Below are 288,358 nucleotides of genomic sequence, written 5' to 3'. Positions count from 1 at the left end.
CTGAAGGTTAAAAATTCTGATTGGGTCCAAAGTGGTAGCCTTAAAGCATGCGCCAGGATTCCACATGGGTGCCAGTCCATGCCCTGGCTACTCCACTTCCCAATTATCTCTCTGCTTGTGGCCTTTGAAAGCAATCAAGGAAGGGCCAAATCTTGGAACCCTGCACCCATGTCAGAGGCCTGGAAGAAGCTCCTGTCTCCTGGCTTCAGATTGGCGCAGCTCTGCCATTGTGGCCACTTGGGGAGTGAAGCAGAGAATGGAAGATCTTTATCTCTCCTCTCTCTAATTCTGACTTCCCAATTAAAAAAAAAAACTTGAAAGAAAAAAAAAAAAACTAAACACTCTTCTGACCAAAAGGCAGTGATCATCTGTTACAGACTGAATCTCCTCTACACCTGCCAATGTCACTCTCCATTCAGTCCTCACACAGCGCCCATATTCCGTGTCTCTCGCGGAACCAGGCCTTCCTTGGTAGCCTCTTAGCTACGCGCCTGTCCTGCTCAATCTGGCTTGTTGTGTATTCTCCTGTCCTTGACAGCTTCAGACACCATCTGCTCAGTGGGCAGTGGCCAAGAGCCCTTAATGACTTCTAGGGGAAACAAAAACTTGTTGGAGCTAGAAAGGGGATAGGCCAGCCTCATCCTTGGCAGAATTCTCTAGCTGGCAAAGTTTCTCCTGGGTGCCTTAGCAACTTCGCATTTTTATGAGATCTCCTCATCCTCCTATCTTCCAAGACCAGTCTGAGCCTCCATTGCTGTGGCCTTCCCATGGTGGAGTTGTGTGTGAGCACAGGGGCTGACCAAGTGCAGCTGAAATAACCTCCTCAGCCACCCGCTGGACAGGGATAGTAGACAGCTGCCTTTTCCATCTTGGCTATCCGTATATGGTACTGTCTGTTGCAGTTAAGTGTTTTACTATGAATTTCTTCTTTACAACTACCTTACAAGGTAACTATGGATGATTTTATAGATGAAGGCAAGGAGGCTTCACAGTGTTGCTCGCCCCAAGTCTCTCTGAGCTAGTAAGTGACAGGGGCAGGATTTAAACCCTGAATCCTCATTAATCTTAATCTTCATTAAGATCTTCGTTAAGCCCATCCTGATTGGCTAGTTAGAAAAACATGCCTAAGGAAATAGGTAAGAGTAGCTCCCCGAGGTGCTCTGCAAACCAACTATAGACAGGATTCATGTTTGGCACCCCAGGAAAAAAGCTATAATTTAAGGGGATGAATAGTAACTGTGTAATAGAAACTACCATAACCAGTTGTGATAATGCAATGTGGTATGCATGTCTACTTCCAAATCAAAGATGAACTCCCAAGGAAACTGTTAAATGTGTCTTAACCATAGGATGCTGGACTCTCTGTCATTGTCCATACCTACAATATAAAGATACACTTACATAGCCGAAAAATGGGCATATGGCTGTTTATGAAGGACTAACCTACTGTAATTATATAGGGAGAAAACAGTGAAGAGAGGGCATAGGGAGAGGCTAGAAAGGAAATCCCAGAGCCTATGGAGCTACATTATAAAATAATAACTTTAAAAATGAAGAAAAACAAAAAGAAAATATTGTTAGGCACATTATTTTAACTTGAGCTAAAAATAAGTAAATACCCTTTGTTTTCCAAACAAGTAATATGAAATTATGCTCAACTTTATGACCCTGGGAAACTATTTGTCTTTTCTCAGCCTTGACTTCCATATATACATATGTACGTATATAACATAGGTATATGTAACTATAAGGATAATAAAGATAACTTCCCATAAAAAAATCAAGTGAGGAAAAGATAGATAATACTGGGAAAGTGCCTAGCTTGAAGACAGTGCTCAGAAAATGACAGCTATGATTACCAGTGTGTTTACTGAGCTAATTGACAAACAGGGAAAGGGTTTTGAGTACTCAGTGGTCAAAAAGCTATTTTACTACGTGAAAGCATCCAATTTAGTTTAGTGTCACATTGAGCCAACATCACAACTTTCAATTTCATTGCAAGCAAAATCCTATACCCAGTCTACAGTAACTTTCTGCTTTATCGTTCCCACCACTAGGAAGCTTTTATTCCTTTTCCTGTTTCTACAAATGTTTTCACAAGTGAAATGAAAGGCAGTTTTCCTCTTCTTATTTCATTACTGAATGCATAATATAGCATGTATCATAACATTCTGCCTTTGTTAAAAGTGTCTAATATTCTCTCATATGTATATTTTTTAATACATTCAAATGAATGTTGAACACTTGAATCGTCTCACTTTTGGGCTGCAGTGAGTAACAGTGTGAATACTGATGTCCAAACATTGTTTTGACTGCTGGCTTTCAGTTACTTGCTGTATATGCCAAGGCATGTGTCATAGACAGCGTGTTTCTCTCTTCCCAAGATACACATGCCAAAAGTTGACACCCTCATGTGATGGTATTAGCAGGTGGGATCTCTGGAAAGTCTTCAGGGTGAGATGATGTCCGGAATATGGAACCCACATGAATGAAATCAGTATCCTTACAAGAGTCCCCACAGGGCTTGCTTTTTCCTCTACCATGTGAGGACACAGGAAGAGGACTGGCACCTAGAATCCTGGAAGCAGGTCTTTGCCAGAAACTAATCCTACTGGCACCTTGACTTTGCATTTCCCAACCCCTAGGATGCAAAAAAGAAATTCTTGATATGTAAGCTACATGATTCATGGAATTTTGTTATAGCAGCTAGAGCTGGCCCACACAGAATGGAATTGCTGAATCACATGGGAAATTTTATCTTCTTTTTTTTTTCTTCTGCCTCTCTCTCTCTCCATTGTTGGCATTTTCTCTACAGTGGCTCTACTATTTTACATTCCCACCAGTGATGGATAATGGTTCTAAATTCCCCACATCTTCACTAACACTTGTTATGCTCTGTGTATTTTTTTTTTCAAAATTAAAGCCACCCTACGAGGTATGAAGTGATACGTGTGTCCAAAGCAGCTCTTGATAAATAGCTTCTCTTCTCTGCCCAAGTTGCAGACAACTGGGGAATTGAGATAGAGTCAACACAGTGGCCAAGATTTCCACTTTACCAATAGAGATGTCTTGGACACTTAATTCAGGGGATGGCATCCAAGCCACAATGGAAGATAGGGTTACCCCGCCACCATCCTGACAAGTGCTTGTGACTCGGTCAGTGTCAGGATGATCTAAAGTGAATCCCTCTTCAGAGCAGCTCACCCCAAGAAGCAGCAAGACTAAGACAAACTGCTAGCATGGGAAGAAGCATTAAAATTGTGGAAGAAGCCTTTTGCACGCTTGTCTGTTCCTAAGCATTGACTCCTGCTTTTTCACTTTCAGTATCTCTCACATCCATTCAAGGCCCCCACATTGCTTGCCTAGATCAGCGTGATTAATTACCTCCCATAGGCCTGCTCCTGCTCCAGAGCCCTATAATCCACAGAAACCTGCTCTGTCTGGGATAACGATTTCATAGAAAGAATCTGATCGTCTTTTCAGATAACCCCTTCAGGAGATTCTCACTGCTGTTAGAATCAAAACTCAAGTCCCCACTAGAGTCTACCAGGCCCTGAGTGGTCTGGTATGAATCTTCTTCCAGGTTTGGCTCCTCCTCCATGAGGTATTGTTGATTTTTCACGTTGCCTTGCTTATTTACTGAACAACTTTGCATGTGCATCTGCTATTAGCAGTTGCTAAAATGCTCATTCTTCTCTCTCTCCTTTCTTTTCTCTTTTTGTCCTGAATAACTCTTACTCATTTATTTATCTCAACTTCTGCATTCTTCCATAGGGAAGAATAACCCCCTGCTTATGTGTCCTTATAGGCCTTCCCAGTTCTTTTTTTTTTTTTTTTACCTTGCAAGAAGTCATTATTATATAACTGTGTAATCATCTGATTAACCTCCATTTCCCCTCTGGGCTTCCCTAGGAGTCACAGGGCATATCTGCACTGCCCCTTCTTGTGTTCCTCAAATGTCAGCCCAACACTCAGTCCAGTCCTTGGTGCTACTGAGTATTTACCATAGAATAAGTGAAAGGTCAACTCCCCTTGAGCATCCTCCATGAAGCTAGATTTATTGTCCCTCCTCTGAATTCATATGTCTCTTGAGATCTGACCATTCACTCACATGCATTCATGGCACACCACCTACTAGCAGCTGACTCTTGTGTCATAACTCCCCAGATATCCTTTGAGCACCTGTGTAACTGGGATCCTGACACACATCATCACAGTGCCTTGCTCAATTCCCAGCAGATAACATAGATATAGCTACTATTTATATTTAAGGAATTAATAAAGATGTTACCTTTTCATCTTTTCTCTGTAGCAGTGTTGGTGGTGATGGGAGGATGTTATAATTCCCTGATGCTTGGAACCACATTAGAGGCAGCATTTTATGGCATAGAGCTAGGAAAAGATATTAGGATGTTGTGTTCTTTCATTGCGAGAGCATTTGCTCTGCCAATTTTCTTTGCAAAGCAAAGCCATCTCTATACAGTAAGAACTGCTTCTAATTTCATGTGGAAAGAAGAAACTTTAACCCCCCAAGCTTTGTACACAAACAAAGGTGAATCCTTTTTATGTAGCCACTTGTTTATATTTTATTTGCTAAAGAACATGCACTTTTCAAATATTTATTTCTTATTGGAAAGGCAGCTTTAGAGGGAGAAGGAGATACAGAGAGAAAGACCTTCTGTCCCCTGGTTCACTCCCCAAGTGGCCACAATGGCTAGAAGTGAGCCAATCCAAAGCCAGGAGCCAGGTGTAGGGATGCCAACGGAGAAAGTCTTCTGATTCACCCTGCTACTGAGATTTTCATAGTTTTTGTGTATTTATTTATTTGTTTGTTTGTTGTAGGTCACAGGCACAGCTGGACTTGGAAGAAGATGCTAAGTGCAACACGTGGCCGTGGTCTGGGTGCTTCTTCCCTCTGAAAGCTGCTGAGGAAATGTAATTGCCATTGTAGATGGCTTCTGAATGGACTGCTGTAATTGCCATTGTAGATGCCTTCTGAATGGACCACTGTAATTGCTATTGTAGATGCCTTGTAATGAACTACCACTGCTCTCAAGGGGGTAATGACTGCTTCTCACTCTCTGTTCTTGGCTTTTGTGATGCCTGCTGTAGGATGGCCTCACCAGAACCTGGTGCCTTGAGGGAGGACTTCCCAGCCTACCCAGGTGTGGCCAAGAACTTTTTACTCATTGCAATTTCCCAACTGGGCATTCCATTGTAGGAGTACGAATAGACAAGGGTGATGAGACTCCTCACAACCTGGGACACACTCTACAGATAAAGAGAGGCTGCAAGGGCTTTGACTAGAAAAGGAATGTGTCACTGAAGCAAGCTGAGGGGCAGTCCCCACTCATGCTATCCCTGCTTATTCACTGAGCCTGCACTTCTCTTTCTTTCTTTTCTTCTTAGTTACTGTCTCTCTTTCTTTTCTCTCTTCCTTTCGTTCCCCTTTCATTTTTCAGATGCTGCAGGCAACAGCTTAACTTGCTGTGCCGTAACACCACAGGGGGAGGGAAGACAGAGTGAGTGGAAGAACTTGAGAGAGATATTGCCTCTGCTTGTTCATTCTTCAAATATTCACAGTGGCCATTGCTGTGCTTCCAGCTGGGAACTCAATCTGGGTCTCCCACATGGGGCAGGGATCTGAGTGTTGGAGCCACCACTGTGGCTTCCCAGCATGTACAGTAACAGGAAGCTGGAATCAGAAGGAGAATTGATACTCAAACCCAGGCATGTGGGGTGTTGCAAGCAGCATCTTCATCCTTATGCTGAACACACTGTTCCTCCCTCTCCTCACCCTCCCTTTTTTCTAACTTGCTGTTTGCACCTTGTTGGTCCTCCACCACCTCTGAAGACTTTCTTTTTAAAGATTGATTACTTATTTGAAATGCAGAGTGGAGAGAAAAGATCTTCCTCCAGTTGGTTTACTGCTGAAATGGCTTCTAAGGGTAAGCCTGGGCCTGGCGAAGCCAAGAGCTTAAAATTCCATCCTGGTCTCTCCCATGTAGGTGACAGAGGCCTAAGTACTTGAGAGCCATCTTCCACTGTTTTCCTAGCAGGAAGCTGGGGAACCAACCATCAGGATTTGAACTGGCATTTTGACATGGGGTTCAGATGCTGCAGGCAGCAGCTTAACTTGCTGTGCTTTAACACCAGCACCACTTCTATGCTTCCCTTAGTGCTGGCTTTGAGGGGCTGGTGGGGTGGGGGAAGTTACTCTAAGTCCTGTCTCCACCCAGCATTAGCATTAAGCTGTGGGTCCTGTCAGATCCCCTCATCCCCAAACTCAGGCCAAACCAACTCATTTTGGGGTTAGGACAAGGCTTCTGCATAGGAAGAGCCTCCTACTGACCGAAGTGAGTGAAACGGACCTATTCATAGCACCTTCACAAACATTGCCTGAACCAACGGACAGCCATATGTGAGAAATGAATCTAGATACATGTCTTTCTTCCTTCATAAACATCATCTATGAATGGGTCATTGACCAAAATACAAAATAAAACTTATAAAACAATTAGGGGATGACATGGGTGAAAACATAGACGATTTAGAGGATAATTTAGGAGAAAATGCAGATTGCAATGGTTTTGGTGATCACTTTAGATATAACATCTGAAGCATGATAAGTTGGACTTTATTAAAATTAAAGATTTCAGGAGCTAGTGCAGCATCATAATAGGCTAATCTTCCATTATCCTCTTGCCATAAGGGTGCCAGCATTCCACATGGGTACTAATTCATTTCTTGGCTGTTCCACTTAAAATTCGACTGTCTGCTTATGCACCTGCAAAGCAGTGGTGGGTAGACCAAATCCTTGGGTCCCTGTTCCCACATGAAAGTCCCAGAAGAAACTCCTGGTTCCTGATTTCAGATCAGCTCTAGCTCTACCTGTTGTAGCCATTTTGGTAGTGAACCAGTGGTTGGAAGATCCCTGTCTCTGTCTTTCCTTCTCTCTATTAACACACCTTTGAAATAAAAATACATACACATACACATATTTCTGCTCTGCAACACACAAGCCACAAACTGGGAGGAAGCATTTGCAAAATATGTATCTGATGAAACTATAATTCTGAATATACAAAACTTTTTCTACTCAACATTAAGAAAATGATCTGGTTTCAAAATGGCCAATGATCTTAACCAAAGAATGTATACAGACAGAAAATAATCATGTGAAAATATATTCCACATCATGTGTCATCATGGAAAAGCAATTTTTTTTAAAAAAATGAGATACCAGTACACGTATAACAGAAGGGCTAAAATCTGAAATGCTGACAACACCAAATGTTGGTGAAAATGTAGATTAATATTAACTTCTATTCATTGCAGGAGAGAATAAAAAATGAGACATAGTTTTGGAAGGTAATGTGGCTGTACCTTACATAACTAAATCCCTTAATGTATGACCCAACTATTGTATTCCTTGGTACTTACCCAAATGAGTTGAAAATCTTGTTCCAGTCTAGTATCTGCACACAGATATTCATAGCAGCTTTATTCCTAACTGCCCAAACCTGAACTTATCCAGTTGCCATTCAATGTTTTAAGGAAGAAATAATATAGAGCATATCCAGACAGTGTAATACTATTCAGTACTAAAAAGAAATCAGCTCTCAAGCCATGAAAAGACACAAAAGAAATTTCAGTTCACACCGTCAGTGAAAGTAGCCAATCTGAAAAGCTACATACTGTATGATTCCAGCTGTGTGCCATTCTAGGGTGGGAGAAGAATAGAGAGTAAAATATCTGGTGTTTTCCAGATATTAGGTTTCCAGGATTGGGAAGCAAGAAAATTAAATAGTTGGAACAGAGAGTGTTTTGGTGGCAATAATAACACTTTGAATGACACTACAATGGTATATGGATGCCTTTAGACATTTTGTCCAAAGCTATGGGATACACAACACAGGAAGTAAACCCAAATGTGGACCATGGTCTGTGGGTGATAATGGTGTATCAGTTAGGGTGATGGGATCAAATGTCTCCCTGTGGAAGGTGATGTTGACAGTGTGGAGTCTGTCCTTATGTAGGGGAGTGGACTTAGGCACATCCTCTGGAACTTTTTATTGCTGATGACCTAAAACTAAAAACAAAAGTTTCAAAGAAAAACAAAAGCACCAACCGAAAGCATGTCATAAAACACTGCAGCCAATAATGGAGAAAAGTATACTAACATATTACATCTTAGAACCACTAGATGGTGGAATTAAAGGGGATTTTAATTTTATAATTGATGTCATCTTTGCCAGATTTTCTTTATTCTCTGTAGAATTGTTTGGCAGGCAAAGTGGCATAATAAGAGAGAGAGAGACAGAGATCTTGCATCCATTGGTTCCTTTCCCAAATAGCTCTGAGCCAGGCCAAACCATGGGCCAGGATTCCATCAGACACTTCTACATGGGTGGCAATTACCAAATACTTGGTCCATCAGCTGTTCCCTTCCCAAGCACACTAACAGGGAGGAGCATGGGCAATGACACAATCAGGATGCAACCTTGCACTCTGATAGGGGATTTTCTAAGCCCTCCAAATTCTATAAAGACACTGTATACTTAAGACATTCAAAACAACAATATTTATTATTAAATAAAAGAATGCTACCTATGGACCAGGCACTGTGATCACCCCACTGGATCCTACCCCTCATTAGTGCTGAGGCTGGGCAAGCAGTTTAGCCCTGACAACCAGCATGGATTTATTTATGCCTTACTAGTTGGGACACAAGATTAGTTACTCTGTTTTGTTGGAGCTGTAACCTGAAAAGAAAAAATCCAGGTTCAGCAAAATTATGCTTCAACACTATAAAATGCTAAATACCATAATGAAAATAGACACGAGACAGTTGAATAGTAATCCAGAGCCATTTTAAGATATATAGAACCCGGTTGTATATAAACTAAAATTGAAGTGTCAATGAAGAAGTCATAGGATGTGGTAAAGAACTTGCATTTTTAAAAAACATATTGGTTACTCAATACTATGTCAATTAACTCCATAATGTTATAAATTGTTGCTGATGTTATACTGGGGCTTTTAATTGATCAGGATGACACTTTGCCGGCTCTACCTTCAGATCAGAGATGGTCTCCCAAACAAGCCGTTGAACTTATCTGGACAATAAGATGCTGGACTGTATGCTTGGTATATGCTTGCAATGAAAAACTCTCCTGTGAACTTGAACTTGGGTAATGCAACAAGGTTGAGGAATCCACCATGGGGAGAAGGTTTGGGGAGGGGTGGAGGAATCCCAGTGCCTATAAAACTGTGTCACATAATGCAATGTAATTAATTTTTTAAAAAAAGAAGGGAAAGGAAGAAGTGAAAATAAAAAAAAATTATGTGTGTATATATATATATGTATATACATATACATATATTTCCAGCATTCATTCTTACAGCTGAGTGTAAACTTTCAATTTTGGCTACACTCACCAAGTATCACTGAACTGAATGAATCTGCTGTGAATCAGATGCTGTGCTGAGGCTTTGTCTCATCCAATTCTCATGATGACCCTGTAAGATATGTACTATTCCCATTTTACAGTATCAAAAACTGGGACCAGGAGAGACTAAGGAACTTAGCCAGGGATAGTATTTAACCTGTGTTCCTCTGCAGACAATACTTTTTTCACTGTGTAGTGCTTTCACTCCCCAGCATACTCTGAAAGCAGCTTTAGGTTGATTTATAGCTGTCCAATGTAGAAGAAGCCAAAGCAGGAATACTGACATCATTCCTCCACCTGGGACCCTCAGACTTCCAAGAGTCAAGCAAAGAAGGTGAAAAGAATCCACAAGCTATGACCATTGTTTTAAAAGAAACTGTGGTATGTTTACCTATGGAAGGCTGAGCAAGCAAACTCAAAGTCCTGGGTAATTTTTTTTCCCCTGGTTGGAATTACACTGACTCAGAGCATTGTCCTCTGTTATTTCATGTTGATCAAAGCTGACTGGCACTTAAAGAGATGTGTGTTTGATTAATTTTTTTTTAATGAAAAACTGTTTGGTAGGATTGCATTTGCTAAAGAAGGTCTTTGTGAAATGCTGAATGCTTTTATGTGTTACCCTGTTTATTCATCTGAGGTATTAAAATATGTGTATCATTACATTAAACTGTAATACCACTTCCTAAATATAAATAAATAAAATGGCCTTTAAGAAAACCTACACCACAGAGGGTTTGCTGTGCAAACATAAAGTTAGGCATCGAATCTGAATGTGCAAGGCTCACTGTGGTCGGCCTTCTGAGCTCATAAGGTTATTTGGGGGTGAATGGCTCCAAGGAGACTTTGCTGGAGATAAATAGGATCTTTTTTTGGCCTTCTGCCTTTCGGATCCTGTGATTACTACTAATGCAAACAGGCCCAGAGCTTGTTGCATACATCAACCAGGCGCCTCCATTTTGAAGGAGAGATTGGATCAACCCTCTTCCCCCACACCAAAAAGGAAGCTGTAAGAAAACCCCAGACTGTATAATCATCTCCAAAGCCAGCTGATGTATGGCCATTTTTCTCCTTCCCCTCCACCTTTGCCAATCTTCAAGCACTCTTGTGTGCCCCCTGTTCCTATGTGGGGAAGAATCCCCAGGTGCACATCACTGGAAAACTGCTGTGGGGTCAGAATCTAACAGAAGAATTTGGATTCAGAACAGGTGTTCAACAGACGAGGAAGCAATCACGGCAATCGGGTAGCCAGAAGGATGCCCACAGCACAGAGAGGACGGAAACAAAGGTTTTCGTTTCAGCAGAAGCCAAGTCTGGATGAAGCAGAGTTAGGGGAGGCACTGAGAGTGGGGAACAAGTGGTCCCCTGCAGGTAAGTGTGAGGTGTGGGAGGAGAAAAAAATGGACTGTGGTTCTCAGAGGCATTAACTTTATGTCTGGAAAGGGTCCTTACCTGAGGCCAGGAATGGCTGGAAGCAGCAGGGGAGAGGGAGGGGATGGGAGTGGGATGTTGGATGCTAGCTGAAGAAAATATTCTGGCTTAGAAAGAAATGAAGGCAGAGGTCAGGAGGGATGTGAGGGGGAGTCTAGAGAGTTGCTGCTTTCAGCCAAACCCTCCCCTATGTGGGGTAAAATGAGACAAAACAGAGAGCACCTGATATGCTGCCTTGGGCTCTCTCTGACCTGGAAGTCATTGGTTGTTAGGGGGTCCAGTCAAGCAGCTTCTCTTGATATTGACTTTAGTGACAAAACTTTGTTATTTTCAACTTCAGTTACTTTTAACAGCAACTGAAAATGAAAACTAAGAAATGAGGCTGGCACCATGGCACAGCAGGTTAAATTCCAGACTGTGATGGCAGCATTCCTTACGAATGAGCCCTGGCTGAAGTGCCAGCTGCTCCACTTCTGATCCAGCTCCCTGCTAATGTGTCTGGGAAGGCAGCAGAGAGGGCATGAGTACCTGCTCCCCTGTGCTCATGTGGGAGAATCAGATTGTACTCCTTGCCGCTGGCTGTTGCAGCCATCTGGGGAGTGAGCCAGCAGATGGAAGATTTCTGTTTCTCGCTTTCTGTCACTCTGTGCTTCAATTTAAATAAATAAATAAATAAATATTTTTTAAAGAAGCAAACTGAGAAGTTTTGCACTAAAACTATCAATAATTCCCATCAGTGAGATGAAGGTCATTTCCCTGAAGTTTAATGTGGTGAGGGTATCGCAACACATAACAGATTTCCTCAGGCACTTCACAGCACAGTGAGTGATCTGCATCCAATCCGACTGCTTTTGGACACAAGCCTTTTCCTGGGGTAGGGATGAAGGATGTGGACAATACCTATGCCTTCAGCATCAGCTGCTGGCACTCATGTCTCCCTTGAGGCAACAAGAAGTCGAGATTCATTCCCTTTGCAACATGACCTTGCACTGCACCTGCAGAAAGTGTAAGGCTCTTTGGTTGTTGTGTGCATGGAACACCAGCTTGTGGAAGACATCAAAAACCAACTTATTTTGAAATGTCTGAGAGGCACGGGGCTCATTTCTGAGCCTGGTGCATCATTCCATTGTGCCTGCACATCTGTCTCTCCTTCTCTCTGCCTTCCACTAAGCCAGCAAGCAGGGGACTTTGCACATCATCTGCTCTGCTCTAACTCACCCCCCCCCCACCCACACACACATCAGCATGGCTTACTCCCTTAGCAGAAAGAGCTGTTTTGCACATCTTGTCTTTCTTTTATAGTATTTATGTATTTGAAAGGCAGAGTTACAGAGAGAAGGCAGGAGATGGAGAGGCACAGAGATCAATCTTCCTCCTGCTGCTTCACCCCCAAATGGCCGAAACAGCTAGGGCAAAGGAGTTGAATAGATAATTCTCCAAAGACACACAAGTAGTTATTAACATGTAAAAAGATGCTCGGCATCGTTCATCATTACAGAATCCAAATTGACATCATGAGATGCTATTTGAAGCACATTTGGATGAATGCTTTCTTTTATTTCTTTTGTGGTGACTTATTAGTTTGAAAGGCAGAGGAAAAGGAGAGGGAGAGAAAAGCAGAGAAAGATTTATCCCCTTTGCTGTCTTTCTCCCCACATGGCTAAAATGGCTAGAGCTGTGCAGGTCTCCTACAAGGGTTTAGGGGTACAAGCACTTGGACCATGCTCCACTGATTTCCATTGAAAATAGAGCAGACGGGACTTTTAGGGCCCGAATGGGATGTTGGCACTGAAGGTGGTGGCTTTACTCACTATGCCTCTTGGCCAACCCTGACTTTTGTTCTGTTTTATTTATTCGTTTTATTCTTTTTATAATTTTAAAAAGATTTATTTTGGAAGGGAGGGAATGTCAGATATACAGACAGGAGGAGAGACAGAGAAGAAATTTTCTGTCCACTGAATCACTCCCCAAGTGACAGTAAGCTAGTGCTGCGCCGACCCAAAGCCAGGAGCCAGGAATTTCTTCCAGTTTAGCCACACAGGTACAGGGTCCCAAGGCTTTGGGCTGTCCTCGACTGTTTTCCCAGGCCAAAAGCTGGGAGCTGGATTGGAAGATGGGTTGCCAGGATTAGAATCAGCACCCTTATGGGATTTTGGCATGTTCAGGGTGAGGACTTTAGCTGTTAGGTCTCGGCGCCGGGCCTCGTTGCATTTTTAAGACTAAAGACAATGTGGTGCTGTCAAGTTTGGGATTGTTAAGATCAGTAGTGCTGGCTTCTGCCAGTTGTGTCTATTTGCAACTCTCTGCTAGATCAGCACCTTGCCTATGAACTCCCCTAATGTGTTTCATAGTGGCAGGGTTGTTACTTTCTAATGAAATGCCGTGTAATCATCATTGTTTCAATAATTTCTGTATTTTTTGTTCTGTTTAAAAGTGTGGCATATTCTGGAACTGAGGTTTTCTTGTTACTTATTCCTCTAGGAGCTTTTATGTTAGATTGTAGTTTTTCTTTCTGTGTATGCTTAGAGTCATTCTCAATTTCATTGTCATCTGAAGATTCATGTTACCTTTTCAATTTTTATTTTTCCTGGCAGCATTTCCCAGCCTCAGGCATATGGTTAAGACATGTTGTATTAGAGCTTGCTCCTGGCTGGAGGGAATGTTAAATGATATAGTTTCTGTAGAAATAAGTTAGGGGTTTCCTCAGAAAGCTAAACATATGAGTCACCAGTGCCATTCATAAGTATATACCCAGAATAACTAAATGCCAAATGCAAAGATGCATGCATGCTAATATTTTGAACAGTGTCATTCACAACTACTAACCAAAATGTGAGCGCAACCCAAGTGCTCAGAGCAGACACATGGATGAGTAAGACGCAGTCTATTCATGTAAGAGGAAAGAGCTTTCAGTCTTCATAAGTTATGAGGTTGTGACATGTGATACAGGATGGGGAAACCTTAAGAACCTCAACTAAGTGGGCAAAGCCCAAGCACAGATAGAATATGATTCCATACACAGAGGCATAGCATAGAGTGGAGGTTATTGGAGTCTTGGGAGGGTGGAATGGGAGTTGCCTGGTGGAAGAGGACTTTCATTTCAGCATGATGAGAAGGTCTGGCAATAAGGAGATGTTTGCATAGCCTTGCATGGACCACATGCTAAATGCCCTTAAAAGTATACTGAAACAATTAAAATGGTAAAATTTATGTCAAACATTTTACTACAATAAAAGTGCCGCAAATAGAAAGTTACATGGAAAAATTGTCTTAGTTTAAAAATAGATGTCCTTGGAGAAAAGATGTGAATAATATGGAACATCTAGATACATACAATCATTTTATCTGAAAATTGTGGTTGTTATTTTATTTTATTCTCATTATTTTCCTACTTTGATAAATTCATGTGACTTTGTGGGCACAACATTTTAGATGAGGAAGTGTAATCTAGAAGTCATAGTGGCTGCCCCACATTAAATAATTAAAGACAGAGAGAAATGTAAAGGAAAAGCAAACAATTGTCAGGCATAGAACCACAGGCAATGCGTAGCGGGGGTGTCAGAGAACAGAAACAGTGGGGCAGGCTTTGGTACTGCACAGAGAATTGCATGGAGTGTCTAAGCTGTAGGGCATGGAGAGGAGCCCACACACAACCTGGTAGTCTCCCTAGTTGAGGGGAAAAGAATTGAGAATTTGGGGGCAGCCAAGGCAGCCAGAATTGGCAGGGCAGAGAATTGCAGAGCAAAGGCCACAAAAGGAGAAACAAAATGTGTAGATGTTTCCCTTTAGCTTTCTCCTGAATGCTAACTGGTGTACGCATGGGAGGCTGGGTGGCTGGTGTAGGAGAGATCTTCTTATGCGTCTTGCAATTTCTCTGCAAGTTTGAGACAATGTCTACAAAGGAAATTGTTACACTGAGATTGTTGTTACTATCTCACACAAAAGGATGCTAAATGCTAACATCCATCAAAACAAAGTTGGAGTGACTTACATGTCATCAGCAAAAGTACTATCAGAGGTGAAGAAAAGAGTGCTCTTTGAAATATTAGTGTCCACTCAGCAAGTCATAGCAGTCCTCCTCCTGTGTGCACGGATGGAGATTTCAGTTGTGTCCAATATTCATGTATTACAAACTTCAGAGACGCAAATTTTTGTAGATGATGGCATTTATACACACCATGAAGGCAACTTTACTTTTCTGGATTTTTGTCTCTGACACAAAGAGACAGACTTCTCAAACCAACACTCTTTCAGTCATTTTGGGACTCACCTCAGCCCTTTTACAAATTTCTAGAACTCCTTACCTTCAGAGTTGATTCAGAGTTCTGCAGTATTTGCATACTCTTCCAGGGTGCTCCATTTTCCATCTGATTTTTTTTTTTATAAAATGCTTACCATCTGCTATCTCCAAATGTGCACATTAGCAGGAAGTTGAAATTCAGGTGGGAGTAGGATTCTGAGCCAGCTACTCTGATGTGGGATACAGGCATTTCAAGTGTCAGCTTAACCTGCTCTGCTCAACACCCAACTTCTCCCTTGCTTAACAAATGGGATTACTAGGAACTTTCAGATCAAACACAGGGCTTGTGCTCCAGGTTCACTTCCAAACCCATGTGCTGTCAGTGGGATGGTGATAGGAGGTGGGCCCTGAAATGTTGAGAGAATACAAGAACTCTGGGCATAATTAAGGATTTGTTTTTCCAAGAAAGATTGCTTAGTATCTGAATTTTATAGGAAAGGAAGGAGGGAGAGAGAGAGAAATTGTCCATTCACTGCTTTGCTCCCCAAGTGGTTGGAACAGGCAGAGCTGATTCAATCTGAAGTCAGGAGCTAGGAGCTTCTTCCAAGTCTACTACCAGGTAGGTTCAAGGGTCTAAGAATCCAGTCATCCTCTGCTGCTTTCCCAGTCACATTAACAGGGAACTGGACTTGAAATAGAGCAGCTTGGAGTCAAACCTATGCCCACATGGGCTTTCAGCACCGCTGGCTTGCCAGCATACTCCCTTTGCCTTCTGCACTGTGAGGATGCAGTGTTCTTGCCCTCCAAAGGATACAGCTCTAATCAGACAACTGAACCTGCTAGCAGCTGGACCTTAGCTTTTCAGTCTTGGGACCATGAGAGAAAGTAGAATACCTTTGCTTACCAGCATCCTACTCTGTGGCATCTTCTTCGAGTAGTATGTAACAGGCCACAGCATCTTGCAGCATCTTTCAGTGTGATCTAAGGGATCACACTGTTCCAGATGACACAGTGAGAGGATGTGAGGTCTGGAACCACCATGGTGATTTCTCCCTCCTTCCCCTTCCTTGGCAGGTGTGTGAGAAGTAAGTTTAGAATGAAGCTTAAGGTCCCAGCATGCAGGCTCATTGGCTAAGGCCTCAGCTTGCATGCCTTACATGTGCTGGATCCCATATAGGCACAGATTCATGTCCCAACTGCTCCTCTTCCCATCCAGCTCTCTTCTTGTGTCCTGGGGAAACAGCAGAGGATGGCGCAAAGCCTTGGGACCCTGCACCTGTGTGAGATACCTGGAAGAAGTTCCTGGTTCCTAGCTTTGAATCAGCTCAGTTCCATTGTGGCCACTTGGGAAGTAAATCAGCAGACAGAAAATCTTTGCCTCTCCTTCTCTTTGTAAATCTGCCATTCCAATAAAATAAAATAGTTTGTTAAAGGTGAAGGTGAAATTGAAGCAGGAGAATGCTAGAGAGAAATCAGCCTGCTGCTAACATCACTGGGCCACCGGTTCATCCCAATTGCTATCTTTCCAGTCTAAATAGACAGAATTATCTTCCTTTTTACTTTAGTCCACTAATTCCATGCTTCACTAGGTATGCATTGTCTTTCTTTTTCTTTTTATTATTATTATTATTTTTTTAATTATATGACACAGTTTTATATGTACTGGGACTCACACCACACCTCCCAAAACCCTCCCCGCCCCCCATGGTAGATTCCTCCACCGTGTTGCGTAACTCAGTTCAAGTTCATTTGAGATTCCTTCGTTGCTAGCATATACCAAGCATTGTGATCCTCATATTATTGCCCAGATAAGTTCAACGGCTTTTTGGAGAGACCTTCTCTGGTCTGAAGGTAGAGCCAACAGAGTAAACCCAATCAATCAGAAGCCCCAACATTGACATTTTCCCATATAAGGTACATAACCGTTATAGGAGGGGCGAGCAGAGAAATCTTCAGCATCTTGGTGAGGTGTCCTTGTTCTGTGTCTTACCTAGCAAAGTATGTTTGAGTCTATACTGACCAAGCTTTCCTTGTTGTTCTCTGTCTATTGAAATGTGTGTGTGTGTGTGTGTGTGTGTGTGTGTGTGTGTTTGGAGGGGGGCTCTGGAGCAACCATGACAGTCATTGCATAGAGGGTGGAGACCCAACGTTGGAACTAAGTAAGGACAAGAAAGTTTCTTTCCTTAGTCCTGAAGGGAGTTTACTGTTCTTTTGATTCTGAGGACCACTCCGGGTTCCTGGCTGTTGTTCCGATGTCCTTGGATCCCCCGAGGAAGATTTCGGGCTTCTTTCATCCCGTGTAGTAGATCCAGTTCGGGAGGGATGCCCTCTGAGTTCGCAGGGTCTGAAGGTGTTCCAGTTCCCCGTGGTCTCTTTGGCAGTAATTACAAGCCTTAAAAAATAACAACTTAGTGCCTTAAAAAATGTTATAAAAGTAGTGCACATTCATCGAGCAATACAATAAACAAGAAAATCTCATCAACTTGCCACCCAGAGATCACCTCTGCCAATGTTTGCTCTTCCCAACTTGAGGTAAATATTTAATTCTGACATGTGTAATGGAAATCGGGTTTCAGCCCAAAAGCTTGGTAATCATGATGTCAGTCAGGAAACCAATGCATCCAGAATGTGTTTGGTTCTGAGCCCAGGACTCGCTAGAGACCCAGAGGCACATGGCTTGCTTTTTCCAACTGCTGGCAGCATCTCCACCTCCACCTTCCCTCTGTTCACTTCCCAGGCTGCTGGGGCATTGGAGCCTTGCTCCCAGATGTTTCCAGTTTCTGTTACAGCACAGGGCTGCCTTGCCAGGAGCTGATCGGCCCTGGAGCCCCTCAGCTGCCACCTATGTTGTGACTTCTGTCACAGAGTGGGCCATTCAAGTGCTTGCAGTGTGTGGTCAACAACAGCCCAATATGCTTCTAGGAGCTTCAATCACTGTCACCTCTGCTTCCAGGGCCAACAAAGGCTGTGCCCAATGGTACTAGGAGACCATGGCAAATTGTGCAAGATTTTTAAGCTCTGGAATGAAGATTTGCCAGGAATGACTGCAAAGATCTCATAGGCATAGGGTGAGAAACAGCGGGATCAGAAAGCCAAAGACCCACCAGAATGACCACCTGCAGAGCACTCTTGCTTCTAACAAGGCCTTCCAGCTCAGACCACTCAGTGGCACCAAAGAGCACGCAACACTGTCCAAGTTTCTAACATTGTGTTGTACATGAGTGCAACATCGGCCCATTTTACATTCTCTTCTACAACACTGTTGTTTTTATTTGATAGGAGTAATAGTTTGGGATGACCTCTGAAATAAGGATATCTTAAGGTATTTTCTACTCAATTGCATGCTATTTTTTAGCTAGTATCATTAAAGACTTATATAAATATTAATGACATTTAGTAAAGATATAAAGTAGCCAATGGTTAATTGTCCATTAAATTATAAAAACAATACTTAGCAGAGGCTTTCCCAACAGAGGAAACTCAGAGTCTGCAGCATGATTCTGGGGGAAGCCAGAGAAAACAAGATTTCCCTGGATCTTACAGGACAGTTCCATTGAAAGGGAGGAGAGGATGGGACCCGCGCTGTGGTGTACAAGTTACAACACCAGTATCCCATATGAGCAGTGGTTCAGTCCTGGCTGTGTCACTTCCAACCCAGCTCCCGATTTATGGGCTAGGAAGACAACAGAGAATGGGCCAAGTCCTTGGGCCACTGCAACCACATGGGAAACCAAGCAGAAGCTCCTGGTTCCTGCCCAGCCTGGAAGGACCAGCAATGGCAAGTCCCCAACCCACCTCCAGGCATCTCTGCCTCTCAAATCAATAAATAAATCTTCAGGAAAAAAACAAAAAAGAAATAAGGAAGGAGCGAAGTGGAAAGGAAAAAAAAAAGGAGAGTGAGATTAAAGGCTCAAAAGGTATTGGAAAATATGGAAATGATTAAGGCCAGTGTCAGGAACAGGAAACTAATAGCTCCACCAGAATCTGGAGTTTATTAGAGGGATTCTTGATATGAGATTGAAAAGTGATGCTGGCATCAAATATACAATGAATATGAATGACAGACAGGGAATCTGGACTTTATTTATAAGCATTGGGAAGTCACTTAAGGTTTCTAAGCACAGTAACAGTTGGAACAAAGTAGGGTTAAATCAGATTTTTGCAAGGAAATACAAATGCTCTATTTAGCAAACATCCTGGAATGACTGGAATATTATAATTCAGACTTGGCCTTATCCCTTCTCTTGCCAAGAAATATGTGTAATTTTCCTCTCATGTCCGCATATGTCCATATATATTTTTTCCCTATGCCACATTCTCTTTTAAAAACCTTCTTGGGGTTAGTAGGTTAAGCTGCTGCTTGTTATGCCACATCCCATAGTCAACGGCCTATTAAGCCCTGGCCACTTGCAATCCAAACCTCCTACTAACATGCCTGAGGATGCAGCAGAAGATGGCTCAAATAGCTGGACCTCTAACACCCACATGGGAAACTAGGATCAAGTTCTGGTTCCTGGCTTTCACCTGGGTTTCAGCCAATCGGGCAGTGAACCAGCAGATAGAATTCTCTCTCTCTCTCTCTCTCTCTCTCTCTCTCTCTGCCTTTTGTGGAGTGAATCAGCCACTGGAACCTCTCACTCTGTGTGTGTGTGTGTGTGTGTGTGTGTGTGTGTGTGTGTGTGTGTGTGTGTCTCGCTAACTCTACCTTCTGATCAAATACATGAATCATTGAAGTATATGATAAAATGCATATAACATTTGTCATCCTGGCCTTGTGTGGTGCACAGGTTACCAGCACCAACTGCAGCCCTGGGGTGCAGCCCTCCTCCACATCCTGCCCCCAGCACGGTCTCATCATTCTGGGCTGGAACACTGTGCCCATCGAGCAACAAATGGTCACCAAGGTGCAAGCGGGACATACAAGTCATGTCACCTTTGCTTCCTGAAAGAAGCCAGACAAAGTTGAAAGAACTGCCACACACCTGGACTGCAAGGCTGGCACTTGCCTGTGATGCTAGGGATGCTGCACTGCCTCTCTGAGTTTCAGTTTCTTCACCTGGAACTAAGAGCTCTTGACCCTGGTTCCTTGTGAGATGTGGGCAGATGAGCTGAGCCCCGGCACTCTCCACAACAATTGTCCCCCACTCTCCATCCAGGGTCCCATCTGCCTATCTGCCTTCTGGGTGTTTCCAGTTTTTTTTTCTTTTTCTTTTCTTTCTTCTTCTTCTTCTTTTTCCTTTTTCTTTCTTTCTTTCTTTTGAAGTAAATATCTGAGCTGCTTCCTTGCCTTCTTTGCAGGGGGTCTATGGTCTTGGGCTGTCCTGAGCTGCTTGCGCAGGTCATTAGCAGGGAGCTGAACAGAAGTGGAATAGTGTCCGCTTCAAGCTTGTACCCACATGGGATGCTGGCACCTCAAATGGAAGCTTAACTCACAATGCCACAGTGCTGGCCCCTTCTTTATCTTCTTACCTTCTTGCCTTACTTGCTCAGTGCAGAGGTCATACAAAGCAAGTAGGGCGCAAGTTCGCTATGAGTAGCTGCCCTTCCACTGCAAGCCTTCTAATGTTGCCAGCAACTGTACCAAAGAGACAATTGGCTGGGGCAGGTTGAGAGCAGGGAGAATTTAACACAAAGTCTGAAACTCATCAAAAACCTGTGTCACCTTCCTGGAGCTATGGCCCAGCCTCCCTGAACTTGGTGCCACTGAGTCCACCAGTACAGATAGGCCCACTGGCCTTCCTACAGGTTTCCTGGAGATAGGATCTACACAAGCTATAGACCATCTGGAAGGTGGCCAGTAAAACCTGAAAGGAGCACTAGTTCTTGGAGCCTCCTGTTGAACATAGCCTGCCTGGGTCACCAGGGGCAGCTCTCCCAGGCTTTACCTTAAGTGGCGGGAAACTATGGAAATCACACTGTCTGTGAGTTCCTGCATACAGCATTGAATTCATGATTAGGCCTGTGATCTCCATCACACTGAAGGGTGAGCAATGCCTCTAAACCTACTTCTCATTTTTCCATGTTTCCTGTAGAAGGCAAGTTACTACTTTAAATCTGAGTTCTTTTTTAGGAATAGTCAACAAAAACGACAGAAAGTCATGAAACATCTTGCTATTGGAGTTCAGTTTTCCTTTTGTGTAAAGGAAGACTGATAAAATATACCACTCACAAATTGCTGGAGGTGCTATGCCCATTGTGAATTTTCATTTAATATTTATTTATTGTGCCAGTGCTGTGGCTCAATAGGCTAATCCTGCACTTTCAAGTGCCAGCACCCCATATGTGTGATCATTTATATCCCAGCTGCTCCACTTCTCATCCAGCCCACTGTTTATGGTCTCTGAAAGCAGTCGAGGATGGCCTAAAGCCTTGGGACCCAGAAGCCTCATGGAAGACCCTGAAGTGGCCACCACAGATGGGGCACAGTGGGAAGAGCATTCTTACCCACCTTCCACTTCTTTTTATAAGGAAGAGGTGGTTTCCCAAAGATAAGTTGGGGTCTGAGAATATATCCTGGTCCTGGTTGGGACAGATGTGTCCTGGGAATGTGGGTTTAACAAACATACAGTTAAAAACACAGACTGAGCCTGGCACAGTAGCTCAGTGGCTAAAGTCCTTGTCTTGAACACTCCAGGATCCCATATGGGTGCTGGTTCTAAACCTGGTGGCCCTGCTTCCCATCCAGCTTCCTGCTTGTGACCTGAGAAAGCAGTTGAGAATGGCCCAAAGCCTTGAGACCTCTCACTTATGTGGGAGTCCCAGAAGCAGCTCTGGCATCTGGCTTTGGATCAGCGCACTTCTGGCAGTTGTGGTCGCTTGGGGAGTGAATCCTCAGGCAGAAGATCTTTCTGTCTTTCCTCCTCTCTGTATAGCTGCCTTTACAATAAAAATAAATAAATCTTAAACAAACAAACAAAAAACGCAGGCTTACAGACACAGACAAAATAGCTCAATGGCTAACTCTTCATCTTGAAAGTTCTGGGGTCTCACATGGGTGCAGCTTGGTTTCCTGGCTGCTCCACTTGCCATCTAGCTCCCTGCTTGTGGTCTGAGAAAGCAGTGGAGAATGCCCCAAAGCCTTGGGACCCTGCCACAATGTGGAAGACCCTAAAGAAGTTCATGGCTCCTGGCTTTGGATTGGCTCAATGTCAGCTATTGAGGCACTTGGGGAGGGAACCAGTGGATGAAAGATGGTTCTCTCTCCTTCCCTCTGTAAATATGCCTTTCCAATAAAAATAAACCTTTGAGAGAGAGAGAGAGAGAGAGAGAGAGACATAGAGAGACAGAGAGAGAAGAGGAAACCATGATGCAGAGTTAAGACAACATGAGCACTCATAATGATCAAAAAGCTATTCAAACTCAACTGTGCCCAGGCACGGTGAAAGTGTTGACAAGGGCCAAGCCTGGTAACCTAGTGGCTAAAGTCCTCACCTTGCATGCATGGAATCCTGTATGGGTGCTGCTTCATATCCTGGTAACTCCACTCCCCATCTAGCTCCCTCCTTAAGGCCTGGGATGGTGATACAGGACAGCACAAAGCCTTGGGATCCTACAACCACATGGGATATCTGGAGTAAGGTACTGGCTTCTAGCATCAGATCAGCTCAGCTCTACTCATTGTGGCCACTTGGGGAGTAAACCAGCATATGGAGGATCTTTCTGTCTCTCCTTTTGTGTATGGATCTTTTTAATGAAAGTGAGTAAATCTTTAAATAAAGAGAAAGAAAAAGAAAGAAAGGAAGGGAGGAAGGAAAGAAGGGAGGAAGAAAGTGAGAAAGAGAGAAAGAGAGAAAGAAAGAAAGAAAGAAAGAAAGAAAGAAAGAAAGAAAGAAAGAAAGAAAGAAAGAAAGAGAAAGAAATAAAGAAAGAAAGAAAGGAAGGAAGGAAGGAAGGAAGGAAGGAAGGAAGGAAGGAAGAAAGAAAGAAAGAAAGAAAGAAAGAAAGAAAGAAAGAAAGAAAGAAAGAAAGAAAGAAAGAAAGAAAGAAAGAAAGAAAAGAAAGAAAGAAAGAAAAGAAAGAAAGAAAGAAAGAAAGAAAGAGTGGTGCAGTGGTCTAGCGGCAAAATTCATTGCCTGGAACGTACCCAGATACCATATGGGTGCCAGTTCTAATACTGGCAGTCCCACTTCCCATTCAGCTCCCTACCTGCGACCAGGGATAGCAGTCAAGGATGGTGCAAAGCCTTGGGGTCCTACACTCATGTGGGAGACCTGGAAGACACTCTTGGCTCCTTGCTTCAGATCAGCGCAGTATAGGCTGTTGCAGTCACTTGGGGAGTGAATCATGAGATGGAAGATCTTTTTTCTCTATATCTCCTCCTTTCTGTATATCTGACTTTGCAATAAAAATAAATAAATCTTTAAAAAGAAATAAAGAAAGGGAGAAAGAATGAAGGATAGAAAGAAAGGAAGGATTGGAGGGAGGGAGGAAGAAAAGAAAGAAAGAAAGAAAGAAAGAAAGAAAGAAAGAAAGAAAGAAAGAAAGAAAGAAAGAAAGAAAGAAAGAAAGAAAGAAAGAAAGAAAGAAAGAAAGAAAGAAAGAAAGAAAGAAAAAGAAAAGTAAAGGAAACGGTGTTGTCTAGTGAGGGCTGGCTCAATAGATCCTTCAGAATGGAGGGAACTAAGGCCTTTTGATGGGCATCATCAGGTGACCACATTCCAGAAAGGAGCCTTTGGTAAGCTCTGAGCCTTAATCTCATTTGTAACACCTCAACTCTCAGCTTTATTGTCTTTGTTTTTAATTGGCCAGCAAAAAAGTGAGTAAATTGAAGGTGTCTGACTGGGTGTTTTGATACATGTGATGTGGCTACAGCGTACTATTCCAAAGCAGCAACCCTGTACATATGCATGCTGAAGACACTTAAAATCTTCCCTGCTAGACACTGCGAAGTAAAGCCTACCCACCTCTGGCCAGGATCCTTAGTTGCAAATTCAAATAAAGGCAAATGGAACCACATGTGTACTAAGCCTGTGTAGAATGCCCCTTGACATTCCCTGAACAACCCAGTAAACTGGCTATATACATGGTAGACACACAGGCTTAGGTATAAGCAATGTGGAGATGGTTTAAAGCAAGGGGAACTTGTAACCACAGACTTTAATCTCCAAAGTGTGCCCTATTGGGTTGGCCTTGTGGCCCTAGAGATTAAGTCACTGGCTGCAGTATCAGCATCCCATGTGAGTGGCAGTTTGAGTCCCAGTTGTTCTGCTTCAGGTTCAATTCCCTAATGATTCACCTGAGAGAATAGTACAACGTGGTCCAGGAGTTTGAACCCCTGCACTCACGTGGAAAACCGAGGAGTTTCAGATCCCTGGCTTCAGCCTGGCTCCTAGCCCTGATAATTGTGTAATCATCTGGGGAGTGAATCAGTACTTGGGAGATTCTCTCTCTTTCTCATTCTGTAAATAATAAATAAAGTGAATCTTGGAAGCTTGCAGGCCTCCATACTCAGAGCCCTGTTTCTAGCCACTATGTGTACTCAATGAGCTGTCCCTGGGCCTGCTTGAGCTCCAGAGGCTGCTCCCTTCCTGGTGAGTGATATTTGACTTTAATAAATGCATTGCAATCCAACCTAAGAAATTAAGAAATGTGTATCATGTTTGATATTTGCTTTTGAACATCTTAGTGCAGTAACTATTTTGCATCTTTGGAGCCAGAATTGCCTTGCCTTGCCTATCCCTGGTTCTTCCTGGCTTTTCCCTTCCTCTGCTGGTTGGTACCAAGCTGAGATGGTTGCTTAGTCCCTCTGATTTTGCTCTTCCCCTTCCTCCATGTTGCCTTCTCACTTGGTCCCTTCTGTTCTTCTCTCCTCTCTACTTATTCTTATATCTACCCACCCTCTCAGTTTCTTCCCTTCCCTGGTTTTGCAGCTCCCTTTGGTTTTCTGTTTATGTTACTCAGGGCAGTTCTCCAATTACCTCATATTTGGAGACAGAGAGTTGCTGCAGCCAATTCACTTACTGTCTGCTTTTAGATCAAGTGATTTATGAGCTGAAGTGAGATGCTTTTAATCTGTCTTGTTGCATCTCTGAGTCTGTAAGATGGCTGTCTGGATGGGAGTGCCTGGAAGAGACAGAGGTGGAGAGATGGAAAACCAGAGGGTTTGCCGAACTGATGTTTTAAAATGTGCATTTAATCCAATGAAGCCAAGGATGGGATTTCTATGGGATTCCAGAACTGACTTAATCATATTTTTGCTGAGTGTAGGAAGGGAAAGAAATGAGAAATTCACTGAGTGATATTCAGGAGCCAAAGAATCACTAGCTGCTCCAACAAAGACTCCTGTATCTCCAAAGAAAAAGGTTCACTTCCAAAGAAAGTAGAGGGGCAAAATTCCCTGCTCCAGAGGCATCTCATCCAGAACCTTCAGAATGACCTGAAGTCATTAATGAAACTGAAACCTCATAGCTTCTTACAGTGAGTCTCTAAAAGGAGAATGGAGTGGGAGGGATAGAGCATCCACCCGCATTGGAGATTCTTCTGCATGGAGACTCAGTTCCAGATGAAGGATGTTATGGCAGACTGTGCAGGTGAAGGAGAGATCACAGCAAGAGGCCCAGACTGCTCATCTTTTATTAGAGAATGAGTCATCAGCTACTGAGAAGGTCTGGGATTCACTGAAAGAGGGAATGACTATTATTGTTTACCTGCTTGACAACCCAGTAGAAACGAACTGTGCAAAGTCACTGACCCAACTCAGACCAGGCTGGTGAGGTGTCTGTTTTCATTATGGATCAAGTTCTCCCAGCATTTCCATGAATGTCATCCTAGATTATCATTGAAGTTTGAATCTAGGTCTAATGGTGCTTCAGATACTTATGCAGCTCATTCATGCCAAACATGTTGGCAATATGAGCAAACTGGCCACAGGTGTCTTGCCCCTGGAAGAAAGGTTCCTTTCATAAGATCCTGCTTGCCATCATGCAGCCAGTTGTCTATCTGATAGTGTACATGGAACTGCAGACAGCATATTCCTGAGGAGGATGATAAAACTCAGCCAGGCCCCTGTCTAGCAGTTGTGGTTTCCTTATTGGAGTTCTGTAAGCACATGGCGAGGTTTCACATCCCTGTGCGTGATTCCCTAAATGTGGCTGTAATCCAGAGCTGTAAGTAGCTCATACACGTGAAACTTGACATCAAAGTCTGTGAGGTGCTGGTAGAGTTGCTTATAATCAGTATTACTTATATAGTCAAACACCAAAGTTGATGTCTTTTTTTTTTTCTTTTTTCTTTTTTTTTTTTTTTATTGTTGCTTACATTGTATTATGTAGTACAGTTTTATAGGCGCTGGGGATTCCCCCCACCCCTCCCATACCCCTCCCCCCATGGTGGATTCCTCCACCTTGTTGCATAACCATAGTTCAAATTCAGTTGAGATTCATTGCTTGCAAACACATACCTAGCATAAAGTTCAGCGTCTTATTGTCCAGATAAGTTCAGTGGCCTCTTGGGGAGACCTTCTATGGTCTGAAGATAGGTCTAACAGAGTAAAGACCCGGTCAGTTAAAAGCCCCAACAAGGCCTCAGTATCAATATACAACATTATGGAATTAATTGACATAGTATTGGGTAAACAATATGTTAAAAATAATGCAAGTTCCATTCTTCGAAACATCTGGGTTGAGACAGTATCAATGACAGGTTCAAAAAATAACAAACACAAAGTTGATGTCTTTTTAAAGGAAGGATTTATTTCTTTTTATTGGAAAGGAAGATTTGACAGAGACAAAGAGGAAGATCGTCTACCTTCTGCTTCACTCCTCACGTGGCTGCAACAGCCAAAGCTGAGCTGATCTGAAGCCAGAAGCCAGGAGCATCTTCTAGGTCTCTCAAATTGGGGCAGAGTATCAATGCTTTTGATTATCATCCTCAGCTAGAACGGAAGTGGAACAGCGGGGGAACAAACTGGCATCAATATTGCTTCCCGGACGTGCCAGGAAAAGATTAAGCCACTTGGATATTGTACTAGGCCCAAGCTGCTGTCTTTCACTCAGAATCCTTCACTGTGTCAATCATATTTGTTTAGTGATATTTGCTATGAAGATATCCTAGAATCTTAACTTTTCATGTTTTCTTTTTTTTTTTTTTCCTCTCACTCCTCAAGTTGCTACAATGTCTGGAATTGTGCCTATCCAAAACCAGGAGCCAGGAACAATATCCGGGACTCCATGTGAGTTCAGGATTGCAAGGCCTTGTGCCATCCTTGACTTCTTTCCAAGGCTACAAGCAGGGAATTGGATGTGAAATATAAGCAGTGGAAACATAGACCAGCACATACAAGTCGAGTACATTAGCCAACAGGCTACCATGCTGGGTCCAAAACAGTGTATCTTGAAGAAAAATGAAAATGACATGAGCAAACACACAAGGAAATGATCCACTGTTAGAGTCAGAGAGTGCCCGGAATGCACTGAGGGAGAGCTTAGCCCCATCTGACCATGAAGATAGAGACGAGAAAATTTTGCACCAGCAGTTCTCAGATTATCCCTTACATTGAAAAAATAAAATTAAAAAAATCCCCACTTCTTTCCAGATTATGAAAATCTAAGTAGTACTTCTAAAAATTTTAGAAAATACTAGATTTGTATTTAATCAGGCATAAACATTGTTCCTAGGGTTCAACAGTCGAGGTATTCTTAAATTTAAATTTAGAAAATATTTATCTCACTTAAAATGTAAGTTGTAAAAATCTCTACTTGAATATTCAATGCTGTTGGGTGGCTCTGTTATATCAAGTTACTGAAAAAGTTTGGCATGTAACATTTTGTTTTGTTTTGTTTGTAAGTAACTGTTACTTAGCTTAGCCAGTATCCCATCCCTCTGAATTAGTGGTGGGGGTGAGTGAAGATGACAAAAGAAAGTAAAAAACTTAAATTTTGGAAAGAGTGCAGTTTCCGGTAGAGAAAGGAGGAAGAGCATGCGAAGTGATTGTGGCAGCTCAGATTCTAAGTGCAGAAAGCTAGCTAGGGAACTTCAGACAGAGGAGGGTAAATGAAGGCGTGAGATGTGATAAGTAAGTGGAGCACAGTGTGATTTAGGGGGTGGACAGAGTGGAGAGAAATAGTGATTATTGATCTGAGTGAATAATTTTGCTTTATATGCAGCTGATTTATGCTGTAGGCACAAGGAATGTCCTAGTGGCTGCAATGGCCAGAGATGAGCCGATCTAAACCCAGGATCAAGGCACTTCTTCCAAGTTTCCCACATTTGTAAGAATTGCAAAGCTTTGGGCTACCCTCCACTGTGTTCCCAGGTCACAAGCAGGGAGCTGGATGGGATGCAGGGCCACAAGGACAGGAACCACTGCTCAAATTGGATCCTGGCTCATGTAAGCCAAGGACTTTTAGCCACTAAGCTACCATGTCAGGCTCAAATGATAGATTTCTATAATGACAATAAGCAAGGATGGATATGGGGTCTGGCATGATGGCTCAGTGACTTAATTCTCAGTTTACATGTGCTGGGATCCCATATGAATGCCAGTTCATGCCCCAGCTGCTCCACTTCCCATCTAGTTCTGTTCTTGTACCCTGGGAAATTAGTAAATGATGGGGCAAAGCCTTGGGACCACGCACACACATGGAATGCCTGGATAAGGCTCTTGGCATCAGATCAACTCAGTTTCAGTGAAGGGGTCCAATTGTGAAGGGAACCAGCAGATGGAAGATTTGTCTCTCTGTAAAATAAAATAAATATCAAAATATCAATTAGGAGAGATCATTAAGAAAAATGCTATGCAAATAATCAATTTTAGGAATATAAATATCCTTCATAAAACTTTTATTCTTTTGTGAGATAATAATAGGATTTTCTGAAATACTTAGGAATAAGATTTTTTTAAAGATTGATTTATTTTTATTACAAAGTCAGATATACAGAGGGGAGAGACAGAGAGGAGGATCTTCCATCCGATGATTCACTCCCCAAGTGACCGCAATGGCCAGTGCTGTGCCAATCCAAACCCGGAAACCAAGAACATCTTCCAGGTCTCCCACGCAGGTACAGGGTTCCAAAGTCTTGAGCCGTCCTCGACTGCTTTTCCAGGCCACAGGCTGGGAGCTGGATGAGAAGTGGAGCTGCCAGGATTAGAACCAGCGCCCATATGGTATCCGGGCACGTTCAACGTGAGAACTTTAGCCACTAGGCCATTGCACCAGGCCCCAGGAATAAGATGTTTTAATACAGGGCCTGAGGCAGTAGCCTAGTGGCATAAGTCCTTGCCTTGCACATGCCACCATCCCTCTTGCCACTTTGTCTCTTAAACATTGTTGAGAATGTGTAATCATGAGATTAGTCACAGAAAGGAAACTGTAGCAGAATGGTCAAGTTTTAAGCAGCAAAACTATCAATGTACACTAATGGACCTTTTGTGGAAAACTTAAACTGATGAGAGAATCAAGCAAGAATTATGTGCAGCAGATCAATAGATACAATCCAATTACTATGTGCTAATAAGAAACAGATATGGAACAATAGGAAAATAAAAAGCACAGACCAGGCAATGAACATCACTAAAAGAAATGAGATTGGAGATTATTTGATAGCATATTTTCAAAATATTCTTCAGTTCTGCAATTTAAACTCCAACTAATGGGAAAAAATGCCAATATAAGAAGAAAAGTCCCAGAATCTATTCAACTTTGAAATAGTAACTGGAGCCTCTTGTCATACGTTTTTGGGTTTGCGGATTGAACATGAAGCAGAGAGGGATGGAGAGGCCAGGAGGTGGACTGATGTGAGAGGCGACAGCGGCCCCTGCTGTTGGAAGGCTCAAGCTGCAACAGAGGAGGCCACTCCCAGCCTGAGGTGAAGCCCCATTCCTCACTCCCCTTCCCTCCAGAATTCTTAAGGACAGCCTGACACCATCGTACTTCTGATTGGCTGCGCAACCTCTGACGTCATGAGTAGTCAAGGTCAGTGGGAATAGTCCAACTACACGCACCCAGGAAAGCCTATGGAACCGCACAGGAGGTTCTTCTCAGAGGCCACCATAGCCAGGTTGCTGGTTCTGTTCCCAAGAAGGCCCAGGTAGCTCAGCAGGTGCTGCCCTGTGAGCTCCCTCCCCACAGGAGCCTCTGCAGGACCCCCAACTCCTCAAGCTGAAAGCAGTGAGTGTTGGGAGCATCTCCTCAGGCCGTGGGCTGGGGTACAGAACTGGGACCTTGGGGCCCTCACTCTGCAGCACTGACCTTGAACAAAACAACCTCTCATAGGATATAGTGATATTGAAACTACAGCAAGGAGCCCTTGGTAGCACTCAAAGATAAAAGGATTGTAAAAGGAGCTTTCTCTGGCCCTTATCTAGCTCCAGCCTTTGCTCCCAGCCCTCTCTTCCACTGAGCATCAGGGATGCTTGTGACCGCCCAAATTAGTTCAGATAGACAGAGACAATAAAGATCAGCTAGTTGATAATCACTCAGCTTCTACCTTACTGATCAGGTATAGACAGACACTGATATAGAGAGTCTGGAACAGCCAAGGAAAAATGCCAACTAGTCTATAATCACTAAGCCTGTACTTACTGGTCAGGCTCCCTATTTGCTTCTCCTGGATTTTACTGGGTAGGATGTAGAGTTAAATTCTTCCTCACTCACTAGGTTGTTGGGGATTTCCCTGCTCACCTGCCTAAAACTTCAATCATTAAAATGTAAAGTTCTGTGAAACCTTGCTTAATCAAGATATACTGCAAAGTTTCAATTGTGGCTTAACATTCTCCCTCAAAAATTTATCAATTTATGACTGTTAATGCTAAACAACATGTAACTACATAGAAACTTTGATGTTAAGTTTGTTCTCAGGTGTCATATATGATGGATGTTAATCCTTTCACTGTTCCTGTGCCACTCTGATTTAGGTTAAACTCAAAAACATGTAAGCTTGGGAGAAAAAGAGAAAAACAAGTTTATAGCCGCTGGTTGTGTATATAAGGGTTTGGGGCAGTTATCTTCTTGTTGATATCAGAGCAGCATATACTCCAGCAGTTAAAGCAGTAAACAATATAAACCTCATACCTATTAATAAAACAGCCTTTGTCATTTCTGGCCTTGGTCTCTTTGATCTTCCTTCTCCAGAGGTGACTGGATTCCAGTACTGTCTGATGACTGATGTTTGTGTTTGCTTAATCTGTATTTTTCAGTAATGTGATATCAGAGTAAGTCAAACTGCTGCCTGCATATGGGTTCAAGATCTGGCTGTTTCACTTACAGTTCTGCTCCACACTAGAAAATCTGGGAAAGCAGCCTTACATGTCCCCAATGCTTGGGATCCTGCCCCTATGTGCGACATCAAGCTCTAAATCCCTTGCTTTTGTTTTGCCCAGAAAGCGCTGCCATATATGGAGTGAACCTTAAGACGGATCTCATTCTCCCTGCCTTTAAATAAATAAATAAACCTTAAAAATGTGTTTTGTTTATTTTCCTTTTGATTATTACTTGTTTGTTTTATTTGTTTATTTTCAATTGAGAGTTTAAAAATAAGAGACAGAGATCTTCTGCCCATTGGTTCACTACCATTTGGATAAAATGACCAGTGCTGGAGCAAGCTGAGTCCTGGAGCCTGCAGCTTCCAGGTCTTCCTTGTGGGTGATCAGGGCCCAGGCACTTGGATGATCTTCCACTGCTTTTGCCAGGAGATTAACAGAGAGCTGGGTTGGAAGTGGAAAAGCTGATTCCATATGGGATGCTGGTGTTGCAGTTGGCAGCTTTGTATATTATATACCATGATGCTGGCCTTTGCTTTAGTTTTGATATTGGTGACAGTGTTTTTTCTTGCTTTTAATGTCTCATATCTTAATTTGTGGCAGGTGTTTCACATATGGGGCATTACTCTTAGGTAATAAATGGTGGTTAAATTCTGATGGTGTATGAGGTGTTGGTAGGGTAGAAGGATTGCAGTTTAACATTTCCTCCATGTGCACTTACTTATTTTGTGATTTTCTAGGACTTGGATTGATGTTATTTTCTTTATCCATTGTTCAGCGAGATCTCTGATCATATTGCTAAGTAGCAGTTCCCACTGGCTGGCCACTGACACTGCAGCATTCACTTGTCCTGATTACGGCCGGCCAAAGGTATGTACCTTCCCTTGCTGTTCTGTGAGGTTTTCCTTCACATAATGTGTTGCTCTACTTAGAGTCACTGCAAGGAAGCATGAGGCCCTCACAATTGCGTGTGAAAAGCTGCACCAATCATCTATGCCAATCATTGTTTTAAATTATTTACTTTTATCTTTTAAAAATAATTTTATTAAATTATTTCATTTGTACAAGTCATAGAGACAGAGTGATCAACCATCAGGTGGTTAATTCCTTAATGTCCTGCAAGATTGTGACAAGGTGTGGCCAGAAACAGGAGCCAGGAACTAAATCTGTGTCCAGGATAGCAGGTGCAAAGACTCCCATACTTGAGAGATTCCTTGCCTGCTTCCAGGGAGTGCATTGGCAGCAAGATGGAATTTGTTGTGGAGATATAGGAAACACACCGGAAGTCCAAGTAGGGTGAGGGTCTCCTAAGCAGCTTCTCAGCCACTCCCCCAGATGCCCACACGTCCTCACTTTAACTGAATATCTTATAGGATTGCATTTTCTGTCCTTGATTAAGATACCAAGGATACGTGTCTCCTAAATTTTTATTTTTGTAGCTTCCCTTGTGTCTGCAATGAACATTTGCCAATAATCCAAAACAAATTTTAATGATTTATTTATGGTGGTTGGAAGTCAGACTTACAGAAAGAAGGAGATTTCACTTGCTCACTGATTCATTCCCCAAGTGGACTCACTGGCGAGAGTTGAAGTGATCTGTAAGCAGGAGCCAGGAACTTCTTATAGGTCTCCCACATGGGTACAGGGTCCCAAAATTTTGGACCATCTTCTACTGCTTTCCCAGTTCTAAAGCAGGTAGGTGTCTTTGGAAGTGAAGCAGCCAGGAAATGAACTGGTAGTTATATTATGATCGCAGTGTGTGCAAGGTGAGGACCTCAGCCATTAGACTACTATTCCTGCCTGTAAACCCAATTTTATTTTTTAAAAAGATTTATTTCATTTTTATTGGAAAGGCGGATATACAGAGAGGAGAGACAGAGAGGAAGATCTTCTGTCCATTGATTCACTCCCAAAGTGACCGCAAAGACCGATGCTATGCCGATCCAAAGCCAGGAACCTCTTCCAAAGCCAGGAGCCTCTTCCAGGTCTCCGACGTGGGTGCAGGGTCCCAAAGATTTGGGCCATCCTCGACTGCTTTCCCGGGCCACAGGCAGGGAGCTTGATGAGAAGCAGGGCTGCTGGGATTAGAACCGGTGCCCATATGGAATCCCGGGTGTGCAAGGCGAGGACCTAAACCACTGCGCCACCGCGCCAGGCCCGTAAACCCAATTTTAAATAACACTATACTGTTTCAAAGAAGTTAAGGTATGTTACAGTCAGAATTTTTTTAACCCACCCTGTATATAATTGTTGTCATTCCTTTTATTTATTATACATTGTATCAATTCTGTTCATTGTTGGTAGTATCATTCTGGAAGTGACTTTAATAATATGGGAACAAAGAAACTGAACACACTCTCATGTGATGTCAAACACTTTTCTTTCAATGATCTCACATCCAAAAAAGTACAATCTCACACTATACTTTTTGATTAATTTGTCTGTTATTTGTTTAAGAGAATGTGAGAGAAAATCAGAATCTTAATTCACTGGTCCACCTCCCCAATGTCCACAACTTACAAGTGTGTCTCAGGGCATAGGCTGGGAGCTGAGAACTCAATGCAGGTTTTCCTGTGGGTAGCAGAACCCCAGTGCCTTAAGCCATCACCAGTGCATCCCAAGGTGTGCATTAACAGGAAGCTGGAATCAGGGTAAGAACCAGGAGTGGAACCCAGGTTCTCCGATGGAAGCTAGACGTTTCCTAAGTGCTAGGCTAAAATCTCATTGTGTGCTGTTTTGTCACTGTTGTTAACCGAGATACATTGATCCAAGTTTGAATACCTTACCTGTAACTTGCCAGCTGTATTAAAATGAATAAAGCAGTGTCAGGCAGTTTGGGTATGCTGTGATGATGTATCTTATTTCAGTGCACATAATTCAAGTCTTGGCTAGTTGGCTCTTTCATTCCAGCCTCCTACCAATGCATCTGAGAAGCATCTGGTGGTGGCATAAGTGCTTGTGTAAGTCCCACTCACATGGGACCCACAGGAGGGGGACGTGGAGTCAGTCTGACACAGCCACAGCTAGGAAAGGCATTCAGAAATAAACCAGTGAATGAAGCATCTGTACGTCTGTCATTCATCCTTTGAAATGAATAGAGACATTGTAAATAAAGTGGTGTAACTCTCTTTCCATCTAGTTTCAAGGTTAATTATCAGACAGTGGTATTTGCAAAATGCCAGGTGACATCTCTGTGAATCATATATGGGGTGAGTAGGAGATTCAATGGGAAAAGCAAGCCTGAGTTTTGATGACCAGATTTGTACATTTAAATGATCCTAGTGACATGTTCTGAGATAACATGTTTCACTGCTGCATGTAATGCCAGCATTCCGTATAAGGATCAGTTAAAGTCTTGATGTTCACTTTCTGATCTAGTTCCCTGCGGATGTGCTTGGAAGATAGCATAAAATGTCCCAGTTCTTTGGACACCTGCACCCCTGTGGAGGTTCTGAATGGTGTTCAGCCTCCTGGTGTTGGTCTGGACCTTGCTGCCTCCTGTGGCTCCTTGGGGTGGTGGGGTCCGTGCAGTAGGTATGGATGACACGGAGGTGTGAAGAGAACAGCTCCCTGCTTGGCAGGGCCTGGGGAGCTTCCAGCTGTTTGGCAGGGCCCGGCGATTTCTCTCTGACCACCTTGACGCAGTCTCACCCCCTGTTTGCATGGACACTCAAGTACCCCACTAAGAATTTTGTAATCTATTGAGGCATTGTTTGCCCCTGTGAGATGGCTTTGGCAACTACTGCGAGCTTAAGAGTTAATGTTATTGATGTCTTGGTGAGTGGGCCTTTAACTGCGCACAGGAGTACAATTAAACCCATGCCATTTCTGGACGCCTTATTGTGTGCCTACCCATTGCCCTGAAATCGGGCCCAGACACACAGCATGCCTTCTGGGAAACGGCTTAACAAGAATTTTACAAACTAATGGAAGTGATGAGAGTATGAGCTGAAACTGCTATGGCAAAAATATAGTTACTGTGACCTTAAAGGTTAACCTGTCCTTGCAACTCTTTAGAGCATAGAAAATGTAGCTGCTTTAGCCGCTTTCATAATCTTTTAACTAGAGGAAATATAGGATGAGTCTATTAACATCACAGAGATATACTTTTGATTATTGTTTGATTGCTTATGAGGCTGTAGAGCCTGCAGTCGTAGGGGGATTTAATGTTTGAAACTTTTTGTCTTAGATCCTTATTTTTTTTTCTCTTTTGATGTATTTCTCCCATTATGTGATAGATAAAGTTGTGAAAATAAAATGTAGTAGGAATGTTTTACAAGTTAGTAGGTAACCATCTGTGCCTTGGCCTTGGAGTTCTGGCTGTCACGTAGTGGCCACTTCTGAAGAATGAATAACGGCTTGCTTTAAAGAAACTGATTATAGTAACTTACAGAATTATCTTTAAGAGCACCTGGTTGACCATGAAGTAAAAATTAATTGAACATCTGTGCATGCTGTCTTAGTTCTAAAGTAAAAGATAAAAAATCAAACGTTTGTGCAGAGGTTTGTGATGTGTCTAAGAAAATAAAAAGGACAGCTTCTTCTTGAAAAGGGAGCAAGAAGCAAGCAGGCAGCAAAAACGCAACAAGTGTCTGTGTCCGTGTCTTTCTTTATCGCCTACTTCACGCACCCTTCTCGAGCTCCGAACTCAGCTGGAGCTGGACTCGACATTGGGGGATAACCAAGTGGAGGGAAGAGCTCTCAGACTGGCTGTGACTCATGCACTCTCATTCTTTCTTACTCTCTTTTTAATATTTATTTATTTTTATTGGAAAGGCAGATATACAGAGAAGAGGAGAGACAGAGAGGAAGATCTTCCATCAGATAAGTGACCGCAACGGCTAGTGCTATGCCAATCCGAAGCCAGGAAACTGGAACTTCCTCTGGGACTCTCAGTTGGGTGCAGGAACCTAATGCATTGGGCCTTCCTTGACTGCTTTCCCAGGCCATAAGCAGGAAGCTTGATGGGAATTAAGGCTGCAGGGATTAGAACCGGTGCCCATATGGGATATCAGCACGTTTGAGGTAAGGCTATTAGCCACTAGGCCACCGTGCCAGGCCCGTAATTCTCTCTCTTAAGCAAATAAATTTATTTTTTTCTTTTCTTTTTTTAAATTTTTCACATTTTATTATTATTGCTATCATTTTATGATACAGTTCCATATTCCCCATCCCCTCCACAATTCCCTCCCCCCCCCCCAGTTCCTTTACATCATTATTAACATATAGTTCTTCATACTCAGTCATATGTTCATCATTGCGGGCATGGACAATGGCAGAGAGTCCAGCATTCTATTGTCAGGATATAGTAAACAGTTCCATTATAAGTCCATCTTTGTCTGGAAACAGAGATGCCGACCACACTGCATCCTCACATCTGGTTGTTAGTCTCCATTACATAACTACTGTATATTCCCTTAAATGAAAAGTCATGATACAGAATCAACAATAGAAGGAAAAATAGAAATTTACAATGCCATGAAGTTAAATGACATGTTACTAGATATGACAGTCTCCATTACACAACTACTTTACCTTCCCTTAAATGAAGAGCCACAAAACAAAATCAACTTCCGGAAGAAAAAAGAAATTAACAACACCAAGAAGTTAAACAACATGCTATTAAATGTCCAACGTGTAGCTGAAGAAGTGAAAATCAAGAATCTTCTTGAGGAAAATGATGCCACTGCATGATCTACGAGTCATTGAATGATTTAATCAGAAGAAAGTGTTTTGAAGAGATGAAACCAACAGAAAACAACAAAACCCATGTGATGGAGTTTCCGCTGATCTTTGTTGGAGTGTGTCTCCTCCCGACAATAAACAGATGGGTTTTGTTTTTTAATCCGGTCTACTAATCTATGATGTTTGATTGAGCTTAAGCAATTTACATTCAGAGTTAAATATACATAGGTGGTACTTTGGTCCTGTCATTTTAGGAATGGGTTGTTCATTGATTTAGTCTTCTGTTGTCATTTGACTGGGATGTTCTTCCCGTTTGCCTGTTTTTTTTTTCCCCCACCCCTTCCATACCCCTCCCCCCATGGTGGATTCCTCCACCTTGCTGCATAACCACAGTTCAAGTTCAGTTGAGATTCCTTCCTTGCAAACACATATCTAGCATAAAGTTCAGCGTCTTATTGTCCAGATAAGTTCAGTGGCCTCTTGGGGAGACCTTCTCTAGTCTGAAGATAGGGCTAACAGAGTAAAGATCCGGTCAGTTAAAAGCCCCAACAAAACCTCAGTATCAATATACAACATTATGGAATTAATTGACATAGTATTGGGTAAACAATATGTTAAAAATAATGCAAGTTCCATTCTTCGAAACATCTGGGTTGAGACAGTATCAATGACAGGTTCAAAAAATAACCAACAACCAAACAAAAATTACAAGTTAAATCAAGGCAAACATGTGGTATCTAATCTTTTGGGATTTGCTCATTTCCCTTAGCATTATAGTTTCCAGTTGTGCCCATTTAGCCACAAAGAACTGCATTTTGTTTTTTTTAATAGCTGAGTAGTAATCCATGGAGTAGATGAACCAAAGCTTTCTCCACTGCTGGTGGAGCTGCAAATTGGTACAGCCTTTATGGAAATCAGTCTGGAGAACACTCAAACAACTCAAAATCTGCATACCATATGACCCAGCAATTGCACTCCTAGGAGTATATCCAAAACACCTGTTTTACGACAAACCAACATGCATCCCTATGTTCATAGCAGCACAATCAGTAATTGCAAAAACATGGAAGCAACCAAAATGCCCATCAGCAGAAGATTGGATAAGAAAGCTTTGGTTCATCTACTCCCGTTTGCCTTTGAACACCAAGCTTCAGCAAATAACCACACAGGCAAATGGACCCACCTGTCCTTCAGGACATGCCGCCTAGGAGCTGCTAAACGCATGCAGCAGTCTACAGATTGGACGACCTGTGAGTTCAGGAAATAATCTCAAAACCTAAGAAAATTTAGTCATACCAATGTCTTTCCTAACTGCAGTGTACAGAAAAAAATTCAGTACCCGATAGGATTGGCACTGTGCTATGGTAGTTTAAGCTACCACCTGTTGTACTGGTATCCCATATGTGTACCAGCTTGAGTCCTGCTTGCTCCTCTCCTGGGTCAGCTCCCTGCTAATGAACATGGGAAGGCTGTGGGAGATGACCCAAGTGCTTAGGCCCCTACAACATATGGGAGACCAAAATGCAGTTCTTGGCTTCTAGCTCCTGGCTTTGTCCTGGCACAATACTGGCTATTTTGGCACGTGTGCATGTGTGTGCGTACCTCTTTCCTATCATAATTCTTGCCCTTTTAAATTTTTTAATAGTGTTTACATAGTTGAGAGGGCTGCATCCCCATGTGGGTCTCTGACTAGAGTGGGGAGGGTCAAGGTATGAAGGAATGGGTGTGGGATAAATGCTTCCATTTTTTTCTTTTTTTCCTGTATCTGTAATGTGGTATTGGTTAGGACACAGGGTTGTTTTCACTGCCAAACCACATCACCAGCAGGAGGTGGTGGGGCAGTTGTTTGATGATGCGATCATGCGTTAAGTCCCTGATGTGTGGGAGTATGCCTTGTAGGTATTACTTGAATGACTTTGGTAGTCTGAGATGTTGTAGATTCACTGCTCCAGGGCTGAGAGAATCTTTTCAATGTCTGTTGGTAACAATGTCCACCTGACTGCCTACAGTCCCAGACACATGCTGCTAAGTTTGGCCAGGACAGTTGTCCAAACTGTTCTGTCTTCCATCCTCTGAGGAGACACTCACCATCCTCTGCTGGTCCTTATGAACTGGCTGCCATGTCCCTTGTGTGTGTCTGTGTGTGCTTTCCCACTGCTCAGACAAGAGGGATTGAGGAGGCCCAGATCCAATATGTGCACTCCAATTGGGAGCGCAGAGCTTGTGGTTTTCTCTGTGGTCAGTTTGAGTCTAGTGGTCAGGTTGGGGAGACCCCCAAGAAACCTTGCTTAGGATGACTTCAGACTTGGTTCTTGTGTGCACCAGCCAATACAGGAGGAGATTGAACCTGTCACCTACACTAGCCACTTACACTTGCTAGCTGCCCCATTCTGCAGCTGGCCAAATAGTTCAGGTGATTCAACAGATGCACCCAACTCCTGTCTGAGGGAGCCCTGTAAATGAGCAGGGCATCTGTCCCAAACACCAAGAAACCCTGAAGCTCTTCTGCAAAGTAGATGAAGAGGCCATCTGTGTGGTGTGCTGGGAATCTAGGGACCAAAACAGCACATTGTGGTGCCAGTGGAAGAGGTGGTGCAGGAGCACAGGGCTAAATTGCAGGGACACCTGGAGCCACCAAGGAAGCATCTGGGAGTCATGCAGAAGATGAAAGCCAAGGAAGAGAGGCAGATGACAGTGCTAAAGAGCCAGATAGTTAGAGCTGGCAACTGTGGCCTCCCAGTTTGGGCAGCTAACACATTTTTCTGGCTGAAGAGCAAGCTGGATTGGAGCAGTGCCTCCAAGAAATGCATGAGTCCCAGCAGGGGGTGCAGTTTTTGCAGCCAGTGCCACCCAGAACAAGCTGTTCAGCTGAGTCACCTGATAGCTGAGACCCAGGTACAGAGTCAGCAGGATGGCCTAGGCTGCGTCAGGACATCAAGGACACTTTCGTAGGTGTGAAGAGGTGCAGATACTGTTGCAGAGATCTTTTCCCAAGATCGGAGTCAGCCCCATAGCCATGACTTCCTGACAGATGCCATTGTGAGGAAAATGAACCAATTCTTGTCATGCTGCAAGAATGGACCTGACACTGGACCTTGACACAGTTCATCCAGCCTCTACGCTGACCCCTGATTGCCATGGTGTCCGGCAGAATGGAGGCAGGAGGTTGTCAATTATCCTAAATGCTTCTCAACTAACTACTGTGCACAACGGGCACAGGGCTTCTGCTCTGGTTGGCACTACTGGGAGGTAGAGGTGGGTGGGCAGAGGGATTGGGCTGTGGGTGCTGCCTCCCCTAAAAATATCTGCCTAGTCAGATCTGGCCCTAACCCCATCTCTCATAAAAACCTGATGGTTACTGTAGCCTAGCTTACTCCGACCAACCACAGACCCAGAGTCTTCACGCACAGCACAGGGTACTCTAGCATAGCTAGGGTGATCCTCCAATAACTTCCACCAGGCTGAAGTTGGCTGTCATGCATATTCACGTGTGTTGTGACTTTACTCAGTAACCTCACCTCCAGACCCATTGCATACATTTGCCAACAGGTACTGCTACTTTGTCCAACCCAGCCTGCCCCCAGCCCTGGTTACAGTGCTCAGCAGCAGGAGCTGCAGCCAAGCTGGGGAGTACCCAGAGTTCCCTCCCAGGACTGCCCCCAGTCCCGGATCTTATACCTGAAGGTTGTATTGTGGTCCATCCGCACCCAGTCTGTGGCCTTGACAGTGAATTCTGCATTAAAATCTGCTGATCCATGCCTATTCTGGCTCCTGTACAATTTAATAAGCTTTTAGTCCTGCAGCAATATAGTCCCTTCTATCACACCACTTTTTAATTTTTTTTAATTGGAAAGGCAGATTTACAGAGAGTAGGAGTTACAGAGACAAAGAGACTCCACGTTCTGGTTCATTCTCCAAGTGATCACAATGACCAGATCTGGGCTGATGTGAAGACAGGGGCCAGGAGTTCCTTCTGGGGCTCTCGCGTGAGTGCAGGGTCCCAATGCTTTGGGACATCCTATACTCCATTCTCAGGCCAGGAACAGGAAGTTGGATAGGTGGTGCAGCAGCAGATACATAAACCAGTGCGCATATAAGATGCAGCACTTAGAGACAGAGGATTAGCCAGTTGAGCCAATTCACTGACTGCTCAGACCACTGCTACTTTCTGCGTGAGTGTCAGCAGGCCGAAGAAGGCATTCTCAACTTTAGAGAGAGGTTGATAAAGTTTTCCTTCCTAAGATTAGGCAGAAAGGTAGCAAATCTCTCATGCTTGAGCTCAGTGACTTGAGTTACATTTTGAAAGGAGCAATGCACCCTAAGCCTGAAAGGATAACGGCAGGCAGGAGCTTGTGGAGCCCCAACAGGAATACAGTGGCAGCCAGGTTCCTTTCCACCACCTGAATGCATTTGTATACAATACAGACAACTCTTAACCCAACAGGACAAGAACAAGGAGGCAAAAGTCCCTTGTCTCCAAAGCTCCCACAAATATCTCCCCTTGGACACTCTCAACTAACAAGAGAAGCTGTGCAGCTCCCTGTGAGTCAGCACCCTGGAACAGAGCGAGTGCTGGGCAGCTTCCACGAGCTTTTACTCTGCCTAGCCTGCCAATACCTCCAGGACTCCATGCAGTAGCCCTGCACAGCTGTCTCTCTTCCCTGTTGATGGGCCATGTTCAAGTGCAAGAGCTAAGGCAAGGCATGCCAACTACAGGCAGCTGGTGGCATTCTTGTGCTAGGCAGTTTTGGCAAGTAAGCTGCTTAGCATCTTTGCATGTCAGGCAGCAAATAAATGGATTAGAACCCTCACATGTCCTCTGGTTAGGTGAGGCTACAAGGCAGAATAAGGCACACCACAAAGGCTGCCATGCCACAGTACCACAAGCTTAGAATGACACACATCCATCTAGCAACCAGAAGCCAAGTTGCTGGCCAGGGCCATGGTCCCTTCTGAGGCTGTCACAGGGCACCTGTAGCAGGGCTCTCCAGCAGCTATAATTGCTGTCCACTCAGCAATTCCCAGGCAACAGGTACATCGTCAGTCCCCACTTTCAAGGTCCCAGCTGAATGAGCAGCAAGCAGGTGCTTGGAGCCTAGTGGAGGGACAGTGGAGGGAAGGAAGGACAGAGAGCAAATGGGAAGCAGAGGGCAAAGACAACAGGCCACATTGCTCAGATGCAGTCATGGACACATACATCAACAGACAGCAGGCCACGTGTCTCAGATGCAGTCAGAAAAGCGTGCATCAACAGTGAATTCTCTGGTGGTCTGTAGGAGCCATCTACACTGTGAAAGCCTCAGTGTCATGAATATGTTCCAAGGACAGTCACCATTTATTACAGGCAAGAGCTGTTCTCAGCAAGACTAAATCTCAACTGCTCTAATAGCTACTCTGGGTGCCATTGAGAGCATAGATTTTTTCAGTTAGGTTTGCTTGGACCTGTTCTTGTTTTTCATTCATAGAAAGGGCAATATGCTGAATGTCTGTCTAACAACATCTGCTTTAATTCTTTTTTTTTTTTTTTAAGATTTATGTATTTTTGGGCCCAGTGCGGTGGCGCAAGTGGTTAAGGTCCTCACCTTGCATGCCCAGGATCCCATATGGACGCCGGCTCTATCCCAGCAGCCCCGCTTCCCTTCCAGCTCCCTGCCTGTGGCCTGGGAAAGCAGTCGAGGACAGCCCAAAGCTTTGGGACCCTGCACCCGCGTGGGAGACCCAGAAGAGACTCCTGGCTTCGGATTGGCATAGTATCGGCCGTTGCGCTCACTTAGGGAATGAATCATCGGACGGAAGATCTTCCTTTCTGTCTCTCCTCTCTGTATATCTGCATTTCCAATAAAAAAAAATAATAAAAATAAATCTTTAAAAAAAAAAGATTTTATTTCCAGTTGGAAATTCAGATATACAGAGAGGAGGAAAGACAGAAAGGAAGATCTTCTGTCTATTAATTCACTCCCTAAGTGTCCATAAAGGCCAGAGCCGAGCCAATCTGAAGCCAGGAGCCTAGGGCCTCTTCCAGATCTCCCAACAGGGTGCAGGATCCCAAGGCTTTGGGCTGTCCTTGACTGCTGTCCCAGGCCACAAAACAAAGGAGCTGGAGTGGAAGTAGGACAGCTAGGACTTGAATGGGAGCCCGTATGGGATCCAAGCTCATGGAAGGTGAGGACTTAAGACACTAGGCTATTACACTTAGGCCTGAATGTCTTGTGTTCTAAATTATTTTTCACACACATACATACACACACACACCCCTCCCAGTAGTAGACAGCTAAAGATAGAAGGATATACAGAACACGGGGCACACAGAACAAATAATAATCAGATTCTGGATGGGAAAATTACACAAGGATGACGAGGCAGAGGAACTTTCCCACAATACAGAGCTTATATTTTATTTCACTGAGTACACTAGGGTGTTTTCCCAACCTGGGTATTATAACCTGCTGAAGATTCAGAAAACAGACTAGTGGATGAAAATATCTCTTAAAAGTTTAAAGAGGGTTTATCATATACACTTCATGTTAGTTATCTAAAGTAAAAATGAAATTTGATTTTATTCATGTTTCAGAAAATTTTTTTAATAATGAGGCAATAACAGCACCTCAGTGGGAAGTTTAGAAAAAAAGCTTTAGAATAATCCACTCACTTCCCATTTTTCCCTACAAAGGTCCAAGTTGTGGAAACAGGAGTTAATCAAGAGCTAGAATTCCACTTCTCCCCACGTGGATAACAACCAGGCCAACTTCACCTCTCCAGTCAGGAAAGCCCAGAACGCCCCCTCCTCAGGGACCTACAGAACGGGCGCAGAGCCTTGTGGGAAATGTAGTCTCTCCCAATGACGTCACCTGTCCCGGGCCGCAGAAAGGGTCTTCCGGGTCCTTCTGCGCATGTGCGGGGCCGCCCACTCCCTCGCGGAAATCCTTCCGGCTGCCTGGGCTGCTGGGAAGTCCTGGGGCTGGAGTGTGTAGTGGTTCCAGGTGCGTGCGAGAGTGCGGAGGGAGGCCGGCGGCCCTGGTGAGGGGCGTGTGTGCGGGGAGAGGCCGGCGGCCCTGGTGAGGGGCGTGTGGGCGGAGGGAGGCCGGCGGCCCTGGTGAGGGACGTGTGAGGGAGGCCGGCGGCCCCGGTGAGGGGCGTGTGAGGGAGGCCGGCGGTCCTGGTGAGGGACGTGTGAGGGAGGCCGGCGGCCCTGGTGAGGGGCGTGTGTGCGGAGGGAGGCCGGCGGCCCTGGTGAGGGGCGTGTGTGCGGAGGGAGGTGCGGGGCCGTCGGGCTGCGATTCCTGCCCGGCAGCGTGGGCTCCCCAGGTGGGGCGCTCGGGGCGAGGTTGCCGGGGCTGCGCCCTGCTGAGGATCGGGCGGGAGACTGCGGAGGGCAGGTCCGTGGGCCCGGGCCGACTTGGGGGAGATGTGTCGGCAGGCTGCGAGGTGGCTGCGGCGGGAGAGCGTGCAGTCCCAGCCCCGCCGCTGCCGTGCGCCCCCTGAAGGGGCGGCAGGGCCAGGGACCCCCGTTACAGGCGGGTCTCCCCAAGGGGCTGTTGTGTTGGTGAAGTTCCTGGTGCAGTGGGGAGACTGCCATTTTCTGTTACTTTCTAAGGTCGGTGGGTTCGCAGAGGGCGAGTGCAAAGTGGAAGTTGGTTCTGTCTTATTTGGGGTAACGAAGGTGTGGCTGAGTGGATGTAACCCTGTACTTAGAAATCCCTCCCGGAAGGTGCATCCCTGGGGCCTGAACCTTCACTGGCTCCACAGAAGAGGCAGAATGGCCACTCAGAAAGGTGGAGATCGCAGCTCTGCACGACCCACGCAATTATGAATCCTGTTCTCTTGTACTGCACCCGGGACATGTCAAAGACTGAGCGACCTGGGCTGTGGAGGGGGATGCGGTCGACCAGGCAGGATAGGCAGGGACCTAGGAATGTGGCCTGCTGTAGGGGTGTTGAGGGGTACAGGGCCTGCCTGTCAGGAGGAGCACTCTCCAGGGTCTAGACTCACTTCCAAGCATTCAGTCTCCCCTCATTGTGTCTGGAGGCAAAGTCTTCTCAGATCTACCCACCGCCAATCTTGGGCTCTTGGAATCTATTACTAATGTTCCCTCTATGCTGGCTGTGTTTGTAGTAGTTAAGGGAAAGCTTGCCAGGCTCTTCTGCCATTTAAGAAGAATGTCAGTTTATTGATTTTTTTTGAAACAAGATTTACATATTTTTATTGGAAAGGTGGATATCCAGAGAGGAGGAGAGACAGAGAGGAAGATCTTCCATCCAACGATTCCCTCCCCAAGCTTCTGCAACAGCTGGAGGTAAGCCAACGTGTATCCTGGAGCCAGCAGCTTCTTCTGGGTCTCCCCCATGGGTACAGGGTCCCTAGGATTTGGGCCACTTTCTGAGGCCACAAGGCAGGGAGCTGGATGTGAAGCAGGGCAGCTGGGACTAGAACTGGCACCCCTATGGGATCCTGGCTCGTTCATGGTCAGGACTTTAACTACTTCTCTGTGGTGCCTAACCCCAATTTTTTATTTATTTTTTGTTTGAAAGAAAGAGTTGGAGACCTTCCATTTACGGTTCACTCCACTAATTCCCACAGCAACTGGAGCTGAGCAAGTCCCAAGGCAGAAGGCCCCTCTAAGTCTCCCATGTGGGTACAAGGGCCCAAGGACTTCCAACATCCACCATTGCTCTCCCAGCCCGTAACCAGGGAACTGGATAGAAAGCAGAGCAGCCAGGACATCTGGAAGCTTAGCCTTCTACACCATGGTGTTGACTCCCACAATTTATCGTTTTGATGTTTCTGTAAAAGAAAAAAAGTGTCAGGTTTTGTGTGTTGAGATATGTCAGTATTTACTGTAAAGTGAACCAGCTCAGACTACTGAGCAAAGAAAATCCAGTCTTCACTATAAATCTGTGGCTCCACATTTTGGGTGGGCATGGCTGGGCAATTGGGATGACTAACTGAAGTGTTAGTGTTCTGGTGCCTAGGCTGATCCTGATAGATTAAGGCTGCTTCTGGCAGTCTCTGCTGGCTGCTGCATTCACAGTGCAGGCGCTGACGTCTTAGTGTGTGTCCCAGAAGGCTAATGCCCCAGTGCCAGCGAAGCCCAGTGTCACTGTGAGACCACTGTGTGAGCACTCAGAGCTGTGACCGTGAGTGCCATCACGGCAGAGTGTGTCTAAATGTGAGCAGGTGCTGTTGGGTTAGAGCAGGTTTTCTTTGGGAAGAGCTGTAATAGAAAGACTCACTTGGATTCCTAGGTGGTTTCTTTGTATTAATAAGGATCTGTGGTTTCTATAATCCCAGTATATTTCTCTAACATGAGTTTTAGTGAAGAGTGTGTTTCTTCTGTTGTTGAAATTATTTAATTGTTTGGGGAATGATCATTTTTGCTGAATAGGTGTTTTAAGCCACCCAAATCAGTTATATAGCTAAACTGGATCAAGTAATAGACTTGTGTGTATTGCTAGTGGGGTATTTGTTGCTTTGATTTGAGGCCTAAAAGGTTGTTACTCCACAGAGAGGCTTTTCTGTTCTTTGTTCCAGCTCATGTACAGAGTCTGGGCAAGAACGTCTTGAACCACACCACACCAGTCTCTCCTTCTCTCCCAGGGATGCTTCCAGAGTTCTCCATGTGTTTCCAAGAAGAGCGAAAAGTGTACACTTCTCTGGTGAGCTGTTTACTTATTTTTTCTTTTGTGTTGCATTTTAAGAACTTGTTAGGGCCTGAGAAATAAAATGAAACACTTGAGGTAGGTCCATTTGAACTTTAGGGAGCTGGACATAAGATTAAGATAAATAAATATAAGCAGGTTACCAGCCCCTAGAGTCTTCTAAGTTAGATGCAGATTTGGCTGAAAAAAGTGTCACACATGTAACGTGACTGGGTGGGGTCTCAGAAGACAGCATGACAAATCTGAAGAAAACTGGCTGGCCCTGAAGTCTTAACTACCATCTTTTTTGCCCACAAAGCCAATGTTGTGGGAAGTTTTTCAGTGTTAATATGCAAAAGAACATTCTCCACTCTCCGCATTCAAATGGTTACCGTAATGCTAAATACAAGTAGAGTTTTCTCAAGTTTCTCCAGTTGTGTGGTGCCGGGCAGCTTTTGAACACAAATAAATCCTGGACTGGTTGAAGTACTGACTGGGCCACAGGGATTTCAATAGCTCCATGCATGTCTCTGACATACTGATGTGGGCAGGATAGACAGCAGACTCTTCAAAGTTAGATTTGTTAGGAACAGCCCTGCTGCTCGTCTACACTCAAAAACACCCAGGAAGTCTTAGTTAGCAATAGCTCAAGTTGTCATTGAATCGGGAGACTGTTTATACAGTGTTTTCCTTGAGTCTTCTGCCACTGTGGAAGCTACCTTAGACACTACATGTGGCCTTTCAGCCATGACGTCAGAAAGAAGTTTTCAGCTAAGGCCTTATGACCTGCCTGTGTGTACATGCCAGCTTGGTGAAACTGCGCTCCATGATCTGTTTCTGGGATTTCTGTTCATTCCTGTTGGTTTGCTCTGATTCTGTTTGCTGTTCCCCTGTGTTTGTCTGTTATGTTACCCTAAAATGTCTTTGTACTTCCTTCTATAGAATTCCACTGGATATAACATCGAAAATTGAAGGGTGCTCTCTTTTATACTTTTGCATGCAACTTTTCCTTTTCCTCGTGCTGAGAGTAGTCGTATGTGCACATGGTCTACCTAATATGCCATGTGCTGTTTTTCCTTTGGCTGCTTCCTGGGTCTTGTCTTTTACCTTTGTGTGTCAGCAGTTTGTCCCTAGCTTGGAGAAGTTTTCTTGGTGTCCATCATGACTAGGCATTATCAGACTAGCTTGAATCTATCAATTGATGTCTTTCTCAAAGTTTTAACCATTGCTCTGCAACATGCATTTCCTAGTGAAGCTACAATTACGTATATGTTGGATTGCTTTCTGGATTGCTCCAGTACAAAGACGTTAAGGTATCTCTTGTTCTAATTTCAAGTTCCATTGTTTTCTTTTCAGTCTAATCTAAGCCAGCGAGTGAATTTCCCTTTTAGTTTTAACTCTAAAATTTATGTTTTTCTTGTTTGTTTTTTCTTGTCTTTTATTGTCTGTGTAAAATACAGTATTTTTATAAGTTGTGGTACTTGGAATATCTGGGTTAACTTGGGTTTATTTCTACTTGTTTTTCCACTTGTGTTGGAGTAATATATTCAGACTTCTTTACAGTGACTCTGAATTTCATCCTGTAAATTGTAAATCACATCTTTTCCACAGTGGAAAATTACTTTGTGTTCAGCAAAGCAATTCCCTGGCTGGACTCCTTGGCTTTGTTTGTTTGTTTGTTTTGTTTTGTTCTGCCACAATTATTACTACCTGTTTCTCCGTTTCTTTCAGTTTCCAGTGGTGCTTCATTCTTTGGTCATTTTGAGTTCTCTGGCATGTATGTGGTTTAGTCCTCTGTCAATCATTTCATTGACGTTTAAATGCAAATTTGGGGACTAATTCTTGGCTTCTTCCCTTGGTTAACTCATCCCCCCAAAATCCGTGGTTTTCTTGCCACCTTTAAATTTGGCCCTCTTGCATTCCAAGCCAGTAAAGCTGTTTATTTCTTTGATCTGTATGCAGAATGGTAAGCATTCTCTAGTAAAGCACCCCCAGTTTTCTAGGAGTTTGTACTTTAAGTGTTCTTCCAATTCAGTTTCTGTTTTGCTTATATATTTTTCTCTAGCTCCTCAAGTGGTCGTGCTGTGAATTTTGATCAAATTTGTAAAACTTATTTCTATTTTATTTTGGCAAACTTTACATAGTTGATTAGGGCACAAAGGGTCAAGAGCTACAGGAAAGTGGGTAAGACGTTTGTTTCCACATTGTTATGATTAGATCTGGGGTAAAGGGAAGGATAAAGTGAGAAGCCACACCCAGCCTCCCACCCATCCCAGGTCTCTGACATGAGGCATGCTCGGAGGGTCCTGCTCAGGTGTTTTTGATAGTCCAACAGTTCTGAATTTCTGCCGATCTCACTATTCTAAGCATGATGAAATCTCTCCAGAATCAGTGCCAACACATGGCTGGGTTAGTTAGTTGATTTGTTCTGTCTTCTCTGTTGTGGTACCCGGTGTCCTCTGCAGGCTCTGATGGCCTGCCATATCCTCCATGTGCACCTGGATATGCTGTCCACTGTTCCTTCTGAGGCTGTGAGGCAGCTCAGCTTTGACACTTGCACTCCTTGGTCAGACCATGGGAAGCTGCACTTCCCTTTATGGTTGGGCTTCTGAGATCAGCAGTTCAGTTGGAGGGATCCTGGAAGAGACTTTGTCTGAGGTGATCCCAGACCTGATTCTTGTGTGTGCTTGCCAGTACAGGGTTCATTGAGCAGAGTCTGTCACTTGAATTAGGTTGTGCATATGATGGTGGTTACAATTGCTGAATCAGTTCTATTTCCAGCCCTATCTTCCACATGAAGCAAAGGGTGTTGCAGATTAGTCTGATTCTGCCCACCACACACTTGGCCCTCATGCAAACCAGTGGGAGCTGAAGCCTAGTCAGGGTGACCTGCGATAACCCCCACCAGGGCCTCCTCCTGCCCTGATCCCTATCTTGCCAGTATATACAGCATACTGGTCAAGTCTTTCCCACATCCCATTTAGCCAATGGGCATTGAAGCCTAGTTCAACCCAACCAATTCCACTATCCAGCCACACACAGGCTCTTGGGTGCCATTCTGTCCTGCCACCCCTGCCCCTGTCCTGGTTCTCATGCTCTCCAGTTTGAATGGTAAGTCAAGAAAGAGGTGCCCACTGTTTCCCTCCTGGGTCACTCCCACTCCCGGATCATGCACTTTCCAGGTGGTTCTGCAGTTTAGCTTCACAGAATTAGCCCCCCATGCCAGCATCTGCCAGCTGGTGCTGCAGCAAAGTCCAGCCAACTTTCATCTACTCTGATTTAGGTTGCCCCAAGAGGAAGTCAGCCCAGCCTGGCTTTTCCCTAATCTAGCTCACATGAGGCCCACTGGCTTTGTAGTCCTGCCCAATAAGTCTGCTCCCATCCCAACTCACGCTCTCCACTGGGAGTTGTGTTCCTGCAGGGGAGCCCCCACATTCTCCCCTACCAGTTCTACTCCTCCCCTGCCGGGTCTTGCGTGTGCTGGTTGGGTGTCATGACCACGTCTGGCAAGGCCTGCCTCACCTCAGGTTTTGCCAGTGGGTGCTGTAGCCTGGCCCAGCCCAGCTTGGCACGGCCCTGTTTCCTATTCCAGTTCAGGTTGGTGGGGGCTAAATCCTAGACCAGTCCAGCCGGCACCCAGTCCCAGCTCTTATGTGTACTGCCATATGTTGCACCTTCACCCAGCCTGACCTACATTCCATTAATGTGCTTGGGTTTGCCAGTGGGTGATGTAAACTGGTGTTCCTTGGTTTGCCCCTGATCTGCACCAAATGTATGCCTTCGGGTGCCATTCACTGGCTCTTTCTGGGCTATTCCCTGTCATGGTATTTGCACTCATCTGCATGGACTATGTCCTGATGGAAGAGTTTCCCAGGCTCGTCCATCAGAACCATTCCCAATGCTAGATCTTGCACACACGGGTGCATGCATGGGCCAGCCCTACTTAGTCCGCCTCGTGATCTAGCAGGAACAATTCATGGCCTTTCCTGACTGGCTTTCAACCCAATCCGGTTATTATTGTTGGGTATTACAGCCCAGTCTAACCTGGTACACACACAGACACAGCTCACAACTGGCTCAGCAGGGGCAAAAACCTAGCCTAGCTCATCCTACATCTACCTTGGTCCTCATGAGCACCAGTGGGTGCTGGGGTCTAGCCAGTCTAGCTCCAGTCCACACTTGTGCTGTGGAATGCTGTAGCCATATCCAGACCAGAACACAGCTCCCATTCCAGCCCCAGTGGAAACACTAACCCAGCCAAAACATCTTCTTAGCTCCCCAAGTAAGTCTGTTTCCAGTTATAGATCTTTACACTTGGCAATGGTTGCTCTGACCCAGCTTGGCCTAGTCCCTCACCTGTCATGACCTTTGTGTTTGGATGCTGTAGCCTGACCTAACCAGCCTACCCCGATTCCTTCTACTCACTGGCAGGTGCTGGAACCTGGCCCTGCTGTGTCTGCTCCCGTCCAAGTCTCATGGAGTCTGGAATGTGTGACAGCCTAGGTGAGCTTGACCTGTGCTCCTGCACAGTTTCTACTATTGCCAATGAGATAAGGTTGGCTTGGCCCTGCATATTCACCGCCCCCCCTACAAAGCCAACCCACACATCAGCCAGCAATTGGAGTTACCCTGCTCAGGCTGTCCAACACCCAGGACTGAAACATGTGCTCACCAGTGGGAGCTGTGACCCCCCAATAGGTTCTCCTGCTTCTCATGTTCCCCCACTTGGTTCACTCCCCGACCTAGAGCTCACATATTCCAGCACATGCTAGGTTCTTGCCCAGCATAGCCTGCTACTCCATCTTTGTATCTGTATGAGCTGGAGGATGTTGCAGCTCGGCCTGTCTCATACCCTCTAGTAGGATGGACATGCAGGTACTGCAGCCTGGATCTGCCTACGTTGTCACCAGCCCCAGACCCATGAGTGTCATAGTCATTCCTAGCTCAGCCCAACTCCACCCCATCTCGTGAACTAATCAGCAGGACTTATATTTCCACAGGGTTGGAAATACATTTATCTCGTGCAGAATCTACCCCCAACCTGGCTCTCTCTCAAGCTGGCTGGTGTCATGACCTTCCTATTTTGACTCCCTCCTGTTCCACCACTCAGTCAGGTACTGGGATCCAACCCTGCTAGAGAGTCCCTCAGCCATAGCTTTCATGTGGACTGGTGTACGGCAGTCAGCAATGTTCTATGTTAACAGCCCATCTTAGGACTGATGAATCAATCTGACCCAAACAGATCGTATGGATTCTCCGAGCCAAACAGCCAGGTCTCAGTCCCCATTCTTGCCAGCAAGTTCAGTGACCCCATCACTGGGATTCACATAGGATTCACCCTCACCTACATTCACATTGGCCTAATCCTTTGCTGTCTTTAGGCAGCAATTACATATGCCAAAAAACTTAGCACTCATCTCTGGGTGGCCAGCAGGTGGAGCCTGGTGTGCTTTGGGCACACTGGCCTCCCATCAGCCAGGACTTGGTCACTGCAAGGTGATGGTACCCATGGGTCAAGTCGCAAGCACTGGGTCCTACCTGGCTCGGGTACTCTCTTGCAGCCACCACATTTACACCTCGACCTCAAGTTTAAACTCGATTAGATTCAATGATTGATTTCTCAGCAATCATGCAAAACCCTTTACCATGATTGCTACATACCTTGTTACATAGTTGGACTGCTTTATAACAATCTGTCTTTTCTTAATCTCTCCTGTGTGTCTGTGCTTAGGTTTTCTCTGTCAGTCACTTCTGATTTCTGTCTTATCTTTGGTATGCCAAATCAAGTCTTTCTTCTATAGGAGTAATTAGTACTTGACAGAAGTAGGAGTATGGCTAGGACTCCTTTGTTGCCCTGGTATTTTTAACTTGTTTCATGGTTTTCTGATTCACAGAGTTCATCTTTGACTAAGAGTGTTTCTCCAGGTAGTAGTGTCCTCATTTGCGATTTGCAGTGTATTTCCGCTGATCTTTCCAGCTTCTGTGCCATACTTATCATCATACGTTGTACTCCTTCAAGTTATAAAACCCGTATCAGATTAGTATTGTGTAAAGAGTTTGAACATCAGAGCAAATATGTATTCACTTACATTTACTATTCCAATGTCTGTTATTCTTTTGTATCTTCCCAGAATTTCATCTCTTAGCATTTTTCAATAGGATTTTGGTGTGCATTGATGTGATTATAGTCATTTTTAAAAGCTGTTGTTTTCTGATTGAGAAATCTGAGTGACAGAAAAATAGAATCACATGCACAACAATCGAGAGAAAAAGAAAGATCTTCTAACCAGAGATATATCGAGAAGGAGGAGAGACAGAGAAGAAGATCCTCTTCCCGTTGATTCACTCTTCAAGTAGCCTCAACAGCTGGAGCCAAGCCGATCTGAAGCCAGGAGCCAGGAGCTTTTTCTGAGTCTCCCACATGAGTGCAGTGTCCCAGGCTTTGAGCCATCCTCAGCTACTTTCCCAGGCCACAAGCAGGGAGCTGGATGGGAAGTGGAGCAGCTGGGATTAGAACTAGTGCCCATATAGGATCCTGTATACAGAATAGTGTCATATGCAAACAGGGATGTAGTTCTTGTATCCACAATACTCCTTGCTCTTTTACTTATTTTTTCTTTTGCAATTACTCTGACTAAAACTTCCACTGCTGTATTGATTAAAAGCAGGGAGAGTGGTCATCCTTTTCCCGTTCCAGATCTTAGGCAATCCTTTTAGCTTTCCACTAGTCATTCAATATGGGCTCTGGGTTGGTTCTATATAGTATTTATTAGAATGAATTATATTCCTTTGGTAGCTGATGTGTTGAGGATTATTCTGTGAAATTGTTCTCTGCATCTGTTTAAATAATTATAATTTTCATCTTCATTATTGCATTCCTGGGATAAATCCCTTTAGGTTATGATGAATGAACTTTTTGATGTGTTGTTGGATTTGATTTGCTAGTATTTTGTTGACAATCTTTACCCCTCTGCTCACAAGGTTTTAATTGTATTTTTGTTGTTGTTGTTGTTATGGTGTGCGTGTCTGGTTTTGACATTGATCTGTAGAGTGAGCTTGGAAGAGTTCCCTCCTGTTTTAGTATTTTGGGATATTGTTAGAAGAATAGTTATTACTCTGCTTGACTGACTGACATTCATAAGTAAAGCTTCTCTGCTCCTGCACTTGTTGGAAAGCTTTTTAGAACTGATTCAGTATTGTTCACTTCTGTAGTTAATTACAATGGTGAGTGTTGGGCTGAACCGGAGCTGGGGCCAAGAGCTTTGTATAGGTTTCCTGCACGGAAGCAGGAACCCAAGGCCTCGGGCCATCTTTCTCTGTTTTCCCAGGTCACAGCAGATAGCTGGATCAGAACTAGAGCACAAGGGACTAGAACTGGTGCCCAGAGGATTACCCTGATGTGCTACCACATTGCCCGTTAGAGTTTTGTAATGTCTTTCCTTCTGTGAACTTTGGTGTGGTGGTTTGCAGTTTTCTAGGTCCTTCAGATCGCATTGTCACATCATTTGATATATTTCTGGTTTTTCATGTAGCTGCTTAGTGTTATAAACTTTCCTTTCAGTATTTCTTTTGCTGTATTCTAAAAGTTTTCATATGTGGTAACTATCTTGACTTGATTAGATTAGATTAGATTAGATTTGATTTGATTTGAGGAATCTCAGACTTTCCCCTTTGATTTCTTCAGTGTTACCTTCCTTGTTCTTTCACTAATGTTTATCCGTTTGCCATGTATCTGTAATTTTTGAAGTTTCTTTTGTTGGGTTCCAGTTTTATTCAATTTTGGTCAGAAAAGATATCTGATATAAATTTTGAAAGATAAATTTATTTGTATTGGAAAGGCAGATCTACAGAGAGGAGAGACAAAAAGAGATTCCATTTGCTGGCCCAGCCCCCAAGTGGCCTCAGCAGCATGAGCCAAGCCATCCCAAAGCCAGGAGTCTCTTCCAGATCTCCCACGCAGGTGCAGCATCCCGAGGCTTTGGGCTATCTTTGACTGCTTTCCCAGGCCACAAGCAGGGAGCTGGATGGGAAGTGGAGCAGCCGGGACATGAAGTGGTGCCCATGTAGGATCCCGTGCATGAAAGGCAAGGATTTAGCTACTGAGCCTTGCGCTGGGCCCTTCCCAGATCTTTCTAAGGCCAATCCTCTGGTGATGAATTCATTGTTATTACTTGTCTTGTGAAAGATATTCCTGTTGTGAAACATAGTTTTTCTGGGTATAGTATTTTTGGTTGCAGTTTTTTTTCTTTTTTCTTTCATAGCTTGGAATAAATTATTCTCTCTCTCTATCTTTTTTAGCATTAATTTTATTTGAAGAGTGAGGTTGAGACAGAGAGGTATTTTGAGGAATGGTTCACTCCTCCGGTGACTGAGTCAGGCTGAAGCAGGGAAGTGGATTGTTGTGGAGCATCAGACTCAAGCCAGCACTGATGTGGGGTACTAGCCCAGCAGGCAGCAGTTGAACATGGAGCATCATTCTATCTCCCCCTACTTCTTTGCTGAGATGGTCTAATATTGGCTCACTGAAATGTGACTGGACAGTTTTCTCTTACAGTTCGAAGAATGTTCTTTCTGTGTTCCACTTAGGACAGTTTAACTATAATGTGTCACAGGGAGTTTTCTTTCTGGCCATGTCTGTTAGGAGACTGTGTACTGTGATGCTTGCTTGCATCTTTCTCCAGATTGAGACTATTGCAACTGGTTTTCTTTTTCTTTCGTGTGTGTGTGTGTGTGTGTGTGTGTGTGTGTGTGTGAATAGGAATTCTGTACTGTCAGGATTAATCGAACAGATAATAAGAAGATGCTTAATGAAAAAATGCTTTTCTTAATCTACACTGCAGCCGTCATCCACACTTTGAGAATACAGACTTTTATACCCGAAAAGAACACAGGTGTTGCACAAAAGCTTTCATGAATCCTTATCTTATGTGAAGCTAGTAATTCTTAGAATAGTTATTCTTGGCCCCAGCGTGGTAGCGTAGCAGCTGAAGTCCTCACCTTGCACATGCTGGGATCCCATTTTGGGTGATGGTTTTAATCCCGACAGCCCCGCTTCCCATCCAGCCCCTGCTTGTGGCCTGGGAATACAGAGTATGGCCCAAAGCCTTGGGACACTGTACCAGCATGGGAGACCCAGAAGAGGCACTGGGCTTCTGGCTTCAGGTTGGCTCACCTCTGGCTGTTGAGACTGCTTGGGGAGTGAATCATCGGACGGAAGATCTTCCTCTCTGTCTCTCCTCCTGTGTATATATTTGACATTCCAATTAAAAAAATCTTTTTAAAAAAGAATAATTCTTCTTATATTAGTAAAGCCAAAAAAGTAAGAGAGAAGACATTACAGCGCATGTTGGTAGGCTTTGGTCTGTTATTTACAACTCAAGGAAATCATGTGAGATAATACTGAGGCCAGGGACGCTCTCTCCTGTTATTTCTAAGCAGAGGGAGGCACAAAGGAGAGATAGCACTGTGGATTTTGGTCTGCCACTTGGTGTTCCAAGGTGAGACAGAAGCCCAGGTGTTCCTGGCTGTGAATAGCTCCCTGGTCCACTGATGCACTCACCTCTTTCATTTCCCCCTGTGGTTTATATTTTGAAGCATGATTACATTGACTGCGTGTGGATGGTGAGTTAGGGTTTAGATTTGCATGATTCTCCTGCAGACTTGGCAAAGACAACTTAAGCAAATAAGAATCAGTATGAAAGTATACAGCAGTGCCAATAACTAACTATTCAAGAGATCTAAGGCAGAATCACCACCGGCAATGCTTTCCAGTAAATTAGCTCCTGCAATTTCTTTTAGTTACTGGTTAAAAGTTTTAGAAATTTGCTCCGATCAGTGGAGCCAGTAACATGCACAGAGAGTGTCTGGGGATGAAGCACCAACAGGACCAGTGATGGTAGAAGTTTCTGCGAAGTCTCTCTTCATTGCTCCTTATCTCTCCTTATATACTCTCCCCCCTACCCCCCAGTCTAATTTAGCCAGGAAATTGGATACAGATGAGTCTAATTAGTGTAGGCATTTTTAGTCACAAGCCCAGTTCCTATTCCTGCCCAGCTTAACTAATTAACTCCTTAGCCCACAACAGAAATTGAATCTGTTTTGACCAGTACAATGCCAAAGTCGGTATTATTTTCCTGGTGGGACAAGTGCGTTGCACTGAGCTTACTGAGTTCTCTCCCAGCCCTGTGCATGCACAGCTCACTGTTGTCCCTGCAACTGTACGAAGTGGCACCTGATGTGTCACTTCCATAGCTCTTGATCTACTGGCCGTCAGGCTTGAGGGCTACTTGAACCTATCTTGGGTGCAACCTATAGGAGGCCATGTTGTTGCAGTTCACTGAGCCAGAAATGAGTTCACTCCCAGCTAAGTGCATGCACAATAGTGTCCATAGCTTTTGCTTCCCTATAGGCTGTGAATTCTACCCTGTTCCCACACTTCCTGTCTGTAACCTACAGCTCTGTCTGCTCCTGGTTGTGTGAAATAGATCGACAGGATGGGTGGTTCTTTGTCTGGGTTCACCTCCTAAGCGTCTAGTGAATGCTCCTTCCCACCTTGTTGCTGGCCGAGTTCTGGCTGCTGGTACAGTTCAAATCACCGCTCACTGAATGCTGTTGGATTATTAGTCTCTGCAACACCACACCGTTGTGTCTGCTACTTTCCTGTTCTGTGAATCTCCAGGTGCCCCACTGCTGTCATTCTGTCTTCTCCTATTTTGTGAAATGTACCCTCTCTGCTTCACAGTGGCTAATGTCTCTCCTATTTAAACCCTAATAGTGTCCTTACCCTATTCCTCCATCTTGATTCTCGTATATTGGGTTTAATTCCTGAGTTCTCAGTGGACTCCTCTTCCCAGCTGGCCACCAATGCACCTCTGATTATTGATCTCTGCTGCAGTATCTGATCACTGGAACACTCCCTGCTGTCTTCGTGGCTTCCCCATGTCTACAGGTCTCTAGATGTCCCTCTGTCATTTGCCTGACCTCTCCTGTTTCCCAAGATTGCACCCTCTCTACTTCACCTTTGCTCATCCTTATCTGTTGAAAACTACTCTCGCTGTATTTTGCCTCTTTGCCCTCTCCTGCAGCTTGTAGTCTGAGTTAGCTTACTCTGGTATTGGATCTTCTGATTTGGAAACAGGAAAAGGGCACTATGGGCTGTGCTTTGTAAGTGGCAAATTGTCTATCATAAGCCGTTGTGGTATTCTGTATTCTGTAGATGTTTAGACTTCATCAATAGGATCATTCCAAGATTACGATGGAACACGAGGAATGTTTAAACTAGATGAGAGAGAAAGTATGCAGTATGAATTTGATTCAGGCTCAGTCACTGAAGGATCCTGTTACTGACCTACAAGGCTTTTTGTCTCCTTGATACCAAAATGTAGTTAAAAATATCTCCAAATTTACAGTAACATGACTGAATTGTGTGCGAGTTCTTTACTATGGGACAGGTGAATTTCTGAGTTTTTCTGGTGTCCTCTCAGAAAATTGTTGTTTTTCTCCATTCCTGTGTGCTATACCTGCCCAGTTTCCTTCTTTGACTTTACAGAGCTTTATACCAATCCTAGTTTCCAAGGACAGTGGGATTCATAATGGAAGTTAGAATATGGATAAAGATGATTTTTTGAAAAGATTTATATATTTGAAATGCAGTAGAGTGTGTGTGAAACAAATCGATCTTCTATCCAGTGGTTTAGTCCCTAAATGGCTCTAATGGTCAGAGCTGAGTCAGGCCGTAGCCAGGGACCAGGAGTTTCTTCTGCTTCTCCCACTGCCACACAGGTTTAGGATTCAAGTACTTGGATTGTCCTCTGCTGCTTTTCCACATGCACTTAGAGGGAGCTGGATCAGAACTGGAACAGCTGAGGACTTCATCTGGCACCATTAATGGATCCCAGCATCACAGGCAAAGCTTTATCTGCTCATCCACAGCAGTAGCACAGATCCTGTCTCTTCTAACAAAATTTTTTATGCCAGAGGAAGGAATATGCCTTGTGAAATGGTGTTCTCCATAAAGAGTGCTTCACTGCCCAAATTCTCTTTCTATAGGTTCACAGTAGAAGCAGGGGGAAGTGGTTAGGATTTGTCCTTGCATTGTCCTGACAGCTGTTGGGTTTTGTTGTTGTTGTTGTTGTTGTTGTTGTTGACATTGATCAGATTTGAGCAGTGCTACATCATCTTTTAATGACTGAATTGGAATCTTTATTAACTAAGCTTGGTGATAATAGAGCATAATAGCAAATCACAAGTCCATACGACAATCCAACCAATCATAATCCAGTGAATCATAATTCCCAAAGGAACAAATGGTCATTATCCTTTATTCTATCCATTAAGCTGAAAACCCTATGTCCCTGCTTCCCCAACAATATAAGTTATCTTAAGTTGAGACATGCAATGAATAACCATTGCCTCATCTAAACAGTACACAGGGACCATGCTCAGGGGATCACCTGGGTCAGCCAAGAGTCAAGTTGCCAGTGTAATGGAAGCACCTGGCCAGAAAGAGAGTGAGAGCCCCTGCTTCATGGGCCTTTTAAAGGGGCTGGGAGGGGAGTGGTTGCATGACAATGCAATACCGGCCCCTCTCATTTGATAGGTGAGTCACAGGTGAGTAGGAGTGAATACCTAAGTGTTGTGGGCTAAGGAGTTGATTAGTGTTCATTGGAATGGGCAGGAACAGCAGCTGGGTTTGTAGCTAAAAATGCCTAGACTAAATGGACTTGTTGCATCCAATATCCTGGCTAAATTAGGACGTGGGGGAAGTGGTTGAGGATGAATTATCATTCCATTGCTGGTAGGACCCACCTTCAGGATAGAGGGTGGGGGGCACAGCCAAATTTCATTTGCCCACCGTCAATGGGTGCTGGCTATCACTGGCTGCACCTCATAACAGATGATATTAGTTTTCTAATATGTTAGTCAAGAGGACATCTAGTACCATGAAGGCCAAACTAATTAGACAGCTCTGCTGGACAAGTACTTGGGTGAATAGAGACTCATATAAGTCAGTAGAGGAAGATAGTCAAGGGCCTAGAAAAATACTTATTGATAGGTTCTTGATGATGTGGTCCTCAGTGGAGGCATAAGGTTTCATATCTGAGAATCTGCATCACTCCCTAGCACATTTCCTTTACTTTGTTCTACCCTTATTTCTGAAAGTGGAGCTCTCTGAAACTTTTTCTGTCATCACATTTTATATTTAGAGATAATGTTAATGCCTCATGTGTCCTGATAGCTCTTTCCTAGCTCAGCAGTCAGGATGTTAGTACAGGACCCGGCACTGTGGCCTAGTGGCTAAAGCCCTTGCCTTGAACACACCTGGATCCTGTATGGGCGCTGGTTCTAATCCTGGAAGCTCCACTTCCCATCCAGCTCCCTGCTTGTGGCCTGGGAGAGCAATTGAGAATGGGCCAAGGCCTTGAGACCCTGCATCCATGTGGGATACCTGGAGGAAGTTCCTGACTCCTGGCTTCAGATAGGTGCAGCACCAGCCTTGGGGCGTGAATCATCAGACAGATGATCTTTCTCTGTGTCTCTCCCTCTCTCGGTACATCTGACTTTGCGATAAAAATAAATCTTTAAAAAAACAAAAAGGATTTTAGTACAAAAGATTCCAAAAAGTGTCCTTTAAGAGATTATTCAATGGACAAGGGTACAGTGGTAAGCAAATACTGTTGTGCCTGAATGAACCAAAATGGACTGTATGAACCAAAGCACACACTGATAGTATGTCAAAATCCTTTATTGTTTTGATATTAGTTTTTACTTGAAAGAGTTACAGAAAGAGAAGGAGAGTTGGAGAGAGAGACATCTTCTATCATGTGATTCACTTGCCAGCTAGTCGTAAAGGCCAGAGCTGGGCCATCCAGAGCCGAGAGCTTCTTCTGCATCTCACACATGACTAAAGGGACCTAAGACGTTGGTCATTTTCTGCTGCTTTCCCAGGCCATTAGCAGGGAGTGTTATGGGGTGCAGCCAGTGATAGCCAGCACCCCCTGACATTGGGCAAATGGAATGCGGCTATGCCCCCCCCCCACCTCTGTTCACCGCTTGGTGGAGTCTGTGAAGCTAATTGTGTACTCGCAAAGAGTTCCTGATGGTGGGACCTAACAGCACTGAAATGTTAATTACATCCTTCGTGGGAAGTACTCTGTGCCTCCGGACCTTCCCTTCCTCCTTCCTGCTAAAACGTTATACTGTGTACCTTTCCAACTAATTGGAGAGTGAGGGCTTAAAAACCCCTGGCTTCTGACATACAGTGCAGTAGTTCCTGGAGTGTAGTGGGAGCTGCTGTCCCCAGGCGAGGGCAATAAAGACCGCCCTGAACATCCTGCAGCTGAGTCCGCAGTGATCTCTCTTGCACCCGGCGACAGGAGCAGCAAGGAGTTAAACTAGATTGCATAGGAGATGCCCAGGCCAAAGCTGGGGAATTAGCTTGCTGCCCCACTCTGCAACCCTTGAAAGTCCTTTATTAGTGGAAGGTTGAGGGCAGGATCTTCCCAGAAATCTTTTTAATTGTGAACTTTTTTAATTTTAAGATTTATTTATTTTTTTTTTTTATTGGAAAATCAGATTTAAGAGTGAAGGAGAGGAGAGAAAGGTCTTCCATCCATTGATTCACTCCCCAAGTAGCCTCCACAGCTAGACCTGAGCCGATCTGAAGTCAGGAGCCAGTAACTTCTTCCTGGTCTCCCACACTGGGGCAGGGTCCCAAGGCTTTGGACTGCCCAGGCCACAAGTACGAGCTGGAAAAGAAAGTGGGGCCACTGGGATATGAACCGGCTTCCATTTGTGATCTCGGGCATGGAAGGCGAGGATTTTAGCCACTGCTGCACTGGGTCCTTTTTCTTGTCTTGTCTTGTCTTGTCTTGTCTTGTCTTGTCTTGTCTTGTCTTGTCTTTTAAGATTTACTTATTTTTTCGGGTCCCTGTGCTATAGCCTAATGTTTAAAGTCCTCGCCTTGAACGTGCCAGAATCCAGTGTGGGTGCTGGTTTTAATCCCAGTGGCCCTGCTTCCCATCCAGCTCCCTGCTTGTGGCCTGGGAAAGCAGTTGAAGATGGACCAAAGCCTGGGGATTCTGCACCTGTGTGAGAGACCTGGAGGAGATTCCTAGCTGCTGGCTTCAGATCAGCACAGCCCTGGCTGTTGCAGTCACTTGCGAAGTGAATCATTGGATAGAAGATCTTCCTCTCTGTCTCTTCTTCTCTCTGTATATCTGACTTTGCAATGAAAATAAATAACTTAAAAAAAGAAAAGATACTTTCTTGAAGATGCCAACCTGTTGTTTTCCAATACTTTGAATTGTGTGAATATGTTAGGTTTATAATGCAGTTTTTCTCACTTAATATCTGTTATCTATTATTGACAAGCAGAAGTACTGCAGATTTTGGCATGAATACATTTTCAATTATTTAAAAAAAATAGAAAAGTTACCTTTACTACTAATAATAATAGAAATTTTGATATGAAGAAAACAAACTAGAGTGCCCAACACCTGTAAAAAAAAACATCACTTATAGAAAGATCTTTGAGGTGGAGGCTCCTGGGGATCCCCTGGAGAGCCAGGTCAGACTTAGTGCTTGGGGCCCTGGCCCTAGGTACCACTGCCAAGCAGTGGGTGAATCCAGGGCCTGCCTGGGCATGAGTTTTCTCTTTTCACGATAAATACAGTGTGAGGGAATCTCTGCCATTCGGGTCCCTGGCTCTGCCCACTGCCACCATCTTGGAAGGGGGATGTTTTGGTCAGGTGAGTTCGACCTTGAGGGCTTGGGTAGAAGGACCTTCCAGCAACGTAGTAACTGCTGGGGGGTATCTGAATATTGGGCAAATTCTAGGGCTTACAGGTGCAGTGGTAGAATATGCAGGGCTTGAGTAGAACCAACCCCATGGAAAATCAAGCCCTGCTGGATAGCTTAAGAGTTGGGGTGGTGATAGGATGAGCTAGGTGTGGCCATAGAACCTGCCAACACTCACAGGTACTGGGGCCAAGAGTAGGTGGGGCAGGACCAGCCTGCAGCACCCATATGTACGTCCTAAAACAAGTTGTGGGGTGGCTCAGGATACAACATTCACCAGCTCATACAAGGACAAGATGGAGGGGCCTGATATGCCTACAAGGACCTAACTCTTGCTGGCATGTGTGAGATCTGGGTCTAGGAGTGGGCCAAGTCAGGGAACACAGAAACTTGCCTAGTGGGTCATAACGCCTAGTGGTAAGCATGGAGTCCAGGCCTGGGGGCTGGGTAGGCTGGACAAGGTGGCACCACATGTTGGCAGATGTGTAGGTTGATTTTTGAAGGGAGCAGATTGGGCAGGGCCAAGCAGTCTTTGCCGCATCACCAAGTGTGGACCAACCAAGTTGGAGCGCAGGTCATACCAAGCTAGGCTGTCCGACCTCTATGTTTGCATGAGACAGGGATGGGAGTAGACTGAGCAGGGTCAGGTTCTAACACCTGCCAGCAAGAGTTCAGACTGGCGGCAGGCTGGGACAGGCCAGGCTACAGCATCCAAAGGCAAAGGTCAAGATAGGTAAGGGACTATGTTAAGCTGGGTTAGAGCAACCACTGGCACACACAAGATCTATAGCTGGGAACAAGCCTGGTTGGGAAGCAAAGGGGACACACTAGCTGGGATGTGGTTCTCACTGGATAGTACAAAAGCCAGAGTAGGGTCTACGCTCTGGTCTGGACATGGTTACAGTGTCTTTCAGCACAAGTGTGGATTGGGTCTGGGATGTACCAGGCTGGGCCAGACTCTAGCACCCACAGTGCTTGTGTGAACCAGGGTAGGTGTGGGACAGGCTAGGCTAGATGTCTGCCCCTGCTGATCCAGGTGTGAGCTGTGTCTGTATGTGGACCAGGCTTGGCTGGGCTGTAACACCCAAGAGTAAAAAGTAGAGCAGGTGAGGGCTGATCAGGAAAGGCCACTGTTCCTGCTAGGACAAGAGGTGAACTAAGTATAACTGACCCGTGGACCCACTGGTGTGCATGAGATCTGGTGGTGGGAGAGGTTCTGATGGAGGAGCTTGGGAAACTCCTCTGTCAGGACACAGTTCCTAAAGGTGAGCACAGGTAGGCTGATAGAGAGCAGCCCAGACCAGGCCAGGGAATGGTACCCAAAGGCATACATTTAGCTCAAGTCTGGGGCAAACTAGGCTGAGCCAGTTTGTATCACACGATGGCGAAAATGAGCACCAGAATGGAATGTGTGTCAGCTGGGTTGGGTCACAACACAAACCAGTACACATGAGGGCCAGGACTGGGTGGTTGGCTAGGCTGAGCTAGACTACAGCACCTACTGGCAAATGTCAAGGTGAGGTTGGCCATGCCAGACTGGGGCTCAGTACCCAACCAACACAGGTGAGACCAATGGGGAAGGGGACGATCAGGTAAGGGGCTGCATTGGACTGTCCTGCTGGATCACCAGTCACACTGGAAAGCATGAGTTGATGGGGGCAGACCAACTCAGGCAGGGCTACAAACCGTTGGCCTCATGTGAGCTGGATCAGGGGTAAGGCAGACTAGATTGACTATTCCTACTGCTGTCTGCATACGCCAGAGTGGGTGAGAATTGGTTGGCTTTTGCCACATCATTAGCTGGCAGATGCTGGCATGTGGGGTAAATTCTGTCAACTTAAACTATAGAACCACCTGGAGAGTGCAAGATCCGTGAGTGGGAGTGGACTCAGTAGGGAAACAGTGGGCACCTGCATCTTGGGTTGCCACTCTGCCTGGTGATCATGAAACCAGAACTGGGACAGGCATGGCTTGACAGAGTGTCACCCACTGGCACATGTGTGGCTGGATAGTGGAGCTGGTTGGGTTGATCTAGGTTTCAGGGCCCATTGTCAAGTATGAGAGCTGAATGGGATGTAGGACAGACTGGACCAGTCTGTTTGACATACTGATAAGCATGGGAACCAGGGCAGGTTTGGGCCTTGTGGGGGTTATTGCAGATCACTCTGAATAGGCTATAGCTCCCATTGGTTTGCATAGAAATCAGGAATGGAGACAGAAGTGACCCAGCAATTGCAACTACCAGTGTGTGCAACGGACTGTGCCAGACACTGATTTGGCAAGCACACACAAGAGTTAGATCTGGGATCACCTCAGATGATGTTTCTTTGGGTATCCCCCCAACTGAATTGCTGGACTCAGAACCCCAGCCATGGAGAGAATTGCAGGTTCTGTGGTCTGACCAAAGAGTGCATTGTCAAGGCTGAGCCTCCTCAGTGACTTAGATGGAGCAGTGAACAGCATATCCAGGTACACATGAAGGATATGACAGTACATTGAAGTCTGTAGAGGACAGAGAACAGAACAAATTGATCAACTACCCCAGCCAAGAGTTGGCAGTAAAGAACTGGGCAAATGGAACTCTGTGAACCAGTGGATTCTAGAGAGATTTCGTTGTGATTGGAGTGGCAAGATTGGCAGTAATTCAGAATTGTTGAACTAGCAAAACCTCTTGAGCAGGACCCTTGTTCCAGAGTCCAGCTCCAGCTGAGTTCAGAACTCGCGAAGGGTGCATGGATAAGGCATAAAGAGGAAAGAAATGGACCACTACGATTTTATGATGGTAATGGACAATGCAAGAAAGCTGTCCGCTTTATACAGAAGCAGTCAAAATCTGGCCCAGACTGTTTACATCATGGTCAAGTGGGTGTTTCTAAGGATAATTCTGCCATTTTCTTCACCTTACAGCAGGATGTTATGCATCCTGATCCTGTGATCAGGAAGTTCTCAATAGATGGTGCATATCAATCAGTAACACATTCCTACTACAATCCTCATCCTACAACTTGATCCTGAATCACTTAAGGGAGGAAATGCATCACAGAAGGAGGGACCTAAACATCAAGGAAAGAGGGAAAGAATAGATTCCCACCACACCTAGGGGCTTAACACCCTTGATTAGCATATGGTCAATGGGGGCAGCTGAGACAGCAATAAATAAAAGGCCCTTTTGCTTAAAAGGTATCAAGCAACATCAACTTCCAAGCTCACAGTGGTAGTAAACACCAACTCCCACAAAGGCAGACAATGCCTAACTAGATTACAGAATACTCAGTGGGGTTGTCCGGTGTCCATGCAAAGGGAGGTGGAGCTGCATTCAGGTGATGCATTCAGGTGCATTCATTGTAGAGACATCCACCGGGCCCTGCCACACAGCGGGAAGTTCCTTGCGGCCCTGCCTGTAATGGGACAATACTCTTCACACCTTCCGTCTTCCACACCCACCACATGGACCCTAGCACCCTCAGAGTATGTCCCACTTCAGAGGTGCTGGGATGGTGTTGGGTGGCTATCCTCCATCTTAGGGTGCAGAGGCAGTTTGGAGGTTGAGTGTGCTTCTTTCCTGTCTCTCTCCTCCTCCCAGATATAGGGAAGAAAAATAAGAGAATGTGAAAATGTTGATTTCACCTACCTTCCTATAATCCTTGACCCTTATCATTCTAGGCAACTATGTAAAAATCATCAAAAATAAAAACAATTAAAGGAAATAAATATCTTTGAAAAGTTCTCCTAATTGAATTTGAAATGTAATTCTTTATGGCTCACCAACATATCCACTAATCAACCTGAAATATAGTTCTATATACAGTATATTGTTTTGTGATCATTTTAGAAATGCAATATTTAATTGAAGCATAGATTGCAGAGAGATGAGAATATTCCATCACTAGTTTATTCATGCCCAAGACGTCAGGGCTCTGCCATGCTTAGGCCAGGAACAGGAATCCATCTAGGTTTCCCTGGGGGTCCTGGTACCCACCCACTGTGTTCCAGGCCCAACAGCAGAATGCTGCATTGGAAGTGATAAATAGCCAGTAGGCATAGACAAGGCGTTTGGTTGTCAGGCATGATCTGTCCCAAGCAGTAGCCCAACCTCATGTACCATGACATTCACTCTTCTAAGTGTAATATTTTTCTCTGGCTTTTGACAACTATTTCATGAAGTAAAGATTTTTTTTTTAATTAAGTTTTTTTTTTTTTTTTTTTTTTTTTTTTATTGTAAAGTCACACAGGCAGAGAGGAAAATCTTTCATCCAATGATTCACTCCCCAAGTGGCTGAAATGGCTGGAGCTGAGCCTGTTGAAGACAGGCTCCGGAACCTCTTCCTGATCCAAAGCCAGGAGTCCAGAGACTCTTCTGGGCCTCCAACGCATGTGCAGGGTCCCAAGGCTTTGGGCCATCCTTGACATCTATCCCAGGCCACAAGCAGGGAACTGGATGGGAAGCGGGGCTGCTGGGATTAGAAGCGGCACCCATATGGGATCCCGACGCATGCAAGGCAAGGACTTTAGCCACTAGGCTACTGTATCGGGCCCCAAAATATTTTCAAACAATGTTGCTGCCATATTCATAGATGTCCTGTGGGCTAAGACAAATAAAATGGCAAAGTCAAGTGTCATGGGGGGGTTTTGAACTGAGAAGTGTCATTGAAGACTTAGGAACTTTCATTTGGAATAATTACTAACAATCTGTGTAGAATACTTTTATCTATATTTCCTATGTAGGTATAGACAAAATTACCCTGATTGAAAGATTTCTGTCTTTACATAATTTTAGTAGTAACTGCAAGCAGTGTTCTAATGGAAATCCTTCTGCAGCTCCTCTGTAGAACTAGGAAAATACTTAATACCCAGTTATTTGGCTGTAGCATCAATTTTAGTAACTGATGTTTTTCTGTGATATGTTGTAATCTGAACAATGGTTGTTGAAAAATAGGTACGTGCTTGGCGGTAACATTATTGTTTTTAAATAAGTGAATGTTTGAATTAAGCTAACAAGAACCTAATTAATCACTGCCAATTATTGAAATGGTTGATGCTGTTTCAAGGAAGCCTTCCTGGCACTGTCCTCTTTAAAGCACTGTTCTTGCCCAGGGAAGATGAGGGTTTTTGTGTCTCCAGCCATTGTGTCTGGTTTCTGTCTTGACATTACTTAGCACAATAGGAGCCACTAAGGGGGCTAGGAACAAGCAAGACCAATTCCTAACTCCCTCTCCCCACCTTCTCTTGCAGGTGTAGCCCTGCAGCCCACCACTTACTTCCAAGACATGCTTTCGAACACACCTTCAGTAAGTTGTCTGTTTACTTCTTAGCTTGTTTTTACATTGTATTGTAGGGGCTTTGTGATGTTTCATAAAATCAAATGAAAAACCAAGAGGGAAAGAAGGTAAAATTGTCATAACTAAGACATCGGGGCCGTTAGAGCTGAATGAAACTTTCCACGTTTTCTGATACCATAAGACAGACATATTATTTACATGATTCAGTTTTTTTTTTCTTTATGTTTGACAATCTTTACGTGGTTAATTAGGGCAGAAAGGTTCAAGAGCTATAGGAAAGTGTATAAGGCTATCATTTCCACATTCTCTTTTTTTTTTTTTTTTTTTTTGTATTTGGGGTAAATGTGGAGATAAAGGGAGAAGCCCCACCCAGCCTCCCACTTATCTCAGGTCCTCAATGTACATGATTCAGTTTGAAACTAAAATTGTTAATTACTGTGGGATATCAACTTCAAAATGATTTTTGCAGACCTTATACATGATACAATCAAAATGACTGAGTACCAACCTGAAAATAAACACTCAAACATTTGATTTAGAGTAGTAATATTCATTATTGTTGTGGGGTTTTTTTTGGCTTTTTTTGCTTTTTTTTGAATTGCTGACATAGTGTGATGGCTAATAACATTTGGAGGGTATAGTATATTCATGAGCTGCTACAGGAATTTGTGGAGAATGACATATGCTACATTTTTTTTGTTAAATATTTAAATAAATCCCATTTATTTACTTATTTAAAAGACTGAGTTACAGAAAGAGGAGAGAGACAGAGACCTGTCTGCTGTGTGCTGATTGTACCTCCAAGTGGTCCCAATGGTCAGGGCTGGGCCATGTCAAAGAGAAGAAGTAGGAGGTCCATCTGAGTGTCCCACCCAAATACTTGAGCCATCTGTCACTGTTTCCAATGTACAGTAGCTTAGAGCTGGATTGGAAATGGGGCTAATGGCAGCTGAATGTGCAGTGCCGTAATGCCAATGCCATTTCCTACTGCAGGGTGCTTTCTTTTCCTTTAAGATTTTTTAATTTGTAAAGCAGAGCTATTGAGAAAGAAGGTGAGATGGAGAAAGATCTGCTATGTGCTGGTCACTCCTCAATAATTGGAATGGCCAGAGGTAAGCAAGTCTGAAGCCATGAGCCAGAAGTTTTGTCCATGTCTGTGACTTGGTTACAGGAACCCACATGCTTGATCCATCTTCCACTTCCTTTCCAGGCCTGTTATCGAGAGTTGGGTCAGAAGTGGAGCATCCAGGCTATGAACCATTGCCCATGTGGGATGCCAGTAGCTTTATCTACTGAACCACAGAGCTGTCCTTTGTGGCATTATGTTTGATTTCTATTTGAATGCAGAGCAGTAGAAAAAAGGTGAGAGAGATAGAGATCTTCCATCTGTTACTTTACTCCCCACATGGCTACAATGGCAACAGCCAAGGCAAGCCAAAGCCAGAAGCCACTTCGGACCTCACTCATGGGCAGAGGTGTTCAAGGAGTTGAGCCATCTGTTGCCTCTGTTGCCTTCCTAGGGCAAAAGCAGGAAAATGAATTCAAAGTGGAACATGGTACCCACACCATAGTCTAGTGGCTAAAGTCCTTGCCTTGCCTTGCATGAGCCACGATCCCATATGGTCACCAATTTGTGTCCCAGTGACCCCACTTCCCATCAGCCTCCCTGAGTTTGGCCTGGGAAAGCAGTGGATGTCTGCCTAGGGTCTTGGGTCATACATATGACCCATACATATACATATATATGTATACATATACATATATATTTTAAGACAAATGAATAATAATGTATAAATATTGTATGTAATAAATAATGTATAAATAATGTATAAATATTTTGCCGTTTAAATCTTCTAGTCTTCATTTGTCTTAAAAAAGATCTAAACGGCAAAATATTTAAATATATGTATAAATGTAAATATATGTATGTAAATATATATATATATATTTTGGAAAGGCAGATAATAGAGGGAGATACAGAGAGAAAGATTCTTTTTTCACTGGTTCAATCCCCATGTGACTGCAACAGCCAGAGCTGAACTGATCTGAAGCCAGGAGCTTCCTGGGTCTCGCATGTGGATACAGGATCCCAAGTCTTGGGGCCATCCTGAACTGCTCTGCCTTGCCTACCATTATCACCCTGGCCTTAATAATTGTACTTTTGACTTTTAGTTCAGCGTATGTTTTGTCATAATCCACAGAGTGAAGTATAAATATTGTCATTTATGTTTGTAATTGATATTTTTATCAGTTTTTCATTTACTGTAAAATGCATACAAACTTTTTAACACTATCTGTAATTTTTTCATTTCTTTTGTGTACTTTGTGTCATGTCTTTTGAGCCTTTGTTTTCAGGCACATTTACTTCATAATTATGTCATTCTGAGGCATCATCTGTTATGATGTAGTGTTTCTATCTAGTGTGCATACATACATACATACGTATACAAACATTTGTATGTAGTGAGCAAATTTTACATATATCAAAAATACAGATTTTAGTTTATTTTCCTTTTCTACCCTCTCTCCTGCCTGCATTAACTATTCATCTTCCTCTCCACTTTTTAAAACCGCATACTTTGATTTCATTTCAGAATCACAATTATAACACTCCATTAGATAAATAAATCAAGACATGCCAAGTAAATAATAATAGTAACAAAGAATAAAAAACCTACTTTATATTTCTCAAGAGCTTAAACAAAGGATATACAAAATACTGACCATCCAGAACATTACTCTCACATGGGTTACATTTTTTGGTATTAGTGTTTAAAGACTATAGATATTGTTGAAGACTGTATATATTTCTGGCAAATATAATATCCAGTGCCTTCAACAGTTAATTAGAATCAGAGTCATTAGAGAGAACTGTCTTACAGAATAATACAGGGCAGATATTTTCATTTTCATTTTACTCTGTGATGTTGTATAGATTGTAAATTCAGCTGTGTCCATACAAGTTGCAACTTAAGCATATATAGAATGCACTGCCAGTCATTCCGTGTAAGGATCCAGGACTGAGGAGACACATGTTTTTCTAGATGTTGTTGTCATTCGAAGACGTGGCTGTGGACTTCACCCAGGAAGAATGGCTTCACATGAACAATGCTCAGAAAACTCTGTACAAGGATGTGATGCTTGAAACCTATGGCAATCTGCTGTCCTTGGGTGAGTGAAATTCTGTCATGCCCAAGCAGAATATCTTCTGTACAGTTGACAAACTAAAGAGTTTTTAAAGTTTAGGACTTCATAGGACTAGTATTTACGACTGTAAAGAACCTGAACATCTATCAGATTGTCAGAGAATAATTCCTATTAGACCATTTGTGACAAAAATCCTGGAACCACGCTTTTCTCCTTGAAGTCCCCAAATTAGTGCTTTCACTGTCTACATTATTTCTCTTTAACAGGGTTCTACATTGCAAAGCCTGATGTGATCTTCAAGTTGGAGCAAGAATCAGTGCATTGGACATTGGAAAACTCTGTAAACCAGGGACTTCCAGGTAAGTCAGCACATACGAGCAGGGAAGTTGATAACATAGTTCAGTAAATGTTGGCTGGGAAAGTTTCTTCCCAAAGGACAGCTAATGTCATGCATGAGACACAGGCATTCTATAGTCTGCATGTTTAGGTTTATTCTAACAGTGCCTTCAGCTGTTAAAATTTGCCAGCTTAAAGTAAAACATCTAGAACTGCGTATTGATCTCTTACATGATCCCAACCACTTGAATCATCATCTGGCACCTCCCAGGATATGTTTTCAGGAAGTTGTATTGGAAGCAGAGTAGCAAAGATGAGACAAAGTAGTTCTATTATGGGATGTAAGACATTCCAAGCTTTAGTTAGAATTTCTGTATCACGTTTTCTGCTGTTTCCCCATCAATATAAAATAAAAAATTCCAAGTTATTGAAAATGCAAAAAAAAAAGGCTATTATATTAATGTATTAAATGTCCACATTTTACTGATGTTAAAATCTTCTGTAGAATTGCAAAAAAACCTCATCAGCTTTACTTGAGCATTTGAACAGAAATACTTAGTTGTGATTCATGGATATGGTTACTCTTTTTTCCTCATTTTAGAGTCCTACAAAAAGAATGAGCTGCTTGAAGCTAATCAGGAAAGTCAAGAAGGAATCTTAAGGCAAGTTGTAATCACAAAAATTATATAATAACTCAAAAACGAGTTGCATTACATAGATGCTTAATTTTAGCTCTGGCCATACTTGAAACATGATGTGAAATGGAAAGGGTACCAAAGAAACTTGAGAAATGTAATTCTTTTCCTTTCCTTTCTCTCTTTTCATTGCACCCAGAACTAGGCGTTGGGTGGGTGGGCCCATGTTTATTCTTGACCATCTGGTGCCGATTCATTTCCATAGATTCAGTACCATTTGACAAAAGGCATACCGACCTTGTGAAGTCTTCCCTTTGCTGAGTCAAGCCACATGGTTCTGGTCTAAGACCCAGATATCTTACTCATCTTCAGTTGGGAGGCAGGGAAAATGTACACAGGAAAGCTCAGTGGTGCTTTCTGCAACTTAGCATGGAAACAGAAATGGGATTCAGTTGCAGACAGGACTTTTACTCTGAAAGTGACCCAGTGTATTTACAATAGGAAAGGGCCAAACCACCTCCCAGAAGAGAGCTCAGAAATGAGGTGCTTCTTAAATGGCGAGAGGGAAAGACCATCATTTATTTTAAAATGTGTCTTTTTCCTAGGAATCCTGATGCAATGACATTTGGAAAAAAGCATGCCTCTAATGTACCTGAGAGTGGGAAAACTTTTCATCAGAAGTCATACCTAATCAAACATCACAAAATCCACACAGGGGAAAAACCTTATGGATGTAGTGACTGTGAAAAAGCCTTTTGCCACAAGTTAGCTCTCATTACACATCAGAGAATCCACACAGGGGGAAAAGCGTATGAATTTAGTGAGTGTCCAAAGGCCTTTTGCCAGCAGTCATCTCTCATTAAACATCGCAGAATCCACACAGGGCAAAATCTTCATGAATGTAGTCAGTGTAAGAAAGTTTTTTGCCAGAAATCACACCTGATCACACATCAGAGAATCCACACAGGAGAAAAACCTTATGAATGCAGTGAGTGTCCAAAAGCCTTTTCTGACCAATCATCTCTCATTAGACATCAGAGAATTCACACAGGGGAAGATCTTTATGAATGTAGTGACTGTGGGAAAGGTTTTAGCCGGAAATCATATCTAATCCTACATCAGAGAGTCCACACAGGAAAAAAACCTTATGAATGTAAAGAGTGTGGGAAAGCCTTTTGCCACAAGTCAGCCCTCATAATACATCAGAGAATCCACACAGGGGAAAAGCCTTATCAATGTAGTGAGTGTGGGAAAGCATTTTGTCAGAAGTCATACCTAATTAGACATCGCAAAATCCACACAGGGGAAAAACCTTATCAGTGTCCTCAGTGTGGAAAAGCCTTTTTCATGCCATCAGATCTCATTATACATCAGAGAATCCACACAGGGGAAAGGCCTTATAAATGTAGTGAGTGTCCAAAAGCCTTTTGCCAGCAGTCATCTCTCATTAAACATCGCAGAATCCACACAGGGCAAAATCTTCATGAATGTAGTCAGTGTAAGAAAGTTTTTTGCCAGAAATCACACCTGATTACACATCAGAGAATCCACACAGGAGAAAAACCTTATGAATGCAGTGAGTGTCCAAAAGCCTTTTCTGACCAATCATCTCTCAATAGACATCAGAGAATTCACACAGGGGAAGATCTTTATGAATGTAGTGACTGTGGGAAAGGTTTTAGCTGGAAATCGTATCTAATCCTACATCAGAGAGTCCACACAGGAAAAAAACCTTATGAATGTAAAGAGTGTGGGAAAGCCTTTTGCCACAAGTCAGCTCTCATAATACATCAGAGAATCCACACAGGGGAAAAGCCTTATCAATGTAGTGAGTGTGGGAAAGCATTTTGTCAGAAGTCATACCTAATTAGACATCGCAAAATCCACACAGGGGAAAAACCTTATCAGTGTCCTCAGTGTGGAAAAGCCTTTTACATGCCATCAGATCTCATTATGCATCAGAGAATCCACACAGGGGAAAGGCCTTATAAATGTAGTGAGTGTCCAAAAGCCTTTTGTGGTCGCTCATCTCTCCTTAAACATCAGAGAATCCATACAGGGGAAAATCTTCATGAATGTAGTGAGTGTGGGAAAGCTTTTCACCGAAAATCATATTTAATCACACATCAGAGAATCCACACAGGGGAAAAACCTTATGAATGTAGTGAGTGTGGGCAAGCTTTTTCCCAGAAATCACGCCTAATCACACATCAGGGAATCCACACAGGGCAAAATCCTTGTGAATGTATTGTGTGTGGGAAAGTTTTTTTCTGTAAATCAAACCTAAACATGCATCAGAGAATCCACACCGGGGAAAAACCGTATGAATGTAGTGAATGTAAGAAATCCTTTTCTTATAAGTCAGTTCTCATTTCACATCAGAGAATTCACACAGGGGAAAAGCCGTATGAATGTAAAGATTGTGGGAAAGCTTTTTGTCGGAAGTCAAACCTGAGCAAACATGAGAAAATCCACACAAGGGAAAAACCTTATGAATGTAGTCAGTGTGGAAAAGCCTTTCGCACACAGTCAGCTCTCATTACACATCAGACAATTCATGCAGGGGGAAAACCTTATGAATGTAAGCACTGTGGAAAAGCTTTTGCTCAGAAGTCCTACCTAAACAAACATCAGAAGATCCACACAAGAGAAAAACCTTATATGTGCATCTATTGTGGGAAAGGCTTTTGGCAGCAGTCATCTCTTGTTAGACATCAGAATATCCACACAAGGGAATAATTTTGGGAATGTAGTAAATGTGGTAAAGCATTTTACTGGAAATCACACAAACCTTACAAATGTGTTGAATGTTGAAAAGCCTTTGATTAGACACCAGAGAATTCAGACATGAAAACATAAATGTGGTGAGTCTGGGAAAACCATTTACCAGCACTTACCTTTCTTTAGACATAAGTTACATCTAATCACCTGTCATAAAATTCACACAACAGAGAAACCTTTTTAATATGAGCAGTATTGAAAAGCTTTTGCAGATGTACAGCTCTTATTTACACATCTGCAAAATTATGAGTAGTATCATTGTATTTCAGAATACAGGCTTCATGGTGCTGTAAGGTATTTCACATGCAATCTGTATTTGTTGTCCCTTTGTTATGAGTGAACAATGTGAATAAGTTCTGCTTTCATATTTTAAAATGTTATCGAATAATCACTGTATAACACTTGATTGAAGTACCATCTTTTTAATTTGCACTGATCTGTTATAGCTTTTTTACAATCTCTCATCCTACATCCTGTTACAGACTAGTATTGGAATCACAACTATTATTTGAGGCATGTGACAACTGTAATGCTAAATACTCAGGTTTGAAAAATGTATCTTTCGTCAGAGTGGAGATTTTCTTGTGATGTCTTTGAAAATGTGAATCAGTCTTGGCCACTTTCTCTGCTGCTATGCTCTTGCAGGTATATCTCAGGCACATAAATTTGTCTGGTATCACATTCTTGGGATGTGGTGATGGCTAATGGAGTTTGTGTGTCAGCTGCCAGAACTGCTGCTCAGATTCACACTGATTTCATGTGTCATGGCTTCACAAGCAGGTTTTTTGCCACCAGATGAATCATTTTGCTCATATGAGCTTTGGTCTTAAGTCTTTCAACCCTAACAATGAGCTAGTGTTGTAGCATTGTAGAGTAAGATTGTATCTGAGGTGCTGGCCTCCCAGATAAATACCACTAGTTCGTATCCTTGCTTGAACTTCTAGTTCCTGGATTCTGACTTCATATCAGCTCAGTTGTTGCTTTAGCCATTTGTAATGGGAACCAATGGATGGAAGATATTTGTCTGGCTCTGTTTCTCATTATACCTCTGCACTCAGATTTTAAAAAAAAAATGAAAGTGCAAGCCATGACTGATGTTGCTGTAAGTCAAATGTTTAGTGTGCAGCCCATTGGCATGTTTCTCATCTGGGACAGCCTTGACCACGTTCACTACTTAATCTTTAGGTACAAGGCTCTATCAAACCCAAAATTCTGAGTACCAAGTGCAAGAGGTAACTTTTTCTGCAGAATGCACTACGTAGCATGTAGCCAATGCCTTAGTTAAATTGAAGAATGAAGTTTGTGCACTTCTAACTGCTTTCCGCCAGTATTTGCATGAGGCCCCAACATTCTCATGACGAAGATTGAAAATAATGGTCTCACTCACAGTTCCCTAGTCCTACACTCTTCCTACTCTGGTCAAAATGTAAATGTCATCAAAAATTAAAAATACTAAACTTTTTAAACCAAAAATTTTAAAAGACTCATTTTTTCATTGTCACCTAAATGTAAATATCATGCAAATAGTAGATGTACCAGTTGACTTTCTTTTTCTTTAGAATGTATCATAGAAAGATTAAAAGTGGAATTTGTAAATGGATATTTTCAGTGATTGAAAGAACCTATAGCAATTTTTACTGAAACTTGGATTTTTCCTTGTAAGTAGTATATGTAAATGTGTTGTCTGTTAGGAATTATGCATCGCTTTATAAAACAATAAGCATTAACCTGCTTTTCTTAAAGACAGAGAGGGACAAGACATGCTTATAATGTGTCTATGTGTGCTTGTGATGGTTATCAGGTCTCTGTGCCACAGGAAGATGATAGCCCATTGTTGTGTACTGTTCTCAGCCCCATCACCTCCACCCTGTTTCCTCTACATTAGCAGTTCCCATAGTGCCACAGATCCTCTGAATTTTCTGCCCTGGGAAACACTGGATAGCTGTCAATATTGAAAGGCATCTCATTAGGGACAGTTACACGGCTTCTCTCTTGATGCTTGTGGGGGTGGTCCTTTGTAGCAATGTTTCTCAAAGCATTGGTTTTCAAAATCTAAAATAAAATCCGTAGCCAGAAACCTAGAGCCTCTTCCAGGTGTCCCATGTAGCTGGAAGGTCCCAAAGACTTGTGCCATCCCCGACTGTTTTTCCAAGAAATAAGCAGGGAGCTAGATGGGAAGCAAAACTGTGGAGATTAGAATTTGTGCCCATATGTGATCCCAGCACATTCAAGGTGAGGACTTAGCTACTAGGCTACTGCTTTGGGCCCAGTCTAAACTATTTTTAAAGTAATCAATCAATCTGGCTGAATTGGATAAATACTAAAATGTGAGTTCATTCATTTACCATGCATGGCTATCATTTTCAAATATCTTGACAATTTGTCTTTTTTAGAAATATGTATATGTTTATATGTTTAATATATATGTATTTAATTTATTTTCAACGCAAATAAATTATTGAGGGAGAGTGTGTGTTTCCTCTGAAAGGTCATCTTTGAGTTTCATTGAAGCTCCTCTATACATCACTTGATTTTTCTCACCTGCACATTTAAGGTTTTTATCCTTATGTTCAATTGAGGATAGCTTGACTATCATGTGTCTTGGTGAGGTTTGCTTTTGGTTAACTCTGTTGAGAGTTCTGTGCTCCTCCTTTATATTGTTTTCCAATTCTTCAGATCAGGGAAGTTTGTGTTTATTTTTTTCATTGAATAAACCTTTAATCTCATTTTCTCTTTCAGCACCTGCAGGAATTGCCATAGTTCTAATGTTGGGCCTTTACTTGTATGTTTTAATTCTTGGATAGCTTTTTAGTTTATCCAACTTGGCTTGTAGCTTTTTGTTTGTTCCCCCCTGGTGACAAGAAACATCTTCCAATTCTGATATTCTTTCTTCTGCTTCATTCATTCTATTTTTGAGACTCTCCACTGTACTTTTAATTTGCTCCAATCTATTCTTAGCTTCTGAAATGTCAGTTTTCATTTGATTCATATCTAGTGTGACAAATTTTTTTAATTGTTTCCTCTTGTATTATGTACTTCTCATTGTTGGCCAGAAACTCTATAATAGATTTTCTGAATTCTGTGTCCCCCAGTTTTTCAACATCGTTCTCAGTTGACCCTGAGGGTGGTAGAGGCTTTTTCTCCTTTTCCAGGGTGTCTTCGTTAACATTCATTGTGCCTCTGTCACTTCTTTTAACTTTTGACATTGCAATCGGTTTGGTGGATTTTTCTCCTTAGTGCAGATTCCCAAGATGTATTAGCTATAGGTCTACAAGTCAGTTTTTATGTTCAATTGGTGTCCTGGGTTAGGATGATGCCAACTGTCCCAGATAACTGGTTTATCATTGGTGCTGATCTTGTCTAAACCCACAAGATGGCACCTGGTCAGGCCCTGCCTGAAAGCCAGTGTTGTTGGCCTTCAGATCTTGGGAACACACAGTTCCTGCAAAGTGTGAAGCTGATGCTGTCCTCCCTGTGGGACCAGCTGTATGTGACTAGCTAGAAATGTGTCCTCTCTGGCATTTGATCCCTGTGCTGTTATCTCCAACCCACCGCCAATCTGCCCTATGGAGTCTGCAGCTCCTTCCCATTCATTGTTGGGCCAAAGTATTCAGCAGGATTGGCCAGTCCCAGCCTGCCACCACCTCCTGAGCTCCCCATGTGCCAACCCAGGCTCCCACCTGGGTGCTGCAAGGGCTGGTCTGTGGCCACCACTAGATCCCTGGTTGTTGCTGGAATTTGGATCATAGCTCACGGGTGGCTGATAGGTTTTCTGTTCTCTGTAACACTGCTATGCCATACTTGCCTCTTCCTTGTGTCCAGGGGTCTCCAGGTACCTCCTTGTTGACAGCCTGACCCCTGTCTTTGTTGGTATTCTGTCCTCTGTTCTTTACCCTGTCTAATGATTCTCTGTGATTTTGAACGTGTCTGCAGCCTTTGCCTTCATCTTGATTCTCCCCCTAGCTTGCTTGTAAGCAGATAAAGGTCTCTGAGAATGATATGTCCACTCAAAGAGAATTTACGTGGAGAAAAATCAGGAAGTGATTTAAACAAAGATAGTAGATAAATCTTTGGTCAATTTCCAGGGAAAACAAAGCAGTTATTGATTAAAGCAAAAAAGCAGTGATTAGCTGAAAGAAGCTTAATTAATTCAGGTGTTCCTTACTTAACATCAACAATGGTCTAGGGAGTGTTTCGGGACAGAATTGAGGAGAGAATTATTGCAACAATATGTTGTTGCTGGGGAGCGCACCCATGAAGACAAACAAGTATAACAATGCTTTGATTCTGCATTGATAAGTTCAGTTATATTTCTGCACCACACCATTCAACTATTTAGTTCATCATAAACTACTTTCCTGAAGAAAATGAGGCATATGTATTATTTATTCATTTCAGTTACTGTCCCGACCTGCAGGACACAATGCTCAAACCCTGAGGGTGGACTGGGAACACTGGGCTGCTAGCCCCCGGGCTGCTGGTCCAAGAAACACACAGACACATGTACTTGGTGAAAGAGAGTGCCAATGCCCTTTATTTTATTCCTCATATATACTTTCTTATACCTCTTTATACCTACTCTAGGGGGGGAGGAGAACGAAAGGGGTTTCCTGAAACTAATTATCTTCATTGAAACAGGGAAGGAACTAATTATTTGAACAGGAACAAGGACGGAGGTTCTGTTCTGCTTGTTTTGCATGGAGTGTTCTTGCCACAATACCTTGCTTGCTGTGGCCCTGCTTGCCCAAGGAAGGTTTTACAGTGAAGTAGGTTGTCAGGCATGCCAAGTCTAAGGCCCATAAGTCTGTGGCTCCTAACAAGTTACAGAAAGGAGTCCTCCATTTGCTTCATGAATGGTCCATTTAAAAACTGCAGTAAAAGTGCATCACTTGGAATATAGCAGCTACTTTAATATAAAACAGTTCATGTAAGCAACTGTTTAGTAAATGGGTCTATTATGTTAAAATTGGTTTTTATTTTTATTATTTTTTATTTTATTTTAAGATTTGTTTATTTTATTGGAAAGTTAGGAATACAGAGAGGAGGAGACACAGAGAGGAAGATCTTCCATCCGATGATTCACTCCCCAAGTGACCGCTACGGCCAATGCTATGCCGATTAGAAGCCAGGATCCAAGAACTTCTTCCCACACGGGTGCAGGGTCCCAAAGCTTTGGGCCATCCTCCACTGCTTTCCCAAGTCACAAGCAGGGAGCTGGATGGGAAGTAGAGCTGCCGGGATTGGAACTGGCGCCCATATGGGATCCTGGCAGATTCAAGGCGAGGACCTTAGCTGCTAGGCCACACGGCCGGGCCCATGGTTGTTATTTTTAGCACTCTAAATTCCAAACACAAAAATATAAGCAATGGAGTATAAATGTTGCTATTTGTAGAAGTCCTTCAGATAGTTAAGCATGATATGAGCTTGTGCTGCTTTTCTAAAAATAAATCATTAAAGGATACAGAGATGAAAACATTTGCTCCTAGATGAAGTTGACACAGTAATATGATCTGCATAACCCCTCTATAAACTACTATGGTAAGATAAATTCTTATTTTATATGTTTCTAGGTACTTTTATAATCAAATGGAGAGTATTCTTGATTGCCATTTTTGTTTTGCTTTGGATAGGGAATTAAATTGCAAAAACTCACACGTGTAGCTTCCAAGAAATGTCTAGCTGTTAATCTTATAATAAGCACTATTTTTGCTTTTGAAGTAGAATTTTTAAAAATTCTCTGCTGTTTCATTAGTTCCATTATTTTTAAGTTATTAAAGAAGTGGTATTTGAAGAAATAGAGTTAATGTGTGCTTCAAACATAAATGTGGCTAGAAAAATCTCACAGATCCTAAAAAGATCTCAACACCAAGAATTTTAGAGGAAAGGACAATCTTAACATGGCAGTGAAAAAAGTTACTACTACCAGGGTTGTGATGAAAAACTCTGTAGCCATCCATAAGCAGGGACTTGCTGAGCGCTGAATGGTCTGCACACCACACATAGGAATTTGCATTGATTACTTTATTTTTTGTATTCATGTATTTAAAAGGCAGAGTGGAATTAGCAAAGTAAGAGATGGCCTCTTGTTATTTATATAAGAGGGAAAAAACAGGGTATGCTGCATTCCATAAAACCTAAACATAAAAGTATGAGGATGGAGAGGCAGAAGAAAGCAAAGCAGGAAAGATATCAGAGCAGGAAGAGGTAGAAGGAGAGAATAGACTAGGAAAAATGGGATTGAAAAGATCCAGCTGGATTCCCTGGAAGGGATGCAGAATTTTTCCACTATAAGAGCCACCTACTAGAGTCAGAACATGTTCCATATAAGGTCTAACCAAAGTCATAAACATCCACAGGTTTTTGTGCCCAGATTTTGAGATCCCCAGAAATCACCAGGAGTCTGAAGTTGATGGGAGTACACAAGGATGGTTTATTCAAGCTTGGCATGTCCAAGCTTGGGTTCTTGGTTGAGAGTGGGAGCCGACTAACCAGCAGGTCAGCTGGCCAGCCGGCCAGCGAGGGCCAACACCCCTTACTGGAGTGCATCCCCAAATAGCACATTCACAGGGCAGTCCACAATAGGTTGAAAAGTGGCAACTCACAATAACATGCAAGGTGAGGAGGAAATACACAATACCCTTCCTGTTTCAGCTGAACAGACCGTGCCTCCAGCAATTAAGGTTAACCACCCACATGTGAGCCACATGTGAGATAACCAGATTTAGGTGGGCCTTGATTAATGAGAATTGGAGACCATTGGTGCTACAGGTCACGTAGGCCATTTGGCCCGCAAGCTCACACAGTTTCATAGTAGCAATGAGCTGACAAATGGTTGGGATTTTAATCCTGAGGTTCCTCAGACAAGAAGAGAAATCCTACAAATGAGGAAGTAATTTTAATTATCTCATTTCCTGTTTTAAGATTTATTTCATTTCTTCGAAAAGCAGAGTTACAGTCGAGACATTGAGGGACACACCCCCAACACATATTTCCATCCACTGATTCACTCTCCCAATGAGAAACAGCTGCCAGCACAGAGCCAATCTGAAGGCAAGGGGCCAGGAGTTTCATCCAACTCTACCATATGGGTGCAAGCATGCAAGATCATTGGCCATGTTCCATTGCTTCTCCAGATATATCAGCGGGGAGTTGACCCATGTTTCTTTCCCTCTAGAGCTGTTCTACCTGAACTGCTCATCGGTCTGCTTACATTTCTTCCTTTTTGTCTAGGAGAATTCTCCTTGATAAATGTTTATCTTTAAAAAGAAGAAGAAGAAGGTGTGTTGTGTGTGTGTGTGTGTGTTTCAATATTAATCTCTGGTCCAACACTGTGACAAAGAAGATAAACCTGACACCTGCAGTGCCAACATCCTTCTGGGTGCTGTTTCAAGCCCTGGCTGCCCCACTTCTGATCAGTTTTCCTGCTACTACCTGGGAAAGAGGTGGAAGATGGTCTCAAGTTCTTGGGAACTCTGCAACCATGTGGGAGACCCAGAAGATCCTAGCTCTTTATTTCAGACCAGATGAGCCCAGACATTTGTTTATTTGGGGAGTTAACCAGGGGCTGACCATCTCTATATAACACTTTTACAAAAACGTATTTATCTTGGAGGTCAGTTACAGACAGAAAAAACAAACTTTGAAAATGCACCCCATTCGCCTGTTCGCTGTCCAGCAGCTATGGACTTGGTGCAAGGAGCCTAGGAATAATACGCTAATAATACATGTGAGCTACCGACTAGTAATCAATAGCCAAAGTTTATTAGTGAGATCAGACTTTGTAGACCAAGGGTCATATAGAATAAGGGAGGAGGCATTGAGCCTATCTGTGGAACCTATCGATTTTTTAAAAAGGGAATTCAGGTCCTCTTTATTATTTTTTATTTTTTTTTAAACTTGAAAGTTTTAGTTGATTAGGGTACAAAGGGTCAAAGGCTACAGGAAAGTGGGTAAGACTATTGTTTCCACACTAATATCATCAATTTTTTTTTTCTGCAATTGGGATGTGGGGAGAAAAAAAGGAAGAAGCCCTACCCAGCCTCCTACCCATCCCAGGTCCCTGATGTGAGGCATGCTCCAAGGGTCCTGCTCAAACACTTTTGATAGTTCAACAGTTCTGAATTGCTGCCAATCTTGCCGTTCCAATCATGATGAAATCTATTCAGAATCTACTGGCTGACATAGTCTCTTCATGGTTGGGGTTCTGAGATCAGCAGTTCAGTTAGAGGGATCTCCAAAGAAACTCCGTCTGAGGTGATTCCAGACCTGATTCTTGTGTGCTTGCTAGTACAGGGTCCAGCACAGTCCATCACCCCAATCAGCTTATAAAGATACTGATCATTGCAATTGATGAATCAGTTCTGTTTCCACCTCAGTCTTCCACATGAACTGATGGTTGCTGCAGTCCAGCCTGATCCTACCCACTTCATACTCGGCCCTCACACAAGCCAGTGGGAGCTGCAGCCTATTTGGGGCGACTCTCCATAACCTTCACCAGGCCTGCCCCTACCCTGATTCCCATGCTTGCCACTATGTACAGCAGACTTGTTCAGTCTCTTCCCACATCCTATTTATCTCTCGTACATGTCAACGGACATTGAAGCCTAGTTCAACCCGATCATCCCTACTATCCAGCCCACATACATACTGGCAGGTGCCTTTCTGATTAGCCAACCCAGTCCATCCCTGTCCTGATTTTCGTGCTCTCCAGTGGGAATGATATCCCAAGAGGGAGGAGCCCACTATTTCCCTACTGGGCCAGTCCCACCCCTGGATTATGCACTCTCCAGGTGGTTCTAGAGTTGAAATTGACAGATTAAGTCTCCAGTGCCAGCCTCTGCCAGCTGATGCTGTGGCTAAGCCAAACCAACCCTCACCTACTCTAATTTTTGCTTGTACCAGTAGGAACAGTCAGCTCAACCTGGCTTTTCCCTGATCTAGCTCACATGAGGCCCACTAGTTTTGCAGCCCTTCCTGGTCTGGTCTGCCCCCATCCCAACTCATGCTCTCCAGTTGAATGGTTGTCCAGCAGTGGAGCCCACTTTCCCCCTGCTGGTTCCACCCCCTCCCTTCCTGGTTCTCACCTTTGTTTGGGTGCTGCAACCACATCTGGTACGGCTCACCCCACCCTGGCATTCCATTATGTGCACTGGTTTTTATTGCAACCAAAACTGCCCCTACCCACACTGTATGCTGGTGCTCAGATTAGCCAGTGCATGATGTGAACTGGTTCAGCCTGGTTTGCCCCCCACTTATGCCAAATGTATGTCAGTGGATATCTTCCTCTGGCCTGGTCTGAGTTGCTCCCTATCATGGTTCCTGCACTCACCTGCAGGGACTGTGTCCCAAAAGACGAGTTTCCCAAGCTCCTCCATCAGAACCTCTTACTATTCCAGATCTTGTGCAGTAACTTCTACAAGCTTGTTCATGTTCTCAGCGGTAGCTGTAGGGTATCCTAGGGTCACCACTGCTGTGGTGGTGGCTGTTGATGTCAGGCTACAGTGGCTATGATGGTTGATGTTATGCCAAAGTCTCTTTTGCACCTTATGAGGTCAACAGAGGCTTTTCTGTTAGCCATAACAGGCACAGGCAGGATTCCAGGAGCCACATGACAACAGAAGTATCGCCATTGCCATTCCAACATGCTATTAGGGTGCAGCTGACCTTGTTGCAATTCACTTCAGAGATGTTTTCTGCATATAAGAGAGAAAAATAGGGTGCTGGAGTCTAGCTCCAGCTGAGTTCGGAACTTGCGAAGGGTGCGTGGATGAGGCGCAAAGAAAGAGACGGACCACTAGAACTTCATCATAATAGACGACACACAAAAGCTGTCCGCTTTATTTATACAGAATCAGTCAAACTCTGACTCAGACTTTTTACGTCATGGTCAAGTGGGTGTTTCTAAAGATAACTCTGCCATTTGGGCCCGGCACAATGGCACAGAGGTTAGGGTCCTCACCTTGCACACCCGGGATCCCATATGGGCGCCAGTTGTATCCCGGCAGCCCCGCTTCCCTTCCAGCTCCCTGCCTGTGGCCTGGGAAAGCAGTCAAGGACGGCCCAAGGCTTTGGGACCCTGCACCCGCGTGGGAGACCTGGAAGAGACTCCTGGCTTCGGATAGGCATAGTATCGACCATTGCGCTCACTTGGGGAGTGGATCATTGGACGGAAGATCTTCCTCTCTGTCTCTCCTCTCTGTATATTCACCTTTCCAATAAAAAAATAATAAATCTTTAAGATAACTGCCATTTTTTTCACCTAAGGCTAGGATGTCTGGCACCTGGCTAGGAAAAAGTTTTCAATAGATGGTGCATATCAATCAGCAACACATTCCTACCACAATTACTCTACAGCTTGGTCTTGAGACAGTCAAGGAAGGAAAAACTTCACAGGAGGGACCTAAAAGATCAAAGAAAAAGAGGGAAAGAATAGATTCCCACTACACCTGAAGACAGAACACTCTTGATTATCATAGAATCAAAAGGGGAGTTAGCACCCTTGATTAGCATATGGTCAGTGGGGGGAGGGAAAACCCTAAGCCCTAAGGCTAAAACAGTATCAGCAACATCAACTTCCAAGCTCACATTGGTAGTAAACATTAACTCCACAGAGGCAGACAATGCCTAAATAGATTACAGAAATCTCAATGGGGTTGTCTGGTGTCCATGCAAAAGAAGGTGGAGCTGCATTCAGGTGTTGTAGAGACATCCGCAGGGCCTTGCCACACAGCAGGAAGTTCCTTGCAGCCTTGCCTGCAATGGAACAATGCTCTTCACACCTTCCTGTCTTCCACATCCATCACACGGACCCCAGCAATAGGGGGATAACACAGGCAGATATGGGCTTAAAATTCAAGGAGCTAAGGTTCAACCACGTGAGTGAGTCCTAATATCCAGAGGAGTGATTGAACTAATAATTTCCATGAATAGGGGAATAGGGGGCACATTTCAGTATATCTTTATACCCCACAAAACTGCAACATAGAAAAGGCAGGAAATATTGGGACCTTGTTGCACATAGGAAGAAGACAAAAAGGCAGTGCTTACCAATATGCTAATATACTTATATATTACATAAAGGCGTAATATACTTGCTTGTCCCATTGATCTTCTGACTCAAATGCCATCACCATGGCCAGTACCCGAGCTTTCATAAGACTCAGCAGCAGGAGCTTGCCGGACAAGCCTCTCAGGAATCCACCGTGGGCCATATTCACTTTCTGGGAAAATACAAACTGATCCTCGTCCCCAAATGAGGACGGGATCTGGGCCTTGCCACTGACCATTCAAGGGATCCTTCCACATCATGTAACACTTATGTTCCCAAGATGGATTCCAATGATGATCTGCTGCTGATCATCCTTCAGCATCCAATGTTAGAAAAATTAAGATAAATAATACAAGGTTCAAATGATCTTGGGGAGTTCTATACTCACCCTTTTTGTTTTAATAAGGTAATCCTTAATAGTACAGTTGGCATGTTCCACAATACCTTGTCCTTGAGGATTATGAGGAATGCCTGTAATTAATTGTATATAGAGGGGGCAGCAAAATTACAAATCTAACTGCTGATATAGCAGAGGAAATTATCAGCTTTAATAACTTTGGGAGTTCCCAATATAGAAAAACATGCATAGCAATGGGCTAGAGCATACCTGACTTATTTCCCTATCTGAGGAGTAGCTAGAATAAATCCAGAGCAAGCATTGATAGTAACATGCACATACTTTAGTTCCCAAATTCTGGGATGTGTGTCACATCCATTTGGCAATAATATTAACATAGTCCAATCAACCTGATTGTTTCCACAAAATGGAATATTCATCTGTTGGCATACTTGAGGCCTCATAAGCATACCAAAGGAAGCCCTAAATTTTGAAACTTTTGAATTCTTGGATGCCTTTTTAAAGATGGCTAAAAACATCTGGGCTTTGGAAATTTTAGTGGGGTTTAGTATAATTCTGAAAAAGTTGAAATCCCAAATAATTAAATGGAGAAACAAGTTGTATTTTGTCTGGGGCTATAGCTAATCCTGCCTCAACTGATGAGAGAGACGCTGAAGTTGCTCCCATAAATATTTCACAGCTGCACCCAGATTTAATGACACTGATGGCACAGGCAGCACAGAAGTCTCTATGCCTGTCCAAAAGAAATTTTTGCTCAGCACGCGCAATATGGGCACTTGCTACACAGGTGGAGGATCCTCGGCAGATTCACTTGCATTCTCTTCCCCTTTCTCTTCCTCCTCAGTAGAGGACCACAAACCTTCTTCATGCAGTTTCTCCAGACTTTGTCTTGTCTGAGGTTCCTTCTCCTTTTTTACCCTGGTTTGGGATCCCCTCTGTCTTCTTATTCTGGTTTGTGGCTCCCTGCTCCTACTTATGGATGATTTTTCAAGAAAGGGTTGCACTACTGCTTGAGGGGATGACAAAGCACTTTTTACCAAGTACCAGAGGGAAAAGGTGGCCACTAGGAGAGCAAACCGTGGGAATATGTCGCAGATAGTTTCAACGAACTTCTGTGAGACCTTAAACTTAATGTCAGTGCCTTGTGAGTGGAGCAGATCTCGGATTCCCTTAATCATCTGCATTTTAGAGAGTTCTTGCCCCATGATAAATTTTACATATGCCTCTGCAAAATATTTCATTCGAAGCTTACCTCCAGATTTCCAGAGGCCCTCAGATTATCCCTGTGACACAGGACAGGGAGAGGCTCTTGGAATTAAATCATAGATGCCCCTCCATAGTTCCAGGGGTCCCTCAGATTGCCCCTCTTGCCCTAGGACAGGGAGAGGGTCTTGGAATGAAATCACTTACTCCCCTGCAAAATTTTTTAATTCTAAACTTACCTTTGTAGGTCCAGGGGTCCCTCAGATTGTCCCTCGTGACATGCCCCATGTTAGGTGCCATTTGCTCTGGCCAGCAGAGCCAGGAACATGGACACGGAGAGGGTCTGGGGATGAAACACCAACAGGAAACCAGTGATGGTATAAGTCTGCAAAGTCTCTCTTTATTTCTCATTCACCTTTACTTATATACTCTTCCCTCTCCCCCCACCCCATCCTAAATTAGCCAGGATATTGGATACAGATGAGTCCAATTAGTCTAGGTGTTTTTAGCCACAAGCTCAGTTCCTGTTCCTGCCCAGGTTAATGAGCACTAATCAACCCTTAACTCACAACAGCATGGGAAAGCAGTGAAGAGTGGTCCAAAGCCTTGGGATCATGCACCTGTGTGAGAGACCCAGAAGAAGTTCCTGGCTTCTGCTTCTGATTGACTAGGCTCTGGCCATTGCAGCCACTTGTACAGTGAATCAGCAGACAGAACATCTTTCTATTTCTCCTTTTCTCTGTAAATCTTGCTGCAGGGTACAAACAAGATCATGACAGACATGTCTAAGGTTTATTAAGGAGTCTATTAACCAAACTTGATGATAACTGTTTATTAGAAATATCAAATCACAAGTCCATATGGCAATCCAGATGATTGTAACCCCAAGAGGAACAAATCATCCTTACTCTGAAGTCCATCAATTAAGCTGAAGACCTATGTCTCAGCTTTCCCAACAATGTAAGTTATCCTGAGATATGCAATGAGCAACCTGGACACACTTACAAAGCTGCAGATATTTTTCTTTTCCTGGCTTCTCTGCTCACATACCACTACTGCTAGGCCTCACCTCTTCGGGACTCCCAACCAAGAGTCAGAGTGCCAGAGCAACAGAAGTACATGACCAAGAGAGCTAGCCCCACCTTATCATAAGCCTTTATTGGGGCGTGTGAGAGGAGTGTTTATACAATGCAATATCACCCCCTCTCAGAGTCACAGGTGGGCAGGAGGGAGCACTTAATTGGTGGGGGAATGACTTCCAAACTCATGACCCTGGACCAGCTGAATAACTCAGTACACTGTCAACATCAGCATCATAGAGGCAGGGCACTAATGTTCTTCACTGCACAACACAAGGTCCCCAGCAACCTTCCTTGTCTCCCATCCATGTAGTAACCAGACCTGACCCTGCTTACCTTTCGTGATCAGACAAGATCAGGTGTGTTCATGGTGGCATGGCCGTGGACAACCTTCCTTGTCTTTTCACTCCTTGACTAGTCTGTACCTGGCAATCTGCAAGTGAAGAGCAATGAGCAAATTAAAGATTCAGTTCCCTAGACTGAAATGCAGGAAAAAGCCAGAGTTGAGGTGTTTTGGTTTCAAAGATACATACAAAAGCTTTGAACTAGCCAACTATGGACATTTATTTTTACTCATCAAAGAATAATTATCAGGGTGATAATGATATGTGTATATCACATTGTGCTTTAGAATATCATAGTTGGTTAAGACACAATGCCCAATTATGACACTACATAATTTTTTATGATATCACATTAATTAATGATATCAAAATGTTTCATTATGACAATATAATTGATTACCAAGTCACAATAATCAATATCACAGATGATTTTGATGTTACAAGATGTCTTATGATATCATAGTAATTTATGATATCACAATGCCAACTGGTGACACCACAAATAATTATGATACCACACTAACTAATGATATCACAGTACATGATGATATCACAATGCAGTTCATGACATCACAATGGTTATGGTATCAAAATGGCCAATATGACATCACAATTTTTTTTAGTATATTCCACTCAGCAGATGAGACAGGATATCACCAAATCTTTTTTGTTTCTTTTAAGATTTATTTTTTTTTTTTATTGCATGGTCAGACATACAGAGAGGAGGAGATACACAGAGAGGAAGATCTTCAGTCCGATGATTCACTCCTCAAGTGACTGTAATGGCCGGAGTTGAGCAGTTTTTCAGCCAGAAGCCCAGAGCCTCTCCCAGGTCTTCTGTGTGGTTGCAGCATCCCAAGGTCTTGGCCATTCTCTACTGTTTTCCAAGGTCACCCTCAGTGAGCTGGGTGGGAAGCGGAACTACCAAGATTAGAACTAGTACCCATATGGGATCCCAGAGCATCCAAGACTAGGGCTTTAGCTGTTAGGCCACCATGCTAGGCTCGACATCACAATTTTATGAAATTACAATGTACATATTTATGACATCACAATACATTTTATGATGTCACAATTGCTGTGACATAACAACCTTTTATGAGATCACATGATTAAATAATCAAAATCTCAATTTATGACATCAGAGCTGATTATGATATCACAATACATTGATAACATTATGATCAATTATATCACAATACATTCATAACATAAAATGCATTTCATAACATTACAACTGTCATGACATAATGGCCATTTATTACATCAGAATTGATAATGACATCACAATGCAATTTGTGGCATCATAATAGATTGTTATATCACAAAATATTTATGAACTCACAGTGCATTTTATAACATCACTTATGTTATATCACAATGATCATTGGGGCATCACAATTAACTATATCAGAATTGGTTATGACATCAAAATTCATCTTATGACATCACAGTGTCCCTTATGACATCACAGGTGAATAATTCCACATTGCTGTTTATTACATCAGAATGCAGTTTATCTAGGTCACCTTCAGACAGAATCAGAAATGTGTGAGACACAGTCTACTGAAGGCTTGAGTTACTCTCCATACATTTCTCTTTGCTTCTCTGTTTATGCAGTTGGCTACAGATGAACCCATGGTTGTATCTTTCATGCACGTAGTTTCATTTGGCTGGCCAATCTGGTATTCATTCAATTCTTCAAAAAGTTTCTGTTAACCAGTTAGAACTCCCCAATGTTCACCTAAATTTTCTCTCACGTTTATATGACTTCCCTGTTGATTTTCTTCCTTTGCCATTTCTTCTGTTTACTAGTTTATCTAGGTGAGCCATCCGGTCTCCTGTTCATACCACTCTGCAGTTCTCCTGCACTGACTTAGCACTCTGTGGCTTTACACTCCTGTTTATCTCCATATGGACTTCTATGGATTTAAGAGAGTTGTTCACCTCCCTGTTGAACTCAGTACTATGTGGAATGTGGGCGACTTACCCAGTGCCTTTACTGCTCCATCACATTGTTTCTGTTTTATATTTTTAAGTTTTTTCAAATATTCAGAGATAGATGGCCCATGCTATGTTAAAAGAATTAAACTTCACAAACTACTTAAAACATACAAGTTAACTTAGGGATTTTTTTTGTTATTGTTGTTTTTTTCTTTTCCTTTTCTCTTTGAGTGTGAGTCACATAGACATATTTATCACGTGCATAGTAACTGTGAATTCTCTCCTAGATATTGAAAGTCACACATTGCAGAGTATGACTATTTTATTTTATTTCTCAAAAAAAGTTGTTTTGGGATGCACATGGAAGATCACTGTCCAGATTAAACATTTGAAATCAGTTGCTTGGAATGATCAGTGCCCAATCCTCCAGCTTATGGGTTTCTTTTGGCTTTTTGTTGGGGGGCGAGTCTGTGCTTCAGTTGTCAACCAATAGGTTCTAGGTTTTATTTGCAAATTAAGTTTGCTTGACTTTTTAAGGTATATATATATATATATATATTTTTTTTTTACTTGAAAGAGCTAGAGAGAGAAAAAAAAGAAAGAGAGATAGAGAAAGTCTTACAATCACTGGTTCACTCCCCAAATGGCCTCAATCAGGGTTAGGCAGATCTGAAGGCAGAATACAGGAGCTTCTTCTAGATCTCCAACATGGGTGCAGGAGTCCAATCTTTGGTCACCCTCAAATGCCAGTGGCACAGAGCTGGATCACAGGTAGAGCAGCCGGCACCACAACATGTTATCAGCATAGCTATGCCTGCTTGTTTTGGGTTTCCATTTCCCTGGCATAACTTTTTCCAACTCTTTGCTTTAAGTCTGTGTGTATATGTGTGAAGTGTGTTTGTTCTGGGCAGTATATAGTGTGGTTGTGATTTGATGATTAGGATTAATATTAAATAAGAACCAAGATCTGTGATTTTATTGATTGGATAAGAATCCTACCTGCTCTATTAGTGAATTTCATAGTGAAATGTGTTTCCTGATTACTTCTAATGTCAGACACCTTTGAGATTTTCTTATACGGCTGGTCTGGTGGTGGCGAGTTCTTCTGTGACATTGAATGAGATCTCTTCAGGTTAAGGCTGCTTAAGATTCTTTGAGCTTGTATCTGGATAGTCCATGTTTCTTTCAAGATCTGGGAATTTTTTTTTTTTAAATGTTTTTTTTTTATAATTTTATTTATTTATTTATTTATTTTTTATTACATTGCATCATGAGACACAGTTTTACAGGCACTGGGATTCCCCCCTCCCCTCCCCAAAACCCGCTCCCCCCCCCCATGGTGGATTCTTCCATCTTGTTTAGAGCCTTACAATTTTACAATTCTTTGATGTAAGGATCTGGGAATTTTCAACCATCATTTTGTTTAGCAGGTTCTCCTTCAGAAGTATCTGTAATATGAATATTTGTTTGCTTCAAGGTATCCACAGTTTGTGTAGATATTCTTCATACTTTTTTATTATTTTCTCTTGTTTTTTTTTTTTCCTGATTGGGTCAGTTCAAAATTCTAGTCCTCAGGGTCACGCATTCTTTCTTCCACTTGGTCTATTCTGTTGTTAAAGCTTTCCAATGATGCATTGATTTCACTGGTTGAAGATTTTATCTCCTAAACCAATATGTAGTTATTAATGAGTACTATCACCTTAGCAACATTTTTGATAAATCCAGCTTTTATTACCCTAACTAAAAATTATGTAATTGCCTGTAAGATTACCTTTTAACTCATACGCCACTGCAAAGGTGAACATTGAGATTTTCTTGTTTTAATTGACCAAAAAACTCACAAATCCTGAAATGTTTGTCAAACAGAACACACTCGACTCTGGCTTTGTATGCAAGAGGGCTGTTCATTTAATCAAACACCAGGATGGAGTTTGGCTAACAAAACATCACCAGCACAATAGTTTGTTTCAATTTGAATGTACTCAGTGTTCATTATCTGACTAGAGTACAAAGACACAGAGCAGATCCCTTAGTTGATCCTTCTGCTCATGTGGTCTTCCCTGTTGCCAGCATCTCCACGCTCTGCAGAATGGGTGAACTTTGTCTTCATCCCAGCTCTGGGAGGAGACAACCCGAAGGACCTCAGAAAGGCATCTGCTTCCTTGGAGTGTGTTCCATCAGATCCTCCATGCAGCTGATGTTCTGTTTACTGAGAAAATGCGTGTTCTCTCTCAAGGCAATTTTTCTTCTTGCTGATTTCCCTACAGCCATGCTTACAAATTGGTTCATTTACTGACTTCATATTTCGTTTTCCCCTGTAGTGTATGATTCCTTGATACTCAACCTGTTAACTGAATTCTTATTGATTAAAAATGTTGCAGGGCCCGGCAGCGTGGCCTAGTAGCTAAAGTCCTCACCTTGAACACGCCAGGATCCCATATGGGCGCCAGTTCTTATCCCGGCGGCTCTGCTTCCCATCCAGCTCCCTGCTTGTGGCCTGGGAAAGCAGTCGAGGACGGCCCAAAGCTTTGGAGACCCGGAAGAGGTTCATGGTTCCTGGCTCCGGATCGTCGCAGCACAAGCCCTTGCGCTCATATGGGGAGTGAATCATTGGACGGAAAATCTTCCTCTCTGTCTCTCCTCCTCTCTGTACATCTGCCTTTCCAATAAATATAAATAAATCTAAAAAAAAAAAAAGATACTACCGGTTGAAGAGTTAGCTATACACATTCTAGCAAAAATTTCAAATTACCTTTCATTGTAATCATGCTATAATCAAGCTATCAGCATTCCTCCCAAGACCTGCTGAGCAATTTGGCAAAGCCTGACATCTTCTTACTAACACAGCACTGCTTTACCAAATCTGAGGTGATCTCCAAATTGCAACGAACAGCAGAGAATGAACATTAGAAGAATCTCGAAACCAGAACCTCCCAGTTAAGTTAGCACACACTGGGCAGCAGACCTGAAACAAAAACAACTCAGAAATTTTGATTATGTTGAACCATTTTCATTAAATTTCACCCCAGCCCCAGCCCTGAGGACGACTAGCTTCATGCATCAGACACATGCTTTCAGTCTCCAAAGAAGACTGCCACGTGGCCAGCCATCTTCTTTTTGTTTGTTTCATTGTTGATGCATATTTTTAGATTTACCAAACATCCAGTCCATAAACTTTTCTCTTCATTAGCTACATCATCTGAGTTGTCCTTTTCTCCATTTGTGTACCCTGCTTTCCTTCAGAGTTTTATTAGTATGTGCGCGTTCTTTTAATGCTTGCTAATCAACTCATAGGTACTATTCTTTCTAGCTATAGTGATGATAATAATAATGAAATAAATGTGTCTTCTTTTTCTGAGTTTTGTAATCAGAAAAAAGTTATCAAGGATATTTTAATAGGGCCCAGTGGCGTGGCCTAGCAGCTAAAGTCCTCGCCTTGAGTGCACCTGTGTCCCATATGGGTGCCGGTTCTAATCCCAGCAACTCAGCTTCCCATCCAGCTCCCTGCTTGTGGCCTGGGATAGCAGTCAAGGACGGCCCAAAGCCTTGGCACCCTGCACCCGCTTGGGAGACCTGGAAAAAGTTCCTGGATCCTGGCTTCAGATCGGCATAGCATTGGCTGTTGCACTCACTTGGGGAGTGAATCATCAGATGGAAGATCTTCCTCTCTGTCTCTCCTCCTCTCTGTATATCTGACTTTCCAATAAATAAATAAATCTTTTTTAAAAAAGAATATTTTAATAGAATGAGAGTGAACAAATTGTGATGTATTCTCTTGTCATGTGTGGCATGACTTAACTCATCTCAGCATCCACTATGCATTGTGCAGCCTGGCTCAGTCCAGCTTGTGCTGGTGACTGCTGCAGCTTATCCCCTTACAGCCAGAACACTGGCCATGCCCTGATGTGAACTGGCTGGTGTTGAGCCCTGACCTGATCCCTCCCACACCCTGTTCTGGTTCTCCGATCAGCCAGTGGATGTTGTAAACTGGCCCAACCTGGTCTGTGCCCAGACCTGACCCACATGTAAGTCAGTGGGTACTGTAACCTGGCAAGGTCTGGGCTTCTCCTTGCCTTGGTTCTTGCACTAATCTGCAGGGCCTACATCCCAATGAAGGAATTTTCCAAGTTCCCCTGTTGGGTCTCCTTACAGTGGCCGATATCGGACATTAGTGGGTCCTTAGCTCACATTGATTTTGTCCACCTCCTGTCCTGGCAGGGACAGTGCCCCTTGTTCAAGTGGTTCACGCCCATACGAGTTCTTACTATTGGGTTTTTGCAGCCTCGCCATGCCTTATCCACACACAGACACAACTTCCATTTTTTTATTTTTTAAGATTTATTTTTTGGGGGCCCGGTGGCGTGGCCTAGAGGCTAAAGTCCTTGCCTTGAACACACCAGGATCCTATATGGGGGCTGGTTCTAATCCCGGCAGCTCCACTTCCCATCCAGCTCCCTGCTTGTGGCCTGGGAAAGCAGTCGAGGACGGCCCAAAGCTTTGGGACCCTGCACCCGTGTGGGATGCCCAGAACAGGTTCCTGGATCCTGGTTTTGGATCGGTATAGCATCGGCCATTGCACTCACTTGGGGAGTGAAACATCGGACAGAAGATCTTCCTCTTTGTCTCTCTTCCTCTCTGTATATCTGACTTTTCAATAAAAAAGAAAAAAATCTGATGGTTCACTTCCCCAAGTAGCCACAACTGTTAGAGCTGAGCCAATCTAAAGCCAGGAGTCCGAAGCCTCTTCCAGGTCTCCCATTCGGATGCAGGATCACAAGGCTTTGGGTTGTCCTCAATTGCTTTCCCAGGCTACAAGCAGGGAGCTGGATGGGAAGCAGGGCTGCTGGGATTAGAACCAGTGCTCATATGGCATGTTAGTATGTGCAAGGCGAGGATTTTAGCTGCTAGATTTTGCTATCACACTGAGCCCCAGACACAACTTTTGCATGGTTCTCATGAGTACCAGTGAGAGTACTGGTACATTCTGTTGCTCCCCAGACCCAGTCCACAAGCACTCCAAGGTAGGCTATAGCCGTGTCCAGCCCAGCCTGCTGCCCTCAAGCCAGCTGAGGTGTCCCCTTCGCTCCCCAGCCAGGCCCATTGCCATCCGTATATCTTAGACATACCAGTGGAGATTGCAGTTCTACAGGGATGAGTCCACATATCCCCCACAGATTCTGCCACCAAATCAGATTCTCTCACATGCTAATTATTGTCATGGCCCAACCTAATTTAACCCTTTCCCTGTTCTGACTCTCAGTGGTGGGTACTGTGATCTTGCCCTGTCAGGTACGCCCCAGCCTTAACTTTACTGTGTGTCAGAGAATGTTGCTCAGTGATGATCAATGCTAACTACCCCAGCCTTAGCTTTAATTGTGTTAGTGAGTGGTGCTCGGTGATGGTCAATGCTAACAGCCTGAGCTCAGATCTCCCATGTGTATTGGTGCTTTAGAATGACCTCTAATGGTCTTCCCATTTTCCCTTCCAAACCCCTTGGTCTCAAGACCCTCGCTTATCTGAAAATACAGTGGCCTTATCCATGGATGTGTCTCAATAGTCATTCCTCTTGGACATGAACCCTGAGGTCCCAACTTAGCCTCATTTATACCATAATCTATATGCCATATAAGCTCACATCCCCCTACAGTGTGTTGCCATGGGGCTGGCCGATGACTTCTCCCAGTACTAGTGGCACCCAAGCAGACCAATTTGGAGCTACCTCTGCTGCTGCTGGATGAGTGGAGACAGGAGGACCCTGTGCGTGCATGCCCCTTGAATTTGCCTGCTGCTCATGTTGAACATGCAGGATCAAGGTGATTCCAGGTGAGCTCAAATTGGAGTCACCTCTGACGCTGCTGGATGAGTGGAGTCAGGATGACCCCATGCATGCACCACTATGCATGCTTTGATAGACTACTGTGTTCCATAAAAATACATGATATGGCAGGCCAGGCATGCAAAGTGGAACCTCCACTTCATCAGCTGCTTTTGGCTGATGAGTGGGGGCCGCAGCCGGCCCTGACTGCTTAAAAAGCAGCTGGTACCATCTTAACCTGGTGGGCCAGTGTGCCCAGTGAGCACCAGGGTGTTGGGCTTTGCCTGCTGGCAGTCCATCAATAAGCTCTGGGAACTCCGGGTTGACAAATTATTGCCTAGGAACATCCATGCATAAAGTCACTGAATGTGTAAGTGAGGAATGATTCCTGAAGGACATCCAACAGTAGGGCCACTGTACTTGCTGGTAAGTGAGGGGACTGAGACCTGGTGGTATGGAGGAGAGAGGTTTGAAGATCCGTATGGATCAGACTGATTCACCAGTCCACACAGGAGTCCTGAGTTGGATTTGTTAACGCAGAGCATCACTGACCACCACATGCCAGGCCACACAGGAAAGCTATGGCTGGGGGGGCCTGTCTGGCAGAGCTAGATCTCAGTACCTGATTGAGTGTCGGAACAGGGGACAGATCACATTAGGCAGGGTCATGAAACTAACTAGCTCACGAAAGAACCAGGTTCAGGGGTAGATTCTGCAGGGCATAAGTGGGCTCAGCCCTGTGCCAATACTAGTCCTGCTGGTTAGCTCAAGAGTTAGGGTGGTAATGGACTGAAATAGGTGTGAACATGGAACTCACTAACACTCACAGATCCTGGAGCTGAGGATAGGATGGGCATGTCCAAGCTGCAGCCTCGGGGTTTAGACTTGCCATTAGGCCCCGAGGTCACCAAGGGTGAGGCAGATGGTGGCCACCAGATGGTGAACCACCAGAGACAAGTTGGTGAGGAATGTCTGCTAAGGTTACAGGTTTTAAAGATAAAGAAGGGGAGGGCAGGAGGGAGCCTTCTGGCAGACCCCATGCCCACCAAAGATGCTATAATTGGCTGTATGACAGGTCTGTCTCCATAGATCTTCCGGTGATGTCGGGGGTCATGTTCATGTATACTCCCTTTTACCTCGTAGCCATGTTGGAAGTCACACTTCACATGTAGGCCTGAAGGCTGTGCCTCAGGCCATGGGGAAGGTTAGGCTTAAGCCATACCCCCTAGGCAGCAAGGCAGGGGCCTGGGTGATTGTCCACACTGCAGCACCTGCATGAGCATCCTAAAACAGGATGTGGTGTAGGCTGGTCCACAACATCCATCAGCTTATACAAAGGCCAAGATGTATTCTAGGGTTCAGAAAAGCTGGGCAAGGTAGCCCCATCCATTGACAAGTGTTTAGGTTGGTTTTAAAAGGGGGCAGACTGGGCAGGGCCGAGCAAACATTAGCTCCACTGATGAGTGCAGAAACCAAGCTGGAGTGTAGGTCAAGCCGGGCTAGGGTATCACACCTACTGGTTTACATGAGCCAGGAATGGGAGCAGATAGAGCAGGGCCAGGCTGCAGCACCCACTAGTTAGAGTTGGGACTGGGGGCTGGCTAGGTCAGGCCAGCTTGCAACATGCAAAATCAAAGGCTCAGGCAGACAAATGGCTATGCCAGGCCAGTTCAGAACAACCACTGGCATGCATGAAGTCTGTGGATGAGAACAGGCTTGGTTGGGGAGCAAAGGAGATGCCCTGGCCGGGTTGTGATTGTTATTGGTGAGCACAAAAGCTAAGATGGGAGTTGTGGTCTGGTCTGGGTATGGCTGCAGGGTCCCTTGGCTGGGTTTGGGATATGCCTAACTGGGCTAGACTGCAGCACCCGTTGGTGCTCATGAGGACCAGGGCCGGTGGAGGAAGGGCTAGGCTAGATCTCTGCCCCTGCTGAGCCATGTGTGAGCTGTGTCTAGGTGCAGACCAGGTTGGCTGGACTGTAGCACTCAACAGTAAGAACCGGAATGGGTGAGGGCCGGTCAGAAGGTAGACTAAACAGGGCTGCCCCATGAACCTACTGGTGTACACGAGATCTGGCATTGGGAGAGATCCTGATGGAGGAGCTTGGCAGAAATCTTCTATTGGGACACACTCCCTACAGGTGAGTGTAAGAGCCAAGAAAGGCCCAGACCAGGCCAGGTTATGATACCCACAGACTTACCTTTGGTTCAGGTCTGGGGCAAACTAGACTGGGCCAGTTCATACCAAATGAACTGGCAAATTCGAGAGCCAGAACAGTGTGTGAGTCATGCCAGTTTGGGCCACAATACCAGCCAGTTCACATTAAGGATAAGATGGGGGGACTGGCTGATCTTGTTAAGCTGTAGTTCCCACCAGCCTGAGCTGGAATTGGGGTGGGCTCGACTGGGCTGGGTCGGGCTACATTACCAACTGGCAAATGCTGAGGTGAAGTGGGCTGTGTCAGATTGGGCCATAGCACCCAACCAGCATATGTGTAATGTGGGTGGTGGTGGTGCGCATTGACCCAGAGGGAGAGCTGTGGAGGTCACCCTATTGGGCCACCATTCCCACTGGTAAGCATGAGAGCTGGGATTAGGGGCAGGCCAGGTCGGGCAGGGCTATAGCATCTGATGGCCTACGTGCAAGCTGGACCAGGGAAAAGCCAGGGTGGGTTGACTGTGCCTTCTGGTACATACGTTAGCCGAGTGGGTGTGGATAGATTGGGCTTTGCCACACCATCAGCTGGCAGATGCTGGCACTGGGGCCAAATTCTGTCAGGTGCCAGCATGCCTAGAAAAGTGGTGGCACCCACTGGCTCCAGTGTGGACCGGGGCTGGTTGGGATGAATTAAGCTTCAATGCCCATTAACATGTAGGAGAGCCGAAAGGGGTGTAGGACAGATGGGACCAGTCTGCTGTACAAACTGGCAAGCATAGGAACAAGGGTAGGGGAAGGGTCTGGTGGGGGTTATTGCAGGTTGCCCTGACTAGGCTTCAGTTCCCACCGGTTTGCATGAAGGCCAAGTTTGTGGTGGGCAGGATTAGGATGGACTGCAATACCCATTGGTTTGTGTAAAGTATGGGGCTCGAAACAGAACTGACCCAACAATTCCAGCTACCCGTGTGTGTAGGCTGATTTGGGTGACAGACTGTGCCAGACCCTGTATTGGCAAACACACACAAGAATTAGGTCTTGGATGGCCTCAGATGAGGGGTCTTTGGTGATTCCCTACCAACTGAACCACTGGACTTAGAACCCCAACCATGGACAAAATTGGAGAGTTCATTTTCTGACCATGCAGTGCATGTCAGAGATGGGTCTCCTCAGTGGCTTAGATGGAGCATTGAGTAGCATATCCAAATGTACATGAAGATTATGCCAATACATTGGAGCCTCCAGAAGACACCTGGTACCATGGCATAGGACGGAAGACAGAACAAATTGATCAACTACTCCAACCAAGTGTTGACAGTGAAGATCTGGGCAGATGGAGACTAACGTGGACCATAGCAGCCAGTGGATTCAGGAGAGATTTCGTCATGATTGTAGCAGCATGATCACCAGCAATACAGGCCTGTTGAATTAGCAAAACCTTTTGAGAACTTCATGGCATTGTAAATTTCTATTTTTCTTCCTGTTGTTGATTTTGTATTAGGGCTTTTCATTTAAGGGGATAGGTAACTGTGTAATGGAGACTATCATATCCAGATGTGAGGAACAATGCAGTATGCATCTCTACTTCCAGATCAAAGATGGACTACTAATGAAACTATTAGCTATACTTGATAATGGGATGTGGGACTCTCCATGCCTGCAATGACGGGCATGTGACTGTTTATGAGGAACTGTACTATAGTGATGATATGGGGGAACTCTGTTCGGGGAGGGGGCAAGGGAAATCCCAAGGCCTATGGAACTGTATCATAAAATGACAATAATAAAAAAAGAGAGGGGAGAAAAAATAATGAAATAAAAATTCAAAAATCTTAAATATGTAAATAAAATGTACAGGCAAAAAGAACATGTAAAAATGCATGATATATAATAATCAAAACTTGGAAATGTGGCCTAATGGATAACCCACTGCTTAGGATATTTGATGTTCTAAGAATATCTGTTTTCAATTTTCTCAAAAACTCTGAAACAGATTGGTGACCACTCAATAAGTGAGTTACTGCCATCAAAATGGGAGAGAAATAATGTTCCTTGGCTCAGCCCTACATAAATGCTCTCACTGGCGTTTAAGGCAGTAAACTGGTGAGTAAGATCTGTCTTACTCTCTAAATAAAAATATTATATCAATATTGAGGCAGGTATGCCTGTGGGCAATCAGGATGCTTAACTCTGGTGAGACCCTGGGCAAGCCTGGCCTGGGTCCTTTTAGGGCAGGCATACATGTGGGCTGCTGGGTTGAAAGTGTGCTCTGGGAACTTGGGAGTGTCAGCTTGCTAGGGGTGTGGGGGTGAGGGGAGGCATGTGGGGACTTGAGGGCTCATGTCCAGGTGAGGAATTACTCCTGAAGGGCTTCTATCAACAAGGCCACTGTATTTATAGGTAGAGTCATATGGAAGGCAGAACAGAAAGACCTCTAAGCATTAGAACAAAAAATCAGCACACATGGGAGACCTGAGATGGACTACTTAACATAGACCATCCCCCAAAACCTTTCACAGGGGCTAAGGCTAGGGACCTAACTGGCAGGGCAAGATCACAGAATTTGCCATTGATAATTGGGTGATGGGTACTGTTGCGTTGAGCTGTGATACTAAGCAGCATGCAAGAGAGTCATGTCTGGGGGCAATTCTGTTCAGGGGTATGTGGTTCGACGCCTATGGAACTCCAATTTGCACTGATTTGCTTAAGAGCTGGGTGTAGTGGTGGGCTGAGCTAGGCATGACCATGGAACCCTCCAAAATCCATGGGTACTGAGGTTGAGTAGAGGTTGTGCTGTCCCAATTTGCAACATCAACAGGCACACCCAAGAAAAGGGTGTGGGGCAGGCTGGGCCACAACATTCACCAACACGTACATATGCCAGGATGGAGCAGACAGACTATGCTGAGTAAGGGTCTAGCGTCTGCTGGCATGACTCGGGCTATATGAGATATGGGTCTGGGAGTGGGGCCTGGTTCCCCTGGTGGGCCGTAGATCCCACTGTTGAACAGGCATGGGTGTTGGTCAGGCTGGGCATGGTAGTTCCAAGTCAGCAAGTGTGTGAGTTGGTTCTGGAGAGGGGCAGACCAGGCAGGGCCAGGCCAACCTTAGCTCACTGGCAAATGCAGGAATCCTGCTGGAGTGCAGGTCATGCTGAGCTAGGCTATCACATCTACTGGTTTGTGAGAATCAGGCATGACAGCAGACCAGAGAGGGCTAGGCTGCAAAACGTGCCAGTAAGACTGGAGGTGGGTCAGGCCAGGCTGCAGCATTTGATGGCAAAGGCTAAGGTGGGGAGAGGGCAATGCTGAGCTGGGTCAGACCTACCACTGGCACACACAAAATCAGGGGCTGGGAATAGGCCTGACTGGGGACCTAAGGGGAAGCCCTGGATGGATTGTGGTTCCCTCTGGTGAGTGTGAGGGCCAGAATGGGGGTGGCGATTTGGTGGCTGCAGTATCCCTGACATGGGTGTGCACTGGGTCTGGGGTGTACTAGACTGGCACTAGACTCTGGGACCTACTGGTGCTCCAGAGCCAGGGTGGGTGTAGGATGGGTTGAATCTTGTGAGAGCTCTATGGGTGTGGAACAAGTATGGCTGCGCGGTAACATCCAACTGTAAGAACTGGAATGGATGGGAGCCAGATGGGTAAGGCCACAGGAGGTAGACTAAGTCAGCCTGGTCTAAGGACCCACTGGTGTGTGCACAAGATCTGCTACTGGAAGGAGACCTCAGAGAGGAGCTTGGGAAACTCCTTAGCCAGGACAAAGTCCCTACAGGTGAGCACAAGAACCAAGGCTGGGAGTATCCCAGGTCAGGCCAGGTTACAGCACCCCCTGGCATATGTGTGTTTCAGGTCTGGGGATGGGTCAGATCATAACAACCATTGACAGATCTGAGAAGCAGGACAGGCTGGGTCAGGCCACAGTGCCAGCCAGTTCACATTAGTGCCAGGACTGGGGATTGGTTGGACTGAGTTGAGCTGTAAAATCCACCAGTGCAAGCTGGAACTGGAGGCAGATGGGATCAGGCCAGCTACAGCACTCACTAGTATATGCCAAGGTGAGATGGGTCATGCCAGACTGTGCTGCAGCACCCACCAGTATACATGAGACCAGTAGGTGAGCTCTGAGACACTCTAGTGAAGCCACTGCTCCCACAGGTGAGTGTGAGAGTTGGGACTCAGGGCAGACCATGCCAAGAAGGGCTCTAACACTGGTTGGCCTACATGCAAACTGAGTTAGGAGAAGAACCAGGCTGGACTGACACTATTCAGTGGTGTAGGCATGAGCCAGGGTAAGGGCAAACTGGCCAGGCTTTGCCACAGCATCAGCTGGCAAATGCTGAGACTGGGGACAAGTCCTGTTGAGCTAGACTGCAGAACCACCTGGAGAGTGAAAGATCTGTAATAGGGAGTGGGTCCATTGGGGAGGTTGTGGGCACTTGTCTAATGGGCTGCAACTGCCACTGGTGAGCATGAGAACAGAAATGGAAGCAAGCCTGGCTGGTCAGGCTGTGGCATCTGTTGGTATGAGTGAAGGCTAGAGGGTGGAGTCGGTTGAGTTGTTAGGCTTCAACACCCAATGATATGTATGAGAACTGAGCGTAGCACACACTGGCTTGCACATTAACCAGGGCTCTACACCAGCCCAGAATGGAGGGGCTGGGGGTTGCTCTCTATGGAGCTGCAGTTCCTGCTGGTGTGGTGAGGGCCGAGTACGTTTGGAAAGGTTAGGCTGGGCGATAGCACCCACTGGCTTGCAAAAACCAGGCTGGAGATAGATCTGATCTAGCAATTGCAGTAGACAGAATGAGTGACAGAATGTGCCAGAACCTGTACTGGTGGCATACGCAGGAGTCAAGTCTGGAATCACCTCAGATGAGATTTCTTTGAACTTTTGGACTCAGAACCCCAACCATGCAGAGAACTACAAGGTCTGTGATCTGATCGAGAAGTGCGTGTGTCTGAATAGAGTCTCCTCAATTACTGAAGATGGTGAAGTGGAAAGCATATCCAAATGCAAATGGAAGATTTGCCAGTCCATTGGAGCCTATGGAGAACACCCAGTACCATAGCAGAAGAAGGAGGGCAGAAGAAATTGATGAACTAGTTCCATGAATATTGACAGAAAATTTCTGGGCAAATGGAGACACTAAGTTGAACTGTGTCAGCCAATGAACCTTAGAAGGAATTCCTCAACCTTGAACCTGTGAGATTGACAGCACTTCAGAACTATGGAAGCCACTTGAGCAGAACCCTCAGAACATGCTCCACATCAGTGAGCCTTGGATTGCATCAGGGAACCTTGGATGACATCGGGTGGCTGTTCCTATGCCCAGGTATGATGAAGTTGGGAGGCTGGGTGTGACTTGTCACTTTGTTTTCCCTCTTCCCCCAAATACAGAAAGAAAAATTAGAAACAGTGATCCCACCTACTTTCCCCTAACCCTAGATCCTTCCCGCCTGAGTCAACTACATGAACATCATGAAAAATACAGTTTTTAAGGGCCCAGCGATATGGCCTAGCAGCTAAAGTCCTCGCCTTGATTGCGCCTGGGATCCCATATGAGCGCCGGTTCTAATCCCGGCAGCCCCACTTCCCGTCCAGCTCCCTGCTTGTGGCCCGGGAAGGCAGTCGAGGACGGCCCAAAGCCTTGGGACCCTGCACCTGTGTGGGAGACCCAGAGGAAGTTTCTGGATCCTGGCCTCGGATCGGCATAACATCGGCCGTTGCAGTCACTAGGGGAGTGAATCATCGGACCAAAGATCTTCCTCTCTGTCTCTCCTCCTCTCTGTATATCTGACTTACCAATAAATAAATCTTTAAAAAAAGAAAAAAGAAGAAAGATGCAATTTTTAAAAAGAGCTAATATCAATGTTTGGAATAATGTAACAATGATAACAAATCAATCTCCAGGCTAGACATGATGAAATGGACAACTTCTGTTCTCAAAATAGTGAAGAATTCTACATACTGAAATAGATGGTCTAGAAATAGACCTAGCAAGAGTATATAACAAACACATTAGTAGAGAAGGATATGCTCTGTAAATAGCAAAAAAGATAAAATCACATTCTTAACACATCACATAAAAATTATTCTAGATTTACTTAATATTTCAGGTAACCAGATACTTATAATTGTCCATGAAAGGATTCCTCAAACAAGATAGAAAAGTCTAAATAAAAAGGAGTGTATGATAAATGTGCAGATATTAAAATGAGAAACCTTTCACATAACAAATATCAGAAAATGCCAAGTACCAACACACAGTCCTTGAAAAACATACTGGGATTGCATAGAATAGTCAGATATTTCCTTTATACAAATAAAAACTCAATAAAACAAAAAGGCAGGAAGACAAATGAGAAAAAGATGACAAAGCAATTCAAAGAAAACAAAGCAAGTTGAAAGTGACAATTAATACACAGCACATTCAGTACTTTTTAAACATCAACTAATATTAAGACTTAATTAAACTGTGTAAAACTAAGTTCCTGCGGACAGACATTAGAAAGTCGACATGTAATGAACTGCTATGGACAGAAATGAGTCCTTGGTAAAAAGAAAAATGAAATAAAACAAAACTCAACTAATCAAACAAACAAAAAACAGTAAGGGCTGTTGGAAAAACTGAAATTCTGACAAGCCATTAAGAAAGAAAATGAAGAATGCCAAGAATTCTGGGTGAAAAAAAAAAAAAAAAAGCCTAATCCTCTGCCCTGAGTAGGATGGAAGTTAGTCTCTGTGCTGTAGTGTTGTAGTACAATCAAGTTAAATAAAAACATAAAAATCTCTCAATATTTGTTCTTAGCAGTTTTTTTTTTCATTTTTTTAAATTGGAAAGTCAGATATACAGAGAAGAGGAGAGACAAAGAGGAAGATCTTCCATCCAATGATTCACTCTCCAAGGGACCACAATGACAAGTGTTGTGCCAGTCTGAAGCCAGGAGCCAAGAGCTTCTTCCAGGTCTCCCATGCGGGTGCAGGGTCCCAAGGCTTTGGGCTGTCCTTGACTGCTTTCCCGGGTCACAAGCAGGGAGCTGGATGGGAAGTGGAGCTGCTGGGATTAGAACAGGCAAATTCAAGGCAAGGACTTCACACATTAGGCTGCTGCGCCGGGTCCTCTTAGCAGTTTTTAAACACCAAAATTATTCAAGAGGAAAAGCATGGGTAAGCAATACAATCAAGGCATAGACACAAACACTGCACTGACTTCTATTTCCTCTGTATTCAATATGATATGTTAAAGCTACATTATGTTCCATTTCAAATGTTCAAAGAAAAGCTTCAGGACCAGAATTTCACTTATTTAAAACTTCCATTTCATTGTCTATAGCTGATATGAGTGTAATAGTCTTGGCATCCACGAAGCAGAAAATTAGCTTGTCAGATTTATGTATGCTGACCCAATTGTAATATCTGCTGCAGGCAATTTTTTTTCCTATTAATTAGTTATTTTAAATTAGGGAATAGGATTAGACTTTCAAGCAGAAATTGTGGGCAGTCTGTTTATTTACATGTCATTGAAAAATTCATTGTCATTTCTTAAAATTATTTATCTATTTGAAGATTATTAATGTATTTAGGGCACTGCCCACTTTTTGTTAAGCTTCAACATCACCAATTTCATCCATGATTTACCATACATTTGATGCTTGCTCTCCATTTTATTTTAAAGCAGAATTAAGGTCTCTTCATTTTTTTTTAAATTTAATTTTGTTTTATTTTGATTATCTTTTAGAGTTGATTAGGGCTCAAAGGGTCAAGGGCTACAGGAAAGTGGGTCGGATTATTGTCTCCACATTCTCTGCTTTTCTTTCCTGTATCTTGGGGAATGGGAGAGATAAAGGGAGAAACCACACCCACCATCTCATCCATCTCAGGGTCATGCGGGGGTCATGTGGGGCATGCTCCAAGTGTCCTCCTCAAGTGGTTTCCTTAGTTCAACAGTTCTGAATTGCTGCTGATCTCGCCATTCCAAGCACGATAAAATTCTTCAGAATCCACACGCTGACACAGTCCACCTTAGCATCTCCACTTGTCCAGATTTTCACTGCCAACACTTGGCTGGGCAGATGATTGATTTGTTCTGTCCTCTGTTGTGGTACCAGGTATCCAATGCAAGCTCCAATGTACTACCACATCCTCCATGTGCACCTGGATATGCTGTCCACTGCTCTGTCTGAGCCACTGATGACGCTCAGCTTTGACACTTGCACTCCAAGGTCAGACCATGGAAGCTGCACTTCTCTTCATGGTTGGGGTTCTGAGATCAGCGGTCCAGTTGGAGGGATCCTGGAAGAAAGTTTGAGGTGATCCCAGACCTGATTCTTGTGGTGTGCTTCTGAGTACTGGGTCCAGCACAGCCTGTTGCCCCTATCAGCCTATGCATATACTGGTGGTCAAAACTGCTGGATCAGTTCTGCCTGTAGCCCCATCTTCTGCACAAACCAATGTGTATTGGAGCCCATCCCAATCCTGCCCACTGCACACATGGCCCTCATGCACACCAGTGGGAGCTGCAGTCTAGTTTGGGTGGCTCCCAATAACCTCCACCAGGCCTGCCCTGTACCCTGGCTTCCATGCTTGCCAGTATGTACAACAGACTGGTCCAGTGTGTCCCACATCCCATTCAGCTCACATACTAGACAATGGGCATTGAAGCTTAGTTTAACCCAACCAGACCCACAATCCAACCCACACACCTGACAGTGAGTGCTACTCTATGTGTAGCCATAACTGCCTAACTCCTGGTTCTCATGCTCACCAGACAGAGTGGCATCCCAGGAGGGTGGTGCCCACTGTTTCCGTCCTGGGACCACTCCCACTCATGGATCATGTACTGTCCAGATGGTTCAGCAGTTTGGCTAGAAAGAATTAGCACCCCATATTAGCATCTGCTAGCTCATGCTGCAAAAGAGCCCAGCCAACCCACATCCATTCTGACCTATGCTTGCAACAATAGGAACAGTCAACTCAGCCTGGATTTTCCCTGGTCCAACTCTCATGAGGCCAACATGTGTTGTAGCACTGCTGCATCTGGTCTGCTGCCATCCCAACGGACACTCTCCAGTGGAAGTTGTGATCCAGCAGGGGAGCCAGTAGGGAGTGGTGATCCAGCAGGGGAGGCTTCAACATCCCCCTAATAGTTGCCCCCTCTGTACCTTCCCAGGTCTTGTGTGTGCTGGTTGGGTGCCATGGCCTGATCTAGCATGGCCTGCCTCACCTCAGCTTTTGCCAGTGAATGCTGTTGTCTATCTGGCTCAGCCCACCACCAATTCCAGCTGATACTGGTAGGGTAAAGCCAAGTCCAGCCCAAAGACACCCAGTCCAAACCCTCATGTGTACTGATGTGTGTTGTTACCGAACCCAACCAGACCCACACTCCATTCTGGTACTTAGATACATTAGTGGGTGATGTGACTGGCCCTGCCTGGTTTGCCCCTGACCTGTGCCATAGGTATGCCAGTGGTACCATTCCTTGGCTCTTTCTGGGTTACTCCCTACCATGGCTTTGCACTCACGTGCATGGACTAAGTCCCAACTGAGGTATTTTCCAGGATTCCCATCAGAACCTCTCTCATTGCCAGATCTCGCACACACGGGTGGTTCCATGAGCCAGCTCTACTCAGTTCAGCTCCTGACCTAGCAGGAATAATGGCCTTTCCTGACAGGCTTTCAATCCATTCTGGTTAGTGTTGTTGGGTACTACATCCCAGTCTAGCCTGGTGCACACACAGACACAGCTCACATTTGGCTCAGCAGGGGCAAAGCCCAGCCTAGCTTGTCCTACACCTATTCTGGTCCTCACAAGCACCAGTGGGTGCTGGGTCTCACCAGCCCAGCACACCCAGCCCCAGTTCACTTGTGCCAAGGTATGCTGTAGCCATATCCAGACCAGAACAAGGCTCCCATTCCAGTCCTATGCCTATCAGTAGAAACCCCAACCAGCCAGGACGTATCAATCAGGTGTGTTCCCAACTGTAGATCTTGCACCTGGCAGTGGTTGCTCTGACCCAGCTTGGCCAAATTCCTCACCTGTCATGACCTTCGTGTTTAGATGCTGTAGCCTGACCTAAGCAGCCTACCCCAATTCCTTCCACTCACTGGCAGGTGCTGGAACCTTGCCTTGCTCTGTCTGTTCCCCTCCAAGTCTCATGCCATCTGGTATTTGTGAGATATATGCCAGTGAGGTAAGGTTGGCTTGGCCCTGCATATTTGCCCCCCTACAAAGCCATAGGCATAGTTGTTTGCTCCTGCGATTTGTTTTTTTACAACCAATGTGAGCATGGGAGTTGATGTTGCTGATAATGTCTTGGTAAATAGGCATTCAACAATTCATGCCATCTCAGCCGCCCCCATTGACCATATGGCTCAAAGAGCTCAAGAATGGTTTTACAATGTAAAGCATGCTTTTAGACTAATCTAGGGTTGTTAAGCCCATGGCTGAAGTGAGGATCTTTAAGGCTTTTTGTTTGCGATCTTCAGGTTTTTCCTTCTGTGATACATTTTCTCCTTTAATTTAATGTGTTACCGATTGATATGTGCTGTCTATTGAGGAATTCCTGACTGCAGGGTCAGAATGGATAATGCCCTACTTTAAGGTGAAGCAATCTGCAGAATTATCTTTGGAAACACTCATTTGACCATGACGTAAAAAGTCTGCGAGAATTTGTGACTGCTTCTGTATAAAGGGGACAGCTTTCTTGCATTATCCATTATGATCTTAAAATTGTAGTGGTCCATCTTATCTTTTTTAAAATCCCGAATCCACACTCCCTTCTCGAGCTCCAAACTTGGCTGGAGCAGGCCTTTGCACTAGCTGTCCTTTCCTCACAAATGGTGCCTCTTACCAGTCCATTACATCAAAATCTCTCCAACAATTATACAATTCAAGTGTTTATACAAAATATAAATTTACATTCATTACAAATTGTTGAAATGTTTCATTTTGTATATTTACTGTTTTTATTCTGTTGCCCTACTTTAAAAACATCATATAAACCTGAGCATTGTTTCTGCTCTTAATTTCTATTAATCTTAAATTGATTTGGTTTTCAAAAGTGACATCACAGTTTTTTTTTTCCTGTGTAAATTTTCTGATGTAGAAGAGTGCCAAACTTCTCCCAGATTTTATTAAGTGGATGTGTTTGTAATCCATTAATTTAGTGTTATAATACAAACACACTACAAATACACTGGAATATTTGCCAGAATATTTATTTCTATGTGGTATAAAGTACAAACAATAAGTTTGGGGAATACATACTGTAAACAATTCCTTCCATCTTTATTCGCATTGACTTTCAATTATATATGATCACCAAGGCATCTTGACTTTCATATATGTCTCACTGGACTACATGGTCATTTATGCTTTCTTCCAGGTTTGGGTATATTGTCCATTATACCATTATGTAGTGCTTTTGTTAAATGTTGCTATTATTACTCACATACAAATCTGGTTTCTGAAGATTACATTCTTTCCCACGTAGTTCTCCCCAGCAAGTTCTCTGAAGTTTACCAAAGTGTTGTTTTCTTCTTTTTTTTCATATACATAGGGTTTCATTCTTAAATGAAGTCTCTCCAGCCTGTTGAGATTTGACTTCTGTTGAAATACTTTCTACTACAGTAATAGGACTGCTACCTTGTGTGTGTTCTCTGATGCACGCTGAGGTGTGATTTCTGGCAAAAGGTTTTCCTACATTCATTACACTCATAAGGTTTCTCTCCCGTGTGAGTTCTCTGGTGGACAGTGAGGTCAGACTTACGGGAGAACGATTTTCTACATTCCTTACACTCATGTGGTTTCTCTCCCGTGTGGATTCTCATATGACTGCTGAGGTATGACTTCCGGCAGAAAGTTTTGCTACATTCATTACATTCATAGGGCTTCTCTCCTGTGTGAATTCTCTGATGTATAGTGAGGTCTGATTTCTGGTAGAAAGATTTCCTGCATTCTTTACATTCATAAGGTTTTTCACCTGTGTGAGTTTTCTGATGTAACATAAGATTTGACTTCTGGTAGAAAGATTTGTCACACTTATTACATCCATAGGGTTTCTCTCCTGTATGTGTTCTCTGATGTCTGATAAGGTTTGACTTTTGGTTGAATGATTTCCCACATCCATTGCACTCATAAGGTTTCTCTCCCGTGTGAGTTCTCTGGTGGACGGTGAGATCTGATTTACGGGAGAAAGACTTCATACATTTACTGCAGTCATAGGGCTTCTCTCCTGTGTGAGTTCTGTGATGCACAATGAGGTCTGACTTCTGGTAAAAAGATTTACTACATTCAATACACTCATAGGGCTTTTCTCCTGTGTGTGTTCGCTGATGACTGCTGAGGTTTGACTTCTGGCAAAAGGTTTTGCTACATTCATTACATTCATACGGTTTCTCTCCCGTGTGAGTTCTCTGATGCACAGTGAGGTCTGACTTACGATAGAATGATTTCCTACAGTCGTTACATTTATGGGGCTTCTCTCTTGTTCTACGTTGTAAAACAAGGTCAGAAATCTGGAAGAAGTATTTCATATATTTGTTACAACCGCTGCATTTGTCTTCTGTATCAGTTCTGTGGTTTGATTTCAAATGAAAAGATATTCTAAACTCATTAGATATATATGGCTTCTGAGGTGTGTGTGTTCCCTGATGGCTTGTAATGGGTGCTTTCAGAATCAAGGGTCCCTCAGTGCATTTACTGGATTTCTCCCCTATATATATTTTCTGATGATCAGTGAGTTTAGGCTTTATATAGGTATTTCCACACATGCCATGTTCAAAAGCTTTCCCTTCCACCTGAGTTGTCTCTTGTATGATGAAAGCTGACTTACCAGAAGTTTTTCCATATTTCTTATATTTATATGAGGTCTCTTCCCTATGAAGCCTCCTGGGGATAAAAAACATTGCCTCTGTGCTGAAAGTTCTCACTTGTCCTCTAAATTCACACTCACAATGCTTATTTTGATGCTTACCAATATACTCAGGACATCTGAAAAAAATTTCAGTTCTGTCATGGTTATCAGATTTCTCTCGACCATGCATCTTTCCAGCATCACTAGAGATATTCTTATTTTGACACATAATTAACTCTTTATTCTCATTGTCCAAGTAGTTTTCATTATTTATAATCAGTTCAGAAATGTGGCTTGAATTAAAATTGAATGGTTTTCCAAATTCAAGTCTCTGCTTGGTTGTAGATTTGCTATTAGTCATTACAACCGTCCACAAGTGTCTATCTTGATTTTCCTGGATGGTCTCAATTACATGATCCACATTCTGGACATCTAAAATAAGAAAATATCACAGTCATAAATGAAATCCAACTACTTTCTTACAGAATGCTCATGTATGCAAACTTTCTTCTCACGCTAGAAGCTAGAAACTTTTGAATAAACACTGATTTCTTCCTATAAACTAAAGAAAAAATTACGCTTCATATTTTTTCCAATGCTGAATCATATTTTTCTCGCCTTCAATTTCTTCTTTTACCATTGTTACAAAAGTAAAACTATTTTAATAATCAAGGAGAATTAAGATGGCAGCAAAGGATACAGACATGTTCAAGATGACAGAGAACCATCAGACAGGGTAAAGAACAGAGAGCAGAATACAGAAAAAGATAGGGGTCAGGCAGTCAACAGGGAGGTACCTGGAGACCACCTGGACACAGGGAAGAGGCAAGAATGGCACATCTCACTAACAAAGATCAGAGGAAACTGAAAACGAAAGGATGGAAAAAGATATTCCAAGCAAATGCTAAGGAAAATCGTGCGGGTGTAACCATTGTTTTATCAGATAATATAAACTTTGATGTGAAAAACGTTCAAAGAGCTGAAGGAAAACACCATATAATGATCAAAAGATACATTCAGCAAGAAGAGATCACCGTAATAAATATATATGCACCCAAAGCCAAGACATCTACCTACATACAACAAATATTAATGGACTTAAAAGGAGAAATACACTCCAATAATCATAATGGGTAACCTTAATATCCATTAACATCAATGGACAGATCACAAAAACATAAACTCAGCTAAGAAACAACAGAACTCACCCAAACTCTAGAGCAAATGGATTTAGTTGATATCTACCGAACCTTTCATTCTACAGACAGAGAATACACTTTTTTTTTTTTTATCAGCGCATGAAACCTTCTCCAGAATTGAACATCATAGGCAACATAACAAAAACAAGCCGCATGAAAAAAAAATTATAACATGCTTCTTCTCAAACCATTCACAGAGTAAAGCCAGGATCCAGGAACTTCTTCCAGGTCTCCCATATGGGTAGCAGGGTCCCAAAGCTTTGGGCCGCCTCGACTGCTTTCCCAGACCACAAGCAGGGAGCTGGATGGGAAGTGGAGCTGCTGGGATTAGAACCGGCACCCATATGGGATCCCAGGCACAATCAAGGCGAGGACTTTAGCCACTTGGCCATACTGCTGGGCCCCATTTCAAGAGGAACTTACACCAATCCTCCACAAGCTTTTCAAAAAACTAGAAAGAGGAGCAATTCTCCCTAACTCTATGAAGCCAGTATCACCTTAATACCAAAGCCAGATAGAGAAATAACAGAAAAAGAGAACTATAGATCAATATCCTTGATGAACATACATGCAAAGATCCTCAATAAAATATTAGCCAACAGGATCCAACAACACATCAGGCAGATCTTTCACCTGGACCCGGTGGGATTCATCCCAGGCATGCAGGGATGGTTTAACATTGCAAATCAATAAATGTGATACATCACATGAATAAATTGAAAAATAAAAACCATATGATTATTCCGTAGATACAGAGAAAGCATTTGATAAAACCCAACACCACTTCATGCTGAAAACCTTAACCAAGATAGGCATATAAGGAATATTCTACAACACAATCAGGATAGGCATAGAAGGAAAATTCTACTATACAATCAAAGCAGTTTACAAAAAATTCAATGCCAGCATTATTCTAAATGGGGAAAGACTGGAAGACTTTCCACTAAAATCTGGAACTAGACAGGCATGTCCACTGTCACCATTACTCTTCAATATAGTATTAGAAGTTCTTGCCAGAACTATTATGCAATAAAAAGGAATTAAAGGAATCCAAATTGAAAATGAGGAACTGAAATTATCTCTACCTGCAGATAACATGATTCTCCACATAGGAGAACCAAAAGATTCAGTCAAGGGACTACAGATATCCATAAGAGACTTTGGCAGGGTGGCAGGATACAAAATTAATGAACAGAAATTGGTGGCACTAGTGTACACAAATAATTCCATGGCTGAGAAAGAAATTGTAAATACAGTCCCTTTTAAAATAGCAGAGAGGAATCTTCAATACCTATGTATTAAGCTAGAGAGGTTATGTGGAAGACCTCTATGGTGAAAATTATAAAACATTTAAAAAGGAAGATACTGAAAAATGGAGAAACTTACTATGTTCCTGGACTGGCAGGATAAATATATTCCAAACATCCATATTACCAAAAGCAATATACAGGTTCAATGCAATCCCAATCAAAATCCCAACAACATTCTTCTCATAAATAGAAAAGGTGATGCAAAATTTCATCTGGAAACACATATGACCAGGAATGGCCAAAGCTATCCTGAAGAGTAAAAATCAAGGTGGAAGAATCACAAATTCAGACCTCAAGACATAACTACAGAGCAGTGGTTATCAAAACAATCTGGTACTGGTACAGAAACAGAGAGGAAGATCAATGGAACAGAATAGAAACACTAGAAGGGAACCGATACAGGTATAGCCAACTCATCTTTGACAAGAAAACTGAATACAATCCAGGGAAGAATCCTAGTCTATTCAACAAATGCTATTGGGACAACAGGATCGCAGCTTGCTGAATAAAGAAACAATACCCACACCTGTCAGAGTATACAAAAATCAGCTCTAAATAGGTCAAGGACCCAATTCTACACCCAGAAACCATCAAACTAGTAAAGGAGAGCACAGGAAGCACACTCCAAGAAATACGAACGAGGAAAGACTTCTTAGAAAGACACCAAAAGCACAGGCAGTCAAAGCCGAAATGAACAAATGGGAGTATATTAAACTAAAAAGCTTCTGTACAGCAAAGAAAATAATTAACAAAGTGAAGAAGAAACCAACACAATGAGAGAAAATTTTTGCAACACAAGTGATATAGGACTAATATCCAGGATTTAAAAAGAGCTTCAGAAACTCAGGGACAGTAAAAAAAAAAAAAAAAAAAAAAAAAAAAAAAAAACCCTGTGAAAAAAATGGGCAAAGGAAATTAACATTTTTCAAAAGAACAAATTCAAATGGCTAACACGCATATGAAAAGATGCTCAGGCTGCCTAATTATCAGAGAGATTCAAATGAAAACCACATTGAGGTACCACCTAACTCCAGTCAGATTGGCCTACATTCAGAACTCAACTAACAACACTTCTGGCATGGATGTAGGGAGAAGGGTACCCTCATTCACTGCTGGTGGCTAGTACAATCACTATGGAAATCAGTATGGAGAGTGCTTAGAGAATTGCAAATAAACCTGCCAGCTATCCCACTCCTAGGAATACACCCAAAAGAAATTAAAACTACATTTGAGAAGGGGATCTGTAATCCTATATTTACAGCAGCACAATCTACAATAGCAAAGGCAAGGAAACAACCCAGATGCCCATCCAAAGAGGAGCGCCTAAAGAAACTGTGGTACATCTACTCCATGGAACATTATTCAAGTCATTAAGAAGAATGAAATTATGCCATTTACAATTAGGTGGTTCCAACTAGAGACGATTATGCTCAGTGAAATAAGTGAATCACAAAAAGAGAAATACCATATGTTTTCTCTAATATAAGGAATCCATCATGCAAATAGGAATGTATAATGGTGGAGTAATGGAGAGATTACCATATCCAGAAATGAAGACACAATGTTACATGTATCTCTGTTTCCACACAGAAGATGGACTACCAACGAAGGTGATGGATATATCTGGGCAATGGGATGATGTCTGACATTTTCTGCACCAGCAATGTCGGGGCACACTTACATAGCACACTGATGGAATTTTAACTCCTTATGAAGAGTTGTGACATTATGGGAAAAATCAATCAGGGGTGGAAAATGTGGGGAGGGAAATCCCAGACTACACAGAATTATACCATAAATTTCAAATTAAAAAAGGTAAGTATACACTGGGGAGGTGGGAAAAAAGAAATTGCATACTTAAGAAAGTTAGTGACACTCAAAAAAAAAAAACACGAAAGTTAAAATATTTACTTACTGCCTAACTGCAGGTTTATATTATCTGCTCTACATGTGTTTCATTTTAACTGCTGTTTTTCTATACTCTGTTAAATAATTGTGGAACTTTTATACTTTCTAAAAATTCTCAAGCTTTGATGTAAAAAAGAGGAATGGTTGTTAGCATCTATGATGCTTTACAAATGAAAAAATTCTCCTCATCGTAGCTAAGGACTTTGTTCAAATTCCTACGTTAACCAATAAACTCTGCTTCTTAGGAACACAGCAGTACAGGAAACTGTCATCTTCCCCTTGGGCAAAAATTCCCTGCCAGTCTAAAGGATTTGTTTTCATAATCCAGGATGTCACCGTCATACATAAAAAATCTTTTTCTGGCTTGTATAAAAGTCAACACCCATGAGATTTTTATTTGTTTTCCTTTTATCAAACCTTTCTTGACAATTCATTTCTAGCAGTTTTTGTTTATAAAAAGCTTCAATTATCACTGACTTTCAGAGAAAGTGGAATCTCTTATGCAGTCCTCATTTTCTTTGTCGTTTTACAATGATTTTTCAATAAGTCAAAAATAACAACATAAAACTCTGCTCTGAAACATAAATTGGAACCCTTCCAAATAAATCCTTGGTTCTCGTGAGTCTGAGAACAAATGTCCTCTGGCTTTCCTCCCAGGTCCAGGACCTGCTGGGAACCTGGGATAGAAAAGAAGCACCTATTATGTTCTGTTTTTCCTGACTTTCCTAACCCATATGAAGTGACTGACCTGGGGGGCTCTGGTCTGGGGGTTCTTCCATCCATAATTCAACTTCTGGCTCCAATTTGAAGATCACCTCGGGTTTGGGGATGCACTGCCCTGTTAATGGGAAATCATGTAAGACACTGCTTCTGCTGAATCCTTACTAGCTTCATTCATTTCTGATGTCATATTATGCACAGCTCATATCTTGATCTGCTTCTCCATCATTTGATAATACTTCCCCTTGTGGTTTTGGTTTTCAATACCCATCTGAAAATTGTATTTCCAAGTTGCATCTCCAAAAGAGATGTATACTCATTATTGTTAACCACATCCAATCATATTTTTTTTGGGAAAACAGTCATCTCTAAACTAAGGTAGCCCAAAATTAACAAGCAGTCTTCTGCCTTTCCTTAGAGGGCATTTCCTAAAATAAAATATTCCACCTTTTCTTCTTTCCTAGAAAATAATTGAGGTTTCTATCCCACAATTATAGGCATTTGTTATTCTCTCAAACTAATTTAAGCCCTTTGAAAGGAAACATGTTTCTCTGACTGTTGTCACCCCAGTAATTTCAAAAGCACTAGCAAGTATGAGCTGCACAATTAACAAGCACTAATTTTAAAATAATTAATTAATTAGGAAATTTAATTTAAAAATTGAAGCTAATTAAAGAATAAACAACTGGGAGAAAGCAGGTTATCAGACTGGAGGAAAAAAGGCAAGAGTATTTCTAAAAAATGTACTGGGTCAAGTGAGAGTCTAAGCGTGATAGAGCAATTCAAGTTTTCAAAGCAAATACTCAACAAAAAAAAGGCAAGGAGCTTGGTTTCCACGTGAGAGCCATCCTTGGAGGCTGTTGAAGGCACGTATCTGATGCACGAGACCAGCCGTCTTCGGGTGTGGCACCTGGAGGGAGAGATGACTGAGAACAACTCAACACGGCCAGTATTGGCTGGGATCTACTCTTCCCATTCTCCTGGTCCATTCTGCAGACTGACCTGGGTGCCTCTGGTTTAAGGTTTCTACCACCCAGGGCTCTTCTCCTTGCTCCAGCTTCAATATCATCTCAGGTTTAGGAATGCAGAGCCCTGTTAATGGGAAATAACGGAGGGCTTTTTCCAAATGACTAACTTGGGTACTTTGAAGAATGACAATATCATGGCTTCCAGGGAACCAACAGCACTTCTTCATTTGAGAGGAGTGAATATCAAAATTCCTCAGTGCCTGGAACTGTAAACCTAACTGGCATTAAACTTCATAAGCATTCATATAGTTATTAACACAGTGGATCCTGGGAATACTGAGACTTTTACTCACCCAGAGATACCAGGCAGTTATATGTCTCCAGCATCACATCCCTGTAGAGGGTTTTTTGAGTATCATCCAGGTCTTGCCATTCTTCCCAGGTAAAGTCAACAGCCACATCCTCAAATGACACCAAGCCCTGCAACGGCATATTTCTCCTCAACTCACTATCCCGGGGATTCACAACAACATCAAACAACAGACTTCATTCCTAAGTGTATCTCTGCAAAGTCAGACATACAGAGAGGAGAGACAGAGAAAGACCTTCTACCCATTGATCTACTTCCCAAGCAACCGCAACAACTGGAACTGAGCCCACCCGAACCCAGGAAGCAGGAGCCTCCTCCTCTGGGTCTCCCATCTGGGTGGCAGGGTACCAATGCCTTGGGCCATCCCTGACTGCTTTCCCAGGCCACAAGCAGGAAGCTGGGTGAAAAGGGGGACCACCAGGATTAAAACCGGTGCCCATATGGGATCCTGGCATATTCAAGGTGAGGATTTTAGCTGCTGGGCTACCATGCTGGGCCCAATTCCTAGGTATATCTTATATATCTATAAAAAAGTGTACTTTGTACCCTATATATTTGAAAAAGGTCACATTAGAAATATACTGATATTTATCAATCACTAAAACTATCGCAGTATTTCCATTATAGACATGGAAATAGACTTGTTGCTTAGCATAAGCATGATAAATAAGCATAATAAAAGTTTTCTTCCTCCACAGAGACTATGATCTAGCATAAAGGTATTAAATACCTGAAATACTCACGTGAAATAACATGCTAGACAAAATTAGATGCAAGTTAAATATAAATCAGGGGCCCGGCATGGTAACCTATTGGCTAAAGTCCTTGCCTTGCATGTGCTGGGACCCCAGGTGGGCAAGAATTCCTTTTTTTTGTTTTAATTAACCTTACTTGCTTAGGGTAGAAGGGGTCAAGGGTTACAGGAAAGTGGGTAAGACTCTTGTTTCCACACTAATATCATCATTTTTCCCCCTGTATCTGGGGTCAGGGGAGAACAAAGGAAGAAGCCCCACCCAGCCTCCTATCCATCCCAGGTCCCTGATGTGAGGCATGCTCCAAGGGTCCTGCTCAAACACTTTTGATAGTTCAACAGTTCTGAATTGCTGCCAATCTTGCCGTTCCAATCACGATGAAATCTATTCAGAATCCACTGGCTGACATAGTCTCTTCATGGGTTGGGGTTCTGAGATCAGCAGTTCAGTTAGAGGGATCTCCAAAGAAACTCCGTCTGAGGTGATTCCAAACCTGATTCTTGTGTGTTTGCTAGTACAGGGTCCGGTACAGTCCATCACCCCAATCAGCTTATAAAGATACTGATCATTGCAATTGATGAATCAGTTCTGTTTCCAGCCCTGTCTTGCACATGAACCGATGGGTGTTGTAGTCCAGCCCAATCCTCTCCTCTTCATATTCGGCACACAAACCAGTGGGAGCTGCAGCCTATTTGGGGCGACTCTCCATAACCCTCACCAGGCTTGCCCCCTACCCTGATTCCCATGCTTGCCACTATGTACCAGACCTGTTCAATCTCCTCCCACATCCTATTTATCTCTCGTACATGTCAACGGGCATTGAAGCTTAATTCAACCCAACCAACCCTACTATCCAGCCCACATACATGCTGGCAGGTGCCTTTCTGACTAGCCACCCCAGTCCCTGTCCTGATTTTCGTGCTCTCCAGTGGGAGTGGTATCCCAAGCGGGAGGAGCCCACAATTTCCCTACTGGGCCACTCCAACTTGCAGATTATGTACTCTCCAGGTGGTTCTAGAGTTGAATCTGACAGATTAGAGTCTCCAGTGCCAACCTCTGCCAGCTGATGCTGTGGCTAAGCCAAACCAACCCCCACCCACTCTAATATTTGCTTGCACCATTTGGAATAGTCAGCCCAACCTGGCTTTTCCCTGATCTAGCTCACATGAGGCCCACAGGAGTTGTAGCCTTCCTGGTCTGGTCTGCCCCCATCCCAACTCATGCTCTCCAGTTGAGTGGTTGTCCAGCAGTGGAGCCCACTTTCCCCCTGCCGGCCCCGCCCCCTCCCTTCCTGGTTCTCACCTGTGCTGTTTGGGTGCTGCAACCACACCTGGTACGGCTCACCCCACCCTGGCATTCCATAATATGCAGGTTTGTTTCGTGACCGAACCAGCCTGACCCACACTCTATGCTGCTGCTTGGATTTGCCAGTGGATGAAGTGAACTAGTTCAGCCTGGTCTGCCCCTGACCTCTGCCATGTGTATGATGGTGGGTATCTTTCTCTGGCCTGGTCTGGGTTGCTCCCTATCATGGTTTTTTGCGATCACCTGTAGGGACTGTGTTCCAAAAGAGGAGCTGCCCAATCTCCTCTATCAGAACCTCTCTCTATGCCAAATTTTGCACATACTGGTGGTTCTATGGGTCAGCCCTCATTGCTGGCCTTCAATCCATTCCAGGTCTTGATATTGGATGTTTCAGCCCAACCAAGACTTATCCATACCCAGATACTGCTCACACATGGCTCAGTAGGGACAGAGACCCAGCTTACTCTGTCCTATATCTATCCAGGTTTTCCAGAGCACAAGATGGTGCTGGCATTTAATCCAGCTAGGTGTACCCAGCCTCAGTTCACAGTTGTGCCAAGGGAGATTGCAGCCATATCCAGACCAGAACACAGCCCCCACTCTGGCCCCCGCAATCTCCCATGGAAACCTCAACCCAGCAAGGATGTACTCTCACAGCTCCCCAACCGAGTGTATTCCCAGTGCTAGATTACGTGTGTGCCAGTGGTTCTTCTGACCCAATTGGCTAAGACCCCCACCTGTTTCAATCTTTGCCTTCAATGCCTGTGGCCTAGTATCCTTGTCTCATGCAGACCATTCCATGTAAGAGCCTAGTTCTGCATGACCTGTGCTCCATTCTGAAATCTATTCTTTATTGTGAGCTGGGGTTTACTTGGTCCTGCCTGGCCTGTCCCCTTCCAGTTGCAGCTCTGCCCACCCCACATCCTATTGTAGGATGCACCTTTGGGTGCTGCTGTCTTGACCTGCCCAGATTGCCATTGTTTCTTTACCCATAAATGATGGCAGGTGCCATGGTCACACCTAGCTCAGCCCATCACCACCCCATCTCATGAGCTAACCTGAGGGACTTGTATCTCCACAGGGTTGGGCCCACACTTCCCCCACAGAATCTATCCCTAGACCTGGTTCTCTCACGTGCTGGTTAGTGTCTTGACCTGCCAAGTGTGACCAGTCCACTATTCCACCACTAGTCAGGTACTGGTACCTAGCTCTGCCAGATCGGCCCCCATCCATAGCTTTGGTGTGGACTGGTGTATGGCAGTCAGTGATGCTCGATGCTAACAGCCCATCTCAGGATTCTCATTTGGGCTAGTGAATCAGTCTGGCCCTAATAGATCTTATGGACACTCCCATCCAAATCATCAGGTCTCAGTCTCCATGCTTTCCTGAAAGTTTCATGACCCCATTACTGGGAATCACCTAGAATTCATCTCTCACCTACACTAACACTGTTCTTATTCATGGGTGTGCCTAGGCAGCAATTACATATCCTAAAAACACCAGAGTTCACCACCAGGCAGCCAGCAGGCAGACCCTGGCACCAAAGCCATGGACTTGGTCACTGCCTTTCTGCAGTGGCTTTGGCCTGAGTCCCCAGCATTGGGTCTGGCCCAGCAGAGGTTCCCCCCCCCCCCGCCGCCACCCACAGCTGCCACACTATCGGGAGCTGCTTGGGCAACAGTTCTAATCGCTGTAACCTGCTTCCCATCCAGCTCCTTGCTTGTGGCCTGGGGAAGCAATCGAGGACGACCCAAAGCTTTGGGACCCTGCACCCATGTGGGAGTCCTGGAAGAAGCTCCTAGCTTCAGATTGGCTCAGCTCTGGCCATTATGGCCACATGGGGAGTGAATCAGTAGACAGAAGATCATTGTCTCTCCTCCTCTCTGTATATGTGTCTTTCCAATAAAAATAAATCTTTATATATATATATATAATCAGGGTAGCAAATAAAAAAGTACCGTAAGGTTTTGCTTTACTGAAATGCCAAATATGTAGATATTCTACGAGAATGTGTTGTCATGAAGGAGACAATAAATGTATGGTTGCAAAAGAATAAGAACATAGGTTACATCAACAGAAATATATTATGTCTAGGCTGTGAAGAGAGATAAAGGCAGTAAACTTGTTCAAGAAACTGGTTATCTAGTCATTCACATTTAAATTACTTCATCAGATTTGTATTTTCAACAGTAGTTTCCTGTAAAGATCATGAGGAAGGGCTTGTCACAGGAGAGTGACAAGGAAATAAACAATGTAGGACATGACCATCTGCATCAGGATGCAGAACAATACAGAATAGAAAAGCAATCTTAAAGAGGGAAGAAGAATCAGAAGTGTCATAATTAGGTAACAATCTTCTGTGCATTGGGCAAGAACGGGAGCACTGGCACAGGTGTGTCTGCATCAGAGACTGATGCTGTGAACTGGAAATGGACAAAAGGATAAAAACACGAGCATAATATAATGAGGCACAATCTGGTCAAGCTATGTTCGAAGTTCTATGGGTCAAATATACATATATGGAGATACCTACCTGAACAATGGACTTAGGACCTATACTTAGGAAGGAACGATGAGATAGACAAAGATGTGGAATGCAGCAGATTTCAGGGCTAACCAAAATGATAAATATATAAAGTGACTCAAAGACAAGCTAAGACTTGAATTAAAAGCATGGGCCCAATGCTGTGGCATAGCAGATTAAGCCTCTGCAGTGCTGACATACAATGCTGGCACTGGTGTGAGTTCCAGCTGCTCCACCTCCAATCCAGCTTCCTGCTAATAGGCTGGGAAAAGCACCAAAAGATGGCTGAGGTTCTTGGGTCTCTGCATGCTCAGAGCATGCTCTGCTCCCTCTTCTGAGGGAGACCCAGAAGAAGCTTTGTTCCTGGCTTTGGACTAGACTAGCTCTAGCTATTGTGGCCAGTTAGGGTATAAAACAAGCAGATGAAACATCTCTTTGTGTCTCTCCATCTTTATAAATCTACCTTTCAAATAAAAAAATCTTTAAAAAGAGACAGCATTTTCTTCCTTCATTTAAATCTACTAACCGTATTAAATTTGGTTCCCACACACATGATTTCATTAAACATCATTTACTTCCATAAGGATCCACCTCTGGGCCCTAGCATGATAGCTTATTGGCTAAAATCCTCACCTTGCATACGCTGGGATCCCATATGGGTGCCGATTAGTGTCCTGGTTGCCTCAATTCCCATTTAGTTCCCTACGTGTGGCCCGGGAAAGCAGTCAAGAACGGCCCAAAGCATTGGGACCCTGCACCCGCGTGGGACACCTGGAAGAAGCTCCTGGCTCCTGGCTTCAGATAAGCTTAGCTGCCAACTGTTGTGGCTGCTTGAAGAGTGAATCAACAGATGGAAGATCTTTCTCTCTGTATATCTGCCTTTCAAAAAAAAAAAAAAAAACTAAAAACCAAAAGCCACCTCTGATTAAATTCATATGGGAGTTGAGCAAGGCTTCATATAAATTCTGTGATGCTTTTTAATGCAGAAGGATTAAATATCCTATTGCAGTGGAGCTTACATACGCAGATCTGTAGTCTTGCACTGGCTTTGCTTTCATTGGTGACTTGTAAGCAGAACTGACACATGTCCCACCTGAGAAGAAGCTGTAATGATCACATATATATAACATAATGTTTCCCCTCCAAGATGAAGTCAGACAATGTTAAAGACAAAGGATCCTGTCTCTAACTGGTAAAATGATCAACTTCAGGACAAAACAAAATAGCAGTGAGATTAACAAGAAGTTAAGGAGAGTAGCCTGGTATACTAAATGCCAAGGTATTAAAGCAGTGTAAATAGTAAATTGGCATAAACACAAAATGTCTAAATAGTATCAAGTGTCTGAATATGTATTAACAATGTTGCTTAACTACTATCACTCAGTTATAGCAACTGTAACTAGGAAGTACAAATATAACTTGCTAAATCAGATAATTTGTGCATTTCAGACTTAAACCTTTAGGACAGACAAATGCAAAGCAAAATGATAGTTTATCTCAGTTAATGGCCACTACATTTGTTAAAAAATTGTAACAGTGTGGAATAATTCATAAAAACAAACAAACCAAAAAATGGCAACTGTGTAAGATGATCCTGCAACCACCTTCCCACAGAGACATCAAGTTGGTAAGAAACCCAGACACAAAATCACATCCTTGCTTTAATATAACAATAACCTAACTCTCTCAGCTCCAGGTAGAACACAGAAAGACTCCATGAATTCCACTGGCAAGCAGAAAGCAGGGTTGGCTTATCTAGATCTATGATTCTAAAACCAGTAATATGCCTGTGATGGGAGAACCAAGTGCTTGAAAGTGCCCTACCTTCCCTACTCAAGGTCATTACCTGCTGATGGATTCCCTTGGGTCTTCCTTAGCCAGTCAGCCAAGGGACTGTCCTACCAACCTCTTCCTAAACCTATGGAAGACAGAACAGGAGTCCAGTTGCTGGGAAGTAGTGTGGTCAATGAAACAAAGGACTTTGCCTCAGAACTCTGCCCATGCCTAACATTTTATATAAAGTCTCAAAGTCAATATTTCTAGGCTACTTCTCACAGATGGAGCCACTACATGAGGGCTACCACTAAGGGAGAACTGCATTCAGGTGGACACAACTGCTCCCGTTGACTTGAGCAGCAGCCTTGGTCAGGTATAGTGACACAACCCTAAAACTACACAAAGCTGGTGGTGACAAGAAATTCAGATATGCAGCCTAGAAGTCAGCTTGTGTGGCCAAGGAACTGCTTCTACCATCCAACTTCCCACATAAGGCACAAAGCAGTCAGATTTTTTTCTAAAAGATTTACTTTATTTTTATTTAAAAGAGTAAGAGAGAAAGAACTGCACACACGTACACACACATAAACACACATCTGTTGGTTCACTCTCTAAATGGACACAGTGGCTGGAACTGGATCAGTCCAAAGCCAGGACCCGGAAATGTCTTCCAGGTGTCCCATGTGGGTACAGGGGTCCAAGCACTTGGGGCATCACCCTTGGCTGTTTACCAGGCCACTGTCAGGGAGCTGGATTGAAAGTGGAGCAGCCAAAACTCAACCCATTGCCCAAATGGGATGAATGCACTGCAGGCAGAGGCTTAACACTATGCTATAGCATGGGCTCCAGGAGTCAATTTTTTCTTTTTTTAAGAAAGAATGATTTATTTATTTGAAAGATTTCAACAAGAGAGCGACTGAACAAGGAGACATGCACAGTTTTTCTGTCTGCTGTCTATTTTGCAAATAGCAGCAACAGCAAAGGCTGAGCAGGGCCAAAGCCAGACAACCAGGACTTCCTCTGGGTCTCCCATGTGGGTGACAGGGGTGCAAGTACTTGGATCATCTTCCACTGTTCTGCAAGGGGCATTAGCAGGAAGCTGGATTGAAAGAGGAGCAAGGACTCAACCTGGTGTCCACTACTGGGATGCCAGCATTGCAAGAAGTTTCTTTTTTCTTTCCTTCCTCCCTTTTCTTTTTTCTTTCCTTCCTTTCAACTACATTTATTTTATTTTATGACACAGTTTCAAAACCAAAACAACCCTTTCCCAATACCTCCCCCCACACTGAATTCCTCCACATTGTTACAGTAGTGCAGATCATAACCAGTCAGGATTTCTTCATTGCAGGCATGGACCATGCAGAGAGTCCAGCATCTTATTGTCCAGATAAGTTCAACAGTTTCTTTGGGAAACCATCCCTGGTCTGAAAAAAGGGCTGGCAGAATATCATCCCCTCCAATGAAAAAGCCCCTACACAATTTCAACAACAATTTACAATAAAATGAAGTTAACTGACATTGTATTGAGTGACCAGTATGTTAGAAAATGCAAGTTCTTAACCACATCCTGTAACTACTTCATTGACATCTCAAATTATAGTTTATATACAACTGGCTGCTATACACCTTAAAATAGTTATATGGTACTATTCAGCTGTCTCGTGTCTATTTCCATTTATATATCTAGCAGCTTAAAGTATTCAAGCATGATTTCTACTGAATCACGTGAAATTTAAGATAGTCCAAACAGGTTTATACTTCAAACAAGCCATATGTTAACAATTGAGGGGCAGAACAGTTTTAGGAGGGGTGTGCAGAAAAATCTTCAATACCTTAGAGAGGAGTAACTAATCTTTGTGTCCTACCTAGTTAGATATACGGGAGTCCAAACTGACTGCTCAGGAATCAGATTTTAACCACACTACACCAAAGGTGGGGATGTGAGTTTAGAACTTTCCCTCGAAGCCCATGTCAGTCCTACTGCAATGAGACCAAGCACCAGATAACACCCATGTCTAGCCCTGTATGAGCGGCTGGAGCTTCCAGATCTTCACTGCGGTCAGGTAAAGAACTGCTCCCTGGTATGACGGATATTTTGGTCTGCATGACTCCCAACCTCACACACATCTGGTGTACATCTGTAAAAGATTCCACAGCCATTTGGCTTTGAGATCTAGGAGAATCCAACTTAGTGTCAGCCAGGGTAGCCAGAGGATTGCCTTTTCCACCTTGCCTACAATGTTGGGCACAAAGCAAGAAGCAATTAACTGGAAAGCAGGACACGAATATGACCACAAAAGCATATCTTAAAAACTCAGTGCAGGGCTAGTGAAACCAAGAAGACCCTGAAAGCAGGTATCTGAAAGCCGATGCCAGCAGATACGACCTCTAGTTCTGCTCTATGCCACTAGGTGGGCATGCACAAACTCACCAACTGGACTTACATACTGGCCATGACCACGTGCGTCTGGACGAAACAACTTCAGGTCACAATTCCAGAACAATATGAGCTATGTTCTTAGTCCTGTGAACTGGTTTTGGGATGCCATAGCCTGTGCATGATCTAGATTGTGGTCCTGGAAGCACTGAATCACTCATTCCTTTTCAAGCCAAATTCCAGAGAGTATAACATGCCGGAGTCCAGCTCCAGCAGAGTACGGCGCTCGAGAAGGATGCGTGGAGTCGGCGATAAGAAAAGACACAGACACTGTCACTCGGTGCCCTCTTGCTAGAGCTCAAGAAGAAGGTGTCCTTTTTATTTACTCAGACACATCACAAGCCTCTGTGCAAACATTTGATTTACCATCTTTAACTTCAGAACTAAACCAGCATGTACAGATGTTGAATTAATTTTTAATTCATGGTCAACCAACTGCTCTTAAAGATAATTCTGTAGGTTACTATAATCAGTTTCTTTTTGAAAAAAAAAGATTTTTTTTTAATTTTTATTGAAAAGGTGGATATACAGAGAGGAGAGACAGAGAGGAAGATCTTCCATCCGATGTTTCACTCCCCAAGTGAGTGCAACGGCTGATGCTATGCCAATCCGAAGCCAGGAGCCTCTTTCAGGTCTCCCACGCGGATGCAGGGTCCCAAAGCTTTGGGCCGTCCTCTGCTGCTTTCCCAGGCCACAAGCAGGGAGCTGGATGGGAAGCGGGGCTGCCGGGATTAGAACCGGTGTCCATATGGGATCCCGGGCGTGCAAGGCGAGGACCTTAACAACTGCACCACCGCGACGGGCCCTATAATCAGTTTCTTTAAAGCAAGCCGTTACTCATTCTTCAGAAGTAGCCATTAGGTGACTGCCAGAACTCCAAGGCCAAAGCACAGATGGATCAGTAAAACATTCCTACTACACTTTATTTTCCTAACTTATCTATCACTTAGTGGGAGAAATACATTAAAAGAGAGAAAACATAAAGATCTAAGACAAAAGTTTCAAACATTAAATTCCCCTATGACTGCAGGCTCTACAACCTCAGAAACAATCAAACAACAATCAAAAGTATATCTCTGTGATGTTAATAAAATCGCCCTATATTTCCTCTAGTTAAAAAAATTATAAAAGCGGCTAAAACAGCTACATTTTTTTTTAATGTTTTAAAAAGTTGCAAAGACAGGCTAGCCCTTAGGGTCACAGTAGCTATATATTTTTTTTACCATAGCAGTTTCTGCTCATACTCCCATCACTTCCATTAGTTTATAAAATTCTTATCAAGCCATTTCCCAGAAGGCATGCTATATGTCTGGGCCAGATTTCAGGGCAATGGGTAGGCACACAATAAGGTGTCCAGAATCGGCATGGGTTTAATTGTACTCCTATGCGCAGTTAAAGGCCCACTCACCAAGACATTATCAATAACATTAACTCTCAAGCTCACGTTGGTTGCAAAAGCCATCTCACAGGGGCAAACAATGTCTCAATAGATTATAGAATTCTTAGTGGGTTGGTTGAGTGTCCAGGCAAAAGAGGGTGAAACTGTGTCAAGGTGGTCAGAGAGACACAACAGCTGGGAGCTCCCCCAGGCCCTGTCAAGCAGGGGAGCTGTTCTCTTCACACCTTCGTGCCATTCACACCTACTGCAGGGACCCCAGCAATAACAGACAAGGGAATTGCTTGAGGGATAAGGTAGATCAGTGAAAAGATTACACAGATCTGGGGAGACATTGCTGGGAACTACACGTCTCTCCTAGAAGTAAGGAAAGCCACACTACAACTATAACTATGACCCTGCCACGCAGAAGACTCAGACAATCCCCTAAGCCTCCAGCTGGCACTCCTACAACCCCTGAGACCAAGTGTCTCTGTACCCCGCCCAATCTCACCAAGATCCACATATCCATACCGAGACCAGGAAGGGAATTACATGCCTCTACTGGCCCTGAATCTGATTACAGCTGAGAAAGATACAAGGAAAATACCCTATAGCATTCCGCTGAAAATAAAGCCAAAACAGTATACCAAAATTATAGCTGCAGAAATATATTCAGGATAAAGCCTTTCATTATGAGAGCTACTCTTTAACAGTGTTGTTGATGTTTTGTTATGGCTTTTAATTGGTCGGAACAATATTCTGCCAGCTATGCCTTTAAACCAGAGTTGGTCTCCCATAGAAACTGTTGAATTGAGCTGGACAATAAGATGCTGGACTCTATGCATGGTACATGCTTGCAATGAAAGAAACAAGACTGGATTTGAACTGCAATACTGCAACAAAGTGGAGTAATCCACCAGGGGGACAGCACAGGAAGGGGAAGAGGGAACCTCAGAGCCTATGAAACGATGTTATTAAATAAAATGCAATAACAACAAGAACAAAAAAATTCAGAAAACTTTTCCCCTGCAGACATTGACTTCAGTCTTGGGACTATACTGCCTCAAACAGATGCACAACCTATTTGGTATCATACTGGAAATCACCAGTGGAAAAAGGAAAATATCAAGGTTTGGGGCCGAGGCTATGGTCTTGTCTTCATATTCGCAGGAGCAGTGGTTACCAGTTTGGTGGCTGTGACACAGACATGAGCAAGAGGAAAAGGCACAATCTGGAGCCTAGTGTGTTAATGACTCTACATGGCTTCCAGGGCCTTTTGATGAATAGGGGCCATTACTACCTGAGGAAGAAGAAGCTATAATATCTGGAAAGTACGAATCAGGCTCAGAGAGAATTCCAATATGTATTGGGGTTGGAGATCCTTGCTTACAGCCTGAGAGAAGAGTGTGGATTACAACCGTCAGAAACAAAACTAGTAAGAATACAGAAAAAGCCCTTTTTCTTCTATCTGGAGTTTGGTGGTTCCATAATAAATGGCACTGACGTGTAGGAATTCTGCATACAACACCAGTACTAATTATGGCATTTATTGGCTACAGTAGGCCTCGTGTATAAGACCAGAAACCTGGCAGATGATTAGTATTTTCTATGGAAATGTCATAGATCAAAGTCCTATGGGGTCTGCCTGGAATAAAACAAAAGGAAAAATACTACAGAGGTATGAAGTGATTGACATAATAAAGACCCACATAAATTCATCAGATTCTATTATCTGGCATGGAGGAGGAATGGCTGTCCCTTCTCCTTATATTCCAGGATATCCCCATCAAAGCCACACATGGAAATTGGTAAACGCATTATACCCAATGAAAACATGGATTGGATATGTTTCAAACAATTCTGGTGAGTTTTCAGTATCATTCAAAATAAACTCCACAGCGTATACTCAGGCATGTGTAAGACTGCCCTCTGTACTACTTAAAGGAACTATAAAATGGAACAAAACTATGAGACTTTTGTCATGTGTTCACTGTCCCTTGTTCACCTATCTTAATAATTCTGTCATGTCAATTTCCCTCATGAATCTATATACATGGATTCCTGTCCAACTGAAAAGACATTGGGAAGAATCTCCCTCCCCTCTGATGTTGCAAAACCCTTATTACAAAACTGAGAAGAACAGAAAGATTCATTGGAATGCTGATAACCGCCATCCTGGGATTCACTGCAGTGACTGCCATGGCAGCAGAGCAGGATCACCTTACATCAACAAGTTCAAACTGCACATTTTGTGGAACAGCAAAAAGACTCAGAACAATTTTGGGTGACTCAACCACACATTGACTCTCACTTACTGGCTGAGGATGCTGATCTGGAATCTGCCGTTTAGTTACTGGGTGATCAGACACCATCTATCACAAAACAATTATCCCTTAAGTGCGACTGGACTTCACTTCAGTTTGTCTAATACCTGTACCCTGAAATAAAAACTTTTCCTTGGGATACAAGCAAGCAACATAAAAAATCATGTCAATGGCACTACTGAAACTGGACAATTACAGGCTTCTATCCCTGAAACTTTTGATAATCAACTAAAAGAAATTTCAGGAGCTAATTTACTGGAAAGCATTGCCGGTGGTGTTTCTGCCTTAGATCTCTTGAATAGTTAGTTATTGGCACTGCTGTATACTTTCATACTGATTCTTATTTGCTTAAGTTGTCTTTGCCAAGTCTGCAGGAGAATCATGCAAATCTAAACCATAACTCACCATCCACACGCAGTCAATGTAATCATGGCTTCAAAATATAAACCACAGGGGGAAATGAAAGAGGTGAGTGCATCAGTGGACCAGGGAGCTATTCACAGCCAGGAACACCTGGGCTTCTGTCTCACCTTGGAACACCAAGTGGCAGATCAAAATCCACAGTGCTATCTCTCCTTTGTGCCTCCCTCTGCTTAGAAGTAACAGGAGCGCACGTCCCTGGCCTCAGTATTATCTCGCATGATTTCCTTGAGTTGTAAATAACAGGCCAAAGCCTACCAACATGCGCTGTTAATGTCTTCTCTCTTACTTTTTTTGGCTTTACTAATATAAGAATTATTCTTTTTTAAAAAGATTTTTTTATTGGAATGTCAAAAATATAAACAGGAGGAGAGACAGAGAGGAAGATCTTCAGTCCAATGATTCACTCCCCAAGCAGTCTCAACAGCCAGAGGTGAGCCAATCTGAAGCCAGAAGCCCAGCGCCTCTTCTGGGTCTCCCATGCTGGTACAGTGTCCCAAGGCTTTGGGCCATAATCCATAATCAGAGGCCGCAAGCAGGGAGTTGGATGGGAAGCGGGGCTGCTAGGATTAGAACCGTCACCCAAAATGGGATCCCAGCGTGTGCAAGGTGAGGACTTCAGCTGCTAGGCTATCACGCCAGGCCCAACAATAATTATTCTAAGAATTACTAGCTTCACATAAGATAAGGATTCATGAAACCTTTAGTGCAACACCTGTGTTCTTTTCAGGTATAAAAGTCCATGTATTCTCAAATAAAGTGTGCTATCCTCAAAGTGTGGATTATGGCTGCAGTGAAGATTAATAAAAGCATTTCTCCATTAAGCATCTTCTGATTGTCTGTTCGATTGATCCTGACAGTATAGAACACCTATTCACAAAAAAGAAGCTAAAATAGTCCCAATCTGGAGAAAGATGCAAGCAAGCATCACAGTACACAGTCTCCTAACAGACATGGCCAGAAAGAAAACTCCCTGTGACACATTATAGCTAAACCGTCATAAGTGGAACACAGAAAGAACATTCTACGAACTGAAAGAGAAAACTGTCCAGTCACATTTCAGTGAGCCAATATTAGACCATCTCAGCAAAGAAGTAGGGGGAGATAGAATGATGCTCCATGTTCAACTGCTGCCTGCTAGGCTAGTACCCCACATCAGTGCTGGCTTGAGTCTGATGCTCCACAACAATCCACTTCCCTGCTAAGTCTCCCAGGAAAGCAGGGGAAGATGACCCAGGTGTTTAGACACCTGCCACCCACGTGGAAACAGGATGGAATGTCAGGCGTCTAGCTTCAGCCTGATTCAGTCACCGGAGGAGTAAACCATTTCTCGAAATACCTCTCTGTCTCAACCTCTCTCTTCAACTCAGCCTTTCAAATAAAATTAATGCTAAAAAAAAGAGAGAGAGAGAGAATAATAATATATTCGAAGCTATGAAAGAAAAAAAAAAAAAAAAAAGAAACTGCCAACCAAAAATACTATACCCAGAAAAACGATCTTTCACAACAGGGGTATCTTTCACAAGACAAGTAATAACAATGAATTCATCACCAGAGGATTGGCCTTAGAAAGATCTGGGAAAAGTCCAGCGTCAGGCTCAGTAGCTAAATCCTTTCCTGTCATGCACTGGGATCCCACATGGGCACCACTTCATGTCCCGGCTGCTCCACTTCCCATCTAGCTCCCTGCTTGTGGCCTGGGAAAGCAGCCAAGAATAGCCCAAAGCCTCGGGATGCTGCACCTGCGTGGGAGATCTGGAAGAGACTCTTGGCTTCAGGATGGCTTGGCTCATGCTGCTGAGGCCACTTGGGGGCTGGGCCAGCAAATGGAATCTCTTTCTGTCTCTCCTCTCTGTAGATCTGCCTTTCCAATACAAATAAATATATCTTTCAAAATTTATATCAGATATCTTTTCTGACCAAAATTGAATACAACTGGAAGCCAACCAAAGAAACTTCAAAACTTATAGATACACGGCAAACGAATAAACATTAGTGAAGGAACAAGGAAGGTAACACTGAAGAAATCAAAGGGGAAAGTCTGAAATTCCTCAAATCAAATCAAACCAAGATAGTTACCACATATGAAAACTTATAAAATACAGCAAAAGAAATACTGAAAAGAAAGTTTATAACACTAAGCAGTTACATCAAAAACCAGAAATATATCAAATGATGTGACAATGCCATCTGAAGGACCTAGAAAACTGCAAACCACCACACCAAAGTTCACAGAAGGAAAGACATTACAAAACTCTAACGGGCAATGTGGTAGCACATCAGGGTAATCCTCTGGGCACCAGTTCTAGTCCCTTGTGCTCTAGTTCTGATCCAGCTATCTGCTGTGACCTGGGAAAACAGAGAAAGATGGCCCGAGGCCTTGGGCTCCTGCATCCATGCAGGAGAAGTTTTAGTCAGAGTAATTCCAAAAGAAAAAATAAGTAAAAGAGCAAGGAGTATTGTGAATACTAGAATTACATCCCTGTTTGCACAGGACACTATTCTGTATATAGAAAATCCAAAAGCAGGATCCTATATGGGCGCTGGTTCTAATCCCAGCTGCTCCACTTCCCATCCAGCTCCCTGCTTGTGGCCTGGGAAAGCAGTTGAGGATGGCCCAAAGCCTGGCACACTGCACTCATGTGGGAGACTCAGAAAAAGCTCCTGGCTCCTGGCTTCAGATCGGCTTGGCTCCAGCTGTTGAGGCTACTTGGAGAGTGAATCAACAGGAAGAAGATCTTCCCCTCTCTCTCTCTCTCCTCCTTCTCTATATATCTCTGGATAGAAGACCTCTCTATATCTCTCTCTCTCTCTCTCGATTGTTGTGCATGTGATTCTATTTTTCTGTCACTCAGATTTTTCAATCAGAAAACAAAAACTTTTAAAAATGACTATAATCACATCAATGCACACCAAAATCCTACTGAAAAATGCTGAGAGAAGGAATCCTGGGAAGATACAAAAGAAAAACAGACATTGGAATAGTAAATGTAAGTGAATACATATTTGCTCTGATGTTCAAACTCTTTACACAATACTAATCTGATACGGGTTTTATAACTTGAAGGATTACAACGTATGATGATAAGTATGGCACAGAAGCTGGAAAGATCAGCAGAAATACACTGCAAATCACAAATGAGGATACTACTACCTGGAGAAATACTCTTAGTCAAAGATGAACTCTGTGAATCACAAAACCATGAAACAAGTTAAAAATACTAGGGCAAAAAAAGACTCCTGGCCATACTCCTACTTCTGTCTAGTACTAATTACTCGTATAGAAGAAAGACTTGATTTGGCATACCAAAGATAAGACAGAAATCAGAAGTGACTGACAGAGAAAACCTAAGCACAGACACACAGGAGAAATTAAGAAAAGACAGATTGTTATAAAAGCAGTCCAACTATGTAACAAGGTATGTAGTCCTGCTGATTAGTTCACGAGATGGGGTGGAGTTGGGCTGAGCTAGGAATGACTATGGATCCCAATGACACTCATGGGTCCGGGGCTGGTGACAACGTGGGCAGGTCCAGGCTGCAGCACCTGCATGTCCATCCTACCACAGGGTGTGATGTGGGCTGGGCCGTCACATCCTCCAGCTCATACAAATGCCAAGATATAGTGGTAGGCTATGCTGGGCAAGAACCTAGCACCTGCTGGAGCATGTGAGCTCTAGGTCGGGGAGTGAGCAAGCGGGGGAACATGAGAAGCTGGAGAACCTATTAGGGGTCACAGCTCCCACTGGTGAGCACGTGTTTCAGCCATGAGTGTTGGACAGCCTGAGCAAGGTAACTCCAATTGCTGGCTGATGTGTGGGTTGGCTTTGTAGGGGGCGAACATGCAGGGCCAAGCCAACCTTACCTCATTGGCAATAGTAGAAACGTGCAGGCGCACAGGTCAAGCTCAGCTAGGCTGTCACACATACTAGACTGCATGAGACTTGGAGGGAAGCAGACAGAGCAGGGCCAGGTTCCAGCACCTGCCAGTGAGTGGAAGGAATCGGGGTAGGCTGGTTAGGTCAGGCTACAGCATCCAAACACAAAGGTCATAACAGGTGAGGGACTAGGCCAAGCTGGGTCAGAACAACCACTGCCAAGTGCAAGATCTATAACTGGAAACACACCTACTTGGGGAGCTAAAAAGATGCTTTGGCTGGGTTAGTGTTTCCACTGGGGCTGGAATGGGAGCTGTGTTCTGGTCTAGATATGACTACAGCATTCCTTAGCACAAGTGTGGACTGGAGCTGGGTGTGCTAGACTGGTTAGACTCCAGCACCCACTGGTGCTCATGAGGACCAAAGTAGATGTAGGATGGGCTAGGCTAGGTTTTTGCCCCCGCTGAGCCAGTTGTGAGCTGTGTCTGTGTGTGTACCAGGTTAGACTGGGCTGTAATACCCAACAATAATAACCAGATTGGGTTGAAAGCCAGTCAGGAAAGACCATTCATTGTTCCTGCTAGATCACGAGGTGGACTAAGTAGAGCTGGCCCATGCATGCACCCGTGTGTGCAAGATCTAGCATTGGGAATGGTTCTGATGGACGAGCCTGGGAAACTCTTCCATCAGGACATAGTCCATGCAAATGCGTGCAAACACCACGACAGGGAATAGCCCAGAAAGAGCCAGTGAATGGCACCCAAAGGCATACATTTGGTGCAGATCAGGGGCAACCCAAGGAGCACCAGTTCACATCATCCACTGGCAAATCCAAGCACATTAATGGAATGTGGGTCAGGCTGGGTCCAGGTGCAACACATGGAAGTACACATGAGGGCTGGAAGTGGGTGCCGGCTGGACTGGTCTAGGCTTTAGCCTCCACCAACCTGAACTGGAATAGGGAACAGGGCCGTGCCAGGCTGGGCCGTGCCAGGCTACAGCACCCACTGGCAAAACCTGAAGTGAGGCAGGCCTTGCCAGACCGGGACATGACACCCGGACCAGACCGGGCAGGACTACAAAGCCTGTGGGCCTCATGTTAGCTAGATTAGGGAAAAGCCAGGCTAAACTGACTTCCTCTTGGGGCAAACAAAAATCAGACTAGATGAAGGTTGGCTGGACTTTGCTGCAGCACCAGCCGGTAGACGCTGGCACTTGGGGATAATTCTGTGAAGCTAAACTGCAGAACCACCTGGAAAGTGCATGATCCGGGAGTGGGAGTGGCCCAGGAGGGAAACAGTGGGCACCTCCGTCTTGACTTACCATTCAAACTGGAGAGCATGAGAACCAGGACAGGGGCGGGGGTGGCAGGACAGAATGGCACCCAAGAGCCTGTGTATGGCTGGACAATGGGGTTGGTTGGGTTGAACTAGGCTTCAATGCCCATTGACATGTAGGAGAGCTAAATGGGATGTGGGAAAGACTTGACCAGTATGCTGTATATACTGGCAAAATAGGGATCAGGGAAGGAGGAGGCCCTGATAGGGGTTATTGCAGGTCGCCCTGACTAGGCTTCAGCTCCCACTGGTTTGCATGAGGGCCAAGTGTGTGGTGGGCAGAATCAGACTAATCTGCAACTCCCTTTGCTTCATGTGGAAGATAGAACTGACTCAGCAATTGTAACCATCATCATATGCACAACCTAATTCAAGTGACAGACTCTGCTCAATGAACCCTGTACTGGCAAGCACACACAAGAATCAGGTCTGGGATCACCTCAGACAAAGTCTCTTCCAGGATCCCTCCAACTGAACTGCTGATCTTAGAAGCCCAACCATAAAGAGAAGTGCAGCTTCCCATGGTCTGACCATGGAGTACAAGTATCAAAGCTGAGCTGCCTCACAGCCTCAGAAGGAACAGTGGACAGCATATCCAGGTGCACATGGAGGATATGGCAGGCCATCAGAGCCTGCAGAGGACACCGGGTACCACAACAGAGAAGACAGAACAAGTCAACTAACTAACCCAGCCATGTGTTGGCACTGATTCTGGAGAGATTTCATTGTGCTTAGAATGGCGAGATCGGCAGAAATTCAGAACTGTTGGACTATCAAAAACACCCGAGCAGCACCCTCTGAGCATGCCTCACATCAGAGACCTGGGATGGGTGGGAGGCTGGGTGTGGCTTCTCACTTTCTTTCCCTTTACCCCAGATCTAATCATAACAATGTAGAAACAAACGTCTTACCCACTTTCCTGTAGCTCTTGACCCTTTGTGCCCTAATCAACTATGTAAAGTTTGCCAAAATAAAATAGAAATAAGTTTTACAAATTTGATCAAAATTCACAGCACGACCACTTGAGGAGCTAGAGAAAAATATATAAGCAAAGCAGAAACTGAATTGGAAGAACACTTAAAATACAAACTCCTAGAAAACTGGGGGTGCTTTACTAGAGAATGCTCACCATTCTGCATACAGATCAAAGAAATAAACAGCTTTACTGGCTTGGAATGTGAGAGGGCCAAATTTAAAGGTGGCAAGAGAACCACGGATTTTGGAGGGATGAGTTAACCAAGGGAAGAAGCCAAGAATAAGTCCCCAAATTTGCATTTAAATGTCAATGAAATGATTGACAGAGGACTAAACCACATACATGCCGGAGAACTCAAAAGGACCAAAGAATGAAGCACCACTGGAAACTGAAAGAAACGGAGAAACAGGTAGTAATAATTGTGGCAGAACAAAACAAAACAAAGCCAAGGTTGAGTTTGGAACACGAGTCCAGCCAGGGAATTGCTTTGCTGAACACAAAGTACTTTTCCACTGTGGAAAAGATGTGATTTACAATTTACAGGATGAAATTCAGAATCATTGTAAAGAAGTCTGAATATATTACTCCAACACAAGTGGAAAAACAAGTAGAAACAAACCCACACTAACCCAGATATTCCAAGTACCACAACAGATTCTTACGTCATTCATAAATGACCTGAGGTCTTTAAATGAAGTTATAAAAACACTGTATTTTGCACAGACACTAAAAGAAAAGAAAAAATAGAAAAACATAAATTTTAGAGTTAAAACTAAAAGGGAAATTCACTCGCTGGCTTAGCTTAGACTGAAAAGAAAACAATGGAACTTGAAATTAGATCAAGAGATACCTTAACGTCTTTGTACTGGAGCAATGCAGAAAGCAATCCAACATATACGTAATTGTAGCTTCACTAGGAAATGCATGTTGCAGAGCAATGGTTAAAACTTTGAGGAAGACATCAATTCATAGAGTCAAGCTGGTTTGATAACGCCTAGTCATGATGGACACCAAGAAAACTTCTCCAAGCTAGGGACAAACTGCAGACACACAAAGGTAAAAGACAAGACCCAGGAAGCAGCCAAAGGAAAAACAGCACATGGCATATTAGTAGACCATGTGCACATACGGCTACTCTCAGCACGAGGAAAAGGAAAAGTTGCATGCAAAACTCTAAAAGAGAGCAACCTTCAATTTATGATATTATATCCAGTGGAATTCTATAGAAGGAAGTGCAAAGACATTTTAGGGTAAGCAAAACTAACATAACTCCACTTTACATGAATGTCCCAGGACAGGCAAACTCACAGAGCCAAATGGCAGAATAATGATTGCCAAAGACTGAGCTAGAGAAATGGATTTAGGACTTATAGTGTTAGGTGACATGAAAAAGATCCCATAGATGGATAGTGGTGCAAGGACGTGAGAACACATTTAAACCTACTCAACTGTACACTTACAAACGGCTAACACTTCAAATTTTACATACAATTTTAAATAAGTTTCTCTTCCCTTCAATAGTTCTTGTACACACACACAAACAACTGATGCACACATATTTCTTAAATTCGTGTTTAATTAACCAACTGGAATAAACTAAAATCTAAATAGCAGTTTTAGGAGTTGAAAACATGACAAATCACTGACAGCAGGCAGCATACAACTGTGAATTTATCAACACAAACTATATAGAATCATCAGCATAAATATATGACTAAAAGGTATACATTATTGAAATACCTGCAACTTATTTTTGCTCTGTGCATTATTATTGCATATTAACCCTTGTTCAACAAGTCTCATGGTTTCGAGGGACTGCACCTCACCCTGGAACATCTGTGACATGTCTGACGCAGCATCCACAGCTGCTCCCTGTGTACTGCTGACATTGTATGCAAACACCAGAATAAAATGAGGAAAACAGAAAACTTGACATCAGATGACATTACTCCTAAGAGAGAGCAGAATCCAGAAGAAATCCCTCTTGTCAATTTGCATCACTGACTGAGCATCCCTAATCTTAAAAAGCCAAATCCAACGCGTTCAAAGTCTCACACTATGCAAATATTCCAAAATGTGACACACTTACAGTCCAAAGCATTTGGGACTAGGGACACTCAAACAGTAACACCTGCAAGGGATTAGAGGAGGATATAATTTTCATTTTCCATTTGTTAAGCTTCAGAAATCCTTTGGATAGCCACAAAAACGTACCTAACAGGGAGTGAAACCTATGATCTTAAAAGGTAGAAAAGAGGGACCAGTTGGAAACAGGGGTGTCAAACCACAAAAAGTTGACAGTCTGCAAGGATTGCAGAATAAGGATGGGAGCCAGGATGGAACACTGGGATGAGCTACAGGAAGCAGGAGAGAGCAGACACACACAGGGGCACAGCAAACAGAATCAGAGCAAACCAACAGGAACGAACAGAAATCCCAGAAACAGATCATGGAGCGCAGTTTCACCAAGCTGGCATGTACACACAGGCAGGTCATAAGGCCTTAGCTGAAAATTCTTTCTGACGTCATGGCTGAAAGGCCACATGTAGTGTCTAAGGTAGCTTCCACAGTGGCAGAAGACTCAAGGAAAACACTGTATAAACAGTCTCTCGATTCAATGACAACTTGAGCTATTGCTAACTAAGACTTCCTGGGTGTTTTTGAGTATAGACGAGCAAGCAGCAGGGCTGTTCCTAACAAATCTAACTTTGAAGAGTCTGCTGTCTATCCTGCCCACATCAGTATGTCAGAGACATGCATGGAGCTATTGAAATCCCTGTGGCCCAGTCAGTACTTCAACCAGTCCAGGATTTATTTGTGTTCAAAAGCTGCCCGGCACCACACAACTGGAGAAACTTGAGAAAACTCTACTTGTATTTAGCATTACGGTAACCATTTCTAATGCGGAGAGTGGAGAATGTTCTTCTGCATATTAACACTGAAAAACTTCCCACAACATTGGCTTTGTGGGCAAAAAGATGGTAGTTAAGACTTCAGGGCCAGCCAGTCTTCTTCAGATTTGTCATGCTGTCTTCTGAGACCCCACCGAGTCACGTTACATGTGTGACACTTTTTTCAGCCAAATCTGCATCTAACTTAGAAGACTCTAAGGGCTGGTAACCTGCTTATATTTATTTATCTTAATCTTATGTCCAGCTCCCTAAAGTTCAAATGGACCTACCTCAAGTGTTTCATTTTATTTCTCAGGCCCTAACAAGTTCTTAAAATGCAACACAAAAGAAAAAATAAGTAAACAGCTCACCAGAGAAGTGTACACTTTTCGCTCTTCTTGGAAACACATGGAGAACTCTGGAAGCATCCTTGGGAGAGAAGGAGAATGGACCATAACCAGGAGAGACTGGTGTGGTGTGGTTCAAGACGTTCTTGCCCAGACTCTGTACATGAGCTGGAACAAAGAACAGAAAAGCCTCTCTGTGGAGTAACAACCTTTTAGGCCTCAAATCAAAGCAACAAATACCCCACTAGCAATACACACAAGTCCATTACTTGATCCAGTTTAGCTACATAACTGATTTGGGTGGCTTAAAACACCTATTCAGCAAAAATGATCATTCCCCAAACAATTAATTAATTTCAACAACAGAAGAAACACACTCTTCACTAAAACTCATGTTAGAGAAATATACTTGGATTATAGAAACCACAGATCCTTATTAATACAAAGAAACCACCTAGGAATCCAAGTGAGTCTTTCTATTACAGCTCTTCCCAAAGAAAAACCTGCTATAACCCAACAGCACCTGCTCACATTTAGATACTCTCTGCCGTGATGGCACTCACGGTCACAGCTCTGAGTGCTCACACAGTGGTCTCACAGTGACACTGGGCTTCGCTGGCACTGGGGCATTAGCCTTCTGGGACACACACTAAGACATCAGCGCCTGCACTGTGAATGCAGCAGCCAGCAGAGACTTAATCTATCAGGACCAGCCTAGGCACCAGAACACTAACACTTCAGTTAGTCATCCCAATTGCCCAGCCATGCCCACCCAAAATGTGGAGCCACAGATCTATAGTGAAGACTGGATTTTCTGTGCTCAGTAGTCTGAGCTGGTTCACTTTACAATAAATACTGACATATCTCAACACACAAAACCTGACACTTTTTTTCTTTTACAGAAGCATCAAAACGATAAATTGTGGGAGTCAACACCATGGTGTAGAAGGCTAAGCTTCCAGATGTCCTGGCTGCTCTGCTTTCTATCCAGTTCCCTGGTTACGGGCTGGGAGAGCAATGGTGGATGTTGGAAGTCCTTGTGCCCTTGCACCCACATGGGAGACCTAGAGGGGCCTTCTGTCTTGCACCAGGAACCATTGTACCAGGAACATCACCAACACAACTGCCCCTTAGAGACCCCGCCCCCCGTAATGGGGGTCCTTGGCCCTTGCGCGCCCCTTCAGGGGGCGCACGGCAGCGGCGGGGCTGGGACTGCACGCTCTCCCGCCGCAGCCACCTCGCAGCCTGCCGACACAGCTCCCCCAAGTCGGCCCGGGCCCACGGACCTGCCCTCCGCAGTCTCCCGACCGGATCCTCAGCAGGGCGCAGCCCCGGGAACCTCGCCCCGAGCGCCCCACCTGGGGAGCCCACGGCTGCCGGGCAGGAATCGCAGCCCGACGGCCCCGCACCTCCCTGCGCCCACACGCCCCTCACCAGGGCCGCCGGCCTCCCTCCGCACACACGCCCCTCACCAGGGCCGCCGGCCTCCCTCACACGCCCCTCACCAGGACCGCCGGCCTCCCTCACACGCCCCTCACCAGGACCGCCGGCCTCCCTCACACGTCCCTCACCGGGGCCGCCGGCCTCTCCCCGCACACACGCCCCTCACCAGGGCCGCCGGCCTCCCTCCGCACACACGCCCCTCACCAGGGCCGCCGGCCTCCCTCCGCACACACGCCCCTCACCGGGGCCGCCGGCCTCCCTCCGCACACACGCCCCTCACCAGGGCCGCCGGCCTCCCTCCGCACTCTCGCACGCACCTGGAACCACTACACTCTCCAACCCCAGGACCTCCCGGCAGCCCAGGCAGCCGGAAGGATTTCCGAGCGGGAGAAAGCGGGAGTGGGCGGCCCCGCACATGCGCAGAAGGACCCGGCAGACCCTTTCTGCGGCCCGGGACAGGTGACGTCATTGGGAGAGACTACATTTCCCACAAGGCTCTGCGCCCGTTCTGAAGGTCCCTGAGGAGGGGGCGTTCTGGGCTTTCCTGACTGGAGAGGTGAAGTTGGCCTGGTTGTTATCCACGTGGGGAGAAGTGGAATTCTAGCTCTTTATTAACTCCTGTTTCCACAACTTGAGATTTTGAGGGGACAATGGGGAATTGCGTCTATTGTTCCAATACCTTTTGTTTTTCACTTGTCATGTATGCATGCTGGCAAACAAAAGTCTCTTCACTATGTCTTGGAGACAGACCACTTTCTCTTAAACTAATCACTAGGCCACTCCATGATTTGTCGCAGCCAAGACTTCTTTGCCACACATGTGCATGACTGTCGTACATGAGAGCAAGGACAACTTAGTGCCTTCCAAACTCTCTTTCTCTTTCTAACTGTGTCTCAGTGTCCTCGTGGCTGCAGCTCTTTTCCCTGATCTGCCAGTGCCCACTCACTAACCCTTTTCATCTCAAATGTTAAAAAATGGTGCAAACTTGCATCTGTGAAACCAAGGTCCATCCCCCTCCTCTCTTGCTACCATTAAAAAAAGAAAAGAAAAAGAAAGAAAGAAACTACTTCCAGAAATAAATTCACTGTTTCATTTTAAACTACTTGCTTTTTTTTTCCCCCACCAAGAAGGCTCCTTGTAGGGCTATTTTCCCTAAATTCTCTCTTTTTTTGTATTCTTGCAGAAGTGAGCTTCTAGTCATTGTGATCCAAAAGGTTCTGATTTTCTCATTGACCAATGGGACCACTTCTCTGCCCACTTATTTTGGTCCCTCTGTTTTAAAAGTGATGGGGCCAGTGTATACTTTGTTAATTTCCTCTTGTGATCAACAGTGCTTTCCAGTGTAGATGTTAAGCTATGAGAGAATAGTCAGGAAAACGATGTTTTGTTTTGTTTTTTTAATATTGTGAACTGCTGAGTTGTTCTTTTGATCATGGGCATTTAAAATAATCTTAATCCAGTTTGATTTTCTGAATATTTTTATAATTATATTTAGAGAACTATGTCTTTCAACAAGATTGTTGACTGTAGACTTACACGCTTTGCCTTCTAGCTTCAAAGCTTTTTCTGAGGTCCCAGCATCATAGTTTAGTGGTTAGGGTCCTCACCTGTTACGTACTGGGATCCCATATGGTTGCCGGTTCTAATCCTGAACTGTTGCAGTCACTTGGGGAGTGAATCATCGGATGGAGGTCCCAAAGCTTTGGGCTGTCCTCAACTGCTTTCCCAAGCCACAAGCAGGGAGCTGGATGGGAAGTGGAGCTGCCGGGATTAGAACCGGTGTCCATATGGGATCCTGGGGCGTTCAAGGCGAGGACTTTAGCCGCTAGGCCACGCCGCAGGGCCAGAGATAATATCTTGATGTCCATAATGCATATACTAATTTGCTTATTTGGAAAATTCAACTCATTTTGTCACCAGTGTTTCTTATTGGTCTTTTATTATGCTATTTTAATGGCACTGAGATAATATGTTGATGACCAGTGATACTGAATCTTTTTTTTTTTTACAATCATTTAAAATAATTGTTTGAATATGTTACAGGGAGGAGGAGATGCTGAGAGAGATGGTCTATCTACTCTTTGACTCCCAGTGGTCACGATGGTTGAAGCTAGGTCAGGTGAAAACCAGACCTGAAACCTTATCTGTATCTCCCACATGAAAGCAGAGGCTCAAGCACTTGAGCCATCTTCTCCTTTCTGAGGCACATTAGCAGAGAGCTATGTTGAAAGTAGAGCATGGGACTGACATGGTCTTGCATCTGGCTAACCATCCGTCCTGTGGTGCCAGCATCCCATGTGGGTGCCAGTTCATGTTCTGGCTGCTTGACTTCCAATCCAGCTCCCTGTTTATGGCCTGGAAAAGCAGCAAAGGATGGTCTAGGTGCTTTTGACCCTGCAACCTTTCCAATATAAATAAATAAATCTTGTAAGAACTGTTGATTTTATACTATTTTATTTTTATGCAAGGATTTATTTATGTATTTATTATTGGAATGTCAGATATACAGAGAGGAGGAGAGATAGAGGGGAAGATCTTCCGTCCAATGATTCACTCCCAAAGTGACCACAATGGCAGGTGCTGCACTCATCCAAAGCCAGGAGCCAGGAACTTTCCTCCAGGTCTCCCACACAGGTGCAGGGTCACAAGGCTTTGGGCCGTCCTCGAATGGTTCCCAGGCCACAAGCAGGGAGCAGGATGGGAAGTGGTGCTGCCGGGATTAGAACCTGAGCCCATATGAAATCCCGGCACCTTCAAGATGAGGACATTAGCCACTAAACTACTTTGCTGGGCCCAAATTTCATAGTGTTTTAACTCATAGGAAAAAAAATACAAAACAATTCGTATCCTGAAGAAATAGAATTGATAATGATTCTTCCATAGAATTGTTTGTCAATTTTAAAATCATAAAAATCAATTTTAATAAATTATTAATACCAGCAGATTTTTTTCTTCCTGTTGAATATTCATCTGATTCATAGAAAAGAATCATTTTAAAATCTAGTATCCTTGGGGCCCGGTGGCGTGGCCTAGCGGCTAAAGTCCTCGCCTTGAACGCGCCAGGATCCCATATGGACGCCGGTTCTAATCCCAGCAGCTCCACTTCTCATCCAGCTCCCTGCTTGTGGCCTGGAAAAGTAGTTGAGGACAGCCCAAAGCTTTGTGACCCTGCACCCGCATGGGAAACCCAGAAGAAGTTCCTGGATCCCAGCTTCAGATCAGCATAGCATGGGCCATTGCACTCACTTGGGGAGTGAATCACTGTACGGAAGATCTTCCTCTCTGTCTCTCCTCCTCTCTGTATATCTGACTTTACAATAAATAAATAAATCTTTAAAATGTAGTATCCTTCCTTGAGTGCTCTGCGGTTATTCATTGCAATGAACGACAGCACAGAGTGTTGCTGAGCTGAGTTCAGGGGCTTGTTTTCAATCCACAGTTTTCTAATGCTACATCCTGGGAATAAGAAAGAAAACTGAGGGTGACATGAATCAGAGCACTGCAAAGTTTCAGTGTCATCTATAAAGATAAGAGAAGTGATTCCCTCGTTCTGGAACAGTTAAGAGACAAGCACAAAATGCATGAACACATGATCCTTTGGGAACCCTAAATCATTTCAGAGGTGATTCCTGACCGCTCTCTCTGAGGAATCCAGAGCCAGCCTCTTTCTGCATCAGCCAACAATAAGATGCATGGTAGCAGTGCAGAAGTCCCCAGGCTCCTGAGATCCCACCTGGCTGTACTGAATTCTCTCAGCAGCACAGTAACTGACGTTGCATCCCAAATATAACCCAGGATTCATAAGAGCTGAGCTCAGTCTCTGCCTTGGTTCACCAAAGTGTGCTGAAGGAGGTGGCTGAGAAAGACCCAATGACATCTAATTGTGCAGAACAAGTCCCCTCTTTAGTTCAGCTATGGCCATGTCTTTACAACACAAGGTGCCTTTTTGTGGGCATGTAGACATGGCATGCTTCGACCAGAACTGTCTCTCCCTGGAAAGCCAAGGGGCCAGAAGCATTTGAAAATATCAAGAGCAAAGAGTTCTGAATGCCTTTGGGGGTCCTTTACTCATCCTGTGCAGGTGGTACTAACATAATATCCAGCTTAGACTGCACTGACCCCAGCTCTAAATAGCTCTCCTTTTTTCTGAAATCACAGAGTACTGGAACATATTTAATCAGCCACCTGGGATGGGGGGAGAGAGCAGTGAGGGCAAGGCTCTGATTTGTAGTATTCTCAGGTTCTCACAATGTAAATATTCCCACTTTGTCTAATTTCAAGCATTTATTATATATATATGTTTGCATTTATTTGCCAAAAATCATGTTTTGCATTGAGGGTCATTTTATTTTTTGTATTTAAACATTGCTGTGTCAACAAATTGATGGAATGGAAAAATACATGTTCCTATAAAACCACTAACTGTCTTTAAAGCCACTGACTGAATTTAAAACAACTCAAAAGGTGATAAATGGGGCCCGGCGCGGTGGCACAAGCGGTTAAGGTCCTCACCTTGCACGCCCGGGATCCCATATGGGCGCCAGTTCTATCCCAGCAGCCCCACTTCCCTTCCAGCTCCCTGCCTTTGGCCCGGGAAGGCAGCAGAGGACAGCCCAAAACTTTGGGACCCTGCACCCGCGTGGGAGACCTGGAAGAGGCTCCTGGCTTCAGATCGGCATAGCATCAGCCGTTGTGCTCACTTGGGGAGTGAATCATCGGACGGAAGATCTTCCTCTCTGTCTCTCCTCTCTGTATATCCGCCTTTCCAATAAAAAAATAATAAAAAATAAATTTAAAAAAAAAGGTGATAAATGGAGGCTTGAAAAAAACCAGATCAGTACAATAGACCAATTGGCCAATCCCCTCTTGCAAGCGCAGGCATCCCATATGTGTGCTGGTTTGTGTCCAAGCTGCTCCAAATCCCCATCTGTCTCCCTGCCTGTGACCTGGAACAGCAGCAGAGGATGGCCCAAAGCCTTGGTACCCTGTACCCGAGTGGGAGATCTGAAGGAGACTCCTGGCTGCTTGTTTCCATTGCGACCATGTGGGGAATAAAACAGTGGATGAAAGATCTTTCCCTCTGTCTCTCCTTCTGTCTGTAAATCTGTCTTTCAACAAAAATGAATCCTTAAAAAAACTGATTTGTCATCATCATGTATGCTAGAGCACTTCACTTTTCTCTGGATTCATTCTTACAAACCCTGAATATTACTATAATAATATTTTCCCCATTAAATCAATAAGGTCTTTGGAAAAGCTATGTGATTCTACTACTTTAACTCTTTTAAGTAAACTTAAATAAATGGTAGTTCTGATTTCTTTCAGAGAATACTACTGAACTACAGCTAGCTTTAATAAAAACCAAAAATTCTTGAGTTAAGTGAGTTTTTAGTTAGACTTGTGGTGAGTGGTGTAACTTGTGCCTGTATTACTCCTTATGCCTCAAGTGTGATCTCTGTAGACAAAGAGGAATAAGGAGGCACACACTTGGGAACAGAACGAGGATTCAACCCTAATAATCTCAGTGACAATTTAGAACTAACAGATGTATCTTTCAGAGAAGCAAGAGGACTCTTACTTGTGGAAGAAAGGAGTTTCATATGTGTGAACCACTCAGATCATCTCATTTTGCAAATAGTCTACTTTATGTTATGGATCCAGCAGTCCTTTCTGAATATATCACACATAAATATATACATGTGCATATTAGTAAGGTCAGAGGTGTATTTTGCACCTGAAAATTTTGATTTTCTGAAACTGGCTGCTTATCCAAAATTGTCCAATTTCTGCTCACATGGTAAGCAGACTTCCCTTCATAGTATGTGTCCAGTGAGGCACAAAAACCACCCTTTGCTGTAGACGTTTTTATGGACAGAATGGAATGCACAAGGAAAGAACGTGTGCTTAATCATTAAATGCCAGTGTCATGAAAGAAAAATCCAGTCTACAGGCTCTGGGTAGGCTTTAAAAATAAGTGCTGGTGTTATTCTACAAAGAACTCAACTTCCAATTCAGGAGGTTGGATGACAGCATTCGCAATATCAGACCCAACATGAACAAGACATTTTTTTCTCTTTGCCAAACAACTCATTCAAGGAAATAGCAGACATCAAGTGTGGAGATCCGTCTTGTGTTGGGGGCAATATGTTCAATGGGTGTCTGACATTACTCACTGGCTCTGAGAAAGAAGCATTGATATCACATAGCAAAAAAAAAAAAATCTTTTTAAGAGTTTTAATTGAAGAAAAATGGAACTATGAAAGACAGAGACAATGTCCTGATTTGGGGAAGAAAGCAGATTTGTTCCTTGAAGTGTATCAGTAAGATCACTTGTCTCAAGAAGAAAAATTGGAACCATTGGCTAAACGTTTCAATGATTTCATATTTTTCCTAGATTATGGCACAAGTGGTATGTCTGTACACACTCCCTGCCTTTGTGCTGAGGGACTTAAGAGATGAGGAGGCACCCAAGAGAACATAAAGCTCATGCTACTGTTTGTCAGGGGTAACCAAATGCTTTGCGTCTCACTGGCGTCATATGTTCTCTGTCAGAATTTTTCAGGCTGTGACAGCAGAACTTGTTAGCCTCCATGTTGGGAAACATCTTAATCTTGACCCTTTGTGGCCACTTATTTTTTAAGATTAGTTTTCTAATGGTGAAAGTAGTATTTTCTTAATGTGGAAAACTTGAAACGGAGAAAAGATGTGTGAGAACAGAAAAATTAGCATGACCATTAAGTCCAGAGAAGGATGCTATTTTAATTTTAGTGTAACTCTAGGGTTAGGGTTATTTCTCAACTCTCTATACACACCTATAAATGTAGTGATATAATGTTAATAGCAAGAATTTCATTTTCATATTGCTTTTGTCCTTTAAATTACAAGAATACTTGTCTCATTAATTTTTGTACATGATGTCAAATATCTCCTTAGTATCCTTTCTTACTACAGCTCAACCATGATTTAAATAAAAGTTCTCTTTTTATTTAACACTTTGGTGATTTAGACATTTAGCTATTAAAATATATCTGCAATGAGACTTCCTTTTATTCTCTTAGAATGTTTCTGTAATTTACATTTATATGAAAAAGAAACAAGACGATACTGGTATTTTCAGTAAATTTTCATTTGACATTTTTCCATATGTGTTCAGAATCTAGTCTAATAATTGAGTTGGAAGTTCCACACAGAATTTGCCCAGAAATCAACTGCACTAGTCCTGACCTGGACCCGACTTTCTGTTTCTGAATAGTCATGGTGGTTTTCCTTCTTCCTGATCACTGATTCCAGACATCTAGGTCTGTGTCACAAATTTCTTCAGTTCACTCTACATCCTTCCAGGATGGAAATACACATTGTATGGCAGCCCATTTCTCTCTGTCTCTCTGATCTCTTCTGAAGACTTAGCTTCATTTCTCTGCAATACAGGTAGATGTGTATAGGGTAATCTTTGTATTTTGGGGTCCTACCAACTCCTAGGCTTTATTGCCTTAAGTCTTTATCAATGAACTTGCAGGTTTATTGGAGAGATTTTTCTCATCATGATTGCTGTATGGCTGAGCTATTTGTTACCATAGAATCCACGTCATGATGAATATGTTTTTGGAATGTTGGCTATCAGTTCTAGGTCATAATGTACAATCTCAACTAAAAAGATGCCTACCTGGGGAATGTTCTCCTTTTCCACCATTCCTGATCACCGCCATATTCCCTAGAGTCACCAATAGGCTTATCTAGGCAAGTTCATCTGTTAATAGTGGTTTTGTAACAGATTAGATTGTGTATCCAAAAACTGTGATTTAGGTGATTTAGGAGCTAATGTATAGTGCCTAATTTTATAGTTATATCAACTTCAAAATAGCTCTTGATATTTTCAAATGCTTCTGGCCCCTTGGCTTTCCCAGGGAGAGACAGTTCTACTGAAGCATGCCATGTCTTCATGCCCACAAAAAGGCGCCTTGTGTTGTAAAAACATGGCCATAGCTGAAATAAGGAGGGGACTTGTTCTGCACATTTAGATGTCATTGGGTCTTTCTCAGCCACCTCCTTCAGCACACTTTGGTGAACCAAGGCAGAGACTGAGCTCAGGTCTTATGAATCCTGGGTCATATTTGGGACCCAAGGTCAGTTACTGTGATGCTGAGAGAATTCAGTATAGCCAGGTGGGATCTCAGGAGCCTGGGGACTTCTGCACTGCTACCATGCATCTTATTGTTGGCTGATGCAGAAAGAGGCTGGCTCTGGAGTCTTCAATAGAGCAGTCAGGGACCCTTCCTCCCCTGTGGGACCTGACCTGGCCATGTCTGGTCAGGCAGCGCTTCAGAGCTGAAGGTTCCAGGAGCCAGCGTACACGTGCCAGTTGCATCTTGTAGCCAATCAGCCTTCACTTCTGCTGGAGCGCAAAAGTCTTGCCAATCAGAACCACGACCGGGGCAGGACTTCCAGGTTGTCCTCTGCTTGGTGCAGTACAGGTCTAAGGTACAGAGTTGGCGAGGATGAGACCAAGCACAGGTACACATGCAGCAGATCCACACAGGTGCGGACTTGGGGGAGCGCTGGTATGTGGTTTGTGATGGAGTCTGGATAGGGCACCCTGGCATAGACTTGTGGGTATGGATGAGGTCAGGTGTGGCCAAGCTGAGCATGCACGATCTCTACTCCAGACTGTCCCGCCCCACTCTGCTTCCCACCAGAGACCCTTCTGAGTGCCCAGAGTTGTATCCCACAGCACTGATGGCTAAAGACCAGAATCCTGCAGGCAGGTACCCATTTGGACCTCTCAGCACAGAAGCCTCCAAGAGCAGCAGGCAGCGCCTGAAAAGACTGCAGGGATCACCAGGTCTCCTTTGCTGAGGGAAAACGAAATGGAGCCACATATAAGAATATAAACAGCTGCTGTAGAGAGGAGTAGCTTCCTGCACAGCCATGTTTGTGCTGCTTCAAGCCCGCGTTCTAAAACAGGAATTACAGAGCTTTCATAGGGAAATGCCTGAGATTAGGATGTGGATTTATTGGACTGAGGTTTCTGCATGAAAGTAATTCATTCACAAACATCTAGCTTGATACTATTTTAAACAAAGAACTCGCAGATCCTCGTTTCAATTTCAGAGCCAGTGTGGTGCATGTACACTCTCATGATGATCGTTATGGGAACTTTCAGGATCATGTCTTTCCAGGTGCAGTCTCAGATTTAGGACAAAACAGCTACGGTTTAGACTTCCAAGTCAAAATAAGCCTCTATGACAGGATCAAGTTTTCTTTCATGCCTGTCCCATAAATATTGCTGGGTTGTTTTTAAAGATTTATTTATTTTTATTGGAAAGGCAAATGAGGAGAGACAGAAAGATCTTCGGTCTACTGATCACTCCCCAAGTGGTGCCAGCGGCTGCAGCCAATCTAGAGCCAGGAGCCAAGGGTTTCTTCCAGGTCTCCCACACAGTTGCAGGGTCACAAGGCTTTGGGTCATCCTGGACTGCTTTCCCAGGCTCAAGCAGGGAGTTTTCCTGAAAAGAACACAGAAATGATCAAGCCTATTTAGTCCACAGGATGATCCCTAGAGCAGAATCTCCGGGACTGTCTAGACCCTACTTGTCCCCTGGCCTGATGATGACCTTACTTCACCATTCAGGCAACTGATTCCAGAGGGCAGGGTGTAGGTATCTTAGGTCAAGGGGGTTAACTGGAGGGCACATCAGGCTGCTGCTGGGATGACCCAATTAGAAACAGCTCTGGAGTCTGTCTCATACGTCATCTCAAGAGCTATCTTAATTCAATCAGGACTCATGTGGGATTTCTCTGTCACCTACCACAGCAATCACTTAAGACCTCACATGGCCATTCCTTAGGTGTGGTTGTCTGCCTGAACTTCAAAGGATCACATTAGGAGGGCAAATCATCAGGGACAAAAGCAGCAGGAGGAGCCCACAGGTAAACCAAAAGGGCGTTCCCTGCTTCACCATGCAACGAGATCACAGAATTCATGCTTCTGTCCCATGAACAGGGTTCACAATCTTGTCTCCCGGTGCCATGATAATGAACCTCCCACCCCATGAAGACAGGGCCTTGACTCTTCTCTAACATGAAGGCTTCCCATCAATTCTGTGAGGTGAGGACTTGAAGTCTACCTTTGCATCACATGTCACACTGTTACGCCACTTGACGTGGAATTCACCATTCCATCAGCAGAGAACATGGAGTTCACCCCTGCATCCACATGGGGATGCTGCAATCAATCTATCAGATGAGGACAAGCCACTCATCCTTCCACAGGAGCCATGCATGTGGCATTCACACCTTCAGATGAGAAGAAATTTACACTTCTGCTGTATGGAGTCATGCTGTTCACAGTTTCTTCTCTTGAGCCCATGATTCATCCTACATACAACATGAGGAAGTGTCATCCACCAATTGTTGCATGAGGACATGGGGTTCACCTATGCTCCAATGACAACACAGCAGCCATTAATTTGACAGCACAGGACAACCCCATTCAGGAGAGAACCAAGTGTTCAACCTTCTTTTGAAGTAACGAAGGGCATTCACGCTACTGTAAGGACAGAATTTATCTTTCCTACACATGAAGATAATGCATCCAGGATTCCTCAGATGCGCAGACTGCAGTCACTCTTTTTTATTTTTATTGGAAAGGCAGATATACAGAGAGGAGAGACAGAGAGGAAGAACTTCTGTCCAATGATTCACTCCCCAAGCGGCTGCAACAGCTGGAGCTGAGCCAATCCTAAGCCAGGAGCCTCTTCTGGGTCTCACACACAGGTGCAGGCTCCCAAGGCTTTGGGCCGTCCTCGACTGCTTTCCCGGGCCACAACCAGGGAGCTGGATGGGAAGCGGGGCTGCTGGGATTAGAACCGGCATCCATATGGGATCCTGGGTATGCAAGGCAAGGACCTTAACCACTACACCATCGCGCTGGGCCCAAGACTGCAGTCACTCTTAAATCTTCTAGGAGAGGGAATTCACTCTTCTGCTAGGTGAGAACACAGATTTCTCCCTTGTTCGTCTGAAAACAGATTTCGCCATTCTGTCACCTGAGCACATGCTGTTCATGCTTCCATCAGGTGAAAATATTACATTCGAGCATCCTCAGGTTTTAAAAGGTATATTGTGGTCCCAGCATCCCATATGGGAGCTGGTGCATGACCTGGCTGCCACACTTCTGTCCAGCTCCCAGCTAATGGCCTTGGAAAAACAGAGGAAGATGGCCCAAGTGTTTGGTGCCCTGCCACTCATGTGAGAGACCAGGATGATTCTTCTGGCTCTGGCCTGGCGTAAACCTAGGCTGTGTGATCACCTGAGAAGTGCACTAACAGATGGAAGGCTTCTCCTTGATTGTCTTGCTCTAGTTCCTCTCTCACACTCACTCTGGAACAATGACTTTGAATTTGTTAATTATTATATACAGATCATTTGAAAAGATTTATTTTTATTGGAAAGGTGGATATAAGGAGAGGAGAGACAGAGAGCAGGATCTTCCATCCGATGGTCCACTCTCCAAGTGGCCACAACAGCTGGAGCTGAGCCAATCTGAAGCCTGGAGTCAGGAGTTTCCTCCAGATCTCCCATGCAGGTGCAGGGTCCCAAGGCTTTGTGCTGTCCTCCACTGCTTTCCCAGGCCACAGGCAGGGAGTAGGATGGGAAGCAGGGCGACCAGGATTAGAACAGGTACCCATACGGCATCTCAGAGGGTTCAAGGCAAGCACTTACCTGCTACGCTGTTGTGCCAGGCCCTATACGGAGTTTTTTCTTTTAATTTAACCACCTTATTCTGCGAGGCCAGACCTTAATTTCCATCACAAAATGAAGTGGCACTTGCATTTCTTTCAGGTGTAGTCACAGCAACACCCCCTCCCTTGAGGACAGGGCATTTACTGTTTCTTTGCATGAACACATACGCTTCACCCTATCTCCATGTGAATAAATTGTCTTCACCCTACTGCTCCCATCAGGTCAGGAAATGGCATGATCCCTTCCATCAGCTGAGTACATAGAATTCAGCCTTGCAACTTGAATTCATGATACAATATTTGAGAACAGTACCTTCATGTTTGTATAACATGAGGTTTTAGAATACATCTTTCTTTCTTTCTTCCTTTTTTTTTTTTAAGAAATGCATCTTTCTATTCCCTGCCATCGATTTTGAATCCCATAGTGTGAGGCATTGGAGTCACCCTCCCACAAAGGAAGAGAAGGACAAGATTTTCATCGTTCCTTCAAGTGAAGCCATTACTCTTCCATCAGCAGAGCACAGGGCACTGACACTTCTCTCAGGAGTGGATAATGTGTTTATTCTTTCCACAGGACTGGAAATTGTATTCACCATTCTGCCCGATGAAGATACATTTCGTTTCAGCAAGGTCACAGACTTTTCTCATGATGGGAAGAAAAGATGTGAGCATTCTCCCATGAATGTACCACTTAGAAACAGAGAAAGGTCACTTCCATTTAAGTGAGGATAATAAATTTACTCTGCCCTAAGGCCTGGAAAGAATCATGGCTTAATGGGATAAACACATGATATTCATCTTTCCCTCATGTTCACCATGCCATCACAAGATGAAATGGCAGTCACACTTCCTTCAGGTAAGAACAAAGCACTTACCCTTATCTCACGTATGAACAAGGCATTCCTCTTCCCTGCATTAGCACAAGGACGTTCACCATTTCTTCACATGCAGACATGACCTTCACCCTGTCACCAGATGAGGACACGGGGTCAACGAACTTATACATGGCATGAGGGTGTCTACCCCTTCCTCAAATGAGGAAAGGAACTGTACCTTCCATCAGCGGAGTAAACACAGTACTCCCTCGTGCAAGGGGTAGAAACTGTATTCATCCTCCTGTTGATGACCAGGGCTGCACTCTTCCATCAAGAGTCAGGACATTGGCTTTCAAATGTCCCAGTCAGGACAGAAGGCTCAGATTGTCATCAAGTAAGGCTTCATGATCCCGTTCAAGAGGTGAGGAAGGACAGTCCCCTTCCACCACCTGCACATGATTCACAGGAGACTTACCATGCCATTCCATGAGGACTCTGCATGCAGCCTTCCAACACAGACAGTGTCAAGAAATTCTTCAGAATTCCCCGGTAATCACACAGTGCATCACATTATCACATCATAACATGGAATCCACAGTTCTCTCGGGTGAAAACCTTGCTTCTTGCCCTTTTTTTTTTACCTAATTACGCCTGGATAAATCTTGAATGTACAGCCAGAATAAAAACCACACTGGCCATAGTGGGGATGACAATGAAGTTCCTGCCTTTGTAGGCAAGGATTTAGCATCCTTCTCAGAAATGAGTAGGCAGATTCTGTGAATTCTCAGTTGTATCCAGAAATGTCTCACTTGCGAGGAGACTAGAACATTGAGTCTTCCATCCCATAAACACGGAGACTCGATGTTCCCTCACAATTGCTATTTTCACATATGAACATGGGTCTTTTGTACGTCCTTCATGCCCACACAGCACATTGATGCTACCCTCACAAGAACAGAGGCAGTCACCCTTCCCATGCAGGGAAGAACCCGGCCTCGCTCTCCTCTGCTGAGCACAGGGCTCACGCCTTCCTGCAACATGAAGACACATCTTCACCCTGACACCATGTGAGGACTGGCATGACACTGAGGGTGTGCAAGCTGAGGACGCCCACCCGTTCAAGAGGTGAGGAAGAACAGTCCCCTTCCATCACCTGCACATGATTCAGAGGAGACTTACCATGCCATTCCATGAGGACTCTGCATGCAACCTACCACCACAGAGAACAGAACTTCTTCAGACTTCCCAGGAAAACATGCAGTACAACACATTCTCAAATTACTATATGGTCTTCCCAATTTGCAAAATCACAATGCATTTTTTGACTGTAGCCAAGTACTGCTGGAAAATTCTTCAGGCTGCAGTGAGCATATGATTTATCATGGCCATGACTGAATCATGACATCCGGGGCACTAACATGAGATGAGGTGCTTGTATCAGTGGACATTGTTGCGTCATCCACCTTTGAGGTGAGCAGGCATTATCCACGAATCCTGAAATGTGTTCTTGCGCATGTCCTTGCTCCATGGAGAAAAGGACCTTCAGCCTTCCTTCTCATAAATGCAGAGGCTTGATGTTCCCTCAGATGCGACACACAATATCCATTCTCACATACAAATATAGGTCTTTGGAACATCCTTAATGCCCACAAAGCACATTGATGCTACCCTCACAAAAACAGAGGCAGTCATCCTTCCCATGTAGGGAAGAACCCGGTCTCCCTCTCCTCTGCTGAGCACAGGGCTCCGTCTTCCTGTCACATGAAGACATGGTCTTCACCATGTCACCATGTGAGGACTGGCATGGACCATGTTAGTGCGTCAGCTGGGGACGCCCACCCGTTCAAGAGGTGAGGAAGGACAGTCCCTTCCATCACCTGCACATGCTTCACAGGAGACTCACCATGCCATTCCATGAGGACTCTGCATGCAGCCTTCCACCACAACGACAAGAACTTCTTCAGACTTCCCAGGAAAACACACAGCGTATCACATTATCATATCACAACATGGAATTCAAGTTCTCTCAGGTGACAACCTTGCTTTTTGATGTCTGTAGCTAGTTTCTACTGGAGAAATCTTGAATGTACAGCAATGATAGAACTCACACTGGCCATAGTGGCGATAACAAGAGAATGAAGTTCTTGCCTTTGTGGACAATGATTCACCATCCTTCTCAGAAATGAGGAGACAGATTCTGTGTATTTTCAGTTGCATCCACACAAATGTCTCCGTGGAGTGGAAACTAGAACCTTCAGCCTTCCAGCCTCAATGACGGAGGCTTCATTGTCCCTCACAATGGCCATCCTACATATGAATATGGGACATTAGAACATCCTTCATGCCCACACAGCACATTGGCACTACCCTCACAGGAACAGAGGCAGTCATCCTTCCCATGCAGGGAAGAACCCGGCCTCCCTCTCCTCTGCCGAGAACAAGGCAAATGCCTTCCTGTCATACGAAGACACGGTCTTCACCCTGTCACCATGTGAGGACTGGTATGTCCCTGGTGAGTCAACTGGGGATGAGGTGAGGAAGGACAGTCCCCTTCGACCACCTGCACATGATTCACAGGAGACTTACCATGCCATTCCATGAGGACTCTGCATGCAGCCTACCACCACAGAGAACAGAACTTCTTCAGACTTCCCACGAAAACATGCAGCACAACACATTCTCAAATTACAATATGGGACTCCCATGTTGCAAGAATATGACACGTTTTGCTGTCTGTTTGTAGCTAGGTACTGCTGGAAAAATCTTGAGGCTGCAGTGAGCATACGATTTATCATGGCCATGACTGAATCATGACATCCGGGGCACTAACATGAGATGAGGTGCTTGTATCAGTGGACATTGTTGCGTCATCCACCTTTGAGTTGAGCAGGCATTATCCACGAATTCTGAAATGTGTTCTCACGTAGGTTCTGGCTCCATGGAGAATAGGACCTTCAGCCTTCCTTCTCATAAATGCTGAAGCTGGATGTTCCTACTATACAACACACAATTGCCATTCTCACATACAAATATAGGTCTTTTGAACATCCTTCATGCCCACACAGCACATTGGCACTACACTCACAAGAACAGAGGCAGTCACCCTTCCATGCAGGGAAGAACCCAGCCTCCCTCTCCTCTGCTGAGCACAGGGCTCCGTCTTCCTGTCACATGAAGACACGTTCTTCACCCTGTCACCATGTGAGGACTGGGCTGGAACCTGCTGGTGCGTCAGCTGAGGATGACCAACCCGATCAAGAGGTGAGGAAGGACAGTCCCCTTCCATCACCTGCACATGATTCACAGAAGACTTACCATGCCATTCCATGAGGACTAGGCATGCAGGCTTCCATGAAAAAGACAAGAACTTCTTCAGACTTCCCACGAAAACATGCAGCACAACACATCCACAAATTACAGTACGGTCTTCCCAATTTGCAAGATGACAATACATTTTGTTGCCTGTAGCCAAAAACTGCTGGAAAAACCTTCAGACTGCAATGAGCATACTATTCCCATTGGCTTTGTGTGAAAAGATTTTCACATGTTCTTGAAGAGAATGAGGCTCATGGCTTTTAGGAAGATGGCAAAACACATTAGTCATTGCAATAGGTAGACAGGCAGAATCCATGAATTCTCAGGTGTGTCCATTAAAATAATGTCACTCCTCAACAATAGAACCTTTCGCCTTCCAGCATATAAACACCAAGCATTTTTGTTCCCTCCTGGTATGGCATACAATTACATTTCAAAAACATAAATATAGCTCTATTGAATAGTCATCATGAACACATATTATAATACACTAACGGTACCCTCACAAGAACAGAGGCAGTCACCCTTTCCATGCAGGGAAATACCCGGCCTCCCTCTCCTCTGCTGAGCACAGAGCTCACGCCTTCCTGTCACATGAAGACACGGTCTTCACCCTGTCACCATGTGAGGACTGGCATGGACCCTGCTGATGCATCAGCTGAGGATGACCACCCGTTCAAGAGGTGAGGAAGGACAGTCCCCTTCCACCACCTGCACATGATTCACAGAAGATTTACCACGCCATTCCATGAGGACTCTGCATGCAGCCTTCCACCACAGAGAACAGAACTTCTTCAGACTTCCCACGAAAACACACAGTACAACACATTCTCAAATTACAATATGGGACTCCCATGTTGCAAGAATATGACACGTTTTGCTGTCTGTTTGTAGCTAGGTACTGCTGGAAAAATCTTGAGGCTGCAGTGATCATACAACTTATCATGGCCATGACTGAATCATGACATCCGGGGCACTAACATGAGATGAGGTGCTTGTATCAGTGGACATTGTTGCGTCATCCACCTTTGAGGTGAGCAGGCATTATCCACGAATTCTGAAATGTGCTATCGCGCATGTCCTTTCTCCATGGAGAAAAGGACCTTCAGCCTTCCTTCTCATAAAAGCTGAGGCTGGATGTTCCCACTATACGACACACAACTGCCATTCTCACATACAAATATAGGTCTTTTCAACATCCATGATGTCCACACAGCACATTGATGCTACCCTCACAAAAACAGAGGCAGTCACCCTTCCCATGCAGGGAACAACCCGGCCTCCCTCTCCTCCGCTGAGCACAGGGCTCCGTCTTCCTGTCACACGAAGTCATGGTCTTCACCCTGTCACCATGTGAGGACTGGCATGGACCCTGCTGATGCATCAGCTGAGGATGACCACCCGTTCAAGAGGTGAGGAAGGACAGGCCCCTACCATCACCTGCACATGATTCACAGAAGACTTACCACGCCATTCCATGAGGACTCTGCATGCAGGCTTCCACGAAAGAGACAAGAATTCTTCAGACTTCCCACGAAAACATGCAGTACAACACATTCTCAAATTACAATATGATCTTCCCAATTTGCAAGATGACAATGCATTTTTTGCCTGTAGCCAAGTAATGCTGGAAAAACCTTCAGGCTAAGTGAGCATACTACTCCCACTGGCCTGGTGCAACAAGAGTTTCACATGTGCTATGAAGAGAATGAGGCTCATGGCTTTCAGGAAGATGGTGAAACACATTCATCATTGTATTAGGTACACAGGCAGAATCCGTGAATTCTCAGCTTTGTCCATTAAAATATTGTTGCTCCTCAAGATAAACTTCAGCCTTCCTTCACATAAAGACCAAGCCTTCTTTGCTCCATCAGGATATGGCGTACAATTACATGTCCAACATATAAAGATGGATCTATTGAAGAGTCATCATGCCCACATAATATAACACACTAATGCTACCCTCACAAGGACAGAGGCAGTCACCCTTCCCATGCAGGGAAATACCCGGCCTCCCTCTCCTCTGCTGAGCACAGGGCACACGTCTTCCTGTCACATGAAGACACTGTCTTCACCCTGTCACCATGTGAAGACTGGCATGGACCCTCTTGGTGTGTCAGCTGAGGACGACTACCCGATCTAGAGGTTAGTAAGGACAGTCCCCTTGCATCACCTGCACATGCTTCACAGGAGACTTACCATGCCATTCCATGAGGACTCTGCATGCAGGCTTCCACTGCAGAGAACAGAACTTTTTCAGACTTCCCACGAAAACATGCAGCACAACACATTCTCAAATTACAATATGGTCTTCCCAATTTGCAAGATGACAACACATTTTGCTGTTTGTAGCTAGGTACTGCTGGAAAAATCTTGAGGCTGCAGTGATCATACAACTTATCATGGCCATGACTGAATCATGACATCCGGGGTACTAACATGAGATGAGGTACTTGTATCAGTGGACATTGTTGCGTCACCCACCTTTGAGTTGAGCAGGCATTATCCACGAATCCTGAAATGTGTTCTCACATAGGTTCTGGCTCCATGGAGAATAGGACCTTCAGCCTTCCTTCTCATAAATGCTGAAGCTTGATATTCCCACAGGATGCGACACACAATATCCATTCTCACATACAAATATAGGTCTTTTGAACATCCATCATGCCAAAACAGCACATAGACGCTACCCTCACAAGAACAGAGGCAGTCACTCTTCCCATGCAGGAAAGACCCAGGCCTCCCTCTCCTCTACTGAAGACATGTGAGGAAGGACATTTCCTTTAATTCACCTGCATGTTCTCCACACTTCCTTGAATCACAGGGTTTCCCTTGATACTCCATTTCCTCATGTCACAAGGAGTAGCAACTCCCCAGAAATTTTGTATAACCCAATACCCAGAGTCCCGGAAGTGATCTGCTCTAGAGAACATAGACATAGGCATTCAGGGCATGCTCTTCCCTTCCACCAAACCCACACCCAAGGAGCCATGCCTTGTAGTTTGTGGTGCCATATAGATTGTGCAGCCTACCTTGTTGCTCCGTTTTTTTCAGCAGCAGTCTCCCAACTGATGCAACACCGTGGTTCCACATTATGTCCTGCTGCCCCACCTCTGATGCTAGCTGACACAAGCACACACCTACCTTCAGGTACAAACTCACCCCAAGGCTATGCTCTTATTGATCCAACAGCATCCCTCGTAGGAGTGACTGTGTGCCACATCAGCACACAACACTCACCTCACAGCCCGGTCCCTACTCTGCAGACCAAGATGAGAACAGCTCTCAGTCATCTTTGCCTGAAATCCATTCACCTCTGTAACATGAATCAGATCTAGGATGCCAGCACAGGCCAATCCCTCATGGGACACTGCAGTCCTCCAACTGCCATTAGACACACAAGGAAGGTGATTGGTGACATCATCAGGTTCTAGAGCCAGGTCACAATATCATACCATCAGGTTGGGGTTCAGGCTGCTCAAGCCTCTGAACTGTCCAATCCTCATAGAGGTGAGTCCAGAGATCTCACCAGAAACAGATGAGGAGGGCAGGTCTGTGACAGGAATACCTGGGGCCCAGGAGTTCCTGAGCTCACTGTCAGCTGCATGCCAGGCCCCAGAGACTCCATAGCCCTTCAACTGTCCCTACCATGAGTTCTCGGCCATCACACATATCCCTATTTCAAAGGATATTGCATTCTTGATAAAGATGCCTATTTCCAAGAAGCTTAGGGGATCTTTCTAGAGTCTGTGCCAGGAAAGGTAGAAGCACAGCAGATTGAAATCATCATATCAGGCCCCAGTGTTCTGCTGTTGCTATGAGCGGCATTTCAAGCGGTAAAGATGTCCTCTACAGCGGACAGGAGCCAGGACTCCCCCAGCAAGACTTGTTGGTCTGTCGCCAGGGCACCCAACCTACAGCTAGAGATAGGACAGAGGGCAAACCCCAATTCTAGGGGCAGGGTTCTTATTTCTCAGAGGAGGCGGAACTAGTACCAGGACAACAGCTAACATCTTCAAGGGTCTTGGGGGCCACAAAAATCTTGGGTCTCTGACCTTTGAACAGAGTAGAGCTCCATTGTTCCTGCTACTCTCTCCACCCTGAGCAGGTGCTCAGGATGTACTTACATCATTTAAGACCTATAGGAAGATGACAGTGGACATAGTGTTCAAGACCTGCCACAGAACAGTCACAGCCTCCGTTGGCACAGTGGAGAGAGAACTCAGGCAGCTCGTGGATCATAGCAAGCAGGTCAGATGAGGCCTGACAGGACCCAAGAATCAGAGCCTGGAATGCCAAATAAGCTCACTCTGAAACTCCACGAACATACCCAGACACAATCCTTAGAGAAAACATAGGCAGTCACCATCAGGTCAGGTTGGCTCCGAGAACAAATCATCACAGTCACACCGCTTCTCATGCATATATGCTGAAATCACACATGCTCACCCAAGCAGAGGACAGCCATGATCACTGCACCTACTCACTATAGGTGTGCAAGCAAAGCCACACTGAGCCTCCCCAGTGGTGTCAGCTCTCCCTGCAGAACAAATGTACGTCAATGACGATGACGTAAATCCCTAGCCTAAGTCTAAACCCAGCTTTAATGACAAGGTTAGCCTTGCCACTGATTTTGACAGAGTTGTTGGCTAGTCACATCAACACTTCTGGTCAGATACTCTGTGTGTTTGAAAATCACTGAGCATGGGCCCGGCACAGTGGCCTACTGGCAAAAGTCCTCGCTTTGCACATGCCCGGGATCCCATATGGGCACAGGTTCTAAGCCCAGCAGCCCTGCTTCCCATCCAGCTCCCTGCTTGTGGCCTGGGAAAGCAGACAATCATGGCCCAAAGCCTTGGGACCCTGCACCTGTGTGGGAGATCTGGAAGAGCTCCTGATTCCTGGCTTTGGATCAGTTCAGCTCCAGCTGTTGCGCTCACTTGGGGAGTAAATCATCAGATGGAAGATCTTCCCCTCTGACTCTCCTCCTCTCTTCTGTATATCTGACTTTGCAATAAAGATAATAAATAAATGAATGAATAAACCAATGACAGTATCATTACTATACATCCATCAGATCCTAGATGTTGTGGCCACTGTGGCATCCTATGAGAAAAGAGGTTCTCACTCTGTTGGTGGCACAGAATTTTCTACTCCTGCATCTACGAGGAATCTAAAAACATTTCCACTTTGGGATTTAAAAGTTGTTCCAAAACTAAAAGATAACAGGAATAATGACATGACTAGGGCCGCTGACCCTGGGCCAACTCTTTCATGGCCACCTGTCGCTTCTGAGTGGCCCTTAGGGGAGACCAAATGGGCCCTCTTGTAGCTAGGAGCAGCAGAGAATGTCCCTGGGCACTGATCTTCCTCAAAGCCCTGAGCCATTGCCAGGCTGCTCCCGCTCTGCCCAAAGTACAGAAGACTGTCAGGACTTAGTGCTCTGGAATCCCAACTTTGGGATCTTTCGGCTGCAGAAGTGCATCCGGGGCGCAGGTGGAACGGATGGTGCTCCCGGGCACCCAAGCAGTGCAACTGAACCTGAACTGTAACGTGAAAACATGGCATAAAACTAATCCCAATTAGATGGTTAAAAACCTACATGGAGGCCAGCACAGTGGCTCCTAGCTTAATCCACCACCTACAAATACCAGCATCCCACGTGGGGGCTGATTCGTGACCTGGCTGCACCATTTCCAATCCAGCTCCCTGCCTATCTTTGCATGGAGTTGAGGCAGATGAAAGCATATGCCTGAGTACCTGGGTAAGGGCAGGGATTTAAGGTACAGTGAGTGTGCTACCTTAATTGCTGAGAACTTGCTCATGCACAGTAAAGAAGACTGTATTCAGGGCCACCAAGATAGGTATGCGGAACCCTGAAACACTGCTTGCTTTCTAGTTGGGGAGAGCCCTGGCTCAAATCTGCACATGAGCAAGTGAGAATTTATGGCAAAGGAGCAAGGTGCAGGTTGGTGGAAAGAATAAGTTTAACAGAAAACATCAGGGGACAAAGTGATTCCGGCTAAGCCACCTGCTTAGGACATTTGTTAAACTTGGACCATAAAACCAGTCCTTCCTGGGCACTGCTGAGGGCAAGGAGCAGATGGCTGTCAAGGATGGCAAGGTCTTCACTACCACTGGACTTGCAAGTTAGACCAGACCTGGCCTAAGACTAAGGTTCCTCAACTCTAGTTGATCAAACAGAGTCTTGGTCAAGAACATAGGAAGCCCAATGAAAAGGACACAGAGCTTGGGGGAAAAACAGACAAAAACCACCAAAACCTTCAGAAGTACACTGCAGGGAGCTGGGAACCAGGAATAAGGTGAGAGGGGAATTAGGCATTTTGCTCATAGACTCACGTGCATCTGTGATGTGAGAGTGGCTCCCTTGCTCCAGTCATCTCACAGACCAGCCACCTGATGTACAAGCCTTCTTCTCCCAAAGCAATGGAAGAACCAGATGTTGGGCACCATGTCCTGAGGTGTGTGCACGGCAAACAGGCTCTCCAGTCTGAAGGAGCAGCTAGCGGTATGCCGGACCCTGGGGAACAGCTGCCAGTGTCAGGAGAGGAGCAATTGCCCTTTCCAGGGGCTTCTAGGCGTCTACCTGGGTTTTCTTCTCACCTTTGCCCTCTGAAGAAGGCCTGCCAGAATAAGGCAACTCCATGGAGGCAGCAGGGCACTACGGTGCTGAGGGGCATGTTTCCAAGGAGCCACATCACTGCAGGTGCCTCTTGTTTTGTGTACTCCAGGCCTTCTACTCTTCACTATTCAGAACCCACCAGCTGCCTAAAATGAGCTTTTTGTAATGAGCTGGTTAAAGAATAACCAATACGCATGTTGGGAACCAGAAAGGTAAACTCTCAAGCAGGAGGGGTCTAATCACTCTAGGTCCCTGCCCTGTACTTAGAGAAGTTCTACTTGCTAGCACATATACAGGATACAACATGTTGTTTTAGGAGGTGAGAAGGCACACACACACAGAACAGCTGGGGTGGTGTGGACCAGAGAAAAGGGGTGTGGAGGGAACTGAGATGGCTCCTCAGTATCTCCTTTAGTCTTGGTCTTTGACTAAAAGGGGATGAGCACACTTGAGCACAACCTTTCATTAGTGTAGTCACCTGTGAGTTTTAGGACACTTCCACAAAATCCCACATGAAACTTAAAATACATATCGACATGGCAACTTTTCCCCAAGTCCTGGAAGGACAAGGCATCTGGGAAAGTGAGTGTTGTGACTGACAAGTAGGATAGAAGTGTTGGGGGGTAGGGGACTATGGCTCATGACCTGTAGTTTACCTAGCTACCTTATCTATCAGCCCAATTCTAGTGTGGCATTAAAGCCTACGTACACCTCCCTGGGTTTCTCGGTTGTCTTCCTAGAGAACACAGAGTAAAGGCATGACTGCCCCTAAGGTGCCAGGAGAGCTGGAGCCGGAACTTACTGAGGCCCTCTGCCTCAGGTTACCAACCATGCAGCAGGGGTGCCCAGGGTTGGAAAAGCCCGTATGGGTTCCCAGTTGCTGGGTTGTATTCTTGGCTCTGCCGCTGATAAACAGCCATGTATACTCTAACAACACTGGCTATGGTATACCAAGGACTGGTGACCACAGTCTTTAGGACAATCGGATTCCAAACACTCTCAAACACTCTAACAGATACATTTACATTTAGATGAACAGGGCTGGGGGATTTTTTTTGTCAAACAAAAATTGATGAGAATAATACAGATAGGTTTAGACCAACTGGAACGATTCAGTTTTACTAAAAAGCCTCCCAACTTGACAGAATGCAGCTTTCAATCAGCCAAGGATGCAAGATGGATTTTACAGGAAGTGAACAGATGCAGAGAATATAGGGACAATTCAAGGACTTGGCCCCTGCGCTCTAAGGACGCTGCAAGGCTGGCATTGGAAAAGGCATTTTTGTGTTCACACAGAACACAGTAGGACTGGAGAAAGGCAGACCTCGCAAGAAAGCCTTTGAAGCACGTTTTCCACCTGTGAATAGCTACCACCGCACAGACTTGAGTCATCTCATAGTGGCATCAGGAAGTGGCTTTCTCATAGGCTGTAATATGAAGAAGGCCTTGTAAAGGTCGTGCCCTCAGGAAATTTCACTTTGTGAGACCCCATCACTAGCTGTGTCCAGATCCTCAGGGTTGCTCTATAGTGTCTACAATTTAAATGTGAAAATGTACCTTCAGTGTGGCCTTCAGGGCAGTGCAGACAGACCCAGGGAAAAGTAGCCAAGTGTGTTCTGTTACTGATGGATGCTTCACTGACAAGAAAGGACACCAAATGGTCACTTGCCTGCTGTGGTTGAGATTGCCATTCCTCTCACTGAAGGTTGTAACCCACTACATTGACGAGGTTAAAACTTGATAGGCATAGTGGTGTCATCAATTTAGGGTCAGGCTTTCAGATCTACCTTCTGGGCCAAGTGCATGTGCAGGTATGAGTCACATGTTCATTGCGGTGGTACAACTTGTAGCAAGACTATCCTAAAATTGCAGATGTCAGAGGAAGCTATGACCACTGCCATCTAAAGTCAGACATGTATGTGGGCATTGAAATACCTCATTACCAGGCATATAAAAAATAATTCCCAGTTCTTCTACTCTGAAACTAGTGCACTGCAGGACCGTCTCAGAGAGGGAGGTAAGAAACATGTGTGTAATATCTGTTAGTGGAAAGCCAGTCCTGCAGTGTGGGACATATTCCCGCAAAAAACCCAGAAGTTCCTGCAAGGAGCAATGAAGTCACATAGTTAGAACAATAGACAATGTTAAACTCTGAAAAAGGCACCAGGGTCAAAAAGAAAAAAAAGCTTCTGGAAGAGGCAGTCTGTGAAAAACATTAAGCTAAATTTACCCACAAATTAATAAACAAAACCAAACCACAGGTACAGATAGTAATTACCGCCTTGATGGGAGTAGCATCCTTGTGCCAGACCTGGCCTGGGGTGTCGGGGACACTGAGGCACGCAGGGCCGGAACTGAAAGAACAGTCTTGGACCTGTTGGCAGATGGATCATTCTTTATTCAGGCAGCAGCAGCCCGCAAGGCTTGAATCCATTTATACAGGGTTATATAATAGAGGCCCTTGAGTTAACCCACAGAAATGGACCAGGCCTGCTGGACCCACTGACCAGCAGAAAATGTGGTCTGTCCCAGGGCCCTGCCTGGCTGCCAGGGCGGCACAGCAGCTTGCAGTGTTAGCACTGTCAACATGTGTACTTGGATTTTCTTACACTTCCAGCCCCTTCTGACCCTGACCCTCCGTCTAAAGGAGTAACTTTTCTGATAACATGAACAATGGGGGAAAATGTCAATAAAAGAACAATTTAGCTCTCAGCAGAGGACTGTATGCCAACAGGAATTCAAGACCTTCACCAGACTCCTCACAACCTCTTAGGCAGCAACTACTCCTCCTGTCTCTGGGCCACAGCTCAGATCCCAGGCCTTCTTCAGAACACACAATGGCTGAGCCAGTACCACTCTTCCACTGTTTACCTGGGAAGCTTCTGCCTTCAGTATCAACAAGTGAGAGAATGAGACCACAGCGTTAGTCTCCAGGGCTCCTTGGTATGTTATCCTGGAGCACCAACTAAAAGTGGAAACCATCATCTGTACTTGGGACTCTATTCTACTCCAAATTCCCCAAACATAACCAATCAATGGGCTCCTCTGACTTGGAACCATTGATACAGATGTTCAAAGCAAAATCCTACAGAAAGCATTTTACTACTGGTTGAAGAAAAAAATACACACAAGCTCCCATTCCAGGAAAAGAGAAACTGAATGTGAGTGTTCTGGTTAGGCCTTTGCTGCATCAGTTCCACAGGGGATGACACACACATGGGCCAGAACAATCGAAGCCAATGCAAACTGCTCACGCCTACATCAAGAAGGAAGAGGAAACCTGAGTTTGCCTTCTCCCTGCTATCTGGATTATTCTTTGCCGTGAGGACCTATCATGATGCTCCTTTTCCTTAAGACAGAATCAGAAACTTGGTTCAGGATACTCAGATCACTGTTATGGCAGTACTGCAGTCCTTGGAAAATTCAGCAGAAATGATCCATTAATTCAATTATTTGCTCACAGTTGAGTTACCCAGTCTCAATGTAAGTGGTATATAAAATATTAATACAAATAATAAGACACATAAATCTTTCTTAATGAGATGCAGGTAATCACAAGTGCTTGTTACATTCTTTCTTATAAATATGTCCAACTTTGTTATTTTCTTACTATATATTTATATATACATATTCTTACACTTTACCATATTATCATACTTTTTTTTTTAAAGACTTATTTTATTTTGTATTGCAAAGACAGATATACAGAGAGGAGGAGAGACAGAGAGGAAGATCTTCCGTCCAATGATTCACTCCCCAAGTGACTGTGACAGCCGGTCCTGTGCCGATCCAAAGCCAGGAGCCAGGAACTTTTTTTCCCAGGTCTCCCATACAGGTGCAGGGTCCCAAGACTTTGGGCCAACCTTGACTTCTTTCCCAGACTACAGGCAGGGAGCTAGATGGGAAGCAGGGCTGCCGGGATTAGATCTGGCGCCCATATGGGATCATGGCACATTCAAGAAGAGGACTTTAGGCACTAGGCCCATATTATTATATTTTTAATGTTAAATCTTAAGGCTCTTTCCCCAAAACAATTCTCTAAGGCTATTTCTGAAGGAAAATTGTACTTCACATTACTGCTGTATTACTTTCCTATAAAAAAGTATATAAAAAAAGTATCAACATGGAGGATGCAAGTTCAAGTGTCACTACTACAGGAGCAAATGTCAAAATGACTGATTAAAAGGGCCCGGCGTGGTGGCGCAAGTGGTTAAAGGTCCTCGCCTTGCACGCCTGGGATCCCATATGGGCGCCGGTTCTATCCCGGCAGCCCCGCTTCCCTTCCAGCTCCCTGCCTGTGGCCTGGGAAAGCAGTCGAGGACAGCCCAAGGCTTTGGGAACCTGCACCCACGTGGGAGACCCGGAAGAGGCTCCTGGCTTCGGATCGGCATAGTATCGGCCCGTTGTGCTCACTTGGGGAGTGAATCATCGGATGGAAGATCTTCCTCTCTGTCTCTCCTCTCTGTATATCCGCCTTTCCAATGAAAAAATAATAAAAATAAATCTTTAAAGAAAAAAAAAATGACTGATTAAAAAAAGTTCAAAGCTCTTCCCATTTTGAACAATCTAGTATATCATTTATCATAGTTCTTCAAATACTATGGCAAGAAAAGTCTCCCCAAGTAAAATTCTAAATCCTTTTAGAGATTTTAAAGCCATTTTATTATAAATTCCTGATACATTACACCCTTGGTTGTTTTTACCTCAAATATAATTTAGCAATGAGAATCATTTATGAAAAAAAAAAGTACTTAAAAAGGTATCAAAGTCATTAGCATAGGAATGCAAAGGCACTCACTAAGTGGCCACCCACTAAGTGGTCCAGCCAGGTCACAAGGCCGTCCCTGGAACTCCAGTAGGTCTCACGGCTCCACTGGGGCTCTGAGAGGTTTTTTGATCCCCTTCAAAGTGGCACCAACTGAACCAGCTCTTCTGAAAGAAATCTTTACAAATGATTTTAGCCGAATTCCTCTTCATATGGACCCACTCTGATGGCTCAGGGATGACAAGGAAACTCAAAGACTTAAACAAATGCAATCATGCATTCTTGAGAACCAACCTGATAAGCTACTGGCTTCACTCTACTATTAGTATGTACACATGTAAGATTTTAACTGATGAAAAACTCAGTAACATATTTATTTCATTAAAAGGACCAACAAATGGAACAAATATATTTTATTTTAACTACTCCAGCCCTGGACATGGCAGGGAAGGCCGCGGAGATGCACCCAGAACATTCAGCACCAAAGGGAAAGGCAGATGTTGAGTGCTCATAGCCGGCTGCTAGCACACCAGCCCCTGCCGCATCTGTATGATCTGAAGTAAGGCCGCCTGTACATCCTCATCCATGTGACCCTGGAGAGACATGAGAAAGGAGAGTGAGAACATTACAGACAAGGCTTTGTCACACAGCACGACTAACTCTCTGTCATGTGACTAAGAAAGTCAATTCATAAATCATGCACACCATGACTGCTCTTAATTTCAGTTAACAGGAAATAAATAGACACTCTGCCCCCTTTCATTTTTGTAATGATTCCAGTAGCCTAAGTGATTAGCAAGTAAACAAGGACTTTTTCTGTTGCTGCTCAAGCTTTGGTTTTCATTCACAAGAGTGACTGAAGAAAAACAAATCCCCATATCCACAGTTTACATAAACAGAACCACATGTCATATCATTTTGCAATGTGCTTTTAGAAAACACTTCCTACAGGTACTTAATTATTAGACAGTATCATATTCTAGGGATGTTTAAAATGTGCTTGTTCTTGCCCTAATGAAGAACATTTGAGATAATCCCAACCTGTTGGACAGAATCCCAACAAAAACCTTGCTGGGTCAAAGTGACTATTCATTTGAGGGGATGTACAGTAACTGTGAAATGGAGACTAACATATCCAGATGTGAGGATACAATGCAGTATGCATTTCTACTTCCAAAGATGGACTTATAATGAAATTGTTTACTAAATCCTGACAATAGGAGTCTGGACTCTGCCATTGTCCATGCCCACAATGATGGACATATGACTGTGTATGAAGAAGAATACTTTAGCAATGATATCGAAGAACTAGATGGGGGAGTAACTGGAGAGGGGTTAAGGAAAATATCAGGAGCCCATGTAACTGTATCATAAAATGATAAATAATAATAATTAAAAATTATTATGTTGGATAATAAAAACAGATTATTTTTAAAAAGCCAGGCTCAATTTTTAATTGTACCAAATCCTATGGAATTTCATTCCACTGCAATACATCTCTGCACGCACACAGTCACTCATTTCTTACATGCTGTGCCATCCTGTTCAACATCTGCCAGGCCTAATAGTCAAAGATGACACCTCCTATTCAACTGCACCTCCCCCACTACTGATGAAATGTCTTCTGACATGAACATTAACCAAGTGTATGTATATATATATATTTTTTTTTTTAAATATATAACACGTTACTATGTACGTATTTTTAATCTGACAGGCAGAGAAGACAGAATAGTTGTGAATGTCCATCACCTGGTTTATTCCCAAGTGCCCTGGCTGGGGTGGAAGCCAGGACACAGGAACTGAATTCTAGCTCTCCCATAGGATTGGCAGGAAACAATTATTGGGGGAACTATCTGCTGCCTCCTCAGGTCAACAGTGACAAAAAAGCTCGAGTCAGGAATAGAATCCACCCAGTATATCACAGGAAACAGGCATTTCAAAGTTACGGTAAATGCCTGCTCCTGCCACACAGATTTCAAAAGAAGCCATAAATTAAAAAAAAAAAAAAAAAAACGAGTAAGAGAATGATTAAAGGGAACTTAATATGATAGGCTTCCAAACCCACTTCATTTGTGTTTTGTTTTCACTGGAGTACAAGAATATGGTTCAGCACAACACTTCCTATTTACAGAAGTTTGGCTTCAAAATTTGTTTCTTTAACATTCGCATGTTTAAATTTCCAGCATTCATCTCAGCTGGCCTATCTGATTGTCTTGGGTAACTCTGATGCCAGAAGACAAGACTATTTCCAAGGTCAATTACTTTTGTTATGATTCATTACAATTTACTCAAAAATCATTTGAAATTTCAGCAGTGCTTACTGTACAAGTAGCAAGGCTCGTTGGCCGGTTGCATCTTTCAGTGGCCAACACGATGACCTCCTCACCTGTCCTACTACAGTTGTCTGCACTTTCCTTTTTCCTTCCCAATCATCCTATTCCACGGTTAACCAGTAGGCCTTTCTCAGGACTGCAATAAACAAAAGTTCCAGCCTACTTCGTACCTAATGAATCTTATCATCTTCTAATTCATTCATGTTGACTGGTTTTATCTCTATTGCTTATAGAATATGCCAGCCTATTGACTTTCAGATTTCTTTTTCTGATTTTATGTTGAGTTCTCTGTTAAAAGCTATCTTTGAAAATTTCTTTATACTTTTTTCCTTCCCTTCCATCTCTCTTTCATGTTTTTATTTAAACTGTGTCACCCAACCCAAATGGTTCTTCTTATTGCGCTATGGTTTACCATCAACACACATGGATTTGCTCATCTTCCTTAGAGAACTACTCTCAGAACTTTGGAGACACTTCTCACCTAGTTTTCATAAATCATTAAGTACAACATGCTTCATACTAAACATTTTTTATATTAACATATTTTATGATATAGTTCCACAGGTTCTGGGTTGCCCGTGCCCTTCCCCAAGGTCCCACAGTAAACATCTTCTTAGTGTGATGTTTTTCAACAGCCTTCTCAGTACACCCCTGAAGAAGGGCATAATCTGTGCTTTACTGACCCAAGACTGACTAAGACATTATTATCTCCTGAAAGACACACTTTTCTTTAAAGATCACAATTATATGCATGCCATTTTCATACTTCTCTAGCCCTTTCTGCACTTAGGGATTAGTCCTAAACTACCAAGGAACTTCTCTCCATGCTCTTCTCTGGGCTGACAGCCTTGCGATGATCACTACACTGATGATCCACAAGGTCCGGAGCATGGAGGTGGAGGTGAAGAGGTGATTACCAGGACCATCCTGCTGATAGCTCAGGCATTACTGCCAGCCAGGACACCGCAGCATGAGCTGCCATTATGTGTTGAAAAACTGTCTACACTCGGCGAAGGCTGGTAAGACAACTATGAACTTATGCTGCACCACCTACAGATTTGTAATTTTCCTGGGATATGAGCATCCCATGATGAAAAGAAACACAACTGCTTTTAAATATTGTTTTAAATAACCATATGGGGTAGTTATTTTAAATTATTGTCTATGGTACTGTTTCTAAAGAAGCAGTTCCTTACCTGCGCAGCACTAAGAAGGTGTGTCCGGTAAATTGCAATGACTTCTTGGTGCTGTCTGTCGGCATCCTAGAAATGTGGACAGAAGAAAGTATCAGCATTCATGTTCCCAAAGACAGCCAATGACAGTGCTGCCCCTAGGCCTGACATTACACGGCAGTATTACCAGGAAAGTGCATCTGCTGCTTTTTTTGTAACAATTCACCCAGAATCTGCCAGATGCAGGGGGCCCACATGACAACAGAATGCCCTTTACCAGTGAGCGTGTGGGGACACGCTGAGTAAAGGCAGTGCCACTCACTCTAGGTGACTGGATATTCTTGCCTTCTCACATGCAAGGCAATGCCTGAGCAGACACACACTTCCTCGGCTGTGGGTCAGGGACACAGCTCCCCAGCTCCTTAACCCACAGCTACACCGTGCTCAGCTCAAGCTTCTGAGGCTGAGGGAGCTCCTTCCTCACATCACTTTGGGCTTAAAAACCTCAGGGACGAATCAGAGTCATCAATGGCATCCTCAGTATGGCCTCAGATATAAGCATCCCTCAAAAACCTCACAGACTATGGTATTGAAATATATTTATTCTGGGGCAAAAGCATTTTGAAACCATGTGTATACATCAGTTCCTATTCACAGGCAGGCCATAAAGTTTACCCTGGGCCTCTATTTGCATTTTGCTTTACCCAGGAAGACCCTCCCCTTACTTAGGAAAACACCACTTATTTTACATATTCAACACCAACACTCCTCTCCCCTTTAAAAACAAATCCTACAATCCCAGTTCTCTTTCCTGAACCTGCTCAGGTAGGAGTGCGTCCCTTAAGATCATGTGTTGGAGTCTTAGTTCCCAGTGTGGAGAGGTTTAATCCTCATGGTTCAGGAATGGGGTCCTAGTGGAGGACGGCTTTGGCTCTGCCCTGGCTCAGGAATGGGGTTCCAGTGGAGCACAGCTGGCTCTGCCCAGGATCAGAAATGGTTTCCCAGTGGAGGATGGCTTTGATTCTGTCTCACTTCCTCCTGCCACATGACCACCCGCTTGAAACTCCTCTTGAGGGATGTGGCCCCTTGATCATGGCTCTTCAGCCTCCAGAAACATACACCAAATACTTCAGTTCACTCTAAACCTCCTAGGTGTTGGTATTGTAACAATACAAATGAACTAAGAAAAAACCTTTATCACTTAGAACCACTACAGTAGTTTCTTTTTTTATATATAAAATTTGCTTATTCGTTTGACAGGCAAAGGGACAGAGAAAGGCAGTAAAAGAGCTTGCAATGACTAGCTCATTTCCCAGATGCCTGATAGGAGCAAGGTACCAGGGCAGTCGAGGCTGGCAGCATGGTCCCCTACAGAGCTGGCAGGAGACCAGCTGTGCGAATCTTCACTGTTGCCTGCCGGGCACTCACCAGCAGTCAGAGTAAGGAATGTAGTTTCTGGCATACAATGTGCACCAAATAAATATGATCAAAAAACCAGTTTATCAGCAACGTTTAGCAAAAATAACTCTGTGTGTAGATCTGGATCTTTCAGGCAGCCTAACACACACTTGCCCCCAGGAGCCACCAGGAGAAGCCTCTGGGTACTCACGGCCAACTGTTGCCTCAGTGACTTCACTTGGTGCTGCAGACTGTCGATGAGCTGACTCTGCCTCTTGGTGGGGCTGCCACTCGCGTAGGTGAGTTGGGAAAGGCCGTTGAGCGCCTGTTTCAGCCTTTCTACATCATTCAGCAGTTCAGTTATCTTTTTAAAAGAGGAAATGGTAGTGAGAGAAACACAAATCAATTTATCCAATTATGAGGAACATCTTTGCACAGAAATAATTTCTGAAGCAGAAACTTCATCTTTATATTTAAAAAGTGAGGTATAAATACTGCCAAGATGTTCACAGTATATACACTATACTTCTATTTCTGCAACTAAACTCATCTCATTATATACCTTGCAAAAGAAATATCAAGAATTAATAAACAGAGAATCAAGATGGCAGAATAGGATAAGGACACGTTTAAACGGATGCAGAAACATTCCATCAGGATGAAGCACAGAGGACACAGTCCAGGAAATAGGAGAGGATAGAACAACAGCAGAGGGGTACCTGGAGACTGACAGACACAGGAAAGCAGCAGACACAACGGTGTGGTGTTGCAGTGACTGATACTCCAGCAGCATTCAGCTAATGTCAATCTGAACTCCACCAGCAGCCGGAACTCCACCAACAACCAGGTGGAAAGGGACTTTCACTGGGAGCTTGGGAGGTGAACCCAGACAAAGAACTCTCCATCCTGCTGATCTGTTTGATTTGACCAGGAGCAGAGACAGAGCAGCAGATCCCAGATGGGCAGTGCGAGAACAGGGTGGATTTCTGCCCAGTCTGCCCCCTAGAGCCGAACTGGGTGCCATTTTGCCTAATGAGGCAAAGGCAGGGAAAGGACTGAGCATACGCTGAGCTGGGAATGAACTCGTTTTTGACTCAGTTAACTGCATCAATGCAGCAGGTAGCTACAGGGCTACCCAAGACAGGTCTGGGTAGCCCTCAGACCTGACAGCCAACAGATCAAGAACTCTAGTAGTGGTACATCAGGCACCATTTTATACACTGTGGCAAAAGCCTTAGGACTGCAGGGGATAACGGTGAATTGTGCATGTGCTGAGCTCTTGAGAACTCACTGAGTTCCATGGATTGCACTGGTCCCACAGGAAAATAATACCGCCTGTGGCATCGTACAGCTCAAAATAGGTCCATGTGGCACCCAGACCTAACATCCAACAGGTTCCGGCAAGATCAGCACCAACAACAACCTAATTAGATAGGATACCTGGTGTCTCCCTAATCCTGGGACCTGCTGCAAGTGGAAGTGGGAGAAAGGTTGTACAGACAACGGTGCAGCCTCAGCACAGTATCACAGGGGAGGAGAGTGGTGAGCCAGGACTTGGGACTACAGAGTTCTTTGTGGAAATCTGACATAAGAACCCAGACCTGGAACTTGCTGGAGGGAGTGGCACAATTGGCTGCAAGCAAAGAGTTGTGTACCAACTGCAATAGGTAAAATCACATTGTAGACCTGTGGGTGACAGAGCTTTGAAACCTGCTCCAAGGAGAAGACTCTGCTAACCAGAAGTGCAATGACCAAGAGCAAAAGAAGAGACAAAGGCACAATGAATATTGCTGAAAACTCCCCTGCAAGGGAAGACATTAGAAAATGGGCAACACAGAATTCAGAAAACTCATTTTAAAGATTCTGATGAACAATGAGAAGCACATACAGGAGTTCCAAGAATTTCAGGAATATTTTACACAAGCAACAGCAGCAATAAAGCAAATCAAGGCTGATATATCAGAAATTAAGAACACAATAGAGCAAATTAAAAGTACAGTGGAGAGTCTCCAAAACAGAATGAGGCAAGCAGAAGAAAGAATCTCAGAATCGGAAGATATCTCCTGTCACCAGGGGGAAGCAAACAAAAAGCTGGAAGAAGAGCTGGATCAGGACAAAAAAAGTATTCAAGAATTGAAAGACACTATTAAGAGGTCAAATATAAAAATTATGGGAGTCCCAGAAGGGGCAGAAAGAGAAACTGGTTTTACAAATATGTTTAATGAAAAAAAAAATAAATATGTTTAATGAAATAATAAAGGAAAATTTCCCTCATCTAGAGAAAGAATTGGGAAACAACATATAGGAGGAGCACAGAACTCCCAACAGGCCTGATCAAAAGCGATCTTCACCAAGACACATGATGATCAAGCTCTCTTCAATCGAACATAAGGAAAAGATCCTTAAATGTGCATGTGAAAAAAATCAATTACATATAAAGGAATGCCAATTAAACCCACAGGAGATCTCTCACAGGAAACTCTACAGGCAAGAAGAGAATGGAGTGACATATTCCAGATCCTGAAAGAAAAAAATTGTCGGCCTAGAATAACATACCCAGCAAGGCTGGGTTCTCACTCACCCAGCTACCTGGCAGGAAGCATTAATAACTGCTTCTCAAACTGACAAACAACATCAGTCATCAACATCTACATTTGACCAATTTGCTGCAAATACCAGTTTCTAGGCTCTTGAGTACTTTTTCTGCAAACTGCCCCATGAGTATGGAAGACAGGAAGGAAGAAGTTATACACCTTGCTCTAAAAAGATGGCTGAAGATTAAGCACATGATTTGAACACTGTGATATACAGTTTCAATGGGCGGTAAAGAAGGGAGTGAGGAAACAAAGAGGAAAGCAGGGAGGGAGGGAAACCATGCACTTTGCAAGAACCGTGCAGTCAGGTTAGATTGCTCAAAGAAGGTAGCAGGTGAGAGAATAAAGTGTCTGAGGATTCGACTTAGTGAAAAGACAGGACAGGGTAGCCACGGGCCAGGAGATTAGTCTGCAGAATGACGGACCTTGGCTCAGTCTGTGGAGACAAGTGAGCCAAGATCAAGCCTAGGATGCACGCTCCCTGGGGTCAGGGTTCCTTGTGACAAAGAAACAGCTTTTAGCTCGTCTCCTCTAACCCCATTGCTTACATGGCACAAATCACTGGATCCCCAATGAAGCAACTAAACCCTTGTCTCCCCATGTGCCAGCAATTCTTAGCGGCTCCAACTGCAGCAGCAGAAACAAAACTGCTTTTGACATTGTTAATTCCGTTTTAAAAAAAAAATCAGAATTCTTTGCATAGCAGAGGTCAACGGGACAGGTGGCCTGTTTTAGCAGTACAGTGAGTCTATCTATGGGATGTGATGAGGGAGTCCCATTCCCCTACCCTGCCAGGTCCGTACTGGCATCTCTGATAAGCGGCCACGGAGACTTGTTTGATGCTTACCTTGTCGTCTTTGGCTTCGAGCTGTTTAGCAGATTCTTGTATTCTTCTCTGTAGCTCAGTGACCGTTGTTAGGGACCTATCGCATCGTTCCTTCTGATCCTGGAGTTCCTGTTCAATGTTGAAATGCACCAATTCCTTCTCCTCATTTGGGGAAAGCTCCTTCATCTTCTCACGCAACCTCTCCTCACAGACTTCCTCATACTTTCGATTCAAATTGGCCAGTTGTTCATTTAAGTTGGAAATCTGAGCCTCTAAGTCTCTTTTCATTGTGTTATACTTGGACAAATCAACTACCTCTCTGGCTTCCAGCTGTCTGATCACCTGCCGAGCCCTCTGAACCTCGGTCTGGAGTTGGGAGACTTCTTCGGTTCTGCTTTGGTTCTCCTCTTCCTTTTCTCTCAGACGAGCCCGGATGAGCCCAACCTCCTCCTCCAACGTTCCCTTCACCTGCAAGTGCTCTGTCAGGGCCACAGAAGAGTTCTTCTGGTTCTCCAGTAGCTGACGCAGTGTGGCCACTGTCTGCTGCTCTTCCTCGAGGCATTTCTTCTTCTTCTTCAGTTCTTGCTCTAGATGCTCTATTGTGCCGTTAAGGCTGCTCTTCAGAGCCTCCACCTGTTCCACAGGGATGTGCTGTTTCTGCAGAAGACTGTGCACTGCAAGCATCTCAGAGGTCTGTTTGGCACTGGTTTCTACCAGCTGCTCATTCTCCTTCTTGACCTCTGCGTATTTCTGTGACAGGTCATTGACCTGCTTGCTTAGCTCGTCAGCTTTTTGGCTGAAAGCTCTTTCCTTCTCTTGAGAATTCTCAATCAAAATACCCTTAGTCTGTAAATCTTTCTCAAGAGCCAAGATATCCTTCTTCAACTTGTCATTCTCCTCTTTGGTTTTCCTAGTCTCTTCCTCTCTGATCCTAGACTTCCGTGCCTGCTCTGATAACTGCTCTTTCAGCTCTTTCTCAGTGGCTTTGAATTTGCGCTCACACTCTTCAAAGCTGATGATGGGAGCATATTTGAGCTTGATGCACTCCTGTATCGTGTCCAGCTCCTTTTTCTGGGCTTGAATTTCAGCATGCAGCGTGGTGATCTCCTCCTGACCTTTTTTGTAATCAGCCATCATTTCTGCCCTGTCAGCCTGTGCCTTCTGCACGCTCTCTCGCAGAGCACTCACCTGTGCCTCGTGCTCTTCTAGGCGGATGTACTCGGCCTTAATGTGGTTCTGGGTGTTCTCCAGGTTTCTCTTCAATACTTCATTTTCGTCTCTCTTTTTTAAAAACTCTTGGTTTGACTGTTCCAATTTTTTCTTCACATCCAACAATTCTCTCTTAGTTTTATCTAAAGTGTTATTCAGCGCCATTTTAATCTCTTCATGGGTCTTGGTTGGCACATACTGGGTACTCAGAGTCTTTTTCAAGTGAGCGTTTTCGGACAGAAGCGCACGTATTTTCTCTTGACCTTCATCACATTTTTTATGAAGTTCAGACAGCTCTTTTTGAAGTTCAGCAATACTGGATTTCAGAGCCATTAGCTCTTTCTCATGTTGCTCAGGAGGTACATACACAGTTTCCAAATGGCTAACATTCTCACGTAAACTGTCATTTTCCAGCTGCAATTTCTCTGCTACCAACTTCTTTTCTGTGTATCTTTGTGTTATGTCTAAAAGCTTCCTATTCAAATCCTCGATATCCACATCATGTGATTTTTTCAGTTCTTGGTTTACTGTTAAAGGGACATATTGAGTTTTGATTTCCATTGTTAGATTGTGCACTTGCTGGTTGAGGCGTTTATTATCCGCACAGACTTTTTCCATTTCTTTTCGTAAAGTCTCGTTTTTCACTGTGAATTCGGTGAGCTTCTTCCCAAGCTCTCCCGACTTCTGCTCAAGGCTGCTCTTGAGCTGCTCGTGTTCCTCTGGTCTGATCCGCAGGGCAAGTTTGGCCTTCACATCCTCGAGTTCCCTCTTCAACTGCTTGATTTCACTGACTGACTTTTCATAGTCTCTTTGTGTCTCCACTAGCTTTTTTGCTTTCTCATTCACCTCACTGGATAACAAGCTTTTCATGCTTTCAAATTTTTCTTTTGGAATAGAAAGGGCCAACTCTGCTGATAATTCTTTCAGCTGCCCCTCCATCTCTAACACCTTCCTCCCTTTCTTCTCTCGGTCCATTTCACACAGACTCATGTTCTTTTGCAATCGTTTATTTTCTTCTATCAGCTTGCTCTCACCCCTCTTCCACTCTTCCACCAGCATCTCATTTTGTTGGATCTGATTTCTTAACGTGCCTACTTCAGCCGCGGCACCTTCGTACTTGGCTTTCATGTCTTTCAGCTGCTCCTTCAGTTCCTCGGTGAGCCTGAGACTCCCAGTGGCTGCCTCATTTGTTAAGTGCTCTTTCAGGGCCAGAAAATGGGTCTGCATTTGTTTAACTTTACCTTCTGACTCATACATCCTCTTCTGCACGTCCTTTAGTGCATCTTCCAGCTGCTTGATCTGCTCATCTGAGTCCTCCTTGACCCTCTCACGTTCCAATGCCAGGGCTTTGCACTCAGCCACCTTGTGAGCCAGCTCATTCTGCAGCTTGAGTCGGTCTTGCTTTGCTGAATCACAAAAAGTTCGCATTGCTTCTAATTCTTTCTTTAAAATTTCATTTTCCGAGTACGAGCTTTGGTTGGGGGAAGATAGCTCCAGAGGTCTTAACATGGATCTGCTTTGCATGTGGGCTGCCATGCCTGAGGAAGGACACTGGAATGGGGGGAAAAAGATACCAGTCACAAAAGTCTGAAGGAGATACCCTCCACACTTACCAAACTTTCAGAACTTTTAACATCACCAGTAGTCAAAGCAGTAAAGCAGCTGGACTTCAACCAACCAGCATCCAAATAAGATCAGCACAACAACATCTCCATTATGCCACAATGTCAGCCCCAACAGCTTCTCATTTTTGACAAAAGATCATGTACTATAAATATATTTTATTAATAGGTTTCACTGTTACTTTAATCTTAGCTGCCTTACTTAAGATACATATATTTTAAAAATGGTAAGAAATCATTTCGTAGGTATGGCTTCCTGTTAAATCATCTTTCACTTTAGCAGTTAATTTTAGAGTAAGACTATCAAACTCTGAATCTACTGGAAAGAAAGGGGAAGGAGTAGATTTTTTAAAAAGTTAAAAAAAAATGGGACCATACTCTCCCTTGAAAGCTTTCTTCACTTTGATATGAATTTCTAAAACACAGAATGTGTACTTAATTGTAAGGAAAATAGATTGCAAAGCTAAAACATTTTGATTATTTATAACTGGCTGCCCGTTTATATGGACAAATATGAAGAGTTAAAAGATCATTGCTGCAGAACAGAGGTTTACTAGCAAAGACAACACTGCAATTCTACTCACTGACTGAACACACTGTCATCATAAATATTCTACAAGGAACCAGAAACACCATCTTTTCCTTTTATAACTAAACACAAGAAGGTAAGACCCACTTTGATCATGAAAATCTGACTTATACACTTAATTTTAGATACAATGCTTTTCACTCTATATGAAGACCCAAATATTTTCATTCAATATTTTAATAAAATTTAAAGCCACAATACTACCTGTGAGTCGGTCATATATATTTGGCCTTGTTTAAGAAGTATATCTTCTTTTCCTAAATAGATGCAATTGAATAACATTAGTTAATATATCACATTAGTCTAAATAAGCACTTTTAAGGAAGGTACTATGAATTTAAGTTTGATTCTTTATTATTCAAACATAGGAGAAACACGTACAACATAAATCATCATTAGTCTAAATATCCGTACCATTTCCTTATTTGAGAGAGAGAGAGAGAAAGGGAGATCTACAGCCTAGTGAAGAATATCATGTATATCTCTAAATGTATGTAATGCTTTTGGACTAAACAAGCGTCATGATTATTATGTTATCTTACTCTTATTCACAATAAAAATAGCATTCTTAAAGCTCATCAGACTTTCTAGAGAAACTACATAAAATAGAAATAAAGTTATAAAATTAATGATGGAGAGTATTAAAATAATGAAAAAATAAATGCTTGTGGAACTTGTGTTTTTAAATTTTCTTCCTCCCATAAGAAAGAAGCCCCAAATTTCACACAATGAAGATCTCATAAGCAGTATGGCAAACTGTCTAAACCACACAACACAGAGGATAGAAACAGAAGAGGCTGAGCAACCTCAAAGCCTCAGAGACCACCGAGCTCGTCCTAGTGTTCCCAGCGCAGTGCCCATGTTCAGTAGCAGCTAATTTATCAGGAACAGTGAGACAAATCAACAGGCATGGATGTGTTCCTTTGCTTGAACTGAATGAATAATAAACCGTATTTTACACTTACGATTACTGAAGTGACTTCCTGGTCCTAAATGATCACTCTGAAAGCAGAAGCACAAATTAAGCCATGTTAGTGTATGCTGCTCCATTCTGTCATAACCACACCATTACAATCCTCACTTCTCATCAGTCCAGTTGCACAAAATGAGAGCATAAGCCACAACAGAGAGATCAACTAGGAATAAACTACTAAGCAGTTGAATAAAAGCAGCCAGGGACCTATTCTGTGGCTCAGTAAGTTATGCCTCCACTTATGATGATAGTATCCCAAATGGGACTACTGCTCAACTTACAATCCAGCCCCTGTTAATGTGCCTGGGAAAGCACCAAATACGGCCCCAGTCCTAGAGACCCTGCCACTCATGTGGAAGAACCAGATGGAGTTCCTGACTCCTGGCTTTGGTCTGTCCATCCCTGGCTGTGCAGGCATTCAAGGAACAAACTGGGAGAGACAAGATCACTCTGTCTCTCTCTTTCAAATAAATACATTTTTAAACAATAAAACCAGGTAGGCAATCAAGGAACACTTCATTGCCCTGCAGAGGGAAAAAAAGTGAGGCCCAATAGAATGAAAAATATGTAGTGTCTGCTGCTACTCTACCTCAGAAGGAAGAGGTATCGCCTTCATGCGAGGGACTCTCTTATATCACCACCAGGCATCGCTTCTCGGTCTTTTGGCTAAGATCAAGTGTAGTATCTGTTCTTATCAGTTTAATATCACCACCAGGGAGCTGAAACCTAATCCATCTCACTGACTGCGACATGTGATTTAACCCTTTGTGAAATTATGAAATATCAACTACTGTCAAAGTCAAAAGACTTAATGTGATTTACCAAAACTGGTCAAAAAAAAAAAAAAGAAAGAAAGAAAAATGAAAACCTGATTCAGTAATTGTTGGAAAGAGACGAATAGGTAAAAAGGAAAGGCCAAGCCCCAGGACCATACAACTTGACCAGCGCCAACTCTACTTAAGCCATTGTTTGAAAGAGAACCCTCTAAAAATCATTCTCTTGAGGATAGCATGATCTTAATTTCAAAACCAGACGATGACACAATTCATAAAACTACAGACCAATATCCTTGATGAACACAGATGGTAAGCATTCCTAACAAAATAGTAGTAAACATAACTTCAACAACAATCAAAAAGGTCATCCGTCTTGAAGAAGTAGGATTTATCTCAGGAATGCAGGGATGGCTCAACATTTGCTAATCAGTAAATGTGAGACACTACAGAAGATGAAAGTTATAGAAGCAACACAACAGAAACAGAGAAAGTACTTGAGGAATCCCATTGATAATTTTTAAACAGCTAAAAAAAAAAGTCATATATAACTAACATGCCATAATACAATAAACACAATATTATGTCAAGCCCATAGCCAGTATCATATTGAAAGGAAAAATGCTAGAAGCCTTTTCACTAAAGACCAGGAATCAGATAAGGATGTTCACTGTCACCACTTATTCTCAATATAGCCTTGGAAGTTTTGGTCATGGCCAATACTCAAGAAAAAGAAATCAAAGGAACACAAATGGGAAAGGAAGAAGTCAGTTATCCCTATTTGCAGATGACATGACCCTTTATAGAAGGCAAACCAGGAGACTCCACCAAAAGACTGCCAGAACTGTAAAAGGAATTCTGCAAAATCGTGGAATACAAATCCAACTAAGTTCCTATAAACCATAATACTCTGGCTGTGAAAGAACTCAGAAAAGCAATCACATACACAATAGTTACCAAAAATCACTAAATCAATAAAGGAAGGAAGGAAACAAACAAACAAACAAACAAACAATCCTTGGGATAAACTCAGCAAAGGATAAGAAAGATCCCTACAACGAAAATTATAAACCACTAATAAATGAAATAGAAGACTAACAGGCCCTGTACAGTAGCCTAGTAGATGAAGCTGTTGTCTTGGTGCACCAGGGTTCCATATGGATGCTGGTTTGTGGCCTGGGAAAGCTGTCAAGGCCAGCGTACTGTCCATGTCCCTGCACCTGTGCGGCAGACCCAGAAGAAGCCCCTGGCTCCTGGCCTCAGGTTGGCTCAGTTCTGGCCATTGCGGTCACTTGGGGGAGTGAACCAGCAGATGGAGGATCTTTCTATCTCTCCTTCTCTCTGCAAATCGGAACTTGTAATAACAATGGATGGAGAGACAGAAGAAAGGAAGGAAGGAACAGAAGGAAGGAAAGAACAGAAGACTATCAAAAAATTTAACAATCTGCCACACTCACAGATTGCAAGAATTAATATTACCAAAATGTTCACATTACCCAAAGCAATTTACTCAAGTCCCATTGTTAAGAGATGGGCCTTCTGTCAAATCACCACTGCATCAACATTCATGCAAAGAAGGGCAGGTAATGAGCCCCAACAGTTTGTACCCCCCTTCCACTTCTTGAGGACACAGCAAAAAGGCCCAAACACCAGCACTTTCACCTGTGACTGTTCAACGGCCAAAACCCTGAGAAACAAATTTCTGGTTGTTTATAATTATCCTGTCTCTGGCACTTGGTTAAGGCAGCACAAACACCCCAAGGCTCTTACTGTTCGACATACGTCTGAGACACTCTCTCCTACCAGGCTAAAAAGACCCATGCTGAATCAGGAACATGCCTCAGCATCCTCAGTGATGACACACAGTGTACGGACAGTCCTGCAGCTAACAGCAAAGGAGGGACTGGAAACAAGCAGCAGGTGAGGAGGACTTCGTGGGCTGGTGATGCCTGGTTTCTAGATCTGCATGTGCCCAGCTCTGGAAACTCACCTACTTTGATTATGGTTCCCTCCTAAAGGATGCTACTGCTCAACAAAGAGTTAAAATTAAAAAAAAAAAAAAATCTTCTGTAATGGCCCCAACCCAAAGTGAGTATATGCTCTTAACATACATTGCTCTCACCAGTGTCCTGACTATCCATATATACACAGTCCTTTCCGCAATGAATGTCAACGGACCATTGCTCATTTATGATACTTGATCATCCTACCTATCAACACCAGTGCCAATCTAGACGTAAAAACATAAACTGTGAAAAAGTTTGGACAACCAAGAACTCAGGGGAAGAAACCCAGGAAGACAAGCAAATGTCCATTACACGTGGCCAACTGAAAGGATCTCACTTGACTTTCGCAACTCAGTGGAGAAAGGGGCCAATCCCCAGTCATCGCACGCCCTCCACCCCAACCACCCCCAATTTTGCCCGAGGGGAACAAGCTCAGGACCTTCCACAAGCTGCCCCAGTCACACTACAAACAACAGGTCAAGTCTGAAGCCAAACCCTTTATCACTACTCAGGATGAATTAGAGGAAATAATTTTTTCTATACCTCAAAATATTTAAATCTATTTTTCAGAGTCTCAATAGTTCTTAAGCTTTCCTCATGTTGCTTTTCTTTGGCTGCCAAGAGGGACTTCAGCTTTTCTCTCTGAAATAGAAAGGAGCAAATACAGAGTAAAATCATGTAGTGCTTGCAACTGGGTTAAAATACGTGTTACAAAAGGTAAACCGGAAGCACTGTGGAGGTGAGAATTACTGACTTCCAACCTGGTGGAGTTTAACGTTGAGTACAACTGGTAATGAAACGGGCTATACAGACAAGTAACACTTGGAAAACTCAAGCCTCTACCGTCTGTTTTAAGTCAGTACACTCAGACATTTTCTTTACAGTTAGTTTTCCATCTTTCAGTGACATGTTTTACAGAAATGGACATTCAGAGGCAATAAATACAAAACCACTGTGGCCATATTTCCTCTACTGTCTCATGCAGGCTTCGTTTTTTCCCTTCAAGCAAGGACCACAAAGAGAATCCTGGCCTCCATCTCAATTCAAGATTTACACCTCAATGACAACATGGATGTGTGTGATGGTTTTATTTCAGGCCCTTGTCATAAGGAAATAAGCCTTCTCAGGGCTGATACAAATGAGGTACACAACGTGATAAAGAAAGTGATCACACACAGACAAGGAGCATGGACTGCCCTGCACAGAGAAATGCCCGTCATGAATGGGCAAGTGGCCACAAAATTGGAAACCAGGCAAAACTGGGGAGAAAAGACAGAGAGGGGCCAACAATCCCTTCCCACTGTGATCTGTGGGAGGTGAGAGTGCCTCGACACATGTGAAGCCACCTGCATAAACTCCAGATGGCGCTCAATATTCATCCTGTCATCTAGCCTCTTCCCGGAGGAAGCAGGAGGAGTTCTGATAGTGAAACAGGAAGTATGTCACCACATGGGGTCACATCATTTCCAGCTCATCACATCTACGTGTATGCCTCACCCACATCGTTATTCTCAATTTACAAAACACGCTTATCCCTTTAAAGTAAAATTCATCATTTTACCTCACTTTCCAGATCATCAGCAACCATCACTTCCTAAATTTAAAAAGAAGAAAGGTATTTTAATCCCTGAAACCTTACTTTAAAAGACATGAGCTTGTCAGACACCTTTTCATAAGACCAGCTCATGAGTGTGTTAAAGCACCTATGCTCCACCAGCTTGCTGTGAGAATTGCTCCTCGCTCTTCCTGCTGCCCAGCTCGGGAGCAATTCTGACCTCCGTTCCTAGCTGCTCCTCTTAGCCGCCACCTGTCCATTCCTCACTCATAACCCTGCTGCTTCTCTCCCAAAATGCCAGGAAACAGTTCTGTCTATTCTTAGTATAATACAGACAAATGATTACTAATTGCATTCTTCTGTTTTAACTTCTTTTTGGTAAAACATATATACAAATGCATATACAATGCCCTACTTCTCTTAGCATTTTATTAAAAGATTTATTTTTACTGGAAGGTAGATTTACAGAGAGGAGAGACAGAAAAAGATCTTCCGTCCACCGGTTCACTCCCCAAGTGTCAGCAACAGGTAAAAATGAGCCCATCTGAAGCCAGAAATGAGGAGCGTCTTTCAGGTCTCCCACGTGGGTGCAGGGTCCTAAGGCTTCGGGCCATCTTTCTCTGCCCTCCCAAGTCACAAGAAGGGAGCTGGATAGGAAGTGGAATAGTCAGGAGACAAACCAGTGCCCATATGGGATCCCAGTGCTTGCAATGGGAGTATTGGCCAATTGCGCCAGGCCCTTATATCAGTATTTTAATAAATGACTGCTCGTCTGTGTCATTATTCCTGCACATATAAAAGAAAAATAACATTTTTATTTTACACTATAATGCTAATGTTGTTTAAAGCCCTAGAGAACTCCTAGTGGCACTGGCATTACTGCCTTTGAACAAAGGTTGCATCAGGTACCTGGAGGCAGCCCTTCTTCCCTCAGCCAGCACAGTCCCAGTGCTCGACTACAACCAAGCCAACCTCTTGTGCCAGAACCATAGGACTAAAGCACTTCCAGACTCCTGATCTCAGTGAATGTGTACAAGCTAACAGGCATCTGCTTAAGCTGCCAAGTTTGAGGGTAACTCATTACAAAGCAACAGAGGACCTATAATTCACCTGGCACATCTGAAATTATCTATTTCAAATTCTATCATTTCAAATTCTATCATTTTCAAATTCCAGTGAATATTTTTTTCTTCCAAATTCTGAAAGTGTTGCTGCACCATCTTCTTGTTCAAAGGTTTTAGTCAGAGATTCAAAGATATTCTGATTTCTGAACATTAAACACAGCACTTGAGAGAGAGAGAGATTGAGAGAGAGAGAGAGAGAGAGAGAGAGAGAGAGAGAGAGAGAGAGTGTGTGTGTTCGGGGTGCTTTGTAAGGCCTTCTTTGGCCTCAGTAACTTGAAGTTTCACAATGATGCCTCAGAACAGCCTTCACTTCATCCACTGTTGGTGTTGGAAACTGAAAACATCTTTCAGTTCAGGGAAATGTTGAGTTACCCCAAGGATGACTTTTTTTCCTCTATTCTCTCAGCAACAATGACTTAGACACTGGACTTCCTGCTGTCCAGTATCCCTACTGTTTTCTATTTTCCAAGCCATTATCTTTTCCCAACACCTAGAAGACACTTCATCAGCTTAAGTTTTGCTATCAGGATGTTTCTTTTCTAAAACACCCTGTTCTTAATTAATAGATAATGATATCCTCTTGTCTCATTAAAAAATATCAGGCAAGTCTAGGTTAATTTTTGCTTTTTTGTTTTTTGAGATGTGAAAACAGACAGACAGAAATCTTCCATCTCCTGGTTAACTCCCTTAGTGCCCAAAATAATTGGCTGGAACCAAAATCAGGAACCAGGAACTCATCCAGGCCTCCCACACAGGTCAGAACCTAAGTACTACAGCCATCACTGCTGCCTCCCTGGCTCACATTGACAGAATGTCAGAATCAGGTGCTCAAGTTGGGTGCTGAACCCAGGCATGCTGGTGCGCGACATGGCCTCATAAACAGGACCCTAATCAACACGGGATCCTTAGGAAAAACACACCCCGCCCCCACCGCCAAGTCCTGTTAATGCACGATGCATTTCTTTCGAGTTTCTCCCGTGTGTGGAGCCTCCATCTTAACACAGCAAAGAGCTCAGTTACCTGGCATCCTGGTGTCTACCTCCATTTAAGAATGGGTTACTAGGGCCCCAGTGCAGTGGCCTAGCAGCTAAAGTCCTCGCCTTCAACGCGCCAGGATCCCATATGGGCGCCGGTTCTAATCCAGGCAGCTCCACTTCCCATCCAGCTCCCTGCTTGTGGCCTGGGAAGGCAGCCGAGGACGGCCCAAAGCCTTGGGACCCTGCACCTGTGTGGGATATCCAGAGGAAGTTTCTGGATCCTGGCTTCGGATCAGCATAACATCGGCCATTGTGCTCACTTGGGAGGTGAATCAATGGACGGAAGATCTTCCTCTCTGTCTCTCCTCCTCTCTGTATATCTGACTTTCCAATAAATAAACAAATCTTAAAAAAAAAAAAAAAGGAATGGGTTACTAAAGAGCTGACTGGGAGCTCTAAAAAGGTCTTAACTGCAAATAATACCCCGACTCATTAAAGAATTTCCCTCACAGGCTCTGAGAATCCTTTGAGAAGTCCTCCAGACTCGTGCGTGGCTGGGGAAGAGCTCCCCAGGGTGTTCAGTAACCAGGCAGGGGGAGGTTGGGAGGGTCTAACACAGCACCAGTGGTTTACTTGGTCCTGTATGTCCTGAATGTTCTACTCATTTCAGCACACTCAGGGACCTCACACAAAAAGAGACAGCTGGGGCCCGGCGCGGTGGCGCAAGTGGTTAAGGTCCTCGCCTTGCACGCCCGGGATCCCATAAGGGCGCCAGTTCTAATCCCGGCAGCCCCACTTCCCATCCAGCTCCCTGCCTGTGGCCTGGGAAAGCAGTCCAGAACGGCCCAAAGCCTTGGGACCCTGCACCCGTGTGGGAGACCCGGAAGAAGTTCCTGGCTCCTGGCTTCGGATCGGCATAGCATCGGCCATTGCGCTCACTTGGGGAGTGAATCATCGGATGGAAGATCTTCCTCTCTGTCTCTCCTCCTCTCTGTATATCCGCCTTTCCAATAAAAATTTAAAAAATTAAAAAATAAAGAGACAGCACTTCAGCTACCAAACCTCCCTTCATGCTCCTTAAAAGGAGAACAGAGTGGAGCAATTGAGGCTAAATTGCAGAATACAGGGGGTATAAGAATTTATTTCTTAAACAGATTTTTAAGCACTCCCAAAATCAGAAGTCTTTTCAGAGGATCTACTTTTTATGTCACTTGAGTTGCTCCACTGCTAGCCCCCACACTGAGATTTCAAGTTCTATTAAGCCACTTACTTTTAACCAGGAATTACCCCTACCAAAGCAGTACCTAATTTTTTAGCGAACAGTTTTCTTTTTTCTTTTTTCTTCACACATCTTACATCCATGTCTATGCTTTCCCAAGGCCAAGAATTAGCCTATATCTTTCCCCTGTGCTGTTTCATTTCTTGCCAGAAGTGTATTCTTAAGTAGTTCTTTTTTCCAAGGGACTAGAAGGGGAAACCTCTTAGATGGCAGAAATCTTAAAATGTCTTTACTCTGTCCTCATTCTTCGAAATCTAGGTGAAAGGCTCACTTTCATTCTGACGATACTGTTGGGTCTCTCCTTAACACTGATAAAATCTGCTGTCTGTCAGCGTGTTCTTTCTATGAAGATCCTGCTTTCAAAGCTGATGAGGCAGGGCTCCACATGTGGTATCTTGCCCTGCCTGTGGCCGGTAAGTATATGCAAATTTGCACAGTTGTTTGAAATCAAAACCTTCCTTATTCTTTAAAATTATCAATAACTATTTTCTTCCTATATGATTTGCAAGTGTTCTATGTTCTTTTCTTCCTTTGCCACAATTGGATGAATTTGTTACATTACCCGAATCCTTGGGTCCCTGCCACCCTCCCGGATGAGCTGGATGGAGTTCCAGGTTCCTGCCTCTGGCCTAGTCCAGAACTGGCTGGTGAAGCCATGTGGGTAACTAACCAGAGGAGGAAAGATCTGTTTCTCCTCTTCTCTAGATATTACCTTGCCCTTCAAATAAAGCAAACAAATCTTTTTTAAAAAATCACAAATTTGATTTTGAATATATTCAGCTTCAGGAAAATCTAAAACAAGCAGAGAATGAGGCAATAAAGAAAAATAGAATCATAAGGTCACAGTTGCACTATGACACACTTTGTACTATTGAAAAGGAAGCGTTACCCAAAAAGTTTACCTGTGACAAATCATGGGCATGATGAAATGTGCATTTAAAAAGTGAGACAAGGGCCTGGCATGGTAGCCTAGTGACTAAATCCTCGCCTTGCATGCACTGGGATCTCATTATGGGCACTGGTTCTAACCCTGGCAGCCCTGGTTCCTATTCAGCAACCTGCGTGTGGCCTGGGAAAGTGATCGAGGACCCTGAAGGCTTGGGACGCTGCACCTGCTTAGAGACCTGGAAGAGGCTTCAGGCTCCTGGCTTCGGATCGGCACAGCTCTGGCCATTACAGCCACTTGGGGGGTGAATCAATGGACAGAAAAATCTTCCTCTCTGTCTTTCCTCCTCTACGTATATCTAACTTTCCAACCAAAACAAAATCAATCTTTAAAAAAAAAAAAAAGGTGAAACAACTGGGCCCAGTGCAGTAGCCTAGTGGCAAAGATCCTACTGTTTTGCACGCACCAGGATCCCACATGGGTGCCAATTTGTATCCCAGCTACTCCACACTTCCCTTCAAGCTCCCTGCTCGTGGCCTGGGAAAGCAGTCAAGGACGGCCCAAAGCCTTGGGACCCTGCACCTGCATGGGAGACCCAGACAAGGCTTCTGGTTCCTGGCTTTGGACTGGCTCAGCTCCAGCTGTTGCAGCCACTTGGGAAGTGCACCAACAAATGGAAGATCTTTCTGTCTCTCCTCCTCTTTGTAAATCTGACTTCCAATAAAAAAAAAAATAAATAAGTAAAAAGTGAAATCATTACACTGTCACATATTCTCTCCTTTCCTTCTGAAAGCAATAATTGGTGCACTTTTTCTAGCTTTCCAGTTCTTTCAACACAGAATATCTTACAGATCACACCACTACTGTAGATTCTGTCGCCAGCCCTGCTCTCTCAAATGTCCCGACACCTCCTAGCTCCTGTCCATCCTAGCTCCAGGACGAAGAGGCCCTCACGGAGCTCCTCCTGCCGGCATGTCCATTGCCCTGATCTGCTAGTTTGCTGCAGGCCTTTCTATTTAACATGCAGTTTCCTGGAACAGCCTTGGTCACTAGGGAGACACGAATCTCCCGGAGGTCTGTGATCTGATGCTACCTCCTTCAGCATCCAGCTCCTGGGATTCTGAACGAACACCTTTTCAGCGATGAGGATCCCCTGTGCTGGAAGTCCTTGGATCTTTTTGTAATACAAATGATTTACCTCATTCAGTTGTAACTGCAAACCATTGACTTTGTCTACAAGTATCCTTTGCTCTTGCTGAATTTTTCTCAACCTCTCTTTCAAATCTTCATTTTCAATCTCCAAGTCCTTAAGTAATAAAGATAACATATTGTAGGGCAATCTTTAGAAACTCTTAGGAAACAAATTCTTAAAATCAGCACACTATGATTTATCAGACACATAAAACAAATAGAACTATAAAAATACAATAATTTCAGTGACACTCGGATGACTTAAAATTGGCAAGTCAGTAACATGAAAATCACTACTTGATGGTATCTGATAAGTAAAAGTACACACCTGGCACCAACTGTCATGTTTCCAGCAAATAAAAATATATATATACCAGCACATGGAAACAAAGCTTGCCATTCTAGCTTTCCCAAAGGTTATGAGCCCATGCTGATGTTTTGTTCCTCAGTGGGTACCCTGAGAAGACAGAAGTGGCTGCTGTTTTCAGGTTACACTTAGGGACAGGCAGTGGGCCTAGCAATGAAGACATCCATGTCGCACACGATTCCATATGTCCTGCATTCAGAGAGCCTGCACCGAATGCCCAGCTTTGAACCTAACTCAGCTCCCTGCTAACACAAACCCTGGGAGGAATGGTTGGCAGACCAAGCACCACCCACGTGGGAGACCCAAACTGGGTCCCCAATTCTGGCTTTAGTCGTCAACATGGGGGCATTTGAAAAGTAACCAACTGAAGGGAAACCCTGCTTCTTTCTGTCTTTCAAAAAAAACTTTTTTTAAAAAAGCTAAAGTTCATCTTGTCAACACTACAGAATAACCAAAGAAACACAGGTAAAAAGCTTTCATTATACAGAAATTATCCATTCCATTTGCAATTTCATTGTGTTGCAATCGCAAACTAAACTAAGTATGGATTCTCTTCTGACATAATCGACATAATTATTTTCAAAACATTCATCAAAATAAGAAATAAAAAAGTGTGTCTAATTTAGCCAAATTATTTTCCCTAATCAAATTTAGGAAGATTTTAAGGAAAAGTTCAGATGTTATTTTATCCACATTAATGACCATCACTTTGACCTTCATTACCTAATTTTTATTTAATTTTCCAATACGAATACAAACATGGTTTGCATCACTAAACAGGCATTTAATCAACAAAGGCTTAAATAAAATTATTTGCTTTCTCTTGTACATAGTTAACAAGACTTTCTAGAACACTCTCTAATGTCATATGACTTAATTACATAGGGCTGGCCCAAACACTGGTAACAAAATTCAATTCCTTCAGAAGGGACTAAGATAAAAAAAAAAAAAACCACTAGGAATCACAAATCGCAAGACACCTTACTTTCCCTGACGCATGCCACCCTTTCTCCATTTCTTGTTCCCTGACTTCTCCCCACCCCACCAACACCACCAGAATTCATGCCAAGGGGAAAGAACTCTTAAGGATTTCCTTTTTCCATTTTACCTGGATGTTTCGATGCTGCCTCTGATTTGATGTTGCATTTACTTCACCTTGCATAAGTGTCAAATTGCGCTTTGGGAAATATAAGTTGGCAGGTAAGTCTGTTTTCTCAACAACAATACGCCCAGTTAGCAGTTTAGTGTATCCAATATTAAAAATAGCTGCATACAACACAAGGTGGCAGTATTTCCACTTACAAACTCAAAACGGAACCTAGGTCCAGGACGATTTTGTATGCAGTCTGTACTACTTCTTGATTTTATTGAAGCCTTCTTCTTCTATTATTTTTTTTAACTTATTTTATTACGTTATGTTAAGGCATTTTGATGAGAAAGGAGCTACAATCAGGACAGGCCAATTTTAAAAAGGTATTCTCTATCTATAATCGTGCCCAACCACATCTGGAGTCTCACTCTGCTTTTCCAGTGGGCTCTGATGTCTTCTAGCCTAACTCACGCACTCAAGCCTTCCGTTCAGAGTCCTCATCAGCTGCTTCATGTTCCAGCCAACACAGCCTGGACCACAACAACCCATCCTTTCCCATTTCCCTCCTGACGTGCAAGCCACAAAGAAACTCTCCTGCAGATCTGGTTCCATGGAACCATGCACAGCTGGCCCAGCCCCGTCCCTGCTATGGTTATCAGTTATTGGTTATATGGTTATATGGTTGGTTACATATTGGTTATATGGTTATTGGTGCACCTCACAGTGCCTGTTATCCCCAGGCATTGGTGAACAGATATCCATAGCCCTTGCTCCTCACAGAAAAGTCCTTCTCTGTCCCCAGGCACACACTCCTGCCACACTGTCCTCTGTGATGACTCACAGAGATGCTAAACACACCTCCCCCTTCCCTCAGTGTATGAGTCTGCTCCCACAGAGCACCCCCGTCTTTAGCCCTCCTCATCACTTAATTCTATTTTGTCTTCAGATATACAGACCTCTCCCTCATCTACTGGGAGCTCTGCGAGGGCAGGGATATTTCCCACTACAACATCTGGCACTTGGAAAGAGCAGTTAGAATGCTGTAGATGTTCAATAAATATTTACTGAATGAACAACCAAACTGGTCTTTTAAACCTGCCAAGTTCAGTAAAAATTATGCTTCAACACAATAAACTGCTAAATACTAAAATGAAAATAGACACGAGACAGCTGAATAGTATCCTATAGCCATTTTAAGGTGGATAGAAGCCAGTTGTACATAAACTAAAATTGAAATGTTAATGAAGTAGTCACAGGATGCGGTTAAGAACCTACATTTTCTAACATATCAGTCACTCGATACCATGTCAATTAACTCCATAATGTTGTAAACTGTTGTTGATGTTATGCTGTGGTTTTTAATTGGTCGGAACGATATTCTGCCAGCTCTGCGTTTAGACCAGAGATGGTCTCCCCAAGAAACTGTTGAATTGAATTGGATGAACTGTAAAACTGCAACAAGGTGGAGTAATCCACCATGGGGGGAAGGCATGGGGAGGGGTTGGGGGAAGCTCAGAGACTATGAAATGATGTCATAAAATGAAATGCAATTAAAAAAAAAACTTAAAAAAAATTACACAGTAAGCTTCTTGAAAACAAAGATTACGTATCTTTTAGCACCATGAAGAAAAAATCCAATTTATAGCAGAGAGTCACTATGTTTATTCAACAAACATTGGAAACATAGAAGCTCACAGAAAAACGTTAACTCCTTGTACTACTGGATAAATGTTAAAGCGCTGAGCAGAGTATCGTTCCCATGTTAACACTCAGGTTCTATGCAATTCACAAGAAATGGCTGGCATACACATCACAGCACACATTTGCCTTCACTCCACTCCATTCTATGTGAGAAATGACAAGGTGGGACAACTGTCTCGGATGGAAAGCAAAAATGTCAACAGACATGACCCATGCATGAATGCATGAACTGTTACCAACTGAAAAGGAAAACAAACTTTGATGAAGTTTTCAAATCAAGTGACGGGATAAGATGTGTGATGATCAAAAGGTACCTGCTTATTCTCCTTCGGGGTTTGCAAGTGCCCAGGTTCCTCTCACTAGAGAGAAGCTGACAGCTTGGAAGGAAACAGCCAGCAGTGGAGGAATGCTACCTGCACTAGCGTTGGAGCTGGAGTGCTCAAAGCCAACCCTCGTACTTTAACTGAGAGTGAACAGTGAAAAGCACAAGACATTTATTCAAACTGACACACAAAACCAGAGTCATCTAGTGATTTGTTAATAAAGTTAGTACAGGCTGTGAATTATTTCATGTATTAAATTCTTAAGGTCTTCAGATAAAAACAGAGGAAAAAAAGATTGAAATTAGAAAAAAAAAAAGGTGATGTATAATCAGATTTTTACTTGTATTTCCTTAATTTCTTACTGCATTGGAAAAATTTTCCCACAAAAGTAAACATTCCACTTCATGAATAAGAGACAGTAGGGGAACTGTCTATGATCTTCCCCGTTACAACTCATCATTTAAGTATCTCAATGAGGTGTGCTATCCCCTACTTGGAAGGGCTGGATACTCAGGCCTCCAGTTAGGAGACTGCATTGTAGTTAAGATTATTGTCTCAACTGATAGGATCTCATGATCTTAAGATGCAGGGTTCCACAGGGAGTAAGTGACTGGAGTACTGGCATCCAAAACAGTTATAAATAACCATTAGCTGGCCACCCCTAGGGACTGCTCTTAAACCTCACATATAATTTTTTATTTAAGATCTACCTGTTGTACAGGTGGTCCCTTCTTCCAATGTTCTCTCCCTGAAGATTTAAAAAAAAAAAAAAAAAAAACAGAAAAAATGATGAGAAAGTAGTTAACTCTGAGTTGCCCATTCCCTAAAATACACAACCGAGTTAATATTAAATAAATATCAAGGAGCTTATTCTTAACCTAACAGGACAGACACCTGCCTCCATATCCCAGTAGCTAGGTTTCATGTCTGGTTCTGGCACTGAATCTAACTAAAAAACTAACTTAAAGCCTCAGGAGTCAGGAGTGATGTCTCAAATACCTGGGGAGTTTCTAACATGGGATTCTTGGATTGTAATTCTCAATGGAACAATCACCGTGGGTATTTAGGAACTGAATCAGTGAACAGGAGTTTATTCTCTCTCTCTCTCTCTCTCTCATCTCTCGTATGCCTCTTTTCCTGTCTCTCCAAAACAAAAATTAGGATAAATTCAAGGTTTCTTCCAAAGCTTGCTACGTTTTATTTCCAACATTTAAAGCAATGCTAAAACACAATTATATCTACTAAATTACTAGTTTTGGATATATAATAGTCAAGGTCAGAGAGAGGAGAAAGAAAACAGACAAATTATATCATGTCTACATTGGAAGGCAACATGTCAGTACAATCCTCTGTATGAAGCACCTCCCACGGGCAGTGGTTTGTGTCCCAGCTGCTCCATTTCCAATCCAGCTCCTGATGCTTAGAACCTGCGAGAGCAGCAGAGGCTGACTCAAGTCCTTGGGCTCCTGCACCCACCCAGGTGGGAGACATAGAAGAAGCTCTTGGCTCCAGATCAGCTCAACTCTGGCTTCTGCGGTCATTTGGGGAGGGAGACAGCCAAAGGAAGATTCATCAGTCTCTCTCTCAGTAAATCTGCCTTCCAAATAAAAATAAACAAATCTGTTAAAAAGAGAGAGAGAGAGAGAGATGTGTATACTCTGAAGCCAGTGATACAATTTCTAGGAAATGATCCTAAGAAAATAATAAAAATATGCTCAAATATTTACAAATAAAGACACTGTATCGCTACTAGTGAAAATTGACAAATATCATCTATAGAAAATTGTATTATTAAATGAAATTTTAAAAAATTTTAAATCGTATGCATGAGTAAACAAAACATCATAGTAAAAGCTTTTATTTATGAGGAAAAAGCATTCAAAACATAAGAATATAAGGTCGAACGCAGGATTATAGATGGCTTCAATATTACATATGGAAAAATGAACGGATATTCTTCACAATGTTCACAGAAGCTTAGTGGCAGGATGAGTGATTTAAATTTACTCACTATACTTAATTTCCTAATTTGCTTTGAAAAAAGTTTATTTAACTTTTATTAGAAAGTCAGATATACAGAGAGGAGGAAAAACAGAGAAGGAGATCTTCTATCCTTTAATTCACTCCCCAAGTGGCCATAACGGCCTGAGCTGAGCTGATCCGAAGCCAGGAGCCAGGAACTTCCTACAGGTCTCCCACACGTTCGCAGGGTCCCAAGGCTTTGGACCGACCTCAACTGCTTTCCCAGGCCACAAGCAGGGAGCTGGATGGGAGGTGAGGCTGCCAGGATCAGATCCAGTGCTCATATGGAATCCCGGGTACATGCAAGGTGAGGACTTTAGCCACTAGGCTACCACACCAGGCCCTATAACTTGTTTTTAAGAGACAGAATAACACTTGCTATGAGTGTTTGATAAATGTAAGTGGGAAGTATTTATTTCAAATGCATAGAAAGGAAGAGAAACAAATGGAGGAAGAGAGGGACAGAGAGGTACAGAAAGAGACAGAGATCCCATCTCCTGGTTCATTCAACAAAAGCCCACGATGGTTGGAGCTGGACCAGGAAGAAACCAGAAGCCTGGAACTGAATTTCGGTCTCCCACAAGGCTGGCAGCAACCAGCCACCATCTGCTGCACCCCTGAGGTATCAGCAGGAATTTGGGTCTCCAATGCAGGCTGCACTGGATCCATGGCATTCTGGCATGGAATGCGAGTGAACCAAGCAAGGACTCGGTGACATGCTGCACCACAACTCCTACCTCCATAAGGCTTTTTAAAATTTGATAAGTTCCAATGTTAGGAGTTTCCCTACTCCTTATCAAACAGAAGTTTTACCCCTCACCCCCCCAAAAAAAACCTTCCATTGATTCTTCTTCCTCCGTTTTTAAACTTTGCAGTGTCAGGGCTCACCAGATAAACTAGATGAGACACAAGGGCTCTTCAAAAAGTTTCCGGAAGTGCATATTATGGAAAAGTTATGAGTGTATTTCAAAAATTATGTACACTGAAATCATCTAATCTTTTAATTCTCCTTTTCTATGAACTTTTTGATGGAGCCCACCATGTAGCACACTGTTGTGAATCTGGTAGACTACAGCAGAGCCAAGTCCACAGCACTCAGCGAGATCAGCTAATCCTACTTGTCAGGAAGGAATGCCTTGCTCGTCAGACTCCAGTCCTGCTATCTAAGTCTTCAGAAACCTGTCTTTATTTCCCTGGACTGTTCTCACACAACACTGCTGGTACCTTTGTGGGTATTTTCTGATGCCGTCTTCAATAAGGTCAGAATGTCCAGATTATCACCAATTCTTGCATAGTATGCACTGTCATGGCCCAGGGCATCCAGCAAGCTGATGTCAGCTCCATTTTTAATCAAGATGTCCACTGCATCTTTGCAACCATACTCACAGCCTAGCATGAGAGCAGTTCTAGAAGTGAAAACAAAAGAACATAAAATGATGAAAAAAAAAAAAAAAAGAAAACAGTTCAGAATTTTTTTTAAACCAAAGGCTTCATTCTTAAATAGCAAATACCACTTTAGGAAGTTACATTTGTCGAAGATTTTACTTCATATTTTTATCTTGTATTCTAACTGCATCACATGTATAAAATAAGTGAAGCAAATGCTAAAGACGAAGAACCCTACCCATGTAAGTTCTGTATCGCATCACAATGTCCTAGTTTCACAATTATATTCCGTGATCTCTATTTCAGACAACAGTTGATGTACAAACAGTACGTGGATACAAGTCAGATGCATTTAAGTTTCTCAAAGTCTAAGATCCATGCAAATAATTTGACCCTGATTTTATTACCAATAAAAAGGTTACTCTATCCTTAAAACTATGATCTTTGCTGTTTCTACAACAGAAAATCTCATGATACTGTTCTTGTCCCTTGGGTACAAGCTTAAGACTCATCTGCTTAACTGTGGTAATAATTTCTCACTTTTGGTAAAGTGTCTTTTACTTAAAAAAAAAAAAAAAAGAAGAAGAACCTTAAAGAAACAGTGTCAAAAACTAAGATATCTAGTCTATACAACACATGCTGCCCTATCTGACAGCTTTTGGGTGGATTTCCAAGCAACATGCACAAAGTTGCCTTCAACAGACAGAGGGGCTAGTGTTGTGGTGCAGAGCGACAATCCACCACCTGCAACGCCAGCACCCCACAAGAGCACAAGCTCCACTTCCAGCCACCCACATCCAAGCGAGTTCCCTGCTAACACACTTAGGAAAGCAGCTGAGGATGGCCACTGCCACGTATGTGAGAAACCCAGATGGAGTTCCCAGGCTCCTGGTTTAGGCAGACCCCAGCTAGGACTGCCCATAGTCATTAGAGAGTAAGCCAGTGTATCGATGGTCTCTGTGTCTCTCCTGCTCTCTCTGTAACTCTGCCTTTCAAATAAATAAAACACATTTCTAGGGGTAGGAGGGGGGAAGGGAAGAACTATCTATGTGACTCAATCAAATCATCCCTCTCTGGGATTTTGAAAGTAAGGTTTCTTAGTCATACTTGGATCAAACCATATTTTCTCTAAACAAAAAAAACTAAAACACATTTCTTAATAGTGACATTAGCAGTGGACACAGGCCCTGTTGTAAAAGGAGAATATGGCAAGTCATTTGGTGCTGGAACAGAACAGAACTAACTGGACAACAACCCCAAACAAACGATGACAGCAAAAAATCTTGGTCAATGGAGCCAATGAACACTGGGAGGGTGACATCACCCTCAATCAGTAGAGTCGGCAGCATTTCAGGATTATCCAAACCACTTGGACAGAACCCTCGGAATATGTACACATTGAGACTCTGGGTTGATATGAGGTGGCGGCTCCTCATCCCTGGGTACCGGGACGTGTGGAAAGGCATGAGTAGTTTCCCCCTGTGTTTCTCCCTTTGCCCCGGGAACAAGAAGAAATAGCAAATTTGGAAGCAATGACTACACCCATTTTCCCACCCTGATCCACCATGTAATCATTATAAAAAATAAAATGTATTAAAAAAAAGATTAAAAAATCACATTAATATTTGAGATGTTCAAGAACTTCCTTTTTTTGAGATGACTGGGCAATAAAAATACTGAGAGCTACACAATCTGACATCTAAAGTCTATTTATCCACTTCCAACAAACTCCAACAAGTCACATTCTCAGGAAAAAAAAGCATCAGTTTTACTGTGATCCTCTAGAGAATCATAGAATTTTCAATTTTAACCCTCCACAATACTTCATCTAAATGTGGGGGAATAACTCAAGATATCTGATGTCAGAAATGTGATCATAAACGTCAGAATTACACTGGAGTAAACAGCATGATAAACCAGCTCTGGAGAAAAACAAGAGGAAAGCAGGTACAAATCACCAGAGCCTATCAACTGAAATAACACTGAATTTAGGAGTGAGAATAAATTGAAGGAATGCAGTACATAGAATGGACTTTGATTCAGAGGAGGCAGCACTGAGTCCTGGCAGTATAAGGAAATGAAAAAATTCTAGAACATGCCACACAGGGCCCAGTGTGACGGCTCAGGGGCTAAATCCTCGCCTTGTATTCACCAGAATCCCATATGGGCACTGGTTCTAATCCTGGCAGCTCCACTTCCCATGCAGTTCCCTGTCTGTGGCCTGGGAAAGCAGTTGAGGACGGCCCAAAGCCTCAGGAACCTGCATCAGTGTGGGAGACCTCGCCCCTGGCTTTGGATCAGCTCAGCTCCAGCTGCTGTGGGGAGTGAACCAGCAGACAAAAGATCTTTGTCTCTCCTCTCTGTAAATCTGCCTTTCCAGTTTTTTTTTTTTTTTTTAAAAATCCAAAAAAACAAAGAAAGAGCCAATCACATAGACATGTCAGGTTCCAAAACACCCAGGAATCACTTTCATCTCAAAAGATCCACAAATGAAGGAGCAGAAAACAAATGTGATTTAAAATGAAGTGTCTTATTTGTTTATCTATCTATCTATCTATCTATCTATCTATCTATCTATCTATCTATCTAAAAGGCAGATGGCAGAGGGAAAAGGAGAATCAGGAACATTTTATTTTTTGGTCCACTCCCCAGACGGCCACAAGCGCAAGGCTGGGCCAGGCTGAAGCCAGGAGCCAGGAGCTTCATCCAGCAGTTCCACATGGAAGGCAGATGTCCCAGTACTTAGGCCATTTTCTGCTGCTTTCCTGGGTGCGTAAGCAGGAACCAAGATTGGAAGAACAAAGAACAGTCAGGACTGGAACTGGCATCCATATGGCATGCTAGCACTGCAGGCAGCAGCTTAACTCACTGCGCCACAGTTTCAGCTCCTGTATATGATTTTTAAATCTTATTTATATTCATTTCATTAAATATTTTCTTTAAAACTTCAAATAGGAGCCAGTTTTGTGACCCACAGGGTTAAGACACAACACACAATGCCAGTATCCCGCATGGGCACTGGTCCAAGTCCCTGTTGCTCTCCTTCCGATCTAGCTCCCTACTAATGCGTCTGGGAAGACAGCAGAGGATGGCCTGCACACCCATGCTGGAGACCTGGATGGAGCTCCTGCCTTCCACCTAGCACAGCTCTGGCACTGCAGCCATTTGGCGAGTGAAGCAGCAGGCAGAAAAATCCCTCTGTCTCTTTATCTCTCAGTAGCTTTGCCTTTCAAGTAAACAAATCTAATTTAAAAATAACTGTGATGCAATTCCTCTTAAATTTTGATGACAAAATGGTCAAACAAACTAATCAACTGCTGTCATTCAGTATTTCATTCACTATTTCCCTCTTCCTGCTTCCTAACAGATGGAAAAAAAGGAGAAATGGATCCTAATTGGTAAGGGGAGGCAGGGCACAGCAGCAGACAGGGAGGACCGAGAAGACTGGGGAGGGAGGCAGGGCACAGCAGCAGACAGGAAGGAAGCACTCACCTGTTCTGTTTGTCTCTGGAGTTAACATTTGCTCCTCTGTCTATCAGCAGTTGACATATAGCTGGTCTACACATCTGAGTAGCCAGGACAAGTGGGGTCCGCCCATCCTAAGGAATAAAGAGAAATAAAACATGAGCAAGGCAACAAATGCAACAAAACAGTTTTACAACGCATGCAAAGAAATAAGGATAAATTTGATTTGACTCACTATGTCTTTGGCATTCACAGAGGCCCCGTGGTCGCAAAGCAGCTGTATGCTGGAAGGACAGTCTGCCATGGCTTTGAGAAACAACAAAAATGACTAATGATTGATGTGTTGGTACAACACATGGTGCTTTACTAGGTCAACAGAAGGTATGAACTATTCCACTTCTAACACACTGAGCCATCTCCTTCACAATTAGTTCAGCATTCGTTCATAATATCAACTTTCCATCTTAAAATGTATTCAATCAGTTTGTGAATTTTTATAATTTATTGGGACAAAGAAAATGCTGCGGAAGACAAGAAGACACTGCCATTGTAAGGGAGAATATGAATAATATAAACAAGAATTTCTTACTACAACAAATTTCTGACCATGGCTGCTATTGTCTTGATCTTTGCAGTTACTCAGATTTTAGAAGAATCATTCACATGATTATACTGTGAATAATCATGTCAATGATTCACAGTGAAATTTTTTACAGATTTATTTTTCTTATTTTTATTGGAAAGTCAGATATACAAAGAGGGGAGACAGAAAGGAAGATCTTCCGTCCACTGATTTACTCCAAGTGGCCACAATGGACGGTGCCAAACCAGGGGCTTCTTCCAGGTCTCCCACATGAATGCAGAGTCCCAAGTCCTTGGGCCATCTTTGACTGTTTTCCCAGGCTACAAGCAAGCAGCTGGAAACCTAGAAACCCGTACAGTCCCAAGTATTTCAGATAAGGGACACTCACGCTGTACTGAAAATCAGAAGTGCCTAGTAATAATACTGAAAACGATCATTTAAATAAGAAAACAACATAATTATATTGGTAGTGTTGCCATTCCATGAAAAAAAATTAAAGTGATATATCTGAATATTAATGTTCATTATAAAACTTTCTGCATCTACCTTGCTTCCATGAGGACTTCTGAAATTGAATCTTTAAGACAAAACTTCAAAAATGTTAATGAATCACTTGAAAGATGTCTTTTGAAAAAAAAAAGCATACTACTTTCTTCTTCTGTTAATACCAGGGCTCATATATATTTTGGAAAAACTGTGGGACCAGTTTGTGGAGAAGCAGGTCAAGTTGCCACCTACAATATCAGCACCCCATAATGGAGGGACCGTTCTTTCAGGCTAGAACCCTAATGATGCACCTGGGAAACAACTGGAAGACAGCCCAAGTACTGAGACCCTCCCACTCACATGGGATCCCCAGATAGAGTTCTGGGCTCCTGGCTTCTGACTAGCCCACCCAGACCACTGTAGCCACTGGGGGAACAAACCAGCAGATAGAAAAATGTTTTTCTCTGTCTCTTCCTCCCTCCTCGTCACTCTCTCCTTGCCATTCTGCAGTTAATATTTTTATGTAACTCCAAATGTAACAATAAAAGATGAATTAAACCTGAATGCGTTAATTCTGAAACTCTAAACTTAACCACTACCCAGGTCCAATTACAAGCAGGAATGAAAAAAAAAACCATGAAGCATGATAAATGCCGGAACTGTCACATACTGAACACACACAATCAGCTCTGCAGGGCGCGGTACAGACTTCTGGCTGCTCACCAAACTGGCTGGCGCAGGGAAACAACTCCGAGAGCCCTGTGTAGCTCAGCATGACTGGGCAACCTAGAGCCCTCAGCAGAATTCAGCCGACGGATATGTGCCACTTCCAGGCTTCCAAAGCAGGCCTGTACCTTCCCCTGCCAGCTTTCCCCTTCCTGCAAGCTGCAACGCAGAGGCGCCTACTATCAGCCTGGTCTCGGTGCTGAAGGCAAGGACCTAGGAGACAGCAGCACTGCCAAAGAGTGAAGAGCTGAGTCCCTGAAGGCCTCCGTGGAGCACAGGCACATCTGACCATTAGGGCTGTGAAATCAAAGCACGCGCTCTGGACTGTTGTCACAGTCAGTGCTACCACAGGGTCTTTCTGGCATGGAGCTGATCTCAGCTTGGATTCAGACAAAACCTGCAGTCAGCAGTGTCGCCACCGTAACCAGGACCTAATGCTCACAGCAGTGCTCCAATGCTTGGGAAGCAGATGGTGATTCAAATTAGTTGAGACTAGAAAAATGCAGAGTTATCTTGCTACTCGAGATGGTTGGAAGAGCTTACCAGCTCTGATAAGCTGAAAGATACGCCATGAGAGTCTGAAGTCTTTCTGGCCAAGCAATAGAAAAGTGCCCACATGTGAGCATGTCCTTAGCATTCAGTAAAGGATAAGCTCGGGTTGGGGTTAGCGAGCCCTGAACAGAGAGAGGGGTGGAGAGAGAAGCCAGGAATCTGGGACCTTGCAGGTATGATGAGGCCAACTGCTGCCTGCAGCAAACTGTGGGAGAGAAACTTTTTGCTCACAGTTTGTCTCACAAACCTTCCCCCAAAAGGGGCCTGGCATGGTGGCCTAGTGGCTAAAGTCCTCGCCTTGCATGCGCCTTGCATATGCATCCCACATGAGCGCTGGCTCTAATCCCGGCAGCCCCACTTCCCTTCCAGTTCCCTACTGGCAGCCTGGGAAAGCAGTCGAGGACAGCCCAATGTCTTGGGACCCTGCACCCACGTGGGAGACCTGGCAGAAGATGCTCCAGGATCCTGGCTTTGGATCAGCTCAGTTCCAGCCATTGCAGCCACTTGGGGAATGAATCAACAGATGGAAAATCTTCTTCTCTGTCTCTCCCTCCTCTATGTATATCTGACTTTCCAACAAACAAATAAATAAACAAATTTTGGGGGAAAAAATTCCCACAAGGAACAAGATCCAGTCAAACCTTCCCACTAGGAAAAAGAGAAGATCCAGTCCTGGAATAGAGATTAGTCAAGAACATTAAATTCCTAGTGAGGCCCAGTATCTCAGAAGTCTTGGAAGTACTGACTACGAAAATAAGGGCGAAATAAAGAAAGCTGAAGAACCACACATCTACAAAAGAACTTTAAAATGGTTTCTGGCATACTGAAGACTGCCAATAAACACACCAGAAATCCAGCAAGGCTGTGAGTGGCCAGAATTCTGCAAACTCAGACTCTCAGTCCCTTAAGTTGCCTGGAGATGCCAAGCTCAGTTATAGCCATGTGAAACAACAGCAATTTCACAAATGGCAGACAGGATCTCCATTCAAAACAAGAGCAGGAAGGTGCCAGTATCCAGAACGTGTCAAGAAACAGACCCCAGAACCCAAGCATGAAGTCTAGCCCTGTGTGAGGCAGAGAGGTGCTGACAGGGGACACTCACTTGTGGGGCTGTGTGTTTCCACTTCACCTATCCTGGGCTTGTTTTGTCACCACACACTGCGAGCAGCAGACAGCACCAGAATTTACAGATTGCTGTGCCATGGAGAGCTACATCAGCTAAAGACAGAGAACTGCACCCACCCAGTAATATTGGTAATTTGGTCCAGATGCAGGAATGGGATTGATTTGTGCATCTTTTCTCTTGGGAAGGGGAGGAGGGCTCTGTGTGTGGGAAGCAGTGGCTGCTACAGAAATAGCTGCAAGGCCAGAGGGTTGGAGAGATTGCAGCGAAAAAGGCAAATTTTCAGCAAACTGTTCCTTCTTCCATTGAGTAGTAACTGGGCCACGTCTCCTCACCTAGTGACTCAATTTCTGAGCCTCGTAACAGATAGGCACCATCAGTCAGCCGGGCTCTAAACAGTGGGTCTATGAGTACAGACTTGTAGGTACCTCCATGCATGGGTCTTAGAGCCTGGACACGTGCTCTGCAGCTGCCAGCTGGAGCACACAGCACACAACTCTGCTTCTACCAAGTCATGGACAGAGACCCCAGACAGAGGAGCAGTGAGGGCTAAGGATGGAGGGATGGAGGTCACACAGGACCTATGATACCATCCTATGTAACAAGAAAAGAGAAGAAAATTCACTGATACATTAAGCTATTGCAAGAGTATGGAATATTACCCCCCCCCCAAAAAAAAAGCTCCAAGAAGAAGATTAAGGTATAAAAATGTGGGGAAAAAAAATGTGAAGCAAGGCAAGGAGAATACATGTTCAGGGCATAGCATGCTAACCCACACATGAACACTTTCCTCAACTGTGGGAGGTTATACTTGAGGAGTCAGTAAGAGCTCATGCTATGGGACCTTCCAGAAACACTTAAATATTTTTTTTATTTGAAGTATCTTCTTAAGTAAGTGACACCTAAACAATAATGAAGACAAAAGCCAAATAAATACCTAATAAAATCTGTGAAATCATTGGTATAAATATTTTCTTAAACAGAGCACATTATGGTGGATATAATATTCAACACTAACAACCCTATACGAAAATAGCACTACTATTTTTAAGACGTTAATAAATGACAGCCAATATTGATGGTTTAATTTGTGCTTACTCCAGTAGTATTATTAGTTTCATTTTCTAGAGGAGAAAATAAGAGTATGATTAGGAATATTATGACATGTCTTCCTACTTCTCATATCTCCTATAATTCTTGACCATATACAAGTAGACATAAACACACACACACACACACACACACACACACACACACACACACATACACAAATACCGAGGCACAGGAGTACTCGATGCTCTGTGTTAGCAAAATCATAGTTTATTCGCCCGTGTGCTTTCAAGATTCAACAAAATGGCCTGTAAAAACTGCCTTACTGAAGGAGGCACAGTCTTATAAACTTTAAATCGGAACATGTGAGTAGTTTTCAACATTAGTTCCTCATGAATTACATGAACATAAACATATTTAGAACTTAGATATTCACTCAATGCCTAGATATTTTGACAAGCATGCGTCAAACAAAAGCTTCTGTGCCAGCATTGTGGCACAGCGGGTAAAAGCCGTGTCTGCAATTCCAGCATCCCATGTGGGTACTGGTTTGTGTCCAGGCTGCTCCACTTATGACCCAACTTCCTGATAATGGCCTGGGAAGACCAGGAAGACAGCCCGGATGCCTGGGGTCCTGCAACCACATGGCAGACCCAGAAGCTGCAGACTCCTGGCTTTGGCCTGGCTCAACCCCAGCCACTGCAGCTATGTAGGGAGTGAACCAGAGAATGCAGTGTCTCCCTCTGTCTCCTTCCCTCTTAACTCTTTCAAATAACAATATAAATCTTTAAAAGAAACAATAGAGGCCCAGCATGGTAGCCTAGTGGCTAAGTCCTTGCCTTGCAAGGATCCCAGTTTGTATCCCAGCTGCTCCACTTCCCACCTAGCTCCCTGCTTGTGGCCTGGGAAAGCACTCGAGGTCGGCCCAAAGCCTTGGGACCCTGCGCCTGGATGGCAGACCTGGAAGAAGCTCCCAGCTCCTGGCTCCTGATCAGCTCAGCTTTGGTCATTGTGGCCACTTGGGGGTGAACCAGCACATAGATCTTTCTCTCTGTAAAATCTGACTTTCCAATAAAAATAAATCTCTTTAAAAATAATAGTCATAATAATTTTACCTGCATCATGAAGCGCAGTTCTTCCCTGCAGGTCAACGTGTTCAGTGGGACAATTGTACTGTGGAAAAACACAAAATTGCTCATCTAGAGAAGTTTAAATTTAAACCTTAATAGGCACACTCAAATGACAAGCTATTCATCTTAAAAAACAACTGATTGTTTTTAGGCAATCCAGGAACAATTCTGACAAGAAACACAAAACACATTATATAACTATAAATGTAATAGTGTTTTTACCAAACAGGAAACATATGGTACATTATAATAGCATGAACTACATAAAATGTTATTGTTTCAACTTTTTTTTTTCTAGAAAAATTCAAAACAAAATACTGAATTGGAAAAACACATGCTTCTGCTGTGAAACTTAATGACAAATATGTAACTGGACTCTGAAAGCTTATTTCAGCCAAAGAGTTCATCCAACTCTTTTAAGTCTGATTAGCGGCACAGGTGTCTGGATGCCCCAGCCACGTGGCTGTGGCTGGGGGAACCCATGTTGGCTTCTTGTTGATGATCCTGGCTCCCTGTCCACCGCTGCTGGGCGGGTGGAGGGCATGTGGGCTGCCAATCAGTGCCGGGATTTGTTAGCTGGTCATCCAATAGGGGAATTGGGACTATGGAATTACTGCCTACTGGACATCCATGGATAAGGCCACTATATGCATAGGTGAGGAATGAATGCTGAGGCACACTCAACGACAAGACCACTGTACTGGCAGATAAAAGAAGGGACTGAGACCTGGTTGTTTGGAGGGGAGAGACATGAAGATCTTTATGGGTCAGACTGATGCACCAGCCCACATGGGAGTCCTGGGTTGGGCTTGTTAGCACGGAACATGGTTGACCACCACATGCCAGTGCACACGCAGGCTATGACTGGGGGCCTGTCTAGCAGGCCTAGATCCCAGTACCTGACAGTGAAGTGTCAGATCAGGGGATGGGTCACATTAGACTAGGCCATGAAACCAACTAGCATGCAAGAGAACCAGACCCAGGGGTGGATTCTGTGGGGGATATGTGGGCCTAACCCTATGAAACTAGAAGTCCCACTGGTTAGCCTGAGAGTTAGGATGGTGATGGACTGAGTTAGGTGTGACCATGGAACTCACAGACGCTCACCAATGCCGGGGCTGGGAGCAAGCAGGACAGGTCCTAGCGGCAGCACCCACATGAGCACCCTAAAACAGAGTGTGGGGTGAGCGAGGTTGCACCAGCTCATACAACGGCTGGGACATATGGGACAGGCCATGCCATATAAGGGCCAAGTACCTGCTGGTACACGTGAGATCTGGGTCTGGGAGTGGCGTGAGTAGGGGAACCTGGGAACCTCCCCTAATGGGGCATAGCTCCTGCTGATGAGCACATGGTCCAGGCCTGGATGCTGGGCAGGGTAGCTCCATCTGTCGGCAAGTGTGTGAGCTGGTTCTGGAAGGTGGTGGACCAGGCAGAGCCAAGCCAACCATAGCTCACTGGCAAGAACAGAAAACAGGATGGAGTGCAGGTCATCCTGGGCTAGGTTGCCACAGCTGCTGGTCTGCATGAACTAGAAATGAGAGCAGACTGAGCAGGGCCAAGTTGTAGCACCTGCCAGCGACAGTTATGCCTGGGGGCCAGCTGGGCTGGGCCAGGCCAGGCTACAGCGTCCGCAGCAAAGGCCACTACAGGGAAGAAACTATGCCAAGCTAGGTCAGAGCACCACTGACACATGTGAGATCTGTTGCTGGGATCAGGCCTGGTTGGGGAACTAAGGGAACGCCATGGCTGGGTTGTGGGTCCCAATGGTGAGTGCAGGGGATGGAGTGGGTTTGCGGTCTGGTCTGGACATGGCTGCAGTGTCCCTCAGCATGGGTGTGGGCTTGGTCTGGGGCATGCAAGACTAGGTTAGACTCCAGCACCCACTGGTGCTTGTAAGAATCAGGGTGAAATGGGCTGGGCATGGTCTCCATCCCGCTGAGCCATGTGTGAGCTGTGTCTGAATGTGCACCAGGCTTGGCTGGGCTTTAGCACCCAGCAGTTAAGAACTGGACTGGATGATGGCTGGTCAGGAAAGACCACTGTTCTGGCTAGGACAGGAGGTAGATTAAGTAGGGATGGCCCATGAACCTACGGGTGGGCATGAGATCTACCACTGGGAGAGGTTCTGATGAAGAAGTTTGGCGAATTCTTCTGTTAGTACACAGTCCCTGCAGGTAAGTGCAAGAACCAGGAAGGGAAGCAGCCCAGACCAGGTCAGGTTACAGAACCCACAGGCTTGCCTTTGGCTCAGGTCTAGGGCAAGCCAGGCTGGGTCAGTTCATAGCATCTGCTGGTAAAGCTGACAGCCAGAATGGTATGGGTCATCATGCCTGGTCAGGTCATGATGACCTGCAAGTTCACATTAGGGCCAGAACTGGGGGCTCACTGGGCTAGCTAGGCTGTAGTCCCCACCAGTGTGAGCTGGAACTGGGGGTGGGCTGGGCCGAGTCAGGCTATAGCACCCACTGGCAAATACCAAGGTGAGGCGCTCCATGCCAGACTGGGTCACAGCACCCAACCAGCACACATAGACCGAGGGGAGAACAGGCAAACCCGGTAGGGGGCTGTAGGGAGCTCCCCTGCTGGGCCACTATTCCCACTGATGAGTGTGAGAGCTGGGATTGGGGACACACTGGGTAGGGCTACAACACTTTTTGGCTTGCATTTAAGCTGGATCAGAGACAAGTCAGGCTAGGTGGACTGCACCTACTGGTACATGCATTAGCCAGAGTGGGTGAGGGTTGGTTGGGCTTTGCCGCAGCATCAGCTAGCAGATGCTGGCTGAGGTGTAAAACTCTATCAAGCTAAAGTGCAGAACCACTAGGCTACAACTCCCACTGGTTTGCCTAAGTGCCAAGTGTGCAATGGGCAGGATCGGGTTGGACTGCAACACCCATTAGTTTGAACAGAAGATAGGGCTAGAGACAACTGACCCAGCAATTGCAACTGACATTGTGCACATAGGCCGATTTGGGCAGCAGACTGTACTGGACCCTGTATGGGCATGCATGCACACACAAGAATTAGGTCTGGGATCACTTCAGATGAAGTTTCTTTGGCAATCCCTCCAACTGAACTGCTGGTTTCAGAATTCCAATCATGGAGGAAATTGCAGGTTCCACGGTCTGACTGTGGAATGTATCTCTCAGAGCTGGGCCTCCTCAATGGCTTAGATAGAGCAGTGGGCAGCATTTCCAGGTGCACATGGAGGATATGGCAGACCATAGGAACCTGCAGAGGACACCTTGTACCACAACAGGACGGAGGACAGAACAAATCAATCATATGTCCCAACCGAGTATTGGCAGTGAAAATCTGGGCAAACAGAGATTCTAAGGTGGACTATGTCAGCAGTGGATTCTGGAGAGATTTCATCGTGATTGGAGTGGTAGGAGCAGCCCTGATTCAGAACTGCTGAACTATCAAAACCATCTGAACAGGACCCTCGGAGCATGCCCCACATAAGGGACCCTAGGATGGTTGGGAGGGTAGGTATGACTTCTCCCCCTATTTCTCCCCTCCCCCCACATACAGGAAGGAAAAAAGAGAACGTGAAAATAAGGTCTCACTGAGCTTCCTCTAGCTTTGACCCTTCATACCCTAATCAAATACATCAAAATTATCAAAAATAACATTTGTACAATTAAAAGACAAAACAAAAATTCTATACACTGCTGTACTGTTAAAATTTTACAATAAAAATGCATATTTGTGGTGAGAAATTCATCATAAAAGAGAAATAGAATTCATAAAATAAAAAAAGTTTATAGAATTCTGAATATTTAACTACTGTTGGTAATTTGATGTAGTCCGATCTAACTGTGTTTTACAGGATCACAGAGATCTGCACTGTATCACTTTACCTTCAGTCATTTTCTAGACAAGAAGAGATTCCAATCTCTAGCAAATGTCAACAGGAAGGCCAAGTCTTTGTTATTTGTTTTTAATACACTGAGTTATGCAATTCACTTCCTCAGAGTTCTTGTTCTTTACCGTTCACATTCCTTCACACACGATGGAAAAAAAATATTATGTCAGCTAACAGCCAAAGTTAGCCAGGCATTTGCTTTGATATCAAATCACAAAGATACATCGGTGATTTAGTCAACAAAGAAACAGCATCAACCGCTTGTACTACCTGGAGGAGCTTCTGCAGGCATAACACATGGCCATACTTAGCAGCCAGGTGAAGGGCATTTCTCCCTAGAAAATAAGTAAAAAATACCTGTGAAGCATTATTAGCATTACATGATTTTTCATGAAGATATACTTTTTTTTTTCTCAAAATTAGTTCACAGGACACTTCATTTGTCAGCAGGCTTACAGTTTGCTAAGATGACTTAACCTGCTTTGACGGTTTTGTGTCAGATACTGTGCACACCAAAGCAGTGAGTATGACTAGAACATTAACCATGCAAATCCACACAGAGCAGGAACCTGTCTGGTCCACACTGCGTCCGTGGAGAAAGGAGCACGCAGGTAAACACTGGAACAGGCAGCAGGGGGCGGGAGGAACAGGAGCACGGGGAAAGAAAAGGGAAGAAATACCTCCATGACACAGAGCATCATCAGAAAGAAAAAAAGAAGAAGAAGAAAAAGGCAGCATGGATGCCAGAGATTTAAAAAAACAAACAAACAAAAGTGTAAAGTCACAGAAAGGACATTCTGCAAGAATTCTGCTTCTGTTAAACCTTCAAGTTCACAATGAAATTCTGTCTTGGCAAGTCAAATAATTTGTCCAAAACAATGTGTTCTAAAATACGTAACTTCAAGGAAATACCGCAACGGGTAAAGAGCAGAGATTAGCAAGTAGTCTGAAATGTTTACTCTGTGCACTGGCAAAGCAATCTCATATGAAATAATTCTCTATCCAGACACATCTGAAAACATCTGTTATTTTTGGACACCTATCATCACTCTGAATGGTGAAAGAGTTCCACCAGATTATGCTGCCTTTCAGTTTTCCATGATCTTTCTATTCCTCTAACCTCACAAATTTCTTAAAACATAACTTGTTTTCATTAATACATCCTTCTGCCAGAAAGGAAGTAACATACATTCTGTTTATCCCAGATAGAGTAGTAAGGTGGCTTTCGCCTGTCAGTTTTACATGAGCTCACATAAATGGGTAAGTTTTCCTAAGCCTGATCACCTCTACACTAACACTACCCAGCTGGAGACAGAACCCATTCAACCACAACTGAACATCCTCCAGCGATGAGAAAATGAGGCGTGATCACTTCAGATTTCCAAGTCCTACTGACCAAGGGTAAATATCTAAGAAACATGTTACATTTTGAAGGTGACCAAAAGCAGTGCCATTAAAGGTGAAGTAACAAAGGTACAGAGTGGGCACTGCGGGGGATGGCAGTGGCGACTCCTCTGGTGGTGAGCAAAGTGGTACAGAGCTTGGTTACACAAAAATGTCAGGTCAGGGCTAAGAAAAGGCCCAAGTCAGACACTGGAAATGGGCACCAAAACAGCGGGGAGATCTGAGATTTAAGATCTGAGATCTTCATACCCACGAGTATGAAGCACTAGAAAATAAGTAAAGGAAAGAAGAGCATGTCCAGTAAGATCTGGGCCACAAACGCCTCTAAACTACACAAACTTTAAATCTAGTCACTTAAAAGACACTTTTCAGAAAATATCTTTTAGTATAAAATCTTTTAATGTAGCAAATGGTTGTTCTGGATTGCATTAACCTTGTTAGAAATTGAGAAAAGGTTCCTGCCCTCAAGAAAGAACGACTCAAGTGACAAACGTAATACAACAAATCAAATTAAAATGTAGCTGAGTTGCAGCATAAGCAAAAGATGGGGAGCAGTAAGCAGGGTGCCTGGGACACAGCCTAGGGAAAGAGCCACTGAGCTTCACCTGCCTTTAACGGGGTGGGCAGCAGTCACTGCAGTGGTCACCTGGTAGAGAGGCCCAGCGCAGACAAGAAAACAAAAAAGGACAAGAAAACAAGAAAAGCAATCTCCTTGACCCAAAATCATCACAATAAATAAATGGTCTTCAGTGTTCTGATGAGATACGCCTAGCCCAACGGGGCTGGTGTTGTGGTATTGTGGGTTAAGTAGCCTCCTATGATGCCAAAGTACTGGTTCTGGTCCCAGCTACTCTGATTCCAACCAAACTTCCTGCTGATGTGTCTAGAAACACAGTATTTGGGCGTCTACCACCAATGTGGGAGACAAGAACATAGATCATGGCTCCTGGTTTCGGCCATTACAATCAGTTGGAGAATGAATCAAACGAAGAAAAAGAGCTTTCTTGGTGTCTCTCTCTCTCACACGTTCCAGTCACCCCTTCACAATGCCTTTCAAATAAATGAAACTGTTGGGGGGCTAGAGCAGCAACACTGAAGCAAGGTCACTGCCTCCACCCTGTGGCACCGACACCCATATGGGCACCAGTTTGTGTCCCAGCTGCTCCACTTCTGATCCAAGTCTCTGCTGGATGATGCCCCAAGTCCTTGGGATCTGCAACCACATGGGAGACCCCAAAGAGGCATCTGACTCTCAGCTTCTGATCAGCTGAGCTCTGGCCATTGCAGCCATTTGGGAAGTGAATGAGCAGATGGCAGACCTTCTCTATCTCTCCTTTCTCTGCAACATCTGCCTTGCAGATAAAAATCAACAAAACTTTTAAAAAGCTATTTTTTTAAAATGACCAAACAGAATAGGTTCTTTGTTGGAACAAAAAGGTCAAGAACACAGAGCTCAACTTACCTACCCACTGCAGCGCCTCGAGCAGGCTTCCTAACAGTTCAGCTCCTCACATCCTCATGATGCCAATGTGAAAAAAAGGAGTTAATAACATGCAAAGCCAAGCAGAGTGGGTACCTAAGTGTCACACAAACACCATCTGCTCTTGTGGTTGCTACTTGAGGCAATTAGTTCTCTATGACAAGACACCTACAACTGAATGACTGCAAAGTGAGGGGGTGTGAATTCAAACGAAACAACCCTAACAGGTCTTCAGAAAATGAGACTTCAGGATGTTGGTGTCCTCCTTGGTGGCTGGCTGTGGAGACCACACCTACCTGCAGTGTCACTGGTCGTGATATCAATTCCATGTATCAGGATGGCATTCAAGCACTCGAGATTCCCCTTTGAGGCCACAACATGGAAGCTGAGAGAAAGAAAGTATTTGGTATGTCACAGAAACTACCAAATGGCAATTTGAATGTGACATTAATCCCACTGCTTCTTCAACACACGCACATAATTTTAAATATTACATTACAATAGGTTGAGAATCACTAATTCAAAATTAAAAACCCAAAAAGGGGCTGGTGCAATGGCTCAATGGCTACATCCTCACCTTACAAGCACCAGGATCCCATTGGGGTGCTGGTTCATGTTCCAGCCGTTCCATTACCCATCCAACTCCCTGCCTGTGGCCTGGGAAGGCAAGAGACAATGGCCCAAACCTTAGGACCCTAAACCCACGTGGGAGACCTGGAAGAAGCTCCAGGCTCCAGGCTTCAGATCGGCTCAGCTCCAGCCATTGCAGCAGCCACCTGGGGAGCAAATCAGCAGATGAAAGATCTTTCTCTGGCTATCCTTCTCTCCACAAATCTAATCTGCCTTTCCAATAAAAATAAATAAATCTTTTTTTAAATGTGGGAATTTTATATTAAGCATCCCCAGTCTACACATACGAGGGGTTGGGGGGAAGTATCCCATTTACTTTCAAGGCAAACATTTTCCAAAACACTTAGCAACAGCGAAGGATGCCCTGAGTACTTAAGCCTCTGCCACCCATGTGAGAAACCTGGCTGGAGTTCCAGGTTCTTGGCTTCAGCCTAACCCAGCCCTCACCGTTGCACCCATGTGAGTGACCCAGTGACCTAGCAGATAGATGGAAGATCTCTGTCTCCCTCTTTTCTCTGAAAGTCTGCCTGTAAGATAAACAAATTTTTTAAAAAGAAAGAAGCAAATGTTAAACCAACAAGTGCTGAAGATACCAGTTAGCAAAACACCCCATTATTCCTTTGGCATCTAGGAATTCAGAAATCAACAAACCTTTACAGAAATATTTTGTGTCCAGTTACACCTGTCCTTGACTACTCTACCACATCTGAACCGTGAGGACAAGCCCAGGAAGAGTTGCTAGTAAAGAACGATGGCTCAGGGTAATGCAGAGCTGAGGTCCTGAGCCAGGACGGTGACAGCTCTGCAGAAGACCAAGGACGGCGGGTGCTCTACAAGGCTCCTGGTATGGACACTGCACACAGCGCTCTCCAGGGACAGCATCCCTGGCACCGCTGTGTCACAACACTCCCCTCAACCGCTAGGGCTCCCAGTCCCTCCATTCCTGCCTCTTTCATTCTGTACAGAGCTGAATACTTCATGATATATAAATAAATTCAGCATCCCCCTATAGTTAATCAATCTCTTCTGTCTCAAATGGTAACTGAATAAGTACAGGAATTTGGGGTCATTTTTCTTTCTAGTATTTCCACACAACCAATAACGATGTTAGACAGATGGAAACTCTCAAACATTTGAATACCTACATGCTTAGAAACAAAACCTGATGACAGCCTGCAATCCATTTCCACATATTACTACACTCAGTCAAGTGATGTTATTAGTTTTACAATCAATATCCACATATACTGGGGACCAACAGCTAAGCAAAGCAAGACTGTATAATTGGGAGTTAGAGAGAAGAAATGTTTCTGGTAAATACAATGCACTGTTCTTCACAGTCAGTTAAATCCCAATCTAGAGAAATGTAAGTTGCTGTAAAGCTGCAAGGTAACATTTAGTCTCTGCAACAATGAAAAATGGAATTAGATTCCGTAATCCACACCAGAAGTTTTGAAAGAATGTCAATCCCCTTCAAAACAATGGAATTTGGTCTCAACAATCTTGAAGATCCCATTTTTAATTGTTTTCCTGTTTTAATATCTCTTTCTAGAGATGTGTTTTTATTTGAAAGGCAGAGTTAGAGAGAGAGAGAGATCTTCCACCTGCTGGCTCACTCCCCAGATGGCCGTAAATGCCAGAGCTGAGCGATGGAAAGCCAGCAGCCGATAGCTTCTTCTGGGTCTCCCAGGCGGGCGCAGAGGCCCAAGGACTTGGGACATCCTCTGCTACTTTCCCAGGCCATAAGCAGGGAGCTGGATAAGTAGAGCAGCCAGGAAACAAACCGGCACACATATGGGATGCTGGAATTGCAGACAGAAGCTTAGCCTACTAAGCCATAGCAAGCTCCCTGTTTGTTTTGACGTCTCAGCTCCCAAACATGAAGACTTTCAAAGTGGACGGACACAACACTGGTGACAAGTGAAGAAAGTACAAAAAATACAAAATACCTTATTAATGTTGATGGGCTATCAACAGAAGGAATCGTTAACATGTATGCAAAGAGTTATATATGTCTCTGAAAAACTGCTCTATAGAAGTAGACTTAGTAAAATGTTAAGCTGGTGATTATCAAAGCAAATTATAAGAATGTCATTGAAAAAACTTAAATAAATGCAAGGAAAGAGGCAGACGAGAGAAAAATATACTTATAAAAATGAATATATGAAATAATACACAAAACACAGAGGCTGTTAAAATGGATTATTTTTAAAATGTGACCCAATTACTGCTGGCTACAAAAATACAATTTGAATATGATGATAATAGAGATAAAAATAAATTTTGAATAAAGTTTTTATAAGGAGCCCAGCACAGTAACCCAGTGTCTAAAGTCCTCGCCATCTATGCACCAGGATTCCCGTATGAACTTCAGTTCATATCCCAGCTGTTCCACTTCCCTTCTAGCTCCCTGCTTGTGGCGTGGGAAGGCAGTGGAGAACTGCCCAAAGCCTTGGGACCCCGTACCCACGTGGGAGATCTGGAAAGGGCTAATGGCTTCAGATCAGCTCAGCTCCGACCATTGCAGTCGCTTGGAGAGTGAACCACCAGATGGAAGATCTTTTTTTATTTCAAGTTGTTAAAATGTTAGCAGTTGAATGATTTTGAGGGGGACACTGGAAGTCAGAGATAGCCTGTGTTAGACCTATACAAGAACCTTATCATTGGGAAAGCATAAACACTATGAAAGTAAATTCTAATGAAAACTAGAGCCTAACTCATTTGTGGTGTTGATTTTAGCATGATGGTATAGAATATATTCTTTGAATTTCCACTTAAAAAGAAGTTTAAAAGCTGTTTTCCTAGAATTATTGAAACAATTGTGATATAAAAGGTTTAGTGACAGCTGAGCTTAGTATTTGTTTTGACTGTTTACGTTGAATCAATGTAATGTGAAGGGGCCTCCTGGCATTTCAGATCAACTCTCTCGCTTACACATGATCTTGAAACCATTTATGCTGAGGAGAATCAAGAAAGATATGAAAAACAAGTTGTCTGATAAGGTAAGGAAAGAAACCTTTACTATGCACCAAGTTATGGTTCCAAGGGTGATAAAATCCTTGATGCATGGAAAAGGCCTGTAAATTTGATTGTGTCAAGGTCGGGCATTTGGTGCAAATGTAAGCTCTTGTTTGAAAAAAAACTTTTTTAAGAAAAAAAACAAGGGCCCGGAGTGATAGCATAGCTGCTAAAGTCCTCGCCTTGAACACACCAGGATCCCATGTGGGCGCTGGTTCTAGTCCCAGCAACTCCACTTCCCATCCAGCTCCCTGCTTGTGGCCTGGGAAAGCAGTCGAGGACGGCCCAAACCCTTGGGACCCTGCACCTGCATGGCAGACCTGGAAGAGGCTCTGGGCTCCTGGCTTTGGATTGGCTCAGCTACGGCCATTGCAGCCGCTTGGGGAGTGAATCGACGGACGGAAGATCTTCCTCTCTATCTCTCCTTCTCTCTGTATATTCACCTTTCCAATAAAAATAAATAAATCTTAAAAAAAAAATGAATAATTGGCCAAAAATAACTTAGTAAATATTCAAAGTATTCAAAAACACTGCAAATATGAATATGCAGAAATGAATGAGGTCTTAATGAAGGGTTTCAAAGAAGATCCTCTCCATCTTTTAACATCTTATCACGTCGGGAAAAGAAACAAAGGGAAAAAAATCACTAAAAGGTATTTGATGATCACTCTACTGTGAGTCCTACAAATACTTTAACATTAGCAAACAAAGGGGCAGACCTCAAAATACATAACACTGCTGTCCAATCACTACTTGATCAAACTGAAAAACATAAACTGCAAACTTTTCCAATTTCACTACTCTTAAAAACGTTTTAATTTATAGTCATGCCTTGTTATCTTTAAATATCTAAGCATTCCAAGGCAGTGACCCACAACATCAGACATTAGCCGTTCACTTCCTAATATTCATCTCTATATTTAGTATCTGGCTTCAGTTATAATATTCTGAAGAAACCCAGGCAAGTTTAAGAATGGGGATTTCAGGAAATGAGATTTTCACTTACAACTCTGGGCGATTTTACCTACCAGAGTTGGGAAGGTCTTCCAATAATCTTAATTTACCCTTAACCCAGCTGCTCCCCACTTCAACAGACAGAAAAATAATGAAGCCCTGGGGTGGGTGGAGGCAAGGTGGGCACATCGTGCCTCTTTAGATGTGCCTCCAGTGCTGCCACCTCCTCTCTACAGCGTCCACAGGGAAGAGGGAAGGCTGTAACTTACAGATCCCTGACGTTTCTTGAAATCTGACCACATTACACAAGGCCAGTAAACTTTCTCCCACTCTTTTATGGTACCACTTCAAAGATCAAGAATAGTAACATGAAAAGTCGACAGACAACAATGGGCTTGACCACACAGCCTGCACGGCCAGACTACCTGGCAGACCTAGGAACCCAGCAGGCCTGTGCGGGGACTGCAGGTGACACAGTGCGTGAACACAGCTCCCTAGATTTTTTTTTTAAAGGCTTATTTTATTTTTTATTGGAGAGTCAGATATACAGAGAGGAAGATCTTCCACCCGGTCTCCCACCCAGGTGTGGGGTCCTGAGGCTTTGGGCCGTCCTTGACTGCTTTCCAGGGCCACAATCAGGGACAGCTGCCAAGTCTTGGGTGTGCACATCTGGCTTCCATCACCTGCAGCACTCACACAGACCGGCCCTCCACCCCCACCCGGGCAGGCTTCCATCCTGCAGCACTTACGCAGATCGGCCCTCCACATCCAGTTTCGCAGGATTGACCCCCTTTCTTGCAAGGATCGCAGATACTTTTTCTACATCCCCTCTCTCTGCTGCCTTCATCAATCGGTCGTCGTATTTATTCCAGTCAGCTGTATGCTGCAGAAAGGAAGAGATAAGTCAACATGGCCCATGCTAGCTGTCGTGGTCCCTGACTCCCATTTTCTGATCTGGCTCTGACGGATGTCAATTATCTTCCATACGGGGGCATGTGTCCGTCCCATGACATCCCCAATTCTCCACTCCCCCACCACATACCTACGGAAGCACTATCTAAAGGGAGCTTCTAGAAGAAAATGCACAGAATTATACGTGGGCACACTCATACTAAACACAAGTCATTATGTGGAAAAAAAAAAAAAAAACCACCATTATGGAGCCCAGCGCAGTGGCCTAGTGGCTAAAAAGTCCTCACCTTGAACATGCCAGGATCCCATTTTGGCGCCAGTTCTAAGCCCGGCGGCCCTGCTTCCCATCCAGCTCCCTGCCTGTGGCCTGGGAAAGCAGTCGAGGACGGCCCAAAGCCTTGGGACCCTGCACCCGCATGAGAGACCCAGAAGAATCTCCTGGCTTTGGGCTCCAGCCATTGTGGCCACTTGGGGAGTGAACCATTGGAAGGAAGATCTTCCTCTCTGTTCCTCCTCCTCTCTGTATACTTGCCTTTCCAATAAAAACAAATACATCTTTAAAAAAAAAAAAAAAAAAAAGAAGATATTCAGGATATTTTCAAACCAAAAAGCTGAACCTTTACCGAATACACAGAAATTTCAGAAAACAGAACTAAAACATATACTGAAGATTTAAGCTTATATACCAACTTAGAACCAAAAAAAAAAGTGCACAAATTTTTCATTTTACTGAACTCAAACACTAAAATAAAAACTAAATTAAAAAAATTAAAAATTACAGCTTCCACTTACTTCTCACACACACTATTTTAATGGAACCTGACTCAAACACCTATATACACTCCACAACTTTCATCTCTAAAGGAATTGGTTATCCGGAGATGAACATTGAAAAGTTCAAACTGCCAACCACGAGTAGCTCTAAAATAGCTCTACTTTCTGACTCAAAGTCTGAACTACATTTTCCTTAGCCTGAAAACACAAGGTTTGCTGACTGTAATCTGAGTGATAGAACATACCAGCTTAAGAGGCACCGTTTCCAGATGCCAAAGAAATTAAGCCATATTTGGCACGCAAATATCTGCTCTCAACTTCTTAGTTTATCCTTGCAAATAAACCAATTTTAACTCTATTTCCAAGTAAAGTGGCACATGGAGAAAGAAGGTACTTACATCATTTTTTTAAAAAACCGTAAAATCCAAAGTTGAGCTTCTTAAATGTGATCTAAATAAATTCAGAAATATTTGTGGTTCTTAACTCTACTGCACCAAGTTCCATTTTCACTTCTGCTCCAGTGTAACTGGCCAGCGGCACTACTCAATTATCCAGATTCTACCAATCTGATTTTATACCCAGAGAAACAAACAAGAATGTTTGTATTCAATTACTGACTCCAATCTGCTAATCAAATAAATCAGGAACAAAATTACATATATATATATATAAAATAGTAACAGGTGGTTACCAGTTACTTAAAGGCACTAATTTAAAACCAGGCAGTGCAGAAATACTGCTGGGGAATCCTGCATATCCCATCAGATCACTGGATACCTACCCTGTTGTCAGGAGCACAAGAAAGCCAACAGTTCATCCTAGACAGGATTTCGCTCTTGTTGCTGACAACAAACTACCCTGCGGAGTTAACAAATCTTTGCAACTCACAAAGCAAGCCCTGGCACTCCTAACCAGCGACCCAGTCCCTTGCACGCCAGGCAACGCTTAGCACAGTGTTGGCTTCATCTTCGTGATCCTTCTTCGTCTTCATAATGCTGGAAAATTCTCTTATTTCCTGTGTAGCCCTTAATGAATAGCAGCTCCAAGTCAGAGATTCCTCCTCTTTCTCTTTCCCTGGAAGCGGCCTCTCCCTTTCAGGCTCCCGCTGGAAACCCTGAGCTCCGCATTCTGCCGTGGAGCACAGCAACGCGGAGGCTGCAGTGCATGGTAAAGCCCCGTACAGCCCGGCAGTTCAGTAAACAGTGAGTATCCGGTCTCCCATTGGTGGGTTCTGTTTTAGATTCCATAGAACCTGACAGCTGAGTGACAGAAAGGAGCAGCTAAGAATATATTACAAATGCATGCTTTTCCTCTGAGTAAAACATTTTTATTCTACTTGGAAACAGGAGCCGAACAAACTGTAAAACATGCTTATTGTATCAGGATGGTTTGCGTGACCGGATGACAATGTCGTTAAGAGACAAGTCTGGCTTTTCTACAATTTTCAAAACACATCTCAGTCTCAGGATCATCTCTCATGAGGTCAGAATAGCCTGGAAAAACAGAAATGTAAAAGTCTATTCTGAGAAAATGTGTCACGCTTTATTTAAGGGAACACACAGAGACGCAGTCGTATTTTCAGATTGTGTCCGTTTCATGTTGTGTCTCTCTCAGTCTCCTTTTGCACACAGCCAGGTTTCAGCTGCCAGCTGCTGCCAGTCTGTCTCGTGGCAGATTAAACAAGAAAAGCCCCGAGACGCTGCCAAGACATCAGACACAGGGGCAGGAATGACTCCGAGCACATTCTAAACTGACCTTAGTTTTCTTCGTTTCAAAGTTTAGCACACTGCTTATTATGTCAAAGTAACCATTTTATCAAATGATCTGAATTCAGTGGACCAGAAAATAATGAAACCAATTAAATAATAACCTAGAGATAAAATTCTGCCTGAGGGCATAACAGACACCTTCTCCACAGCCTCTATGATACCCTGACTTGTACTAACACCCATATATTGTCGGGACATCCACAAACTTGCCGTGTTTTCTCACCATGCTCTAGTTACCAAAACAGCATGAGGATACTTTACACCTCCTTTAAAAGCACACATTCAGGAAAACTGCTGCATGGAAACGCAAAACCTCCCAGGCAAGACTCTGTAGACACAAGGTTAGCTGATACACTTAGATCATGCTGCCAGGCCAAAGAACATCAACAAGACATTTACAATTATCTGACCTCAAGCCATCAGGCCTTTCTTCTAGTTAGAAAATACGTACACAATGAGCTATATTTCACCATCTTTTTTTTACACAATGATTTTTTTTTTTCCTCCGAAACCGTAGGAGATACCACAATGCATTCATTTATCTAGACCCAGGGAATCCACACAGGATTTCCACTTTCAGAGGAAACCAGGGAGGGACAGAACTCGGGCTCTGTCCTTTGGGTAACAAAGCAAGGACATTCCTTATGGAAACAGGAAATTAAAGGCAAGGCAATAGAAATCAATAGGAAGAGGAAAGCTTGCAACGGTCAGAAACGCCATATAAGGATGTCCACACTCAGAGGCTGGGGTCTGCGTGTCCTGGTGCACGGGGACGCCCTGAGCCGTCTGTAAGGAGATGTGTGTGCTCAGGAGCTGGGGTCTGTGTGCTCAGGAGCTGGGGTCTGCGTGCTCAGGAGCTGGGGTCTGCGTGCTCGGGAGCTGGGGTCTGCGTGCTCGGGAGCTGGGGTCTGCGTGCTCAGGAGCTGGGGTCTGTGTGCTCAGGAGCTGGGGTCTGCGTGCTCAGGAGCTGGGGTCTGCATGTCCTGGAGCACCGGAACGCCCTGACCTAGAGCTTCATCTGTAGCTGCCACTCTGCTAGTTGCACACTCTCCTTCAACAACAGCTGTTTCCCAGCAAGCCTAGTCCAACTCCCAGCTCTGCTGGCTCCAGCTTCTGCTGGGCTCGTCCTGCCCTTCCTTCAGGTGTTTCTCAAAAGGCATCTCCTCGGAGAACAATCCTCAGAACGGTGTATGATCAGCTGACCCCAATCCACAGTCCATACCCTCAGGTACTTCAGTTTTGTTCGACGGACTGAGGCTCTGCCATTGCCCCACCTTTCCTCTGTTTATCCCCCTAACTGCCTGTCTCCAATCCCTCCTGTGTGACCAACTATCCAGGGGCTCTTCTACATTATTGGAAACTTATCAAAAAGGAACAATATAGAAAGAGAGGAGGAAAGGGAATCTTTTCATGACTTTTATCCATTTGGTTTCACTTATTCAAATTGTTGTATGGCTAGGACTGGGATAGGACAAAGATAGAAGCCTGGAATTCCAACCGGGTCTCCCACACAAGGTAACAGGGACAATAGGACAACCACAAGCCATTATACCATTATATGCATTTGAGGATTTTTCTCTGCTATTGAAATAAATAAATAATTTTTTAAAGCCATGTTGATACGAGCCCAGTGCAATAGCCTAGTGGCTAAAGTCCCCGCTTTGTACACACCAGGATCCCATATGGGCACCGGTTCTAATCCTGGCAGCCCTGCTTCCCATCCAGCTCCTTGCTTGTGGCCTGGGAAAGCAGTCAAGGACGGCCCAAAGCCTTGGGACCCTGAACCCGTGTGGGAGACCCGAAAGAGGCTCCAGGCTCCTGTGCCTTTGAATTGGCTCAGCTCCGGCCGTTGCAGCCACTTGGGGAGTGCATCAATGGAAGGAAGGTATTTCTGTTTCTCCTCCTCTCTATACATTTGCTTTTCCAATAAAAATAAAATAAATATTTTTTTAAAAAATAGTTTTATTAATACCATCAAAGAAATAAAGGCGGATCCGGCAGCGTGGCCTAGCGGCTAAAGTCCTCGCCTTGAATGCGCTGGGACCCCATATGGGCACCGGTTCTAAACCCGGCAGCTCCACTTCCTATCCAGCTCCCTGCTTAGGGCCTGGGAAAGCAGTCGAGCATGGCCCAAAGCTTTGGGACCCTGCACCCGTGTAGGAGACCCGGAAGAGGTTCCTGGTTCCCAGCTTCGGATCGGCATAGCATCAGCCATTGTGCTCACTTGGGGAGTGAATCATCGGATGGAAGATCTTCCTCTCTGTCTCTCCTCCTCTCTGTGTATCTGACTTTGTAATAAAATAAATAAATCTTAAAAAAAAAAAAAAGGGCAAAAGTAATTTTTTTAAAAAGTAAGCCTACATAGTGGGAGGTGTTTAGTCATTTTGCCCCAGGAAGTTCTCAAGAAAGCCTGAACTATGTAAGCACAGATGCTCTCTGTTTCCCTGCTGCCTGGCTCTCCATAAGACTGTTTCTCCACACCTACCCCACCCAGAACCGCCAAGAGAGAGCAGAAGCAAGCCTCATGCTCATTTATTTGACTGACAGGAGCAAAACCTGACCAATTCAGCAGCTACACCTCTGAGCCATTAACTACTAATGAGGTTAAGCTTATCTTCATAAAGCACAACAGCTAATGAAAACATGACCAATTAGAATATCAAATTGTGCAGTCCATTCTCAATGAGCCTCACCCTAAGTACCTTAAGATGGCCTAATACATAACACCTATGCACAATTTTCATTAATTTGAAATACCTGAAAGTAAGGCTTTGGGAAGCAAATTATTCATGTCAAATAGTTGAAAGTTTACAGGATCAGGTGGCCCCACTGCCCAGCACCTGGTGAAGGCTGTTCATGGCAGATGTAAATACAGAATATAGGCTGAACTCTACAACAAATCAAGCTTCTTGTGAGAACTCTCCCTTCAAGTGCACAGCCCCAAGGACCCAAAGACCTCTCACCAGCTTCACCTCTCAGATGCCATCATTAGACCAACCTCCATCCTCAGTCAAGTCGTCACTGAAACATCAGGGTTCAAACAGCTGCATGAATTTTGAAAAGGCAGACCCTATCACAGTCTAAAGAAAATGCACACTTAAGGCAGGCACGTGGTATACTGGTTAAGTCACCTCTTGGGACGCCCACATGGTAAGAGTTCCAGCTACTCTGATTCAGTCCAACTTCCTATAAATGTACGCTGTGGGGATCAGCAGATGAAGAGCTCAGAGACATGCACTGCCGTTCACAAGACACATGCACTGTGTCCTGGACTGTTGGCACTGGCCTGGACCAGCCACGGCTGTCATGAGCAGAAAGATTCTCTCTCTCTCTCCCCATTTCAAATAAAATGAGAAATAAATAAATAAATAAGTATGCATCCAAATCACCAGAATTAACATTTTACAAGAAACACGAGAAATAACAGAACCTAGGCAACTATATACATCACAGCTTGTATCACTGTATCTTGAAATATTCAGCAGAAGAAACGATGGTTTCTTAAAATGCAGCAAGGAAAAGCTAAAAGTGGACCTAGAGATTAAAACTGACTTCAGAAGATTTCAGTCAAGCACAAGGCATGAAACTGAAGTACCCTCAGTAAATCAATCATCCTTTTACATAAATGAGTGGGAGGAAGGACTTTGACTACTAGCCAGATATTTAAATCCGTGAGCAAGCCACATTCAACAGCCCATCTGAAGCATCGCACACTTCCACGAAGTGGGGTTTATCACTGGAATGCAAGAGTGGTTCAACATACAAAAATAGTGTAATATACCACATGGACACAACGAAGGACAGATATGATCATCATCTCAGTTGAGGTAGAAAAAGCATGACAATACACAAAGCCTTTTATAATTAAAAAAAAAAAATCTTAGAATGGAAGGAAATGACTCAATATAATAAGGGTTTAATGTGAGAAGTACACTGCTAACATTATACTCTCGTGAACAGCAGAAAGCTTTGCATCTAAGACCAGCCACAAAACAAGGTACTCATTCTCGCTATTTTTTTTTTAAGTTTATGTTTTATTTATTTGAAAGGTAAAGTTACAGGAAGAGGCACAGATTCTTCCATCTACTGGTTCACTTCAAAAAGGGCCACAATGGCCAGTGTTGGGCCTGGTCAAAGCCAGGAGCCACAAGCTAAGAACTTCTCCCAGGTCTCCCTCCCACAAGGAGTATAGTGGTCCAAAGAGTTAGGCCACCTTCCACTGTTCTCTCGGACACATTCACAGGGAGCTGGGTCACATAAGAAGCAGTCAAGCCTTCAAACAGCTCCCTGTGAGATGCCAGCACCACTGGCTGAGGCTTAACCTTCTATGCCACAATGCCAGTCCCTGCTCTCGCCACCACTATCCCACATAATGCTGGAAGGCTTAATCAGTTCAGTTAGCTCAGAAAAACAAGTAAAACACATCTAAATTAAAAGGAACAAATGAAATCTCTGCTCACGTGTGACATGCTCATGTACGTGAAAAACTTAAAACTCCATACACATCAAAAGTTATTAAATTAATAAAGCAATTCAGCAAAATCATTCAATACAAAATCAACAAAGAAAAATCATTTGCATTTTATTTACTACCAAGCAACAGCCTGAAACAAAATTAAGAGAACAGTTACACTTACAATGACATCAAAAATAATTAAATACTTAGGAATAGACAATATATTAAAGATTTATATGCTAATAAGGACAAAACTGTACTCAAAGACATCAAAATACCCACACAAAGAAATGGAAAGATCTCTTCATGGATTTAGAAAACTTAATACTATCATCCAAACCAACCTACAGATCAACAAGACTATTATCAAAATCCTACTGGTATATATATATATATATATTTGGCATATACATATATATATATCCTAAACATGATACAGATCTCAAATAACTTTAAATATGTGACCAATTCTAGGGAAGAATAAAGCTTCCTGATTTCAAAATATATTATGATGCTACAGTGATCAAATCAAATGTTTGAGTGGGCATTCAGCATAGCAGTGAAAACAAAAAACTTGAGTTGCCTGCATCCCATATGGGAATGCTTGGGTTCTGGGTGCCACTTTCACTTTCTTGTGAATCTGCACCCTGGGAAGGGCGGCACCTGGTCCCTGATCTCCTGTAGGAGATCTAATAGTTTTGGGCTCCTAACTTAGGACCTGGCCTAGCCCCACTTGTTGTGAACATTTGGAGAACAAACTAGTAGATACAAGATTTGTCTTTGTCAGCTTCTACCTGTCTCTCATGAGCATGCTTGCTCTTTCACTGCCTTTCAAATAAACAGAAACTTTAAAAATACGTACTAGTGTATAGACATACATAAAAGTGGAACAGAATAAGCCCAGAGACGGTCAGGTGAGCAACAAGTGGGCCAGGACCATATATGAATATTTTAAATTGTAAAAGTATTGCACACTTGATGTCAAAATCCATAATGCATTTAACTTTACAAGTGAAAATAAAAATTACCCATAGTTTCACCCTGAAAAAAATGACCATTATTTAAAATTCTGCAATAACCCCTAGTCTTTTAAAGAGTTTAATCAAGATTACACACACACACACACACACACACACACACACACACACACACACGATGTATCTTAATTTATTCAGTGTCTTGGGTAGAAAGTCTCCGGAGAAAACTAATACATTTTATCTGTTTGAATGAAAGGATTTCATCCATTGATTAACTGCCCAAATTTCCACAATGACCAGGGCTGAACAGGGGACAAAACCAGAAGCCAGGAACTCGATCAGGGTTGCCATGAGCCATCAGTTGACACCGCTCAAGTTGGACATCCGCAGGAAGCTGCCTTGTGGAGAACAGACAAACCCAGTTTCTCAAATACAGTATGCAGGCATCCCAAAAGGCATCTTAGCCACTAGCCCAAATGCCCATCCAACCTGGGAAGAAAGTTATAGACGAAAATAAACAAACTGACTTTTCAACAAAGGCAACTCTATGTGAAATAGAGTGGGCTCAACACATTACAGCTAAAATGATTTAATGGACAGTTTTCATCTCAAGGCAGGAGTTATGCTGAACAAAATGACCTAATTCACAAATCATTGTTACTATGGCCCCATGGGCCTTTTAGGAATATTACCGCACAAGAACCACTCCCTGGATTTCCCATGAGAACACAACCCAAATGCTTTGCTACATTCAATCTCTCAGCACAGAGCACTTCTGTGGCCACATGGGTAGGGGTTTCCCCACACACCAACAGATCTTCCAATGAACAATATAACTCCAAAACTACTTATCTGGAGGTAGTGTGAAAACCCATAGACGAAAGACCCAACTTTAGATGCTGCTGCGGTTTGAATAATTCTGCCCACTCCACAGCCATGTTGAAACTGGGTTACCATGCCCGGATCCCTGACACCAGCCACCATGTGCACGTGGTGAGCTGTCCCCAGGCCCTGCCTGGGCTCTGAGGGCTGCTCCCCTCAGGGTGAGTACACTGAGGGAGAGGTCTCCATGACTGAGCAGGCCTGAGGCCCACCCACTGCCCTCATTGAACGGGAGATGGGATTAGGGACGGGCATGACCTTGGGCCTGGGGGTTTAAACTTCCTGCAGCCTGCTGGCTGCTGGTGGGTCTCAGGACAGGCCATCTCATGCCCAGATTCCTGATGCCAGCCACCACGTGCACATGGTGAACTGTCCCTTGGCGGCCAGTGTACCATTTGGCGCTAGGCTCTGCCTGCTGGCCACCCGGCCTGGACCTCTGGGGTTTTGGTTCTTTGAATTGCTGCTTAGGTAGCTCCAGGTTGAACCCACTGTGCTTCTGGGATTTGATTCAATCCCAAACATTCCCAATGACAGTAACTCTTCCTTTTAAGTGTTTGTAATCACTGAACAATGCTGAACACCGAACACCAGTCCATGCAAAAGCGAAGGCTCGGGGCTTGTCCAGCAGGTTCATATCCTATTACCTGACATGATGATGGATCAGGAGATGGGTCACATTAGGCAGGGCCGTGACATTAACTAGCACTTGAAAACCATATCCAGGGGTAGATTCTGTGGGGGATGTGTGGCCCAAATCCTGTAGAAATTCTAGCCCCACTGGTTAGCTCAAGAGTTGGGGTGGTGATGGAGTAAGCTAGGTGTGACCAAGGAGCCTGCCATCAATCACAGGTAAAGGAACCCGCAACAGTCTCAACTGGTCAAGGCAGCAGCACCCGAATGTGCATCCTGAATAGGGTGTGAGGTGGGCCAGGCTGCAATGTTCACCAGCTTACACAAGGCCAAATCGAAGGCCAGACTTTGCCGGGTACTGGCCTAAAACCCACTGGTATGTATGAGAACTGGGTCTGGGAGTGGATCAAATGGAGGAACTTGGGAAACTCCCCTGGTGAGTCATAGCTACTGCTGGAGAACATGTGGCCCAGACCTGGGGGTCAGACAAGCTGAGAAAAGTAGCTCCAACAGCTGGCTAATGTGTGAATTGGTAATGGAATGGGGTGGACCAGGCAGCCCTGAGCAAACCTTAGCCCACAAGCAAAACTAGAAACCAGGATGGAGCACAGGTCATGCCGAAGTAGGCTCTTGCACCTACTGGTCTGCGTGAGCCAGGGATGCTAAGACACAGTGTCAAAGGCAGAGGCCAGGACAGGTGAGGCATTGAGCCAAGCTGAGTCAGAACAACCACTGGCATGCATGCGATCTATAGCTGGGAACAGGCCCAGTTGGGGAGCTAAGGGGACACTTTAGCTGGGTTGAGGTTCCCACCAAAGGGCGCGTGGCCTGGAATGGGGGCTGTGTTCTGATCAGGTAACAGATGAACTCTCCCTTAGCACAAGTGTGGACTGGGACTGGACGCACCAGGCTGGGCCAGACCCCAACACTGTCTGGTGTCCTGAAGGACCAGGGTAGATGTGGGATGGACTAGGCTAGGTCTCAACCCCTACTGAACCATGTGTGAGTCATATGTGGGTATGGATGAGCCGTGGCTGGGCTGAAACATCCAATAACAAGAACCAGTTTGGGTTGAAGGCCATTCAGGAAAAGTCACTGTTCCTGATAAGACAGGAGGTGAACTGAGTAGGGCTGGCTCATCGATCCACTGGTATGCACAAAATCTGGCACTGGGGGAGGTTCTGATGGAGGAGCCTGGGCAACTCCTCTGTTGGGACACAAATCCGGCAGGTAAGCACAAGAAGCATGATAGAAAACAGCCCAGAATAGGCATGGAAAGTTTCCCACTGGCATACATTTGGCATGGGTCAGGGGCAGAGCAGGCTGAATCAGTTCACATCATCCACTGGCAAATCCAAGCACCAGAACAGTGTGGGTCGAGCCGGATTTGGTCACAACAAAAAACAGTGCACAATACAGAATGCCAAGGTGAAGTTACCTGTACCAGATGTGACCGCAGCGCCCATCCAGCACGTGTGAGAACCAGGAAGGGAGGGGGTGGAGCCAGCAGGGGAAAAGCGGGCGGGGGGGGGGGTCCTTTGCTGGATAGCTACTCCCACTGGAAAGCGTGGGCTGGGATGGGGGAAGACCACACTAAGCAGGGCTACAACACCTGTGAGCCTCATGTGGACTTGATCAGGGAAAAGCCAGGCTGGGTTGATTATTCCTACTGGTGCAAACAAAATTAGAGTGCGACAGGGTTGTTTGGGCATAGCTGCAGCAAGAGCTAGCAGAAGCTAGCACTGGGGGCTAATTCTGTCAAGTCAAACCACAGAACTACTTGGAGACTGCATAATCAGGGAGTGGGAGAGGCCTAGGAGAGAAATGGTGGGCTCCTCCCTCTTGGGTTACCACTTCCACGGGAGGGCATGAAAACCAGGACAGGGGCTGGAGTGGCTAGACAGAGAGGCACCCAACAACATCCGTGAGGGCTGAATAGTTGAGCTGGTTAGATGGAACTAAGCTTTAATACCCACTGACATGTACGAGAGTTGAATGGGATGTTGAACAGACTGGACTAGTCTGCTACACATACTGGCAAACCTGGGTAGGGGGCAGTCTTGGTAGGGGATATTGTGGTTGCTCTGACTAGGCTGCAGCTCCCACTGGTTTATGTGAGGGCCGAGTGTGTGCTGGGAAGAACCAGGCTGGACTGCAGCACCCACTGGTTTCAGAGGAAGCCGGGGCTGAAAACAGAACCAACCCAGCAATTGCAACCACCAGCTGATTGGGGTGATGGACTGTGCCGGACCCTGTACTTGCTAGCATATATAAGAATCTGGTCGGGCCTGGTGGCGTGACCTAGCGGCTAAAGTACTTGCCTTGAATGCCCCGGGACCCCATATGGACACCGGTTCTAATCCCGGCAGCTCCACTTCCCAGCCAGCTCCCTGCTTGTGGCCCGGGAAAGCAGTCGAGGACAGCCCAAAGCCTTGGGACCCTGCACCCGCGTGGGATACTCAGAAGAGGTTCCTGGAGCCTGGCTTCGGATCGGCATAGCATCAGCCATTGCGCTCACTTGGGGAGTGAATCAACAAATGGAAGATCTTCGTCTCTGTCTCTCCTCCTCTCTGTATATATGACTTTGTAATAAAATAAATAAATCTTTAAAAAAAAAAAAAAGCGAATCTGGTCTGGGAACACCTCAGACAAAGTTTCTTTGGGGATCTCCTCAATCGAAATGCTGGACTCAGAACCCTAACACAGAAGACAGAACAATTCAATCAACTACCTCAGCTATACGTTGGCAGCAAAATACCGGGCAAACGGAGACTCCATGATGGACTATGTCGATCAGTGGAATCTTCAACGACCTCATTGTGCTTGGAGTGGCGAGATTGGCAGCGATTCATAACTAGTGGACTATGAAAACCACTTGAGCAAGACCCTCAGAACATGCCCCACATCCAGGACCTGGGGTGGGTGGGAAACTGGGTGGGGCTTCTCCCTTAAAATCCTCCTTACCTCAGACATATGAAGGAAACAATATGGAAATAATAGTCTTACCCACTTTCCTATAGCCCTTGAACCTTTTTTACCCTAATTAACTATGTAAAAATTGTCAAAAATATAATTTAAAAAATGAAAAAAAAGAAACAAGCAGAAACATTTCTGAAAGGCAACAAAGTAATAAATTATGGATTAGAAAAAAAAAAGAAAAAAAAAGAAAGAAAGAAACTGGGTTACCGACAGACCAGTGCTGAAAGAATGGATGAGTTACAAATGTGGATTGCCACAAAGCAAGGTTCACAGCCTGTCCCTTTGGCACACATTCACTTGCTCTTTCAAACTCTTCCGCCTTGTTAGAAGGCACGCACTTACCACAAGGGCAGCAGATTCAGGAATGTTATGTGATGGACTTTTGTCCCCAGAGCCATAAACCAAATGAACTTCTTTATAAATGGACCAGTCTCAGGCATTCTGGTACAGCCCCAGATAACACACCAAGATAGATGGTGAATGCATGGCCCAAGCAAGAAACCCCAGTACCCCCAGCTATTTTGATTCATTTCTCACAGGACTAAAGGAAACACTTTCCTTAATGGCTTACCCCCTTTACTATAGAGGTCACTACAGAAGCTACAGATGAACAGTCATATGTAGAGATGCATAGGAAAAGTACGTAGGAGAGGACCCCGAGCCTCCTTGTCCTGTCACCAGCCTCCAGCATCAGGAAGCTCACTGAGCCCAGCTCATGTAGACATCAGAGTGCGAGTGTGATTGAGCCCATCACTGCCACAGGTCATCACCTCAACTACAGCCCTTCCATCTTCCAAGGTGAAAGCATACCCAGAACATGATTATACAATCCTTGTCTGAACTTCTTGCCTAGAGCTCTACTAACGAATGTTTCCATTTCTATCACATCTGAAAAAAAAAATTCTATAATGTAAAAATGCAAATCTCTCTTAAAAATTTAACTATAGGGGCCTAGCATGCTAATCCCCGCCCCAATGCAGATGCTGGCATCTCACACGGACACTGGTTCATGTACCGGCTGCTCTACTTCTGATCCAGCTCCCTGCTTAGGACCTGAGAAAGCAGCAGAGGCTGGCTCCTGGCGCCTAGCTTCAGATCAGTTCAGCTGTGGCCATTCAGAGAGTGAGCCAGCAGATGGAAATTTCTCTTTCTCTCTCTCTCTTTCTCTCTCTCTCCCTCCTTCCCTCTCTCTCCCTCTCCATCTCTCTCTCTCTCTGTCCTCTAAGTAACTCTACCTTTCAAATAAATCTTTTTTACATTTTTAAATACAACAAATGACGTGGCCAGAATAACAATCAAGGATGAACACTTTCCCAACATATACATAAGTGTGTGTAAAGAACCTACCGTCCATCAGGGATGGCAATGGGGATGCTGTGGTCAATGAGAGCCACTCTCCCTCCTAACAAGACTTCACATACTAACAGGAAAGAGAGAAAGTAAACAATTGAGGACTGAAAGACACTGTGAGAAGAAGACTAGGAAGACAGCATGAAGCCAGGTAGGAGTCACAAGGAAGAAGAGGGCTTGACAGATGAGAGGACCACTGCTGACAGAGCTGGACCAATGTGAAAGGCAGCCAGCAGCTGACATATGATGAGCAGAGTATTCCAGAAGGAAGCAAGGATGAAGGGGAGAGCAGGCACCAAACAAAAAACTTAGAATTACACCTGTATATATCAGTGCATCAGACTCTGTAGCCTCACCAGATCGCTAAGAATGACACAACCCTACATTTTTAATTATCCATGATTTTTAAATTAACCGTGTGAATAACACTGACATCTTTTTAACTTCTGTTTACAGCCCTTCCTTATATTCCTGCCACCTTTTAAGATTTATTTTATTTTTATTACAAAGTCAGATATACAGAGAGGAGAGAACAGAGGAAGATCTTCCATCCATCGATTCACTCCCAAAGTGACCACAACGGCCAGTGCTGCACCAATCCGAAGCTGGGAACCAGGAACCTCTTCCGGGTCTCCCACACGGGTGCTGGATCCCAAAGCTTTGGCTTGTCCTCGACTGTTTTCCCAGGCCACAAGCAGGGAGCTGGCCGGGAAGTGGAGCTGCCGGGATTAGACCCGGCGCCCATATGGGATCCTGATGCATTCAAGGCAAGGACTTTAGCCTGCTAGGCCACACTGCCAGGCCCCAAATTCTTTATTTAGTTGAGCACTAAGTCTGTGACTACAACGTAATTTTTAACTGTTATCTCAAAAACTAATATATATATATGTATATATACACATATATAAGTGCATATTTTTAAAGATTTATTCTGTTTTTATTGGAAAGTCATATATACCGAGAGAAGGAGACAGGGACAGAAAGAAGATCTTCCGTCCACTGCTTCAACCCCCTAAGTGGTTGCAACAGCCACAGCTGAGTCAATGTGAAGCCTGGAGGCAGGAGCTTCCTCCAGGTTTTCCACGCAGGTGCAGGATCCCAAGGCTTTGGACCGTGCTCAGCTGCTTTCCCAGGCCATAAACAGGGAGCTGGATGGGAAGCGGGGCTGCCAGGATTAGTATCAGTGCCCATATGGGATTCCGGCATGGTCAAGGTCAGGCCTACAGCCTCTAAGCTACTGAGCCGGGCCCTATATTTTTCAAGTAAAAAGATGCAGGAGTTTTCAGCTTTACCAAAAAAAAAAAAAAAATTAAAAAATTTTCAGAGATTAAGGAAAATACCTTTTAATGGAGAACTTCTGGTCACTTTTAGAATAAAGTTTAAAAGAAAAATTCACCCTGACTTACTATTTTTTTTACTCCCAAGACTCTATATTGAGTAAAATCCAGCTGGATTTTAATTTACCTTGGTATTTTCACAAGAGACACCAGTTAAAAATAGCACCTACCATAATGGACCTCATCTGCTTCAGACATATAAACCTAAACAAATTTTTCAAGAAACTATAATAAAACATCAACACACACACGAGGAAGAAGTAGATATTCTAAATAAAGCTAGACAACATGTATATTTGGGTAAACTTCTCCCAAAACATCTCTCTTATTGCTACCGCCCTCCCCCCGCAACTATCAAACACAATTTCCACCACAATTCGTAAGTGAACACAGAGCAGGAAGCAGGAACACTGAAGCTGGGGGAGCACAGCTCAGAACAGCTCTGGGCTCGCGGGATTGAGGCCAGTTAGAAATATTTGCCCATCCCATTTAGTCCAAAGGTCATCTATTCCTCTCTCTTACGCACCAGCAAATCATGTAACCGAAAAGGAAAGGCAGAATGTTAAAAATAAGCCAGGAAACTAAAGCCGTACAATCAGCTTCTTCCTCCGTGACCCAATTCCACGATATTTCTGTACCCTTACTTAATTCTGCCCCACCCAATCCTCTCCTCTGTTGAACACAAGGAACAGAGGAAAGGGAAAGTTATATCCCATCAGCCATTCTTTTCACAAAGACAAATAACAAGCTTCATTTTTCTTTTTTTTGGATTCCTCAACATAAAAATATCAAGGACAAAAAAGATCATCTGACTTCATTGCTTTTGTTTATTTGACAGGCACAGAGAGTCAGAGTGGCAAAGCCAGCAGGAGAGTTCCCAACTGCTAACTCACTTCCCAAGCACCTGCAACAGCCAAGGCTGGGCTGGGCCACAGATGGAGCTGGGAAGTCCACCCAGTCTCCTGGTGGCTAACAGGGACCCCAGTGCTGAGGGAATTCCACCCAGTCTCCTCGTGGCTAGCAGGGACCCAAGCACTGAGCACCATCAGCTGCTTCCCAGGGTCTGCAGGAGTGCAATGCTGGAGTGCAAAGCACAAGAGGTACTTAACCCCATAGACTCCTACGTGAGATGGGGGCATTTTAACCTATAAGCCAGATACCTTCCCTGGAGACACAACTTAAATGATAAACCTCATTTCTTCATGTTCTAAGATGATTAGACAATCTGAAAAAATATTGTAACAGATTGAAATCAGAAAGCACGGCTTTGCCAAGATGTTCTTCTAGACATCCTCTTTCACTCTGCCATATAAATGTCTACTCCATCCACCGTTAAAATCGTCTAGGTACTCAAAAGGGGAAGAAAAATATAAGCAGTCTGTTGCTTTTGCATTTTTAATAAGTATCTTTTTAAATTTTTAATAAGTATCACTTTTTAATAAGTATTTTTAAAAGATTTATTTAATTTTTTTTATTGGAAAGTCAGATATACAGAGAGGAAGAGACAGGAAAGATTTTCCATCTGCTGATTCACTCCCCAAGTGGTCGCATCAGCCAGAGCTGAGCCAATTGAAGCCAGGAGCTTCCTCCGGGTCTCCCACAAGCAGGGAACTGGACGGGAAGTGGGGCCGCTGGGACATGAACCAGCACCCATATGGGATCCTGGGGCGTGCAAGGCTAGGATTTTAACTGCTAGGTTACTGTGCTGGGCCTGTACGTATCATATTTAAAAACAATATTAAAGTTTATTTAAAGGGTAAAGAAATGTAGATATAGTTGGCCATGCTCATGGACAGAACAGGCCAGGAGGGCATTTGTTTTGAAATTTTACTTATCTCACCCTTCTTCAAAAGAAGCATTAAGTGCTAAAGTAAATATATGAATAGGTCTTAAATAAGACAAATTGTTATACAAGAAAGAGCTCTCAAAATGTTTACGTTTGTGTTTCATACCCCTTTAAAAATGCAGAGCAGGGCATGAAGTGAAATGGGGGCAGAGAGGAGCTTTTTTTCCCTGCAATTAATTTTAAATGTATTTAGTTGAACGCCAGAGAGCTTCCAATTGCTGGTTTACTTCTACAAAAGCTAGGGCTGAGCCCAAACCAAGGACCAACAACTCAGTCTAGATTAGATTTCCCATGAAGGTGGCAAGGAACCAGACAGGAGCTCTCCTACTGCATCCCAGGGTATGCACAGGCTGAGAGCTAGAATCAGGAGCAGAGCTGATTCAAGGTTTTAACATACTTGAAGGTAACTAGTAAATTTTTAAAATACAAAGCTAAAAATCAAAGGTGGTCAATTATGATTCTCCACCCTGAACAGAGTACCAATGAACAGAGTAATCACCTCTGAATATTGACAAATACTTTTGCCAACACTGACAAACTTTTCAAATCAGCTTTAAGAAGTTCAAAATATGGCCCCATGCAGCAGCTCAAACACCTCCCTCTACAAACACCAGGATCCCATATGGGCACCAGTTTGTGTCCCAGCTGCTCCACTTCCCATCCAGCTCCCTGCTTGTGGCCTGGGAAAGCTGTCAAAGACGGCCCAACGCCTTGGGACCCTGCACCTACATGGGAGATTCAGAAGAAGCTCCTGGCTCTAGGCTTAGGATCAGCTCAGCGCTGGCCACTGCAGCAACTTGGGGAGTGAATCAGTGGAAATAAAATTTCTCTGTATTTCCTTCTGTCTGCAGATCTGCCTTTCTGATAACAACAAATAAATCTTTAAAAAAAAGACACATACACAAGCATATGTCAAAAAGCTCATGAAATATGTATACTATGCAAGACAATTCACAGATTTCAACATTTTGCTTGCACCGAAATAAGTTTATCTTTTTAATTCCCTTTTCTATACACTTCTTTTAAGTCCCCTAATGCATCTGTTAAGAAGTTCTAGTGGAATTTAATCACAATATAAAACAAAAAGATATTTTTGCTCCTTTGGCTTTGTATTTTTTCTTGGCTTTGCAAAGCAACATTAAACAAAAACATGTTTGCTAGAACTCAAAAGACCCTGCAAGATTTAAAGTGAAAATAAATGGACTTACACTACTAGCTAATATTCTTAAAACTTAACATGGGCTCTCTAAACAGTTGCATATAAAAACACAAGGTTACAGTAAGTATGTTTCCATAAACAAATCAGAATTTAATTGTTTTTCCTGTTAAATATTTCCACACAAATGTGTAACTCTTCCCACACAGCTCTTTCACTCAAAATCCTTGCACCCTGTCTTAAATTTATGAATCTCATGTAAAAAAAATACGCAGCCAAATATCTGCAATGTCAGGATACACATAGATAAGACTGATGGACTTGTGACTGCTGTTGAAGGTCTACATTATTATAATAATACAGGAAAAACTGGGGGGCAAGGAGGAAATACCTGAACTGTAACATATCTCTTCAAATGACTTTCTTTCTCATTAAATTCTTCACTGACTCATAGACCATACAGTAACATCATTTTCTTCAAGAAGGCTCTTGGTTTTCATTTCTTCAGCAACATATTAGTCATTCCGTAGCATGTGATTTAACTTTATGGCATTTTTAATTTTTTTTATTCCTATTATTGATTTTGCTTTGTGGTTTTTCATTTAAGAGGATGTATAGTAACCGTATAATGGAGACTATCCTATACAGATGTGAGGATACAATGCAGTATGCATCTCTACTTCCAGATCAAGGATGGACTTCCAATGAAACTTTTTACTACATCTTGACAATACGATGCTGAATTCTCTGCCATTGTCCATGACAGCAATGATGGACATATGATTTTGTAAGAACTATACTACAGTAATAATACAGGGGAACTCAGTGTGGGGGAGAGTACTTGGGGAGGGGGTAAGGGAAATCCCGGGGGGGTGGAACCTAGGAATTCCATGGTGGGCAACTCAACTGGCACCTTAGCTACCACAACAAACACCCTCTCCTCAAAAGACATCTTCCACATATCTCACCAAAAACCTCCATCTGAAGATCAAACTGAAATCTGACAGGAGTCAAAAATCCATCAGCAGAGAGCAGATGGAGTTGTAAATGAATTGTTTCAAGCTTACGAAATGATACTAGATAGAAACAAGAGTCTACTACACCAATGAATACACAGTACCAGAAGTGGTAAACATACAGTTCAAAATAAAATTTCTTTGTTTCTTTTTTTTTAAAAGATTTATTTTTATTATTTTTTCATTGGAAAGGCGAATATACAGAGAGGAGAGACAGAGAGGAAGATCTTCTCTCCGATGATTCACTCCCCAAGTGAGCGCAACGGCTGATGCTATGCCGATCCGAAGCCAGGAGCCTCTTCCGGGTCTCCCACGCGGGTGCAGGGTCCCAAAGCTTTGGGCCATCCTCAACTGCTTTCCCGGGCCACAGCAGGGAGCTGGAAGGGAAGTGGGGCTGCCAGGATAGAACCGGCGCCCATATGGGATCCCGGGCGTGCAAGGCGAGGACCCCAACCACTGTGCCACTGCGCCGGGCCCAATTTCTTTGTTTCTTATTTTCTTTAAAAGCAAATTGGCCCCTTGATGTATTGTGGACTTACATGTGTAAGAATAAAGTAACTAAGCTTAAAAAAAAAAAAACGTAGCCACTGAAAAGAGAGATCATTGGAAGACAGGGCCTAGCCAGGAAGTATCAGTGTCAAATACATCAGTGCAACCACCTGGGGCAACCTGATGGAGACCCCCCAACAACTACAGTAACACGAGAGACCCCCGACAGATCACCAATTACCATGCAGCAAAGTCCAGGCCAGCTGCAGACCTGTGTCATCAGCAGGCAAAACTGGCAGAGGCCACTAAATTTAAACCCTGAACTGTCTGAGGCCAGAGTCTAAACTCCTTCCATTAATAAGAGCTGCAATTTATTGTTTAGGTTTTAGACACATACATCTTGTAGTCGAACTCAATTATATTAGAAATATTAAATTATCTATATTACATAACACACAATAAAACCTAACAGAATTAAATCAGATATAATATTATGTGTAACCTATGATACATACATAATCATATAAAATACAAATGCCATGTGGAATATATAAGTATATAGATTATATGTGAGTGTTAATATTAAATATTAGAAACCAATTAGAAATATATGGGAGGGTGGTTCAAACAGGTCGTCAAAAAATGAAGCCAGAGTCAGGAGGAGCTCAAGTCGGGCCTTGCACGCAGGTGATGGAACTTCCACCTGTCACCTTGGCTTAGCCGTAGTGCTCAGATGTTGCTGGGAATGATGAACACCTACAGGAGTACCCTATCCTACAGGGAGCACCTGGAACTGCTAAGAGTCAAAACTGAGGACTTCCAAAGAAGCAATTCTGCCTCAGGACTGTAACCCTGCCTGAGCTCCTTACCTAATCTGCAAATCTCACACTTGTCTGCTCCCCAACTACATAAATCAGTTCCTCAAAATAAACTTTTTTATTTGCACACATGACATCCTGTGAGTTCTATTTCTCTGCAGAACTCTGACTGATACAGCATATGAAGATAATATGCCCATAAAAATAAAAATTATACCCTGACTTTTGGCATCTTATTCAAAAGTATCCTTATTTGGACTCACCCCCTGCTCCTTCACCGTTGGTAATATACATCCATGTGTACACATGGAACTTAGACATGTCTCAGATGGGAGAAATGAACATCTCTAAGTTAACAACTTGTGGGCTGTGAGATATGAGATATCTAACCAGTATAATGTGAACAGGTGTGACGTACACAACAGTGAAGTAAAGCTAAAGCACCACTCCGAGTGTGGGCCAGCCTTCTGGCTCCTGAGTACTCTCCTAACAGACTGGCGCATCCCACAGAAGGGCTGTCCATCTCACCCATGCTTCCCAAGTGGAGATGAGTTTTTAAAAGACTGGCAGGCTGAGGCAAAACTGGAGCCGATTCACAAATTTACACAATAGTAGGGACCATCAGTTTATCTGTTTCGAGAAGTCACTGAAATGTGGAGGTAATTATGGCAAGAAACTGAATGCTACAAAAACTGTGCCAGAGCAGGCTGCTGTCTCATCACCACCACCAATCACAGAACTGTGCACCGTAGGCTTCTAAGCCAGTGGCAGACAGCAAGAAAACTGATACTGCAAATGGTAAACCACATAATGCAGTGACAAATAAAACTCAAGTGAAGAAGCAAACACCAGTTGGTCCAGCAGTTGGGACACCCGCAGGTGTCAGCTCTTGACGCCAGCTTCCTGAAGATGCGCAACTGTGACAGCTCACAGAACAGGGTACTGCCTTCAATTTGGGATACCTGAACTAAGTTCCTATTTCCTGAGTGCAACTTTGGCCCAGTTCCAATCACTGGCATATGGGAAACAAACCTGCAAATGCAGACTTGTGCATGTGTTTGTGTGTGTGTGTGTCATTCAATTTTTTCTAATCTTCAGTATCTCACTGAGGATGCTGGTTCAAGATGTTGTTCAGTGCTCTGTCATTAAAAGGATACTATAAAATACAGTTAGAAAGTTAAGCTGAGAATAGGCATACTTAGAAAGGAACAAAAGAAAGTAAAACCTAAAGAGTGATGCATGGAATTCCTGCAAGGCGAAGGAGAAACCTATAGCAGTGCCCCACCTCCCATAGAGAGAGAAGCATTTCAAAAGCCAGTTTAGACACCAACTAGAGGCAAAGACCAAGTCAGAAGTGGACTGTCGTGCTTTTGTTTGGGTTAACATTTACTTATTTAATTTGAAAGACAGAGTTAGACACAGAGGAAGAGGCAGAGAAGGAAAGCCATCTTCCATCCATGGGTTCATTTCCCAAATGCTTGCAATGGCCGGAGTAGGGCCAATCCAAAGCCACGAGTCCAGACCTTCTTCCAGGTCTCCCACTCACTCAAGTGCAGGGGCCCAAGCACAAGGGCCATCCTCCACTGCTTTCACAGGCCATTAGCAAGGAGCTGAATCAGAAGTGGAGCAGCCAGGACTGGAACCAGGCACACAGGATGCCAGGGCTGCAGGCAGAGACTTAGCCTGTGACGCCACCACGCCAGTCACTGTCATGCTGGTGAAGACCTGGAAAGTAACACAAACCCAGCAAACCCTTTCAGTAGTAAAGGATTTAGAAATGACACCCTGGGCCCGAAGCGGTAGCGTAATGGTTAAGGTCCTCACCTTGCACGGCCAGGATCCCATATGGGCACTGGTTCTAATCCCGGCAGCCCTGCTTCCCATCCAGCTCCCTGCTTGTGGCCTGGGAAAGCAGTCCAGGACAACCCAAAGTCTTGGGATCCTGCACCTGCGTGGGAGACCCAGAGAAAAGTTCCTGGCTCCTGGCTTCAGATCAGCACAGTACCAGCTGTTGCGGTCACTTGGGGAGTGAATCAGCTGTTGGGAGATCTTCCTGTCTCTCCTTCTCTCCGTACATCTGCCTTTCCAATAAAATAATACATCTCTAAAAAAAAAAAAAAAAGAAAGAAAGAAAGAAAGAAATGATACCCCTGCCACTGTCCCTCATCCATGCACACTGGAAAGCACCAGAATGTAGTCCCACTGAAGCTCAGTAAGCACAATATAATTGTGTGAAAATCTAGAGGAAAAGACACAAGGACCTGAGGACAGAGCCATTAGCACATGGCTTAACTAAAACAAACTGCACTGCAAAGCAAAAGCATCCCAACTTGAGCTGCCACCTTCCACAGGCAGGAAGTGGGCAGAGGGCTGCTCAGCCCAGTTCCACCCCCAGACAGGAAGAGCACATCCGCCAGGACTCTGTTCAAATGTGGAGGAGGATGACACACTGAAGGAAATGCATCACCGCACACACAGCCAAGAGCCAAGAAAAACAGACTGGGAGCTAATCAAGGAACATCCCCTGCTGCCAAGAAAAAGGGCCGGCCCTCTTTACATCAACCCAACAAATGTATTCAAAACTGCCAGGGCCAGTGGCTACCACTTGTTTGCCCTCTTTTAACGAATCATTATTGTGATTATCCTACCCCTGTCCCACCACTCCCCAGTGGAGAGAGGCAGGGCAGGGATAACTGCCAATTCGCTTCTATCTCCCAAAAGAAACAAAAGGAATCCACAAACAGCAAACAGGCAGACATTCCAGTGAGGTTTAGACTTAGGGTCTATTGTAACTGAAGAACCTCGGAGGCCTGTTCCTTGAGGAAGGAGGGTAGCTGCTGTATGCAGAGGGGAGGAAAAGGTCATGAATGTGACCCTGAGGACAGGCTGGGAGTCTATTCACACAGGATTCTCCACCCTGTGCTTGGGACAGGCTTACTTGTCAGCTCCCATGGATTTAAAAACTGCCTAGGAACCTTGTGGAAACAACATTTGTCCCTCGGGCTCAGTGATCTGCACCCCGGGCAGTGACAACACTATGCATTTTTTTAAAGATCTATTTATATTTTTATTGCAAAGTCAGATATACAGAGAGGAGGAGGGGGAGAAACAGAGAGGAAGATCTTCCATCCGTCGATTCATTCCCCAATTAACAGCAATGGCGCAAGCTGAGCTGATCCTACATCAGGAGCCAGGAGCTTCTTTTGGATCTCCCATGTGGGTGCAGGGTCCCAAGGCTTTGGGCCATCCTTGACTGCTTTCCTAGGCCACAAGCAGGGAGCCGGATGGGAAGCAGGGCTGCCAGGATTAGAATTGGTGCACACACTGGATCCCAGCAATTCAAGGTGAGGACTTTAGCGGCTAGGCCACGGCACTGTGCCCTTGAGCAGCAGTTTTAAGAGGTTAACAAAAGTCTCAACCAGCCTGAGCTCTTCTCGCTATTATGCAAATGACAGATCCAGGCCAAGGCCATTTATTCAGCGTGAGGATGAAGGCAGCCCAAAGTCTAATGTGTAGTCTAACATTAGTGCAGGGAGTTCGGGCCTGCGCAGTGGCTGATCAGACTAATTCCCCACCTGCAGTGCCAGGATCCAATCTCGGTACTGGTTCTAGTCCTGGCTGCTCCACTTCCCATTGAGCCTCCTGCTTAGGGATTGGGAAAGCAGTGGAAGAAGGCTCAAAGCCTGGGGCTCCTGCACCCATGTGGGAGACTCGGCTAAAGCTTCCGGCTTCCGCTTTCAGATCAGCACAGTTCTGGCTGTTGCAAGCCATTTGGAGAGCGGCTTGATTGAAACCAGCAGATTGAAAAACAATTTCTGTCTAACTCTACCATTCAATAGCTGTTTTTTTTTTTTCAATTCAAAACTAAGACTAACAGTAAATTTTTGTATACCACAATGTCAAAAAAAGGGGACAGATTATTCAGTGTTTACTCCATACAGGTGGCTACTTGCTTTTGCATCATAATGTTATGGGGTGCAGTCAGTGATTGCCAGCACCCATTGACAGTGGGCAAAAGAAATGTGGCTGTGTCCCCCACCCTCTGTTCTGAAGATGGGTCCTACCAGCAATGGAATGTTAATTCCATCCTTAGCCACTCCCACCACCACCTAGGTATTCTCTCTTGCCCACTTGTGATTCACCTATCATCTGAAAGGGGGCGGTATTGCATTGTTGTGTAACCACTCCCCTCACATGCCCCTTTAAAGGGCCCATGAAGTCAGGGCTCGCTCTCTTTCTGGTCAGTTGCTCCCATTACTCTGCCACCGCTGATCTCCCATCACCCTGTCCAGTTCCTTCTGCGCTGCAATAAACCTCCTAAAATGCCTCATTGGCTGGTGTTTTCGGCTCACGGTAAAGAACCAGGCTGTGGGAATTAGCTGTGCATAATATCATCGTAAGAACTTTAACTTTTTAAAATAACTAACACTCCCCTTTATTTATACAGAAACCCTCACAAGCTCTGGCACAGACTTTTGACATCATGGTCCAGTGGGTGTATCCAAGAATAATTCTTCCCTTTGTTTCACCTAAAAACTCAGTAGAAGTTCCTACTACAATTCTTATTCTACAACTCTATCTTGAATCAGTTAAGGGAAGAAATGTATCACAAAGAAAAGGAGAATCTAAAGGTCATGGAAAGAATGAAAGCCTAAACACAGGTCCCTTGATTAGCATAAGGTCAATGGGGACAGCTTGAATAATAAAAGGCCATTTTGCAAGACCAGTATTACTGACATTAAATTCCAAGCTCACATTGATAGGAAAAAGCCAACTCCACAGTAGCAAACAATGCCAGGATGGATTAGAATTCTTCCGGAGGGTGGTCCGGTGTCCGTGCAGAGGGAGGTGGAGCTGCCTTCAGGTGGTTGTAGAGACATCTGCTGGGTCCTGCCATGAAGCGGGAAATTCCTTGAGGCCCTGCCTGCAATACTCTTCACACCTTCACATCCCCCACATCCACTGCACGGACCCCAGCAGCTTTGAGCTATTCTCCACTACTTTCCTACAAGCAGGGAGTTGTATTGGAAGTGGAGCAGCCAGGACACAAACCAAAACCCACATGGGATGCTGGCACTTGCAGGTGGAGGAGTAGCCAGTTGAGCCATAGCACCAGCCCCCAGTTTAGACACTTTAAACATTAACAAAAACCATTCAACAGCATTCTAATTCCTAATAAGATAGAAGCATTAATTTTATTATTATTTAATAATATGTTTATACTACAAAAAATAGTCAATAAAAATGAGAAAAGAATGCAAGGAGGAGAAAAAGGAAGACAACCTAACAGAGCAACCATCAAAATGTATCCGAGGGCTCCGCGCAGTGGCTTAGTGGCTAAAGTCCTTGCATTGCTTCCACCAGGATCCAACATGGGCAGAGGTTCGTATCCCAATTGCTCCACTTCCCATCCAGCTCCCTGCCTGTGGCTTGGGAAGACAGTCGAAGACGGCCCAAAGCCTTGGGACCCTGCACCCACGTGAGAGACCTGGAAGAAGCTCCTGGCTCCGGGTTGTGGATTGGCTCAGCTCTGGCTATTGAGGCCACTTGGGGAGTGAACCAGCAGATGGAAGATCTTTCTGTCTCTCTCTCCTTCTCTCTGTAAATCTAACTTTCCATCAGAAACTGTATGTGATAGCTAACAGGGCACTGGAGGCTGGATATGTTCCAGACCCGGCAAGTCTCCCAGGCTTCAGCCCAGAACAGGAGGAGCTATTATAGCAGCCAGTTACATCACCGGCCTGGCGGGATTCCAGCCAACCAATGGCACACCTGAACGGACATCCCTTACAGAACTGAAGCACAGACAGCACCTTTGCCAGCCCAGGTGTCTTTACACCTCCATCTTCCTTCCACTCTGCACAAAGGGGGCCCAGGAGCGGATTTTCCAATAAAGCTGCTGTTACAACTATGGATCACTTGCTGATATTATGCCACCAGCGGGCAGGTAGTTGGTGGTCATTATCTAACAGTATAGTTTACTGCAAGTCTTTCTTACCCTTCAACACCTAGATATACTTTAAATGTTTAATTCAAAACAATAATTTATTATACAGATATTTCAGCTAATAGGATATTGCTAACCTGAGTTCTTCAGAACTGCTTCTGGGTAAATATTTCTGACTCGGCGAATTACAAAGGTATCAAAATATTAATCTTTTTGGCTCCCTCTAGTGGCAACTAAGTAAGTGGGGTGTTATTTTCTACAATTTCGTTTTCAAGCCACAGTAGCAAGCACATTTGGGAAAATGAGAAAGAATTTTTGAGTGAATGCCGACTAGCCAACAGGCATTTGCCATGACACAATCCTAAACTATGTTTCCAAGACTCTGTATCTGCTAACATTGGTTAAATTTCTTAATCTCTCCAGGTGTCAGCTTCTCAGTTGTAAAATGAAACTAATAACTACCTCAATAATTCTAAAATATTTGCTTTAGATATGGTCCCAATTATTAACAGAAGGAATAAAAAAACAGCAAAGCAATTGCAGTTAAGTCCGACTGCCACCACAATCCAGCCACTTGCCTGTGGTTTATAGCACAAAGAAGGACTCTGAAGCAGGCTCTGTGGCACAGTGGGGTGTCACCCCCTGGAATGCCCACGTATCAAAGGGCACGGGCCCAAGTCCTGCTCTGCTTCCAGCTGACTTTCTTATCCACCCACCTGAGAGGCAAGAAGCCTGACAAACCACATGGGAGAGCCTGATCAAGTTCATGACCCCTGGCTTCCGCCTGCACTAGGCCCAGCTTTGTAGGACATTTGGGAAGCGAACAGCAGATGAAGTATGTCTCTGCTTCTCCCCCTCTCTGTTTCTTCCCAGGAAATAAATAAATAAATCTTTTTTTTTTTTAAAGCATAAAACTTGCATAGACACTGAATGCCAACAGACTGTCTGGAAGGCTAATGCAGTGCACTGACACTCCCTTGATAACCTATCACTTATCTCAAGGCCAAAGTCTTCACGGTCCCCGAGGCTCCTCGCTGTCTGGCTGATACTCTTCTTCTGGTCAACCTGATTATTAAAGTGAAGCATTTCACGGATTCCCTCTTGCACTTCTGGGAACGGTGTCCCGTCTACGTAAGCTATCTCGCTCAAGTGGGGGAGTGTATTCTAGCACCACCACCTACCTGCACACAGGCGGCACGGAAGCACCTACCAAGTGGCTGAAAAATGAAATCAACAAGCACCAAAATCAGAGAAGTTCTTCAGCTGACAGCTTCAGGTAACACATGGTCATGTCAATGTAAAATAATACTCCCGATATTTCACTTTATGACTCTTCTCAGACCAGTTAGCATTCATGGTACCCTGCCAGTGAGTGTTGGAGCAGGGGGCAGGCCACACCAGGCCAAATCACAACACCCATAAGAGTGCAAGAGATGGGCCCAGTGCCATGGCCTAGTGGCTAAAGTCCTCACCTTGAACGTGCCGGGATCCCATGTAGGTGCCAGTTCTAATCCCTGCTTCCCATCCAGCTCCCTGCCTGTGGCCTGGGAAAGCAGTCAAGGAAGGCCCAAAGCCTTGGGTCCCTGCACCCACATGGGAGACCTGGGAGAGCTTCTGGCTCCTGGCTTTGGATCAGCGCATATATATATACATATATATATATGACTTTGCAATTAAAAATAAATAAATCTATTAAAAAAAAAGGAATGCAAGAGAATGAGATCAGGGGAAGATTCTTCAGGGAAATTGTGGGCTTGCCTCTGTGGAACTGCAACACATGCCAGTTTATGTAGAGTTGGGGTGGTGATGGGTCAATCCAGGCTGAATCACAGAACTCACCTGACAGGAACCCACCTGACACTCCCCCAGCTGGGGCTGGGAGGAGGCCGGGTATGGCCAGGCCACAGCACCTGTCAGCATGTGCAATGGCTGGGACAAAGAGTAGACCATACCAAGCAGGGTCGCTGCCCCCACTGTCTATGTGATACCCAGGGCTGGGAGCAGACTTGGTAGCAGAACTTGGGAAACTCTCCTATTAGGCCACAGCTTCCTCTGGGGACCAGGGGAACCAAGGCTGGGGTCCAGCCAAGCCAAGCCAGGCCAGTCTGTAACACAAGTCAGCATTTATGTGTGTGCTACGTCTGGAGATAGGCCAGGCTGGTTCAGGCCTCAGCACCTGCTGGCATGCACATGCGCAAGGCGAGGGTGTGAGGCTGAGACTGTGGGCAGGCCAGGCCAGGTGGGGTCAAAGCACCCTCCAGTACATACCAAGACCAGGAGCCGGGAACGGGTCTGATAGGGGAACTCTGGGGACTCCCCCTGCCAGGCTGCAGCTCCCACTGGTAAATGCAAGAACCAGAATCATGGGCAGCCAAGGCTGGGCATGGTTGCAGCACCCATCTGCACAGGCTGGGCTAGGTCACAGCACCCGCCAGTTCGCCAGAGAGCCAGGTCTGGGGATGGGCCAGGCTGGGCTAGGCCACAGCACCCTTAGTCCGCATTCCTCTGATCAAGAAGCCTTAGCCATCCTGGGTCCTGAGTAAAAAGCAAGGGTCAGTAATGGAAAAAAGCCTGGTCACTTCAACTGTCGCAGTGAGCACTCAGTGCCAGTGGCAGGAAAGGATGCAGCTAGCCACTTCAGGCAACCCTCATCTACCCAGCCTAAAGGGGGATCCTTCACTTTCACAGTGTGCTTGAGCCCTCCAAAAGGGGCCCAGCACCCCACATCTCTACCAGGTGAAGGGGCTGTGACCAAACTCAATATACCTTTCCTACACTGTCATTTAACCGAGAAACAGGACACTGGGTGACCAGTGAAGCACCTGTGCATGAACAGGAGGAGCAGGACAGCTCCAGGAACGCTGGGACTGGCCAGCCAGAGACAAGGCAGGAGACACACAGAAATTCATAATCCCATGCTTCGGAGTCTGCCTTCACAGACACATGCAGCCCATTGGACAGCTTTGTGGTTCCCGACCTTTCACTGACAGCAGGAGATTCCTAGTCCAAACTTTGACAAGATGGAAAACATCTGAGGCTACCCAGACAAAGCCATAGGCAGCACTGATATTGCCAAACAGAAACTGACAGGAGTGAACAGCCCTCCCAGCCCTACCTACACTTGTCATTAATGTTGGGAAGACCAACTTTTAAAAAGACTCAGCTCAGCTCTGGCCACTGAAACCTTAGGGAGTGAACCAGCAGCAGACAGAAGATCTTTCTCTCTATAAAATCTGCCTTTCCTAGGCCCAGCATGGCATGACAGCGTAGTGGTTAAAGTCCTCACCTTGCACGCCCAGAATCCCATATGGTCACTGGTTCTAATCCCAGCATCTCCGCTTCCCATCCAGTTCCCTGTTTCTGGGACCCTGCACCCACACAGCAGACCTGGAAGAAGCTTCTAGCTCCTGGCTTCTGATTGGCTCAGCTCCAGCCATTGCAGCCACTTGGGGAGTGAACCATACGACGGAAGATCTTCCTCTTGGTCTCTCCTCCTCTCTGTATATCTGACTTCGCAATAAAAAAAAATAAAGATTTTTTTTAAAAATCTGCCTCTCTCGTAATGACCATCAGGATAGCTCCAGAAACCATTCAAAACAAACAAACAAATCAACAAAAAAAAACTAGATAGAGAAAAACAAGGAAAGATAGGAAAGAAAGGAAACGAGCAGTGGGAATGTACTTATAACTCCCTGGGTGGGACACAAACATTAGTTACTCCTCACTAGGGTATTGAAGATTTCTCTGCACACCCCTCCTAAAACTGTTCACCTAAACTTTTGACATGTCTTGTTAGAGTTATAGAGTTAGACTACCCAAAAACAGCCAGGTTCAGCAAAATCATGCTTCAACGCTATAAACTGCTAAATACTAAAATGAAAATAGACACGAGACAGCTGAATAGTAATCTGTAGACATTTTAAGGTGTATAGAACCAGGTTGTATATAAACTAAAAATTGAACTGTCAATGTAGAAGTCACAGGATGTGGTTGAGAATTTGCATCTTTTTCTCTCTTTTAACACATTGGTTACTCAATACCATGTCAACTAATTCCACAACATTACAAATTGTTACTGATGCAATGTCGGGCTTTTAATGATGGGGATAATACTGCGCCAGCTCTACCTTCAGACCAGAGATGGTTTCCCCAAGAAACCATTGAACTTATCTGGACAATAAGATGCTGGACTTTATGTTTGGTAAATGCTTGCAATGAAAGAATTTCAACTGAATTTGAACTGTGGTAATGCAACAAGGTGGAGGAATCCACCATGGGGGGGTGGGTGATGGGGGGAATCCCAGTGCCTATAAAACTGTGTCACATAATGCAATGTAATCAATAATATAAATAAATAAATACCTGCCTTTCCAATAAAAATAAATCATAAAAAAAAGAGTGACACAGAGAGGCTATCATCCACAGGTGCTCAATGAGGACACTCACCAAGGTTCTGAAACTGAGGAGGAAATGAGGACATTCCAGAAAGCTTCCAAGACCTGTCCTTTTAAAAAGTTGGGGTTATGTTTAAAACTGGGTTGTGACTGTTCAGCCATGAATTCACATTTGCAACAGAAATGATGTCCCAGGAACCCCTTTGCAAGCACTATCTACCTACATTACACCAGGGACACCGAAACACAGCATTGCTTAAGGTTCCCTTACCCAAATGCTTTCAGACCTCAGGCTTTACCAGTAGAGCATTCCGTTCTGAAAATCAGAAACCCCAAATGTTCTGAACTTGGAAGCTCTTGGCTCAAAATGTTTGGATTAGGTGCACTTAACTTAAAAAAAATAATAATATATCCATTTATATATTTTTTATTATTATTGGAAAGTCAGATTTACACAGAAAAGGAGTGACAGAAAGATCTTCCGTCAGCTGGTTCACTCCAAATGGCCACATCAGCCAGAGCTGAGTGATCCAAAGCCAGGAGTCAGGAGCTTCTTCCGAGTCTCCCATGTGGGTGCAGGATCCCAGTGCTTTGGGCTGTCCTAGACTGCTTTTCTAGGCCACAAGCAGGGAGCTGGATGGGAAGTGAAGCAGCCGGGACAGAATCAGCGTCAATATGGAATCCCGCAGTATGCAAAGCAGGACTTTAGCCACTAGGCTACCAAGCCAGGTTCAGGAGCACTCAATTTTTAATACATATCCATGATTAGGTGTGTGAATTTGAATAAATCAGTTTCCTGAATAAATGTCCGGAGAACAGGGTATCACCATCACAATGTTGGGAAATTCCTTCCATTCCTGTGGTGCGCTCTAGGGAACAGCTTCAACTCGAAGCACTCAAAGAGCAGCTGAGCTTCTCACCCCATAACCAACAACGCAAAAACTACAGGTTAACTGCACTGCATTGAAGCAGATGTTTCTTTTGCCTTAGGTGTACTCACAGATCACCACACCCAACAGTGTTTACAGTGAGTCCGAAGGGCACTTCCTTCCTCTTTCCTGTCTCACCCTTTCCCAGAATATCAAAATTGTTCCACAGCAAGAATGCAATTAAATCTAAGCAATCAGCGCACTGCCTACTCTTATCTCCTTAGAGTGTTTTAAAAGGCTCTGATCAGTCAGGACAAGACAGGATTCCCCGCAACAACAGCTCGGGAACAATAGTACCAGTAGACCAAGTCCTTCCACAGCCTTAGTTTAAAGGCCACGGACAAGCAACTCCTCACCCAACTTTGCAACTGCAGCTTCCACACCGCCACATCGAATCTCTTTTCACCCTTGTGACTGGCAGTTGCACCATCCAGCCCACCCACAAAAGCAAAAGGTTTTACTTCCGATTCTACAAATTTGTGAAACCAACTTATTGCTGACAGAGCTGGCAGAGTTGGTGATTAGGATTACAAAAGCTACACACAAGTTTTTCACATCTAACACTTACAGGAAAAAAAGTCTCTTGGGCCTAAGATTGCACGTTCCAGGAAGTAAATTTGCAAATGAAATAAAGCTCTGAGATTTACATAAGTGCTACCTTAAAAGTTCTATTACATGTGACAATTTTATTTATGAAATTGAACATCTTTAACATGGAAATGGAAAATGTTGACAGTGCTAAGCTACTGGTACAACTGTGACCACTTCTGCATAGCCTCTGCCGTATTTTATTTTCCCACATGAATGCTTACAACCATAACCAGGTTTTCCTTACTTACTTTATAATTTTCTCACATAAAAGATTTCTATTTCAAGACGACAGAGGGTACAGAGTTACGGAGTAAAGCCATCACCTGTGATGATGGCATCTTATATGGGTGCCGGTTCAAGTTCCAACTCCTCCAGTTTTGATCTACTTCCCTGCTAACATGTCTGGAAAAACAGTGAAAGATGGTTCAAATGCCTGGGACCTGCACCCATATGAGAAACCCAGTAGACGCTCCTGGCTTCAGCCTGGCACAGCCTCGGCCATGGCAGCCACCTGTGGACAGAACCAATGGATGGAAGCTTCTCATTCTTCCTATCTCCCTCTCTCTGTTTAACAATGACTTTCAAATAAACACATAAATCAAGGGGGAAAAAAAGGGGGGGTGGGAGGGATCTCCATTTCTCCCATTAAAAAATTACATGGTTGGACCCAGCGTAATGGCTCAATAGCTAAATCCTCACCTTGCAAGCACCAGGATCCCATATGGATGCCAATTCGTGCTCCACTTTCCATCCAACTCCCTGCTTACGGATTGGGAAAATAGTGGAGGATGGTTCAAGTCTCTGGGACCCTGCATCAGTGTGTATGACCGGGAAGAAGCTCCTGGCTTCAGATTGGCTCAGCTGCAGCCACTGCGGCCATTGCAGCCATTTGGGCAGTGAATCAGCAGATGGAAGATCTTTCTGTTTCTCCTTCTCTTCCTAAATCTGATCTGCCTTTCCAATAAAAATAATCTTTCAAAAAAGAACAAGTTATATGGCTGCAAAATGTCCTAGCATCTATTGGGTTGCTGACATACGGAAGAATCATGTTCTCTCTTTAGAACATAATTACCGCCCATCAAGGACTGAACAGTGCAAACATAGGAGATTTAATGGGACTTACACAAGACAGAATGCAGCGGCTCCAACCACTGTCTATTAACTGTAACCTTGGTGGGTCACAACTTCTCTGGGTCTCGAGGTCGCTGCTTTGTAAGTCAGTCCCTCCTCTCTAGCCCTTGTAGCAGCCAATGAATTCAGGCCCTCACTAGCTCTGTCTATGCTACGTACAGCAACTCTATAACTCTATACCTACTTATGGACTTGACAGACCTCTAATCTGTCCTGAACAATACCACAGCAATCCACCTGCACCTCACTTCGTCAATGGACATGCTCACCTCTGTACCGCTAGGTCAGAGTTCAGCACTCTTTTTTCTTTAAATGTTTCTTGATTTTTATTGGAAAAATCAGATACACTGAAAGAAGAGACAAAAAGGAAATCTTCTGTCTGTTGATTCATTCCCCAAATGGCCACAACGGCCAGAGCTGCACCCAATCTGAAGCCAGGAGCCTGAAGCCTCTTCCAGGTCTCCCATGCGGATGCAGGGTCCCAAGGTTTTGGGCCACCCTTGACTGCTTTCCCAGGCCACAGGCAGGGAGCTGGATGGGAAGCAGGGATGCCAGGATTAGAACCGACGCCCATATGGGATCCCAGTGTGCGCAAGGCGAGGACTTTGGCTGCTAGGTTACTGCACCGGGCCCATCTCCAGCACTCTCAAAGATGACCTATTTTAAGCAATTCCAAAATTTAGCCTCAACTTCCTCACCTTCCTATTTCCAATACAACCCCCTTGTTGTTGCTGAGAACACACAAAGCTGAGTTAACACCCAATATCCCATCCCCCAACTCCCTCTGTTCTCTGCCTTCTTTCTGGCTGTTCCCTTTCCTGGATCTGTCCCACCCACTTAACCTAAATAACAGGTTAAGAAAATCACCTGCCAACTGGTGTTTCCAGGAACCAGAAGGGAAAACGTGAAGCAACTGCTTAATGGGTACAGGGAATGCATTTTGGGTGAGAAAAATGATTTGAAAGTAGATAAGATGTTGATTGGAGAACGATTATAAAGGTGCACTCTAAAAGAATTAGTTTCTTTCAAGACTTCCCCATCCTCAGCCCGACAGCACCAGCACCCGATGTGTTCCTTCATCACAGCACTGGCTATGGACCAAGCAGGCCTTTAGGAAGTACCCGGGGCAACAAAGGTTCCTGTGAGTTATCTAGGAGACGGGACCCGAGTCTGAACAAGAAGTCCACCAGCATCGCATAGGTGTTGCACACACCGCCAGAAGGTGACTTCACACCTGCCTGAGTGCACCTGCACTTTGAATGTGACACGCACCCAAGGTGAGATGTGGCAACACACACATGGTGTGACATCGGTACTCTCATCTGGGATCATACGGGGTTCCAAGTTTTAAATTAAGCATTCTGAACCTGAAACTCGTATTATCTATATTTTCAGCTGCACCCACAAAATTATGAGCCTCTTACTGTCTTTATTTCCTCACTGCCCCAGTGGTCAGCTCAGGGCAACCAAAGCTCTCAAAAAAAATTTTTTTTCACAACTGAAAAAACACAGATTTCACCTTCCCACTTCGGGGCAAGAGGCCAGACAGATCTAAACTATATAATCAAAATCTACATGCACTTGTATGAACTGGAAAGAAAAAAAAAATCTGTAAGAAGGTATCCACCATGTATAAGATGTGCCCTCTGGTAAGAGATTCAGTTGCTAACGACAGGAACCAACACCCACTGAGTTATCTGTGTCACAAGCAAGCCCCCATCCTATGTCACATTTTCATAAGGTAAATACAGCTAAAAAAGAAAAGAAAAAGAAAAAACGTCTCATTTTCCAAAGAAAGAAACGAGGACGTTGCGAAAGGTCCCAGCTTGGTCCAGGAGCAGCAAAACTTGATCCCCAGTCCCCCCACTGCAGAGCTGGCCCTGGGGCACCGGCACGTTCCCTGCCCCAGGAATGCAGCCAGAGCCGCAGATGGGCATTCCTCGGCCTACACCTGGCCTTCTCTAAGGCACAGACGGCACTTTGTTGTGCTCAAATACCTGCATATTCACTGCAACAATGCATTTACATGTCATGCTACTTTAAAACATAAAATCACATTTCTTAGAAAATGTCTCAAGACATGAGTCATGGAGAAAGCACATCCTTTATCAAAAAGGCCTTGTATAAGCTTATTCCCCTTGTTTACAGCTGGAACTCCTGCTTTCTTAGAGCCACACCCACAAGCCTGCCTGAGGAGACCCACTCTCAGAGAAGGCGGCTCTGGCGATAAGAAAGCCATGAACGACACCACCAAACGCAGCAAGCACAGGCTCTTCCTTGGTTTAGAGAGCATGACTTCTGTGCGCTCTCTCATTCTCTCAGAAAATCTCACAAGAGACGGGGGGGGGGGGGGGGGGGGGGGTAGGGGAAACTTCTGTATATGTAAAAGGGAACCCTTTACTAGACGAGTTCATGTCCAACTGTGACAACTTACCAATAAGGGCGATATCAAAAACACGGCATTCACACCCACCCCACAACCTGGACCCTTTCACACACACATACACACACACTCACACAACCCTCCAGGGAGCAAACCAACCCACTGCTAGTTCTACTGGATTCTTACTTCACACTTACAGACCCTAAACAGCTGACGCTAAATCCAAAGATGACAAGATGGTATAGTGGGGGGTAGTCACAAATATAAAAATAAAAACACTGAAGAAAAATCTGACATTATTCATATCAAACAACATATAATTATCGATCCTACTGCTGACCACACCCTGTAATGAATATGAAACAGCCAAGAACGACCAGAAACTTAACCACACACAATTTTTAAAAAACTACTCTAAGAAATATAAGAGAGCGTGACAAGAAAACAATTACTGGGAGAGACACACGGTTCTTAAAAGTATAACCAGTTATACTACTAAAAAATAAAAATAAAAGAAGAACAAAAGTATAATCAGTTAAGTAGCAAAAGTAAAGTTGTGAGAACATGAATAAAACATCAGAAGATAATCATGGAATGAGAATTAGTAGCTCAAAAAAAAAAAAAAAAAACCAGCCAAACACACGAGGAAATACAAGTAAACTCACCCTCTTTAGAAATAAAAATACACAATTAAAGCAGCAATCTTTTCCTATAGGGCTGATAATTATGTTTTCAACAGCAGCATCCATTAGTGAAATGGTAATAGTAAATGCAACCACTAAAGAAAATACAAAATTGAGCCCAGTGCGACAGCCTCGTGGCTAAAGTCCTCGCCTTAAATGTGCTGGGATCCCATATGGGCGCCTGTTCTAATCCCGGCAACCCTGCTTCCCATCCAGCTCCCTGCTTGTGGCCTGAGACAGCAGTTGAGGATGGCCCAAAGACTTGGAATCCTGCACCTGCGTGGGAGACCCAGAAGAGCTCCTGGGTCCTGGCTTCGGATTAGCTCAGCTCCAGCCATTGCACTCACTTGGGGAGTGAACCATCGGACGGAAAATTTACCTCTCCGTCTCTCCTCCTCTCTGTATATCCACCTTTCCAATAAAAATAAACAAATCTTTAAAAAAAATAAAATAAATAAATAAAAATTTACAGTTTTAGTTCCAGCCTCCCATGACAATTGCCTCAGCCTACAGTCCTCTGGCTCCTGGCATGACTCCCTGGAATCCCCAGCAGCCCAGTGGACTCCAACTCCGCCATCCTCCACGAGAAGCAGAGCTCACGTCTAAGCCTCAGCTCCACATCTCCGCAGCTCCACACCACGACATTCAGCTCCACTTTTGCCTGGAAAGCCACAAAAGCCACTCAAATTCTCTTTCTGGCCCAGAACCAAGCTTCATCTTTGAACCTTTCCCAGAAAGTCACCCTAACCATTTGTGTTCCCGCAGCAACTGACACAGACCTCTACCATTCTTCCACTGAAATACTGTCATTATGTCTGGGTCCTTGAATATTTTGGAAGGTTATGACTGTACCTCACTTATTACAGAAATCTTAGGGCATCTACTAAATTAAATCATGAAAGAAAAGCATCACAGGGCCAGGGTGCAGTGGCGCAGTGGTTAAAGTCCTCACCTTGCACGCCCGGGATCCCATATGGGTGCCGGTTCTAATCCCGGCAGCCCTGCTTCCCATCCCGCTCCCTGCCTGTGGCCTGGGAAAGCAGTGGAGGATGGCCCAAAGCTTTGGGATCCTGCACCCGCGCAGGAGATCCAGAAGAGGCTCCTGGCTTCAGATCAGCACAGTACTGGCCGTTGCGCTCACTTGGGGAGTGAATCATTGGACGAAGATCTTCCTCTCTGTCTCTCCTCTCTGTATATCCACCTTTCCAATAAAAGTAATAATAAATAAATAAATAAATAAATAAATAAATCTTTTAAAAAAAGAAAAAAAGAAAAGCATCACAAAGCACCCAGCAACAATGATTAGCTCATCACTAATCCTGTTTCCACTACACAAATCACAGCTCACAACCCCCGCAATTCCACATATCCCACACCATTTCAATTAATCCCACACTTTATTTCATTTCAAAAGGACTTCTAAATGTCTAAATCACTAGTTAGGGTAGGATACATGTTATCCTCCATCCATTATCCTAAAATTCATCTTTTCGCATTGACAAAATACAACAGAAACTTCCTCTTACCAACGGTTACCCTCAGCTGCAGTGCAGACAGGATAAATTCAATAAATGGTTATTCTTTCCTCTTTTCTAGCTCTCCAAAGAATGTGTCTATTCTCCAAAACTGGAAGCGATTTTTATTTTCTTTAGCTGTCACTATGAACTCATGCTAGGTCATTAACTCAACAGCACCTTTCGTCCTTGATAATGACCAAACGGCCCCATCCTCACCCCAGTGGCAACGTTTTGGGGGCTCACTGCAGAGTACAGATCTTTGATGGTCTCCTTGTATCCTGGCATTACAAGGGATTCCAGGCACATAAGCGCCCATTTTCTGCTCTCAATTTTGGAATTACTCACTAACGCAAAGACGGCCTAATTATTAATCCATACTCAGGCCTATCTTGTGTTTACCATGAATGTTCTCCAGATTAAATACGGTAAGTGTTCAGTAGGGTCCAGTTCCCAAACTGATTTCTGAACTCAACTGCCAATATGAAGGGCAAGAAATAAACATATACAATCATTTCTGCAGCCTTATTAAAAGAAGTAATTAAAATTCTTAACTACTCATCACTTAAAGCTTTCAACTCATAATGAACCAAAACACCTACTAAAGCAACTTTGCTCTGCTATTTCCATAAAACTCAGCAATCCAAAGAGGCATGATGGTCTGGTCTGGTCTGGGAAGATCTAAAGTAAAAGCAGCAAGGAAAAAAAAAAAAAAAAAAAAAGCTTTCTTCACTGTGATTATCCTTCAGGAACCTCAGAAAACACAATTCAGGAACAACCACAGGAAGCCGTCTGAGTAAAGCTCTAATCAAGGCAAGCATTTTAATTAAAGGTTGGGACCTTCATGAAAATGAATAAACAGTGCTCAATTAGGGATCATGAGTTTAAAGGGAACTCTAACATCTGTGATACTGGTTAGCCACATTACCCGAAAGTCAATGTTACAATAATAATAACCTAAACATCTTTTTATACACAAATCTCTGCCTCATTCTCACAACCACAAAGACAACAAAATCATGCTTCAACTTTTACACTTGCTGCACATCTCAAGCCAACGATCTCAGCGGGACTCAAGCTTGGGAACATTATTTTCTATCCCTGTATTTGTAACTCCATCAACAAAAACATCAGCGTTTTGTCAGGGTGCCGAGGCATTAGTGAAATGCTTAAGAACACACTTAACTCAGAGAAAAAAATCCACTGCGCCATTCTAACAGCAGTCTAGAGAAAAGGCAGCAGAAATAACCGCTGCAAAACCTGCCAGGTGAGAGATTACCTCGATGATCAAGAACTTGGGCACAGGGACAAGTGAACTTGGAGCACCTGCCAAAAGGTCTGCTAACAGAAATCTGTTTGTAGCCGTTTTACTAGTTCTGGAATGGCAGCCCCTCAACTTAGATCATGAAATTTCCTCATCTAAATGAGGTGAAAATGGAGCAAGCCACTTCTCATTGTGCATACAGTTGACTGTACACCTAATTTGCTAGGTCGGATATAGTAGTAAGTCATCTCATGGCCCCTTCAGAAACTGGAAGTTTAACTTAATACGTAAAAACAAAAGCAACAGAAAATTTTACTTCATGATTAAAAGGTAGAGCTGCCTGCAAGATATGACTAATTCTAAAGAACTAATCCTCAAAATGTGTTTAGCCAACCATTCTATTTTTTTTTTTAAAGATTTTATTTTCATTACAAAGTCAGATATACAGAGGAGGAGAAACAGAGAGGGAGATCTTCCGTCCAATGATTCACTCCCCAAGTGAGCACAACAGCCAGTGCTGTGCCGATCCAGAGCCAGGACCCAGGTCTCCCATGCAGGTCCAGGGTACCAAGGCTTTGGGCCATCCTCAACTACTTTCCCAGGCCACAGGCAGGGAGCTGGATGGGAAGTGGAGCTGCCTGGATTAGAACTGGCATCCATATGGGATCCTGGTGCGTTCAAGGTGAGGACTTTAGCCGCTAGGCCAGGGCGCTGGGCCCTAACCAACCATTTTTTAAGTAATTGCGAATTACATTCATTTCTATGTCTAGTAACATATTCTCACTTAGTAAACTCTAAAATCCTTGGTATATTTATGACAATGGTATTATGAGCAATAGTTAAATAGCTTTTCTGCCCATTCTCTACAAGTTATTAAGATACAGTGCAGGGGCCCAGCAGCGTGGCCTAGCAGCTAAAGCCCTCACCTTGAACATGCTGGGATCCCATATGGGCGCCGGTTCTAATTCCGGCAGCTCCACTTCCCATCCAGCTCTCTACTTGTGGCCTGGGAAAGCAGTCGAGGACGGCCCAAACAAAGCTTTGGGACCCTGCACCCATGTGGGAGAGCCTGGAAGAGGTTCCTGGTCCCCGGCTTTGGATCAGCGTAGCACCAGCTGTTACGGTCACTTGGGGAGTGAATCAGCTGTTGGAAGATCTTCCTCTCTGTCTCTCCTCCTCTTTGTATATCTGTCTTGGTAATAAAAATAAATAAATCTTAAAAAAAAAAAAAAAGATACAATGCATCAGGCCCAGCATGATGGCCTAGCGGCTAAAGTCCTCATCTTGAGCAAGCCAGGATCCCATATGGGTGCAGGTTCTAATCCCAGCAGCCCTGCTTCCCATCCAGCTCCCTGCTGGTGGCCTGGGAAAGTAGTCAAGGACGGCCCAAAACTTTGGGACCCTGCACCCACATGGGAGACCCAAAAGAAGCTCCTGCCTCCTGGCTCTGGACTGCAGCAGCACTGGCCGTTGTGTTCACTTGGGGAGTGAATCATTGGGCAGAAGATTTTTCTCTCTGTCTCTCCCTCCTCTCTGTATATCTGACTTTACAATAAAAGTGACTAAATCTTTATAATAAAAAATAAATTTTTAAAAGATACAATGCATCATAAATTATGTCATCAATGTTAACAAAACACAAACCTTAGCTGACTGCCAACACATTTCAGGTAATGCATTCAAATATCCAAAGAAAACTATGAAATAAACATTTTGAGATTTTTTCTCAAATCAAAGTTGTACAGAACAAATTGGGATCATTATCACAATAATTAATTGAATACTTCCGTTTGGGCAGCCAAGCAGGAAATAGAGATAGAAAACAGAAGTTGGATAATCTAACCTTGCACCAAAATAAAACCCCACTTGCATCAAGGACTTAAATGTATTACAAACAAAACAAAAAACCAGAGGGCACCGCAAGGACTATTTCTGTTGTTCTTCATGTTTAACATAAGACCAAGATATAACATCAGCTAACAAAAGATTGTAAATTCAAGAACAAGAAGCTACTTTCTGCATGGTAAATACTATTCTAAGAAACTTACAACTAACCAACTAAAAAATATTAGCAGCTAATACTAAAATGGCTAATTTGCCTTACATAAAGTTACAAACTGAAAAACTCAACAGCTCAATAGAAAAAAGAAAAGTTGTCCACAGAAGAGGCAAAAGGCTCTTAAAAATAAAAGGTGTTCAACTTTACTCCAGCAAGAAAACTACAAATGCAAAGCATCCCGAGATAACACAGTTTACTTCTCAGGCTTGCAAAGATGACATCTGAAGCTATCTGGCATTTGGCCAAGTGGCTAAGATCCCAGTTGAGGTGATGTTCTACCCACTCAGTCCTAGCTCTGGCTCCTGACTCCACTTCCCACAACGCCAACGCCACGAGGCAGTGGTGACAGCCAGTCTCCTGACAGTTCTGGTCCAGCTGCCCACAACGCAGATGCCAGCAGGACTTGGCGATGGCCAGTCTCCTGACAGTTCTGGTCCAGCTGCCCACAACACAGATGCCAGCAGGACATGGCGATGGCCAGTCTCCTGACAGTTCTGGTCCAGCTGCCCACAACGCAGACACCAAGAGGCAGTGGTGATGGTCCAAACACCTCCCGATAGGCCTGGTCCAGCTGACCACAACAGACACCAGGAGGCAGTGGCCATGGGAAGTCTCCTGACAGCCCTGGTCCAGCTGCCCACAATGCAGACATCAAGAGGCCGCGATAATGGCCAGTCTCCCGACAGGCCTGGATTAAGCTTCTTGTTCCCCTCCTCAGCCTGACCAAGCTGGCACATAGGAGAATGAACCAGCAGATACAAGCACTCTTTTTCTCTCTCTTAAATAAAGAAAAAAAAAATTAAACAATGAAGCATGCTTTTAACAGAAACATGTAAAAAAAATTAATTCATTCACTGGTCCAATGACAAATGACAGACAATCTGACAACAGCCTCCAAAATTACACATGCATGTCTCCTTTAACCCAGCAAATCCACTTTTAAAGGATCCATCTTGCAGGTTCATTTGGAAGTACACACACACACACACACACACACCCCAAATAAATACAAGATTGCTCACCAAAGTGTTGTGTATTACCACAAAGATGTGAATAATGTAAAAGCACTGAAAGCGTCCAGCTATCTACAGCCTTAAAAGAAAAAGTTGGGAACAGTAAAGACAGTGTGATACTATTTGATTGGAGAGTGAATATTTACATCCACATTTGCCACACAGCAAATCTGAAGGAGCAAGTAAACAAACGATCAACCCCAGGAGTTTCTGAGCAGAGGGTCCATGTGACTGAGGGACAGGGGTGAGACATTCTGTCATTAACAGTTATAAATATTTATATTCCCTCCAAACATCGAGCCATAAGCTATATCATGCATTCAGAGCCAAAAAATAAATACATAGGAGTTTATTTTCTAGGATCAAAAGAAGAATCTTAACAAAACACATGTGACCGAAACATAAGTGCACTGTAGAAAAGCAGGATCTATTTCTCGCTCACGTCATTCTATCAATGCTTAGCTTTATTTCACCTTATTAATCACAATTTTTTTCATTAAAAATCTTAATGAAGAGCCCAATAATGGCTAAATCCTCCCTTTATAACGGTGAGGATCCCATATGGGCATGGGTTCATGTCCCAGACTCTTTACTTCCCATCCAGCTCCCTGCTTGTGGCCTGGGAAAGCAGTCAAGGACAGCCTTGGGACCCTGCACCCACATGGGAGACCCGGAAAAAGTTCCTAGCTCCTAGCTTCAGTTCAGCTCATCTCTGGCCACTGTAGCCACTTGGGGGGGGTGAATCAGCTGTTGGAAGATCTTCCTCTCTGTATCTCCTTCTCTCTGTAAATCTGTCTTACTCCAATACTTAAGTTAAAACTAAGAGCTGGTACTGTCTTGGAAATAAACAGGCTCTGGTTATAATTCTGTGTACCCTTCTCTATTTAATGCTGGTATTTTATAATAGCAAGCTCAACACAGCGATCGCCACAGCGCTAAGCTCAGAGAGAAGCACTAGATGTTCCAAATGCATAAAATGCAAAGTGGCATACTGACAACACTAGCAATAATTATAGACGGGAAACAGGACACAATTAAGATACCTGAATGAAGAACAAAGTTCATGTACATGAATATATCAAGAAAAAAACTAATGTCCAAACTTCTCTGTACCAAAATAAACTTAAAATTTCATTTTTTTCAGTAACTTTTGAAACGTCTGCAAACATCCACCCAAGGGAGACATGAATCCTTAGGGAAAACCAACTGAAGCAGGGAAAACACAGTTAACAAATCTAAACAACTCTATCTATTACAAACCTGAACTCACAACCCGTGTTACTAAAAAGTTGAAACAACTCAACCAGAGGGAGCCGCTTTTCTATGAACTTACACTCGTATTTTCCTACACGAAATCAAACGGGCCATGTGAAATTTTGGAAATGAGAAGTGAAAGTCTAATTCCTCATAATTTTGTTCTGTGTACGATACCCCCTAAGATTCAAAGCTTAACATCTGCGGTGTTGCGACTAGGCACACAGTCCAACGGGAACAGATCCAGCGGCGCGTTCCTGCGCCCCGCATGCAGGTAGGGTGGCAGGTGCACGCCCCCACACCCCAGAATTAACGTCCCGTATCCCTGGAGTGATGCCCCCCACCCCAGGTGCGCGCCCCCCGTCCCAGGTGTGACGGCCCCATCCCAGAACCGACGTCCCCCATCCCAGGTATGACGCCCCCAACCCCAGGTGTGACGTCCCCCATCCCAGGTGCGCGACTCCCGTCCCAGGTGTGACGAGGCCCCCGCCGCGAAGCCCCTAAGCGGCGGCCGACACCCGCGCCGGCCAGTCCAGCTGAGGTAGGGCCGGAGTCCGTGACCAGCGCCGCGACACGGGAGCTCTGCCTGAGGGGAGGCTTCGCGGGGCCGCGGAACGGGACGAGCTGAGGGCCGGCGGACGATCAAAGGTAACGCAAACAGCTAGGAACTCACCGCGCCGGCGGCGACAGTGCCGGGCGACACGGGACCCGGTGCATCCTGCCTCCTCAGGCGGGACTTGAGGCTCTTCATGGCGGCGGCCACCCCTCGGCGGGCGCCGCGTCCGCGCCTACTTCAGAGCGGCGGGCCGCAGGACCGAGGCAGTCTAAGGCCTCCCTCCTGCAGCCAATCGGCAGCCGCTGCGGCAGGGGGCGGTGTCAGGCTCGGCCAATAGAAATCCGCAGCAGAGGCGGGACTTCCCTTTCGAACTTCACCACAGTCTTGTCTGTAGGCGGCGGGCGTGAAGCGCGTGAACCGATCGCGAGTCCGGGTGGACTTCGGTGTAGATGGATCCCGGTCTAGATGAGAGCAGGAATACACGGAGCGTGTGGTCTAGATTGGGGCTATTATGGACCGAGTGCCGGTGTAGACAAGCACGAATTTATACATGTTCAGATGCAGATATAGGTGTAGGGGGAATCAATCCCTATTCAGCCTGGGTCTGCGCTCCTTGCCGAACGAGCTCCTACCGAGATGTCCGAAGTGGGGCTCCCACTCACAAGCTACCAGCCTCCCCCACGGTTCTGCTGCCCAGTCGCCGACCCCGGCCGCGGCCAGCCCAGTCGCAACCCTCCCGGAAGCCTCCAGGACCAGTGGCGACTGTGTGGTCAGGCTGCAGGGTCAGCAGGTGCCCCCTGCTTGTTCAACCAAGAACCCACCGCTTTGGAAGGACAGAGGGGATGTCGGGAGGAAGAGCAATAAAAGGGATCAAGTTTTTGTGACTATGTATACGGATGTACTTAACGTACCATGGCCTTTTCTTCAAAGAAGCCTTTCTACGGGTGAAAGTATTCAATGATGTGAATTCTCAGAAATCTGGGTTAATGAAAAGTATTGAAGGAAAGGCTCCGCAGAGCAAGAAGTCATCTGCTGTTTGTGAGGCATCTTCAGAACTCCCTTAGAATCTCTTCTGCCCCCAGCGAAGTGCTGATTGTAACGTGTGCTTCTCTGAAAGGATGGGGTCTGGCCTGGCTGACTCACAAAGGGCCCTCTCTGCAAAAATGCATGGTATTCCTTGGAATTAGCAAAGGTCTGATTGGAAGACTTAGCAGAAATCTTCACAGCTGCCGTGGAAAGTAAAGAATATGCGGTCTGAAAGTTCTTGTGCGTGGATGTTAGATGAGCCACTGCCATTGCACAGCCAGTTTTCACCAACTGCCGCAGGAACCACCTCACCAGACACCTGCGCCCGTCTCTCATCTCTGCCACCAATGAATGACAAACCGTCATCACAAAGGCTTATGAAAAGCACCTCTCCTTTGTTCAAGAACCTTCAAAAACCTGTTGGGGTTGGGGCGGGGCGGAGGGGGGGAGTGGCGGGATGGAGAGGAATCTAACTGCTTAGCATTTAAAGCGCTATAGCATAGACTCAACCTTTCTGGCATGCCAGGCGGATACTGATCAGTCTCTTTCCCCCAACGTTGGGTGACGCCTTCTGACCCTGCCTACAAAATTCTACACCCTCAATAGTGATGGTTAAGGGGGTTTGGGGCCTTTGAGAGCTTCTGCAGCTTGATGCAATGAGGTCTCTGAGTGCTGCGGACTTAACCAGTGTGTTCACTTGGTGAAAAGCCAGTGAGCCTCTGCCCTTTGCAATATACATACACTTTTTGTATATTCCAGCAGGTTCTAAGGTAAAAGGTGGACTTCTTCCATCATCACCTAGCTGGGAAGGATCCCATCATCTTCTGACTCAAATGATTATGCTTCTCTAGTAACCGTGATCCTAAGAAACTCTACGTGGGTTCGCTGCTGGGCTTCCCAAAATCTAGGAGTAACTGACATATGTTTGAACTTCATTAGAAAGCGTGCTCTAGAATGCTGATACATTCTGTCGGTTCTTAGAGTAATTTTAGAGTAAATTTCGCTGTGTGTTCTGTGTGGTCTTGTACCTCCCCATCCCTGTTGTGAAGACAGGTGAAATGACCTTGGGGGCTATGTTGTTGCTTCCATAACATTTGCCTCCCTCGATACCTGTGTTCTGGACTTAAGCACACATTTACTGTCCGCTCCTCGAACTCTCTGATTCTTAAATGTTATGTGTCTCACAAGAACCCTGTCTCCCTCAGTAATTAGCTGTTGAGTTAATTTCAGCCTTGTGGGCTGAAGATTACCAAAGCCCTGGTGAACCCAGCCTTTTTCGGTTGTCACTGGATAAAGCAAAGGAAACAGAGCCACGAGTATAACTTGCATCACATTCCAAAAATGTTGGGCAAGTTATTTTTATGAACTGTCTGCGTGATGTCCCCACGGTGTCTGTGTCCAGTGGCCTTTAGGGATTTTTCCAGACTAGAAACTTGATAGCTGATGTCTGTGTATTCCCAGTGGAGAGAAGCTAAGTAAATAGCACTGGCTGGAGTAGTAATAAAGCTCTTTATATTAATCTGGAAGACACCGCATGAAGCATATCGCTACAAAAGGCGTGTCCCCAGACAGATTTGTTAACTATTGTTGTATTTATTTATTAATTACCTTTCCTTCAAAGCAAAGTCCAGTTGCTAACTTAAATAGACTTGTGTCTGTTCGCATACTGGATTTATTTAAAACATTTTTCTGATTTGATTTTTTTTAATAATACAAGCAACTAGGAAAGACATTTTGTTTGAAAAAACTATTTTGACAGGTCATGCATCTATATTGAAAATATGTTTAAAAGTTAAATAATGGGGCCCGGCGCGGTGGCGCAAGTGGTTAAAGGTCCTCGCCTCGCACGCCCAGGATCCCATATGGGCGCCGGTTCTAATCCCGGCAGCCCCACTTCCCCTCCAGCTCCCTGCCTGTGGCCTGGGAAAGCAGTCGAGGACGGCCCAAAGCCTTGGGACCCTGCACCCACGTGGGAGACCCGGAAGAGTCTCCTGGCTTTGGATCGACCCGTTGCGCTCACTTGGGGAGTGAATCATTGGACGGAAGTTCTTCCTCTCTGGCTCTCCTCTCTGTATATCCGCCTTTCCAATAAAAAAATAATAAAAATAAATCTTTTTTAAAAAAAAGTTAAATAATGCAAAATGAGAAGGTTTCCTTATCATCCTATCCCTTGGACTCCTGCCACAAAACCAATTGTGTTCTAGATTAGCAAACAAAGCTAACATACCAGGGTATTTCAAAAGGTTCGCGGGAAATGTATTTTATGCAAACATTTTTTTTAAATTGTACGTATGCAGCTCAATTGGACAGCAACTCCCTAAACTGCATCGTAGGGTTGCAGAAGTGAGGAGTATAGAAGAAAGGAAAAAATCAGAGGATATCTTTGCATGAAGGGAGGCCACTGCACTTTGAACGTTCTTTCCAAAAATGTGCACTGGGACAAGTACCACCAGGTCAGCACAGAGTACCCAGGGAACCTACCAGAACAGGAAAAAGGAGCACAATAGGGAGATGCTCATGGCAACACCAGATGCTCATGGACAACATGCAGAATATAAAACCTACACAGAAAACGTTGCCTGTTCAAACAGGTCTGGCTCAGGGGTTTGCCTCGTGGTTAAGATGCCAACAGTGTCCTATCCCTGCCTCTCCAATTTCCTGCTATTGTTTATCTTCAGAGGCAGCAGCGTTGGCTAAAATGATTAGGTCCCTGCCATCCACATGGATTGAGTTCCTGGCTCCTGGGTTCAGCCTGGCCCTGGCCCAGCTGTCTCAGGCATGTGTTGGCTCTCTCTCTCTCTCTCTCTCTCTCTCTCTCTCTCTCTTTCTCTCTCTTTCTCTCTCCTCTTTCCTCTCTCCTGTCTTTCTGTTTGTTGGTGTGTATGTATGTCTGCCTCTCAAATTTTTAACATCTTAAAAATGAATACAGAAAAAAAAAATGTATATAGAAAACCATTGGAGATATCCTTGCGGGCAGGCTTTTGTTACAAATTGCATGTCCAGTGATTTCTTAGGGAGCCTGGCCAACAAAGCCAGTCAGTAATTCCATGGAAGGCCCAGAACACACTCACAGCCTCCCAGTGTAAATACCCAGACAGGGAGCTGCCAGAAACCACCCACATGTGGCCACGAGGTCATGAGGAACCACACCCCCACCCAGAACTCATGGCAACCCCAGGAATGGGAGACCTGAGGCAGCTCTCACACCCTGCCACAGTCAAAACTAAAACACATTGCGTAAGAGGCCTTTAAAAAAAATAAACAAGTCCTCTTTGGCACTAATTTTAAAACCATCTGCATTTCTAAAAGCTCCTCAGTGCTCGGTCGGTCGCGGATAACTTGAGCGGGATGAAGCAAAGCATGAGGAGGTCATTTCTGTTCTGAGTAATATAGAGGATCCTCTGGGTTCCCTTAGTGATCCAGTGTTGAAACTCCAGGGATGCCAGTTTCCTCTTACCCTCTCCTGCTGAGGGTTATTTTGGATTTAAAACTAGCAAAGTCTAGTTAAGCCATTATCTGGCAGAAGGCTGCTTCCTGCCTGCCTATCTTCCTCGCCACGTGCTGGCTCTCATTCACCCTTGACATTTGAAAGTGCCATCAATTTCATTCCCTAAGAGAGGTTCGTGGTCAGGAGCAGAGCTGGGCTTGTCTAAGCATAATTAACCTTGTACCTAGAAGCGATCAGAATATTCAGCATTATTGCCTGGGGTTCAGATTTAATGTCAAGCAAAGGCAGCTTGTTCCATGGTGAAAATGAATATCTGCTATGAAGTCTTGATTATAGAAAGCTCTAGAAATGCCATGGGCTGCACTTTAAAGAGAAGATTGAAGGCCCTGGGTGTTCATGGTTCAAAGGCAGAAGCTCTTGATTACCTCTTTCAAAACAGCCTGCTCAGCCCAGAGCCCAGATAAACACCAGGAATTGGTTCAGGGATCCGTCACTGTCTGACGCAGCAATAAACGTCTGTGGACTTTGGAGTTCTCTTATCTTAGCCAGGATATCAGGATAAGTGTATTTATTTTTATTTGAAAAGCAGAGTCTTACAGAGAGGAGAGAAAGTCTTCCATCCATTGGTTTATTCCCCAAATGGCCCCCACACTGGAGCTGGACCCATTAGATGCCGGGAGCTAGGAACTTCTTCCTGGTCTCCCGGGTGTGTAGGGGCCCAAAGCTTTGGGCCATCTTCTGCTGCTTTCCCAGGCCCGGGGCAGAGAGCTGGATTGGAAGTGGAGTAACTGCTCACAAACTGGCACCCAACAGGGATGCCAGTGCCACAGACCAAGGATTAACGTGCTGTGCCACTGTACCAGTCCAAGGAAGTAGCTAGCTCTTCAATAATAATTACTTATATGATTGACTGATTTTTTTTTTCAATTAAAAAAAATCAATGACCAGAAGACTAAGATTCTTGCTTCCCAGAAGAGAATGGTGTGCGTATAAGTTTTCTCCCTTCTGGCAAAACTATTTGTACCAATGTCTACACGTTCATTATAAAAACTACTTTTGTGTCCAGTTGTTCAGCAATATTTAGCTACAGAGCTCACTTAGGAAAAGTTTGAAAACATTTTTCAACAGAAATGTTCCGCCCTGATACACTTCATAAAGCGTATTTTCTTCAAGGAGATTCTACTCATGGGTTGGCCTTGTGCACCTGTATCTGGTGGAACAAATATTAAAAACTATTCAGTGATGTGGATATGCGTATTTCCTATTACTAGTTATGACTGCTGTTGTCACAAGCAAAATCTGTAAAATGACCAGTACGTTAAAACACCAACATATTCTCGGCTTCAGAAGGGTTCTGTTTTGATTGTGTCTTGTTAAGCAGAGATGCGTGTGTGATGCTCCATAAACTTCAAAACTACCTTGGGCCTGGACAGCAATTAAGAACAGTCCTTTGGAGCCTCAAAGGGTGTAACGTGCAAACTTACTGCAGATCAAGGTGAAGCATTTTGAGAATAAACTGAAAGGTGTGTCTCTTCCACTGTGGAGATGTGGTGCTCTGGGAGAATAACAAACTCTCACACGCCATCAACTCACTGGCTCATGACTGGGAAGTGACACTCATCTATTGTGAATTAGGCCAAACCCTTTGCACTCAGCAGATTAGGTCCTCATTAGGCCAATCAACCCTAACTAAAATGACTTTGGCAGCTCCCAGATATGAATCACAGCCTGTCCCCTGACAATAAGCTAGGCTTTCATATACAACCTGCATGCTCACAGCAGGAAAACACCAAGCTAGACCCATGTCCCTCCACATCAACACCCTATTTAGCCCTTGTTCTATCTGTGCCAGAATGTTGACACTTTGAATGCTTTTAACTCACACTGCAGTGCACAAAAAAAGTTGAAGTGACTTGAAACAAATTTTACAACCATCCTTAACAAGAGCTATATGTGAGGGAGGTGGGTGTTGCGATTACAAAGATTAAACCATCACTAGTATCCGTGTCTGGGTTCTGGTCCTGCCTCTGTTTCCACTCCAGCTTCTTGTTAATGTGTATCTTAGGAGTCAACAGGTGATGGCATCAGTGCTTGAGTTCCCTCTACCCACATGGGAGACACAGCCAAAGTTCTCATCTCCTGGCTTTAGAAAAAGTAGATGTGAGGGAGGATTTTTGTTCACTGTTAAAGTTACTATGGCTGCTAACTTTGAAGTTTGCTTTTTCAGTTTCCTCTAACTGGACAAAACACACACGGAAACAGCCAGTGGCAATTTCAGTGCTGGAAATGGGAAAGCCCAACAGATTCTCACCAGCAGTGAACTTTTCCTGCTGTGTTTTTCTAGAATAAGTGCTTCTTATGGCTGGGTCTTTGCTTGTAGGACAGTGAGCAGCGTAACAGATACTCTCTTGACTACAAGAGATATCTTGTTGGACATCCAGGATGTCCACTCATCCCTACAGCATCTGTGACATCCACAGCCAATGGCAGATGATCAGGGAGACATTGCTGGGAATACATCAGGGACCAGGGTAGACAAAGGGGCCGTTCCCCTGGAGCGGAATTCTAGCCAAAGTGCTGGAGAGAGGAGCCCATATAAACAAGCGAGTAAGTGACTATGGTAAATTCAAGTTATTGGAGATGAGCAACAATTTTCATTAGAAAAACTTTGTGTGGTAGAGAACAGAGCAGGAGATGTCTACTGAAGACTGAGTGCTCAGGAAGGTCTTTCTGGACAAATGACTTAGAAATGAGGCTTGAGTGGCAGATGGGCTGCTGCTCAGCATGGATATGGAAACAGAACTCTCCAGGCAAAGAAAAGATACATACAGGGGTACCAGGGTGAGAAGTGGGGAGGCTTCAGATCCACCATGGTGGGAGGAAGTGAGCAAGAAGAGAGTGCAGGGTCTCCCCAGGTTGGAATTTGGGTTTTGTTTCTCTAATAGGAAATGAATGAAACAGGGGGTGAGCCAATTTATCTAGGTGCTGGGAAGGTTTTTCTGATAATGGGGAGAGGACTGATCTTCAACAAACAAGAGAAGAAGCTTAGGGGTATAAAGGGGACTGAGGAACAGTCTAGAAACAGAGCCAAGTTCTGACACAGGAACGAGACACTGGGCAGTCAGGCAAAAGGGCTCCGTTAACTGCCCAGAGAGGGTAGCCTCCGTGGGCAAACCCAAGGACGGAACAGAAAAGGAGGGCTGGAGACAGTTTGGAGAACCACAGGCAAATAAATGGAGCACAGGGGACATGTTATGAAAGGCAGAGTCAAGGGCCAGGATTTGGGCCCTGCAGCATGCAGACATGAAGCAGATGGGAAGCACCAACAGAGCAGACTGGGAGAGAATGGTTGGAGAGAAGACAGAGGAAGTGACAAACACAGCAGGCAAGAGGGTGGAGTTTCAAAGGCCATCCCTGACAAAAGGACAGAGAGCACAGAGACAAAGGGAGTAACCACTGGGCCTGCATCATGGATGCTGCTCACAACACTGGCAAAGCCTTAAGAGCAACTCAACAGACAGAGGGAGGAAGGAAGGCACTATGATCTCCAGGTATAAAGGGGAGCAGAGGATCAGAAAGTGGGGTTGGAGAGGAGTGAGAGGTCAGCAGAAGCTTTTTATGTGAAGGGGGAATCTTCTAGAAGTTCTGGGCTGACTGGGAGGAGAATGAATTAGTAGGACAGAGAAGAGAGGAACGTTTCAGAAGCAAGACCCTGAAGAAGATGGAGAGGGCCTTGACCCCTGAGGAACGGCTCAGACATGTCACCTGGAGTCACAACACAGAAGCAGAACCACATGGGCAAACGTCAGTGAGTTGGTCTGTTTATTGGAGGGAGCAGCGGGAGGTCACAACCAAACCATAGGGTGATTGAGCAAGCAGCAGCTTGCAGAGATTGGAAGAGAAACAGAAGGTATGGAATGTACTATTTTATCACAAAATATTGATGTAGTCTTCCTGACTTACTAAACAGCTGATGCTGTTTTCAAAGTATGAACGTAACTCCTCAGCTGATATCTTTCTCATGGAATACATCACCTCGAACCCGGTGCAATGGCTCAATCCCCTGTGGGTACCACTTCGTGTCCCAGATGCTCCACTTCCCATCCAGATCCCTGCTTGTGGAGGGATGCCCCAAAGCTTTGGGACCCTGTACCCACATGGGAAACCTAGAAGAAGCTTCTGGCTCCTGGCTTCAGGTCAGCTGAGCTCCAACTGTTGCAGCCACTTGGATCGTGAACCAGTGGACAGATCTTTCCGTATCTCCTTCTCCCTGTAGATCTGCATTTCCAATAAAATTTTTAAAAAAATATTTTAAAAAATAAAATGGATCAACTCAAATAGGAAACCCTTCCTGCTGCAACATATAAGTCATCAAGTAGCAATCAGTTCATGTTCCCAAGTTGAACAGTGAGAAGAACCCCCACATCTCACCCTTTTGGGTCCATGTGCCACACACATCATCATCACTAAAACAGAATTAGAGCCACGTTTGAGGCACTACGCTATAGGCATCGGTTCACACTCCTAGCAGCTGAGTGAGCAGCACCTATGATTATCTGGTTATATACATGGTAAAGCTGATTTCAGTATTAGACACTGGGAGGCTGTCCATGAGGTGGGAAGGATAGAGAGTTAGCAATTATTAATCAGGTCATGTTTTTATGCACGGAGTTAACTACGTGTGAAACCCATACCTGGTTATTTATGTGCATAATAATTGCATGTATAGAAAAAAATAACACAAAGCCAAAATTTAACTAAAATGGCTCTTATCCAAAATGATTCACAAATGAAAGTTGAAACACTTCAGACAGAAAAAAAAAATTCATTAAAAACCAGAACATTAGAAAGATCCATTAACCCAGTGAAGTCCATCAAAGATGACTATGGAGCCTTAGGAATGGTTAACAGCTGATTATCTGCAGCAGGGGGGAGGGACCTGATTATGCTTATTATCAGTTTCAGTGAAGCCGCGCTCTTGTGAGTCAGCTCTAGCACAGCCTTGGGAAAAGTAGGGTGGATCTTTCTGGCCTCCAATCTTTTATTTCCTTGGGTCCTTCTAGCAAGGGTGAGTTGTAGATCCTAGAACTACAGACGTGAACCACAGTGTTAGATCCTCTTATTTCACTCTGAGTGTTTTGTTTGGCTTTCATCTTTTTTTAAAAATTTTATTTATTAGATTTTTGAAGACTACTTCCCCAGGTTCAAGCTCCACCCCCTTCCCTGTCCTGCCCCCAGCTCAAGCCCGCAGGCGAGCAGTGAAGCACTTTGGACCCTCTTCACAGAGCTCCGTGGGTAGTCCACGGTGCTCCGGCTTTCATCTTTTACCTAAAATATGGGAAAGATGACATGAAGAAAACACAACAAGATGTCACTGTTAGTATGGGGGGAGCAAGTATGTGGCACGTTGATTTAAGCTGCTCATTGTCATATCTACATCATGTATCAGAGTGCCTGGGTTTGAGTCCAGCCTTTGTTTCCAATCCTGCTTTCTGCAAATGGGCCTGGAGGGGCAGCAAATGATGACCTAATTACTTGGATTCCTGCTGCTCTGTGGAAGACTCAAATGGAGTTCTGGACTCCTGGCTTCAGCGTGGCCCAGCCTTCGCAATCTTAGGTGTTGAGAGCTGGGATGTTGAACCAAGAGCTATAAAATTTCTCTTTCTCTGTTTGCCTTCCCCTATCTCTCCCTCTGTTTTCCCTCTGCCTTTCAAATAGTATTCTAAACAAAACTTTGAAAAAAAAGTTGATGTAGAGGGGCTGTTGTTTGGTACAGCAGTGAAGTTGCCATTTGTAAGGGTACCTCAAGTCCCAACTCCTCCTCTTTCAATCCAGCTACCTGCTAATGCTTGGTAGGTAGCAGGTGACAGCTCAAACACTCAGATTCCTTCTCTTCACATGAAAGACCTAGACTGAGTCCAAGTCTCCTGGCTTGGGTCTGACCCAGTTCTGACTGTTAACACGCATTAGGAAAGCAAAGTAGTAGATAGGAAATCTCCTTCTCTTTCTCTCCTCGCTTCCATTAAAATGAAAAAGAAATAATAGCGCATGAAGTCAAGTTGGCTCCCTAGACTGCCATATGTTTGTGTTATTGCAAACAGAAATCACCCAGCTTCCCCAGGGAGGTGCCTAAGATGGGGGTGTGGATTATATTGCATTGTGTGGCTGAGTTATATGCATGAAAAAAAAAATCCATGCATGGAGATTTAACTTGATGGCATTTTAAACAAAGGATTCATTGATCCTCTAGTCTCCATGTTAAGAACAATTATACTCCCTAAGCTGGCACATTTATACAGGCATAGGTGATGATTATGTGAACTTCCAGAATCGTGTCTTTCCGGTTTCAGGCTAGATTCATGACAGAACAGGTGTGGCTGAGACTACAAGGCCAAAGCAAGCTTCTGGGACAGAACCAAGGTTTGCTTTCAGGCCTGCTCTCCCCCTCCCCCACCTATTCGATTGTTTCATGTCAGTATTCCTGACGCTGACGGAAAACTACAAGCTTAGTTAATGCAGCCCAAATGTGAGATTCGGTTCAATAGTCTGGAAAACAAGGGAAGTAACAAATAGCATTATTAAAGAGAGGAAAAATTAAGCAACAAGAGAGGCTGTGTCTTGGGGGTGGAAATAAGCTCAGCCCTTCCTGCCTTGGATAAATACTTCCTCCGAACTGAATGCGTGGGAAGCACTGGTCAGGCCCCTTAGGATTCATCACTGCCTGCAAAGGAGAAAAGATCCCCCATATGACTGCCTCCTGCTGCTCCTTCTGTAGACTTGGACCTCGCCGGCCCAGCCTTTCCCCTTCCCTGAACTTGCTGTATGTCAGAGCTCTGACATATAGAATAAGTCTCATGCAGGGCATCAGAACGTGATCAGAGCTGGGTGTCTGGATCAGAAGGCAAAGAGACAAGAGTTAGAGATGACAGAGAAGGAAGGTCCCACAGGGGTGCGCATCGTAGAGGGCCTACCGGCATGTGGTAAGAGCCCATTTTTTTTTTCCCCCTGAAGGACCTGGGAAACTGAATTAGTTTTCTGGTAAGGCAGACAAGAGGCGGTTAGCGACTAATGACACTGCATATTGGATGTTCTTGAGAATTGTACTGGTGTGCTTGGTGCAGCAGCGCATGGACTAGCATTGGAAGGGGAATTGTACCGTTGGGATTCCTGATGGGTTGGTGGGGAATCTGAGAAGAGCGCGTTATGACTGGGAGCAGAAAGGGACGAGCGCCAAAGAGCGGAGTCCTGGAAACCAGGGGAAGGAAGACGATTAAGGAAGAGGCCAGCTGTGTCAGAGCCACTCATCAGTATGCTAGCACGGACTGAAAACCAGCAGCGCACTCAGCACAAGGGAGGTCTCCAGTGGCCGGAGTGCAGACAAGCAGTGTTGATGGGGTCCTGGGTGCTAAGGACCAACTGTGTAAGCAGAGTGGACAGGAGAAGGTCGGCAAGCTGTGCTGCAGCATGGGTTAAGGAAATGGGACCAGCGGCAAACCCAAATACATCTCACAGTGACAAACCTTCTCTGTTTCTCCCCACTGGAATGCATCCCACTGCATTCCAAGGATAGATTCCCTCAGTAGCTGTGGCTTCTGTTCCTGTATTTCAGCAACCAGCACAGGGCATGACCTGGGAGGGATGACAGCAGAGCACAAAAATTGGGGCATGGACCCTCTTCCCGTGTGAGCTATGCAGCAGCAGTATCTTCTTTGCGCTCAGAGGACCGCATCAGATCCTTGGAGCGAAATCAGCTACCTGCTGCAGTCCCATTAGAGAGACTAATGCTTGCCTTTTAGGATCAGTTTTAGCAGATGGTACAAACAGATATAAACACAGAACATGATGGGGGCTTTCACTGTAGCATTATCAAGTTAAGCTGCCAGTTGCAGTGTTGGTATCTATCCCTTATCGATGCTGGTTGGAGCCTGGCTGTTCCACTTCTGGTCTAGTTCCTATTTTGGGCCGCTGTCGCCATCTGTGTATGGAAGATCTGTATCTCTCAATCTTCCTTTCAAATATAAATTAAAAAAAAAAAGAAGAAGAAGAAGAAGGAAAGAGGGCCTGATACAGTAGCCTAGTGCTAAAGTCCTCACCTTGCACTCATCGAGATCCCATATGGGCACCGGTTATAATCTCGGTGCCCCTGCTTCTCACCCAGCTCCCTGCTTGTGGCCTGGGAAAGCAGTCGAGGACGGCCCAAGGCCTTGGGACCCTGCAACTGGGAGAGCTGGAAGAAGCTCCAGGCTCCTGGCTTTGGATCGGCTCAGCTTGCGCCATTGCGGTCACTTGGGGAGTGAATCGACAGACAGAAGATCTTCCTCTCTGTCTCTCCTCCTCTCTGTGTATCTACCTTTCTAATAAAAATAAATAAATCTTAAAAAAAAAAAAAAAAGAAGAACTCCTGACATTTACTGCTCAGCATAGTAGCTCCTAGAGTGTAGTGAGAGCTGCTGTTACTAAGCTTGGGAGATAAAAGACTCCTCCTGACATCCTACACTTGGGTCCAGTGTGATCTCTCACCCCGCAACAAACATCATCAACCTTTGCAGCAACTGTGTGCAATGCCATCTCCTAGAGGAACACAAATCACTCAGTCTTTACAAACAGGCTGCCAAGTAGGAACTCAAGTATGGCAGAACTTCAGGCTTTGAAGGTCAAGAAATTGCAACTGGGCCCGTGTGAGAGAGAGGAAACAGACAGAAATAGGGACGTGTGTGTGTTTGTTGTTGCTGCTGTTGGGAAGGCTTCCTGAAGGCCCAGACACGTGTCTCAGAACAAGCTTGAGGACAGCCACAGGCACATAGTGTCTGTAACTAGAAGGCAACAGAAGAAATTCCGAGGCCGGGGAAGGAACCCAGGAGAGCAGACTGGAGGGCATTTGGGGCTCTACTTGCCTACCTGCAGCCAGCCCAGCAGGTGCACCTTCCCCTGTGGCCCTAAGTGCTCTGGTCGCCTGGGCAAGTGCATGTTCTCTGGGCTCTATCCCTCAGGTGCATTCCAGAGCTTTTGCTCACAGCCTCCTGCTTCCCAAGAGGCTGTTGAAACCACAGCCCACACCCTCCCTCCTGAGTTCTCACCAGCTCAGATTTGTGAGTCACCTCACACTCCTGGAACTAGGCTCCCTCTATCCATCACTCCCTAGATCTCCTTTGGAGCAAATGCTGCACACTGTGCAGGAGATTACAGAGGCATCCTGGATGGAGGCCAGAAGTCTCTAAATGGAGCAGTTGGGAGAGCCCCGCTCTTTCCAGGAACGATGGAAAGTGTCCTTCTCACCTTTGCTATACCTGGGATTGCCATAGCTCTGTCTGGTCCTGTCCTGTGAGAGTGCTGCCGCCTTTGCCTCAGCCATAACTAGCTGATATCTCCCTATGCAGCTTGGCCTAGTCTGTCCTGTGAGTATAGCTTCATTTCTTCTTGCAAAGCCACCAGTCACGTTGGACCAAGGACTGACTTCTCACTACCATGCCCATATTTTAACCACCACAACCAAAAGTCCCTGTTTCCAAACAGGGCCAAGTTCCCAGGTTCCAGGAATTGGAGCGTGAGCATAGGTATTTGAGCAACACACTTCAACCCCTAATACCTGCCTGTAAACAGAACGTATAAGATAGTTACCCTAGAGGATGAGCAAGAACATACTCAAGTTTCTATTTCTACCTCATCTTTTTCTTAAACATTTGTTTATCTGCTGAAAAGAGAGTTTCAGAGAGGGAAAAGGAGACTGAGAGAGATAACAGAGGTCTTCCATTTGCTGATTCACAATTTCTGGCTCTGGACCAGGCTAAATCTAGGAGGCAGGAGTCTCCTACATGGATGGCAGGGACCCAAATACTTGGGCTGTCTCCCATTGCTTTTTCCAGGCCATTAGGGAGCTTGACTGGAAGTGGAGCAGCCAATATACAAATGTGCACATCCAAATGGGATGCTGGGTTCACAGGGAGCAGTTTCACCTGTTGGTTCCTATCTAATCCTTTGTTTAAAGAAGCAAGAAATGATGCTTCTCTTCTGTTTAGCACAGGAGTGATCCCAGCAACTCCCTTGCATTGTGTTCATCAGAATCAGTTAACCTGGTGAGGAGCCATGCTAGGAGTCACCAGAGGGATTGATGACAGGAGTCAGCTTCTGGCAATCTCTTTGCAGGGGGAGACCGTCAGGGTCAGGGCCTGCTTTATAGAAAGGGGCCTTTAGTATCAGACTTCAGAGGGAAAGCACAGCCACAAATGTTCCCCAACCCAGCATCCTGCTAAAGAGTAGATGATGGCCCAAGGACTTGGTTCTCTGCCACCCACATGGGAGACCAGGTGGAACAGATGAACTTAAGCCCCAGACCTCGGCCTGGGTGATGAAGAAATTTGGGGAGAGATTTTGAAAGATCTCTCTCTTCCTTCCTTTCTTCCTTCTGCCATTCAAACAGATAAAAATAAACTTGAAGCGACTTTGGGAATGTTTCCACTGCTAGATGCAGTACTCACGGTCTTAATGTATGGGAATAAAGGGGTTGAAATGCCCTGACAATCAACCCTGCTGAAACTGTTGCTTATACCATAATAGAGATTCTAAAAAACATCCGGGCAATCCCCTGAGGCCAAAAACAAGCACTGAAGCAAGGGGCAGAGCCAAGGGAGCCAGGAGACAACCCTTCAGCAGTGTGGAAGCAGGGCACCCAGTTCTGTGGGTATCCCAGGCAGGGTGCTGGATGTTCACCCCTCATTGTGCCCAGTCTTCCAGAATGAATGCCTTGGAAACATTACCCACAGTTCAGAGACTCCTCAGCTATGTTCGGTCTTCAGGTGGGCTTGAGAAGATCTGTACCAAGGGTTTTGTATCATTCCTGGTCTCACATCATTGGGAATAAAAGGCTATACTATACAGTTTCATAGAGCAGGTGCCTCAAAGTCAGGAAAGTAGGATTATAATGCTGTTCCCTGGGCAGCAGCCTACTGGATAAAGTCTTCATCTTGCATGTGCCAGAATCCCATATGGGTGCCAGTTCTAATCCCAGAGGTCCCACTTTCCATCTGGCTCCTGCCTGTGGCCTAGGAAAGTAGTCTAGGGATCCTGCAGCTGTGTGGGAGACCCGTAAGAGACTCTGAGCTCCTGGTTTTGGATCAGCACCGCTCTGGCCATTGTGGTGGCTTGAGGAGTGAATCAACAGACAGATCTCTTCCTCTCTGTCTCTCCTGCTCTCTGTATATCTGACTTACCAATAAAAAATAAATCTTAAAAAAAAAAACAACTTCAGCCTCCAGACAGTAGACAGTAGGCAGTCATCTTTTAAAACTCCTTGTCTGAGGAAGGGGCTTTGTGTACGTGTAGAGACCTACGGCCATGGGATGAAGCTGGGTCTGAATGGGCAGAAGATGCCTGTGATAGGTGTTTAACCAAGACAACAATTTATGATTGGTCTTATCAGCTCGCTATGTCTGAGGTTATAGGCCGTACAGGCCGGTGCCAACTTGGCAGAATCTCAGGGTTATTTTATTTGGGCCTAATTCTAGCAGGTTTGAAGTTAACTATTTGTGTCCCAATGGCCTAGCAAGTCCTAACAGCCCTCATTTTTCAGTCACTTGTTGGCATGACCATTGTCACCCAATGTTCCAGGTTTACATTGGGATCCACTACTGGTGCTATGTGATCAGTGGGCTTGGACGAATAAATCCAGAATCACACACAGTGAGTGATCTTTGCCCCAAAGCCCTCTATACCTGCCCATTCATCTCTGCCTGCCTCAGCCCTGGCAACCAATGAGATCATGAATCTTACAGGCTTTTCTAGCTGTGTTGCTTCCCTCAGTAACAATATATTGACTATTTGTGCCTTTCCATGGGGGATTCTTAGTAACATAACTATAACAGATAAGATAGTCACCAGGCTTAAAGACAGTGGGATGGGGCAGAAGTCCAAGTTGGCAGTTCTGACACGTGGGCTAGACAGGAGATAGATGTAACAGGTGCAACCAGCAGGCTTCACTGGCTGATTAGGATGTGGTGATGAGAGAGAGAAGGGCAAAGTGGTTCCAGTCACCTGGGCAACGTTTCTGTATGCCAGGCGGGCACACAGGCACAGTGATGGTGTAGGGGCCAGAGACACGGTCCCCTCTCAGCTGTCTTGAACCAGTCACTTGCAATATTCTCACATGGTATCTAAGAGTCTGTCCAAGTGTAGAGTTGAAGAGGAGAATTTGGACATCACTAGCGTCAGTGAGTGGCAGCTTGAGCCACAGCGCTGGGAGAAAGGGACCAGAAAGTGTGGACAGACGCAAGGTGGGACACAGTCCAAGGAAGGCAGTCCTCAGGCACTGCTTGAGAAACACAGAGCAGCCGGGGTTAGGAGGGAGACCAAGACAGACATTAAGTGCAAGTGACATTGACAGAAGCCAGCAGCCACATTCCTGTTTACTGTCCTTCTCACCCAGAGCACACTCCTGCAAACGCTCAGCACTACCGAACCCCAACTCTGCCATGTTCCGTTCAGGAGAGAGAACCATGCAGCAAGGCTGGATTTGCAGGCTTGGTAGCAATTACCTGGACCTGTATTTGCTCTCCCCTCTTAGTTGCGGGCAGAGCAGAGGCTGGGTGTTAGAGCAGCGTATCCTTTATACCAGCAGAAACTCACCCACTGATGGGAAGGCAGCAAGCATGTAAATGACAGGAAGACAGCAGGCACATGTACGTGATAGAGCAGGGTTGCGTTATATTGCTTCCCCTAATGGGACTGGTGGGGCCCAGGATCCCTGAGAGACCCTACATGCCAGTCTGCTTGGCACTGCACATCCACCTGCTCAGTTCACTCCTGGAGTTGACATGCCTGGGGCTCAAGAATCTGTGTTTCCCATGTTGCAGTTGCATCTTAGCCCATCTCTTCTCATGCCCACACATAGCTCTGTGTTCTCAACCTTTGCTGCTGCTTCTAACCTTCCTTGGGATGGGCTCTCTCCCTGTGGAACATTTTTAAATTATCTATTTATTTTTATTTGAAAGGCAGATTTAGAGAGAGAGAGAGAAAAGAGAGGAATCTTTCATTGGCTGGTTCACTCTCCAAATGGCCACAATGGCTGGGGCTTGGCGGGCCCTAATCCAGGATATTTCTTCTGGGACTCCCACATGGGTGCAGGAGCCCAGGGATTCAGGCCTCCCCCACTACTTCCTCAGGCACATTAGCAGGGAGCTGGATAAGATGTGGAGCAGCCAAGACTCAAACCAGCATCCATATGGATGGTGCCATAACTGGTGGTGAGGGGAGGAGTTATGCCATGTTTAAAGTTTTAAAATGAGACTGGCATTTCACCTGGCACTTCACAATGCACTTCATCTTAACAAGATCTTCTGACACCCAGTAGGGATCCTCTTATCTGCAAGCCAGCACGCACGTGCAGTGCCTCGACCAATTCCCTACCAGTTCCTTTCCCAGAAAGGTCCTTATCTCATTCTCACTGGGTGAGGGATTCCCAAATACATCCCTTTCTTGGGTATCCTTCTTCAGCCAGGGTGGGCCCTGAGCAGTTCGCTCCATATACCATCTTTATTCCCTCCGGAGTTCACCCATCAGTATTAATTCTCTAACAATCAATAACTTCTGAATTTCTCTACTTCCTCTGTCACATAGGCTTTGTGCCTCTACTCCAAGGACTTGAATGACGCAGATAGAATCACACCCTTCCCTTTACAAGCAAAAAAAATTAAACCAAAGAAGTGAAAGGATTTAGGCCATAAAACTTGAGGGTGTTGGGCTGCCAGTCCTCTGAGCCTCAGCTATCCGTGTCTGTGCCTTCCAAGGCTCACCTCCACTTTCTAGATGACACAGATTGCCCAAATACTCAGCGATGGTGGATACTTCCCAGGTAGGGTGCCTACCTGAGTTGGTTGCTGGCATCCCATGGAAGCAGGTCTGTTGCAGCTGAAAATGAATAATGGTGACTTGGTGCCTGCTCCAATCACACCTTTGAGGGTTCCCCCAACTCAGAAGTTTGAGCTTGCTACCTGGAAACTTGTCTTTGGCAGGGGTGGCTTCAGTACTACAGATGCCAGTGCAAAATCTCTGAAGCATTGGCTGGGACTCAGCTTGCTCCTAATTCTTTTTTTTTTTTTTAAGATTTATTTATTTGGGGCCCGGCGGTGTGGGCTAGCAGCTAAAATCCTTGCCTTGAATGCACCAAGATCCCATATGGGCACCGATCCTAATCCCGGCAGCTCCACTTCCCATCCAGCTCCCTGCTTGTGGCCTGGGAAAGCAGTTGAGGATGGCCCAATACTTTGGGATCCTGCACCCGTGTGGGAGACCTGGAGGAAGTTCCTGGCTCCTAGCTTCGGATTGGCACAACACCGGCCGTTGCGCTCACTTGGGGAGTGAATCATCAGATGGAAGATCTTCCTCTCTGTTCTCTCCTCTCCGTATATCTGACTTTGTAATAAAAATAAAACAAATCTTTAAAAAAATTATTTATTTCTTTTTATTGGAAAGTGAGATGTACAGAGAAGAAGAGAGACAGATTTTCCGTCCAATGCTGCACTTCCCAAGTGACCGCAATGGCCAGAGCTGAGTCGATTCAAAGCCAGGAGCTTCTCCTGGGTCTCCCAGCAGGTGCAGGGTCCTCAGGCTTTGGACCATCTTCAACTGCTTTCTCGGACCACAGGCAGGGAGCTGGATGGGAAGCGGGGCTGCTAGGATTAGACCTGGCTCCCGTATGGGATACCAGGGTGTGCAAGGTGAGGACTTTAACCACTAGCCTAATGCACCCGGCCCGCTCCTAATTCTTAATTAGGACCTGTTTAGACGACAAGAGAATGAAGGCCAGTCTCCCAGTTTGATTAGGTAAGGAGCTTATCAGATGGATTTTAGGCTCAGGCAAACTTAGTATAGTCAAGCTCAGCTCAGCTCACAGAGGCAGTTCTGGAGGTGTCCCACTGGTAGGAGTCAGGTCCCCGTTCTGCCATCAATTGTGGGATTTGGGGCATGTCATTTCACCATCGGAGCTTCAATGCTCTACCCTATGAAAGTTCAACATAAATGATTTTTCGACCCTGGAAATAGAAGACTCTGAAGAGTCTGGGGTTTCAGGAAGTTCCAACCTTCCTCACATTGCTCGCTCCAAGAAGCAGACCTATATGCTTCAGAGGAAATGTGACCAACAGAGCCGGTCTTGGGCACTCGTTATTCAGTTATTCTGTGAGCATCTTCGAGCTTGAAACAAGAGGCCAGCTCCTTTTGGTCATCAGTTCACTCTAAAGCCTCTTTCTTAAAGTGTTTTCCAACTCATCAAGGTATCCCTGCCTCCTTCTCCCCTAGGCTCAGAGCAGTCAGCATGTGTTAGACCCGTGAAGCAATTGGTCCCACAGTCTCTCTTCCGTAACCACAGTCCAGTCACTCAGCAGTTTCTCAAAGGTGTTTACTGTGAGATGGAGGGGGTAGGAGCTGGATCTGACATCCAGTGCCTCCCACAGGGTCCTGCACTGTGAACCACAATCAATGGGTCCATCAGCACTGCACGTGATATGGGGGAAGGTCCTGTGCTCAAGCAGGGTTGGTGTAGATGAGGGAGATGGTTCTGCCAAGGAGTTAAGTGACATTGAAAAGAACACCTGCAGGCTCGTGAGTCATTAAAATGACATCTATGAGGGCACCCCAGCCTTTGGAGAGTGGGCGTCTCACAACACACGAATACCATCTGGTGAGATGTCAGCCATGTGTCACAAAGCATATATGCATATTTTTCAAATGTGTTTTGTGATTGGCAAAGCGTACTGCCTCTTAAAGGTCCACAGTTTCATGTTGTTGCTTGTTCACCATAAACTTTTACAGAAAAACGTCACGAAATTATGATGCAGTTTCCATGCCATTTGTTGACATTTAAAATGGTCAGGTTTTTAAAAAAGATTTATTTTTATTGGAAAGGCAGATATACCGAGAGAAGAAGATAGAGAGAGAAACATTTTTTTGTCCGCTGATTCACTCCCCAAGTGGCCGCAATGGCTGAAACAATGCCAATTTGAAGTCAGGAACCAGGAGCCTCTTTTAGGTCTCCCACGTGGGTGCAGGGTCCCAAGACTCTGTGCTGACCTCGACTGCTTTCCCAGGCCACAAGCAGGGAGCTGGAGAGGAAGTAAAGAAGCCAGGACATGAACTGGAGCCCATATGGGATCCTGCATATCAAGTAGAAAAATTAACCACTAGGCTATCATGCCGGGCCCCAAAATGGTCAGATTTTAAGAGGGCTGTCCTAATCACTATACAAACAAATCGGAATTTAAAGAAGAAAGTGGAAACATGAACTGCATTTGGGCAATGGATTTCTTTTTCATGAAAGCATTGGGGTTGGAGCTTCACTCTTAATGGCGACTTGGTGTCTAATAGCAAGGTCAAGTGTGAGTGTCAAACCACATCAAGCTCTGGTGTGTCAGAAGGGGGAAGGTACAACTCTATCTTGAGGCCTCCGCCCCTCTGCCTGGCGAGTCACAGGAATGCAAGTTCAACATTTGCTCCCAGTGATGCAGTGTTGAGGTCGATCTGTTTCCATCAGCTTCCCTTTAAAGCCGGCAGACAGCAGAAAAGCTGTTCACTTGAACAATTCCATCCTGTCGTCAGTAAGGGATCCTTGTAGCCCGTTACATCACTGTCCTCAGCCCCCCTTTTAAGCACCATGGACAGCTGAGTTTCATCAGCCACACCCCGGGAGGAATGGAGGCAGGGATGCAGGGGACCAGAAATCATGCCTCCTCCAACTCAGGTCCAGTTGCTTTGTGTGTGGAGTGAATGGAGACTCTGACTCATCCCAGATGTGCCATGAGCCAGCTATCCTATCACCAACAACATACTTGCTTTCCTGGGCTTTGATCTGATAAAAGGAGGGGCCAATGAATCTTTTCCTTTTTTTTTTTTTTTTTACATTTTATTATTATTATTATCATTTTATGATACATTTCCATCTTCCCTTATCCCCTTCCCAATTCCCTCCCCCTCACACCTAGTTCCTCTATATCATTACTAACATATAGTTCTTCATACTCAGTCATATGTCCATCATTGTGGGCATGGACAATGGCAGAGAGTCCAGCATCCTATTGTCAAGATATAGTAAACAGTTTCATTGTAAGTCCATCTTTGTCTGGAAGCAGAAATGCATATTACACTGCATCCTCACATCTGGATGTTAGTCTCCATTTCACAGCTACTGTACATCCCCTTAAATGAAAAGTTATAATACAAAATCAACAATAGAAATTTACAATGCCATGAAGTTAAATGACATTTTACTAGATATGACAGTCTCCATAACCAACGAATCTCCAAGATATCTCCTCTAAACATTTATTTAAAAGACAGATAGAAGGATTTCTTTTTTAATTCACTCACTCACTGCCCAAATACCCACAACATTCAAGACTGGCCCAGGTTGAAACCAGGAACCAGGAAATCCTCCAAGTATCCCACAGAAATGGTAGAGACCCGAGCCTTTGAGCTATTCCTGTTGCCTCATATTACTAGCAGAGAGCTGGAATTGAAAGTGGAATTGCAATTCAAACCTAGGCACCCCCATCTGGAATGTGGGCATCCCCAGTAGTGACTTCGCTGTGCCCAAAGCCTGCCCCAGGACCTCCTACTTCATATCTCTGCCTTCAAGATTTGTCCTCTGGGAGCTGACTGCCCTGCTCAAGTCCTAGGCCCTAGGAGAGGTCAACGGAGGGAGAGACAGCATCCCCATTTTACCTCCTTTTTGTCACTCCTGTCTCAGAAGGCCATTTCAATAAAAGCTGTTCTTCATGGTGAAGTGTCACACTGTTCCTGCCAATCTTTTCTTGTAGGGTCACATCTGCCAGAGAACCCGGTCTTTGAATTTGGTTTCCCTCACATCAGCAATGCTGCCCATTCACTTCCTGGACAATGGGAAGGAGAGGACGAATGGCAAGCTCTTCTGCAGGGTTCTGCAGGGTTATGGTGCTTAAAAGCACCTTGGCCTTGGATCTATGGTCCTGCATCCAGCAATCTTCAGGCAGGGACTCTAGCAGGGAGAGAATGGGGCCAGAAGATGCCCTTTACTGGGTTAGGTTGTTGCAAACCACAGCAAACCATAGCAAGCCATAGTTGCAAAACCACGGGAAACCACTATACTACATAGCTGCAAACCACCGGAAACCAGGCAAATATCTAAAGCTGAGGGAGGTTCGGCAGCCCCAGGGGCCACAGTGATGTGCTATACTGTGGTTGCACTCAGTGCTGAAGAATCTGAAGTACAAGCATGGAGACTGCTGGCTCTGCAAAGTAATACATGGACAAAGGAAGGAACCAAACTGATTTACATGATTTTAAAGAAGTAGATTAAGTATTAAAAGAAAAACTCAAGGATGAGAGCAGCGGTATTTCAGGTTGGGATTCTCTCTTCCTTATAAGGAGTATTTTCTTACATTTTAAAAGATTGGTTTCTTTTGATTTGAAGGGCAAATTTTTACAGGGAGAAAAAGAGAGACAAAGAGAGAGCTTTTGCATCTACTGGCTTACTTCCAACATGGCTGCAATGGCCAGAGCTGAGCTGATCCGAAGCTGGCATCCAGGAATTTCTAGGAATTTCTTTTGGGTCTCCCATGTGGGTGCAGGGGCCCAAGAACTTGGGTCAAATTCTGCTGTTTTGAAGTGGAGCAGCCAGGACATGAACTGGTGTCCATATGCAATGTCAGTACTTGCAAGCGGGGAGCTCCAGCCCCCCATTTTTTATTATTATGTTTTTATCATTATCAAAATATGAATTTATATCATATTTATATATATAATATGATATAATATATAATATTATTCAGTTATAAAGAAACAAATCTGGATAAAAACGTGGTGACAAAACATCTTAGAGAGAATACAAGATTCATATTATTTATATAAGTTTGTAAGAACTTTAAGAAAATCCACAGTGTGGGAGATGCTCTTGGAATAGCATCAAGGAACTACCACCCGACACTCCCACAATGACCTTGAACTGACTGACAGTATGGATGTGGGCCTGAAATTGAACCGAGACTTCTCACGCCCTCCGGAAGGGAGCAGAGGGGGAAGGATGAATCTGTCGGGGTGGCAGCTTAGGGAGTCTCCGGAGCCGAGGTCTTGACACTGCTGGAGAGTGGTGTCACATCCGGCCACGCAGCAGCTGCTGCTCTGTGTGCATCTTCAGGACCAGAGAGTAAGATTCACTTGTTCCCTTCCATGCCCAGCCCTGTGCTAGCTGCAGGAGTGACAAGGCCAATCTGTGAGCCCGGAACAGACTCTGGGGGAGTCCCTGCCTGCACTCATGCCTGTCAGACCCCAGCTCTTAGGAAGAAAGGTGCCATGAACAGATGTTGGGCAGAACCAGGAAACACACAGGACATCTACACCTCATCTCAAATATCTGGGGACTCTGGGGAAAGCCATGAGTGTCTCCGGCTCATTCACTGATTCTCCAGCTTGTCCATTAGTGGGGAGACCTCGGATGAGCACTGAGCCCATTGCTTAGTTTCCCCACCCACCACAGAGTATCAGACCAGGCATAGAATTGATGCGTAACCAATGACAAAGAATCAGACAGAGAGGGCCTCTCTCAGCAGGCCCCTAGGCGCATTCTGGGACCACTACCCTTGGGAAGAGGTGGCAGCCCTGCCTGCACCCAGTTCCACACCGACCCCACAGGGAAGCTGTGCCACTTCTGCACGTTGGTTTCCAGCTTTGTTTTTGGTAGGCACGCGTAGTTCCCACAACCCAGCCTGCAGTCAGGTATGGCTTGGTTCCAGTGGGGTGATGGGAGCCGCTTAACCCCACTCGCTTTGCCACCTTGTTGTCTCTCACTCGTCCATCTTGACCTCACCAACAGTGTCATTATCTTATCCTGGAGCTTGTGGAACATGCCTTCTCCCATGACAGCCCTGCCCTGCCTCTGTGCCTCCCTCCTCCCTGGTCACAGGAAACTGACTGAGACAAAT

At 44.3% G+C, this 288,358-nt stretch overlaps 3 protein-coding genes and 2 pseudogenes across 4 annotated transcripts; 3 read left to right on the top strand and 2 right to left on the bottom strand.

The window, feature by feature from the left end:
- The first annotated feature begins 38,225 nt into the window (after nt 1–38,225).
- Nucleotides 38,226–40,372, top strand: LOC121148449 (annotated as a pseudogene).
- Nucleotides 40,373–46,590: 6,218 nt separating this feature from the next.
- On the top strand, nt 46,591–75,219 carry LOC121148972 (zinc finger protein 268-like). The gene is made up of 6 exons (XM_040969362.1): nt 46,591–46,656; nt 67,669–67,724; nt 70,760–70,886; nt 71,129–71,221; nt 71,800–71,860; nt 72,439–75,219. The coding sequence occupies exons 2-6, from the start codon at nt 67,704–67,706 to the stop codon at nt 74,570–74,572; spliced, it is 2,436 nt and encodes an 811-aa protein (XP_040825296.1). The 5' UTR covers nt 46,591–46,656; nt 67,669–67,703; the 3' UTR covers nt 74,573–75,219.
- Nucleotides 75,220–109,563: 34,344 nt separating this feature from the next.
- LOC121149179 (zinc finger protein 33B-like) lies at nt 109,564–140,524 on the bottom strand. The gene is made up of 4 exons (XM_040969656.1): nt 140,267–140,524; nt 117,881–118,007; nt 116,588–116,677; nt 109,564–111,854 (listed from the first exon to the last, which is right to left on the bottom strand). The coding sequence occupies exons 1-4, from the start codon at nt 140,348–140,350 to the stop codon at nt 110,209–110,211; spliced, it is 1,947 nt and encodes a 648-aa protein (XP_040825590.1). The 5' UTR covers nt 140,351–140,524; the 3' UTR covers nt 109,564–110,208.
- Nucleotides 140,525–169,343: 28,819 nt separating this feature from the next.
- Nucleotides 169,344–264,139, bottom strand: UACA (uveal autoantigen with coiled-coil domains and ankyrin repeats). 2 transcript variants are annotated; one of them, XM_040968950.1, is made up of 19 exons: nt 264,062–264,139; nt 219,585–219,718; nt 214,530–214,618; nt 211,620–211,684; nt 207,464–207,521; nt 202,064–202,134; nt 201,856–201,962; nt 198,202–198,383; nt 195,666–195,703; nt 192,950–193,018; nt 191,482–191,589; nt 186,024–186,056; nt 185,006–185,104; nt 181,676–181,712; nt 180,915–180,967; nt 177,312–180,050; nt 174,082–174,234; nt 172,497–172,562; nt 169,344–169,557 (listed from the first exon to the last, which is right to left on the bottom strand). In XM_040968950.1, exons 1-19 carry the CDS (start codon nt 264,137–264,139, stop codon nt 169,486–169,488), a joined length of 4,251 nt encoding a protein of 1,416 aa, XP_040824884.1. In that variant the 3' UTR covers nt 169,344–169,485. The 2 variants fall into 2 exon arrangements, with proteins under 2 accessions (XP_040824884.1, XP_040824885.1); XM_040968951.1 differs by lacking the exon at nt 264,062–264,139 and adding an exon at nt 221,303–221,401 and having other exon boundaries at nt 169,362–169,557.
- LOC121149722 lies at nt 182,330–182,450 on the top strand (annotated as a pseudogene).
- Nucleotides 264,140–288,358: the final 24,219 nt, after the last annotated feature.

The sequence above is a fragment of the Ochotona curzoniae genome, unplaced genomic scaffold, assembly GCF_017591425.1.
Source record: "Ochotona curzoniae isolate NIBS_2020 unplaced genomic scaffold, NIBS_Ocur_1.0 scaffold_4701, whole genome shotgun sequence".
Classification (NCBI taxonomy): Eukaryota; Metazoa; Chordata; class Mammalia; order Lagomorpha; family Ochotonidae; genus Ochotona; species Ochotona curzoniae.
This window is presented reverse-complemented; position numbering and strand designations above follow the sequence as displayed.

What these genes read in the sequence shown, in the direction of transcription:
- LOC121148972 (XM_040969362.1), top strand. Translation starts at nt 67,704, where the DNA reads ATGCTTTCGAACACACCTTCA. An exon ending in TGTAAACCAGGGACTTCCAG is followed by an intron (nt 71,222 to 71,799) that starts GTAAGTCAGCAC and finishes TCCTCATTTTAG; the next exon opens with AGTCCTACAAAAAGAATGAG. An exon ending in AGTCAAGAAGGAATCTTAAG is followed by an intron (nt 71,861 to 72,438) that starts GCAAGTTGTAAT and finishes TCTTTTTCCTAG; the next exon opens with GAATCCTGATGCAATGACAT.
- LOC121149179 (XM_040969656.1), bottom strand. Translation starts at nt 140,350, where the DNA reads ATGGTCCATTCTCCTTCTCTCCCAAGGATGCTTCCAGAGTTCTCCATG. An exon ending in GAAAAGTGTACACTTCTCTG is followed by an intron (nt 118,008 to 140,266) that starts GTGAGCTGTTTA and finishes ATGCCGTTGCAG; the next exon opens with GGCTTGGTGTCATTTGAGGA. An exon ending in TAACTGCCTGGTATCTCTGG is followed by an intron (nt 116,678 to 117,880) that starts GTGAGTAAAAGT and finishes TCCCATTAACAG; the next exon opens with GGCAGTGCATCCCCAAACCC.
- UACA (XM_040968950.1), bottom strand. Translation starts at nt 264,139, where the DNA reads ATGAAGAGCCTCAAGTCCCGCCTGAGGAGGCAGGATGCACCGGGTCCC. An exon ending in TCGAAGCCAAAGACGACAAG is followed by an intron (nt 174,235 to 177,311) that starts GTAAGCATCAAA and finishes TCTTTTAAAAAG; the next exon opens with ATAACTGAACTGCTGAATGA. An exon ending in ACCTTCTTAGTGCTGCGCAG is followed by an intron (nt 169,558 to 172,496) that starts GTAAGGAACTGC and finishes ATGTCTCTCCAG; the next exon opens with GGTCACATGGATGAGGATGT.